The sequence below is a fragment of the Lissotriton helveticus genome, chromosome 11 (genome assembly GCF_964261635.1).
Source record: "Lissotriton helveticus chromosome 11, aLisHel1.1, whole genome shotgun sequence".
Classification (NCBI taxonomy): domain Eukaryota; kingdom Metazoa; phylum Chordata; class Amphibia; order Caudata; family Salamandridae; genus Lissotriton; species Lissotriton helveticus.
This window is the reverse complement of record NC_136072.1, coordinates 692626123-692914480: the sequence shown is the minus strand read 5'-3', so window position 1 is coordinate 692914480 and position 288358 is coordinate 692626123. Positions and strand designations below refer to the sequence as shown.

The 288358-nt window shown below is 44.8% G+C and overlaps 1 long non-coding RNA gene across 1 annotated transcript; it reads left to right on the top strand.

The window, feature by feature from the left end:
* The first annotated feature begins 90522 nt into the window (after positions 1 to 90522).
* LOC144791097 (uncharacterized) lies at positions 90523 to 283377 on the top strand. The gene is made up of 4 exons (XR_013602296.1): positions 90523 to 90661; positions 253038 to 253096; positions 254139 to 254181; positions 283106 to 283377. It is a non-coding gene; the product is annotated as an uncharacterized LOC144791097 (long non-coding RNA).
* The last annotated feature ends 4981 nt before the right edge of the window (positions 283378 to 288358 follow it).

Genomic DNA, 288358 nt, shown 5'->3' with positions numbered 1-288358 from the left:
GATGTATAGCCATCATTGCCTTCAGAAGCTGTTTTCATAACAAGGTGGCAGGAACATCCAGACAAAGATACCTCGGGACTCATTTGCAAGCCTGATAGCCAGTGTATTTCTACAGCCAGTGAATTTCTACAGCCAATAGTAATTGCTGCATTATCAACACTCTTCACACAAATAGAGGGGGAGAAGGACCAAACCTTACCTCTTTCTCCTCAACCACGTATATACACACACACAAAAGGAGATAAAGTGAGAGAAGTCGCAAAGGTTTTACGAGTTTATGAAGTCAACTAAGGAGCACTGTCCCTTTCTAAAAACTGCCCTCACCCACAACAAGTTGTGGCATGCTTCATCATATGGCTGCTAATGAACGCCTCCGAGCAGACCAATGCTGGAGGCAGAGCAATAGGGAGGGGTAGACAATACAAACAAGAATAAAGGGAAAATAATAGGATCCCATGATGGTGCAAACAAGTAATGTTAAAACTGACTCAGCTACATCATCATAACAATTTTATTCCCCATTCCCTAGTCAGAAGTAAAACGGGTATAAGAAAACCCTCAGATAGTGGTGGCATGAGTGAGTTATGCACTCACCACCACTCCGTTCTGCATCGAGGCCAACAAGTTTCTGCCGATTCCGTCTCTGCCGGTATTTGTCAGGACACGGGATCCCTATGCTATTTTTCCCTGCCGTAATAGATCCCCCTAGGTATTTGCACTGTACAAAGTGTTACTCCACCTGTAAGTCAGGAGCAATCCAAAGCACTTACTCATCGCATATAAACAAGTTGATTATGATCAGCGCTAGAAAGGGCACAAGAGTAGAGGGCGACCCTCTGTAGTCACACATTCATCAAGGCAGTACCGGACTGGCCGTGGCGGGAACCGGGCGTTTTCCCGGTGGGCCGCCAGGGTGGGGGCTGGTTTTGGGTCCCGGGGGGGCGTTTTTGTTGCAGGGGCATGTAATATCGGTACTCTGTGACAAAATCGACCGAAACCGACCCTTGCAAAGAGTTCAGCCGGACCCCCTGAACCACCCTGGGGACGGCCGAGCAATTTGCCAGGGCCGGATTCGATTCCCAGTCCGGCCCTGCATCAAGGGTAATCAGCCACTACCTAGTTGGTCTCTCTGGGTGCCGTGTGGATACATTGGTCTGCGCTGAGGCGTTCAGTAGCAGCCCTATGATGAAGCATGCCACAAATTTTTGTGGGTGAGGGCAGTTTTTACAAAGGCACTGTGCTCCCCAGTTAACTTCATAGACTCTTAAAACCTTTAAAACTTCTCTTGCATTGTCAACACTCACAGAAACACCATTTTTAAATGTTATCTGATCATTCTGAAACCTGCCTTTCAAAGAAGAAACTATGGATTCAGCAGTTGCTCCATGTTCTCCAGATGTGAGGCTCATATCATAAAAATAGTTTGTGACAACATATTCTCTTTCCACATCAAAACATTTAAAACCACTATATTCGTTTCCTCTACCCCAGTGCCATCAACCCTCATTCTAAATGGTTCATTACGACACAAAGCTATCAGATCATTAATGCATTCTGGGCCCATGGCACCATTCAAAATGCAGGTTGTTATTGTCCATGCTGATGCATATTTTTGGGAAATTGCTCAATCTGGAAATATTGATTTGAATTAAGGGCCACTATGATCTGCGGTAGAAAGTGGTAAATTATGCTTCACCAAAAATTTGGCAACTTTTACTTCAGCCCGAAGTACTTTTCTATCTAGTTCATTGGGAGCCACAGTGAAGTTTTTGATGTGATTTCAAAAAATTTACTCTCTTTCTATGACCCTCCGAACTCTCCAAAAGCTTCTGAACGCGTTTAGTGATTGTGTATGGAGAATAAAACTTTGGGTAAATCAGTCAAATCCGGTCCAAAACACACCAAGTCAAAAACATTTTTTATTGGGGGGAACAAAAATAAAAAGTTCCTTTTTTCAACTACCTTGGTATTTTATTGGAGGGAAATGGATCATGGGACAGGTTACTTATCCAAAGGGCTCAAAAGATGCGTGCAGCTGAAGATGCAACATTCAAACTTGCAGAAATGTGAGGCCACAAGCGGTATACAAAATGGTGCAACTTTAAAAAAGCAAGTGCCTATCGGTGGGCACTTATGGAACTAGATTCTGGGGCTGTACTGCCTGCACAAAACTTCAAGTAAATGAAAATTGTTTTTGTGCAGTCTTCTGGTCATTCCTAAATCCTCCTCAAGCTTTATTTCACATTTCAAACTGGGTATAGGGTTCATGGAGGACCGGATCTCCATGGCACTCCTATTATGGCAAAGCTATGGAGCTCCCCGAATGCATATTTCACATGGAAGGTCTTACTAGACTGTTTAATATTAGATAACATGACTGCTATTCCATGGTTAGCTTATGTGAAAAACACCTTCTATAACCTGGGATATAGTAATTTATTTGAGCCACAGCAAAGTATACCACCTGATCTTAAAATGGAAGTCAAGAAGAGCTATGAAGCTTACAAAGATGGAATTAGAGTAGAAAGATCTCTTGATATGCCCACAGTTACAAGATATATGCAGATATCCAGATCACCTGATATGGAGCCTTACCTGAACTGGATAGTAAACCCAAAGCTAGGATTTAATCTCACTAGATTTAGACTAAATATAATCAATTTCCTTGTGGCTTTCCCAGTAGTGGGACCCTGGTTTCTCTACCTCCTACGCTGCCCCAGTGACTGTTACTGTTCAATCAACTGTTCCTTTTATGTTCTTTTGCACTTTATATGACTCTTAGATTGTGCTTTTTATGCCCTGCCCTTCTACATAGGCACTTTAATTCTTAAACAGAGGGCTTGATCCATCTGCAAAGTTTAGAATCACATGATGTTCGCACTGCTGTTCTCAGTTACATCTCTGCTGCTATCAAATTGAGAAGACTATGCATTTTAATGATAACCTGTTTTATGATGCTTTTAGAGTTTTATTTATATTTTATGAAGATGTAAATGTTTTATCCTGAGCTTTTATATTCCTATGATGACCCAATAAAGATTTTTTTGCATTTGACCCTCCATACTACAGTGCACTTTTAAGTCCCTGACTCCTTGATGTGCACATTTCATTATTTTTAGGCAAGCAAGACACTTTTATGCAAACGGATCATTATTCTCTCCACAGATAGGGTACTCTTTACCCCAAACTGGTTGAAACTTTATTTTGTATTTTGCTGCACCATCCATCCTCCTCATCTTAATAGCCCGAACACCTACTTCCTGGCTAAGTTTTTTCTTTATTGGCGAAAGACACCTATCTTCACCATCAATCGAGTTTTCAGAACTTGACAAATATCCTCCTGTAGCTCCCTCTGCTACTGATATTATCCGCCAAACTAAATAAAGTCAAAAAGATATTGGTCAGACTCTGAATGTCATCCTCTCTTTATAGCCCTTAATGGAGGAAAAGCTGACTACAGAACTCACTGCTCCAAAAAGACATTAACGGTGGGAAAAAATAAGTAAAATACTGCACAAAAATAAGAAAGAAATAAAATGAAATAGCAGATCGGCTCCCCGCCCAATCCCCCACCTCAACAGTGTAACTGCAATAATGATAGAAGCATCGCTGGTGCCTGATGAAAAGGGCTAGCTGTGTGAAGCTGGAAGAATGACACCTGTGGGTCAAAACACTAGACCTCAAAAACACAACGAAAATAACTGCATGTAAATGTATATGGGAACTGTGCTCATGTTTCAAAATATAACGAGAATAGTTGCACATGTGCACAACAATAAGAAGATGGTGCTTCACACAGCATGTAACATGAGCAGTGTGTGAGTCTGCTGATTTTGCACCCAGGCATACCACACAATGATGAACAGGCACCGAGAACGGGCACCTAGAGCTACCTCACATGAGCTATACAAAAATCCTCTGTTACAGGAGCAAAAAAAAAACAAAAACAAAAAAAACACAGAGGCACAACATATGGAAAATAGCGTGCTAAATATATTCTACGCGCCATTAATGCCAAAACTGCTAGGAGAATTAAAGTGTTACTTTACAAAGCACCACTTTGTTGCAAATGGTTAAAATTCCAACTGGAGATACAGTTGGTCTGATTAAGAGTGGCATTTCTCTGCCAAAAACAACTTAATACACTTTCAATACTTCTGGGGTTGTCCAGCTCTGGCCCTTGTAGACTGGACCTATGCCTAATATTTAGCAAACCACATAACAAATGTACATACAATTAATCTAGACTGAAATAATGTATATAGGTAGCGAAATGCCTGATAACATGGCTGCCTGGTGCTAAAAGGAATTGCTTTTTAGAAACAGCACACGATCCTGTACATGTCTCTAACACTACTGATATACTTCATGACTGTGGTGTGCATTAAATGTGTAAATTCATCACAGACTGAACTTCTGTCTCAGATGTAGCTACGGCCGTAAGGAACCGTTTCAAATCCAGTAAAAAAGTTCGATTGCTGCGGAGTCTGGAAGCTGGTATGACCAGATCAACGCAACAGCTGCCCTGGGAACTTAAAATACAAGCGGGAGCAAAGGCCTAGGAATAAGAAAGGATGAAAGAGAGAAGACCCAACAAATGAATACAGATATCCACAGAGTATAGCCGGAGAGCGTATGAAGAGCTACAAAGAAACAGAGGAGAACAGCCCCTAACAATTCGATTAATTTAAAGTGATCCAGCGCCCCTATAGAAATTCTGTATCAGTAACTCTACCCATCACCAGATACTCACTATTAATCATAAATCACTCACAAGGCCCATTAACCAACGAGACAGATTGTGGGCAACTGAATCATGTGACCTAATTATTTATAACCTATTCACAAACTATTTACACATTTATATACAATAACCATGACTTTGCACATAAACATTACAATTAGATCACTAAGGTAAATGGATCAACTAATGGTAACAAGACCATAAATAACAAGGCCAGCTTGTTGTTTTAGATCTTACTTTATTAGCTTTATTCATGTAAGTGCATTTTATTAAATTCTTTATTAGCAATTTTTGCAGCTTTTATTAAAGAATGGCACATTAGACTGTCAATTTAAAGTAAAATCAATTAACATGATTTAAGTAAAAGAAGTTCTATATTCCCTGTCTAAAACTCACTTATCCTAAAGAAAAGTCAAAATCCCTATTGATCCTTATGTGCTCCAAAAAGTCCTTCAGTACGGCACGCCATACAGGATTCGGAAAGCGAGAAGCGCCCTCCTGCCCACAGGGGCAATTTTTATACCTTTTTCCCTAACTAATCTAACTAAAAAGAATACTTTTTTCCTGCCATCCAAAGTCTTGATTGGTTGACAGACGTCAGTCCACATAATGTCATCATCTTTTTCGAAGACCAGTTCCGACTTTTCTAAGAGTCTATTGTCTCTTATTCACAAGTCACGCAGCTTCCTCAAAGAGAAACATTTTTGTAAATGACAGTCTGTGACTTCCTTAGCTTGGCAATCTCTGCCGGTTTCCGACATTGGCTTAGCTTTGTCCTTCCATGAGCTTACATTTTTCAATCGAACTTGTAAAAGGATGCCAACGTGATAAAACTTTCCACGCAGGGCTCTTGCTCTTTCTGGACAGGACTCGACAATACCATTTAAACATCGTTAGGCCTCAGGCCTTAGGCCTCTCTCATGGAGAACTAGTATTCAAACAAACACAAAAGAATAATTAATGCAAGAATTAGAATTCGTTCTGTTACCCACCCACCTTTGCTAATTATTAACCCATTAATCTATGTTACGTAGCTGAAGCAAATAAAGCAACAAACAGAATTGTGTAACATAAAGACAAAAAGGCATAACATGAGCACACAAAAATAAGCACATGCCATTAATAAAACAGCTGCATTTAATACTGACAAAGACAATAGACAAAGTTAATTCATTATTTTTCACGTACATGCAGGTGCAACATAAAGCACATATATGAGCACATGTGTTAGTCCCTTATGTAATGAATGCATTTTAATCTAAGTTGATTAATAAAATTCACTCCATTCTTATTAGTACGATTATTTAATTATGGAAGTTTAACTTTGCGAGTTGAAATAAATATATTTCTAAATCTCGCTCCATCAAAAGCCATACCTGATGTGTGCTGCAGCCCCATTAACTCGAGTTCCTGAAGCTGAAGTTAAACCCAAATCTGGCCTCACGAAGCTCTAAATTCTAAACGAGAGCGACCTACACCAGAGGCTGTAACTGCAGCAGAAAACAGCCCTCGTACCAGCAACTGCAACATGCAACTGATCTTCAACAAAAGTATCACAAAGACTATAACTAATAAAGGTGTCAGTATTTTGCCTAAGATTGAACTACCTATCTCTTGAAACCAGGTTTTAATTGCTGAAATTCTTTTGGTCAAACGTTCTGAAAAATCTTCCTCTTCTAAAGGTATAATCTCTGAATGAATCTCTGAAATGTTTTTGATATACATTTCAATACTCTGACTCTTATCAGGGATATAGGTGCAGCAATGTTGAACATGTAAAATGCCACAAACTCCTCCCTCTTTTGCTAGCAAGATGTCTAACACAAGACGATTCTGCATTACCATGGATCGTATAGCAATAAGCTCAGCATCCACTAATTGGAAACCACTAGCTGTATCAGTTGACAATCTGTCAACTATTGTGGACAGTTTTCTGATTTTAACTGCATTCAGGGTTATACCTACTAAAGGTATTACTGCTTCAAAGATGTCTCCCAACATTTCTGAGAAACTTTCTCTTTTAAATCTGCTCAGATGACTGTTAATCTCAAATGAACCCTCTGCATTTCTGTCAACATGAAAGATTTTTGGAAAAACTAAACCAACAAAGCAAGTCCCATACCAGTGATCAGGGAGGTTGTAATAGACTTTATCTCCACACACAAAATAAATTCCAGGAAAAATTGGATCTTTGCCACCTTTGAATCCCCAACCCCCCATGATCTGATAAGTGTCCTCACATTGGCTTGCACCTACAAAGTAATTATCAAACAATGTGTTATATCTTCTGATACAAAATTTACCACTAACAGGTTTATCTATATGTATTGCAACATTTTCAAATGACTTAGCATTTAGCTTTTCGTCCTCTATCTGCCAAAATTTAGATTTGGCCTGTTTAATCATTTCATTTCTCTTAGAAATTGCTCTTCTTTCTTCGACCAAATTCAGAAAAGACTTTTCTTCAGTTCTCAATTTACAAGTAAAATTGTTTTTAAAAGCATAATCATAGGTGAGTTCATTAGTAACAATAAAGAATTCCCTCATCTGTTTGGCTTGTTTGTGCTTATTTAAGCTTTTCTCAATTTTCAAATTAGCAAAAATCTCGTCATGGTTAGAATAGTAGTATTCTAAATGACCAGTCTGATAAAATAAGCTAGCTATCACACTACAGGTTATGCCATAAGTAAGAGGGAGCATATTATAAGTAACTCCCTCCGAAACAGAAGCAATCAATTTCACACAGATGTAACAGTCTTTTACTTCCATAACTTTCACATACTCATCCAAAAGCCTTGAAAAAGTATTGCTAGTAAAATCACCAACAGATCTATCTTGGTGGATCTCTGGTTTGTGCTCAATAACTCTGTTAGTCTTGCTTGTTTCATCATGTTTATCTTGTTTAACTGAAGCCTTACTTGTCATATTTGCTTTATAAATTAATTTGTCAATTCCAAAAGGGAAAATGACAGCTAAAACTAACCATAGCAGGATTATTAGGACCACACAAATCAAAGACATTTTACAGCATCTTTTAAAAATGAAACATCTTGAATTGGTATTAGTATAAGAATAAAGCATCTTTACTCTGCTAACAAGAGCTTTATAAAGAAATCAAAAATCAAAAATTAAAATTTCTTAAATTTTCTAAAATTTTAACACCCCCTATTTAAAAAAAAAAATTCTAAGAAAACCCCACTTTCTAACAACTTTTCTTCGACCTTGTGTCGTACATCAATGTGTTTTTTCCCAGCTAACACAATTTCTTCGACCTTGTGTCGCCTAACACAATTTCTTCAGCCTTATGCCAAAAACAAAACCTCAAAAATTTACAGAAAGACTTAAATCATTGTCACTATTGTCATCTATCTCCTCCTGACTACTACTGTTCACATCCACCACAGGTGGGATGATAATATAAGTCCATTCAGGGGACTTATATTTCTGGTTTGGTTTCACAGCTCTCTTTGCCCTACTACTAATAACTTCTATTTTCTTTCCTGTTTCACGTTTCTTTTCAGGATCATCTATTTGACTTGACACTTCATTCACTTGTTCTTTTGACCGATTCACCAATTTAAATTTTAGGCCTTCATTTTCACTCGGCCAATTATCACCTTTTCTTGGTAATTTCTTCTTTGGCTCGGTCACATTACATTCTGTTCTCCAAGCTCTTTTTCTGAAATTTCTTTTTTCGATGTCTTCATCAATCAATCAATCAATCATTTGCATTTGTAAAGCGCGCTACTCACCCGTGGGGGTCTCAAGGCGCTGGGGGGGGGGGTCAGTGCTCAAAAAGCCAGGTCTTGAGCTGCCTTCTGAAGGAGAGGTGGTCCTGTGTGGCGCGCAGGTGGCTGGGAAGAGAGTTCCAGGTCTTCGCTGCCAGGTAGGAGAAGGACCTGCCCCTGGCGGTGGCCCTGCGGATGCGGGGCATGGCTGCCAGGGCTTGTCCTGTCGAGCGCAGGGTGCGGGGAGGACAGTAGAAGGAGAGGCGGTGGTTGATGAGTTTTGGTCCAAGGTTGTGAAGGGCTTTGTGTGCGTGGGTGAGGAGCCTGAAGGTGATCCTCTTGCTGACTGGGAGCCAGTGAAGTTTCTTCAGGTGTCCGGAGATGTGGTGGTGGCAGGGGATGTTCAGGATGAGTCGTGCGGCGGCGTTCTGGATTCGTTGAAGTTTCTTCTGTAGCTTGGTAGTGATGCCGGCGTACAGAGTGTTCCCATAGTCCATGCGGCTGGTGACGAGGGCGTGGGTGACGGTCTTCCTGGTGTCGGTGGGGATCCAGCGGAAGATTTTGCGGAACATGCGGAGGGTGTTGAAGCATGCCGATGTCACCGCGTTGACCTGTCTGTTCATGGAGAGGGACGAGTCCAGGATGAAGCCGAGGTTGTGCGCACGGTCGGTGGGTTGGGGAGTGCTGCCCAGGGTGGGGGGCCACCAGGATTCGTCCCAGGCGGTGGGAGTAGGGCCGAGGATTAGGACCTCCGTCTTATCGGTGATGAGTTTAAGCCGGCTGTCTGTCATCCAGTCCGCTACTTCCTTCATGCCTTCGTGTAGTCTGGTTCTTGCGGAGGTGGGGTTGTTGGTGAGGGAGAGGATGAGCTGAGTGTCGTCGGCGTAGGATATGATGTTGAGTCTGTGTTTGCGTGCGATGTTCGTCAGGGGGGTCATGTAAATTATGAAGAGGGTGGGGCTGAGGGAGGATCCTTGTGGGACGCCGCAGATGACTTCAGTAGCTGTAGATCTGAAGGGGGGGAGTCGGACTCTCTGTGTTCTTCCGGAGAGGAAGGAGGTGATCCATTCCAGGGCCTTGCCTCGGATGCCGGCGTTGTTGAGGCACCGTATTAGAGTACGGTGGCATACCGTGTCGATGGCTGCGGAAAGGTCCAGGAGTATGAGTGCCACGGTCTCTCCCTTGTCTGTCAGGGATCTAATGTCGTCTGTGGCTGCGATGAGGGCGGTCTCGGTGCTGTGGTTAGCTCTGAAACCGAACTGTGAGGGGTCGAGTGAGTCGTTGGATTCTAGGGCGGTGGTGAGTTGAGTGTTGATGATCTTCTCAATCACTTTGGCGGGGAATGGGAGGAGCGAGATGGGCCGGAAGTTTTTGAGTTCGGTGAGGTCTGCTGTAGGTTTCTTTAGGAGGGCGTTGAGTTGGGCGTGTTTCCAGTTTTCGGGGAAGGTGGTGGTGGTGAGTGATGCGTTGATGACGTCTCGTAGGTGGGGTGCGATGATGTTGTTGGCTTTGTTGAAAATGTGGTACGGGCATGGGTCGGATGGGGATCCTGACTGGTTGGAGTTCATGATGCGGGTGGTTTCCTCGGTGGTGGTTGGGTTCCAGGTGTGGATGGTGGTGTTGTCAGTGTCGGATTCCGGAGGTGGGTTCGTGTTGGATGTGGCGAGGCTGTTGTAAATATTGGTGACCTTGTGGTGAAAGAAAGCCGCGAGGGAGTCGCAGAGATCCTGAGAGGGGGGGATGGCGTTGTTTTCAGCATCGGGGTTAGAGAGTTCCCTGACGATGCCGAATAGTTCCTTGCTGTTGTGGGCGTTGTTTTCGAGCCTGTCTTTGAAGGATGATTTTCTTGCTGCGCGGAGGAGTTGGTGGTGTTTGCGGGTGGCGTTCTTGAGAGCAGACATGTTCTCGTCGGTCTGATTGAGGCACCAGGTTTTTTCGTGGGTGCGACATTCTTTTTTGGAGTCCTTGAGGGTGGGGGTGAACCAGGAGTTTTTATTGTGGTTGTCTTTGTATACCTGGGTCTTCAGGGGGGCCAGGAGGTTGGCGCAGTCTGAGATCCAGTTCGTGAGGTTGGAGGCCACTTCGTTGGGGTCTGCGGTGCTGGTGGGTGGGTTATGGGAGAGGGTTGTGGTGAGTTGTTCGGTGGTGACTCGGTTCCATTGTCTTCTTGGTGGTTGTTGAGCGTGGTGGTGTACAGCGTTTTTTTTTAAGCTGAAGTGGACACAGCTGCGGTCTGTCCAGGATAGTTTGGTGGTGTGGCTGAAGGAGATGTGTTTGCTGGAGGAGAAGATTGGGTCGAGTGTGTGTCCGGCGTAGTGGGTGGGGGTGTTGACCAGCTGTTTCAGTCCGAGGTTGGCGAGGTTGTCCAGTAGGGTGGTGGTATTGTTGTCGGCGTGGTTCTCCAGGTGGAAGTTGAGGTCCCCTAGGAGTATGTAGTTGGTGGAGGGGAGTGCGTGTGGGCTGATGAAGTCTGCGATGTCTTCGCTGAATTTTGTGCGAGGTCCCGGTGGTCTGTAGATGAGGGTGCCTCTAAGGGTGGTCTTGGGGTTGCTGTGGATTGAGAAGTGGAGGTGTTTGGCGTCGGGGAGCGTGTTGTCGGTGTTGGTCGTTATGCGGATGGAGCTTTTGTGGACGATGGCGATGCCTCCTCCAGTGTGGTTAGTGCGGTCTCTCCTGATGATTTTGTAGGCGTCAGGGATGGCTATGGCGGTGTCGGGTGCCGAGGAGGGGTTCATCCAGGTCTCGGTGAGGAAGGCAATGTCCGGGGTTGTGGAGTCGATGTGGTTCCATATTTCGATGGCGTGCCTGTGGACGGATCGGGTGTTGATCAGGATGCATTCGAGTTTGTTTCCGGGGGAGTTGTTCTTGTTGGGTGCGTTGGGTGTTCGTAGGCAGGTGAAACGGCAGTTGCGGCAGGAGAAAGGTCCGTGGGCTGGCTTCGGGGTGGCGTGACAGCAACCCGGTGTGCGTCCGCTGTTGAGGGCAGTGAGGGTGGTGGTGTTGTAGGTCTGGCGGGAGGGGGTGGGGGTCACGGGGGCCAGGGGTTGTGGCGCTGGGCGCGGTCCAGGCGCAGACGGGCTTGCCTTAGGCGCGCCCTCTGCGCGCGGCCGCCATTTATGGGGTAGCTGGGGGAGGAGGGGTCAGCTGGGGGGTGGGTCGCGGGAGGGTAGGCGGGGAAAAGACCGATTTGCGGTCAAAAAACGGCAGGAAAAGGGTGACGGAAGGGACGGAAACAGAACGAAGGGGAATCTGTGGGGAGATAAAACAGTGAACAGAGACCGACAAAGATGGCAAAAAACGAAGGGGAATCTGTGGGGAGAAAAAACAGTGAACAGAGACCGACAAAGATGGCAAAAAACGAAGAGGAATCTGTGGGGAGAAAAAACAGTGAACAGAGACAGAAAAGGATGGCAAAAAACGAAGGGGAATCTGTGGGGAGAAAAAACAGTGAACAGAGACAGACAAAGATGGCAAAAAACAAAGGGGAATCTGTGGGGAGAAAAAACAGTGAACAGAGACAAAAAAAGATGGCAAAAAACGAAGGGGAATCTGTGGGGAGAAAAAACAGTGAACAGAGACAGACAAAGATGGCAAAAAACGAAGGGGAGTCTGTGGGGAGAAAAAATAGTGAAAGACTGGGGGCAGATGGCGGAAAGCACTGGTGGCGCTGCACGAGGCAGGGGGAGCGACCCACCCTTGGGTCAAGGGTCGCTACCTCAGCCACGCAGCGGCCGCCATTTATGGGGTAGCTGGGGGAGGAGGGGCCATCTGGGGGGTGGGCGGCGGGAGGGTAGGCGGGGAAAAGACCGATTTGTGGTCAAAAAACGGCAGGAAAAGGTTGGCGGGAGGGACGGAAACAGAACGAAGGGGAATCTGTGGGGAGAAAAAACAGTGAACAGAGATCGACAAAGATGGCAAAAACCGAAGGGGAATCTGTGGGGAGAAAAAACAGTGAACAGAGACCGACAAAGACGGCAAAAAACGAAGGGGAATCTGTGGGGAGAAAAAACAGTGAACAGAGAAAAAGATGGCAAAAAACGAAGGGGAATCTGTGGGGAGAAAAAACAGTGAACAGAGACAGACAAAGATGGCAAAAAACGAAGGGGAATCTGTGGGGAGAACAAACAGTGAACAGAGACAGAAAAAGATGGCAAAAAACGAAGGGGAATCTGTGGGGAGAAAAAACAGTGTACAGAGACAGACAAAGATGGCAAAAAACGAAGGGGAATCTGTGGGGAGAAAAAATAGTGAAAGACTGGGGGCAGATGGCGGAGAGCACTGGTGGCGCTGCACGAGGCAGGGGGAGCAACCTACCCTTGGGTCAAGGGTCGCTACCTCAGCCTCGCAGCGGCCACCATTTATGGGGTAGCTGGGGGAGGATGGGTCAGCTGGGGGGTGGGCGGCGGGAGGGTAGGCGGGGAAAAGACCGATTTGCGGTCAAAAAACGGCGGGAAAAGGGTGGCGGGAGGGACGGAAACAGAACGAAGGGGAATCTGTGGGGAGAAAAAACAGTGAACAGAGACCGACAAAGATGGCAAAAAACGAAGGGGAATCTGTGGGGAGAAAAAACAGTGTACAGAGACAGACAAAGATGGCAAAAAACGAAGGGGAATCTGTGGGGAGAAAAAATAGTGAAAGACTGGGGGCAGATGGCGGGGAGCACTGGTGGCGCTGCACGAGGCAGGGGGAGCGACCTACCCTTGGGTCAACGGTCGCTACCTCAGCCTCGCAGCGGCCACCATTCATGGGGTAGCTGGGGGAGGAGTGGTCAGCTGGGGGGTGGGCAGGGACGGAAACAGAACGAAGGGGAATCTGTGGGGAGAAAAAACAGTGAACAGAGACCGACAAAGATGGCAAAAAACAAAGGGGAATCTGTGGGGAGAAAAAACAGTGAACAGAGACCGACAAAGATGGCAAAAAACGAAGGGGAATCTGTGGGGAGAAAAAACAGTGAACAGAGACAGAAAAGGTGGCAAAAAACGAAGGGGAATCTGTGGGGAGAAAAAACTGTGAACAGAGACAGACAAAGATGCCAAAAAACGAAGGGGAATCTGTGGGGAGAAAAAATAGTGAACAGAGACAAAAAAAGATGGCAAAAAACGAAGGGGAATCTGTGGGGAGAAAAAACAGTGAACAGAGACAGACAAAGATGGCAAAACACGAAGGGGAGTCTGTGGGGAGAAAAAATAGTGAAAGACTGGGGGCAGATGGCGGAGAGCACTGGTGGCGCTGCACGAGGCAGGGGGAGCGACCTACCCTACTCTCTTCAGTTTCACTGTCAGAGATTTGAATTCTGGACTCAGGTACTTCTTTACTCAGCAATTTCACTCTGTTAGGAACTTTATTCTTATAGCTGGTACTTGGTAATTTGTCTTCTTCTTCAATTACCTTCAACTTCCCAGTTTCGGAATTTCCGTTCCTACTTTCAGAGCTTCTCTTCTGCTTTTCAATACTTTCCTGATCATTGATTGTTTCTTGTTCAGATTCTTTTTCCACTTCCTTTTCTAGTAGATCTTCATCATTATCAGAATCTACTATCACAATATCCAAATCTTTTTCATTTAATGCCTTATTCGCAGTTGAATTTTCCAGATGTCGACTTTCCTGTCGATCTTCAGAATCTGGATTCCTCTCAGGTTCTTCTTCAGAATCTGAATCTGCTGTAGTGTCACCTTCGTCAGGATTTTCAGGTGGTGGTACACGAATTGTATGACTTGGATGAATCCACCTTTTCAAACCCTTGCACTTTACTGCATTTGTTGTGACAAGAAATCTGTCTTTCCTTCTGCCACCTGGGTACTAGACAATTTCTTCTTCGGTGTACTTTTGTTCTTACCCAGTCTCCTGGTAACAGATCATGTGCTTGCTCTTTGTCTCTTGTTATCACTTCAGTTCCCACCTGATGGAACACAGAAGTCACAACGTCAGATAGGTTCCTGCAGTACTCCAAAATGACACTATCATTAATGCACATCAATTTTCCTACAGGTACAAATGCTTGTCTCATGACTCTGCCCATGACAATATCATGTGGGCTTAGCCCTGTCTTTTTATCAGGAGTACTTCTTAATGACATCAAAACAAGTGGAAGTGCGTCAGTCCACTTCATTCCTGTAGCTAGACACATCTTTCCAATTCTGTTCTTAATTGTTCCGTTTATTTGCTCAACAACACCTGATGCTTCTGGCCTGTATGCACAGAGTAACTTTTGCTCTATGTTCAATGCTTCACAAAGCAATTGTAACAATCTGTTTTCAAAATGTTTTCCACGATCACTTTCCACAGTCACCGGAAAACCGTACCTTGGTATGATCTCCCTTGAAAGTAATTTTGCAACAGTAACTGAATTATTGTGACGTGTTGGGAAAGCTTCAACCCACCTTGAAAACAAACAAACTATCACAAGGACATAACGTAATTTATTATGCTGTGGCATGTTAATGAAATCCATTTGTAACCTGGTGAAAGGACCACCCTCCCGTCCTATGGTTCCCATGCTCACTACTGTTTTTCTGTTAGGGTTCATTTGCTGGCAGATTAAGCATCTCTGGCAAAAAGACTCTGCTATTATTCTGAATTTTGGGTTAAACCAAGTTTGTCTGAAAAGCCTAATCATAGAATCTCTTCCAATATGTCCTTGACCATGATACATCCTGGCCATGTCAGCAATCATGCTATTTGGTAAAACTGGTCTGCCATCTTTGTAAAGCCAAATTCCATCCTCTTCTCGCTGTCTGCATTCTGCTTTTAACCATGAGTCTTTCTCCTCATCACTTGCCTCATCTTGCAAATCGTTTACTCCTTGCCATGTCTCAACTACAGATGTTAGCATAAGTGAACTTAAAACATGTTCATTATCTTTTTCCCAATTTATTGCAAAATTGTTTCTCGCGCAGTACTTTGCGATTTCATCTGCATAGGCATTTCCTTTGGTGATATAATCTTCACCTTTTTTATGAGCTGCACATTTCACGACAGCAATTTTCTTTGGTAATTGAATGCCATCAATTAATCTCTTGATCAATTTTGCATTTCTGATAGGTGTTCCCGCTGACGTTAAATAACCTCTTTGAGACCAGAGTTGACCATAATCATGGACAACTCCATATCCGTATTGGCTGTCAGTTACTATGGTGATTTTTAACTCTTTTGCTAGTTCACAAGCACGAATCAAAGCAATCAATTCTGCTACTTGAGCTGAACGAATTCCTTTGAGACATGATGCTTCAACTACAGTAGCAACTGTGCAGACTGAATATGCTGCTCTCAGAAAACCCTTGTCTGTTCTCAAACAAGAACCATCAACGAAGTAAACAAAATCTGACTCAGACAAAGGAACATCTTTAATATCCTGCCTAGGCTTAGTGCAATATTCTAAAACATCTAAGCATTCATGATCAATATCATTTTCGTTTCTGATTTCTGTTACAGTACCATCAGGCAATAATGTGGAAGGATTTAAATTCACACACCTTGCTATTGAGACATTATCTGATCCTAGAATAATTTTCTCATATTTAGTAAGCCTGTTACCAGTTAAATGCTGAGTTGTGCTTCTAGTAAGGAGAATTTCAACAGAATGGGGTACATAGACTTTTACAGGAAACCCCATTATAATTCCCTCACTTTGCTCAAGGCTCACACTTGTTGCAGCTACTGCTTTTAAACATCCTGGTAATGCTTTTGCAACAGGGTCAAGAACTGTTGAGAATTATGCTATTGGCTTTCTCAGTTTTCCATGTCTCTGAATAAGGACCGATAATGCACATCCTTCTCTTTCACTGCAGTACAGCTCAAAATCCTTTTCACAATCTGGCATACCTAGAGCAGGTGCTTCACACAAGCTTATTTTTAATTTCTCAAAAGCTTCCATCTCAATTTCTGTCAGAACAATTGGATCTTTTATGTCTGCTTTTGTTAATCTCTGCAGTGGTTTTGCAATTACTGAAAATCCACTAAACCATTGGCGACAATAGCCAACCATCCCTAGAAACATTCTGACCTGTCTCTGTGTTTTTGGAGGCTGCATTCCCTGAATCATTTTAATTCTTTCAATTGTCACTTGTCTGATTCCTTTTGCAATTCTGTGACCACGATATTTTACTTCTTGTTTGCAAAACTGTAATTTTGCAGGGGACACTTTATGTCCCTCATCGGCCAGGTGATTCAAAAGAGTAATTGTATCTGTAACACAGTTATCTCGGGTTTTTGCTGCTACAAGTAGGTCATCTATATACTGAACTAATGTAGATTTTCCAGGTAAATTTAGATTCTCCAAGGACTTTTTTAATAACTGATTAAAGATAGATGGACTCACTGTATACCCTTGAGGGATACGACACCATGCTAATATGCGATCCTGGAACCGGAACGCAAACAAATTTGCTGGCTATCTGGATGCAATGGAACAGTAAAGAACGCATTGCAAAGGTCAATGACTGTATACCATTCTGCATCATGCGGAATTTGGTAAAGAATCACTGCTGGGTTTGGAACAACTGGGCAACATGGAACAACTATTTGATTAACTTTTCTCAGGTCTTGAACTTTTTGATCCCCATGATCAGTGAATTACAAGGACTACTTTCAATTTCTTTCAGTACACCGTGTTTAATAAATTTGTCAATTACTGGGATGACGCCTTCAATGGTTTCTGTTTTCATTTTGTACTGAGGAATGTTTGGAAAATCTATCCCTGTTTCACTGTAATTTTAACTGGATCAACATTTTTCATCAAGCCCATTTCATTTGCTGTCAAATCCCAGATCTCAGCTTTAACTGTCTTTTTTAATGCTTCTGGGAGATTATTTTTGTCAAATGTAGGATATAATTTACTTTCCTCTGCTTCAACCATTAACATTGTTAATCTGTAAAGCCCATCTTCCTCTAGTGTTTGAAGCTCAATACCTTCCGGTGAGCAATGTATTTTGCAGCTCATCTTGCACAATATGTCCCTTCCTAACAAGTTTACAGGACTGCTGTTACAAACTACAAACCTGTGCTTGTCTTTAAATTTGCCAATTTCAATTTTTACAGGCTCTGTTAAATCTGTTTTAATCTGTTGATTAGCTACACCAACTACTTGGATTGATTCCCCAGAGAGAGGCAGGTTTTCTATTTACACTGATCTAACAGTAGAACGGGTAGCACCAGTGTCCACTAGAAAAGTGATTTCTACATCGTTCACTTTACCATTAACAAATGGACCAGACTGGTCAACCACAAGAGTGGCTCTAAGCACACACTCTTCCTCCTCTCTCAGGCACCGTCATAAGTAATCCTCAGAATCACTTCCTCCATTTTCTGTCATCAAAAATTGTTGAGAAATATTTGGCACATTCACTCTTTGCGATCTGATTATCTGATCCCCTTCGCAGAATCTCGTTTCCGAATTATATCTCTGCACCTTCACACAATTTGGTAATGGAGGTTGCGGAATCTGACTCTGCTGATTCGCTACCTGTCGCTGTAGCTGTTGCTGCAGATTCAACTCATTTAACTGTCGCTGTAGCTGTTGCTGCAGATTTACATCATTCTGCATCTGTGGATTTAATGATGTATTTTTTAAATTTCTGGGCGGATTTTTACACTCGCGCTTCCAGTGTCCAATTTCGCCGCAATTAAAACAAGGCAGCTTTTGTTTCAACTCTTCAATATTAACATTGCATTTTGGCTTATTACCTTTAAATTTTCCCTGATTTTGATTCTGATTACCATTAACATTTTTATTCTCTAAATTTGCAATTTGCTGTTAAGCTACCTTCACCTGTGCCCACATTGCCTTTTCCTTAAGCTTCTTCTGCCTTGCATCTATTTCATCACTACAATATTTTGCTTTTCTCAGAATATCGTCAACTGAGAGTGATTGCCATCCGACAATCCCATTTCTGATCCTCTCACCAATCTCAGGTCTTAAGCCATACACAAATCTGTATATGAAGTGGCTCATGTCCTTTTCACTTAATTTTTCATAGACACAGTACTGTTTAAAAACCAACAGTAATCTTTCATAAAATGAATGTACTGATTCTTTTGGCTCTTGATTAGTTCTGTCAATTTTAACCCAATCAACTTCCTTTGGGGGTATCTTGTTTTCCAACCAATAAATTACTTTATCATACAGACCCATAACTTCTGATGATGGAGCACCTGTTACAACATCTCAAGCAGGTTCTACTTTTGGACAACTTACAGAAACTTTACATTCTGTCCAAAGATCTGACGGGACAACAATGTCAAAGAATCCATCAAGATCAATCCACAGAACTTTTGAAACTTTTATGAATCTGTCTACCTGTCGATACCATTCTACAGGCTTTTCTCTCAGCCGAGGAAAATCATTTGTGAACAACAAAATGTCCTGTCTTGACCAAGGAACATGCACATATCCACCTCCTGCTATTTCCCTCAATGGATACTGATTTGCCACCATGCCTCTTTCTCTCCTTTCTTCCTCTCTTTTCTTTGTCCATTTTACTCTCCATTTGCTTAAATCTCCCAGTCTTTTTATGTACACAATCAAATCCTTTATATGCAGAATTCTTCCCATTGAATTGAAATTCTCAATGTCATTTTCAGTAAAATCTAATCTGTAGTGTTTTCCCAAATTTTTCTGTTTGCTTAATTCAATCCCTAATTCAACAGCCAATTCTTCCAACTGCTCATATTTATTTTTCGTTTTCCACTGTACGCTTTTACAAATAAATAACAATTCATCATCTTGAAAATGCTTTAAATTGTCAGGTCCAATTGTGTCAATTATGAATTCCTCTAAATCTGCTTTTAATCTAGCAACATCTAGTTTTGGGGACGATACATTAGATTTTTCAACACTCTTTTCTGGGGTTTCAGCATCCGATTCTGCACCCATTCTTGTTCTACATAATGAACCTTGATTAAAAGTTAAATCTGGCATCATTGTTTTTTCTCGATGTATTTCAGTTAATTCTGAGTAACATTTTTCAGGCACCTTCTGAATTTCGGCATTTAATGGAATAGTCAAACCTGAATGTCTAATTTCTCCCTGATCGAATACAGGTTGAACAGGACCAATCGTTACTGGAACTGTTACTGCTTCCATTCATTTAGTTAACTGCCGAATGAATTTTTTTTTTGATCGTACATATTCTGAAGCACTTGGAGTTTCCTCATCTCTTCCAGATTCCATTAAACCTCTGGAAGCCTCATTTCTTGAAACTGGAGTTTCAGGAAAATTTCTACTTTCACCATATGCACTAGAATTAGTTCTTGTTTCTACTCTTTCTGGAGATTCTGTATTATTCGGGTATAATCTGGGTGATTCCTCAATAAGTGGAGGTGCACTTGGGGTGTTTCCTGTAGAAACCATCGGGGTAGACCATGAACAAGCTTGTTTTAAAGGATTCTGTTTCTTATTTGTAAGATATATTTCTTCTAAAACTGGATCTTCTAATTCACTTTCTTCAATATTATTTTTCTTTTGTGTATTCTTTTGACCTGGTATTTCAGTAACCATTACTCTCACTGGGTATAAACCATCACACATGTCTGCTTGTCTCCATCGATGCATTCTATCCTCGTGAGTTTCTCTATTAATATTTAACTTTGAACCTCTTGTCACACCTCTAATTGATTCTCGTTGAAGTTCAAACATCTCATCCTCCCATTCAACTACAGCCTCAAATTGTGTAGGTCTAGGCTTTGGCACAAGAGCCATAATTTTTTCTCTCAAATTTTTCAAAATTCTCATATTAAATGATCCGTCTTCCGGCCATGCCAAAACACCATCATTCTTGGTATAATCCATTCAATTATCAAACCAAAGGCAAGTATGATAACCATATTCACCTTCCATATAGGCTGCAGGTGTTTTGTACTTATGAAGTAGTTTTCCACCTCGCATTTCAATTTTCTTATCGGGTGGAAATATATTTTTTTAATTTCTGAAGCCATGTAAGCTTTTTCTCTTCTTTTTTGTAATAATAACTCATGTTTTGATCAAATGCGCTTAATTTAAAATGATCGTAAATGTTTCCTGGTTGTTCCGCAATATCAGCCAATCCGTGCGCGAAACTCACTAACAAGCCAATCAGGTTAAGCTACGTCACCACCTTGCTCAACCAACAGAATTGCTCTTTTCAGGATGAGCCAATCAGTTAACAGCTCATCAGAGTCAAGTGAGCTAATCAGTGCGCTACCTGTGACGTATGTTAGCCAATCACAACGCGGACCTGCGACGTACACTGCCGCTGCAGCTTCTCGTCTCTTGCTCCTAGAGCTCACCCCTCCTTCACAAAATATTTTCACAGCGCCATTTTAATAAAACTTTTTTTAATGAATTTCGATTAATAACGACAGAAAAACAAACCATTTGTCTGTTTCACAAAAATAAAGTGATAGTTTATACAATCAGTCAAGTATTCTTTGCGTGGAATAGACGACGCTATTCTCACTGAATATTCAATCGTTGATAAAGTATGACTACTCTACCCTTCTAACAGGTAATAACAAACACGTTTCCCTCTGAATGTTCATTAAGTAACAATTCAAAGTTTGACTCGAACGGAATTGTAAAATCATTTACGCACTTTGAAACGGAAAGTTTCCCTAATCATACATACATGAAATCTTGGTAGGACTTTAACCAACCATAGAAATCCACATTTGCCAGTAAAATAAATAACGTTACCTTACCTTTCAAACAAGCTCAAATAAATTCTATTACTCTTTTCGCAGTGAGTTTTAAAACAGGCATCAAGTCCCTATACTCAAAAGCTACGATTTCATAGACAATTCTCACCATACATTCTACCTAGCACATCTAAATTCCCTAAACTTGTGCTGTACGTCCACAACACTAATGATATATAACAATACGACTAATTTGAAACAGAACAAATGCACTGTGCAACTTTACTTGTCACACCACTCTTGTACCGGTACAACTAGGAATTTTCACACTGCTGGAAAAAACCTTTCGACAACATGTAACAAGTGAACAAACTTAACATATGTTAAACATCAATCCTATGTAATTACCATGTAGCATGTCAGTTACCATAGTAACCGTAACTCTGCTACCAGAAAATTGATCCAGCGCCCCTATAGAAATTCTGTCTCAGTAACGCTATCCATCACCAGATACTCACTATTAATCATAAATCACTCACAAGGCCCATTAACCAACGAGACTTTTGGGCAACTGAATCATGTGACCTAATTATTTATAACCTATTCACAAACTATTTACACATTTATATACAATAACCATGACTTTGCGCATAAACATTATAATTAGATCACTAAGGTAAATGGATCAACTAATGGTAACAAGACCATAAATAACAAGGTCAGCTTGTTGTTTTAGAATCTTATTTTGTTAGCTTTATTCATGTAAGTGCATTTTATTAAATTCTTTATTAGCAATTTTTGCAGCTTTTATTAAAGAATGGCACATTAGACTGTCAATTTAAAGTAAAATCAATTAACATGATTTAAGTAAAAGAAGTTCTATATTCCCTGTCTAAAACTCACTTATCCTAAAGAAAAGTCAAAATCCCTATTGATCCTTACGTTCTCCAAAAAGTCCTTCAGTACGGCACGCCATACAGGATTCGGAAAGCGAGAAGCCCAAGGGGGCAATTTTTATACCTTTTTCCCTAACTAATCTAACTAAAAAGAATACTTTTTTCCTGCCATCCAAAGTCTTGATTGGCTGACAGACGTCAGTCCACATAATGTCATCATCTTTTTCGAAGACCAGTTCTGACTTTTCTAAGAGTCTATTGTCTCTTATTCACAAGTCACGCAGCTTCCTCAAAGAGTAACATTTTTGTAAATGACAGTCCGTGACTTCCTTAGCTTGGCAATCTCTGCCGGTTTCCGACCTTGGCTTAGCTTTGTCCTTCCATGAGCTTACATTTTTCAATCGAACTTGTAAAAGAATGCCAACGTGATCAAACTTTCCACGCAGGGCTCTTGCTCTTTCTGGACAAGACTCGACAATACCATTTAAACATCGTTAGGCCTCAGGCCTTAGGCCTCTCTCATGGAGAACTAGTATTCAAACAAACACAAAAGAATAATTAATGCAAGAATTAGAATTCATTCTGTTACCCACCCACCTTTTCTAATTATTAACCCATTAATCTATGTTACCTAGCTGAAGCAAATAAAGCAACAAACAGAATTGTGTAACATAAAGACAAAAAGACATAACATGAGCACACAAAAATAAACATATGCCATTAATAAAACAGCTGCATTTAATACTGACAAAGACAATAGACAAAGTTAATTCATTATTTTTCACTTACATGCAGGTGCAACATAAAGCTCATATATGAGCACATGTGTTAGTCCCTTATGTAATGAATGCATTTTAATCTAAGTTGATTAATAAAATTCACTCCATTCTTATTAGTACGATTATTTCATTATGGAAGTTTAACTTTGCGAGTTGAAATAAATATATTTCTAAATCTTGCTCCATCAAAAAGCCATACCTGATGTGTGCTGCAGCCCCATTAACTCGAGTTCCTGAAGCTGAAGTTAAGCCCAAATCTGGCCTCACGAAGCTCTAAACTCTAAACGAGAGCGACCTACACCAGAGGCTGTAACTGCAGCAGAAAACAGCCCTCGTACCAGCAGAGCCTTGGCAGGAGTAGCAGGAACAGCACACAATAGCCCTCGGAACTTGCTGGATGCGACGTAAGGTACAATACACAGATAACGGCACCTTCACGCCCCATGCTGACTGACAACAAAACTGTAGGCTTTTCCAACGTCTTAGGTGAGCCGCGGAAGTCAGCGTTTGTTGAGCGCGGTGAGTCCAGCTTATTCCAAATAACGCGTTCTAGCCACGCCCACCATTATTACCTGGAGTTCGCAGAAAGTGCTGCTTTCCGCGCCTCGGCTGTGCGATGGGAAAACCCAGGTATGAGTTTCACATGTTCAGCAATTTTACGACAGGCTCACATCCTACACCATGCATGGTTTTCCAGCTTGCCTTGAACTTTCAGTTATTCTAGTGTGATATCAGCTCTTCACCTGGAGACCCTGTGTTATGTTGTTATATATTATATTTCTGTGTAGTGTTACTTTAAATGCTCGTGATGACTTGAATCTAGAATGTATTGTCATGTACCATTCTGGTTCGAGTGCAGTTATCGAGGAGCATCTGGACCTGTCACTGCTTCCCTGGTGCTCACCTGTATTTATGATATCTTAATCTTTATGTGGAATAAAGATACTTAAATTCACTTGACTTGTTCTCTACAAATTGGCGACGAGGCACTGGACCTGGACCTCAACATGGACATCTCTCATATTATTTAAAAAGGAAAGGAGACATTTTTGGAACGGCGTTAAGGAGTTCAATTGGATTTTATTCACATCGGAATTATTCTGGAAAAGGGTTATCATCGGAACCGCTTGGATTGACCAAATTGTTGTTATCGATATCTGGTAAGATTTACCTCTTTTGTGGGCTCGCACAGAGACCATTGAATCTACCACCTCTGGCTGCATTTTTCGAGCAGCGGCAGGATTCTGTAGGGGCTGTGCGTGCTGCCGGTGACGCTGCTGGAGACGCTGCTGGTATTCTGTCTCTTCGCGCAGCACTGGATGACATCTTAGGCGTCAGCGCGTCAGCGAGTCAGCACCTTAAAGCATTGAAATGCAAGGTCACGCAGCGTGACCTTACGCCGCGGCCATTTTGGGGCTATAATATTAACCGATACAGTGGCGTAGGAAGAACCGGATGAACTTCAAGGACATTAGTTATGGAAACGGACATATTTCATAAAACAAAAAAAGAAGAAAAGTAATCCTTGTCTAACAAGAACTGTCACAGCTGAGTTGTTTGACAGGAGTTGGCACAGCAGAACACAGGTGAGATGGTCGGGGAAAGCTACTGTGATATAAAAGACAGTTTTATTTTGCATAAAGGTAGAAAGGCGATTTTTGGACAATTGTTACACTTTTTATGGACGAAGGAGACTGTAGTGTAAGTAGAGACAAAGACATGGCTCAACAACATTTTTCAATTAGCGCTCCGGAGCCATTCTGGGCTACAGGCACACAACCAGCCATCAAATGGAATGAGTGGAAAGAGTATTTCATAAATTATATTGAGGCAATTGATGAGGCCAAGAAAATGAAAGCTGAAAAGAAAAAGAGAATTTTATTGCATTCTTTAGGGCCTATTGGATTGAAAACACATTCATGCATGAGTAAACAAGTGGATCCAGATCTAGATATATTTGAGAATACCCTTAAAGATATGGATAAATATTTTGCTCCGAAAGTCTGTATTGGAGTAATAAGACACAGATTCTTTCAGAGGAAGCAAACTAAAGAGGAGACAGTTGATGAATGGATTGACGACTTAAAGAAACTGGCTATTGATTGCAAATTTGGAGGTCTTCATGATGACCTAATACGTGATCAGTTAGTCATGCATAATAACAATTCTACGTTACAGGATCGTCTGTGGGTTAATGGGGATGCGCCTTTAGATGATGTAGTACCCATAATGAGGAAATCGGAAATGTCAGGCAGGTGTGCAACAATTGTTAAGGAGACAGATCCAGCCAAAACGTCAGGAACTGTATGTAAGATTCAAGCACAAGTTAAGTATCACCAGCATCCGCAAGGGAAGTGGATTAACCAACCTGCAAAGTATCAGAGCAAAGATAGGAAAGTAGAAGAAAGAAGATGTTCCGTTGCGACAGTAAATAACATTTAGCTTTTAGTAAAAATTGTCCTGCATTAAGGAAAAAATTTGGGATTTGTGGGCTAGTAGGCCATTTTAGTAAAATGTGCCGTTGATGCACAAATGTGAAATACATTTGGGATGAGGAAGGTGGTGTGATGGAAGATGAAGTAGTGGAGGAAGAATGCATTAAAAATGTAAGAGGGAAATATGTTATTAATATCAAGGAAAATTCCTTGGAGGGTAACCCTGTGTGTGAGATATCTTTGGGTGGGGTCATAGTGAAAGTATATGCAGATTCTCGTTCTCCGTACACCATTGTTAATGAGGAAATTTGGAAGAAAAAATGTATTGGTAAAATTGGGAACCATTTGAATGTATCTGATATTTGCCCTATCAGTTACACTGGTGAAAAATTGAAATGTTGGGTTTCAGATGGCTTACCTTTTTATTCAAGGGAAGAACCACCAGAGGGAAGTCATATGTAGCAAAGGTTTTACCATCAGTGCTTGGGTGGTTTGATCAGAAAAACCTAAACATAATTTTAGACCCCAGTAGCCAAGAGAAGGTTTTGATCATGGATGAGTGTAGCAAATTGGGTGACGTAATGTGCAAGAGCTTTCCTAGAATTTTTGGTAAAGAGCTAGGAATGTTAAAGGGTTTTGAACACAAGATAGTGCTGAAAGCGAATGCTGAACCTAAGGTGCACAAGGTGAGACCAATCCCCATGTTGATTAGGGAAGAAGTCAAAAAGGAGTTGCAAGGGTTACTCTCCTAGGGAATGATTTAAGAAGTGGAAACATCGGAGTGGATTTCTCAGATTGTGGTTGCGCGGAAATCCAACGGCAAAATTCGGCTATGCATCAATTTGCGCCATTTGAACAATAATATTATAGTTGAGAAGTTTCCCCTACCAAAAATTAATGAAATGGTGTCTTCATTAAGAGGTTCTACAAGGTTTTCAACTATTGATCTCTCTGCCACCTACCAACAAGTGGAATTGGAGGCCGAATCTAGGAAACTTACGGCATTCATCACACCTTTTAGTTGCTATCAGTTTAGGCGTATGCCGTTTGGGGTGGCGTCAGCTGCAGCTGTCTTCCAGCGTCTTATGCATAGATTGTTTGGGGAGATGGACATGGTTTCATTCTTTCAGGACGATATTTTAGTGGCGGCAGCAAATAAAACTGAACATGATTCAAAATTATAACAGGTTCTTAATAAGTTACAATCAGCTGGGTTGCCAGTAGAGTTGTCGAAATGTAAGTTTGGTCAAAGAAGTGTCTTATTTAGGTCACATTATTAGTGAAGAAGGTGTCAAGCCTAAATCTGCGTTGATAGAGAACATTGTAAAAGCAGTTGCACCGACCACTAAAGAGGAAGTGAGGGCTTTTCTTGGTATGGCTGAGTATTGTGCAAAGTTTATAAATAATTTTGCTTCGAAGGTATATAACATTCGCACTCTACTTAAGAAAAATAAAAAATTTGAGTGGACTAAAGCATGTGAGGATGAATTTGCGCAGGTCAAGGTTTATTTACAGAATGTGCATGCATTAGCAAGCTTTGATCCCAACGCTGAATGTTTGTTGACCACAGATGCTAGTGATAAGGGTCTGGGTGCGGTATTATCACAGACGGATTTGAGTGGTAAAGAAAGGATCAGTTTATTTGCTTCAAGAGCACTCTCCCCTGCTGAGAGCAGTTATCCTATTATAGAGAGGGAGGCGTTGGCTTGCGCATGGGCCTTAGAACATTTTAGGGCTTTTGTGTGGGGTAAACCTGTCGTTATTCGTACTGATCATAGACCGTTGATTAGGATTTTGTCTTGTGAAGGTATTTCAGGCGCTTCGGCGAGACTAGCTAGATTGTCTATGCGAATGAAAGAGTATATTTATAAAATGGTTTTCTTACCCGGGAGAAAAAAATCTTATAGCGGATTGTTTATCTAGATTACCATCTCCACTCGAAGAGTGTGTTGATGACCCTTGGGGTAACTTCAATGTGGCATTGGTACATGATTCAGGTGCACCTGCCATCAGCAAAGATCAATGGATGGAGGAACAAAGGAAAGACACGGTTTTGAAGGAAGTCATGGACTACATTTGTAAGGGTTGGCCTAGGAAGAACTTTTTAAAAGGTGATTTAGGTGCCTTTTGGGAAGTTCGGATGGAATTATCTTTTGAGAGAGGTACACTATTCAGGGGTGAGAGAGTTGTTCCCCCGGTGTCCCTGAGAAGAAACGTTTTGCAATTATGTCATGAGGGGCATTTTGGTATTGCAAAGAACAAGTTGATAGTGAAGAGGATGTTTTGGTGGCCAGGAATTGATAAGGACAATGAAAACTTTGTGAGAGAGTGTGGGATTTGTAATTCTGCTGATAAAAGGCTTAGAACTTTGAAACCTAGTATGAGTGAAGGTTTAATCCCAGATCTTCCCTGGGATACTGTTGCTGTGGATATTATTGGACCTATTGGAGAACTAAAGGAATATGGGTTAGTGGCTATAGATTTATTCACTAAATGGCCTATTGTTAGGTTTGTGGACAAAATTGACTCGCATACTGTTCTGAAGTTTTTAGATAAGATTTTCATTATGGAAAGCTTACCTGTCAATATTTTAATGGACAATGGAGTACAATATATGTCTAATGTAGCAGAAGATTATTTTGAAAAATGTGGTGTTAAACACAAAACTACGGCCTTGTATAATCCAAGTGGCAATGGCACAGTGGAAAGATTTAACAGAGTAATTAAAGGCATCATTCAGGAAGCTGTTAACAAGAGGTTGGAATGGAAGGTTCAGGTACAAAAGGTTGTGTGGTCTTACAGAATAACATCTCAGACCAGTACGGGTTTATCTCCATTTGTGATGATGAGAAGCAGATTACCTAGATGTAAAGTTAACCCTGGTTGGCTTTTAGATGGAAAAGTTACACAATGGTCTCCGGCTGAGGTGCATTGTGTTCATGCTAAGAACAAAGAGTTCTATGATAAACATCATGGTACAAAGGATATGGAGGTTAAAGTAGGTGATTGGGTATGAGTTAAGAAACCTTTTAATATAGCTAAAGGAGAGAGCCGTTATGCACCGCCTAAGCAAGTTTCTGAGGTTTTGAGGAATTCAGTAGGACTGAGTGATGGAAAAGTGTGGAATCTCAAAAGCATTGCCATTAACCCTGAACAAAACAGTGTTTTGGATTCTCAAGAGTTGTATATTGAGAACAATTTTGACTGGATTGAGGATCACTTTGAGAATAGTTTTTTGCAATCTTAGTTGGTGAGTGATTGTGTGTTTACATCTGAGTTGGCGAATGATTCTTCTTTAGATAATGCATCCTCTTCCTGTGAAGGTAGGGAAAGGGTTGGAGGTAGCAATTCTAATGTTGTTGATACTGTACATGGAAAAAGAATAAGAGTGTTACCTGGTTGGCTTAAGGGGTATGTTATGTAATTTATTTGTTTAGATGATACTTTAGGTAATTCATTTTATTTGTCTTTCTTTTCTCTTTTTGTTTGTTTTTCCTTTCTCTATTATAAGGGGGGATGTGTTATGTTGTTATATATTATATTTCTGTGTAGTGTTACTTTAAATGCTTGTGATGACTTGAATGTAGAATGTATTGTCATGAACCATTCTGGTTCGAGTGCAGTTATCGAGGAGCATCTGGACCTGTCACTGCTTCCCTGGTGCTCACCTGTATTTATGATATCTTAATCTTTATGCAGAATAAAAATACTTGAATTCACTTGACCTGTTCTCTACACCCTGTGAAGTGAGTTGATATCGTGTGACACAATGTGCCACTGGGTGAGTTGCCAGTTATGGACCAGGGTAGCTCGTAAATTCTTCTGTGGGGGAGTGGAAGGGGTGTTACCGGAGCTTTAGAAATATTGAAAAGGGTGAGTTTAACGTATTCCCTTAATTACAAAAAAAACTGGAGAAAGGGATGAAAAAGATGCAAGGTGAATGTAGGTGAAGTATTATTCCAGAACTTCGCAGCTGATGTGTATTGATGATGATTAATTACAGCCTGGGCTTTGTTTCCAGGGAGGGAGGAAAGAGAGAGGCCCGCACCTTCAGAGCCTCCATCAAGGGGTCCTTCCCTGGCTCTGAAGCATGTCTGCTGACCACAGGCCTGCAGTCCGGACCGTGGGAGAGGTTTGCAACTGGCCCCTTCCTGGACCTTGTTGCAGGTACGTGATGAGCACGCTATTGCCCTCTGTGTAGATGGTCCTCGGCCGTGCATTCAACCGTTCAGAGGTTCCTTGCACCCACACAGGGCTGCCTATCTGGTTACTTCTGAAGCCCGGCCTCGTGGACTCTGACTCTAGGTGAACCCAGCCTCCTCTTATTAACGATGTAGCGCCTCAATTTGGGCTGTCTTCGGACATTTCGGTGATCTTTCTGTTTAGGCGCTGGCAGAGCTCCCATGTTTCACTGGTCAATGTGTGAGTCGATCGCAATTCCAGCATTTTCCTTTGTCTTCTGGTATGTGTAGTCCTGTTCCATCATAAAACTAGACTACAAGTCCTGGCATTCTTGAAGTCCAATGAGGCTCAGATAAACATACAGTGCATCACCTGTGCTGTGAAATCTGGTACTTGCACTTTTGCATTTCCTGTTTTACTTCTGTGTTAAGAGAAGTATCAGAACGATAATTAACAGGACAAAGGGAGCTAGTCGTGCCTTGTGTTGGGCCAGGTAAGACCATTTTTGCATATATTTTCTGCTTTCCAATTTCCTGTGTAACTTTCAGACCAGGTTTTCACTTTGCATTCTGTTCTTTGTAGTTCTGTTTTTATAGCATTTCAAATTGGGGATTACAGTTTACCAGATGTCAAAGAAAAATCCTGGCCTGGATGATATATTCAGGTGTGGAATAGGAACGCTGGTAAGTTGTTCTTTGGGGGGAGTGAAGGAGTGTTACGGGAGCTTTCGAAATATTGGAACTGTGGGAGGTCAGGCAATACGTTTTTTTCCTGAATTAAAGATAAACAGGAGAAAGGGACGGAGAGAAAAGAATGCGAGGTGTATGTAGGTATAGTGTTATTTCACAACATCGCAGCTAGTTTGTATTATTGACTAATTAAGGATCAGGCTTTGTCAGTGGCGTCACTAGGGGGGGTGCGGGGGTGTGGACCGCACCGGGTGACACCTTCACATGGAGTGACACCAATGTGATTACGCTGTATAACACAGCTCTGCCGCCTCGCCTCTGCTTTGCTTTATAATCGGAACCCTGAGCCTAATAAAATGTTGTGCCTCTCTGACAAGCGCAGAGCCTGCTCTCCCAGGCTCCTTGACGTCATCACTATCAGATACTTCCCCTCTGCTGGTTAATTGGTGTTGATGGGCTCACGCTCAGCGGGATTGTCATATGGTTACTGCTTACCTATGTACCGTGTTAAGTTAGCATGAGCTTATTAAATGTTTAAATGCCAATTTTCCTTTTTGCTGCTTCTGCACCCGGCACATAATTGTTGTTTTAGCTTTCTGCCTAGAAAAGCGTTGTGATTTACGTGAGAATAATATATTATTGCTCTGATATCAGCTTTGCTTGGTAAACTATGTCTGTACAGTGAGTGCTGAAGCTTCAAGGATAACTCGACACAGTATTGTTGTGAGGTCTGATCTTCGCACCTTCATAGACATAACATAAGTGCAGCTTCTGCCAAATTCTGGCTTTAGGTGCGTTTTATATTGCTTTGCTTAGAGCACACGATACACACTTGATGCGGTTCGCATGCTGAGAGCTGGTGGAAGCTGATGTGATCCCTTCACACTAGGATCTTGAGGTATGGGGCCGCCCTGCTAAAACCCAAAGAGACCTTCTTAGATATTAATATAACATGCTAGTTAGGGAGGGTGAGAATTAGGTGTTGTTAACCCTTATTCAATACAGCATTTTAGCATGCTGTCACCTTTTGCTTTCTATGGACTAGTAACTATGCTGATAACTTTGCTTCTGATAATATGTTTCCTTGTATTATCTAAGATACTGCGTTTGAGAAAACGGCATTAGTAAATAAATATTTCAAATGTGCACGTGTCCTCATTTACTCCACGTTCTGGTTTGAAATGATTGTATAACGAAAGAGTGCTCATGTGTTCCACATGACCTGAGGTATTGTAAGTTCATGTTCTAGTTTGTCTAAACATTGGGAGTTTGTTCTGACCAAAGAGACACTGTAGCTAGCTCGGTAAGGGGATTTTGGGTACTGAGGTGCATTTTGGGTCACCCTAATTCACTGAGGTTCCAAATCTCTATGCACAGTTCTGTAGGAGAACGGAATCCCTGCTACATGGCGCCCATACGTTGGTGGTCTTATAACATGACACTCGAGTAGTATATCATTCAATCCTTAACCCCTTCACTGTTGTTTCCGGAAAACGGTGGTGTCGGACAAAACCTACCTATTTTTGAAATAGGTCTTTTCAAGCTTGAATCTTTCTAAAACGGTTTCTTTGAATTACTACCCAGTTGTGCTACAAAGTTTACTTTGTTTTTCTACATTTCTGTGCTGTCATGGCCCAGCCGGTGGACATTCCGCAGCATAGTCGCATTGCGGTGCGCAATCATTTGCTGACTTACAATGTACCCGTTGAGGGCTTGGCTGTGATAATGGTGGTGAGTGCGGAAGCAGCTTACCCGTACGAACTCTTTTATTAGTGGGTGACGTTTCCGGCTGTGGACGCTAATTCTGGTGTGTTCCAAACTTACACTCTCTCATCTGTACCGAATGAATATACTCCGTACAGGGCACAGGAAGTACCTATTGATACTTGGCAGCATCGCGTTTGGTTTGGTGGCGCCCTACCCCATTCTTTAACCACTCCGAGGTTAGGTCCTTTGTCCATTCCAGGTGCAAATTGGCCTGTTTTGGCAGGATTTACTCCTCACCCTCTACACGGCAATTGTGCTCTTGCTGAATTTCGTAGACTACATGTGGTCTCTATTGCCGTGATTAGAGCTTTAGTGCAATACATAGCCCGCAATCTTCCGGGTGGGCCCCCGGGGGGTGCGGTGCTTCCGGCCGGACAGGGCGGTTTGAAGCTCAGTCCCGTAATGGTCAATGCAGTGATGGGCAAGCGTCCCCAGGATAAGGATGAGTTTCCTTTCTGGCTTGCCGAGAAGTTTGACCAGCTGGAAGCTGTATTTCCTAACACGACTCCTGGTGAAAAACACAGGATTCTGACACTTAGTTTGCCAAAAGATTTGGCCCCTGAAATCGGTGACTGTGAAACCTGGGGTAGAACATTTGCGGCGGTCTATGTGAGGTGTTACGGCACTCCGTCTATGGCGGTCCTGCCTACGGTCCTTAAACGTGTTCAGGATGATCCCGGACCAGAGGTTGTGGTTGAATTGGGTATGCGCCTGTGTGGCACCTTTGATGTGGTTTGCGATCTCATTCTTGCTAATGTCAAGGGGGATGCAGTGAACTTTCAGGTAGCTAATGCTTTGGCGGCAATTCCCGATGCCGAGAAACCCTGACAGTTGGCGAGGATTATTGTGGCAGCTTATAAAACCGTGTGTCGCAATAGTAGGTGTCTCAAGCCTTTTTCTGTTAAGGAGAAAAGGCAACCCCAAGGGCAGACATCAGAAACGGAAGTTCAGCCCAAGACCAAGAAACAAAATTGGCCTAAAAAACAGAAACAGGGAAAGCAACAGCAATAACAGCAGACACAGGAATCTCGTCCTGTGTCTCCGTTACCTGCGCAAACAGAACGAGTTTATGACTTGCGCGATCGCGCGACGATTAAATCACCTGATCGATTTCAGGTTTCTGATCAACGCTCTCCTCGTTCCTTTCAGGACTCATCGGCCTCGAAGACCGGTGGTGGAGGAGGCAGAAGAGGTCGCGGTGGTCAGCAAGGACGTGACCAGCCCCGCCCGAAAGACGGTGCAGGAAAGCAGGACGGCTCAACGCCGAAGAGACCGCAGTTTGCCAAGAAGAAAGTTGCGGCTTTAACAGCACATCGATATGCCACAGATAGTGAGAACGCGGCTTCAGAATCTGACATGGGCTCTGACCTTGCTGGACAGCGCGGCGGAGATTACCATTGTGAGAGAGGCCCTGCGTCCACTACTGAAGGTGACAGCGACTGATATTTATGTTGTGATAGAAACAGCCGATACAAGAGTTGCTCTCCCTGATAGACTTTATGAAATTGTCCTGTTAATCGAAGGTGACATACAACGTACCATAAATGGGGTATTTTGGGAAAATCTTTCGTCTACGTATGACATTTTGCTTTCGGAGGCTGACTGGCCCCCACCTTTTGTGCTCGCAGCACCGCGAGGGGAGGAGGTAATCCTCCCGAGTTTCGCGAACACAGTCTCGAAAGAGGATGCGCTGCATTTTGCAGAAGAGTGGGCTAAGGCTCTAGCACCGGCTCTGTACCGCAACCAATGTGGTTGGGATAAATTGTCCCCATGCCACGAAATTCCTTTACAGCCTCAGCCGCAGCCTCAACCTCAATATCCCATACGGCGTGAAGCCAAGGCTTCCGTCGCGGCAATCCTTGAACAATTGGAATATCAGGGAGTAATTGAAACATGTGTGTCACCAATGAATAACCCTCTTTTTACTGTGACCAAGCCTGATGGTTCATATCGTTTGGTATTGGATTACCGGCATTTAAACTCGCATTGCCGTAACTGTGAAGTACAGAATACTCACGGCTCTGCCCTGGTGGATAGTCTTGTGCGTAAGCGTTTTAAGACCACGCTAGACATTTCCAACAGTTTTTATGGCCATCGATTGGATGGTCTGAGTTCCCAATGGACCTCCTTTACTTGCGGCGGTGTCCAAAAACAATTTCGGCGTTTGCCTATGGGCTATAAGAATAGCCCAGGGATTTTTACCGCCCGCATTGTCTCTCTTTTAGAGAGAATCGACCCAGATGCATGCTTGTATGTGGATGACATATATCTCACAGACGACGAAATTTGGGAGCATCTGTGTCGAGTTAACAGCATAATTTGTACCTTTGCAGACATGGGTTACAAATTTAACTTTGCGAAATCGCACATTGCAGAGTATACAGTGTTGTTCCTGGGCTACGAGCTCAACAATGAAGGTCGAGGATTGGCTCCTCACTTCCTGGAGGAATGTGCACAACTGCGCACTCCGACAACTCTGAAAAAATTACAGTCTTTACTGGGTTTTTTGAATTTCGGGAGAACTTACATTCCGGAATATGCCCAGCGTATCAAGCCTTTGTATGCTTTGATACAACCAACTTTTTCCAAATCATGCTGGCTGCCTGAGCACTCAGCCATTTTTCATTCCTTGCAGGCTGATCTGCTCGCTTCTAAATTCTTACTGACTCGTGATAACCACACCAACCTGGTGATAAGAATAATTCCTGGGACGGTGGGTTTCACATACCTCACTTTTAATGAAGGAGACACAGTGCGTATTGCTTACAAGTCACACTTGTACACTTCGGCTGAAATGCGGTTTTCCACTGTGGAGAAAGTTTTGACGGCTGTACAGATGGCGATTCTTAAGGAACGTGCTCTGTCACAGGGAAAATTAATTTTGGTTGTTACCCCCTGTCCTCATTTAGAGGCAGTTACAAAAGCCAGTGGACCAAATTCTAAAGCTTTGCACCCTCGGTGGATTCAATGGGCTGCTTCCTTGACGGCCACAGATGTCACGTTTATTTTTGACGCCTCATTGCGGTCACAGGAGCACTTGCAGTATGAATTCGTTCATCCTGCTCCTCTAGCTATGCGACCTTTGGAGGACTTCCATTGCATCATTTAGACTGATGGTTCGGCGCAGGTTGTGCATGGCTCTAAACACGCCTACGTTTCCGCATGCACCATTGTGGTCGGTGCCATGGTGAACAATGAGTTCAAGTCCAGAGTAGTGCACACACAGACTCTAGGGGGCTGCACCGCACAATTGACAGAGCTTCGTGCTCTCTTACTCGCATTGGAGTACGCTGATCCTAGTGTGACTACTCTTATTGTGAGTGATTCGTTTTACTGTGTCCAGTCTTACAATGAACCTTGTTCTTTTGGATTCAGAATGACTTTCGTGATTCCAAGGGTAGCACAATAAAACATAAAATGATCTGGGTTCGAGTGGCTGAGCTCAAAGCGCAGTTGCCACTCGTGTTTGTGATTCATACTCTCGGTCAGCAGCGTGTGGGAGTTCATGCTGTCGGTAACTCGCTTGCTGATGAAGCGGCGAAATCAGCGGTATCTACATATTTAGTTGCAGCAGTTACACGGTCCAAAAGTAAGATTGATGATGACATCTTGGCAGCTGTTGCTGCCACTGAGAAGAGAGGTAAACATCCTACGGGGTTCCCTTCGAAGTACACATACCTCTTAGGTCCCGAAACGGTTCCTTTTGTGACAATTCCTGAAGTTGGAGAACGTTTGATTCCCAACTCGGATCGCAGAGCTAGCTTGATTACAGCGGCGCATGAAGGTGTGGCGTCTGCGCATGCGGGCGTCTCGGCCACTGTAGCTCACTTACAACAATGTTTCTGGTGGCGGGGACTATACAAACAGACACGAGACTATGTCCTTCAATGTGACATTTGCCAGCAGATTAAACCTTCGACTGCTGCGCGTCCGCCACAGACACAGTTGTACATATCTAATAAACCGCTAGGTTGTGTTTATTTAGATCACTGCGGTCCTTTTTCCTCTGATACTGCGTATAAGTACATCTTAGTAGCAGTTGATTCATGCACACGCTTTGTGTGGGTATGGCCCCATCGCAGCACTGATTCACGGACTGTCATAAGAGATTTGCGTGTCTTTGTAGGGATTTTTGCCTGTGGTACCTTCCATTCAGATCAGGGTCCGGCTTTCGCCTCTAAGGCGTACAAGGATGCCACGACTTCGATGGGGTCCAAGTCAAGTTTTCGTCTCCCTACAGACCTGAGGGTAATAGTGTAGTGGAGCGAATGAACCGTGACTTAAAGTAATCATTGACAGCTCGAGTTATAGGCACTGGCAGAAACTGGCTGGCCCACCTCAATGGCATGCAGCGTGTACTTAATAATCTCCTTGAAGGTCTCTGGGTGGGCGGACCCCATATGAAATGCTCTTTGGCATCAAGATATATGTCCTTGACCATGATGGTCTAGACTGCGTGGCTCGCGCCACAACCTTTGACATAGAGGAACATTGCAATGTTTTACAGGAGCTACAAAAGACCATAGACAGTCTTGCAAAGGAACATTTGTCCTCTACATCGGATGTTGCGTTGCAGATCCCGGTAGTTGGCTGGCTACCCCAAGTTGGAGAACTGGTTAGAGAAGAAGATCTATAACAAGAAAGAATTTGGTCCTTCCTACCGAGCTCCGGTTCCCGTCCTTGGAGTGAAGGGCACAAGAACAGTCATTTTACCACCGCTTCCAGGTCGTAAGGAAAACAGGTTTATCTCAATTGACAATGTCAAGATACATAGAGTGGTCGATTCTTCTTAGTATGACACCGGCAGTTTCCTGACCTTCCATTGTGAGAAATTCTGTTTTGGCCACTGCTTCTAATCCTGAACCAGAAGTGGCCATCGAGTTGCCTACAATTTCCAGTCCTTTATTGAGTACTTTGCCTAGTTCAGACCATGATGAAATTGATTACACTGGCTAGTATACATCAAGAATACGGTGAATAAATTGGGCAGGCCAGATCTTTACAAATACCCGAACAATATAGTTAAAGGTGACGTAAAATGGATCAAGGAAAACTTCCTGTCTAGGGCGTATCAGGCTAGGGAGGAGGAGGAACTAATTAAGCCAAAAGTTAGAGCAAACTTCTTGCTCTTAACCACTCCCTCTCTAGAACCCTATTTAAAAATCGTTAGCAAACCATTCCATCGCCACCTCCTTATTAGATTCAGGTTTAACATCATCCAATACTCCTTGGTGATTTCCCAGTGTGGGGGGTACCTGATACATTGAGCCCATGTAGCTGTGACAACTTTTCAGAGCAGTCTCTCATGCATTTCGTTATGTTCTGTGATCACTTTAAGGAGGGCAGAAGGCGGTTCCTAACCCCAATTCTGAGAGAAGCGGGTTTTTTACAAGTACGCCCAGCTTTGTTTTACTTACAACTACTAGGTACCACAAAAGTAATTTTCGGGGTTGCTAGCTTTCTGGTAGCTGCCATGCGTATTAAGACCAAGAAGCTATCCCCGAATAACCAGGTGGGGTGATTGAATATAATGTGTTCCCTTTTTACTGCTTTTAACAGTTTTTTACCACGCCCACTTTTAATAACCTTTGTATGTACTCATTATTATCACTAATGTTTAATGTTTCTTAAACTGATGAAATGTGTAATCGTTATTTTATTGATTCTGCTTTTATGATTTTAACAATCGACTAAAGCTTGTTTTGACTTGACTTGACTTGATTACACTTACCCCACTGACTTATCTATGCCTGATCTGCAGACACGTTTGGCCACAGAATCCAGATTTTCTTTTGACACTGTTTCCGATGCCTCAAAGAAGCCCTCACGGTTTGCAGTTTATATCAGTTTATTTAAAAAACATTTTTTGATTTCCCCTTGGACATATATTTGGCTGGTGCTTTTTTCAATTTACCTTTTTATGTCAATAGGTTTTGTGTTTTATTTTTTTCGAATTGTCAATGGACACTATGTCGAGGAAAGAACATGCATTCGACATCTCAATGGAACTTTGGCCCCCTTTCCTCGTCGCATTCTGCACACAGACTGAAAAGAGACTTGACATTTGTTAACATCACTTTTTGGCCTGTCCTTGATGGGATTGTGTGGGATGCCGTTAGATTTCAAATCCATGGCCCTACTGAGGTTGTTAATGTCCCTAATGTGCTTAGAGTTAACATGGGGGATGTAGTGAAACAAAACATACGTTCTGATGATTGGGATGTTCAGGCCGTAGAGACTTTGTTTTCTGATTTGAAATACTATGCTGCCTTTGATGCTGAGGATTTGTACTTAGAATCTGCTAATTATGGTGATTTGTTTTGCTTTCAACATTTTGGCAATCACTTCTTACATTTAACTACTTCCAGAAGGAATACTGTAAATTATACGCAATGGGAGCATTGCCCAGCTCCTATACAAGGCAGTTTGAGTACTTTTTTGAAAAAGTACACTTATTTTACCGACTTCAATCAGTCTAATCCCGAGTCCTTTTATTTTAAAATGACACAGAAGCCAATGTCCAAGGTTAGACTTACCGATACCAAATTATTTTACTCGAAGTCCTTTCTTGATCAGCTGGCTGTTGGCGGCTACAAATTGTGGAAGGAAACTATTGACCTTAAATCTGTTTGGGGTTCTAAAAGCTGGCAGGTACAAGGCACTGAGGCTTTGCACCGAGCATGGCTCATCCCAAATCATATGTTGTTTTTGAATTCTTCTATTTCACAGACAACATGCTCTGGATTGGCTACTTCTAAAAAATTAAATACGCCTACCATCCCTGAGTTAGAAGAATATTCTGGCTGGAGTAATTTCACTCAGTTCTCGATTAGGGAATTGCAGACCCTATTGCTAAATTCATCCTTTAACATATCCAGTATAGATCCAAAAGGTTGGCTGATGTGGCACAGAAGTGCTGATTCATGCCAGCACCGTTTTCTGGGTTTATCTGATGGCTTTCAACAGGTCAGACCGGATCCATGTTTTGAAACTGACCATTCTGTCACGACTTCTTCAGTAGGCAAATTATGTCAAAATTGGCTGAAACATTCTACCTTGGCTGACGGTTAAACTGCGGTATACAGCCTTTACAACGAAACTTTTACAATGAACTACCATTACAACGCAACTTTTACAACGCAAACTATTACAACGCATAGCGCGGGGGGGCGCTCTAGGATAGGGAATAGGTTTAATGTACTATCCAACACCTTCCCTACTATCCACGGGGACTGGAGTTGGAATAGTAAATTAAACTATTCACTATCCAGCGCCCAAAAGCATTATGCGTTGTAATGGTATGCGTTGTAAAACTTGCGATGTAAAGGTAGGCATTGTAAAAGTATGCGTTGTAACGTCATACATCCTTAAACTGCATCTATCCAAGCTGAATGAAGAGGTAGATTTAAATGATTTCATAAAAGGCCCGGCTAGTGGTAGATCAAAAAGATGGATATATGCGATTTACAATGAAATCTGGAAGACATCACAGATTAAGGCGGCGACTCGCCTTAGAGCTATTGATCAAGCTAATCTAGAAAAAGTGCTTGCAGTTGTTCATAATAGTATTAACATGCTTTCTTCCCGCATTTACACGTTAGATAATATTGTGTCCTCTGTAGTGGATATAGTGCAGGATGAAGTGTCTGTGTTATACCATGGACAAAATCAGTTGCGTTCTATTATGCAATTTGCGTGGACCCTGCAGACGCTGAAGGCTGGCAAGGTGCCATGGACCTACATGGATGTGTCCTCCCTCTTCGCCCCTTTTAATTTGACTCACAAGCAGCTTTTGCTTTCTATGCGAGATGCGTTTTTTTCCATGTTACATATTGAAAGGTTGGAATCCTTACCTTTCTCTGTGGCAGAGGCCACTGCTGCAACGTGGCTTATCCACGGTTTAATAACTTTACCATTTGCTTTATATAAATTTACAAATTGTATGCAATATATTTCTCCATGAAGTCTGGTCCCTCCCATTTACTTACAGATGTTTAAAAGACGGACAAGAAGTGTATCTGAATGGGGAGGAGTGTACAGAGACGCCAGATCACTCTTTAATGTGTAGGCACATTCAATTGCACAGTTCTTGCAACCAGAACCAGCCTAATTTAGCCTGTGTTTTGAAAGGAACACCAGTTCCCGCAATCATCCCCACTTTTACTTTACTGGCAAACGGCAGTTATTTACTTTTAAATAATGAAGATTGTTGTGGGTTAATTAAAGGTGTTGCTTATGTGGTAACCGTATCAGAGCGTGTAGTTTGCTGCAAAAATGTACTTTACCCACCCCCGCATGGGAAAGGGGATGTTTCCATCTGGCCGCGTATCCCAACCTTGACAGCGGAGTTCAATGGCATGAGTAGAATAAGAGCTCTTTTGTCCCAAAAAGAGGTGGCCTTGAGTTCGGCACGAGAAACATTTGTGCTTCACATAGCTAACACACGCACAGAGGTGCAGGCCCTTTTAAATACTGATTTGCCGTTGCATTTCAGCGAGCTGGTTCATTCAATCTTTAACGCGTCCTCCACGACTGGGCTCGCACACTTTTATAAGATAGTTAGCAGTGTTCTTGTGACTTCATTTGAAAAAATATTTGGGATCATTGCTGCTTTCATCCATACTATATTTTCAAGTCTGTTTGGTGGATTCCCGGTTTTGCTGGCACTGGTGGCAGGCGTTCTGGTGATATTTTGCTTTATTAAAAATGGATGCCCTTCCTGTGCTAGAAGCCGCGCAGCCCCTCCTGGCACTGTTTTGCAACAGGATGCTTGAATACTATGGCACACTGCCGCTTACGACTTTAAGCAAGGCATATGGATTATCGTTTCGATTTTCCTATTTTACATGTGTCCAGCCTGTGTTTCATTGCCTGAGCTGCGATTTCAACTGGGCCCTTGATTTGTGTCTCTGCAAGACGGTGTCTCCTGACGTCGATTTTAATCAGCTGATGAGTCCCATCGTTACTCACGTGTTGGTTTGGTCTGGCGAAAGGATTATGGCCTTGGCAGCGATGCATGGACTAATGGGTCATTGGAACATACTCGCAGCAGCGCAAGATTTCTTGGCACAGAGCTTTCTTGAGAACCCACCGAGTTGTCCTCTGATTGTGATAGAAGCTCCGGTATTAGAAGAGCACGTATGTTCTTTCCCGCTATTAAATTGGATGGCTGAACTCTTTTCGGATGAAGACGGTGACTTCATGTTGGAGGCTGTAGCTGCATATTTTGCATATTCGGTCTTGCCCTAAAAGCTTTCCAGGTTTCTGATCACAACCCCTTTTTCTACTGACACTACTTTTTGCAAATTGTGCTTACATTTTTCAACACCCAGACCTATTGGCTTGAGTGAAAGTGAACACTGTATTGACAAGTTGGTATTTTTTAAATTGACTTATGAAGATTTTTTTCCATCATTTTTAAATTTTGACATTGCTCTTCGTTCTTGAACTCTGCTTTCATGAAGTGCCCCTTGCCTTGTCTTATCTTATCTTATCTTATCTGTGCTCTGATCATGGGGGGGTGTCATATAGTTACTGCTTACCTATATACCGTGTTAAGTTATCATGAGCTTATTAAATGTTTAAACGCCATTTTTCCTTTTTGCTGCTTCTGCACCCGGCACATAATTGTTGTTTTAGCTTTCAGCCTAGAAGAGCGTTGTGATTTACGTGAGAATAATATGTTATTGCTCTGATATCAGCTTTGCTTGTTAAACTATGTCTGTACAGTGAGTGCTGAAGCTTCAAGGATAACTCGACACAGTATTGTTTGGAGGTCTGATCTTCGCACCTTCATAGACATAACATAAGTGCAGCTTCTGCCAAATTCTGGCTTTAGGCGCGTTTTATATTGCTTTGCTTAGAGCACACTATACACACTTGATGCGGTTCGCATGCTGAGAGCTGGTGGAAGCTGATGTGATCCCTTCACACTAGGATCTTGAGGTATGGGGCCGCCCTGCTAAAACCCAAAGAGACCTTCTTAGATATTAATATAACATGCTAGTTAGGGAGGGTGAGAATTAGGTGTTGTTAACCCTTATTCAATACAGCATTTTAGCATGCTGTCACCGTTTGCTTTCTATGGACTAGTAACTATGCTGATAACTTTGCTTCTGATAATATGTTTCCTTGTATTATCTAAGATACTGCGTTTGAGAAAACGGCATTAGTAAATAAATATTTCAAAGGAGCACGTGTCCTCATTTACTCCACGTTCTGGTTTGAAATGATTGTATAACAAAAGAGTGCTCATGTGTTCCATGTGACCTGAGGTATTGTAAGTTCATGTTCTGGTTTGTCTAAACATTGGGAGTCTGTTCTGACCAATGAGACACTGTAGCTAGCTCGGTAAGGGGATTTTGGGTACTGAGGTGCGTTTTGGGTCACCCTAATTCACTGAGGTTCCAAATCTCTATGCACAGTTCTGTAGGAGAACGGAATCCCTGCTACCGGATCAGATACTGTCAACAGATGAGCGCAGCTGCAGTCAGTTCCTGCAGCCACCAGCACACTAGAGCACTGTCACAGGGTCCCAGGAAGTTGCCCGACTAGGCCTCAGAAGGCCGCTTTGCCTATGTTACTTTTCACTAGTGGATTTCTTCATGTGAGCCCCGTGCTGCCTGCCCACCTGGACTCGGAGCCTCTCTAGCATGCTCGACAGACGACTGATGTTGCCTCAGAACAAGCTGGTCGTTCCTGAGGTGAGAGCCGAGTGAGCAGCAAGACAAACGCCTTACTCTGAATTAATGCGACCTAAGTTTGACCTTTTGGTTAATACGGTTCTCCTTATGTAAATGTTAAGCTGCTTTGACACTTTCCGTTATTGCTTGGTTCAGAGTGTATGCAGCCTTCATGTCCTGGCTGTCAAAGCACAGACAGCAGCTAGTTATTTTTAACCAATCTAGTGCCTCCTGAATATATATTAAAAACTGTATCACAGCTTTTGCACGTTGTTTAGTAGGTTAGCTAGCACGTAGTTGTCAAGAGTAGTAAATTGTATGGAATTGCAAAGATGGTTTAAAAATACTAGCAGTCTTCAAACGGTTTAAACACAGAATACAGCCTTTTGAATCCGTCATTTGGGGATACCGACATGAACAGGTTGCCTAGTGCGTTTTTTAAGGTGCTGTGAAAATAATTGTCTCTAATCTGGCTGCCAAAGGAAACCAATAGTGAATGCATGCAGACACAGCATTCTCCCATGCTAGCTACTGATAGTTTGTAGAAAAAGGCATCTTTGTTCCCAGAGCCCTCCCTCACAGAGGGGGCTCAGTCGTATTTCTAACTCTGCTCAGCTCAATTCCATACAAGTCATTGTCCATGGCACATATTTCTACCCCTCGTCAGGGGTAGTAAGCACTATATAAATGCAATTTAAACATATTGTCATCGTCATCGCAGCTCATTACATCACAGCTCATTGTCTATCACAACCTGTAATCATCACAGGATAATGCCCTCATCTTTCCTTGTCCATCAACCTCCATTGCCTTCATTGCTCATTGTCAATGCCACCAGTTTATTGCCATCACAGGCCATTTTCCATCGCCACCTATTATCATCATAGCTAATTGTTATCATGGGTCATTGACCATCCCAGCACACTGCATTACCGGTCATTTTTCATGGTAACCTATTGTCATCACAGCTAAATGCTTTATTGCTCATTGTCTATACCAACATATTGTCTCTACAGTTTAATGCCCATACCAGCCTATTGCCATCACAGCTCATCGTTCATCTTCTGCCTATTGCCATCACAGCTCATCGTCTATCTGCTACATATTGCCATCACAGCTCATCGTCCATCATCTACCTTTTGTCATCACAGCTCATCGTCTGCTTATTGCCATCACAGCTCATCATCCATTTTCTGCCTATTGCTATCACAGCTCATTGTCTACCTATTGCCATCACAGCTCATCATCCATCTTCTGCCTATTTCCATCAAAGCTCATCATCCATTATCTACCTATTGCCATCAAAGCTCATCATCCATTTTCTGCCTATTGCCATCACAGCTCATCGTCCATCTTCTACCTATTGCCATCACAGCCCATCGTCCATCATCTACCTATTACCATCACAGCTGAACGAGCGGCGTAGCTAGGGGGGCGTACAGTGCACTCATTATGTGCAGTTATGTTAGTGCACTGTGCAAGCGCACCTACTTACAACAAATACTGCAGTGCACGCCACTGACGGACTTGGAGCGCAGGAGGTCCATGCGGTAAGTCGTGAGGGGGTGACACCATGAGTTACCCGCACCGGGTGACACTAACCCTAGTGACGGCTCTGGGCTTTGTTTCCAGGTGGAGAGAGTGAGGCCCACACCTTCAGAGCTTCCACCCAGGCGTCCATCCATGGCTCTGAAGCATGCGTGCAGACCACTCGCCTTCCAGATACCTGCAGTCTAGAAGCTGGAAGTGGCTCGCAACTAGCCCTTTCCTGAACCCTGCAGCAGTTATGTAATGAGTACGCTACTGCCCCCTGCAGCTGCTCCTCGTCGTGCACTAAACTGTGTAGAGCCCAGGTGTTCCTTGCGCCCACATAGGGCTACCTCTGGTTACTTCAGAAGCCCGGCTTCATGGACTCCGCCTCTAGGTGAACTCAGCCTCCTTTCCTTTAAGGATTCTAGCGCCTCAGCATGGGCTGTCTTCGATGGTTTCTGTTTAGCGCTGGCAGAGCTCCCATGTTTCACAGGTCTGTGCATCAGTAGATCGTAGATTCCAGCATTTTTCTTTGTCTTCTGGTATGTGTACTCCTTAAATCGGACCACAAGTCCCAGCATGCAAAATAACTTGAAATGGCAGAAGGGAAGGACTTTTGAGAGGTGGCTCAGTCGAAACCAAGTTACAGCAATTCCTGAAATTGGAGAAAGGATAGGAACGTTGACTTTTACAAATTGACATGTACACGAGAACAGAATATAAGCTGTGACGGGCAAGTAACAATAAAAAAAAATAGAGTTCTTGCAAAACACCTGATAAAGAATGGAAGAGGAAGGAAACTCTACTTAGCCAGTGCTCCTCTGCCTCCAACGGAAGTGAGGTATCGGGTGCTTGAACCAAATGCGGATGCAGCAAAGGAGAGCGATGCCGGAGTCAACCTATGGTAAGAAGCAGGCGCGATCAAAGTCCTTTTTATTGAATATCCCACTTTGCTGCACTTTTGTGTTCACAACATTACAAACCTTGCTGCCACTGCCTGGGTCGCTGTTGTGAAAGGCGCGAGGCATCTGAAGACCGCTGCCTGCACAGCGGATTCGCCCGACTCCCTGTGCCTACCAGCCAAGCCCGGAACTACATCCCCCAGCAATCTGTAGGGCGCGCACACCGCGCACAGCACCACCGAGCACCAGGAGGGGCTCATAAGGGGCTGAGGGCTCCCGCCGTGCAAGACGTGCGTCTGGGACAGATAGAGACAGGACAGGGCCACCCCCCTTAGTTTTGGTCCTACCGGGGGCTGATGAAGAGTGGGTAAGACCAACGCTGAACAATTCCTTCCAGTATCATTGTTAACTCTTCAATGGTGGATAAGTCCGCCTTGAGACTTTGAGACTTCGTTGTTATTCGCTAAGGCTGCAGTGGGAACAGAGACCTTTAGGTGCCAAGGTCCAAAGGATCCGCGGCCTTTGATACAGTCCATCATGGGGTCTTACTAAACCGGCTCGCGGACATTGGAGTTAGGGGTTTAGCAAGGAAACTGCTACACTCCTTCCTGGCAGATAGGTCCCAGACGTTGGATCGCGATGGGAACATTTCTTACCCCTTCTCGCTCCCTTGTGGGTGCCAAAGGGCTCATCTCTGAGCCCTACCCTTTTTAATATCTATGTGGCTCCATTGGCCAATATCATCCGGTCATTTGGGTTCCAGCTCACCTCCTATGCTGATGACACTCAGATTGTGTTGTCGCTTAGGGAGGGAGCGGAAAGGGAGGCAGGGGAAAGGTTTCAGAAATGCATGAGCTCCATTTCCATCTGGATGTCAGCCAATTGTCTAAGGCTTAACTCAGCTAAAACGGAGGTCATAAAGTTCGGCAACAATCCCTGGGTTTGGACACCAGACTGGTGGCCGGTAGAGCTGGGATCTTGCCCAATACCTTCCAGGAAAGCCAACAAACTCACTATGGAGGACCAAGTGAACCAGGTGACTTCATCCTGCTTCATGGTCCTTAGAATAATTAAAAAAATCAAGCTCTTCCTCTCAGCTAGCAACCTAAGGACGGTCGTTACGGCCTTGATCTTGTCCCGGCTGGACTATTGAAACAGTCTTTACCTTAATGTACAAAAACAACACATGTACAAGTTGCATTTGGTCAAGAATGCGGCAGTCAGATTACTGTCGGATACGGCAAGGTTTGCATCGGTCAGAGGTGAGCTGAGGAAATTAAACTGGCTCCCTATCCCGCTGAGAGCTTGGTATAAGGCCCTTTGTGTGGTCTTTAAAGCAGTGAATGGCATTGGCCCGGAATTTCCTAAGCACAGTGTCAGGGCTCACCTCAGAACTTGCGCAGGAACAGAGATGCTCGATTTCCAACACCCTCTGAAAGACAAGCCAGGAACCCGAATACTATTATCACACCGGGAACCTAGAGTACCCTCCAGGGGGAAGGGGAAAATGGATAAAATAATAAGAAAAGACTGGTCCTGGTAGTATTCTCTCGTTTCTAGAAACTTCTGCCTGACCTGTAGACTTCTCTTTTCTTTCTTTTGAGCACCTATAACAGGAAACACATCACCTTTTAATTCAATCCGCACCTACTCTGTCTCTATCCTTGTCTCTATTCTACTTTACCTACCCTTTGTGTTCCAGAACTAGCTTCTCTTCTGTTACTGAAAATCTATGGTTCTTCTCAGTCTTTTAAGCGTGACTCAGTTAGATACTGAACCTATGAAACAACACATGGAAGTATAACGTTAGTTAATACCCTATTTTCCTTCTCTAACTTTCTTCTCCTATTACACTGTGTATACTACTCACTTCTCCCACTGAAATCACTATCTTGTAAATATCCTTTATTTCTTGTGTCTCTTATTATTCTACTGTCTTCTTATTGTGTCTTCTCACTGTATTTACAATAATTGTCTTCTCCTTTTCCTTCTTAGGTAACAACAGAACTTGGAATTATTTAATGCAGTAAGTATTAGTCTTTTCTTTTCATATGCAATTATAAACTCTTTAGCTTGTAACATCACTTAGCTCCGAGTCAGCTTTCTCTGGTACTGCTTGAGTTCAGCCTTCTCTTCTGTGATATGCTCCTCTCTCTCTCTCTCTCTCTCTTCTCAGAACTGGTATGACCTGGAATTCCTCTGCCACTCTACTCTTCTCTTCAGAGAACTGCGAGTATTTCCTTTTGAATAGCGTCCTCTAACCGACGATGGTGCGGACGAGAAAACTGGGCGAACCCGACGCTCTAACTAAGTTAATTTTAAACTCCTCACAACGGAAATCTAAACTCTGGTGCGCACTGCTTGGAATCCTCTGTGAAGTGCGCAGCGTTTCCTTCGCGCGCGCCTCTAGTCCCTTCAAAACACCTGAGCCTTTCCAGAGAGGGGAAAACAACTAGACCGCAACATTGTTTCCGAGATCGGCGGCCATCTTACTTTTCCGGGAACGTAGGAGTTCTGTCCAAGTGCTGCCCCTAGACCGTTTATTCCCTTTCTTGCCACAGTGTTCAGGTAACCAAGTCCCCATCACTGTTTGTGCACCTTGGAAGGTTCTGACAGTACCCCTCAACAAAGGAGGTCCTCTCGGTCTTGGCTTGGTAGGGAATCGTTGATGGAAAGACTTGATTAATCTGGGGGCGTGGACATCTGACTCTAGCTCCCAAGATCATTCTTCAGGTCCATAGCCCTTCCAGTCTATCAAGTAGTACAGTTTTCCTTTGACTCTTTTCGAATCCAGGATTTCCATGACTTCTAATTCAATTCCTGACTCTAGATGGACTGGCTTCGGAGGCGTATTTCTTCACAAGTCTGGTAATGCTTTCTTTAATAACGAAACATGAAAGACTGGGTGTATCTTAAGTGTTGAGGGTAATTTTAATCGATAAGTAACTGGAGATCTTTTTTCCTTGATTAAATACGGTCCAATAAACCTAGGCTGGAGCTTCCTGTTACCTTTTAGCCTAAGATTATTTGTACTTAGCCAAACTTTATCCCCGGTCTCCAACTGAGGACCCTCTCGTCTTTTTTTATCAGCATAAAACTTGTATTTCTTTTTAGCTAATTCCAAATTCTTAATAGCTACTTGATGAACCTGTTTCAAGTGAGTTACTACATCTTTGACAGCCGGGACAGTACTGTCCACCTGATTCAAGTTTGAACTTGGATGTCGACCATAATTTAAATAGAATGGTGAATAGCCCGTGGAGACAATTTTCGCATTATTATATGCAAATTCTGCTGCCCACAGTTAGTCGGACCACTCTCCATCCTGTTTTAGGAGGTACAATCTCAAATACTGCTCTAATTCCTGGTTAACTCTTTCTGTCTGCCCGTCTGTCTCTGGATGATAGCTAGTGGAACATTTGACTTCTATACCCAAACCTCCCATGATGGCCTTCCAGAAGTGAGACACAAATTGCGAACCTCTGTCTAAAACCACTGTCTTTGGAATTCCGTGTAACTTCACCATTTGTGTACTAAAGTGATCAGCCAATTGCTTTGCAGTGGGAACCCCTTTTAAAGCTAGGAAGTGTGCCATTTTGGAAAATGCATCCACTACTACTAAGACAACATTGAAGCCCTGGCTAAGAGGCAAATCTACTATGAGGTCTAGTGTGACTGTGTGCCATGGGTAAGGTGGTATAGGTAAAGGCTGTAACAACCCCTTGGGGGATTGCCGTTCCTATTTTCCCTGAGCGCAGATTTCACAAGTCTTGACATACTTCTCAACATCTCTTGTCATATTGGGCCACCAAAATTGTCTTTTGACTAGTTCTTCTGTTTTAGCTTCTCCTTTGTGTCCAGCTAACATGTGATCATGACACTCAGACATGGCCTGAATCTGCAGTTCCGGGGTTGGCAAATACAAAGCCCCCTTGTGGTAAGGCAATTGATGCCGGATTTCTCTGTCAGTATCTTCTTGAACCCATTCTTGCATTTTTTCTGGACTCATACTTTCAATTATTTGTTCCTTTAAGTCAACCTGGGTTGTGGCAAGAATAATCTTTGCACTGGGAATGATAGTTTGATTGTCCACTTGATTCTTCTGCCCTTCAGTACCAATTCTGGACAAGGCGTCAGCCTTCCCATTTTGCGCTCCAGGTCGATAGGTGATTACAAAGTCGTAATCGGCGAAGTAAAGGGACCATCAAAGTTGTCTCGGCGTTAGGGTCCTAGCGGATTTCAAAAATGTTAAATTTCTATGGTCGGTGAAAACTGTCACTTGATGTCGAGCTCCCATGAGATGATGTCGCCACTCCTTAAAGGCATCCTTTATAGCCAACGATTCTTTTTCTGTTATCGTGTAATTCACTTCAGCTGGCGTGAGTTTCCTTGACCTATAGGCCACTGGATGCAACTGACCAGTTAACTTACGTCGTTGGGACAAGACTCCCCCCACTGCTTGATCCGAAGCATCAGTCTCTACATAAAATGGTTCCGCAGGATCGGCATGTAGAAGGATTGGTGCTGTGGTAAAATCTCTTTTTAATGACTCAAAAGCTTCTTCAGATTCCTTGCACCATTCAAAACGAGTCCCCTTTTTCAGCAACCGGGTAAGAGGAAGAATCTTTCGCGATAATTCATTTATAAATCTTCTCTAGAAGTTTGCAAAGCTGATGAAACTTTGAACCTTTTTGACACTGGTAGGAGATTTCCATTCAACTACAGCCTTGATTTTTCGCTCGTCCATGTTGATTCCATTTGGTGAAAGCACAAATCCCAAAAACTCCACCTGAGAAACACTGAATGCACACTTGTCCAGCTTCACAAACAATTTATTCTCTCTTAATCTTTGCAAGACTCCTCTTACTTGTTCTTGATGTTTACTTGTGTCAGATGAGTAGATTAAAATATCGTCTATGTACACAATTGCACAATGGTCAATGTACTCTCTGAGGATGTCGTTAATGAAATGTTGAAATGCTGCTGGGGCATTGCAGAGACCGTAAGGCATTACTTGGTACTCGAATAGTCCAAACTTGGTCCTAAAGGCTGTCTTCCATTCGTCGCATTCTCGCATCCGAACTAGGTGGTAGGCTCCCCTCAGATCTAGTTTTGTGTAGATCTGTGCCCCTTTCACCTGATCCAACAAGACTGAAATAAGAGGTAAAGGGTAGCAATTTTTCTTGGTGATCCTGTTGATTGCACGATAATCGATGCAGAGCCTCAATTCACCCTCCTTCTTCAGCACGAAAAATAGAGGCAAAGATACCGGGTATTTCGAGGGCCGAATGAAGCCGTTGGCCAAATACTTGTCTAGATATTCCCTTAGGTGCTGGTGTTCTTTCTCGGTCAAGGCGTATAGTCTGCTGCAGAGTAAATTTACACCGGGTTCTAGGTCTATTTTACAGTCATAAACTCGATGTGGCGGGAGTTGCTCTGCTTCAGTTTCGTTAAAAACATCTTCAAAATCTTGATACTCTTCGGGGATCTCCTGTGAATTGATTACACACACTGACATTCCAGTCCTGCATAATGAATAAGCCGGATTACATACCGAGTTCTTTTCCTTGGGACCAAAACAACTCTGTCTACAGTAGTCTGAATTCATTTGGATCGTTCTGGAGCTCCAATCTATGGTCGGGTTATGCTCGGTAAGCCATGGAAGACCCAAAAATAATTGGAACTGGGGCGCATCAATTAAGTTGAATTGGAGTGCCTCTTCATGCCCATCATTTGAAATTAGTTGTAATGGTTCTGTGTGACTCACGATGGGTCCTGAAGAAACATTTGTTCCATCCACCGCCCTAACTGATTGCTTTTTGGATTTCTTAATGGCTTGCAAACCCACCTCAGCTGCGAATCGTGGATCACAAAAATTCCCCGTAGCTCCTGAATCGATCATAACAGAAATTTCTGTCAGTGTTATGTCTTGAAATTTTACCACCATAGACAAAATCAAATGCGAGGCTGACGACTGTAGAGTATTTGCTACTTGATGCTCGGTCGGAGTTGATTTTTGATCTGCATTCGCCCGTTCAACTCCTTCTACAGGTGCTGCTGCGAGTTTTCCTTCGGTTTAAAGGGAATCTTTGGTTTCTTTGGACAGCCTCTAACAAAATGTCCACTTCAACCACAATTCATGCATAAATTGCCTGTTCTCCTTTTTTCTTTTTCTTCTTTCGTTAAGGGACCTCTAATTGTCCTTCTCTCGCCTTTTCTTTCTCCTTGGCGAAAGTCAATTTCCAACACCAGATCCACCAATGCTGAAATTTCAATAGGCAAATTTGGTATTTGAGCAAGTACATCCTTGAGTTCTTCCTTTCAGCCAAGATAAAAGACCGCCGCCCTCTTACTCTCCGGCCAATCCGTCTCCACCACTAATTTGTTGAACTGAGCTAGATATGCCACTAGGTCACGGTTTCCCTGTCGTAGATCCAGCAACTCGTTATCAACTGCCTGTCAGATTCTTCTTCAGTCAAATATTCTGAGGAACTCTTGCTTGAATTCTTCATAATTTTGCAATATAGGGTCATTTCTAGTGACCAAAGGCATGGACCATGATGCTGCATCACCGCTTAAGTATGACAAAACAAAGGCTACTTTTGACTAAGCATCCGGGAAAATGGAAGGGCGACACATAAAATGTAGGGAACACTGAGTGATAAAGAGTTGTGCCTTTTGTGGGTCTCCACCAAACCGCTCTGGGGGCGCTAACGGAATAACTGATGACAAGGAGTGAATAACTTGTGTCGTCATTCTATTTGTGCTTCCCGAGGAGTCTAAGGCCTCCCCGTCTGAACTAGCTGATTGTCGCAACCTATGTGCTAACTCTGCGGTTTCTTTTCGGGAATTGACTACCTCCTATCTAAGACTCCGGTTCTCTTCCCTCACTGACACTAACTTCTTTTGAATGGTATCTAGGACTGTTCCCAAGGTCTGTAAATGTATTCCTTCAGCCATCTCTGCTCGGGCGCAAATACAAACGTGGACACTTCACTCTGTCAGGGCTCACCTCAGAACTTGCGCAGGAATAGAGATGCTCGATTTCCGACTCCCTCTGAAAGACAAGCTAGGAACCCGAATACTATTATCACACCGGAAACCTAGAGTACCTTCCAGGGGGAAGGGGAAAAATGGATAAAATAATAAACAAGAAGAGACTCGTCCTGGTAGTGTTCTCTCGTTCTTTTCTAGGAACTTCTGCCTGACCTGCAGACTTCTCTTTTCTTTCTTTTGAGAACCTATAACAGAAAACACATCACCTTTTAATCCAATCCTCAACTACTCTGTCTCTATCCTTGTATCTATTCTACTTTACCTACCCTTTGTGTTCCAGAACTAGCTTCTCTTCTATTACTCAAAATCTATGGTTCTTCTCAGTCTTTTAAGCGTCCCGAGGCTGGCTCCCCGTCGAGGCGAGAATCACCTTTAAGATGCTCACCCACGCACACAAGGCCCTCCACGGCACCGGACCAGCATACCTGAACAGCCGACTCAAATTCCACGCACCCCAAAGGACCCTACGATCAGCCCAGCTTTCCTACGCTGTGTTCCCCCGCACCAGAAAGACCAGATCGGGAGGCCGCTCCTTCTCCTTCCTCGCGGCAAAAGCATGGAACGCCCTTCCGCTCCACCTCAGACAGACAACATCGCTCCCCATCTTCGCAAGAAACCTCAAAACCTGGCTCTTCGACAGACCCCCTCCTTGATGGAATGGAACCTGCATCCCCCCAACTCCCCCCCCACCCCTAGCGCCTTGAGACCCTTACGGGTGAGTAGTCGTGCTTTAACAAACTCCTGATTGATTGATTGAAGCGTGACTCAGTTATATACTGAACCTATGAAACAACTCACGGAAGTATAACGTTAGTTAATACCCTATTTTCCTTCTCTAACTTTCTTCTCCTATTACACTGTGTATACTACTCACTTCTCCCACTGAAATCACTATCTTGTAAATATCTTTTATTTCTTGTGTCTCTTATTATTCTACTGTCTTCTTATTGTGTCTTCTCACTGTATTTACAATATTTGTCTTCTCCTTTTCCTTCTTAGGTAACAATAGAACTTGGAATTATTTAATGCGGTAACTATTAGTCTTTCTTTTAATATGCAATTATAAACTCTTTAACTTGTAACATCACTTAGCTCTGAGTCAGCTTTCTCTGGTACTGCTTGAGTTCAGCCTTCTCTTCTGTGATATGCTCCTCTCTCTCTCTCTCTCTCTTCTCAGAACTGGTATGACCTGGAATTCCTCTGCCACTCTACTCTTCTTTTCAGAGAACTGCGAGTATTTCCTTTTGAATAGCGTCCTATAACCGACGATGGTGCGGACGAGAAAACCGGGCAAACCCGATGCTCTAACTAAGTTAATTTTAAACCCATCACAACGGAACTCTAAACTCTGGTGCGCACTGCTCGGAATCCTCTGTGAAGTGCGCAGCGTTTCCTTCGCGCGCGCCTCTTGTCCCTTCAAAACACCTGAGCCTTTCCAGAGAGGGGAAAACAACTAGACCGCGACCTCGTTTCCGAGATCGGCGGCCATCTTACTATTCCGGGAACGTAGGAGTTCTGTCCAAGTGCTGCCCCTATACCGTTTATTCCCTTTCTTGCCACAGTGTTCAGGTAACCAAGTCCCCATCACTGTTTGTGCACCTTGGAATGTTCTGACACACAGACTCTCATGGTATGTTCCTAGTAGAACTTTGCGTTCTTCTAGCTCTAAACTTGTTCAAACATCCATGTTCAAGAAAACAAATTGGGGAGGCAGAAGTTTCTTTCACTGCGCCTCTAAAGCGTGGAACAAACTCCCATTTCAATTAAGAAATGCCTCTAATTTAATCTCCTTTCGCAAGGGTCTGAAAACATGGCTTTTCTCTCAATAACTATCTTCTGCTCTCCCAGGTAACCCAGTTCCTAGCGCCAGGACACACCAGGGTAACAGCGCACTTTATAAGAATAAATAACATAACATAACATTATATTGTTCTTTGCTTAGCGGATATTGAGAGGGTATCTCAAGGTGTAACCCAATATAGGTAGATCTTACAAACCTTGTGAAGTATAGATAGCCATTAGATTGGGAGCATGGGTAAACGCAAGGGTGCAGCAGGCACCCTAGATGCTTTTTTAATTAGAGCAGAGTCGCTGCTTACCTATGAGATACAGTTAACAGAAAGACGGCTTTCAGTGGAACCGGCATTTATTGCGATGTCTAGAGAGGCAAATATACCCTTAACACCGAGAATATTAGTCCAAAGCAGAGAAGAAACTGCGCCCACGCCAGACCAAATCCTGATATCCTTGAGCCAAGAATGGGATGAGGATAATACCCAAAGCCTAGGAGCTAGACCCCACACCCGAAAACAAATAGAAAAGTCTAAAGGGAAAGTACAAAGAACGAGGCAGATATGTGTTAAGGGGGACAGAACCCAGAAAGACAGGGGGTCCAAGGCCTAATCCCCAAGTAACCCAACAAATAGAAGAACAAATAGTGTTAACACAAAAAACATGTAGTATACAAACAGAAGTAGATTTTCCTTCCTCCGCTGAGAAAGAAAATGAAAAGTATGAAGCTCTTTAGAAAATAATTAGTGGGTCACTAAAAACAGCTGTAGGATCCATGATGAATCAGATAAGTGGTATATTAGATGAAAGATTTGGTTGCATGGAACGAAAGATTGAGCAGTTGAAGGAAGCTGTGAAATTATGAGAGGTAAAATAGACCAAACCAAACCTTGCATCGAGGAAAGGGGTAGTAGTTTAAGGCATACAGAGGAGCCCCAACCTTTGAGAAATTGATGAAGAGCGGGAAAGGACAGAAGAATCACAAGTGCCCATTTTAACAACCTGTGGAGATAATAGTGAAAAGGGCACAAAATAGTTGGTACAGAATAGGAGTGATGTAACAAGAGGATCAGGGCAAGATAGAATAAAAAACTTATATGATAGGCCCTTGAATATAAGCTCTGAAACCCTAGGTCTACCACCTGCCTCTTGTCCATATGTAATAATTTTAACTGGGGTACCAGTATTGAAAAATGGGCAGAGTGAATCATGGACGATGCTCTGAAATAAAACTGTTGACTGGCTGATGAAACGTAAAAATTATAAACTACGGAATATTGATGAAATGTTTATGACTGACTGGGCTCAGGGATTGCGTTAAGCAATGCCGACCACAGTCACCTCCTGGATGACAGTGATAGCCTAATGCTCAGTAATAGCAATGGGGGCAATCGAGACCTAATTGCAAGTGATTCAGGCTTCCTGGCAATACCAGGGGCTCGAGTTATTGATGAGGCTCCCATAGGTATGACTAACACCACTGACCCTCTAACTATATCACCTAACCTGTGATAGGCCAACTTACTCATGTTCCAAGAGAATCTTGTTCTGTTAATGTTCCAATGGAGCCTAGTGCAGCCTGTAAAATAGTTTCTTTGAACATTGCCGGACTTGCCAGCAAACTTGTCACCACTGAATGGACCACATTCATTGATGAGAAAGATATAATATTCTTACAAGAAACATGGGCTGTGGACCAGGTACTCTGTGAGGGCTATAATAATTTTTAGAAACCAGCGGCACAGGGTTAGAGGGGCAGACCGAAGGGGGGTCTACTGATTTGGGTTAAACAGCTGCATTCATACCAACTTAGGGAGATTCCTATAGACACCCGCGATATTGTTATTGTTAAGTTGTCGCATGCTAGCTCCCCGGATATTGTATTGATCAATGTTTATTCCAGGGGCAAGCAAGGTGGCAAATCATCTGACACGATTGATATGTTAGATCTCTTTTTAACGCATCACAGAGGCAATTGTAATATTATAATCGCAGGGGATTTCAATTGCACTTTTGAACCGCTAGATTGCGAGGACTTGAATTTTAGTTTTGAGGAGTATGACCAGTCGTCTATCCCACCTCTGGAATTGCAACCAATAAAAAAATGGACCAGAGCAGCTCTCCAATTAAAAGCACTTTGCCTGGAACATGGGTTAAGAGCAGTAAATGGTCGTACTAAGTCTGATAAAGCAGGGGTCCCAACAATCAACAATGGTCACCGTTCTAGTCGTATAGACTATTTCATAATAAACATGGAAATGTGGCCAGACTTGTTGGATATGGTGGTGGTAGCCCGGCTCGAGAGTGATCAGAATCCCCTCTCAGTTACCATGCGGGATATCGGCCCCAACTGGAGAGAAAGTATGCCAAACTGCCCAGACTACATAGATGGTCATCTAACAAATGATATAAGACGCCTGAAATGGTGTAAGGTTGCACTTGATTCAGAGAAATTGCTAGCTATGAATAATTTGATAGCGAACACTATTTCTACTCTGCAGACAGAGGACCAAATCGGGCTAGGCAAGGACAGGTTTTCCTTGATACATGAGCATCTTTTTAACCAATTGAAAAGTTTTTTTATTGTTAAAAATAAAAAAGGACCAGTTCCATACACTACCAAGGCGGCACCCTGGTATAATTCTACCTGCCGCTTAGCTTACAAGTCTTTGGCAGTTGCAATTAGGAGCAAGGACCAGGTATCTATAACAGAAAAAAGGCAGGTCTACAAGATATCCAAATCTAAGGCAAAACGTGATTGGGATGAGGCTCACTGGGCCGAACTCCTTGAGGCCTGCTCGGGGAGGGACATGACGCGATTTTGGCACCTGGTTAAATGGGGGAGTGGAAACATCTGTAAAGTGCCCTCCAATCATGTGGAACCTTATCGGTGGATTAATCACTATAGAGGCCAATTTACAAAATATATGGGGCCCCAGGATTCCATTGATGTCCCCTCCCCTCAATATTACTTACAAGGAAGTAGAAGCAGCTCTGCTACAAGTTCCTAAAGGGAGGGCCCCAGGCATTGATTGCATCCCCACTGACCTTTTTGTACAAGACTTAGCGCGATGGGCAACATATATTCAACTTTTAATGAACGCCATTGATAAAGGAGCAGCGATCCCCTCTTCCTGGGCAGGGGCAGTAATCCTTCCTATCTACAAAAAGGGGGATCCCTCCCCCCTAGGAAATTATAGGCCCATAAGCCTGATCGATTGCATTCAGAAGGTTGTGGCAAGAATGATCTTAGGAAGAATGCAGTCTTGGATGGATGATTCCCACATCCTATCAGATTTACAAGCAGGGTTTAGACGTTGCATTAGCACAGTGGATCAGGTGCTAAGGTTTATCCTTATTTATTGGCGCACTTTGGGGAAAGGGTCTATATACGCAGCTTTTGTGGACCTTAGGTCTGCATTGGACCTACTCCCGCGCTCTAAATTGTGGCATATTCTCGTACGGTTGGGTATGCCACTGGAAATTTTGACCTTTGTTGTTAAGTTGTATACAGATAATTTTGCACAAGTTCGGTGGGACAAGGAAGGGCACACCACTGATACATTTTTGGTTGAAAAAGGGGTAAGACAGGGGTGCGTCCATGCACCCACCCTATTTTCCATTTACATCAATGAGGTTTTGAAATATTTCAAAAACTGTCCAACTGATGCTCCGACTCTAGGTGGAACAAAGATCCCACTCCTAATGTTCGCCGCTGACACCCTCATTCTTTCCAAAATGCGTCAAGGGCTCCAATGTGCCCTGCATAGATTTGAGGAGTTTTGTTTCGATCATGACTTGGCGCTGAACGTTGATAAAACCAAGTTCATGATTCTCCGGAACTTCAGTAAACCCACTGGCGAAGTTAGGATGAAGGAGGGTGCTCTAGAGCAAACTGAAATTTTCTCATATCTGGTAGTAACTCTAGATAAAAGGATGAGCTGGAACCCACAAATTGACTGTCTTTTGACCAGACATGCCCAACTATCGGGGGTGCTGCTTAGGGAACACAGTCGCTCTTTTAGAAAACCGGTAGCTCCTGTACTGCACATTCACAATGCCAAAATTAGTGCCTCAATTTTGTATGGTTCAAAGCTATGGGCGTATGTGAATATGGACGCCCTGGCGGTGGCACAAAAAAAATTCCTACACTCATTCACGGGGTTGCCGAAGTCCACTCCTTTGATTCCCTTGTATATGGACTTGGGGTACCACTCTATTCGGGATATCGCCCGGTATAGACTAGTATCCTAATGGCGAAGACTTTGGGTGACTCCCGAATTAGCCATCTATGCATTGGCTGTATTAAAAATTCGAGACATGGATGTGAACAACAAAATTGAGTGGTTCAGGTGCATCAAAAATGTTCTCTGCGAGCTGGATTTGAGTCGGCTATGGACTTCCCCTGTGGATAGTCCTTTCCCAAGCAAACCCGAGCTCAAAGCAGCCTATTGGCATCTAGTCTATTCTAGGCAGTTTGCCTCTACTAACAGTTCTTCTTTGTCTAGCACCTTTCTACAAATTAAATCAGTATCCACCTATGAATCGTATTGGGATTTAATCACTTCTTCCCGTGATAGAAAACTTTTTCACCAATTTAGAGTGGGTACTCTACCTAACAATGATTTTACTTCAAAGTGGTCTAACTCGGACAACAACCATAGTAATTGTCCCTTCTGCCGGGGCAGGATTGAAACACTGGCTGAAATCTGTGTGTTTATTAATGGGGACCAGGGACTTTCGTGAGGCTTATAGACTACTAAAAACTGCACTGGATGGCCCTATAGTGATTGCATTAGCTAAGTTTTGGGGCTGGGCATGGGTGATTCGCTGGTCTTTATTGAAGAACAGATAAACTTTTTTTAGTATACATAAATTATGATGCTATTGTATATGTTCTTCTTCTCTTTTATGATTGATTGATGCTCTGCTTAATAGGGATGTAGCTCTCCGGCCCGTTGTTTGGTCGTGTACTTTTATTCTGTTTTAAATTATTATTTTTTTTAACTAAATTTCATGTATTTGAGTGTTCTCCCAGTCTCGCTGTTGTGATAGTGTAATGTCGTTGTAAAATTCAACCCCTGTCTTTGTAACTTGATGACTTTTGTGATTTTTAAAATAAATCGAAATAAAGTTTATAAATTGGAAATTGGAAATGTTGATGGTCCGTAGGGTTGGGTGGGTTGGTGGTTCTCCAAAGAATATAGCTGGCGACTGCATAGTTGTAAACTTTCGACGTCCTCAGATGGTTCGATCACTACTAAATACCAGGGAGGAAACTTTCACCCCATATACCTGCATTACCGCTCTTCCATTGGGGTATTTTTTTAAACCAAAACCCAGGACACTAGGTTTAGAGAATGCTCCAATCCTATCGGTAAATATGTTCGAGGCCTTTTCCACTCTAGATGCAGTGGAATGAGAACCAATTCCTATAGTTGGAGTAAGGTCACTTATTGGGGAAAATAAATATAATGTTGAATTAGATCAAACAAATAGACTCTCTCAAGTGGAGAGACAGGAGGAGCCAATGGAACATAATACACATGAATTAAATACATCTGCTAGGGAGGTAGAGCAAAAATGTCTGCAAGCTTTTCCATCAAATGGTTTAATTGACCAAGATAGCAGTCTATATAGGCCCGACACTACAAGTCAGGGAGCAAATAGAGGGAACACTATTGGACTTACTTCCTGGAATATAGCAGGGTTAAATAGGAACATTAGTGACTCAGAATGGATGGAATATATAGAATAGAGTCACATCATACTGTTACAAGAGACTTGGGCCCTGGAATCCCCGTATAGGATAGGGTATAAGACCTTCAATGTAAATGCTATTCCGTCCGCAAGGAGTAGGGCCTCGGGAGGCTTCACCATATGGATTAAGATAACCCTTAAAATAGAATGAATCTTAGTGGACATACCATCTGAGGATCTGGTAGGTGTACAAATAAAAACACAGGATAATACTCTTTTATATCTAATTAATGTTTACAACAGGCCAAGTCGAAATAACAAGGAATCTGTGGTAATAAACCAACTAGATTTATTTCTGAATTTAATAGAACCAGGAGCTATGGTAATTATTGGGGGCGACCTAAACTGTAAGTTTGAACCGGTGGTGGGCTTTGATAATATTTTTGAAGATGAGGATACTACAAACAATATCCCAGTATTACAAAGTAGCCCGGAAGTATCCTGCTCTACTACAGTAGTGCAGATTATGAAATTAGTATTAGGCCAAGGACTTAGAGCATGTAATGGCCGGACACCTTCGGATAAACCCAATACTTCAACCTTCTGTAGAGGCAACTATAGGAGTAGCATCGATTATATATTGGCATCTGTAGATCTTTGGCCAAACATAATAGACCTGAAAGTTGATGACAGGTCTGACAGTGACCATCGTCCTTTGCACCTGTCATCAACCCCATGTCTTTTTGTTGAAAAGAGCTGGGAGAGCGATGAAATTATTTGTCCCATTGATGCTAGCATAGTGACTAATAATCACTGGGCTTTAAAATGGCCAAATATAGCAGCAAAAACTGATATTATGACACAAATATATAATATTTTTTCTGATACTGCCCAACTGTATTTAGATAGTATTGAAGCGGAACTTCCTATGGTTGCTGTACACCAACTACTACAGGAAGCATTGAAACCAGTATTGAGTAAAGCAGTAGGGGGCCATGGTAGAGTACGGCCAGGGGTAAAACCGGGGGCCCACCAATGGTTTAATAGGGAATTTAGGGAGATCAAAGCTGACCTTATACTATCAATAAAAAAGGATAGTGCAGTAGTTATAAGGGAGGAAAGAAAGAAATATGGGCTTGCCTTAACCAATGCAAAAAAAGCATGGGAAGACAATACCTGCATAGACCTAATTGATGCAGCAAAAACTAAAGATCAAGTTGGCTTTTGGCGTATAATAGCCAAAGGCAGGAAGTCATGTAGGGAGACTTGAGACCTCTTTCTGGACCTAAAAACCTGGGAGGACCACTTTTTTACACTTTATACCGATGACCAAATGGTAGAGTCATCTTGCTCTACACAAGTGATTTCTAATACCACCATTAACAATCTCTACTTTAGCCTGGAAGAAACCTTATTGGCAATAAAATTGATGAAACCAGTCAAAGCCCCCGGGCCCGATAAAATACCTGGAGACCTACTGAAACATGATAGCAGTGAATGGGGACCCTATATTAATCATGTTTGTAATGCAATTGCAGCAGGCTCACCAGTACCAGAAACATGGAAGGGGGAGGAAATTGTTACAATTTTTAAAAAGGGAAATCGCAGTGATCCTGAAAATTACCGCCTGATTAGTCTTATTAATATTTTACAAAAAATATATTCAAGACATATTTTAATGAGATCGAATGACTGGCTCGTTGAGAATAATGTGCTTTCAAAGTTCCAGGCAGGATTTAGAATACAAACGAGCACAATCAATCAGGTTTTTAGATTTTTATGTTTATGCTGGAAATACCTAAATATCAAAAAAGGTCATTTGTACATTGCATTCGTGGATTTAAGGGCTACTTTTGACCTTGTACCCCAAAACTTGCTCTGGGAGGATTTGAAACATCTAGGCGTCCCTGTTGAGCTCCTGAGGAAAATAATAAGATTGCACAAAGAAAATTTTGCAAAAGTAATATGGGGGCCGAGGGGTGAGTTAACAAAGCCTATTCCGATAAAAAGGGGTTTACGCCAGGGGTGTGTGCTGGCATCTACGCTATTTTCACTTTATGTTAATGATATCCCGAGTTATTTACTAGGATGTGCACATGACTCACCAAAATTGGGCGGAGATTATGTGCCAGCACTCCTATTTGCTGACAACACCATACTGATATCGCAAACACCGAAAGGTTTACAAGCCTTATTGAATTCTTTTAATTCATATTGCATTGGTAAGGGCCCTGAAATAAATTCTTGCAAAACAAAGTAAATGGCAATAAACCCACACAAGTCTTTCAAAAATAATTTAGCTATTAGAGACCAAAAGCTAGAATATGTACAACATTTTAATTAACTGGGGATACTGCTGGACGCAAGGTTATCCTGGAAACAACAGCTGGAAAAAAATAAAATTGTCCAGCTCCAAAACTCGTTTCCTATTGTAAAAAAGCATGGGAGTAGTGTATTAAAGGCAGTAACTCTGGAGGTCTTCAAATACAATGTACAAGTGGCTTCGTTATACGGCGCCAAAGTTTGGGGGCCATATTGTAAAAGGAGTTTCGAACTAGGAGAGAAGAAATTCATTAGACGAATACTGAGGTTGCCAGTTAGAACACCATTAATTCCTGTCCTAATGGATGTAAATGTGAAACGCACTGATCATCATGCTGTGCTAAGACCCCTATTGTTTTGGGTACGACTGTGGTCAACTCCTGAATTAGTTAGCTATAAGGAGAGACTGCAGGAGATCCTAGAAATTGATAAAAGTAGGGGCACATAGTGGATTAAACATGTTTTGTCCTGGTTCGAGAAACTAGGCCTGAAGAACTTTTGGGAAACCCCGACAGAGCTGTCCAAGTCCAGCAAAAAAAGTGTTAAAAACGCCTTTTGGTCTCACATTTAAAATGAAGTGCTATATTGTGCAGGTAACGGCATACTGATGACAAATTCCTTCTATTCAAGGGTACAGCCAGTTTTTAAACTTTTATGGGTGAGTTAAGCCCACCACTGGCTAAGGCCCTGTATATGAAGTTTGGATATGGTATATTAAATATAAATACAAATACCTCAAACTGGGCAACAAATGAGAATAGAAGTAACAATGGAATCTGTGAATTATGTCAAAATGCATCTAAAGAGAACAATTCACATATATTATTCTTTTGCCCGCATATGGCAAACCAAGAAACAAATGGATTAAACCCATCTGTCGCAATTTGAATGTTAGAGTTTGTATTGAGGCAGAAAGAATACTGAAAACAGATACATTACAAAAAATTGTCTCCAGTGTTAGCAGGTTTTTATTTAATGTGAGCCTTATAAGAGCAAAAGCCAGACTGAGATTATGAATTTGTACAATTAGCCTAAGGCCCAATGCTATTTTTTAATTGGAATTATTAAGTGGTGTGCTAAAACAGTAAATTGTAGAAATTTTAAAGGCATGTACAAGCATAGACAGGCTAAGATTTATTGACCATGCTTTAAATGTATTTTGTTCTTAAGCATTTTATGTCTAGGTTTTAATTATTTAAATATTTTAATGGAATTTGTCGGCCGGTAATTGCACTAATGAACTGAACTATCCCTCTCGCCGCCCTACCATTGTTATTTGTTAAATCAATTGGACATGTAAATTGTTATTGTATCTTTTATGGTTTTACTTGGAACCGAAATAAAGAATATATGAATGAATATGAATACACCAGGTCTTGCAGACAGCGCATACACACTACCTAAGCTCAAACTAAAAACATATACTATTGTGGTGGAGTACTGTCAGATTGACATACTGGGAATAAGCAGGAAAGGAGGCCGCTACCACTGCCTCTAAGCCCCAGCCAGAAGAAAGCCAGCAGCAGCACCATTTCTGCACACTGGCAGTCCAGATACCAAGCTGCCACCCCCACCAGCCACAGATGCCCTCCTCCAGCAACCTCTTGAAGGACAGGAAGAAGTGAGTGAGGGCCAGAGTCAACTCATAGAAAACCAGTAGGACATTTTAAAGAGTCTGGATGCCATGGAGGCGCATTTTTAAGGAGGGGTGGGCCTGCAGGGCGAGTAGTCTGTTACAAGGATAATTGGGGACAGGGCTTTTAGGGTTTACAGAGAGAAGGTGGGCGTGTTGCGGGAGGTGAGGGTGGGAATTTCCATTTTAAGTTAATAAAAGGGTGTGATTTAGTATTTTTTCCTTCAATGTCTTTTTATTTTTTTTCATTTGCTAATGGGTATTACTGCCTAGTGTAGGATCACCTTTAATCAAACACGAAGAACCACCAACATAGTGATAACAAAGGCTGAGCCTAGCTCCTCATCACAAAGCAGATGTCCAATTTTCCATCCTATTCATACGTTCTTTAGTATTCAACTACCTATGCTCCCTTGCACACTAGGTAGTTTACTTACCCTAAGTCCTTCCAGCCATCACTGAAACATTATCATTTGGCATTAATTGGTGCAAGTTACCTATTCCAAGTGTAGTGTCCATTTACGTATGCCTCACTTTCTTGTGGATGGGGTGCAATACAGTGCAGTCTTTTTAATCTTCACTGGCAGCCCAGAATTTTAATTAAATAAAGGATAAGGATGGGAGGCCTCTTGGTCTTTTTATAAACTGGAGGCTTCTATGGGAGACTGACACTATTGCTCATTTCAAAGTCTATGGTTGAACCAAAGGTTGAATTTGTCTATTTCATCTCTCACTACTTGTTCAGACCCGGCATAAACTTGTGGGGTCCTCTTGAATTGACTCTGTGTCATGTACACAGGGGTATTTGAGTTTATATTCAATAGCTAAAGTAAGCTGGCAAGGGAATATATATGCATTTTTAAAGCAATTATATTGTTAGACCTGGCACCTTGGTGTGGGTCTCTCTACCATTTTTGCTGTTGCCTCATGTGTTTTTGCTGGTGTTAGGTGCTTTGGGAACTATGCCACTGCTGTCCAGTGCCACAGTGCAAGTGCTCCCTATTGTAAATGAATGTATAGATTAGTGATTCCATGATTGGCTGGTTTTGGTTTACCTGTCAAACCCTACCTAGTACAGTGCACTAGGAGTGCCCAGGGCTGGTAATCCAAAGGCTGCTAGTGGGCTTGCAGCACTGGTTGTGACACCCACAGAAGCAGCCTGTAAAGTGTGTCTAAGGCCTGCCTTTGCAGAGCCTGTGTGCAGTCTGGTACTGCCATGCTGACTGGGCAAGTGCACCCACCAGCCAGTCCCCAAACCTTCCCTTTTCTTCATATCAGACACTCCTATGGTAGGCCCAAGGGCAGGGTGCATTGTAAGTATAAGGTAGGACATGCCCTGGTGTGTGTGGCGTGTCCTAATAGTGAATTACAGCCATATTCGTTTTTATGGCTCGCGGAGTCAGCGCGCATGCGCTGCTCTGAGAGACATTTAGTAGCGGCTTCTGGAAGTGCTCCCAAAACGGCGACCAGCTTGCTAGAACGCTCTCAAGCGCGCAACGTGCACAGTGCTTTTCCCTGCGCTTTATAGCAAGCTGGTCGCCGGCAAGGTAGCACTTGCGGTGAGGCGCGTGCGCACCCCTCGCGTTTTTTTTGCGATCGCTATGACTTTCGCGTCTAATGCTTGTTAATAGGGGAGTCTGGTGGTGTACACATTTGATTTCAGAACACCCACCCGGAGCTTTGTGGATGGCAGACTCGCTCAAAAGCAATAGATAAGTTAAATTAAGTCAGCAAATTCCATAGTGCCCTGTGTCACTTTTTTTTTTTTTAAAGATCATGTCCTGAAAACGTCAGGGAGGAAATCGGAGCCCTCACAGATGTTTTTTTGCCCGTAAACCTTTAGTACCTAGAAGGTCTCAGTGGACCCAGACTTCCACAGTGAGTGCCTTGCCAGGCCTCCAATGTTCAGTATTCTTTATAGCTTATCTTTCCAACTTTCCGTAAGCACTTTACTGTTGCGAGGGTCTTTGACATTGGGAAAGCCTGGTGGATGGGACCGCTGTACACTGCTACCCTCTAGGTTGCATATTTCTCATCTCCTTTTTTCTGTACGATTTTCCAAACATGTATAGAACAGTCTTGGCTACTTCCTATTGCGCTATTTTCAACAAAGGCACCGACTTTGGCAAAGCGGCTGATTTCCTTCTAAATATCAACTGCAGTACAATCATACCTCAGTCGTATGCAATACATTAACAAACACATTTGTTGTTCTAACTTTAGCACATTATATTAGATGAACATGAAGAAAAATATGATTTGTGTAGAGTATACCACGATGTCTGGAAAATATTAGGTTTTATACATTTCAATAAATCAACACCGGATTGCTTAGGCTGTCTGCTTCAAAAATCGTTTAAGTGCTCAATGTTGCTGGAGTATTCTGTAGTAAACAATATCCAACATGATGCTTAGGGAGCACGGCTACCAAACTAAAGACACAGAATCCTGAGTCCATAGTATCAAAGAATCTATCTTGTGAATGCAAACATCAAATGATACAATTTTTTGGGACTCTGATGGGGCAGAATGTCCCTGCGGGTAGGAGCTCTCCCCCGCTGCCAGTTCATATCTTCCCTTAGTGGTGTAGCTTCTCTACCATGGGATTGTCGCCATGGTACAAGGGCCACAGTCACCAATGATTCCAATAGCCTGGAAAACTACCTTATCTCACCATCAGGAATCAACAAAAAACAAGCATTGTCATAGCCAATAGGTCTCGTCTTTGGGACCTTATAAGTGTTTAGTTATGCAGCACAATATCCTTGGTGCAACAACATCAAGTGTTGCATGGCTAAATACTTATAAGGTCCCAAAGGCGAGACCTATTGGATATACCAATGCTTATTCACTATTGCAAGGCTACCTGTTATCCATAGGCCAGAATGGGCAGTTAGATTATTACATCTTATAATCCTAACTGACTCAGAGAACATGGTAGAAATTCAAGTTTAGTATGCCTGACCTCAGAATGATAAAATACACATTTTGTTGAAGATGGTTTTAACATTCTGTGTTTGAAAATACCACTTTTAGAAAGTAGGAATTTTATTGTCTAACTATCCAAGTCTGCCTCTGCTAGGCTGTGTATTCCTTGGAGTTTGAGTGACAGGGCTGGGGGATTCCAGGAGACAGAATGAGTCAGTCCAATGGTGAATAGAGATATCTGCATCTAGATGGGAGTGAGGTGTTGCACCTGGGACCTGAATAGGGCTGTGCCTTCCCTCCACAATGCTGGCTCCACCTCCTGTTGTGCGTCTGATATCTCTGCCCTGCACTGTGAAAGGAGAGAATGAGTCATGTCAACAGAGTGCTGCAGTGTTTTGCCTTCCCTGCACAATGCTGGCTCCACCTCCTGTGGTGCATCTGATGTCTTTGCCCTGCACTGTGAAAGGAAAGAAGGAGTCATGTCAACACAGTGCTCCAGAATTGGTTTGGACTAGACAAAGGCCCCTCTGCTCTCAGAGGACAAAGGATTTTTGGGTATAAATAGTGGGACCCAGATCCCAAGAAATTAGATAACTTTTGGACAAACAAGAAGAAAACTTTGCTGAGGAGTGGAACCAGAGAGACTGAGGAAAGACTATCCCTAAGCTGAAGTGCTGCTTGGGAAATTGGCCTGCAGTGGTTGCCTGACTGCCAAAGGAAGGAGAAAGAAACTTTGTGTACATTATTTTCAACTTGTGAAAGATCTCCAAGGGCTTGGAACAGAGCTTGCCCCCTGCTGAAGTCTCAGAACAACAGACTTCACCCACCAGCTTCCCAAGAGTCTTCCTGAAGAGCCTGCAGTTGTGCTGGACTTTTTGAGGGCTTGCGTGTCGCAAGGAGCTGGAAGCGCGACTCAAGAACAAGAAGAGGGTCGTCGAACTGCCGGTGCCGCTTCACATCACGAAGCGCCACCCATCGCCGGAGAAGAGGATCGACGTCGCATCAGATGCCGCCGCATCACCGGGAAGCGTGTCGCAGGAAAAGAGGATCGACGTTGCATCAGACGGCGCATCAGACGCCACCACATCTCCTAGAAGCGTGTCGCAGGGCCTGTCGTGGCTCATCGCAGAAGAGAAGGATCGACGTCGCATCAGACGCCGCCGCATCTCCGAGAAGAGTGTTGCAGGGCCTGTCGCGGCTTGCATCATTGTGGAAGCATCTCGCATCGCCAGGAGAGATGATCGACGTCGCAGCGGATGCCGCAGCTTCACTGGGAATCGTGTCACAGGGCCTGTCGCGGCTCGCATCATGGAAAGCATCTTTCATCATCGGAGAAGAGGATCAACGTCGCAGCAGATGCCGCCGTATCACAGGGAAGCGTGTTGCATCAAGCAGAAAGCGCCATCTTTATTTCTTTTGCACCGGATCTTTGCCACATCTTCATCCCTGCAACACTTTTGTTGTAGAAGCGTGACACATCGTAAGGTACATTGAATCAAAGTGTCGCATTTTAAGAACTAAACAGTACTAAGCTAAAACTACCATTTTCAGTACAGTATTGTGGATTTTTTGTCGTTTGTGGTCTTGTGTTAATTCTATATAAAGAATACTTATTTTTTATATAAAACCCGTGTGGTGTCCATCTGTAGTGTTGTCACTTGATTACTGTATGTGTTCACAAATGTTTTACACACTGCCTCTGAGATAAGCCTGTCTGCCCGTGCCAAGCTACCAAGGGGGTGAGCAGGGGTTATTTTAGGAGTGTACCCCCTTACCCTGACTAGAGACAAGGATCCCTATTTGTCACAAGTACCTACCTGTGCCAACTAGAGACCCCCAAATCAAACATATCTATTTTGTTGTTGTGTTATATATTTAGTCAGGAATGTATAGTTGTCCATAAATTCAAGGAGATCATCTGGAGTTGTGATGTCAGACCAACTGCCCTCAACCACAATTGAATACTTAAGTGCATATTAAAATGTTGGTATGCAGTGTTTTTTCATTTCATCATCGATCTCTTCAGGGGTTGAAGAATGAGGCCGGTCCATATGACTGTGACAACTGGCTCAGTTGTAGTAAACATATGCCACAAAGAAACAGTGGCTACCAGACCTGAAATATACTTTATTGCCAGCCTGCTGAGCTCTGGTCAGATTTTCCTTCTTCCTATGCCAACAGGTCTATGAGTCTTGATCTAGATGCACCTCTGCTGGGTCATTCAGATAGTCTTGGACTGTCTTCTAAATTGTTAATGGAGCTGCTATTGGTGTGCCTGCACCTGTGCACTTGACATAAGTCTTGCCATATGAAACAAGCGGATGTATGACATTACAACGCATGCTTTTACCACGCATGCCTTTACAACGCAGTTTTTACAACGCATGCCTTTACAACGCATAGCGCTTAGGGGTGCTGTATAGTGAATAGTTTAATTTACTATTCCAACTCCAGTCCCCGTGGATAGTAGGGAAGGTGTTGGATAGTAAATTAAATCTATTCCCTATCCTAGAGCGCCCCCCAGCGCTATGCGTTGTAATGACATGCGTTGTAATAGTTGCGTCGTAAAGGCACTGCGTGCTAAAAGTTGCGTTGTAAAGGATGTTTCCCGAAACAAGCCCATGGCAGAGATAGGTTAGTGTTAGAAATGGGGGTCTCTAGTTGGCAGAGGTAAGTACCTTTGTCCAAATAGGGACCCTTGATTCTAATAAGGGTAAGGGGGTTGGAATGATGGAGCAGGAGACCAGGTCGGATTAAGGATGGTTTTATTTTATGCAATACATGTCTCCTTCGGGTGGTCAGTCTTTTGCGAAGAGTTGGGGATAAACGTGTCTTATCCAGCACTCCGGGTCTTCTGGCGTTCTCCACATCTTTCTCACCCACCTCCGTCTAGTATTGCAGGGACAGTGGTTCCAAAGAAGAGACGGCCAAATGAAATAAAAAAAGAAAGGAATATGGAAATGGTGTAAGTTTGGGAAACTAGTACTCAAGTAAGAGACGGGAGGGAAGGATCAACCAGTTGGTCTCGCACGTCTACATAGGAAAGTTAAGTGCCCAGGAAGGGGTAACCAGTTGGAAACCGGTAGGGAATTTGCTACCCTATACGTTGGGTCTTCCAACACAACCCGCAAACCGCTCTCGTACCAGAGAGAGCCTCGCTCCTCCTGGAGCATGGCTGGGCAAAACGCAATGTAGTTGGCCCTCTGGCTTTCTTGGTTCTTTCGGCAGCTCTGCAACAATTTCTCCATTCGACAGTGTTCACTCATCTCCACGCATGGCTTCCTCGAACTCCTTGTCCTCTCCCGCTCCGGTAATGCCACACATTATCTCCCGGATTCCCCGCATTCTTGTTGGCCCAACCTCCATGACATCATCGTTGGGGGTGGAATCCTCGGGATCGATCTCCCAGTTAAAGGAGCTGTACCTGTTTTCACCCCCTTCCTCATGCGTGGGATGAAAGGGACAGTTCCACTCATCCTGCTGTAGTGAAACAAGAGGAAGATCGGCAGGAGTCACATTCCACCAGTCCCTTGTACGCTCCTTGCCCTTTCGGGTTATACCAACCTTGTGACAGGGGGTCACACAGTCTAGATAACCCTTGCTCACACACTTGGTAGCCTGGCATGAGCAGACAGGCATATCCCAAAGGCAATGTGTAAAGTATTTGTACCAACACTCACAGTAACACAGTGATAACACCACAAATTGACACCACACTGTTTTTGGAAAAATAAGGTATCCTTATCTAAACTTATCAACACCAAAACGACAAAAATCCAACATACAAGTATTAAGAAAAATTACTTTCAAAGGGTTTTAGCAACAGAGTCCTTATAAAACTATGGATGCGTGATTTCTTGCAAAGTACCTGCCATTGCGACAAAATTCACCGAGCCAAACAGCCGCAGCGATGGGAAGTGCAGAAAACAAAGAGATGTGTCAAATCCTGAGACTGTTGTGGATGCGATGTGAGACTTCCGCTGGACGCAGGGGAGCTTTGTGTCAGGTCCAGCCTGTAGGGGGAAGCGACGCATCGATTTTGAGATGACTCTGATCCGCGGGTGATGCATTGGTTAAAAGGTGCCGCACAGGGACGATGCGTGGAAATCCTGAATGCAACTGCGAACAATGCAGCGGCTTCGAGTGGCGCTACATTAATTTCTTCAGTCGTGATCCCTCAATGCATTGATTCTTGCAGCGGGGACTAGCACTGCATCCGTTTCAGCAACAGCGTGGCAGTGCGGAGAGATTCTTCTCTCACCACGGCATTGCTTCAGAAGAACTTTCGCAAGAAGAGCGATACGTCATTTTCTTGTTTCTTTCCAGCTCCCAGTAGCAAAAATAACAACCAGAGGCCACACACAGCCACATGCACTCCTGGCAGGTCAGAACTCCCAGCAAGGAAGCTCAGGGGAGCTGGGGTGAAGCTGTGTCCCTAAGACTTCAAAATAGGAGGCAAGCTCTATGCATGCCCTTGGAGACTTTCCTCAAGCAGGGGACACAGCACACAGCAAAGTGCTTCTCCTTTCCTTGGCAGAAACAGCAACTGCAGGCCAACCCCAGACACACAGCAAGGGCATTACTTCTCCTCAGTTTCACCAGCTTTTCTCCTTGGCAAACAATCCTCTTGATTCCAGAAGTAGTGTAAACTTCAGGGGTTTTAGGTCTAATACTTATACCCCAAAATGTCTTTGTTCTCTCTGTGCAAGGGTCTCTTAGCTCAGTCCAAACCAGTTCTGTCCTCTCTGGTGCAGCTGCCCAGCAGGAGGCGGAGACAGCATTGTGCAAGGCAGACAAGCCCTATTCAGATGAAAGGGCAATCTCCTCCCACCACTCTAAATGCAGACCCGGCCTATTAAGGTGCTAGTGAGAACTCCTTCCCCCGACTTTGAATGCAGCCCATAGCCTCATTCAGAAAAGGCAGGATACACATCACCCCCCCGGTGGCTGTCTGAGAGAATGCACCTACCCCGCCCCTGTCACTTCAAAACCAGGCATTCACTACACAAACGGGCAGAGGCACACAGAATAGTTAAACAAGAAAATGCCTACTTTCTAGAAATGTCATTTATTTTCAAACACACAATTTAAAAAACATCTTTAGTAAAAGATGTGTTATTAAATTCTGAGTTCAAAGAGCCTAAACTTTTCTATCTATGGGAAGATACACTTGTATAATATCACAAAGCATTCCCCGTTCTATCCTATGGGTCAAGATAGCCTTTCAATAGTGAAAAACAAAATTGGCAGTATTTCACTATCAGGACATGTTACACACATCAGTACATGTCCTACCTTTTACATACACTGCATCCTGCCCAGGGGGGGGTACCTTGGGCCTACCATAGGGTTGTCCTATATGTAAGAAAAGGGAATGTTAGGGCCTGGTTAGTGGTTACACTTGCCAAGTCAATATGGCAGTTAACAACTGATCTTTTCAGAGCTATTGTTGTGGGTGGCACAATCAGTGCTGCAGGCCCACTAGTAGCATTTGATTTACCAGCCCTGGCACACATAGTGCACTGTACTAGGGACTGACCAGTAAGTTTACATAGTTGTTTTGTTACAAAATTATTTAATTGGTTGGACTGCTTCCAGGCTTTACAGGAATATTTCTGGCCACGCTTTCATGCTCGGCACTGTTGGTAAGACCCTACCCCAAACCCACTGGGTTGCCAAGTCTCTGCCCTCCCTGATTGTGCTGGCCACACTACTGGCGAATGCGCCAATGCAAGAGTCAGAGCTGGCACCGCCCTCAGCCCCCTGCACAGTTCACTGCCAGGTAATTGCCCTCTGCACAGTTAATTGCCCTCCTTGTGCTAAATTGTGTTGTATTGTGCTGACTGACTGAGCTAAATAGCACTATTCCATGGCTCATGACAGTGTTGTGGCTGTGGTAGTGACACAGCTCCTGCGTGCTGCTGTATATTATGTGCCGCCAGCTGCCCAAAATGTCTTAGAATCTTGGAGTCTTTTTGTGGCTATTTTAAAATGCAGCAGTTTTAAAAGTGTGGCACTTGTGCCATTTCACTGCGTGGGTTAAAGAGCGTGGGTAATGCAGGTTGATGCGGGGCAGATGCGAGCGGGTGGGCTGACTGGGCTAAGAGCCATGGGATAGCAGAGTGGGAACCTCCAGAGTCCTGCAAGCCATGCCTAGACCTAGCTGGATCGCTTCCATCAGGCTCCGGACACCCGATCCTGATGTAACCGGTTTTTGGCAGTCAGTCGTCCCCCACACGTCCACTGCAAGCTGCCAACAGCCAACCGTCTCTGCGCTGCTCCGGAAGCGGAAATCCATCGTGGTTTTTGGTGTGTATGCAAATGGACCGAGTTGACTCCCGTACACCAGACAAGGTTCCTCCTCCATAATTGCTGCTCCCTCGTTGGGTACAGAGACTGCACCAAAGCCCAGCTGGACACGGTCCAACTCAACAACCTTTTGTAGCACAAAAAACTCACCTCCTACATCCTCACCTTGGTCCTCGAAGACAGGGGAAAAAATGCAAGAAGTGGAAGGGGTATGGCCATGTCCTATATCATCTTAAATGTATGTACGTTGTTACCACACGATGTATTACATCGCGGTACTTTGCAACGCGTCTTTTACAACGCAAGTCGTTACCACGACTTGCACTGTAGGGGTATTAGGAATATTAGATTTAGGAATATTAGAATATACTATTCCAACACCAGCCTACGTACAGTAGGGAAGGTGTTGAAATAGTAAATCTACTATTCCTTAGCCTAGAGCGCCCTCCAGTGCAAGTCGTGGTTACAACTTGCGTTGTAAAAGACGCGTCGTAACTGCACTGCGGGGTAACATCCGCGTTGTAAAGGATGTTCCCCATCTTAAATGGGTGGGATTAGTGCAAGTCCGCTCCTACTTCCTGGTTTTGGTCGTGTCAGCAAGGTGGGCCCAACTCAAAAGTAATTGACTGTGAAGCGGAAGTAGGACATAAGGATATTAAACTATTTGTGTGGCATGACATGATATATCAAAACTAGCAATTATTGTTAATAATATCGTTCTTAATATTATCATTATTACTACAATCGTTGTTGTTATTGCTAGAGCGGGGATGGTTACAAGCAAGTCTTGGTTTTCTATCATAGGCTAATCCCTGTTTGTCCTATTTCCTTTCTCAGGCTGACAAATCGTTGCTGTTGTTTTAGAGAAGATTAAGAAAGAAATAATGATAGTTTAATGTGATGTACTATCTATGTCAGGCAATAAAGAATTGATTATGACTTAAAGGGTTTTATTATTCAGAATCTTAGAAAGTCATCTCTGGTAAAGTTATACGGTAAATTCATCAATTTCAGTCATTAGAATCTCATTGGAAAACATTGATCAATAAATAATCAATACGTCGTAATAAAATGCATTAAGCATGTTTCATAAAGAAATGAAGATCCCTACTCTAAGAATGAGGAGGAAAAGGTGTCCCTCTCAGAGACACACAGAGTTCTGATATCAAGTGAATCATAAAGCTTGAGCATTAAAAATCAGTTCAATAAATCAATAATCGTTCAAAGCAACTTCTCATAAAGAGAGGTTCAAGAAACCCAATAGAGTCTTGAGATTTGGGGAAACGAGTGTGATGTGGATGTGTGTGGTGAATTAAGTGATATGGCTCCAGTCTATGAACACGCATGTTAGACCAGTCATCCTTAGGGTTGTCTTCCCCCATACATTTTCTCTGCTTACCTACTCTTTTTGCTATATCTTTTTGTTGGCCTTAGGACTCTGAGCATTTCACCACTGTTGACCATTGCTAAAGTGCATGTGCTTCTACCTTAAACATGATGATGTTAGTCTATACCCAATTGACATATTTAGTTTACTTGTACATCCCTGATAAAGTGGTATACCATATACCCAGGGCTTGTAACATAAATGCTACTAGTGGGCCTGCAGCACAGATTGTGCCACCCACACAAGTATCCTCTCAAACGTTTCTCAGGCCTGCCATTGCAAGGCCTGTGTGTGCAGTTTATGGACTGTTTGACTTTGCGCTTAAAACCACTTGCCAACCCTTAAACTACTCTTTTATTACACTGTCTCCCCTAAGGAAGGTCCTAGGTAGCCCTAAGGATAGCGTGCTGTGTAAGTAAAAGATAGGACATTTACTTTTAAATTGCACATGTCCTGGGAGTGACGAACACCCGGATTTGTTTTCCACTACTGTGAGGCCTTCCCCTCTCATGGGCTAGCATTGGGATTTCCTTAACATGCTTTTATCCCCAATTATAAAAGAGTAACTGCATCATGTTTCACATCTTTTTAAATAGTAATGATAAATCCTCTCTTTCTGGTAATGTTGGTTTTAACATTACTATTTTATGAATTCCACTTTTAGAAAGTGGTAATTTCTCTGCCCTTACTGCTGTGTTTTCCTTTCAGCAACACTTTGTGCCTTCCCTTAACAGGAAGGGTGGATGTGACAGAGAACTCCTCTGAATATCTGATAGCTCTTCCTGGGCAGGAAGAGAGGGGGTAGCTGAGACACATGAATATGCAGTGGCCTGTTTCCCACACAAATGGCAAATTACCTTCTACTGATAGACTGGAGGCAGGGTTGGAAAGAAAGGGGGACCAGAGCACTTCAACAGCCAGCTTTGAAGTCCCCCCCCCTCCTCAAAAGCACCATTCGTTATAATGACTGGGCCTTTGACCCTACCAAAACAGTACACTAATGGACCTGTGAAAAACTGTCAGGAATAAAGACTGCTGTGCTACAAGGATTACCACTCTGTTTGACTGCAGCTCTGGAAGAACAGATTTTCTGTGCTACCTGGTGCATGCTGATCTCTGCCCTGCTGAGGACAAGGACTGGACCCATTTTGTTTGAACCCAGAGTTACTTCAAGAACTTGCTGGCTTAACAGTTGTTCTGAAGTTTAAGGGCCATCAAAGACTTCCTTCAACCCTGCAACAGCAACTGGACCTATTCATCTGTGAGCCCTACCCTGCCAAGTGATGTCAATCCTGTCCTGGGCCCTAGAAATGTGACTTCTTCTGCCCAGAACCATCTAAATCAATGCCGATCAGAACTGATACATTGCATTTCACAGATGCAGGAGCTGATGCATGACATCACTTCGACAAGCTGTGCAGCTCAATGATGACACAGTGTGGCATGATAATGTGCCTGCATTATAAAGGGGTTCATTGAGGACACCCTCATCGCCTGCGCAGATCAGAACTGACGCATCAAGCCTTCAATGTCCACACTTGCTCCATCCAAGGTACTTTTGCAGCAGGACCTCCGTGTGTCCTGTAGAGGCCTGCCCTGCATCGTGGTCAGCCTGATGTTTGGATTTTCCGTAGTCCAGCGCGACCTCCAGTAACTCCTAGCTGCTTTTTGCCTCAAGGGGACTACTTTTTTATACGTTCTTTGAAAAGTTATAACTCCAGTTCTACGTATTGCTTTTTAGTTGTTTTGGTATTGTTGTGCACATAGAAATTTCATCTATTTTTCTAACCCTGTGCTGAGTATTTTTGTGGTGTTTTCATTGTGTCATTGCATATGTGTGTTGCACAAATACTTTACACATTGCCTCTTTAGATAAGCCTGCCTGCTCTGTGCCAAGCTACAAAGGGTGAGCACAGGTTATCTTTTAGTGTGTATCTAGCTTGCCCTGACTTGAGTGGTGGTTCCTGCTTGAACACAGTGCATACTCTGACAACCAGGACCCGAATTCTAACTATTATAAACACACAAAAATATTGTTTCAATCTTCATGTAGCTTCTTCTCTCTTCTGACGACCAGTCAGCTTCCGATGTTCTAATATGCAACTATGTCTCATTATTTCTAAGTTTCTCATGATTCAATCTCCCATTCAATTCTACATTCCCACAAGTGAAACTTCATTCCTAACCTAAATAAGTTTATCCATTTGCTAAGAATCTTCAATTTGGAAGCTAAAGCATCTATATAAATGAAAATTAAAGCTTTGTTCACAGCAATCATTCATTGAAAACTCAAGATTGTTTTCAAAGGTCAGGTTTAAATGCTGAATTTACAATTTCGTAGCTCTGTCAACTTTAATATGACAGTGTCTCAGCGTATTAGGCCAAGCATGTTTCAGTATTATTGCCTAGTGCAGTTTTGCATTAAATTCATATGGAGTGGTGTGGCTCACTGGTTAGAGGCGGCAGACACGGAAGCAGAGGACAGCCCGGGACCAGGGTTCTATCCCCGACGCAGCAGAGTCGTGGACCAGAGTCAGCGGACTTGATAATTCTCGCCTCGGTGCCTACTCTAACCAGGGATCACACTCGGCAACTCTGGGCATTAGCTTGCCTCAGCTCCACAACGGCCCCGCACATACGCCGGGGATGCCTGGTTTCACCTTGGAGATACCCAGTAAGGACCATCTCACAGGGAAAGCCAGGACGGGTTCCCCAGTGGTCTACAGCGCAGACATACTCCTTTGGGAGTCGATTCTAGCACTTTAGAAACCCACAATTAATTAATTAATATATTAAGCCTCATTGGCTTTGCTCATTATTTCTCGACATTTTACACTGCTTCTTTATTATCAAGCTAATAATGACAAATGTTAAATTAATTACTGAATAGATATTGTTAGAGAATCAACTCCAGGACCTGCTTATCTAAAACCCTTTCCTAAACCTTTATGCTTGCAGTGCACACATTCATACCAAATGCTTAGGTCCTGATTGGTTAGGACCGGAGTATAAACTACTCTTAGCCTTTTTGAACATCTGCATGCCTGTTAGGCATTTTACGTCATGCTTCCTTCATGCTGATAAGCTGAAAAGTTCCAAGAACCAGATGGATCTCCATTTTATGGAGATTCTTCGGAGTTTCCTGTTAACTGACACTGGTGAATTTGGTCCCATTGGTTTGCATGGGGTTTTCTGTTGTGCCCCGTCATACAATTTTAGTTTTTTTCTAGAGACAGCATTGGGGGTCTACTAAATCTCATGACCTAACAAAAAGAGAAAGTGTTTAAAGAGAGGGGCTTAAGAAGGTTTATTATTGCTGTCTTGGAGCCGACCATTGTACCAGTTAGTAGCTCTGCGAGATCATATAGGGAAAGAGCCTCCTCTTTTAAGTCTAGTTATGAACAAAAAAAGTATGCAGATTGATCTGAGGCTCACCCCTTTCACCCTCATATCAGTGACAACAGCTGCAAGCAGGTCAGTGACAACAGCAGTAACCACAGATGTAATGTCATTAGGACCACATCTACAACCACATCTGCCACCATGCCAGTGAAAAGAGCAGTTACCACTGCTACAATCCCAGGAGAGTCCAAAGCAATCACAGTTTACAAATAGTCAGAGGAAACAACAGAAATGGCAGCTGAACCACAGCAATGTCTATTGCAGAAACAATAGCCACAATTTTCACAGCGGCTACTAGAGGATTGGTCAGTGCTGCAACCAGAGCTGAAGGAACTGTATTAACGCCAGCCACCACCGCAGCAGAAACAATATCAATAATAATAGCTTCTATAATAGAAAGTATCACAGCAGCAGTAAACGCAAAACACTAAAACCACGGCCACAATCACTGTAGCTATAGTTGTTGCAACTATTATTGCAAGCACATCAGGGACCACGAGAACTGTGTAACACCAGGTCTGTAATCACAGCATGGACTAAAGTGGCGCCATGACAATGAGAACAGCGGCACCAATAGTGCTAAGTAGAGCAAGCACCACTTTTGCTCCAATAGCAGTGATGCAAGCAACAACTGATTTCACCAAGGTAGAGATGAAAGAAGCAGGAACAGCTGCAAGCAAAGGAGGAACCACAGCAGCAAGAATATCTACCACTACTATGGGGACTTTAGCAGCAACCACAACCTTACCCTCAGGAGAAATCACAGAAGCAACCACTTACACCATCACATCTGAGACCACAACAGCAACAACAGCTCTCATGACAGCAGTGTCAACAGCTGCCACAGTCACAACAACAAGATTTTTGTTTATTTCTTTATTGCAAATTTTATCATACAATCCCAAGCTCCCTTAGGAAGGTTACAGGTACCAAAAACAACAAGTTGCTTAAACTTGATACATACAGCACCAATAGACAAGAAAAATAAAAGAAAATATAGCAGCAAATTCATCATGGAATCCTCCCTATTCAAGTATCTACCTTGGCTATCCCACTGCCGTCAAACCCCCTCCTACTCCCCATGGCCCCTTCCTTGATCATGGCCTCCCCATCCAAGTCACTAATCCAAGCCCTCAAAGGTGCCCAGATTTCCAGCCCTCTTTTCTTAGGTACCCTGCCTTTCCGAGCATAAACTTCTCATTCCAAAGGTATATGGCTAAGAGGCAAGCCATCCTCTGCTGACTTGTGGGCGGAACTAGGTCTAACCATCCTGTGGCCAAACAGAGGCTTAAGACCATCATGGCTATGAATATAAACGCCCGGACATGACTTGAGGTTGCATCCTCGCACCCCTAATATAATTAGCTGGGAGTAATTACTATCTGAAGCCCCAGTCGTATTTCTAGCATTCTACCAATACCCTTTTTAAAGTTGCCGAGGCTAGAGCAGGTAGCAAACATGTGAATGAGGTCCACTGCATAGCTGCCGCATTGAGGGCAATGGGTTCCAGAAACCCCTCCCCATTTTGCAATCTTCGCTGGAGTAATATAAAGATTGAACCATGTTTTAAAGTGGTGCATCTTCAGGTTTGCTGCAATAAAAGTGGATTGTGCGAGATGCATAGAATCCTTGCACTCCCCTGTACCCACTTGCAGCAGTTCTTCCCACCTTCTAGTATGCTTAGCAACGTCCCCCACCATCCTACCATTCAGCATCCTATAAAGTATATCCAACAAGGGTTTAGATTTGAGACACAAGTCAATCACATCAACTTCAAATGAACAAATGGCTGCATCACCCACGAAATCCCAATGCTTTAACAAGCCAAGCTCTTTTGAGCGCCTGACATGACCATCCCTACAAATATCAGGGAGCATGGTACTGTTGTTGATAGGGGTATAGCAGTTCAAACAACCTAACCCAAGTTTCTTCTGGACTGCCATCCATAATCTGTATGCACAGGCCAAAATTTTAAACTTGGCCCATCTGAATATCCGAACGCCAATTGGCGCATAAGACAGCCCTTGGCTTCACCTCCTAATAGTAATTCATACGTTGAAGGAGGGTCATCTTCACCTAATCCCGTTCACTGAGTTCTATTAATACAGCAGAAGATTTGGAACTGCCCATGGTCTATGATCCCTAGGAAGTGTCTGAAGCTTCAAGGCCCTTCAGGGGCGTGAATAAGCCCACAAAAACCTAGAAATCATCTGGGTTAATACCGTAAACCAACAACCCTCAACCTCCAAGGGTGTAACCCTAAAAAAATACAAAATCTTAGGTAAAAACAGCATTTTTACTGAGATTCTCCTCCCTATTAATGTAAACCTAAGAGTATTCATTCTCGCAAAGTCGAGTTTAATTCTCTGAATCAGCCGGCTCAAATTATTCTCCACAATTTTATCAATATCTGCGGTGATATCCACCCCAAGGTAAACTGCATGCGGGACCACCCATCTATCACTTGATTGAGCCATTCTATTGACAACAATCTGTGTTTTGTTCTGATTTAGCAGATACCTCGCTTCACACAAAATAAAAGGGGGAGGAGGATATGACCTTACTTCGACCTCCTGAGGGTAAACCTCATAACACGCAAAGAAGTAAGGATCATGAAACCACAATTTGTTAGATAAGATATAAGGTGTAGAAAAGTGCAATGCTTAGTAAAAACTGCCCTTACCCACAACAAATTATAGTATGCTTCATCACAGGGCTACTGTGACACCTCTGCGCAGACCAACGCTAGAGATGGAGCAATAGGGTGGGGAAGACAATACAAACAGAAAAGAAAGGATCCAAGAAAATAATAAAGAGTGCAGATTTAAAGTCTAAAACTAACCAAGGGATATCCTCATACAATTTTTATCCCTGGACTCCCTTAATTAGTGTTGAAAAGCTATATCATTACCTAATGATGGTGGTGAGGTAAGTGTATATATGCACCCATCACCCCTCCGATCTGCATTAAGGTATACATGTTTCAGCCAGAATCCGTTATTTCCCCGGCTTTTGTCAGGACTGTAGGATCCCTGTGCTAAATCTCTTTCTGTTAATAAACTAATTGTACACCTAATTACTCCACCTGTTAATTTTAATTATGGTGGGTTCTGTAGTTCTACTCCTGATTGGATCTGCAAGTGAAGAGAATAGAAAACACAAGTGAAGAAAGTCCAGAAGTATCACATGAGAATACTCATCAAACTGAGGGAGACTCATTGAGAATATGTAAAAATGACAGATGGAAAGTTCGATTTCATTTCAGCCTCTGATAATTACTCTGGGGTTCATTCCAGTTCATTGCTTTCCTTTTTTGTTGCCACTATACACCATGAAATTCAATATTCTCTTTGCCTTATTAGGAGCCAATGGACTACTTCTGTCGTCTTCACAATAACCACTTTTCACTAATCTGTAGGTCTTAGCTTGTCAGAAGGAATATATTGGGGACATTTAATGACATGCAATCAGTTTCTGGAAGTTCGCTCCATATCAAGAGGGTCACTACCGCTAATTCTGGCTGAAACTTGTAGTTGTAATTATTCGATTGTAATGCTGACCATATAAGCCAAAGCATGGAGTGTGATGTTTACTAAAAGGGCAGAACTGGCCCTCATGTCATGTTGAAAGTTGATATATATGCTTGAAAACCAGTATTTGCAGGCGATTGCCATGGTTCCTCATTTGTTTATCTCTACGAAGCCTGTCGCATTTTTTAGGTCTCGCTCGAGACCTATTGCCGTGGAGTTGGCTCTAAGGGGAGACAGACCTGGGCACGCGCGTCAATTTCACATCGTGGACGTGCACGCTCAGCCCCCCGGAGCCGTGCACATCTCCAGATTGCCGGGGTCAGCCATGCCTCTCTCAGTTGCGCGCACACACAGCCACACTCACACACATACACCCACGCAGGCACAATGCATCAGGACGCACTTACACAGACACACAGCCCCACATATACACACGACAGCTAACAGACACACAGTCACACATATACATACACACACGCGCACACACACAGCTACACCCACACACGCGCACAAACCCCCCACTCCCTCCCTCCCTCACCTGCCGCCACCCCACTACAACTATGCCCCACTTACCGCATCGGCGCAACTCCGGATTTCAGCCGCCACCTCGGGGCTCTCCCTCGGGCATGAGAGCCCCGCCTCACCACTGCTCCTCTCCTGGCCAGCCACTCCGTGGGCGCGGGCTTCCAGCAGGAAACGGAAGTACCGCCCCACGGCATTTTTCGTCACGCGCACGTCTTGTTAATTACAAGCAAACTCTAGTATAAGAACGAAGCTGCATTGAAGAATTCTGCAGAGTAGAGAGGTGTGAAATGGTGTCAGAGGGAGACCTTATATTCGTACACACGGGAATATGTGAAGCAAAAAGTAAGAGCACAGGCGTCAAAGCTTTTCTTTCTAAATACGTGTTTTGTCTTGAGGGCTGCACTTGTCGCTGGTGGTGTGTATGTATGAAACAGATTTACGAATTATGCCCTGATTTTCATTGGGCTGTTCACACTAAGATAGCGCCGGTACCGATGTGAGTGCTACTTAGCAGACAAAAAAAACATACAATTAAACCAATTTTGTAGAACAGTAACACTTCTACCAAATCTTCTTACAAAGGGGCATATTCTGCTGTGTTATGTCATCTTTCCCTTTAAAGTAGTGTATGTTATAGCAGTAGAACACTGTATGAAAACATTTGTGTGGGATCGGATTTATCACTCTCATCCCAGACTGACTGTTATAAGAACCTCCAACCTTGTTCTTTCTTTCAACCACCACAGAGCACAAGCTGTCCATCCACACAATTACAGAGACTGCGCTTGCAACAGGCTTCTGTCGGTAGAATTTGGGCCTGTTTTGGGCTGCTTTTTTCCCCAAAAGCATTCCGAGCCCACACACGCCCCCCCGGACCCTGTCCTCTGTGCTGTGTTGCTCCCCGAACGTCCACCAGTAGCCAAAGACCTTCTTCTCTGTCTGTCTCCCTGTTCTTTGGTTCCGTGGAGGGTCAAACTCTGAGGGTCATGCGCTGGTGACCGGTGGGCCACAGTGGAGGACAACCCGGCCTCTCGCGCCCCTGCACCAGGGCCCAAGGCGGTATCCCTCCTGCAGGGTCGTCCTGCGATTTCATCTCTCTACTCAGTTCTGACCTAGACCTCCAGTCACCACGGTGCCTGTACCCGTGAGGTGAGTCATAGGTGGTGGGGGTGTTTTGAATGTGGGTAAAAACTAGATAAAGGGCTACGTCTGTGCAGGAAGGGTTCTTGGGAATGGTCAAGGTTAGAGGACCCAGGGGCGAGAGGGCTTCTGCAGATGTAGGAGTGGCAGGCATGGTATGCTTTTGGGGACTGAGATGGAGGGGCAGTGTCTGCGACGCCTTTACTTCTACACACCATCGTACAACTCCTCCCTTGTTGTTGGTTGCTTCGCACTCCTGAGTTTGATAACCCACTGTAGAAGGGCTCCGTATCTCTCCATGTTGGATGCTTGCAGAGGGGCATGTGGCAAGAGACTGGTCGGGGATCCACTGCAGTTTTTGAAGAGCAAGGTTGGTATTTCAAACACACCACCCTTCAGAGGTCGCAGCTCTTTATTTATTTAGTTAAAATAAAATTGAATTAAGCTTTTTTTCCCTGTAGTGTTGACTCGAAGGTATCAGAGTTCCTTACAGGAGCACCAGTTGTGTTACAGACGGACACGTTTATTTTTGTTATGCACTCGGAGATTAAGTGATTTTCCCAAAATCACAGGATGTTGAGCGTTCCTGCATGGACTCAAAACCAGTTCCCCTGCGTCTGTTACGTAATCTCCCTATGCTGTACTCTACCACACCCTCGCTCTTGCCACAACACTGCTTACCCGCCCCCACCACCCATCTGAAATCTCGGCTTTTAATGTTCTCTTCTGCCACAGAGTAACTGAGTGTTCTAATTATCACTGTAAATGTTCGGTCTCCATTTTCATGTATCCTCCACTCTCCCTGTGCTTATCCTCCCTTCCTTTTAGCCTATACATTCATACTCCAACGCCTCTACACTACACCTCCTCCTGTTTCATTTCTCCTCCTCCTGCGTGCTGTGTGTTTACTCGGACACGAGGGGGCGCCACTTTGAAAGTCACATTCAGAAACTGCAACAGGACTCGTATCTTTTACCACCTCGCTATCTATTAACCCTCAAGTACCAGATGCTCACTTCTACCAAAGTATTGATGGAGCAAGGATTCGCACGTAAAGCGACTTGTTTGGATCAAGAACCTCAAATAATGTTATTAAAACAATAATCAATAATGTTCGTGTTACTAATATTGCACATTTTACATTACACGGGGTGTCCCAGTAACGCTTGCTTATGTGTTTACTTATATTAAAACGCTTGCCACTAAAATGGCCGCTGCTTAGCGGGAATTTCGTCTGCGCATGCGTCGGTCACACTCACGTGACGCGACATACTCGCAGTTCTGGTGGGAATCTTTGCGCTTGGGCCCTAGCTTCAAAATGGCCGCTTTGTGTTCTCACATGCCGAAGCTTGCCCTGCCGCTTTCTGCAATGCTGTTCGTCTTGCACTAATTTTAATGCTATAGTTAATATAAAGTAAGGGGAGTCATACAGGGATTCCTGGTATACAGTGTATTCATTTATTTCTATGTTCTAAATTGTTTTCCTTTTACTTTTCATATGGCAAGTCTTTTGGGCCGGGGAAGTACATGAAACTCCATCTTAGAAGTCCCTACTGCGCATGTCACCCTGGCAGAGGGCAGAAAACCTTGTACCAGTGGAACTCAGCCAGCTGGCAGCCACAGTCAAGATGCTCATGGGAACCGACCTGTGACCCAGCAGGACGAAGCTGAACTGTACTGCACTTGGAACAATTGTATATCAAATTGTATTCTCCATTGTCAGGAGAAGAGCACATATCCTGGGAACCCCAAATTCAATAGGCGGTCCCAAAAGATGCAAATTGGGGCTTGTAGAAGTTTAATCCTGGTTGGTGTGTTGACCTGTCCTACTTGAGGACCAATCGAAATTGGGGATTCTTACACTTGCAACATTTGGGGGTTGGTACACTGACCCAAAAACACTAAAACTAGCCTAGGTTTAGCTAGAGAATTTGTCTGACCTGTCCGAATAGCTGACCTGTCACTGACCCAACGCACTCAATAGGTGACTGTTACAGAGAGCTGCGGAGAACTCTGTCCGTAATTTCCACAGACCCAAGCGGGGTTTTAAGAACCTTAAGTGCTGGCGGAATTTGATAACCCAATCGGGGTTCTGACTGATAGCTGCAGAGAGGGTGTAGCGCAGGCGTTGCTACCGAACTGCGGGTGCTGGTCTTTCCTTGATGGTCCTGTCCTGATCCTAATCTGGTTTTCCTGTCCTGTCCTGGGGTGTCCATTCTGCATCTGCACCTGCTGGCCTACTGGCGACTGTCCTTCCTTGGGGGTTTCTCCTGTCCTTAACTGACCCGTGGCCAGGGTTGGTCTTCACACCGTTCTAGGTAAATATAGTGCTGGGAAATCTATTCTGCATCCTTCATTCTTTTCCTTGCTTTAATAAAGACGTACTTCTGCATATTGATTTCCCATGCTTTCTTTTTGCACTGACAAATGAAAAGGTCATACATTATAGTTGTTATACTAGCATGTTCCATTTTTCCCATCCTTTAAGTTCGTTCCTGCATACAGTTCATGAAATATAGATGTTCTTTTTCTTTACCTTCCTTTAGCAAAATGAAATGATTGCTCTGAAATTTTAGCGTGTTCCATTTTTACCTTCCCTATAGTTACATGTTACTTTTCGAGTCTCCATAGACTGACTAAATTCTCATACTGTGCCCACTTTTGAAGGGTGTACATTCTAGCATGTTCCTTATCTTTCCCCGTCCTTTAGTCACTCTACGTCTAGTCTAAATTCCTGAAAATTCTTACTAGCATGTTCCCTGTTCTTACCTCCCTCTAGAGTCCTAAATGGTTGGTCTGATTTATTTCCTATATGGATACGTGCTCTTTATAATCTTAGTTATTGACAGTTTATTTGCTGTAAACCTTATGCTTTCAGAATCTGACGAAAACTAGATAAAGGTTTTAAAACTTTGTGAGTTTGTGGTTATTATATGAGTGCAAATAGAGTAAATAGTGTTTGTATTTTTGTGTCTGCCTTTCTTTTACAGCTAGCTCCCTGATCCATTGTGGTCATTAGGTACCCGTAGCAGTGGAATGGTAAGTCGGGTACATTGGAAATACAATAGGAAGGAACAAGGTTGCTGGTAGTAGAGTGCAAGGTTACCCGATTAATAAATATGGTGAATTGAAAATTTATGGGCCCAATGTGCATATGCTAAAATCATAGTCGGGTGACCTGCGCGCTCTATCAGTATAAACAAACTTGTCGTTCACTTTCAATCTGGCAGCAGTGAGACATTACTTAAGGGCACTTAAAGGTGTTAAAAACAAACATTTCCATTATAATGCCAGAAGCTCTAACTCTAAACAAATGCAAGACCTAATGCATTGCAAATGCTTGTTGTATTAATGCTATAATATTGCAACCTGAAATTTGAATGAACAATTCTCCTTTTTACATTCTATGACGCCTCTCCTCTTCACAGTTAGACATTGTTTTTAGGTTTCGCCCTGCGAATCGATCGCGAAGCGATCGTCGCAGCAAAACCTATTGTGATCGTTTCTGCTTTCAAGGAGTCAAGGGAGACAGGAGACAAGTGATGTGCACGCGCAACCTTCCGAACTGGGATCAGGTCGCGCGCGCTTCCTGTCTCCCATGGCTCCTTGGAAGCAGGCACACACACGCACTCACACACACACATACAGACCCCCCCGCCGCGCATACACACAGTCACACACACACACACATAGAGATCCCCGCCACGCATACACACACGCACACACACATAGAGAACCCCCCCGCCGCCGCCGCGCATACACACACGCACACACACCCACACACACATAGAGAACCCCCCGCCCCCCCCGCAGCTTGCATGCACACACACATACATACAGAACCCCCCGGCGCTCACACACACATCCCCCTACCTCGGCTCGGCATGTCTTCCGGCGTGTCTTCTCCTCACAGCTAGCGCAGGGACAGCCAACGTGCACGAGCACGGCAACAGCGTCTCCTGCGCTACAACCGTGGTTTCAGTTTTGCGGCCGAACCTTGTCCTATCTCACCCCATATCTCTCGTTTCTCTCACCAACTCAGCCATGTTTTAGCTTTCCGCTGTTATCCATGCCAGGCTCCCCAAGCCGCTGTTTGTTCCCCTCATCGCTACTTTATTAGTACACGTTTTTCAGATACATAAGTTAAGTAAAAACTCTTCCCAGTTATTTCAAAAACAGCTTTGGCGGCAACTGGCAGAACGATTGTAAGTTACACAGTGAAAATGGTGGTTAACTAAAAAACAGCAAAAGGCACAAAAATACAGATGAAATGTACTGCAGGGAAGAGTAACTTGATTGGCACAGCCCAGAACGGATATACCCGGCCCTCCCTGTGCTGGCTGTCAGTATCAGACAGGCGACTGGGCTGATTTTAAAATGTTACATATTTATACGCAAGCTACAAGATGCACCTAAGACGAGAAGCCTCTCAGGGGTTTCTAACCAAGGTTTTGCACAGGCTTGTGATTGTCCGAACCTGTACTGAGCACCCCCTGATGTCTGGACAAAGGTACTCTTCACTGAAGAGCTCCAGTGAGAGCAGAACATGTGCCAGGCGCTGCTTTAATGTATTCAGGCTGAAATGCCTGGTACGGAATCCACTGAAAGCTGTAACTCTGGGCGTGCAGTGCAAACACTCATGTGCCACTTATCAATGCATTGCGGATGTCGGCCTGGCGAGCACTTGGTTCACAGACTTTTTCCCCTTTCTGGCACCGTGTGGATCTCGGGCGAGCTGAGCCTGACCTTAGAAAGACTCTTTGAAAAACAGAGATTTGAGGTTGCCTGTTTGCCATGTGCTGTTTTACAGGCTCTCAAGCGTTAGGCGTTAGGAATTCCTTACCTGTTGTTTGGATAATTTGCTTGAGAGAGTTTGGTTGTATATTTATGTATATCGAGGTGTGAATACATTTATGACATATTTCGAGTCAATTGCAACATTAAAAATATGTAGCAATGCACTCTGTGTCTACTCCGTACAGACAATTGAAGACGAGGCGTTAATTACCCCAGTAATGGAGTTTGTTAGGGTAACCATAGCTGCCTTTAAGGAGAGCTAGGGAAAGTTTAATATCTTAGCAACAAGCAGTCTGGGTAGAAGTGCACACTGTCCTTTTGTGTTCTGGGGCGTTGCTCACTGCACATTGTAGACCTTTGTACTTGCCTGCAGTATCAGTGTGCCACAGCCACAAGCCTTGAGATCGGTTACAACGACACCTTTCCATACAGGTCAGAGTGGGAGGCTCTAGCAGCACTGATGTTTTACAGAACTATGCGGCACTATAAGTGAACTTTTTACTCACTTGTAGTATCTGTGTGTCACAGCGACAAGCCCTGAGATCGGTTACAACGACACATTTCCATACAGGTGAGAGTGGGAGGCTCCAGCGGCACTGGTGTTTTACAGAATTATGCGGCACTATAAGTGAACTTTGTAATCACTTGCAGTATCTGTGTATCACACTGACAAGCCCTGATATTGGTTACAATGACACCTTTCGATGCAGGTCAGGGTGGCTACCAGTCTGTCCTTTATGTAAGGCAAGGGTTCCCAGCCTGGGGTGGCCACACCCCCGGGGGGGCGAGATGACATTTTGGGGGTGCAACATAGAGACAAAGTATGTACTGTAAGCATAATAGGAAAGTGAGACTTTTTTAGGGGTGTGAACATTAATCAAACATTTCCTAGGGGTGTGGGGCATAGAAATAGGTTGGGAATCCCTAATGTAAGGGGGTCCTCCCTCCGTAGGGTAAGGACACTAGACTCGTGAAGTGATGCCATCCCAATGGGAGGACAACTGTAGTACTGAAAATCCAAACTCGTATAACCATTCAGACGCAAGAATAAAACTTCATCGTACCACGACAAATTTAGTATCAAAAGACCGAGAATGGCGAGTACATTATGCACAAACATTTTCATCGCATTCGAAGGTTGCTTACACCTCGAAATCGTCACTTATACCCTGAACCCCTGGCTTCCATTTTATATACGGCAGCCATTTTGTATGGTGCCCTTCACATAGGCTTAATCCAATATCATAAGGACAAGCACTCCTTGATTGACTTTTTCGTGACCTGGGCAGGTTTAAACCATCGCCCCAGGCCAACACGTTTGGTCAGCTCCTCTCCCAGTGGCCGGTCAAGATAGCATCTAGGCGCACCCGGCCATAAAACCCTTTCATCACGCATTCACCCTGCCAAATCTTGCCCACACCTGGCCCCGCTCCTTCTCTTTTCCTACTTGTTTTATGATGAGAACGTGCTCATTTTATTGGGGAAACACCGATATCTGATTGAAATACCGGACCTTGCCGAGTAATTTATTATGTACCAGACAAACGAAATGTGAGCTTGTCATCATAACTCTGTTAATTATTTATGATCGAAATATGTGAATAGTATCCTGAAAATCTAGGAATGTTTGCCTGAAGCTTATTATTTTGTATAAGAAGAGAAGCCTGACTTCGTGATTTTGAAGCAGTCTCCTGAGAACATACTTCCATGTGTTGTACTTCTAGGACACTTGTTACCTTGGTTGCAGCCAATAAACCGATCTTTGACTTCACCTAGAAGACTCTGAGTTTCTGTGGTCTAAATCAGGAAAAGGACTCGAGGTCTTTGGGTGTGTATTCCCTGACACCGCTGGGTTACCGGTTAAGCACCGGTTCTGAAAAACCCAGTACCTCACAACTTCGGGCTGACCTTTCCTGTATCCGTGGTTTATGGTAATTGCTTCTCATACCATGCTGACTGGCTTTGTCGCTGTCTTAGCAAGATGGTGCCAATTAATAACAAGCATTGGCATAGCCAATAGGTCTCGCCATTGGGACCTTATAAGTATTTTAGCCATGCAACAGTTGATGTTGCGGCACCAAGAACATTGTGCAGCATAACTAAATACTTATAAGGTACCAAAAGCGAGACCTATTGGCTAAGCCAATGCTTTTTTTTGTTGCAGTTTTATGTAGCACAAACTCGACCCGAAGGAATTAGAGCATTTTACATGAACACCAGTTGCATGATTGCGCCAACAAAATGTGCATTTTTCTGCGCCCACTGGAGTGCATTATTCTGTCCATATTAGTAGGATGGCGTTAATGGGAGCGCTGAGACGCACACTTCGCCAGATAGTCCAGAGTCGCCTCTACAGGGGGCTAATAGATGTGCCATTTATGAGAACATTCACAGTGATAGGGGGCCTGTGTTTGTTGCATGGGTGATTTAGTTTAACAAGCATTTGCAATGCAATAGGTCTTGCATTTGCGAGAGTTTAAGCTATTGGCATTGTAAACAACAATGCCTTTTATTTAGGTTTTAAAAACCAAAACGTAAATAAAAGGCATTGCCATTTGTAATGCCAATCGCTCAAACTCTCCCAACTGCGAAACCTATTGCATTGCAAATGCTTGTTATATGTGGTGTACACTACATGTTTCAAAGTATGTAAAGTCGCATGGGGTCGATTTTCTAAGAAATCAACAGCCAGAGCCTGTGTGGTATATCCGTTTAAAACCCAAGAATCATTTATTATACAGAATGCTTTATGAAAAAACATAACCTAGGCCTCAATGAATTTGACACGGGTTGTTTTTTCTACTAAGATACTGACGTAGACATGCTGTTGTTGCTTCCTAACAGTGTTATTCATTTTCAGAGGGCTGTCTGCCTACCAGCACGCAATTAACATTGCTCGCCTCTTACACGGCTTGTGGCGTAGTTTCCCCACCGTGAGCGTGCTCGCGCCACCAAGTTATTGAGTTGCAGCTGTCTTTACTGGAAAGGGGCACTACTGTTGACAAGAACCCGGAAGTAGGTGTTAACAGGTGCTTCTAATGATTTCTAAATGTGGTTAAGCAAGTTGAAGGTCCAAACCGCGCACATAGTCGGGGTGTTTTATTGCAGTGACTGTGAGCTAATTTACTGGAAAATACAGCGTGGCATTTAGCAACGGTATGGTCTGAAAACGTCAACACTCCCCTCGCAGAAGTCAAGGTAAACTAATTAACAGCCTTATTTATTCCTTAAGAAGTAATGCACTCGCAACTGGATGTCTCCAGTGGTATTACTACTGTGCCCGTTAGGAGTCAAGCTGTAATTAGGTTCATTCGTGGGGATTCAGTGTTCTGTTTTTTTCTCCAGTTTTCACTGATGACGTTAAATTATGGTGGCTAAAATGTTTGAGAACTTGAGTTAGAATAGTGAATTATTCTCTCCTTTAATATTTGAGAGTAATCCTATACATCTCCTGCATGTTTCAGGGAAGCGTCAAAATGCAAGCGCTTTTGGGATGCACAGACAGACGCGGGAGCTTAGATGGTATGAAGCCGGCTTAAAATTCCGGCTTTGATGTTTGACTGGAAATAAATAAAAAAATTAAAAAATGCCGGCTTTGAATTTCCGTTGAATATGTAGGTGCACACTTGAAAGAATGCCCCTGCAGGTGAGCAGTCATGGCTTACTTGGTTGGGCTGAATAGTAATAAAATGCCTTTTAATGACCGAAAATAAAATTGCAAAACAGAAATGACAACCTTCATAAACGTTCAAGGAACTAGTCCAGCTCTGCCAAGTGCTACGCATCTCGGGCTAGAGTAACACATGTTAGAGGATTCCTCCCAAACCATCACTGCTGTCCCAGCGCTTAATCTTACTCTAGCCGACAGCATACTATGTAAAGATTCCACACTCTTTGGAACAAAAAAAGGCAGTGGTAACGCCTTAACTACATGCAGTCAATCAGAAAACAATCAGAATACAGAACCGATTCAGTCCATTTACTCCCCAAGTAAATGCCTCTTATTCGTGAGAACTTTTTTTGACAATCATTGAGAGCCATCAGTGATGCATGTATTGCCAGAGGCCAACTAGACGCGTGCTTCCGGGGGTGGGAGAGCTAAAAGTCGGTTGTGCCAGACCAGCATTTCAAGCTATGTAGGTGGAAATGCCCTTAGAGTCGATACGACGAAAGAAGTACCAAGCTACAGTTCAAACATATTAGAAAAACAATACCACCTTATTGTGATTGACACAATGGAGTTCATATTTATCCCAAGATACAATGCTTGGGCTCAGTAGTTTGGAGGTGGGCCTACTTGCTGAGGCCATATTGTTGATGATTGGTGTTTGATCCATTAACCACATATGAGTGCTTTGATTTGTGACATGTTTATTTTGCTGTGGTTCAATATCATCCATGTTGGACTTGGCCCTTTTTGCAGGGTCATCCCGAACTTTTTGCCTTCCTCCTATATTTTTTTGACCCGTTGTTGGGTATTTTATAACCCTTGGCACTTTACTACTGCTGATCAGTGCTAAAGTGCATATGCTCTCCCTATTGTAAATGAATGTATTAATTGGTGATTCCATGATTGACTGTTTGGTTTACTTATCAGACCATATACAGTGCACCAAGTGTGCCCAGGGCGTGTAAATCAAAATGCTGCTAGTGGGCTTGCAGCACTGGTTGTGCCACCCATAGAAGTGGCCTCGTAAAATGTGTCTAAGGTCTGCCATTGCTGAGCCTGCGTTCAGTCTGGTACTGTCCTGCTGACTGGAATGCTGACTGGACAAGTGCACCCACTTGCCAGTCCCTAAACCTTCCCTTGACTTCATATTAGTCACCCCCATGGTGGGCCCACGGACAGGGTGCATTGTAAGTATAAGGTAGGACAATCCCTGATGTGTGTGGCTTGTCCTAATAGTGAATTACAGCCATTTTCGTTTTTCACTATTGCAAGGCTACCTGTTCTCCATAGGCCAGAATGGGCTGCTGGATTGTTACATGTTTATAATCCTAGCAGACTCAGAGAACATGGTAGAAATTCGAGTTTAGTATGCCTGAACTCAGAATAATAAAATACATCTTTTAGTGAAGTTTATTTTAATATTCTGTGTTTGCAAATACCACTTTTAGAAAGTAGGTATTTGCTTGCCTAACCATTTGAGCCCGCCTCTGTGTGGTTGTGTATTCCTTCGTTTGGTTTTGTGAATGACAGGGCTGGGGATTCCAAGAGACAGGCTGGGGCAGCCCGGTGGTGAATAGGGAGATCTGCATCTAGATGGGAGAGAGGAGTTGCACCTGGGACCTGAATAGGGCTGGGCCTTTCCACTACAATGCTGGCTCCACCTCCTGTGGTGCGTCTGATGTCTCTGCCCTGCACACTGAAAGAAGAGAAGGAAGACTGTCAACAAAGTGCTCCAGGACTGTACTTGCCTTCCACAATGCTGGCTGCACCTCCTGTGGGGCGTCTGATGTGCCTGCCCTGCACTGTGAAAAGAAAGGAGAAGTCTGGTAAACAGAGTGCTTCAGAACTGGCTTGAACTGGGCACAAGTCCCTCACCCCTCAGAGAACAAAGGATTTTGGGGTATAAGTATTGGGACCCTGATCCCATGAAATTTGATCACTTCTGGACTTACAAGACAAAACCTCTGCTGAGGAGAAGGAACCTGAAGAAACTGAGGAGAGACTATTCCCAAGCAGAAGTGCTGCTTGGGGGATTGGCCTGCAGTGGTTGCCTGACTGCCAAAGAGAGGAGAAATAACTTTGCAGACTTTTCTTTCAACTTGTGCAAAAGATCTCCAAGGGCTTGGAAAAGAGCTTGCCCCCTGACTGAAGTCCCAGGACCAGTGGACTTCACCAGCGTTTGTGAATTGCTGCTTGAAGCAAGTGGCTAAAGAGGCAGGAGGCTGTGACCAACTCTCACGACCGGCCCAGTGTCCTGTAGGCACCGCATCAAGCAACGCCCGCCTCGAAAAACGCAATCTCTGCGCTTACTGACTCCGTCCTGACGCCGTCACCAAGCCGTAGCATGCACCACGACTGGTGGACACCACAACGTGCAACGCCTCGCTACACCGACTCGTACTGGTCTGACGGACACTGTCACTGCTGCTGACTTCGAGTCCTGTGAACGCACCGAAGTTGGGCACCACCTCCCACGCTTTGCCACGCACCCCCCGACTCGCACCGCTGTCTGGACTGAACAACGCCAGCCCCCAAACTCCGGCTCCTTCGCCGCACCGCAAGCTGCAAGCATCGCATCAAAGCACCGTCTCGCCCTGCAAGGCAAGCCTTGGATCTACCGACTCTGTCAATGGGCTGCTGCCTGCACCGCATAGAGGGACAATGCGTCGTGCAACGCTTCCATTCTGCACCACAACGCTCACCGGAACCGTCTCTCACATCCGTGCCTGTCGCCCCAAGTAAGTGGTACTGTGACTGAGTATTTGAGTGGGCCCGTACCGACGCGGTCCGCTGGATTTGGTTGACTCTGTTATTTTCAACAACGCTGTAGCCTGCCTGGGCTACCTACTCGCACAGAACCTTGATTTAAGCCTTTTTGAACAAGAACTCTTGAAAGCTAATAGTACTGTGGATTCTTTTTGTGGTTTATTGGTCTTGTGGTAACTCTATATAAAATATACTTATTTGTCATATAAAACATTGTGTGGTGTCCATTTGTAGTGTTGTGACTGGGTTACTATATGCAGTCACAAATGCTTAACTTACAACGCCTCTGAGATGAAGCCTTGCTGCTCGTGGCAAATTATGAATGGGGTGAGCAGGGGTTATTTTAGGAGTGTAATTCCCTCATCCTGACTAGAGGATAGGGTCCCTATTTGTCCCAATTACCTACCTGTGCCAACTTGATACCCCCGATTCTTTCAATCCATTATTTGATTACTTGAGACCGAGTCACATTGAATGAGTCAAAGTCAGATGGGGTTTCATACCCATGTATGTATTGTGTACAATCTGCTTTAGAGTAACACTTGAGATGAAGAATTGGTCCAATAGCGAGCTAAGGTAAACGTTGAAAAGTGGGTAAAGCTGTTCGGTAAGTTAGTTGTGATTTGAGCAGAGTTAACCCGAAGGGAGGTGTGAGGTGATTATCTCTCTGATAGAAAAGGTAAAATCTGCTTCAGTTATGTGCCCTGCACTCTCATGTTGTCGAGGCTCTGTAGAAGCTTGAGATGATGAACAATATCAAAGGCAAGGGAGAGTTGAAGTGGTAAGAGTGACGGTAGTTCATTTATCATCCAGGTACATTTAACATCATCTCATGTGGAATTTTCTGCTGCTTCTGATCCACAGTCATACCACAATCTATTCTGGTAACCTCAAAGCAGGTTATTTTCTTGGATGAATGTTGATACCTTTTCAGGTTGAACTTTCAATTGTTCTATCTTTTTGACTACAAAGAGAATGGACTTCAATTAGGGGACACCAAGAGTTGCAGCTGTGACCCTTGGGATGCCCTTTGCCAACACAGGCAAAGTCCCTGAGACCTCTGGCTTACAGGATATGCTGTGTCATGTTTAATTTCTGATAAAGCAAAACAAGAATTTCACTGTAGTGCAGACTGCTCGTGTTGAAAGCTCTGAACAAAGCTACAGCTCTTGATAAACATTCAACATGTTAGATTTCAGTTTTGTTTTCAGACAGAGTTACATGATTAAATGCAATTTTGCTAAGAACATTGAACTGATAGGTCACAAGATAAGTAAGGAAACTGTTAACTGGAGCATGACACCACAAAGATGGGTCTCTCAGTATATGCGAATATATCCCTAAAATAATGTTTTCATTTGCTCAGTGCTCATGGCCCATTGTGGTGCATATGCTGAAAAGTGAGTGGTACTGACCAAAGTGTAAATGGCTTTAAAAGTTGCTTGGCAATGCCGGACTAGCACTCCTGCTGCAAAAACCAGTCAACACACTGTTTACTCTTATTTTTCAAAGTAATATTATTAGACCTGACACACTTGAGGTAGTGTTTCCCTAAAACGTTTAGCTTTTTCTCCTTCTGGTTTTTCCTGATTCTCTTTCCGTGGTCTTAGGACTGTTGGCGCTTTTCCAATGTAATGCAATTTGAAAGCATGTGCACCCTTCCTACAAATTCTAGGAAGAGGTGCTTACTTGATTGGTTTAGGTGTTGTACCTGTGAGTGCCCTGTAAAAAGGTACACCACGTGCCCAGGGCAGTTACTGCACTGGCTGATGGTGGGACACAGCATTGACTGTGTCACCCACTAGAATAGCCTTTCCAGCATGTATCAAGCCTGCCATTGCAGACCTGTGGGTGCACAGTCGTGCCTTTGCTCAGGTTGACAATTTAAACGTATTATCCAAACCTGAGTGGGCCTTCCAATAGCACTAGAGTACCCCTACGGTAAGCCTTTAGGGGTGGAGCAAGTGTATGCGAAAGACAGGGCAGTTAACCGTGCCTAGGTAGTGAAGACCCCCATGTGGGTTTTCCCTACCTAGGAGGCCAGCTCTTCCCATGGGACAACGCATGGGTTTTGCTGATTCTCGTTTAGGTGTCTTAGGACCCTGGAAACTTCAACACTGTAAATGCAGTATGAAAGTACACGCACCCTTCACACGTTAGGAAGTGATGCTTACCAGATGTTTCTAAACATGCCTCAAGAATGCCATTGCAGGCCTTGGGGGTACACACTTGCGCCTCTGGTGTGTTTACACATGTATGAATGCCTGCCACTGCAGGCCTGGGTGTGCTCAGTTGCACTTATGCTCAGGTTGGTCTAAACCACTGGCTAGTCCTGAGGAGTCCTTTCACTAACACTAGGGCACCCCTGGGGTAAGTCTTAAGGGGTGAAGGAAATGGTAGGTGAAAGGCAGGGCAGGTACACATGTGTGTTCCCTGCCCAGTTAGTGAAGATTATCCATGTGTGTTTCCGCTACCTATGAGTTTTACTCTTCCCATAGGATGACATGGGGGAATGGTTGAAATTACTTCAAGCTGCAATAGTGGCTGACAGTGGAGCAGCTGCCTCATAATGTTTCATATAATTGAATTCACAATGACCAACCATCTCCTGTGGTAAAGAGGGATTTGTAAATAATAGCATAGATATGACACTTCTAGAAAGCAAAAGACATAGATGATGGATGGAATGCAGAGCAAATCAAACATTCACTCCCAGTCAATAGATCTAGGTTAAATCCATCGTTCTTTTGCTCACCATGCCACCCCAGTTTGGGTCCAGTTCTCTCAATGCCATTGGAGTCAAGCTATCATGGCAGATGAGGTGAAACCCCCAAACTTGTCCGAGGATGCTTGTTTCCAGTTTGGGGAGGACCTGGCCTGTTAGTTCGAGCTGAACTGTTTCGTTAGGGAGCAGGGTTAAGACTGATTTGCATTTGGCTAGGTTCAAACTGGAATGGCATGGGGAGCAAAAAAACAATGGATTTGGGCCAAGATCTCTGTACTGGGTGAATATATGACATTGTTCTGCTTTCTGTCTATCAATTGTTCTTTTTGCATTTGTCACCCCTAGTGGGGCGGATACGCCCAGACGTGGGTCGCATGCTCTCCATGTCACTGGAGTCGAGCTATCCTGGCTGATGAGGGGTGACACCACGAAACCAGTCCTAGAATGCTTGTGTCCAGTCCAGGGAGGACCTGGCCTCGCAGTTTGAGCTGGACTGTTCCCATAGGGAGCAGGGTCAAGACTGATTTGCATATAACTGGATTCAAACTGGAATGGCATGGGGAGTAAATAAACAGTGGATTTAGGCCCAGATTTCTGTACTGGGTGAATGTATGGCATTGTTCTGCATTTTGTCCATCGATTGTTCTTTTTGCACTTCTAGAAAGTGGGCATTTCTTTGCTCTAATACTCTGTGTGCCTTTCAGTTTGACTCAAGTCCACACTCGAGAATGCAGAGCACACCTGAGCATTCCCCAGAAGCGGCTATAAACATTGGGCATGCAGTTGTAATGCCAGACCTCTGCCAATTGAGGGGCCAGGCTTGATAGACCAGTGGAAAAGGTTTTCACACTTGGCATCTGAGAGCCAGATCATGGCCCCACTAAAGATGAAGATCTGCATTACACAGCCCCATACCAGACAGGACTAACATGTTGCGGAGACATTTGTGGTTCAAAGGGAAAACCTCTGAACCACCCCTAACTTCAAAGCCACACTACAGTATAACTACTGGAGTCATACTTCAACAATGTAGAGATACACCTGTGGGGATGTGGGACTGGAGATACGGGATCTGTAAGGTGACAAAACCAGAGGAATCTGTGCACAAGGAGGATTACTGCCATTGGAAGGGACTGGACACTCTTCCTTAATAGTGTCTGGCTTAGGCTGACTACCTGCTGCTGTGTAGCACCCGGAAGTGTGCTCTCCGAGGGTGTGTTGGTTTGCCTCCATTCTCTGGTGGAGGTCTCTGGGAAATCAAAGACCTCCCACAAGGGACCCACATCATCTACCTGTGATACTTGGAGAGTGGTGCCCTCTAAAGTGCCCACATTGTCTACTGGATCCCAATTGGTAGTGTGGTCTGTTTGTGGAATGAAGAATTGTACCTTGAGACCGGATTGCTGTGTGTGGGGCCCCAAAAAGTATTACCCACATCTTAGGAGTGTTTGCCCTGCATTGTTGGCCTCAATATGTATAAGACTTAGTGGAAAGCAAATTTTCCCATGGTCTACTTCATCGATCATGTTGCATCTCTCTCATGCGACATTCAAACTGCATGCTCTTTGCGTGTGGTGTCCGATTCATAGGTTACAACCCTGCGATGTGAGGGCATACCAGTGGTTGTGCCTCATTCTACCTTATGCAGCACTGCTGAGCTTGCATCTGTGTCTGTGACCGGATTTGTCTGGTGCGACTCAGAACAACATGCACCAGATGTTGTGCCTCATTCCCAGGGTGATGCACAAGAGAGGATTGGTGTTCCTTGGTGCCTGGATTGCCCGGGTGCTAGTTTGATTAATGGGTGTCCGATGTGGTGCCCCTTCTTCCAGGAGGATACCATGCCTCATCCCCCAATTATTGATTGTTCCTTTCATGCCCTCATTGCGGTGGACCAAATGCTCTCTCCTCGCCCCAATGATTTGGTGTTACCAGGTAGAACTGCCCGGACCAGGCCAGGGTGGTGAGAATGATTGAATGGGCTAAGGAATACATTTGAGAGTAATTGGAAGAGGGTCAAGAGACTGCATGGCCTAAACCTGTGCTTCACAGAACTGAGCAGCAGCCAAAAGGCACAATGTGAAATCCCTTGAGAGAACAACTATTGGCCTCAGCCTGCTTCTGCTCTGCCTACCATGAGTTAACTTCCAGAGTACTGACCAAACCCCTATTTGTCGATTGCTGCCTAATTAGCCCTGCTACCTACCCAAACTTCTTCCCTGGGACGCTGATTAAGTGTGATCTGGCTGCAATCGGCCAAGGATCCAGGGGGAAGGTTTTCTTTATCTTTACCTCATGGGTGGAGGGTTGTTGGGGTTAGCTGACCGGTGTAGGAGGGCTTGGGACATATGATCTGCATGCACATTGTCAACTGAATTGCCTGATATCCATGGCACAGCGAATCTGTGCCGAGGGAGCATGTGGGAGTGACTGCCTGTTATTACTTGCACCGCATGTCTGTGTTGCTTTACACATTGATTCCTTGCCAAAAGAATCTTACGTTTGACATTGTCTTGTTTACCTTTGTGGCCTGAGCCCACAGTGCTGCCTAAAAGTAGTGTTTTAAACTGTGCGTACACATTTCTGATATTGTTGTGATCTTGGGGTGCACTCTATAACTTTGTGGTATTGACAAATAATAACTGCCAGGGTGGGGGTAAAGTAGGATATTTACCCAGTGTTCATATACTGATGCCATTTTAACACGGTTGGGCCTAGTACTTCTAGTGATAGTTCTGAATATGAGTTAGGCCCAGAAATATATGATGTTCATGTTGTTTTAGTTTGTGTGCTCAATACAAACTTTATTTGCATACAACATGCGTGAGGTCTCTGTTGTGACACTCAGTGTATTTATTGTTTGATAGGGCTGTGCCAATGATTCACACATTGCCTCTGTAATAAGCCTGACTGCTCAGTGCTGAGCGACCAAAGGGTGAGTGCAGGTTATACAGTGAGTGTAATCCCCTGATGGGAGTGGTAGGTTCTGATCTTTGGATTGGTAAATGTGCAATTTACTTAGTGCTGAAAGGAAAACCTACACATTTTTTTGAACGTGAATACCTCTTTAAAAATGACTAGAAGACATACGCAGTGGATATTTTGGGTCAGCTATATTCAGCACCTTAAGGAAACTGAGTAAACATGGTATTACCATGAGTTGATACTACTACTTTCTGTGGTTTACAGTGCTTAGAAATTGCAGAAGTGTGGATAGTAGCACTGTATAAAAAAACAAGTTCCTATTATTAGTAATAGTAGTAGTTGTGATGGTAGAATTATATTATATAATATTAATATATAATGATAATAATAACACCAATACTAATAATAACTGTATCCATGGTTTGTGTCCATGAACTTGTTTAGTATCCACAAAAAGCAGATTTAAAGGAGTCAACTAAAAACATACGTAGTGAAAAGACAATAAGCTAGGCAATATTAATTTTGGTAACACATAATATTGCCTGAACATGTTGTTGGTCCAAGAATGTTCGCTGAGCGGTGTGCAGTCATGTTGCCATGTTCTGAATGTCTGACTGATACTATCTTGTCTCCCAGTTTTTAGGTCTCGGCTGCACGCGCGGAAGCGCGTGTCCGCCGACAGCCTATTGTTGCCGTGTCTCCTTTCCAGGAGACACTGCTGGCCGCGCGCATCGCCTTGGAGGCGATTTCAAACGAGCACGCGCACTCTCACACACACACACACACACACACAGAAGCGCCCACATACGCACGCACGCACGCACATACAGCCTCCCACACACACATACACACGCACACACGAGTGCTGCCCCCCTCGCCCCCCCCCACCGCACACCGCACACCGCACACCGCACACCGCACACCGCACCCCCCAGCCCTTTCTAACTTACCGGGGCAATCTCGGGGGACTCCGCCGCTGCAGCTCTCCTTTCACGGGGCTCCCTCTTGGTCAAGGGAGCCCCGCAACAGTCGCCTAACCTCCTGCTGGCGGGCCCGGGGTTCTCCACTGCTCACAGGAGCCCCGGGCCGCGATACGCATGCCTCCTCTTCCGGTCCGGACGCGGCCCCGCCCCCGTCACAGGCGACATTGCCTGACTTCCGGTGGGTGCGTAGATTGCCGTTTTCTTTCTTTATTTATTTATGCAAATTTAAATAGCGCGGACTTTACCCGAAGGTGTCAGAGCGCTTCCCAAAAGGACCAATATTGTTACGCTTTTCCTTTCAGTGATACTGTTACATCTGTTATTCGTGTACCACCATGCCGGTAGAGCAGCTGCACGCCCCCGCAGGTGAGGCATTGTAGTAGTGCGCACACCTCTTCTCATCCTTCAGCCTTAATGTGTGGTCGGAGTGTGAGGCGTGTATTTGGTATGCATTTGGAGTTGAGTCGGTGACACGTGTTTTGTAGAAGCACGGGTAGCCACGACTAGCCTGGGGGTAGAGGTGATACTTTGGGGCCCTACGGCGCTTGCTTTGCATTTCCCTCCGTGCCTGCTAATTACGTTCAAATGACACTAACCGTGGTGACTGTGCTTTTAGACATTGCGTGTACTGTCTCGGTTGATTTAGCAATTGACATTATAATCGTGTGTCGACCAGAAGGTCAACGTCGGTGTCTCTCCACCCCCCCCCCCACACTTATTGCAGAGATGCTGACCTACTCTTTTTTTCAAACCACAGCTCAGAATTTTTTTCTATAACTGTAGCTGTTCTCGCCATTTAGAAAATTGTTAAAATATTCTGAAATAGTTGCTTCAAAGTGACGTAAAATCTTCAGAAGTTAATGTTTCTTAGATGACCGATTACATATATATATATATATCGATTGAACTGTATTTTCGCCATTAACAAATTAATGCTTTGTTTTAAGATGGTTGACAAAGGTAGAGGAAAGAGAAGGGGGCGTGAGGTCCGTAAAACGGGCGTATTTTAAAAACCTAACCAATGATCCAAGAAGCGTGGGCTGTGGTTAAGGGCGTGGTTTAAAGAACTTGCATTAAAAAAGAAAAAAGCTTGCCAGACGGCCAGTATTTGTTAGAACATATGCCTGAAACAATACAGACTTTTGGCTTTTCTAGTGCTTATTGGCAGTGCCATATAAATGAATAAAAACAATCATGTTGTTATGAAAAACTAGAATTGAGCATTTTGAAGCCATGCACACACAATACTGCTATTTAAACATTGTAAAGTTCTGTGGGACGGGTAGCAGTCTACAGTATATCCGTCACTCCAATTCGCCCGTTCTCTCCACTTTGTTTTGCATAATTTAGCTTTGTTAGGCACGTCTTCCCCCCCCTATATGTTTCTAAAATCCGTTATCTACATATCTTGCATGCAATCTTCATACTTTCCATACTGTTCTCACGGGCAAACACATTCATCACTGCTCTTGTGCTGCATGGAATATTACAGTTGATGTTGCAATATTTAGCAATGCCAATAGCTCAAACTTAATCAACCCGAGACCTATTGCATTGCAAATGCTTGTTGATATTGGACTTGGCTCTTCAGTTTATTAGTGACATTCCTGAAGCTGGAGGGAGGAGACAAGGCTCCTTTAGAAATTCACGTAAGCGCTGCTACTAAGAGGAACTGCTGATTCATCTTCTTGTGGTACTGTAATTTGGTAAGTGGTGTGGTGGGAGTCTTATCTCTGTTCAGGATGAGCAGGATATTTTAGGTGAGGCAATCCTTTTTTCATCCTGATCACTGTGGCTGGTGAAAAGTCAGTTGCAGAATGTTCATGCCTCTTTATGCCTCTGTTGTAGGTACTCCAGGCTGGGGAATACCCTGCTGAGAGGACCATCAATCTGCACAAAGAATGTGTCTAGAGAACAGCCTAGACAGGACACAAATGTCTTTATTTGCTCCAGTTTAAAGTCTTTTCACCAAGAAAGGGATCTTTCCGCAGTATATTCTGAGGACTGATGTAGAACCGCAGGTGGTGTCTGTGTGACAGCCAGTTTCCCAGAGGAGAGGGTACATCACCTGGAAACTTGAATTGCTGGAAGAGTTGAACTGAAGCACCTGGAAGCCAGCCTGTCTTCTGAGAGAGGGAAAGGGCCTGTCAAGCCTGCAGGAGGCAAAACTGTCCAGTGAGTGCCATAAACTGCCAGACTCTATTGTGGGGGGTCTATCAGGAGAAAAAAAGAACACATAAATTGATCTAAAAGTCTGAAGAGTGTGGGTGAAGTCTCTCCAGAAGTGCAGTTCCAACAGGAAATTGCGGGCTGGCAGCCAACCTCGCAACTTAACAATCGGAAAAATCACTTGCTGCTCAAATCATGAGCTGTGCCCATGGTGAATGCCAAGCCCAGAGTTGTTCTTGTGGCAGACATTGCCACAAAAGTCAAGAATTATGCTTGTGTTGGACATTGCTACCGAAGCCAAGACCTGTGCCCATGAAATGAAATGAAATGAAAGGGCATTTGTAGAGCGCATGGCTACCCGGAGGCCTCCCAGCTCTAGGCCTAACCTACTGGTCCGGAAGACAGAACAAAGAGAGTGCTTTAGGGAATTAGGAAAGTTTTTAACTGTTTCCTGAAGGAGAGGTGGCTGGGTTCGGTCCGGAGGTGAAGAGGCAGAGCGTTCCAGAGTCTGCCTGCATTGAGGGAGAAGAGTCTGCCACCACTTCTAGCACGTTTTATTCTGGGGGTTGCGATGAGGTGGAGATCATCCGATCGCAGCTGTCTCCTAGATTTGTATGGTTGAACCATAGCTGAGATCAGAGAAGGGCCTAGCCATTGAAGTGATTTGTGAGCAATGCAAAGGGCTCTGAAACTGATTCGCTCTCTCACTGGGAGCCAGTGTAGGAGACGGAGAGCGGGTTTTGCGGAAGACAGTTTTGACGTCCCCGTCAACAGTCTGGCTGCGTAGTTCTGGATAACCTGCAGTTGGTTGTTCACGGCGGCGGGGGAGTCTAGGTAGAGCGCATTACCATAGTCCAGTCTAGAGAGCAGTATGGACTGGACCATGGTTTTCTTGGCTTGAGGGGAAAGCAGGTGGAGCACTTTCCTAGTCATTCTGATTAGGCCAAAACAGGTTGCCACTGTCTTATTGGCTTGTACCTGCAATGTCAAATTATGATCCAGCCAAATGCCCAGGCTCTTTATTTTGGGCTTAGGGGATGGAACTGTGCCCATGCAGGCTGGCCAGATGGTTCTAAGGGCAGAATTATCAGAGTTACCCAGGGTCATGATCTCAGTTTTACCTCCGTTCAGTTTCAGGTGAGAGGACCCCATCCAGTTTACCACTTCCATAAGATAGGCATTCAAGGTCGAGGAGTAGGGGGCGGATTGATTTAGGGCTACGACCAGTTGGGTGTCGTCAGCGTAGGTGACCATATGGATCCCAAAAGGAGCTACAATGGATTCAAGGGGGACCATATATACGTTAAAAAGTGTCGGGCTTAGCGACGAACCCTGAGGGATGCCGCACTGGAGGAGCCGGGTTTTGGAACTCATACCGTCTTCGAAGATCTGAAACGTATGACCTTTCCTGAAGGAGCGCAACCAGCTCAAGGCGGTACCAGATACTCCCAACTTGCCAAGGCGCTGAATCAAGACCTGGTGATTCACAACGTCGAAGGCTGTGCTCAGATCTAATAGGATGATGGCTGCTGCACCTCCTGCATCTAGCAGTTTCCTGCTTTCCTCAACCACTGCCAGCAGAGCGGTTTCTGTACTCTGTCTAGGGCGGAAGCCAGTTTGTGAGGGGTGAAGCAGGTTAGAGGTTTCTAGGAACTCAGAGAGGGTGCGGTTTACATGTTTCTCGATGATTTTAGAGATGCCTGGTAAAAGGGATATATGGCGATAGCTGCCCAGATCGGCAGGGTCGAGGTGGGGCTTCTTTAGAAGAGTTTTAACCATTGCTTCCTTCCAGAGTGGAGGGACAATGCTTGACTCAAGTGAAGTATTAATCATATGGGTGATTGTGGGACCGATAGTGGAGGCGACTTTGCCTAAGATGTTCATAGGCGTCGGGTCTCTTGGTGATCTGCTCTTCACTGTGGGCAGAAGTGATAGGAGAGTCTCCAAGGAAAGGGGGGGAAATATTCTAGTTGGTGGGTGGCAGGAGGAAGATCGACTGTGGGCCCATCTACTGACAGGTCAGGTAGAGGAAGAGTTTTTAAGATGTCCTGGATTTTGGTATCGAAGAAGCCGGTTCCATGGGGGTCCGCCGGGATGGGGTGCTGGGCATTTAAGAAGTCTTTTTATTATAGCAAACGTCTCTCTAGGGGAATTAGCGGCCTGCTCAATTTTTGCCTCGTAAAAGGTTGCCTGAGCTTTCCTCATTTCCTCTCTGTAGCTGGGCATGCCATCCCTATAGGTGTGCTTGCTTTCAGCTGCAAATTCTTTCCTCCATCTTCTTTCTAAGATTTTACAACTCTGTTTCAGGATGCACAGTTCAGCTGAGTACCAGGGTGAGCAGGTGGAGCCGTTTTCTTTGGTGATCTTAACTTTAGGGAGGATGATGTTCCGAGAGTCACCTATCCAGCTGTAGAAGTTGTTGTACATTGTCACCGGGCAGGGGGTATACTCTTTCCTAGTTCACGGATCCATTGCTCCTGAGAGAGCTTTGACCAAGGGCGAACAAAGGTACGAGGAGGAGGAACCGGGGGGACAAAAGAATGGGGATACCAGGAGAGGGGGACCAAGTGGTGATCAGACCAGGGGATAGGGATCGGGTTGTTTCCATGGAGAGTTTCCACATTAGAGAACACAGGGTCCAGACAGTGTCCCTGGGAGTGTGTGGGGAGAAGGATTTTTTGCACAAACTGAATGGACGCAAGTTCTTTTGCTAATTCGACTGCAACTGTGGCACTAGGGTCATCGAAGTGAAGTGAAGGTTAAAATCCCTAAGAAGCAACAAATTTGCAGACGTGCTTGCTAAGTGGATGGCGTTTTCTACCAGGGAGTTACAAAAGGCACCTACTATCCCCGGGGGGCGGTATATCAGAATTCCTGAGAGTGAGAGGACAGGGGTGAATTGAACGGAGAAGTGGACGTTTTCGCAGTTCAGGAAGGGGCTGCCGAGGAGGCAACATGTGAGATGGTCCTTATAGATAATCGCAATTTCTCTGCCTCTACCTGAGGATCTCTCTACTCTCTGGATAGCAAGGCTGAGGCAAGGCTTGTACTATATCTGGCTCGCAGCTATCACTAAGCCAGGTTTCAGTTAAAAAAGTAGCTCGGGGGAGCGGTCTTCTAGGACAAGCAAGATTTCCGTTGAGTGCTTAGGGAGGGATCTGCAGTTTAGCAAATAGATGTTGAAACCTGGGTTTGTGGAGGGGGGTGAGTTTGTGTGGGGAAGAGGGGTGAAGGGGCAGTGAGGGCATTTTGGACGGGGGCAATCGACTGATAGGGAGTGGAGGCAGTTGGTCTTGGGGAGTTTATTAAGCTGTCTCAGACGTGCACTGGGATAACTGAGGAGCTCTGGTGGAGCAGGAGTAGGTGTTCTGGATCCTGGCCCTATTCGGGTGCGGTCGGGCGCAGACGGGCTTGCCTTTGGCACGCCCGCTGCGCGGTCGCGTCATGGGCATGATTTACCTGCCTCCTCAGATGCCGGGTGCAGCAACTGGACTGCTGCCCCGAGCGTCGGAAGCGCTAAGCAGGAAGTGGTGCAAGAGACCTTCCTACCCGCCGAGCATTGAACAGAGCTCGTACCGGGGGTCAGTTCCTTCATGCCACCACCAGCGATGAGAGTAAGTTCAATTGCGCAAATAGGCAAAGTAAGTGATATTACTATTTTAAAAGTAGTCAACAGCAAAAAAGTTATTTTAAAAGACCAATTAGCCACACAATGAAAATTCAATTAGCGTTTTCAGGAGCAGCTCTGAGTGATCCCTAGCTCTGCCATCGAAGAAGAGGTCAGCCTCAGGCAGTCGTGTCAGGGATTGTAATTTATCCGCCTCCTCCGTCGCCGGTTGCAGCAACTAGACTGCTGCCCGAGCGTCTGAAGCTCTAAGCCGGAAGTGGTGCACAAGACCTTCCTGCCCGCCGAGCATTGAACACAGCTCGTACCGGGGGTCGGTTCCTACATGCCACCACCAGCAATGAGAGTAAGTTCAATCGTGCAAATAGGCAAAGTAAGTGAAATTACTATTTTAAAAACAGTCAACAGTAAAAAAGCTATTTTAAAAGACCAATGAGCCACACAACGAAAATTCAATTAGCGTTTTCAGAAGCAGCTCTGAGCGATCCCTAGCTCTCCCAACGAAGAAGTGGTCAGCCTCATGCAGTCGTGTCAGGGATTGTAATTTATCCGCCTCCTCCGTCGCCGGGTGCAGCAACTAGACTGCTGCCCGAGCGTCTGAAGCTCTAAGCCGGAAGTGGTGCACAAGACCTTCCTGCCCGCCGAGCATTGAACACAGCTCGTACCGGGGGTCGGTTCCTACGTGCCACCACCATCAATGAGAGTAAGTTCAATCGTGCAAATAGGCAAAGTAAGTGAAATTACTATTTTAAAAGCAGTCAACAGTAAAAAAGTTATTTTAAAAGACCAATGAGCCACACAACGAAAATTCAATTAGTGTTTTCAGGAGCAGCTCTGAGCGATCCCTAGCTCTGCCAACGAAGAAGTGGTCAGCCTACACTGCTGCACTTACAAAGTGCATCCTGTTGCTGTCAGTGTGCTGCTGTAAATGGAGGCCCATCTTCTGCTCCATGACGAGTGACCTTGAAGCAGTTCAGATACCGGTCATGAGCCAACACCAACTCCCATTATCTGCATTCACCAAAGGACTCATGACTGTGGCTCTGGCTGCAGGGTCCCGCAGCAGCTAACCAGCTCGAGGGCCACTTCTGCAACCACGCAGTCTCATAACAGAACAGGTGAGATCAGAGTTGCATGGTTCCAAAAGATACGGAGACCTGCATTGTTGTGAGCCTGTATCAAGGAGACCATCCTGAATTGAGCACAGCCACAATTAAACTGTGGTATCTGCATCTGAGCCTGGAGTTAGGTCTTTGAAAACTAACCAAATAGGGGCCTGCCTAGGTTTGTAAGAGGAGGGACTCATGTGAAAGCGAGAAGAGTAAGACCACTTTAAGAGTGTTTAAAAAAGTACTTTTCTTATCCCAGTAAAGCACTGCGTTTGACAAACAGATATTGTGCTGGTGGGTGATCTGAATTTGCATAGACCTACACCTCCTCCCCCGAGGAGCCGCTTGCTGCTGTCCAGCACTACCAGTGAGAGTCAAGAACTGAAGCGGTTGTACTTGGTTGAGTTTGTGAAGCCACAGTAGGACAGACTCTGGGACATCGGAAGCAAACCACTCCATTAGCTGCTGAGAGAAAGGATATGTATTCAGAGTGACCAACTATACACTGTGTGCCACCTAAAACTATGTAGTCACTGTCATTCATTTAATACTAATATTTCAGTGGGAGTCATGGGCAGGTATGAATGGTGCAAAAGTCCTGGCAACAGTCTTGGCACTTACGGCATTAAAAGAAAAGAATGGAAATAAGGTGATTTTGAAAAAAACTATTACAGTCATAAAAAACACTTTGCTAATTTTGGATAATAACAAGTACTCCACAACATGCATTACTCTTGAAGCGTTAATGTGCTTATGTAAATGTACAGTGCTCCAAATTGTTTTTAAGCATCTTATTGGATGTGTTTAATTACTTCTGAGATGTACTTTTTAGGTCTGAGTTTGACAGCTTAGCTGTCACCATACCTTGTGTGATCTGCAGAAAAAGAGCTTTATGAAAGCACAACGGTGAGGGGGGTTTGGGTCCACCAACATGTTTTCCTTGGGCCCAGCATTTGATTGGGCAGAACTTGTGTGATGTTGCCAAGAATGAGTACCTGTTGTACCCACTGAATGGTCTTCTCTCCCCAAACATGGTTGCCCCATTTAAAAACTATGGCATGGCAGTGTGCAAGAGTCAGACACCTTCACAGTGATGTGATAGTAATGGGTAAAAGCATTCTCTGTGAGCCAGCAGCTTAACCTGTAGACGTTTTGTTGAAAAGTTTCCCAGTAATGGTTTCCTCTCATCCAAAATGGTTGCCAAATTCAGCAAGATGATGCAATATTGTTTGAACCTGTTTGGTTTCTCCCCTCCCCCATTTGTAACATTCAGAATAAAAGGTTTGTTTTGCCCAACCTTACTGACACTCAAGAAGTGTTCTTCGTTACATCCTTAGACTGAGGTCCCACATCGCAACAGACTCCTCTCCGTCCCTTCTCCCACAACAACCTGCAGCCTCAGTTTGATCTCCATAGATTCACTGGCTCCCCACTGTCTGCTCCCATCTCAAACACTAGCTGCAGCCCCAGTCCACTTTAACCTCTGCTGGCAGCCCCCGAAGAGCACTATCACTAAGCAGGCCAACAGGGCCCAGATGTTGTTCAACATCATGGCTACAGAAGCAGTGAAAACAGCAGGTCTGGCCAAAGGGGACTCCCTCCCCCTTCTTGATAGTGGCCATTATGAAGGACAGTGGGGTTCCACGCAGGGCCAACAAATTACCTCTTGAGCATGTGCTCTATTCCCAGCCTGCACCACACACTTAACCTTCAGTCTCCACTTAATTCCCACACTATCTCACTGCCTCAGTTGCAGTACTTCACCCGTACCTTGTTGTACTACTCCCCCACCTGCAGCATTTGCCTGCTTTCACCACTCCCTCTTGGCGGATCCCCCCACAGCCTGAGACAAATCCGACATCGCGCACCAACTCCCACAGCCTTAGCACTATCTTCTTTCCTGTACCATCAATCAATCAATACACTTATAAAGCGTGCTACTTACCGGTGAGGATCTCAAGGCGCTCTGGGGAGGGGGTGCTGCTACCGCTCGAAGAGCCAGGTCTTAAGGAGTCTTCTGAAGTCCTGGGTCTGCCGTAGGTGGGTAGGGAGGGTGTTCCAGGTATTGGCGGCCAGGAAGGAGAAGGATCTGCCACCAGAGGTCGTTCATTGGATGCGGGGGACAGCGGCCAGTGCGATGCTGGCAGAGCGGAGCTGGCGGGTGGGTGTGTGGAAGCTGAGTCGATTGTTGAGGTAGGCTGGTCCGGTGTTGTGGAGTGCTTTGTGTGCATGGGTGAGTAGTTTGAAGGTGATTCTCTTTTCGACGGGGAGCCAGTGTAGGTCTCTCAGGTGGGGGTGATGTGGCTGCAGCAAGGGACATCGATGATCAGTCGGGCCAAGCTGTTTTGAATGCGTTGAAGTCATTGCAGGTGTTTGCCTGCGTAGAGTGCATTGCCGTAGTCTAGCCTGCTGCTGACGAGGGCCTGGGTCACCGTTCTTCTTGTTTCGGTGGGGATCCACTTGTAGATCTTGTGGAGCATGCGGAGGGTGTTGAAGCAGGAGGAGGAGACGGCGTTTACCTGCTTCGACATAGAGAGGGAGGAGTTGAGGATGATTCCCAGTTTGCGTGCGTGGTCGGTGGGTGTTGGTGCTGTTCCCAGTGTGGTCGGCCACCAGGAGTCGTACCAGGCGGAGGGGGTGGTTCCGAGGATGAGGACCTCCGTCTTGTCCGAGTTCAGATTCAGTCGGCGGTTCCTCGTCCATTCGGCGACGGCCTTCATTCCCTTGTGGAAGTTGGTTTTGGCGGTGTGTGGGTCCTTGGTGAGGGTGTCGTCGGCATAGGAGATGATGTTGAGGTCATGTTGGCGGGCGACGTGAGTGAGGGGGGCCATGTAGACATTGAACAGCGTCGGGCTGAGGGATGAGCCCTGGGGCACGCCACAGATGATGTTGGTGGCTTCGGAGTGGAAGGGGGGGAGGCGGACGTTCTGGGTTCTGCCGAGAGAAAGCATGTGGTCCAGTCCAGGGTCTTCTCTTGGATTCCGGCTTCTTGGAGGCGTGTTTTTAGTGTGCGGTGGCAGACCGCGTCGACGGCGGCTGACAGGTCCAGGAGGATGAAGGCTGATGTTTCGCCGTTGTCTAGTTGGATCCTGATGTCGTCTGTGGTGGTGATGAGGGCTGTCTCAATGCTGTGGTTTCTTTGGAATCCGGACTGGGACGGGCCTAGGATGTTGTTGTCCTTGAGGTAGCTGGTGAGTTGCGTGTTGATAACTTTCTCGATGACCTTCGCCGGGAAGGGGAGCAGGGACATGGGTGGGAAATTCTTGAGGTCCTTGGGGTCCGCCTTGGGTTTTTTGAGGAGAGCGTTGATCTCGGCCTTCCGAAGTTGGGGTGCGATGGCTGCGTCTGCTTGTTGAATATGTGGTGTGGGCAGGGGTCTGACGGAGATCCTGAGTGAATGGAGTTCATGATCTTGCGTGTTTCATCATGGTTGACGTTGGTCCAGGAGGTCAGGCGGTGGAGGCGGGTGGTGTTCGAAGGGGGAGTGTCTTCTGGCATAGTCGGGTCGGTCGTGGTGTTGAAGCTGTTGTGGATGTCAGAGATCTTGCGTTGGAAGAAGGTGGCCAGGGAGTCGCACAGTTCTTGAGAGGGCGGGATGTCGTTGGTGTTGGCGCTGGGCTTGGAGAGTTCCTTCATGATGCTGAAGACATCTTTGCCGTCATGTGCGTTGTTGTCCAGGCGGGTTTTTAAAGAAGATCTCTTGGCTAATCCGATGAGGTTGTGATGTCTGCGGGTGGCGTCTTTGTGGGCTGGATAGCTGTCTGATGTTCGTGGAGTCATTTCTTCTCCAGTTTCCGGCATGCTCGTTTGGAGGTCTGGAGCTCTTCGGTGAACCAGGTGGCTTTCTTGCTGGTGCAGCTGTTGGAGGGTTTCTTGAGTGGGGCGAGGGTATTGGCGCAGTCGTTTATCCATTGTCTGAAGTTGCGTGCGGCAGTGTCTGGGTCGGTGGGGTCGGTGGGTGGGGTCTGGGCAAGGGTGGTGGTCAGCTGTTCTTCGGTGACTTTGTTCCAGCAGCGGCGGGGCAGCTGTTGGGTGCGGTGATGGTGGGCTTCTTGTAGGTGAAATGGATGCATCGGTGATCGGTCCAGTGGAGTTCGGTGGTGTAGTCGAATGAGACGTGGGGGCTTGCGCAAAAGATGGGGTCAAGTGTGTGGCCGGCGGAGTGGGTGGGGGCGGTGACGAGTTGACTGAGGCCGAGGTTGGCGAGGTTATTGATCAGGGTGGTGGAGTTGGCGTCGTTGTTGTTCTCGAGATGGAAGTTCAGGTCCCCGAGGAGGATGTAGTCCGTGGAGGCGAGTGCGTGGGTGCTGACGAGGTCGGTGATGGAGTCGCTGAACTGTGGCCGGGGTTCGGGGGTCTGTAGATGACGGTTCCTCTGAGGGTGGTGTTGGGTTCGGTGTGGATCCGGAAGTGCAGGTGTTCGGTGGTGCTGATGGTGTTGTCTGCGTGGGTGGAGACCTTGAGGGTGGACTTGTGTACAATGGCTATTCCTCCTCCAATTCCGTTGGTGCAGTCTCTGTGGGAGATCTTGTAGCGACCCGGGATGGCTATGGCGATGTCGGGCGCCGAGGAGTCTTTCCACCAGGTCTCGGTCAGGAAGGCAACGTCTGGTGGGGAGGTGTCGAGCAAGTCCCAGAGCTCTTCGGCGTGTTTGCGTGCGGAGTGTGTGTTAAGGAGTATGCAGCAGAGGTGGTTGAATCCAGTCTTTGGTGCTTTGGCGGTTCTGTCGCAGGTGAAGCTGCAGGTGCGGCAGGAGAAAGGTCCAAAGGTGCGATTTGGGGCGGCCTGGAAGCAGGTATGGTCTCGCCCGGCGTTGTATGTTTATGTTCACACGTGTTGAGTAATTTAATATGTACTGTGTGTTGTGTGTAAGTTCTGTTTGACCGTGAGTGCTGTAAGTGTAGGATGAGCAGTGTGAGGATAGGGTGAAAAGAATGCCTGTGTAAGTGCATGGTGAGTGGTACTATGTGTGAACTGTGTGACCAGTGTGTTCTCGTCAATGGATGGGTGAGTGAAAGATGAGTTGTGTTAGTAATGCATGAACGGAGTGCTCATGTGAGTGTAGGGTGACTCATGAACTTGTGTGAGTTTTATTGTGAGGTGTTTGATTGCAGAATTATGTATCCCTAGACGCTCTAAGTAATTTACCATGTCATTGAAGGTTGGTAATTGGGGGTCAGGCGTCATTAGAACTATGATTATCAAAGCTGATCCTGCACGAAACGTCAGACTTTTGGACATGAATAAAAGAAGAAATTCTAGATGCGAGACAGCCGTTGAAGGCCAGAGTGAGATGTTGAGCTCTGGAAGAAGTACTCTTGAGACTTCTAACCCAGTCTTCATGTGGCTTGTTTTGCCATCCACACCCCTATGTCAGTCAACAAGCCCCTCCCTATTCATCTAATTGTACAGTGTGCCACCAGGTAAACTGGTTTCAAACACTGTTTACCTACTTGAGAAAATCAATTACTCTAGGCAATTGCTTTATTTCACTGTATCTCCTTTTCCTGTACCGTCGCTTTTAAGAGTATGTTTATCATATATATTTATTAGGATGTGCCTCTACAAAAACGTAACTTTAATGATTTAAGTAGAGTTCACGTGACAATTGACTTGCCTCTTGGTTCACTAATAGCAAGGGTTCCTGGAATTATGCTGCAGATGCCGACCAAATTATGCAGCATCATTGATTAAATTATGCAGCAATAAAAGGCAAACTTTGGGGCATAATGCAGCACATTTTATGATAGTATTACTTCATTATTTTGTCATTTTTACACATAACACAGATTTCACCTTATTAGTACTATTTTAACACCTGAATACAGCAACACGCAAATGAAAAATGATCCTTCAACCTTTTTGAAGGGCCTTCCAGTCCATCTGAGCTAGAAACCATTTTTCGTTGTTAAAATGTGTAGAAATTGCTTCAGACGATTTATTATGTGGCAAATGTGGCAAATCCATAATTACGTGAAAACTTTGCAGCTCAAAAACGCACATAATTCCAGTGGCTATGCCAATAGCATTGTAATTTCAAGCATGAATGTTTCAATGTTTACGTTTAAAACTATGGCGTCTGATAAATGTCTACCATTGCAGAAATTCATTCTAGTGTACTGAAGTGAACACATCCAGATCAAAATAATATACTTTTTGAAATCTGAGTCTTTAGCACATTTATACATAATACATTATATGGCATGCAGAGGCCTCAGTCCCTGTTTTGAAACTTAGAGGCAAAACACACCATTGACTGGGTCCTGCCTCGCACTTCCTATTAATGTGCTACTTGCCCACCTTTATACACTTCATGAAATCCTTTCTTCCACTCTGGAAGCAACAGTCCTTAACAAAAGCGGGACAGCCGGGGGGAGGAGGAGGGGGGCAGTAGCAAACAAAACACACAAAGACTCCCTAACTGAAAAATGGTCTTTTGTAGACCTGAAAAATACTTTGGATGAGGCTGAGTATGAGACGCCCCAGCCTGGGACAGTTAACATTATTAGTACTGGACTACTGCAGAAGTTTGGGCGGGGGGAGGCCTAAAGCCCATTCAGCCCGATGCGCGTTGTGTGCCTGGGCACTACATATTTGCTGGCTGGGCACCTGTCTGGCTGGCTTTCATAAAACTCTCCCCATCTTGCTGCTGAGTCTGCTCACCTGGGAAGAGAAAGCTCACTTTGTCTAACCCCTAACACCAAAATGGAAGTGGTCTGAGAACAAGAACGTCTCCCTGCAGGGCTTCTGACTGCAGAATGAACAAGCATTGGCATAGGCAATAGGTCTCGCCTTTTGGCTGTGTGAACGCGGGAGCTGAATTGGTCTTCAGTGTCTGCATCAGAGGTATGTAATTTAAAAAAACATCAGGAGCATGAGGCTTTTCTTTGCAGCCAATCTGTCAACTGCTTTTAGACACAGCACTGCATTATGACGATATGAAAGACTTATGGGAATCACCACATGATGGCCATATTCCATCAAAAGAATCTCTGATAAAACACTACTGGTTAGGTGTAATGTCCAATTACATCCAAAAAGCTGGTAGTTCCACTTTGTTGCTGGAGTTTTTTTATTTCAAGTCTTCTTGTACTTTTGAGCATTTTTGGGACTCTAGCACTGTGCCACAGGACAGGGAGTTGTGCTACCAATTTAGAGTGGGAGCATTAAAACTTTTACCGAACAACTGATGGCGTGGCAAGTGGTGCTGTTTTCAAAGACATTCTTCATTAGTCTGCCATTTTTAAATAAATCCTCTCTTAGGACGTGAGGCGGGCCCTGGGGTTACAATAACTACACATGAGAGCATCAATTGTAAGGCCTATTTCTAAAAGTACATCTAATTACAATCAAACAGCAGCGGGTTCTATTTTCCCATAAATTGCAAAAAATATCCTGTCTTCTAAACATGAAAGCCTGACACTACCAAGCAAGACTCAGCCATATTTTAGAATCCCTATAGATGCGTTTCAACGTGGTCTGCTGAGAATGAGGCACCGCTTCTAGCCATGTTATGTGCCAGTTTTATTTAGTTTTATATAGTGGGAACTCTATCCATTACAAAAAGACACATTCATTTTTGGTATGCACGGGGAGATTACGCGATTTGCCCAGAATCATAGGACGTAGAGCTGATGCCGAGATTCGAACCTTGTTCCCCACCTCCAAAGTCGGCAGCTCTGGCCGTTAGTCAACATCCTCTAGGATATCTGGCAATCACCAAACAGGCTAGTGCCACAGAAGGGCCGGCAACTGACTGACACCAGCCAGATCTATACGACCTTCAGACACAAAGCCACCCCTTTAGACACCAAACTCGCAATAACTTAATGGGAAGAGAACGGGGAAGGAGAGAGCGCATGGTATAAGGATGTGGTATCAGAACGCAAAGTGGGCGGGGCATGCGGATAAGAACTGGCAAGATCGAATCTAAGGAGAATAAGACACTAACAGAAAGGAAGCTAACAGATCTAACATGTTCCCAATGCAGCTAGTACACTACCTGCAAAGCAAACCAAGCTCTTCTATCAAGGCTATTTGGCAGCCCGGCCACAAGAGAGACAAGGAAACTTAACCACCAAGTGTTACGAAATGACCGCTGGCACGAGGAGGGTCGCACACAAGCCACCTTCGCTGTGCTAAACTAACATGTGTGAAATGCGAATGCTAAAGGCTGCTTAACATCAAGTGATGTCTACCGCTTCTGAAAATTATATTTCTCGCTCTCCCCGGGTGCAAAGTGTCTCCACCTCTGTTGTAAGATAACTTAGAACATGCCCTCGTCATTGCACTAGCGGTGGTGAAAGTGAAACCAAACGCGCAGCAGTGAAAGGGAAACCGAATGCGCAAATTAAACCGAATGCGCTGACACGATAATTAAAAACAAGATGGCTTGGGACTGTCCACAGTCCCACGGACACGCACATTCTGTTTGCAATAGACAAATGGCGAGAACAGCCATATTTGTCCATTGCAGTCCCGTGCATGAGAGCCCTCCCAGAATTGATTCCAAAAGGTTCTCGCAATGGCGAGTGCAGCACATGTGCTGGGTGAATGTTAACTAAAACTCGCCACTGTGTTCTCACAAGAGATTTGAATTGCAATGTCATAACTGTTTTTCTAAATACTATTATTTTATCTTCTTTAAGTGAGATAATATAAAACGGTATAAGGAGTGCATGGAGATAGTGCGAGTAATAGTTAATGCAGTGTGACTATTGAGTTGAATTCACTGTGTGTGGATGTGCACAAGTTATGAATATCTGAATGTTTTGCGTAAATAATAAATGAAAGTGGAGTACCAGTTTAAAAATGTACATTTGTGTGTACTTAAATTTTGTTTGTAGGTAAGGAATATTTGTATCGAAAGAATAAATATAGTTTTCTTCCCTATAAAGAAGGTTTAACCTTTATTTTTTTCATTGAATACGTTTTCTTTCAAGACTGTCATTGAGAAGAGTGTAATAAAATGTAGTGAGTTATAGTAGAGTGGAGGAAAGTGTCATAAAGTGTACTTTTGTATTGTGGAGTAGAGTGGGATATGGTATAATGCAGTGGATTTGTATACCGTGGAGTGGGGTAGAGTGGATTGGTAAAGAGTAGAGTGGACCAGGGTAGAGTGGGGTTGCATAGAATATAGTGGAGTAAATTGTTATATAGTGTTGTGGCATGTTGTATAGTGCAGTGGCGTAGAGTATAAAAGAGTGGAGAGGTGTAGTGTCTAGTCAAGAAACCTGTTAGAAATTGGAGTGGCGTCTTGTACAGTGTAGTGGAGTGATGTGTCGTAGAGTTTTGGAAAGTGCCATAGAGTGGCGTAAAGTGTTGCACACTGGGGTGTCATGGCAAAGAGTGGAGTAGAGGTTTGTACAGTGTAGTGTAGTGTCACAGAGTGGAATACAGTATTGTAAAGTGGTACAGTGTAGTAGAGTTGCATATAGTAGAGAATAGTGTGGTACAATGTGGTACTGTGGTGTAGAGTGGAGTGTTGTACAGTGCCATAGAGTGGAGTTAAGTGCCATACAGTGGAGTACAGTGTAGTGTAGACCTCTGGAGTAGCAGTAGCGTGTGCAAGAATACACTAATATGGAATCGAGTAGAGTGTAGCATACAATGGAGTGTTGTAGAGTGGTGTGGTGAAGGAAATAGTTGACTGGATACGTTCTGTAAAGTGTCAAATTGTCATTGAGCAGAGTGTCATACACTGGATTAAAGTGTCGTACAGTTGAGTGGCCTAGAGTCACGTACATTAGAGTTCCATAGCTTGGAATACAGTAGAGTAGAGAGAAGCAGCGTCTGATAGAACAAAATATATTAACTGGTGGGAGCGACATGAGGGGAATTGCATAGAGTGGAGTAAAGTGCCATAAAGTGCTATAGTGTAAAGTAGAGTGTTGTAGAGGAGTACATTGTTGAGCAGTATATTGCTTTGGAGTGGAGTGTGGAGGGATGTACATTTTTGATTGGAGTGCTGCTGAGCAGAGCATAGTTGGGTAGAGTGTAGGGTCGTAGAATGGAGTGGTGTGGAGTGGCATACAGTGTATTGATGTACATTACAAAAGCATACAGCAGAGGGGCAGACAGTGGAGTAGCATAGAATGGTGTGGAGTGGCGTAGAATGGAAAAAAAATCAGAGTGGAATGGAATAGGGTAGGGTTATGTACAGTGGAACAGCATAGAGCGCAGTGTTGATTGCAGTTGTGTACGGTGGAGTGGCATTGACTACAGTGGTGTAGAGTGTAGTGGTGTACAGTAGAATAGCATACAGTGTAGTGCTGCACAATAGAGAAGCATACAGTGAAGTGGGGTAGAGGGGAGTGGCATACACTCGAATAGTGTAAAGTGGAGTGGTGTACAGGGGTGTAGTGCAGAGTGGACTGGTATGGAGTGGCATACAGTGGATTAGCATACAGTAAAGTGGTGAGTGCCTTACAGTGGAATAACATACATTATAGTAACATACTTTGAAACAATGGAGTAGCATAGTGGAGTGGCGTACAGTGGAGTGTCATAAAGTAGAGTGGTGAAGATTGTAGTAACATACAGTAGAGTGTAGTGGCTTACAGTGTAGTGGAGTGGCAAAGAGTCAAATAGGGTAGAGTTGAGAGGCATGGAGTGTAGTTGCGTACAGTGAAATAGCATATAGTAGGGTGGGGTACTGTGGAGTGGCATTGAGTGGAGTGGTGTGAATTGAAATAACATGGAGTGTGGAGTGGCCTGCAGTGGAGTAAGGTACATTGTAGTGGTATACTGTACAATAGCGTGGAGTGTCATAGGAAGGAATTGCATATAGTGGAGTGGCGTGGCTTAGAGTGGCCTGGTGTAGAGTGAATAACAGAGTAAAATGGAATCACATAGTGTGGACTGCTATACAGTGGAATTGCGTGCAGTGGAATGGTGTTGAGTGGATTGATATACAGTGCTGTGGTGTAGACTAGTGATGTAGAGTTGAAGGGCATACATTTGAATAGCATACAGTGTAGGGATTTACAGCAAAATGGCATACAGTGGAATAGCATAGAGTGGAGTTGCGTGGACTGGTGTAGAGTGTAGTGAGATCCAGTGTAGTGGCATACAGTGGAATAGCAGAGATGAGTGGAGTGGCGTACACTGGAGTGGGGTAGAGTGGAATGGTGTAAAGTGGCATGGCATAGAGTGGAATAGCATAGAGTGGAGTGGCATAGGGTGGAGTGGCATACATTGTAGTGGCATAAAGTGGAATGTTGTACAGTGAACATGGAGTGGAGTCGGGTAGAGGATAGTGGGGTCAGCAGTAGTGGTGTATGGTGTAATAGCATAGAGTGGAGTGGAGTGGAATACAGTGGAGTAGCATACAATGGAGTCAGCTCGGTGTCATGTAGTTCCTACTAATCCTTAGGACCTGCCTGTTTGTCGGAGAACAAACTTTAGGTGAGGTTAATAGATCAATTCCGAGCACCCCCGCAGGAAAAATTGGCTGGGAGACCAGCTAGCTCACGGTGCCACCGTAAGCTCCCTAACCTGACCAGGGAGCGAATGGTGTCTGGCAACCACTGAACATGACAACCTTGACCCACACATGGATCGTGGAAACAGATCAAAACCTTTTGTTCAGTCACTCGTGCTTTCTAGTACTTCGAGAAATATGCAGAGAAGAGAATACACACTGGGATGTTTTCAATATATTAAACCAACATTAATTATGTATAGAATACATGTGCTGCGATATTCAGCAGACAGAAGCAGATGACAGTGATTACAAGCAACAGAAGATTGAATAGTAGATATAGTTCTACCATGGTGCTAAAGCAGTGTATATATGCAGCCATATGGACTAGGCAGCACTCAGACATACTCCTACTCTGCAAACCCTACTCTGCATGTACCTGGAGTGTGTGTAGGTGTGAAGTCAAGAATCCCTCCAAGGGATGCTTCAACCCTATTACCTGGCGGGAGAGAATGTAGGAGCCGGTCATGGTCACAAATTGGCATCCCCCTCACTGAGACTTTGGACTGCTGCTTTGTGAAGCCTCAGAATGCAGGGTATCTCAGTGTCGGCTGAAGTGCCTCCTTTGCTAATCTTTTGGGATCCTCATTTTTTATATAAGAAAGCATCCTTGTGATGTACGTCTAGATTAGCAATGTACTGGATATGTAGATGGCCCTTTCGCCCCGTGGATGAGGATAGGACAATGTTTGTACATTGCATGTAAGAAGGTCTTGTACATGGTAGTCGAGGCATCGTGAAAATGTTAGGTAAAGCTAGATGTGTTAACAGAAGTAGTTTCAGAGAAACAAATCCAACATTGTATAACAAGCAAATATGTGCAAAAGGTCGCAGCAGAAATGTTATTGTGAAAGAGGACAATGTAAGAAATGAGCATCTTCGCTACATGGGCTTAACCCAGGCACATAACACCGACTTTAATGCTGGTGGCGTTTGTGTGACAATGTGTGGTGGTGCTCCCCAATGACCACCTCTATGACACATTCCCTCACTACCTCTCTTTAGTAGTACCCCTCAACTCTCCATAACTGCTCTCTTTCAGATGCATGTAACTAGTTTTATACTCCCACCACCACTCGTACCAGTGTAGTGTGTCAGAGCACTTTACATCACACAAACTGCACAGAGACAATCAATCATAGATGTGTATAACAGTGTATACGAAATGTTACATAAGACTGAGGTGTAGGAGTCACATGTCATCCATATTGGTAGGCAGGATATTTTGAGTGCTTAGTCTGGAGAAGCGCAAACTAAGAATTAACACAACACCATGGTTGTGGGGGTTCTCTTTGATTATCAGAATTGATTTCTTTCTAAATGAACTCTTTTTCCAACATTACAATAAGGAAAGACTGCGGAATAAATCATAGCGCTCTAATATATACCCTGCAATAGCTTATGTTGAATTATAACTGCAAGTAACAAAGGATCTCTCAAACAAAAGCAGTAACCCACTGACATATTTACATTATATGCAACTTGTGATGTCAATGGTACACTTTCTTTGCAGCAGTAAGATTAAACCTCTGTGCTACCTTACCGTAAATCAATACTGTAAATAGATAAAACTCTGATCTCTCTCTAGGAAGAACATTAATCACCGAAGTTATCTTGCCATTTTTATTGTTGTCTGAAAATTGCTGGAGGAAAACAACGTGGCAGCAGGTGCTATTAAAACTGCAGATCTCGCCTGCAACCTCTCTCTCTGGGTTGCTAGTATATCGGCCCCCAGGCCCACTTGTCGAGTTCCCTATCAAGCTCATCGACTACGTTACCCTTAGAGCAACCACAGCTTCTAATTTCCTTCTCCTAGGGGATCTCAATCTCCATTTTCTGGACCCCACCGACACCACCGCAGCCGAATTGCTGACGGACCTCTCTTCGGTTGGTCTGTGCCTAATGAACCCACAAGCCACCCATGATAAAGGCCAGCTTCTGCACCCTATCTTCACTAATATCCAAGATTTCAAAACCTGTATGCCTCTTCCTCTCCCATGGACAGACCACTTTTTGATCCCATCGACTGGCATCTCGAGACTATACCACTCCAACCGCCTAAAGCCCGGGCCCTCATCAGACGCTGGCACAAACTTGTACCGGAAGAATGGGCATCTAAGCTCAGGGAATCTACCCCTCTCCCCTCTCTGGACCCCAAAACCGCGGATATTGAATTTAATGACTGGCTCACCCAGTCATTGGACAGCCTTTTACCTCGATCTAGCACCCTTAAACAAGCTAAGAGAGTTAATCCCTCCCCATGGTACACCCCTGAACTGAATGTTCTACGGAAGGAATGTAAGAAGACGGAACGCGCATGGAGGAAGGACAAGTCTGCAGACAAAAAAGACGTGTTCCGGACATCCATAAGAATATATAAACTCGCGCTCCGTAACACCAAAAGCTCATTCTATGAGGAAAGAATAAAAAACTCCTCCTGCTCCGCTAGGGAAACCTTCACTATTCTGAAAGAACTTCTTCATGTCCCTGACCCCCCAGTGAAATCCCTTGACTTTAACGCTGCGGAAGATAAATGCAACAAATTGGCAACATTTTTTGATGAGAAAATTCAAAAAATCCTCGCCTCTCTACCCCCTACCGAAGCTGATTTCACGGATGGTGACAGGGGCAACCCCCCCCCCTTCATTAGTCCGTCCCCGGACTCCCCTGCTCCTCATCTTGACTCCTTCGGGACGGTATCCACAGAAGAGGTAGCTGCGGTGTTTGCCACAATTAAGAGTGGCTCCCCCAGTGACCCGGTCCCCATGCGTTTCCTCAAGAAAGTTGCCCATACCGTTGTCCCTCCGCTTACTGCCCTTATTAATGCCTCTCTACTCCAAGGAGAAGTCCCTTCCAGCTGGAAAGCGGCTGTTGTCAAAGGGCTCCTCAAAAAATCCTCTCTGGACCCTGAGGACCTAGCCAACTACAGGCCAATTTCCCTCCTCCCAGGGAATAGTAAAATCACGGAGAAATTAGTGAATAAAAAGCTGTCGCTATTTTTAGAATCCAACAACTTGCTCAGGAGCTCTCAGACGGGTTTCCGCCCAGGTCAGGGCATGGACACCGCCCTCCTGGCGGCAGTGGAGAAGGCCAGATACATCTTAGACACAGGAGGATCAGTGGCAGTGATCCTCCTGGACCTCAGTGCGGCCTTCGACACTGTCAACCACCAGGTTTTAATCCAGCGCCTGGGAGATATCGGAGTGAAGGGCATGGCCCTGAAATGGCACGCGTCATTTCTCAATTACCGTTCCTTTCAAGTCTGGGAGAATGACAGCCGCTCCTCTGCAATTTCCCTCCGGTGTGGAGTGCCGCAGGGCTCGTCATTAAGCCCTACGTTATTCAACGTTTACATGTCCCCGCTGGAGGAGGTGGTCACCCCGTTTGGAGTGACGATCATCAGTTACGCTGATGACACCCAGCTGGTGGTAACCCTCTCCCACCCCAATCAAGAACCCTCCAACCTCCACAGCTGCCTTACTGAAATACATGGATGGATGAACAACTCAGCACTGAAACTTAACGGGTCCAAGACCGAAATTCTGCTTCTTGGACAAAAAGGGCCCTCCCTGCCTCCTAACATCTGGCCCGCCTGTCTAGGTGAACGCCCGGTCCCCAAAACTGAGGTCAAGAGCCTGGGAATATGGCTTGAGAAAGACTTGACCTTCAGAACCCAGGCAAAAAAAACGGCGTGTATCTGCTTTGGACTTCTTAGGTCATGTAGGAAAGTGCTCCCCTTGCTCCCTCCCAACTCCCGGAAGCTGCTGATCCAAGGCCTTATTCTGTCCAGGCTGGACTACAGCAATGCCATCTACCTGGGAGCCCCCGAAGGCACTTTTAACACCCTACAGAGAATCCAGAATGCCGCTGGCCGACTTCTCACTGACACCCCTGCCAGAACATCAGCAAAGCCGGCCTTGAAGCATCTTCACTGGCTGCCAGTCGGAGAAAGAGTGGTGTTTAAGGCTCTCTGCCTGGCACATAAACTCCTTCATAATAAAGCCCCCCCCATCCTCAAAAACTGTATCACTCCCTACAAAGCTACCAGATCACTCCGGTCAGACCACGAGAACTTCATCGTAGTACACAGAGTGAAAAAAGCCCGTTCTGGTGGACGTCGCTTTTCTGTGAACACGGCGAATCACTGGAATTCTCTCCCCCAGAAATTGAGAACAGAACCAAACCTCCTCCACTTCAGAAAATCTTTGAAAACTCTTCTTTTTCCCTGATCCGTTAGCATTCCTTGCTTCCGCTTCCTCTTGACTTTCTAGGTTCCAGCGCTGGGATGCTTACGGGTTACTACGCGCTCTACAAAAACCTTAAATAAAGAAATAAAACCTTAATATACTTCAAACATGACGCCCCCACCCGAATTCAGTGCCCGGTGCGGTTGCACCCTTAGTACCGCCATAGAGCCGGCCCTGAGTGGAGTGGTGTAGAGTAGAATAATATTAAGTGTTATTGGCATACTATATAGTGATGTAGAGTGGAGTGTCGTATAGTGAAATAGTGTAAAGCAGAGAAGAGTGTCTTACAGTGGATTCCAGTAGAATGGACTGGAGTACAATGGAGTGGCGTAGAGTGCAGTGCTGCAGAATAGAGTAACGTTTACAGTAGTAGCATACAGGGGATTGTCGTAGAGTGAGGTGGCGTATAGTAGACTGATGTACATTGGAGTGGTGTAAACTGCAGTTGCATAAATAGGAATAACATACAGTTCAGTGGTTGACACTGGACTAGTGTACAGTGGAGTTACTTAATATGGAATAGAGTAGAGTGTAGTGTAGTACACTAAGGGCCTCAATTATGGGGATTTGGCATAGGGTAGTGCAGCAAGCCACTTTGCTTAGCTGCCCTATGTCAAAGTGAAAGAGCAAGAATGAACAGCATTTATACAATACAGTGCATTCCTGCCCTTTCTCCCTGAGTGGGTGCCATTTCATCAGCCTAGCACCAACGCAGGCACCCTTGCAGCATGGTACAAGGGTGTCTGTGTTTTCAACAGGATTTTTTTTGTGCAGATAGGAACTCCTTCCTGCACAAAAACAATCCAGGGAGGCATTTTTCTCTTTCTATGTGTGCTGCAGTCTGCAGTACATATGCAAAGAGGAAAAAACAGGGTGAAATAAAGTTATTTCTCTTTGTTGCGCCTCCACTGGGGAAGCATAACGTTTTGGTATATCCACAGTTTTACATGACTTTGTAATCCTGGGAAAGCAACAAAATCCATGGGTGTTGCGTTGGAACACCTACTGCAACTCCCATGGAACGCCTCCCTAAAGCTGAGTAAGGCAACGTAGTGATTTGTACTGCCTTGCCTTACTCCATATGTATGAGGTTATTCAATGCAATGCAAAGTGACTTTATGTGTAATCATAAATATGATTTTGTTGTACTCTGGTAAACAACCTGAATGGGACCTTTGCATTGTGGTTGCAAATGTGTGAATGTGTGTCTATCAGTGCAGTTGCTCTAAATAATATATGCTATAGGGTCACTTTTACTTTTGTTGCCATGGCATAGATGTATTTTCCACGCTTATTCATATAGTGTGAAGGTCACAATCTATGTTAGTACCACAGTACAGTGAAATTGACATGAGACTATACTGTTAACGGATGTATGTCGTTACAACGCATGCTATTACAACGCATGCCTTTACAACGCAAGTTTTACAACGCAAGTTGTTACAACGACTTGCGTTGGGGGGCGCTGGATAGTGAATAGTTTAATTTACTACTTCAACTCCAGTCCCCGTGGATGGTAGGAAAGGTGTTGGATAGTAAATTAAAACTATTCCCTATCCTAGAGCGCCCCCAGCACAAGTCGTTGTAATGAGTTGCGTTGTAATGGTTGCGTCGTAATGGTAGTGCGTTGTAACAGTTGCGTTGAAAGGATGTTTCCCTGTTAACAGCCTCACAGAGTGCATGCTACAATTATTTTACACATGTTGTTAGAAAAGTACTTTTTGGGGGCGTATGGCAGCCCATTCCAAGTAGTAAGTCTACAATCGTTCTAGGTCCAAGATACAAGTTCAATAAATAAACCTAGGCTCAACTTCTAGAATCTATGGTGAAGACCAGACAGGCCTTATGTAAGGAAACACGCGTAAATCATTTAGCAGTACCAAAAACAGAAGTAAAACCACAACACAATAAAAATATCACAGCAACTTTCTAACAATAGAACAGCATTTAATAAGAGAAATGACTAAAATCACATAAAAGGAACGAGAGATTTGAATTTTGAAAGACTTAAGGCAAAAAGTGGCAAGAAAATGTAAAGCCCCAGTCTAATTCCACTATTTGCAGCTGCACCGGACCTAGCTGTGATTTCATGGTGACCACAATGATATGGAGATCAGATTCTACCTTCTGACTTGGGGCCTGATTTAGAGTTTGGCAGGACTACCGTTGTTCCGCCTTGGTGACAGTTCAAAGTAGTCCATTAAATTGATGGGAGTCCATCTACCATATTTCGATGTGCTATCAATAGACTGTGTTCTGCGGTGGCCTTCTCTACTGGCTATCTGTACTCCGTCACTGTCCGTCCCATGGGTTTACGCTTAGCCAATTTATATGTTCTAAATGTTATGGCAATGTCCTGGGGGCGGAGTCCTGACAGAGTGAAGCCCTGGTGATGTGGAGACAGGTAAGTTCTACTTTTCATTAACTCACTCAACATATACGTTTTGAATGAGTCAAAATGTATATATGGGTAATGTGTAAGGCCTTTTTTTTACATATAGCATTGCACACCAACAACGTATGCACACTGTTAAATGTACACACACAGCACAACACCCACAACCACCACCAAATAAAATGTTCTTGTGTCAATACAAGTGTGCACATATTCCCAAAATAAGATGTAAGATGTATTCTCATGCATGACACATAACATTTGCATGTGAGAGCATTGTAAAAATACACAAGGCTAAAGCAAATGTTAACACACAATTCATAGCGAGACAATTGACAGAGAAGCCTCCCTTAGATTCCACTGACAACTGGGTTGCTTGGCATCGTGGTCAAATAGAAGCAGCACAGGAAGGACCTGGACAATGAGGTTCAAGACAGAAACGGAAGTGGGGAACTGGAAAAAGTTGTGTTTTCACCTCTTTTGTTTAATTCCGCCAACTCAAGTTCGGCGATTTCCCTGCAACAGTTGCCTCGACGGAAAGACACATCATAATCCTCTCGGAGGTATTCTTGGTGGGACTTCCTTAAAACAGCTGCTTCCGCCTACGACACCGTTGATGTGGGTGGAAGATTCTGGAAGAGATGGTGAGACTCAGGTCTTTCACCCATAGACCCACCAACATATAAATACAGCAGGCGGACCGCCAATTCTGTAGGAAAAAAAGAATGTTGGAAAAGCGATGGCAGTACCAGATCCACCAACATCTAAAAAAGACCCCTTGTCTCTAGAATAGAAGTAAAAATCCTCCAGTAGGACACGACTGCAGAGAGCATCTGGAAAAGCCCTCTCCAACTCAGCTAGCCATTGGATGAGGTCCTGCTGAAGACATTAGTTTTAGTGGTAAAAGCTCCATGTGGGAAAATTAAAATGATGTATCTGCCAAAGTCCTCTCGTCAGGGGGATACTTTTTGCATCCTCTCCTGGTCAAGATTGCTGCCGTTGGACTCTGTGCCTAATTACGAGTTTGGCGGTGCATAAGCCGGCTGTATGCCACCGCCCTGCTCCTGCCCTGCCAAACTAGACTGCTGCACATCAGTTTATGAGTTTTCTTGTCTGGCAGGCAGTTCTTTGCATTCCACAGCGGTGCCTTTGAAAAAGGCATCACAATGAGAACGCCAAAGCAAATTCCTTCCAGCATGGACTGAGAAGTCCATGGCATGCAGGAACTGGATGTGCATGCAGATAGGGGAGCACACTATGGCTCCCTCATGCATACATCCTAATGGCCTGAGGCACCATGGGGCCCTGTAGGGCCCCTTAATTTCGTCCCTGCTAGCAATTTCATGGTGTGAACACTGCCATGAGACCTCTGGCAGTGAGGGAACTTGTAATATGCTTGGCGGTGCCGCAGGGGCACTACCCAGCATATGGCAGCCTCAAGATTGCCACGTCGCCGCTAGGGATCACAGGTACCTGGCAGTTGCGGCGGTCCCCTGGAGGTTTGACTGTTGTACTTGTAATACAGTGGTCGGATCACTGGTGCAGCTGGTTCCAACTGCCATCGTACCTCCACAGCATGTTGGGCGGTCCCATGGACCTCCAAACTCGTAGTTAAGCCCTCAGTCTTTTTCATGGAACTCATAATCTTCCAGAGGGGCAAGGACAAAGTTGTATACCATGAAGTCCTTTTAATATTGGACACCTTTGCCACAAGGTCTCCCACTGATACACCTGGTTACTTAGAAGATCTAATGCTATTTAGCCGACTGCATGTTGAGGCAGACAAGGAATGTTTTTTAAAGTTATTTTTCCAAAATATTTATTAGAAACCCAACTTTGATATTGAATTGGATTTTTAATCGACATTAAGGACAGTGGTTGAATTATTCTGGTAGTTTGTCCGAAACAAATATTTTATTCGGAATTTAAGAATTTCTTGTGGTATGTCTACTGCCCTTTCACAGTGAAAATAGCTTTTGTGGGCTAGTCACTTTAGATACATGCTGATACAAAATGGTTGCACAAACCACTTTTAAATAGTAGGTACCCTGCCTCGCAGACTAAAAGGCTTACTTAGGCTTAATCTATATAATACTTAAAAGTAATGTTCTTTCCCATCAAAAAGGCTTATCTTGGTAGGGTCACCGGGAGGTTTAAAAGCTGCAGGAGTCAGCCTACACATGTAAGCCTGATGCCTTGCTTTCATTGTCAGCCTAATAGATGTCACAACATGTACTGCAGTCCACAGATGACATGCCTTTTCTATGCCATTAGTGTATTTCACTGAGCCATATACTATGTCTTTACTAGAAAGTTAAATGAGCCAAGTGGAGATTTGCCAGTTTAACCATGTTTAAGGGTCAGAGTTCATACACTGGGGGCTCGGCAACAGTGTGCAGAGATCATAAAAACATCAAAGCCTATCAGGAAAAAATGGGGGGGGGGTCATATATAAAGAGAGCTATTTTCTCATAACATTAAACAACTCTCCCAAATAGTCATGAGGCATATTCAATGGGATTTTACTTAATTACACACATTTCCCCTTTCTTCCTGGTTTTATTTGAGTAAAGTTCTTTAAAGGACATTCAAATAAATACTATGATACGAAGCATGTACTCAGATGTATGCAGATGTACAGAGATAAAATGTGATGTGTTACCATTTGATGAGGGATTAGTAGAGCTTAATGACTCAATCAAGTCTTTGCTTCTTGTGAGCCCTGCCCTATCCCCCTCTCAACAATGGGAATAAATAGTATATTTCAATTTGCATATTTTCAGATACACTTCTTAACCCCTCCTTGTTAATTTTTGTCATTAAAACTGCAAAGAATTTAACAGCTTCTGAAGATAAACGCTCTGAAAATAAACGAATATTTTTTGTAGATGAGAAATGCGTTCATAACTTTTGTTTTGGCATGTATGGCTTTGGTTATCTTATAGAACATTTAATTTCTGCTAATTTATTTCTCATATTTTCTTCAAGTTGTCTTCCAACTGCTCAATACATGTTAAATTTTTCAACACTTGCACAAATACTGGCTATTTCAAAAGCAACGCTGGCAAGTGACGAGGACAGTTCATTAGAAGCAGAAATCCTGTTGTTTTTAGTATTGGTTGAAGCCTTTCTTTTGTTTAATTAGCTTTCAGCACTGGGATTATCAGTAAACGCGTGCTAAGAAAGAGGGAAGTTGATTGAACCTCCTATCATGCTTCACATTCATAGCAATTTGTAACAAGATAGTACAGTATTAACTGTGCGGCTGTTACATACACATTGCATACCTTGTCTCCACAACAGCGAGGAGACACCAACTGGGATGAGAGGCGACAGATTAGTTTTATAGCTGCTAAAAAGCCTCGCACAGTGTTAACATGTTTTAAGCTGAACAGAACTGATATCGGGAAATAAATATGAAGGGAAAATACATTTCATAGATACGTTAAACGTAAATTGATGTAATCAGAAAAAGAGGTCTATATAAAAATGCTATATCTGACTCCATGGATTATACCAATGAACAATGACAAAAACAGGGCCTTGGCTACCTCTGCGTCATAATGTACATGCCCTTTAGGCTCCAATAAAAAAAAAAAGTAGAACAGTACATGCTGAGATTTACACCTCTGCTTGAGCATGCTTTTGCACTTTTAAGCAATTCACAAACATTACTTTCTGTGGAATTGTGCCTGATGTAGGTTTCCAGGAATGCCACTGGGAATGCCTTGTGAAATTTTTTACAACTTCCCATTCCACCTCAAGGTTAACCCTTTGAAAACTGAGGCCAATATTTATCCTTTTTTCACGCTGTGCAACACAGCAATCAAATTAGATGCGCTGCGTGAAAGGCCAGGAATGCCCTGTATTTAACATTATACTACACATTCCTGGATTTCCTCATTCTGGCACACTTTTGGCTGCCTAGAGCCAATGCAGGCACACTTGACTCATAGTGTAAGGGTGCCTGTGCTGCAGGCAGGATTGTGTTTGTGCAGGAAAAGACACCTTCCTGCACAAAAGCAGTACTGAAAGGCATTTTCCTCCTTCTATGCACAATGTAGCACATGTAGAAAGAGGAGAAAACAAGGAACAATAAAGACATTGCTCCTCTTTAAGCCTCACCTGGAGAGGTGTCACATTTTGCTGCATTCTTAGCTCTAACACTAATGTTAAATCTGGGAATGTGCCAAAATCCATGGGTGGATGTGCAGGAAAACCCATGCTCCATCCAAAGAATGCCTCCCTAGACCGTAGTAGTGCAAGGCAGCGATTTAAGGTGGCCTTGCATGGCTTGATAAGTCTCACTTAGGTTTTCCATAGCCCTGGTGCCCCCTCGATAAATCAGGCCCTCAATTCCTACTCTTCTCCCCACCTCACAGTGACCTTCAGCTACAAGATTGGATCAAACACCTACAGGCCCTCAATTGTAAACCTGTCACCCAAGAATCAACTAAATCTCTCAGAATTATCATTGACAAGAACCTTAACATGCATGTGCACATAACCTCATCCACATGTAGAACATTTTCCCTTCTCAACCTCATTAAGAAGGTGAAACATTTCATCCCTCCTCCATAAGTCAAAACGACAATGCAAGACTTGGTTGTTTCCAGACTGGATTATGGGACTGCGACTGTTACAGGAGTACAAAAATCAAACCTGGCACCACTCGAGGCTGCTTGTAATGCTGCAGCAAGACTGATAACAGGCATATGACTTTTTAACCACATTACACCTTCTCTAAAGTTGTTTTGGTCCCTCTCTTTCGAAGCTAGGATCTAGCTGCAGACACGGTTAATGACGCACAAAGCCATACACCATGATGGGCCCAAATACCTTGCAGACCAGCTCAAGATGTCTGGAGGCATCTGCTCCACAAGGAGTGCTAATTTTCTGGAACCCCTATCTTTCAGAAAAAGAAGACGTATGTCCACTCTTTCCTCGGGCCTGCACAGAGTATATGGAACTCTCCATTTTCAAAGATTCAGTCCGACCCATGGACACACACCTTCACAAAAGAGATCAAGAAGATTCTGCTAACCAGATTCTAGAAATGATTTTACAAGGGCTGGCTTGAGTACGAAGACCACCATACACCCTTGACGTAGCCTAACGTGTTCCAGGTCTTTAGGCCATGCCGCCAAGAGGACGTTTTTCGAGGTTCATGAACATTGTGCTTCTCCAGGACGCTCTCTGGGGACTACAGTTCTCTACATTGTAACCAAAAGGATGATTAATCAACGATATTCAATATGAGGGGTTTTCACTGTCTTTCTGTATATGCATCACTCTTGTATCTATTGGCCAGGTTCGTGCTTTATAAAACTCTCTAAAATAAGTACAATTCCCCAATGTGTTCTTGATGCAAATGTATGTGCTGTCGAAAAAGGCAGCCCACTGTTCAAATATTTATATTCATTTTCTTTCCCTCTCCGGGATAATAATCTGTTTTCATTAAGTTAGGTATTTCGGCTTTAGACACACTGCCTTCCATGGTTACTGTAGTAATCGACAAACTTCATGCCCACAATAACATAATAGTGCAAAGCCAACTTTTCACCTTAGAATTAAAGTTTCTTCTACACAAGAAATGCTATGCTGCTAATAGTCCTCAATAAAACCCTTGAAGTGGAGCCAACGTGGCTTGCAATCATGGTCCAGTCATGGAAAGCGGGTTTTCTTTCTGACCCTAACATCTCTAGTGGACTGGCTGCTGTTTTAAACCAGGCATATGTATGATGCTATGGTTTTATACAATGTGTAAACACATCAAACTTTAAATAAATCTATCTGGGATCTGAACCAAATTTCTACTCATATGAAGTGCTATCTTCCATCCAAAGTACTTTGATATAATGTTACTGCTTGCCTAATACACACATTCTTGTTTAAAATACAGATGATCAAACAAGATTTCATCTAAAGATTTAACTTGTACTCAATCAATCAGGTGTTTGTTAAGCGCAGGGGTGTCGCAGGTTCCAGTCCATCAAGGAGGGGGTCTGTCGAAGACCAGGTCTTGAGGTTTCTTGCAAAGATGGGGAGCGATGTTGTCTGTCTGAGGTGGAGCGTAAGGTCATTCCAGGCTCTGGCCACATGGAAGGAGTAGGAGCGGCCTCCTGATCGTGTCTTTCTGGTGCGGGGGACCACGACATAGGAGAGCTGGGCTGATCGTTTAGTTCTTTGGGGTGTGTGGCATTTGAGTCGGCTGATCAGGTATGCTGGTCCGGAGTCGTGGAGGGCCTTGTGAGCGTGGGTTAGTATCTTGAAGGAGACTCTAGCTTCGATGTGAAGCCAGTGGAGTGTCCGCAGGTGCTGGGAGATGAGGCAGTGTCTTGGCAGGTTAAGGACCAGTCTTGCAGCAGCGTTTTGGGTGTTCTGTAGCTTGCAGGAGAGGTTTTTGTTTACTACGGCATAGAGTGTGTTGCTGTAGTCGAGACTGCTGGTGACCAGGGCGTGAGTGACAGTCTTTACGTGTTCGAGGAGATCCATTTGAAGGTCTTACGTAGGAGGCAGAAGGTGTGGAAGCAGGAAGAGCAGATGGATTTGATCTGGCTGTACTGTATGCTAAATAAATACAATTATGTACCAGCTATATATATAATTTTATCTCATGTTGTAAAATGTTCCCAAAATAAAGAGCACTCAAGGAAGATTTCACAGATTTAGTCTGCAGGTAAGTGCCTAATGTAACAGTCAATAAAGTGCAGGAACAATGTTATCTTCATGCAAACATTAGGCAAACCTGGAAAACAACTGATATCACAGATCTAGACACTACCACAGTGGCCCAAATTCGGGCAGGCAGTTTGTGGGTGCATTTTTCATTTGATTCAGTTATCACTTTTGTTTCCCTTCATGTAGACTATTTGTGATTATATCCTTCTTATTTGCAAGATCTTTTCATCCTCCCATCCTGTTTGCTACTTCAGAATTACAACTGGTGCAAGTTTAGACAAAGGTGGTATATTGTTGGCTCCATTAGGGCACAGTCGAGATCTTTCAGCACTTATCTGTACCTCATTGAGTCCAGTGCAAATTAAGGAATACAAAAGATCAGCTGCCATTGAAAGTCTGCAATGTATATAGGGGTGGGTGATAAATTCTGCTCCCCTAGTGGAGTTTGTGAGTTTTGCCCCTTTCCTGTTTCACTTGTAACAACAGATGTATGATTGAGTTTTTTTTTAATGCACACCATTCACCAAATTTGCGTCTCCTAGTGCGATTCTTCAGGAGCTAGCGCACCTCCCAGTGAGATTTCTCAATGTGAGTGGTCGTGGTAGGTCACAACCGTTCGTGTTGCGAAAGCTGCTGCTCAAGAAGAAAGTCTACTCAAGTAGTAGAAAGAAGCAGCGCACTCCGGTGTGCCACATGGTGCCATTCATGCTTATCTTACAGTACGTAACAAGTTCCCAGTGCTAAAAATTAGCACAACCAGAGTGACGTGCCGAATTCCATCCACTCACATAACTCCATGGAATCTCGCAGAGTTTTTATATAACTGCAGAATTCTGCCGGATGAAACTCCACAAGTTCCACCCACACCTAAATATATACTGTTTAAAGGATTTCTGACTGCACAAAGTTCAAATGGCAAAATTTGGAAAATATATCTTGTATGCAACTCTATCCCCCACCAGTTAGGACCAGCCTCTCCCTTTTTATGGTTACCATAGTAAAGGACCCTGTATCTCTTTCAAGTTTATTCTTACATTATTTCTCAAGATGCCATTGACTGTGTACATTATAAACACAGAACATCTTTTTCAGCATCACAGCATGAATCACTACAAAAACAGCATCATGCTCTATCTTAAGGTGGAGAATACTGATCAGACCATGTTGTACTCATCCGAGACCTGACTTGGTACAGCCATGGATTGTGTCAGACTGGGTTTCGCTCAGCCTTAATTTTCATGGCATATTTGCAAGCTGCTAATAATTAGTGCAAGACTATGGAGAGAGATATTTATTCAGAATAATATGTTTACTTTCCATATCCTATGCACAATTTAAGGCCTGCTTTGAGACAGCATTAGCTTCCCAGACTACACTTTTTTTAATGCATTGATAGAATGCTTGTGGTCAGCAGCTTTCATTGTCATTCACATTTTGCTTCTGTCAAACATAGCATTCAGCTTTGGGCAACTGATCAGCTCCTTCACTTTGATCGATTGTAGAAAATCGGTGCACATTTATCACATCTGCCTATAAATATTTACTTTTTTCAGTTACAAAGCTGATTCAAAGTGTGCTTTTTTATTCATTTTAACATTACATTTCAGCTATTTGTTTTGCCTGGACTTAGACCACCTTGGAACAATGGAGGTTTATTTACCATCTGCTTTGAAAAGTAGCTGTTATAGAGTGTTTAGGTGGCATAGTAACATTAGCTGCCAGGGATTTGAGTGCTTTGTTATTTTGTGATTTATTCTCATCTCCCACACACACACAGTAATACTGAAAAAATGTGTGGCTCAGTGGAATGATTTTAAGCATCAGTATTAAAGCAGCCACATCATCAAAGGTTTTCTAAATTGACAATCTTTATTGCAAGCACATGGTGGCCATATTTCGGTCCCTAGCCGATTTTCTTTTTAGGTCTCACCTAGGCAGCGCATGCACTGTATCTCCGACATATCAAGTAATTAGTATATGTGGTGAAACTCCACCTATTGGCTTTTTATTGGTTTGTTTGCTTGTCTGCTTCAATTTCCTAATGCTAAGGCTGTTTTTAGTTCCTCCTTTATTTGATTGTGAATGCCTATGCAGCACCGCCTAACTATTGTAAACATGCTGCTAGTGGAATGAAGTGTTTGTCTTGGAACTCTTTTGTGTTTTTTTGTTGTTTGCTTATTATGCTTGTGCACGTTTTCTTTGTATTGGTGACCTGTGAGTGTTAATGTTTTTGTGTGGTGATGGAAAGGCCGTGCATAACGTGTATAATGGGAGGGGATGTGCTTTAAAGGGCAAAACATTTAACGTAGGAGCTCGGAAACCAGGCTTTTGTGTCTGATTTTACGCAATGGTAACTTAGTTGATATTTCGTTTTTACTATTTTATATACTATGCAGTTTTTTGTATTACTTGATTTATATGATAAATTGCTATGTAAAGTGTGCGCAAATGGGTTTTCTAAATTTGTGCCTTTTATCTGTATTATAGCTTATTTTATTCTCAGTTCCTCTGTTTTTTATATATATGCTGTGCGATAGGCTTCCAAACTGTTCCTACTTAAACTCGAAGTTCAGCTCCAAATTTATTGTAGTTGCATGACAAACACCAAAACATATGCAAATATATTTAAATCAAAAAAGCTGGAGCTGCATTTAGGCAGCAGCTTTATACACACACTTTTTTTCCCCCTGAGTTTAACATCCTGTTTTCTGTAGGTTACTGATCTGCATCCTACGGACGCCGTAGACGTAAAGCTTATGATCTTTACATCAAGGCTTCTTTTCACTTCATTAGCTCCTCCTGGTTAACTTTACCAACTGTAGGACGCATGCTAAGTTTTCACACAGCAGCAGACTTTTAGGCTCCTTTTTTTCCAGAACAAATGCCAATACTAGGATTTATTTACACCGCTACACAAGGCATCGTAAAAAAGAACATTTTTGAGCTGCACCTATGTAACTATAAACTTTAAACTTGTACTCCAGCTTTACGGTACATTTATAGCTTTTATCTAAATTAGGCAGATACATTGCTTTGGCTCAACTCAATATATTTTAATGTCCTTTAGTAAAATAAACACGCATTTGCAATGCAATAGGTCTCGCATTTACGCAAGTCTGAGCTAATGACCTTGCAAATAACAATGCTTTTATTTTTGTTTTCGTTTTTAAAACATAAATAAAAGGCATTGTCATTTAAAATGTCAATAACTTAAACTTGCTTAAACGGGGGACCTATTGCATTGCAAATGCTGGTTTCCTTTATGCAATATGCCTAATTCTTTTTAATTAACCATCGATTCGGCTTGCCAAGGTTAGACCTATTGGCTTTTCGAATGCTTGTTTTGTTTGCTAATGCCAATATATTTGTGACTTTCTGAGCATTGTGCTACATGTGTTTATGATAAACTAGTTTTTATAAACGTATTTACTGTACTAATTCATATGCTTGTATTTGTGCGCCAAACTTAGGGTTGACTCATTAACAGCCTATCCAGTCTTTGCCAATAATGATTGTCAATATCCTTATAGGCCCTTCTTCAGAAAAGAAATTAGGGAATAGTTGTTCAGCATCTTTCTGTCTTCTCCACTTTACATGACTGGAGTGTGTACATTCACAGCCTGGGGTCCAAGAGCAATCTACGGGGTGTGGCTTAAATTCTTTGTCAAGCAATGTGGGTGTATGTCTGCCAAATATGTGGTTCATAATGGAATGGGAGTGCTCCCCCAGTGCTGCCTAGATGATTTTGGGAGCCTCTAGCTAGATTTGTAGTTACATTTAGACTGATAACAAAACACAGGACCGGAACCTCATTCCCAATGGTGGAACCGGGGAATGAAGTGCAATCAAGCAAAATGGTTCAGTAGGACTTCCTTCTTATGCAATCAATGTAACTCAATCTCTTAATACAAATAACATTGGGGGAATCTTTTCAAGCCCCATTGCATTGCTCTTGCACCGTGGAATGTGGTGCAAGAGTGATGCAAATCAAAAATGTGATGTTTCCGGGCAACATTATTGGATTTTGACGCTCTACAATCTGGTGGTAAAGGAGCACATACTCACATTGTACCTCAGAAGTTACACCAGCATCTGGTAGATTCAAAGTTCTCTAGCAAACTTTGAATCACTGATGAGTGGGTTAGGACAAGAGTAATCATTCCAATTTTCAAAAAGGGTCAAAGGGGCGGTTTCCCACCTGCTATAGGCCTATCTCCCTAATAGACTCTGCTGTTAAAATCTTGGGCAGAGTCATTTTAGGCAGAATAACAACATGGCTAGAAGGAAGAGGAACTATGACCAATGCCCAGTATGGTTTCAGGCCCAAAAGGAGTACATTGGATCAATGTTTAAATCTGCATTTGATCATCAGTAAATATACTATAGTGAAAAAGGGGGCTTTGTACATGGCCTTTATGGTCCTCTCTTCAGCCTTTGACCTGGTCAACAGGTCAAGGCTGTGGGAGGTCCTTTTGGACATGGGTATTGAGCCAGCATTGGTGGGCCTTTTGGCTGATCTCCACCGAGGACTTCAGGCCTCTGTCAGAGTCACCTGGGAGGGAAGATGTACTAGCTTTTTTAAATCTGAGAGGGGGGTGCGGCAAGGGTGCATCCTTGCCCCCCTCCTCTTCACCCTATATATAAACTCACTTGAGTCAGCTTGGCAGTTGACGTCCCGCGTGCAGGGGAGACCAACATCCCGGTCCTCCTGTGCGCGGATGACGCGGTCCTTTTGGCCCGAACAGGTGTGGCACTCAACAAATTACTGGCCTCTTTTGGTGATTTCATGACCTCCTTAGATTTGAAAATAAACACCCAAAAATCCCAGGTCATGCTTGTGGGACTAAATGGCAGGAATAAGAAACCTATAACCTTCTCTTGTACAGGGAAAGAAGTTCGGAGGGTCTCTTCCTTCACTTACCTGGGTGTGATTTTCGACGACAGGGGAACTTGGGGCATCCAACATAAGTTAAAAACAAATGCAGTTGTAAGATCTGGTGCAGCCCTCCTGAGTTTTGTTAAAAGAATGGGGTCACGACCTATGGAGGCTATTCTCAAAGTATATAAAGCCAAATGTTTGGCCATAGCCACCTATGGGTCTTCAATCTGGGGATATACAAAACCTGATACCATCCAGAGGGCGGAAAACAAATTTCTTAGAATGTTGCTTTCCGTTCCCCAGTCTACTCCTACTTTCACCACACACTCAGAGTTAGGCATCGGGTTTGTCACAGACCAAATAAAATCTGCCCCTGTTATCTGTTGGCTAAAAACCTGGCTTAACGAGGAAGTCTCTTTAAACCATCTGATCCTCAAAGACTTTCTAGCCCTGGAGGGAGCCCAAAAAATCCCATGGTTGGCCTATGTAAAATCTATGTTATCATATGTGGGGCGCACAGAGCTCTTTCACTCTCCAGATCGCATCAAAAAAGAGGATGTTACGGTGATAAAACTCACATTTATGAATTTACTTATGGCAGAGCGGGAGGAGATAGAGATGAAAAAAACGCTAGTCAGAAGAAACTATGCCCTCATCACCGCTCCAGGACCTGAACCCTACTTAGTTTTTGTAAATAAACCATTTCACCGTTTTCTTTTAACCAGATTCCGTCTAAACTTGATACACTTTATGCTGGGCTCCTATGCTACGTGGGACACTCCTGTTAACGCAAGTCCTTGTGAATGCAACCACTTCTCATTACAGGACACATTACATTTTATTATGTTTTGCGATCACTATGCACCAATTAGAAAAAAATATCTTTTACCAATTCTTCGAGAGGCTGGCTTCTTACAGGTCAGGCCAGCGCTCTTGTTCTTACAACTTTTGGCTAGTGTACGCGTTACTTTTCACGTAGCAAGTTTTTTAGTGGCAGGAGTTCACTTGAACAAGAAGCGTAACAATGCACGGCACGGACACAGTATAACTGAATTATCTCACTAATGTGCTGGTGCATCATTCTCAAGTTTGTGTAATACTTTTTTACCATGAAACTCTTTTGATGATGAAAGAAATAATTATAAATATTGTTTTAATTGATCTAATGAAATATGCTTACCTCAAATATGAAACTTTTATCCGTATTCCTTGTTGTATTTTAATAGTATGTATTTTAACATTGCATTCTATTGTCCTTTTGATGATCTGTATTCTGTGTCTTTTTGTGATTTTTTATAAATCGAATAAAAGTGATTGACTGACTTGACTGACAAGAGTACCCAAGAAGACCCAGGAGGGTCATCCTAAGAAGGGTGGTCAGGCCCACATGAGGGATATGAGAGAGGTAGTAAACCTGTCAAAGAGACTCCCTCAGAACCCCCAAATCCTCAGGAGGGGGCAAATCCCAACCCAGCTCTAATGAAACTCTTAGATGGCTGTGCTTTGACTGGCAGCAGCCAGGGCACCCCAGAGGAGATGAAGCCTGCCCCAAGAGAAAGGTTACCACGGGGATTGCCAGTGTAGCTTTAGGAGAGGACACCTCAGATGAGGAGGTTCTAATAGCTTTTAACTGGGAAAAGGGTCCAGATAGTAAGCTGGTGATCCCTGAGGGTGGTAGTAAACACTTCCACCACCTCAAGGTGAATGGGACCCCAACCAATCAATCAATCAATCAATCAGGTCATTTATAGAGCGCACTACTCACCCGTAGGGTCTCAAGGCGCTGTCCACTGGCCACTGCCCTGAGAGACACAGGTACTAGTCATAGCTTAGGGTCTGAAAGGTTAGTGTCCCTACACCAATATTTGCCAGGAGAGGTAAGGGAAGTAGGTGCACCCCTGGGGAAGTCAAAAACAGACCTCTGCCTAAGTCACCCAGAAGTAGGGGGTAGTCTTAGCTGGCATAAGGGGATGATAGTCAGTCTGGACCTCCCCCGAGATTGCATCCTAGTCAATGACCTCCCAGAGGTTGGTCTGAACCCAGAAGGGATCGCCCCCCAGGGCACTGCTAAACCCAAGGATCCTGCAGGTCCTGTCCCGAAGGTTAGGCGACGTAGCCCCAGAAGAAAGATAGGAAAGGTAAAACGTAGGAAATCAATGCTTAGGAAGAGACCCTGGGAGCAAAGGGCATTCCACCCCAGAAAGGGAGTGCCCAAAAGTTGCCACTGGCAAAGCCTCTCCTGACCCACCAGGAAGTCCATCCTGGAGAGTCGGGCAACTGTTCAGAACCATTGCGTCACCTCTGAACTAACAGAAGGAAGGTTGGGAGAACCATGTCTGCCACATGAGTTGGGTTCTACCCGCTCTGAAAAGTTAGTGAGGCTACAATAACCCACAGTAGCCCCTAAAGTGGCCCATCCACCTGTCAGTGGAGAGCTCTGGGCGTAGTTCTGGGAACTGACTGCTGTCAGCCTCTGTTTGACAGCACTGTCCTCAGAATGGGAAGCAGAACCTGTGACAAATAAGTAGGCCCCTTAAGCCTGTTTGTCATGGAGGGGTTACTCAAGTGTTGGGTGACCTGTTTGGGTCAACTAGGTGTTACCCTAGCTAAGGTCAAGGAGACTCGCTAACAATTGGGTTTAGTTCTCTTGGATGTATTAGCTGGATAGGTTGTTGTGTAAGGAAAAAGGCTTTTTGAAGGTTTACCTCCACTTTTGGTCCTATTTGAACTATTAGATGCTAGTTTTGGAACTGAGAGTGCACCGAGGCCTGCTGACTTGACCTCTATCCGTATTGGTTATACATAATTCTTTCCTAAAATGGTGGAGGATTTGGTGGTGTGCTATCCACAAATATAGTATTTGGATATTTAGCAAACCCATATGGCCGCCCCTATTCGCGTACTAGCCTCCAATGAGGACCACAGGAGATAAGAGCATGCTTTTCCCAGCACATCCTATTTGTCTTCTGAGTGTTGGGTTGCAGATGTATTGAACTTTCTGAGCTGGTTCTACTCGACATGTAGGAGCATGATAGACTATACAAATCTATCAAGTAGAAGTTGAGAGGGGGAGGTTTGTAGTCTCTGTTGCTATCTGTATTGGTACTTTTTTCAATGCATGAAGTAGAAAGATAGATTCAATGGTGTTCGCTCATCGATGTGGGCTCTTCACTACATACAGGAGTAAGTTATGGTGCAATTGATTATGGGTGCAAGTGATTACAGTGCATGTACATCGATGTTAGAACACATGATTAGGATGGCCACATAGCTGCACGTGTATCGCTGCTATGTAAGTGTAGTGTTGATCGGGGATATTGACAGAAATAGCCATATTTCAGAATGTTACACACGTGTTGCCTCTATGGAAGTGCAGTGTTGATGGGGTAATAAGGGCAGAAGTACTCATATCTTTTAATATGTTTTATTTACTCATTTTAGTTGGGAACCTTAGACCAACTGCCATTGACCCCCAGCACAAGATAAATGTACACTGCTTGGAGGTAGGCCTTGGCTTATTTAGCAATTTTTCATTAGAACAGATTTGTCTGATACACATAGTAAATTAGCATCTCTCTACAGTTTCACCCCTATAGGCGTTGTGCCAGATGGCATGTTTTGTCCTGAGGAGGCCCTGATGAATTGCATGTTGGGTTGAAACGTCAAGATTTTTAGAAGGGATTGTCTATCACTCAATTCAATTGTAGACAGGAACCATTGAATGCATTTTGGACTGTTGTTGATATATGGACCTGTAGAGACATCCCGCTTATACATATTTATCATTGTAAATGTTGCATACCACTGCACCTTTGAGCACTGTGCCATCTGCACTTTATTAAGCTTTCTCTTTGTTATAAACTATACCTGTATTGGAGAATAAGTGTTTTTTGTATTACGAGATGAAGTTACATTAAATGCATTTTGTTTCATTACACTTATACAGAGGCCTATAGCCTTCTCCGAGCAGAGACAGCAACCTCATTTGATTATTTAGGCATCGCAGGTGTTTGTGGACTGCTACACATCTTTGCCTAAAGCCTTGGGGCCCTTGAGTGTAAATAAACGATCAGTGATTTCTATGAATGTCTTTGTTGTTCAATCTGTAAAACTTGCATTTCACACAGAGAGCTACATCCAAGACCGCTGAAAACTACTACCAACTCTAGGCCAGTTTCAAAAAGAAAGTTGAACATCTGAACTCGCAGATTTAGACCTACTTTTGAGTTTGGATTGATGACATTTTAGAATTCATAAACATTCCAAGGAAAAGCATTAGGAACAGTGTGGTCCGGATATCCCGGAACAGTCTTCTTGCCCCCCCTTCGTATTCCCTGACAACGCTAATGTGGTTTAGTCTTTGGTTTTTTATTACTATGGGTAAAGTGATTGTCACCAATATCACAGCTTGAACATAAGAGAGGCAACTTGTCGGTTTGCAGGGTCTGTCACTCAAGCTTCCTTGACACTTCGGTCCCGGCTTCTTCTTAGAATCAGGCGAGCGTTGACCCAGAAAGTAAAACTAAGAAAAGAGGGCTCAGGCTACTGTATGATTTCACAGATCTTAGTCATGGGGAGGAGAAGCGTGCAACGTCACCAGAGCCTAACGTGTGTGCTGTACCTAGTGCACAGGGAACAATAGTGCTCCTTCACAGGTGCCCCTTTAAGTAGGCCCACAGCCCCTTAACTAGCTCAGAGCATGCACCCAGCACTTGCCTGCTCCCATGACCCTCCTGGGCCATGGTATTGGGAGACCCAGTCTCCTTGCCGTTGGAGAGAACAGTGGTCCTGATGGGCAGTGCTCCTTGAGCGGTCGTGTTCTTTCTCTTCCTCCAGCCAGCCGGTGTGCAGGTCCCGTGTATTCCCTCCTGGGTAGATGAAGTCGGCGTCCTCCTTCTCGTCACTTGGGTTCTTTGCTCTCTGGTCTTCTTCCGTTTTGGATCGCGTGGTGTCCTCCTCTCCCGCAAACCACTCTGAAACACCTGACCCCTCTTTCGGACGCCAGCCGTCTTTTTCAACGGCTGTGTCCGCCCGCCCAAGTTCATGCACTAGACTGCTAATCGCACTTACGGCTTTCGCGGCGGCCATTTTGGGTTGGTGGGTGCCATCTGATGGTCGTAAATTATCACATTGCCTTCCCCTTCGGAATGGACGGTCTGGCCATTCGAGGACCGGAAATCTGGAGAGATAATCCACATTTGTTTGGCGCATTCCTGGTACGTGTATGGCTTCAAAAGTGAAGGGCTGTAATGCAAGAAACCATTGTAAGACTTTAAGCTAAGAGCCCTTATGCAGTGACAGCCATGTAAGAGAAGCATGATTGGTCAATAAAAGAAAGGAACACCCTAAAAGATAATATTGTAGGGCTTCCATAGCCCATTTGAGCGCAAGGCACTCCTTCGATCATAGCGTATCTAGTTTCTCTGGGAAACAATTTCCTACTGAGGTATAGGATGGGGTGTAAGTCTCCAGAGTCATCTGGTTGGGACAGCACGGCCCCATGGCCTCTTTCAGTGGCATCGGTTTGGAGGACAAATGTATTTTTAAAATCAGGACAGGTAAGGACAGTGGAGGTACACAGAGATCTTTTTAGCCTTTGTATGCTTTTTTCTTGGGGCGCCAACCAAGGTAGGTGTTTTCCTGCGTGTGTTTTTGTGAGTAAATCAGTGAGGGGACTGGCGATTACAGAGAAATGTGGTATGAATCTCCTATAATATCCAACCAACCCGAGGGCGGAACGGACATCTTTCTTACAGGAGGGTCGAGTAATGTTGGATATGGCTTCTATTTTGCTGATCTGGGGTCTTATGCACCGTCCCCTGATGTCGTATCCCAAGTACTCTATATGTTTGGTTCCAAAAGTAGTCTTCATAGGATTGAGAGTAAGGCCTGCCTGTTCTAGGGCTTTTAACACTGATTCTAGATGTGCTAGGTGTGTTTTCCAATCTGGGCTGTACACGACAATGTCATCGAGATACACAACCGCAAATTTGTGATGCGGGGCCAATATAGCATCCATCAGTTGCTGAAAAGTAACAGGGCCCCATGGAGGCCAAAGGGCAGAACTTTAAATTGGTACAGGCCCAAGGGTGTTGAAAAGGCCGTTTTTCTCCTTGGCTGATGAGGTCAATGGTATTTGCCAATAGCCTTTGGTTGAGTCTATTGTTGACTTTACACTGGCTTCCCCTAACCGCTCAATTAATTTGTCCACCCTTGGCATAGGGTAGGCATCGAATTTTGACACAGAATTCACCTGGCGGAAATCTATGCAGAATCTAATGCTACCATCAGGCTTAGGTACAAGAACAACTGGAGACGACCAAGCACTAAGAGAAGGTTCAATTATGTCGGCCTCCAACATCACTTGTATCTCCTGGTCCACTGCCTGTCTCCTAGCCTCATGAATACGATATGGCTTTAATTTAACTGGTTGGGCTGTCTTTGTGTAATGATGTTGTGTTCCACTAAAGAGTTTCGCCCAGGGTTCCCTGATAAGACCGTGGTATATTTCTCACAAAGTTCCAACATTCGCTTTTGTTTTTCCATCACTTAGGGTCCTACCTGGATGGGGGTCTCTTCTTTACTTCCTTGAGGGACGAAGGATACTTCCATAGCACTAACTACGGTTATCATTCCTTTCCCCCACTTTGTCGCTACCATGTGGAGTTCCACAAGGCTCATCCCTTAGTCCCACACTCTTTAACATTTATGTGTCGGACCTGGCCAATACCATTCGTGCCCACGGGATGAGCCTGACCTCCTATGCTGACGACACACAGTTGGTTCTTGCCATTAAGAACGATGGACACAAAAAAGCAGCTGACCTCAATCAAGGCATGGTGGCAATTGGAAGCTGGATGGCTTCCAATTGCCTAAAATTAAATTCAGACAAAACGGAGGTAATCATTTTCGGTCATTTGATACCGGAATGGTCCTCTTGTTGGTGGCCCGCGTCATTGGGCCTTCCCCCTAAGCCCGTTAGCAAGGTGAGGAACCTCTGAGTCATTTTTGACGACCGCCTTACTTTTCTCCCTCATGCTAATCAGATCACTTCCGCTGCCTTCTACAAACTGAGACTAATTAAGAAAATCCTTCCTTTTCTCCCAGACTCTGCCGGCAAAACATTGGTTACCTCTTTGGTATTGTCGACTCTGGATTATTGCAATGCCCTGTTCTTGAACGCTCAAGAAGGAGTCTTGAACAAAATGCAATTAATCCAGAATTCAGCAGCTAGGCTCCTGGGCAGAATCCCCAAATTTCATTCTGTTTCTGGTACCATCAAAGAACTGCATTGGTTACCCATAAGGAATAGAATAAAATTCAAAGTTTTATGCATAGTGTTCAAAGCTATGCATAACATGGGACCTGCATTTTTCACTCAAAATTTGACCCCCTATTGCCCGCCCAGAACCTTACGCTCTTCCAGTCTGAATGATCTGGTGGTTCCACGCAGCAAATCTGTCTCCTGGGGAGACAGAAGATTTCTTGTCTCAGCCCCCAGACTTTGGAATACTCTGCCTCCCTCGATTAAATCAAGTCACTCACTCTGGTCATTTTGTAAACAACTCAAGACTTGGCTTTTTAATCAGTAGACCCTCTCTTCCCCTCCTTGGTTGAATTTCTGCAGATATTACAGCGCCGAGATGCCCAAGGGCCATTGTTCGCGCTCTAGAAATTTCATTAATAAATAATAAATAAATAAATAATGTGGTGTATGGAGGTGTCTGGGGTTGAGATCACCGGAACAGGTCCCTCCCAAGCCTTAAGGAGATTTACATGATATCTTTGACCCTCGTTCTTTTTGTGTGTTACGTCTACTCTGTATGTTACAGGGGTTACTCTACTCAGTATCTTGTAGGGACCTTGCCATGTAGCCAAGAGTTTTTTCTCGGAGCTAGGTAAAAGGATAAGCACTTGATCCCCGGTATTGAATTCCCTGAGGTTAGTGTGATGGTCATACTGCTGTTTTTGTCTGTTCTGAGCACTTTCCATATTAACATGAACCTCCTCCCACAGGGAAGACCAGGTATCCTTCAAGGAGGCGGAATACTGGAGTAGGGGTTTGCCCTCATCCTCTCCCTCTGTCCATTTCTCTATGGCCATGTCTATGAGCGTTCTGGGTCGTCTCCCGAACAGGAGTTCGAAGGGCAAAAAGACTGTTGACTTCTGTTGATGTGTTCTGATAGCAAACATGACAAGGGGGGGTCTGTCCCAATCCATTCCCGCCTTATATATGCTTTTCTTTAAGATGGTCTTTATCGTGCTGTTGTACTGTTCTACCAACCCATCTGTTTGGGGATGGTAGACTGACGTGCGTATCTGCTTACTTTGAGTATGGCACATACTTGCTTCATTAACAGGGAAATAAACTGGGTTCCCTGGTCTGTTAATAATTTCTGGGGAAACCCCACCCGAGAAAAGAAGGTAACCATAGCGTGGGCAACGGCTGTGGTAATAGTGGAGGATAAGGGTATGGCCTCTGGATACTTTATGGCGTAATCGACTAGTACTAAAAAGTACTGATGGCCCCGGGCAGAAGGAATTAAGGGTCCCACCAGGTCCATCCCTACTCTTTTAAAGGGGACATCTATAATGGGAAGGGGCTGAAGCGGTGCTTTGGGGATAACCGGTGCGTTGACCAATTGACAACGGGAGCAGGTAGCACAATATCTGGCTACTTCCTGGTACACTCCTGGCCAATAGAACCTTGGTAGTAAATATTTTAGGGTATGTTCTTTGCCATAATGCCCGTCCCCAGTCTGGCTGTGGGTTAAGCACAATACCTGTTCTCTGAAAGTCCGTGGTACTAGCAACTGTTCTTTCCTCTTACCCCCTTCATGCAAAATCCTATACAGAAGACCCTTCTTAACACAGAAGAAGGGGCCTACCTGATCCAGTTGATCTTCCTGAACCTGGTTCCATGCATTTTGCAGCGTAGTGTCATCTCTTTGGGCGGCCCAAAAGCTATGTCCCGCTTCTTTCTATGTCTCTGGGGAAGTAAAGATATGAGTGGAAAAGACCGGTTCAGACTGGTACATGGCTCGTTCCCTCCTTTTTTTTCTACGAGTTTTTGGCACTTTAGGAATTGTTTCCTCTATCTCTTCATCATAGAAAGGGGCACTATTCAACCAGACTACTGGAGGAGAGGATGAAGTATAGGCCAGTAGGCATTCATGAAACCTGGGAAGGTCTGTTCCCAACAAGACTGCCTCAGGAAGGTCCGGTACCACCCCCACCTTCCTCTACTGGGACTCCGACTCTATATCCAACAAGACCTCAGCCAAAGGGTATAACTTCTTTTCTCCATGGACACGTCATCTGTATGCATTCATCTTCCACTATTTGAGAGTCACGTATTAGAGCCTGGTCGACTACTGTGTGATGACGCCCTGTGTCTAGAAAGGCTAGAACCGGTTTCTCATTTACATGTATTTGTTTCTATACCTTTCTGAGGGTTTTCCTGTCACCAATACCCCCCCTTGGGTGCACCCCACCTCCATTGGCTCTTGTGGGGGAAGGCGGGAAGGGCAATGTCGGACTATGTGTCCCCACTCTGCGCAGTGGAAACACTGTGGTCCTGGTAGATCGGGACTTGACAGGGGTGGTCGGGATTGGGGTCGTGGGAAGGCATGTTCTCTCTGTTTAAGGGGGTTGTGGTGGGTTTGTGTGGCATCCTTGGAGGTCCCGTCTGTGTTTTGTGGGAAGGAGCTCGGTGGTATGCACAAGCCAAAACCACTGCTACCGTAACGGACAAGTTGGGATGTTGTTTAATCCAAGCCCTTGTATTGAATGGTAATGCCTCCAAGTATTGTTCTAAATATACTTTTTCTGTGTGGTTATCCACTGAGGAGGTGGTAGGTTGTAACCAGCGATTACTCAAGTCCCTTATCCGATAGAACAAGGCCCTAGGGTTGTCACCCACAGTTTATTTTTTCTTTTCTGAAGCGAGAACAATAGTGTTCCTGGTCACAGCCTAAATGTTCTAGAATGGCCTTTTTTATGTCAGCATAGCTAGTGACACCTGCCGGATTGGCGGCCTGATAGGCGACCTGTAATTCTCCTGACAATAGTGGCACAATGTACTGTCCCCACCTTTCTAGTGGCCATGTGGCTGTGAAGGCTACCCTCTTAAAATTGACAAAGAAATAATCTGGGTCATCCCCATGCTGGAACTTCTGTAGTACTGACCCTGGTACATAAGGATGTACCCGCACACTGGAAATGGCATCTGTAAGGCGTAAGACAGCAGTATCTTGAACTTTTTGATTTGTGGTCAGGAGAACTGCTTGGTTTTTCAGAGCCGCCTGTCGAGCTTCTCTTTCCTTTTGTGCTTGTTTGGTTTGCTGTTCGAATAGCAGCTGTAGATGGCTTTGCCCTTCTGCTAATTGGGTAATAATTGCTTCCATGGTTGGGTTCTGTCTTTTCCCAGACAGCGATACCCTACTTCTGACATCACTGTGGTCAGGATACCCCGGAAAAATCTTCTTGCCCCCTCCCCTTTGGATAGGTATTCACTGACAATGCTAAAGTGGTTTAGTCTTTGGCTATTTATTACTATGGGTTAAGTGGTTGTCACAAACATTACAGCTTGAACATAAGAGAGACGACTTGTCGGTTTGCAGGGTCTGTCACTCAAGCTTCCTTGATAGTTCGGTCAAGGCTTCTTCTTAGAGTCTGGCGAGTGTTGACCCAGAAAGTAAAACAAAGAAAAGAGGGCTCAGGCTACTGTATGATTTAACAGATCTTAGTCATGGGGAGGAGAAGCGTGCAACGTCACCAGAGCCTAACGTGTGTGCTGTACCTAGTGCACAGGGAACAATAGTGCTCCTTCACAGGTGCCCCTTTAAGTAGGCCCACAGCCCCTTAACTAGCTCAGAGCATGCACCCAGCACTTGCCTGCTCCCATGACCCTCCTGGGCCATGGTATTGGGAGACCCAGTCTCCTTGCCGTTGGAGAGAACAGTGGTCCTGATGGGCAGTGCTCCTTGAGCGGTCGTGTTCTTTCTCTTCCTCCAGCCAGCCGGTGTGCAGGTCCCGTGTATTCCCTCCTGGGTAGATGAAGTCGGCGTCCTCCTTCTCGTCACTTGGGTTCTTTGCTCTCTGGTCTTCTTCCGTTTTGGATCGCGTGGTGTCCTCCTCTCCCGCAAACCACTCTGAAACACCTGACCCCTCTTTCGGACGCCAGCCGTCTTTTTCAACGGCTGTGTCCGCCCGCCCAAGTTCATGCACTAGACTGCTAATCGCACTTACGGCTTTCGCGGCGGCCATTTTGGGTTGGTGGGTGCCATCTGATGGTCGTAAATTATCACATTGCCTTCCCCTTCGGAATGGACGGTCTGGCCATTCGAGGACCGGAAATCTGGAGAGATAATCCACATTTGTTTGGCGCATTCCTGGTACGTGTATGGCTTCCAAAGTGAAGGGCTGTAATGCAAGAAACCATTGTAAGACTTTAAGCTAAGAGCCCTTATGCAGTGACAGCCATGTAAGAGAAGCATGATTGGTCAATAAAAGAAAGGAACACCCTAAAAGATAATATTGTAGGGCTTCCATAGCCCATTTGAGCGCAAGGCACTCCATCGATCATAGCGTATCTAGTTTCTCTGGGAAACAATTTCCTACTGAGGTATAGGATGGGGTGTAAGTCTCCAGAGTCATCTGGTTGGGACAGCACGGCCCCATGGCCTCTTTCATTGGCATCGGTTTGGAGGACAAATTTATTTTTAAAATCAGGACAGGTAAGGACAGTGGAGGTACACAGAGATCTTTTTAGCCTTTGTATGCTTTTTTCTTGGGGCGCCAACCAAGGTAGGTGTTTTCCTGCGTGTGTTTTTGTGAGTAAATCAGTGAGGGGACTGGCGATTACAGAGAAATGTGGTATGAATCTCCTATAATATCCAACCAACCCGAGGGAGGAACGGACATCTTTCTTACAGGAGGGTCGAGTAATGTTGGATATGGCTTCTATTTTGCTGATCTGGGGTCTTATGCACCGTCCCCTGATGTCGTATCCCAAGTACTCTATATGTTTGGTTCCAAAAGTAGTCTTCATAGGATTGAGAGTAAGGCCTGCCTGTTCTAGGGCTTTTAACAGTGATTCTAGATGTGCTAGGTGTGTTTTCCAATCTGGGCTGTACACGACAATGTCATCGAGATACACAACCGCAAATTTGTGATGCGGGGCCAATATAGCATCCATCAGTTGCTGAAAAGTAACAGGGCCCCATGGAGGCCAAAGGGCAGAACTTTAAATTGGTACAGGCCCAAGGGTGTTGAAAAGGCCGTTTTTCTCCTTGGCTGATGAGGTCAACGGTATTTGCCAATAGCCTTTGGTTGAGTCTATTGTTGACTTTACACTGGCTTCCCCTAACCGCTCAATTAATTTGTCCACCCTTGGCATAGGGTAGACATCCAATTTTGACACAGAATTCCCCTGGCGGAAATCTATGCAGAATCTAATGCTACCATCAGGCTTAGGTACAAGAACAACTGGAGACGACCAAGCACTAAGAGAAGGTTCAATTATGTCGGCCTCCAACATCACTTGTATCTCCTGGTCCACTGCCTGTCTCCTAGCCTCATGAATACGATATGGCTTTAATTTAACTGGTTGGGCTGTCTTTGTGTAATGATGTTGTGTTCCACTAAAGAGTTTCGCCCAGGGTTCCCTGATAAGACCGTGGTATATTTCTCACAAAGTTCCAACATTCGCTTTTGTTTTTCCATCACTTGGGGTCCTACCTGGATGGGGGTCTCTTCTTTACTTCCTTGAGGGACGAAGGATACTTCCATAGCACTAACTACGGTTATGTGGTGTATGGAGGTGTCTGGGGTTGAGATCACCGGAACAGGTCCCTCCCAAGCCTTAAGGAGATTTACATGATATCTTTGACCCTCGTTCTTTTTGTGTGTTACGTCTACTCTGTATGTTACAGGGGTTACTCTACTCAGTATCTTTTAGGGACCTTGCCATGTAGCCAAGAGTTTTTTCTCGGAGCTAGGTAAAAGGATAAGCACTTGATCCCCGGTATTGAATTCCCTGAGGTTAGTGTGATGGTCATACTGCTGTTTTTGTCTGTTCTGAGCACTTTCCATATTAACATGAACCTCCTCCCACAGGGAAGACCAGGTATCCTTCAAGGAGGCGGAATACTGGAGTAGGGGTTTGCCCTCATCCTCTCCCTCTGTCCATTTCTCTATGGCCATGTCTATGAGCGTTCTGGGTCGTCTCCCGAACAGGAGTTCGAAGGGCAAAAAGCCTGTTGACTTCTGTTGATGTGTTCTGATAGCAAACATGACAAGGGGGGGTCTGTCCCAATCCCTTCCCGCCTTATATATGCTTTTCTTTAAGATGGTCTTTATCGTGCTGTTGTACTGTTCTACCAACCCATCTGTTTGGGGATGGTAGACTGACGTGCGTATCTGCTTACTTTGAGTATGGCACATACTTGCTTCATTAACAGGGAAATAAACTGGGTTCCCTGGTCTGTTAATAATTTCTGGGGAAACCCCACCCGAGAAAAGAAGGTAACCATAGCATGGGCAACGGCTGTGGTAGTAGTGGAGGATAAGGGTATGGCCTCTGGATACTTTATGGCGTAATCGACTAGTACTAAAAAGTACTGATGGCCCCGGGCAGAAGGAATTAAGGGTCCCACCAGGTCCATCCCTACTCTTTTAAAGGGGACATCTATAATGGGAAGGGGCTGAAGCGGTGCTTTGGGGATAACCGGTGCGTTGACCAATTGACAACGGGAGCAGGTAGCACAATATCTGGCTACTTCCTGGTACACTCCTGGCCAATAGAACCTTGGTAGTAAATATTTTAGGGTATGTTCTTTGCCATAATGCCCGTCCCCAGTCTGGCTGTGGGTTAAGCACAATACCTGTCCTCTGAAAGTCCCTGGTACTAGCAACTGTTCTTTCCTCTTACCCCCTTCATGCAAAATCCTATACAGATGACCCTTCTTAACACAGAAGAAGGGGCCTACCTGATCCAGTTGATCTTCCTGAACCTGGTTCCATGCATTTTGCAGCGTAGTGTCATCTCTTTGGGCGGCCCAAAAGCTATGTCCCGCTTCTTTCTATGTCTCTAGGGAAGTAAAGATATGAGTGGAAAAGACCGGTTCAGACTGGTACATGGCTCGTTCCCTCCTTTTTTTTCTACGAGTTGTTGGCACTTTAGGAATTGTTTCCTCTATCTCTTCATCATAGAAAGGGGCACTATTCAACCAGACTACTGGAGGAGAGGATGAAGTATAGGCCAGTGGGCATTCATGAAACCTGGGAAGGTCTGTTCCCAACAAGACTGCCTCAGGAAGGTCCGGTACCACCCCCACCTTCCTCTACTGGGACTCCGACTCTATATCCAACAAGACCTCAGCCAAAGGGTATAACTTCTTTTCTCCATGGACACGTCATCTGTATGCATTCATCTTCCACTATTTGAGAGTCACGTATTAGAGCCCGGTCGACTACTGTGTGATGACGCCCTGTGTCTAGAAAGGCTAGAACCGGTTTCTCATTTACATGTATTTGTTTCTATACCTTTCTGAGGGTTTTCCTGTCACCAATACCCTCCCTTGGGTGCACCCCACCTCCATTGGCTCTTGTGGGGGAAGGCGGGAAGGGCAATGTCGGACTATGTGTCCCCACTCTGCGCAGTGGAAACACTGTGGTCCTGGTAGATCGGGACTTGACAGGGGTGGTCGGGATTGGGGTCGTGGGAAGGCATGTTCTCTCTGTTCTATGGGGGTTGTGGTGGGTTTGTGTGGCATCCTTGGAGGTCCCGTCTGTGTTTTGTGGGAAGGAGCTCGGTGGTATGCCCAAGCCAAAACCACTGCTACCGTAACGGACAAGTTGGGATGTTGTTTAATCCAAGCCCTTGTATTGAATGGTAATGCCTCCAAGTATTGTTCTAAATATACTTTTTCTGTGTGGTTATCCACTGTGGAGGTGGTAGGTTGTAACCAGCGATTACTCAAGTCCCTTATCCGATAGAACAAGGCCCTAGGGTTGTCACCCACAGTTTATTTTTTCTTTTCTGAAGCGAGAACAATAGTATTCCTGGTCACAGCCTAAATGTTCTAGAATGGCCTTTTTTATGTCAGCATAGCTAGTGACACCTGCCGGATTGGCGGCCTGATAGGCGACCTGTAATTCTCCTGACAATAGTGGCACAATGTACTGTCCCCACCTTTCTAGTGGCCATGTGGCTGTGAAGGCTACCCTCTTAAAATTGACAAAGAAATAATCTGGGTCATCCCCATGCTGGAACTTCTGTAGTACTGACCCTGGTACATAAGGATGTACCCGCACACTGGAAATGGCATCTGTAAGGCGTAAGACAGCAGTATCTTGAACTTTTTGATTTGTGGTCAGGAGAACTGCTTGGTTTTTCAGAGCCGCCTGTCGAGCTTCTCTTTCCTTTTGTGCTTGTTTGGTTTGCTGTTCGAATAGCAGCTGTAGATGGCTTTGCCCTTCTGCTAATTGGGTAATAATTGCTTCCATGGTTGGGTTCTGTCTTTTCCCAGACAGCGATACCCTACTTCTGACACCACTGTGGTCAGGATACCCCGGAAAAATCTTCTTGCCCCCTCCCCTTTGGATAGGTATTCACTGACAATGCTAAAGTGGTTTAGTCTTTGGCTATTTATTACTATGGGTTAAGTGGTTGTCACAAACATTACAGCTTGAACATAAGAGAGACGACTTGTCGGTTTGCAGGGTCTGTCACTCAAGCTTCCTTGATAGTTCGGTCAAGGCTTCTTCTTAGAGTCTGGCGAGTGTTGACCCAGAAAGTAAAACAAAGAAAAGAGGGCTCAGGCTACTGTTTGATTTCACAGATGTTAGTCATGGGGAGGGGAAGCGTGCACCCTCACCAGAGCCTAACGTGTGTGCTGTGCCACGTGCGCAGGGAACAATAGTGCTCCTTCACTGGTGCCCCTTTAAGCATGCCCACAGCCCCTTAACTAGCCCAGAGCATGCATCCGGCACTTGCCTGCTCCCACGACCCTCCTGGGCCGTGCTGTTGGGAGACCCTGCCTCCTCGCCATTGGGGAGAACAGTGGTCCTGAGGGCAGTGCTCCTTGAGCGGTCGTGTTCTTTCTCTACCTCCATCCAGCCAATGTGCAGGTCCCGCGTTGTCCCTCCTGGGTAGACGAAGTCAGCATCCTCCTTCTCGTCACTTGGGTTCCTTGCTCTCTGGTCTTCTTCCGTTTCGGATCGCGTGGTGTCCTCCTCTCCCGCAAACCACTCCGAAGCCCCTGACCCCTCTTTCGGACGCCAGCTGTCTTTTTCAACAGCCGTGTCCGCCTGTCCAAGTTCATGCACGAGACCGCTAATCGCACTTCCGGCTTTCTCTGCGGCGGCGGCCATGTCGGATGTCTATTTTTCTATCAAAGTTTTTAAGCATAGGATTAGCACAGTGCCATCTACGGCGAGATAGAAAAGGACAAAGTCTTTTGCTAGAAAAACTTTGATAGAAAAACAGACATTTGAGGTGAGCAGATCAAGAGTGTCGTTGGTGTTGAGAGTGCTCAAACAAGAGCTGCTTTCCACCTAAACTGGAGAACTACCCAGAGTGTTCTCTCCTTCTTTTTTGCATAATTTATGCGTCACTCTACGCCTGAAAGGGTTTTGTTTAGACTTATACTGGATGCTCCCTTGTGTCTGGTCAACGCTATACCTCACTGAAGAGCTCTACGTAGAGCAAAACACTGTGTCAAGGGTTTCTTTTACTCATTTCAGGTTGGCTTGAGTTGGTATTTTACCAATTCTAAGCTGTAATTCTGTGCCTGGAGTGACAAATGTCTTTTGTCATTTTACAGCTCGGCAAGGACAGCACTGTGCTAGTCTTATGCTTAAAGACTTTGCTGTAGAAATGGCAAAAGACTTTGTCCTTCTCTATCTCGTCATGGATGGCACTGTGCTAATCCTATGCTTAAAAACTTTGATAGAAAAACAGACATTTGAGGTGAGCAGATCTAGAGTGTTGCTGGGGTTGAGAGTGCTCTAACAGGAGCTGCTTTCCACCTAAACTGAAGAACTACCCAGAGTTCTCTCCTTCTTTTTTGCATAATTTATGCGTCACTCTATGCCTGAAAGGGTTATATATATATTCACATATATAATTATATATCTGTATATGTTAACAAGAAATCTACCAGAGTTTTGACTTTACACAAAAGTGTGTTAAAATACCATTTCAAAGCCCAGCGGAGGTGCTGGGTGTAAAAATACAATAAAATATTGCAGCACGATATTGGGTAAGCTTCGTCTCTGTGGAGATTGAATTCCTGTTGGTGAGACGAGAACAATGATATATATATATATATATATAAATAAATATATATATATATATATATATATATATATATATATATATATATATATAACGGCTTCCCTTGCACCAGCCTGTCGCACTCCAAGGCGGGTGCCTGCCAGTCGGGGGTGCACCCGACAACAATATCAGCTCCGACAATCCCTCCCCACAATCCTTGGGAATTAGGAGGCAGCACTCCAAAGATAGATGCAAAGATTTTAATCTCACAAGCGCTTTCGGCACTCGGCCTTCGTCAGGTATGAGACGCTGAGAATCAACAGTCGATTGTATTTAAACTCCCGCGTTGCACGGGTAATCAACATAAAGGTAGGACTAACCTTAAAAGATAATTCAATCATAAGATGGCGGTCGCCATTTTGTAAAGGTTGCAATGTGTATTACACATATATATTCAAAGAGCAATATCGCAATATATTTACACAAAATTCAACCAATTAACCAAATCCTAACGCCCTGTATGGGCATACCCCATATAAGAGGTTTCTCTCCAATCTTTATGCTATATTGCCCAAGATGGGCATAAATCCATTACGATTTCAACAACGTGCACAACCCTAATGGAATTGAGTTATTTACATAATAGAAGTTCATACATCCTTATATATATACAGTAAATAAACGTGAAGCAAAGTTACAGTCAATATGAATCAATTCATCCCAGGTGCACGGCTAAGTCCTCATGCATATTCAATCCGGCCGGCGTTTTGCTTAGCAAATCAATTATATATCGAGATTCCAAACGCCTTAATTTCTGGAGTCTATCGCCACCTCTTACACTCACCGGGACAGAGTCTAAGCAGAAAAATGTCAGCAATTCCCTGTTGCGAGCATGCTCCTTATCAAAATGTCTCGCAACCGGATAAGTTGCATCTGCATTCTGTATTGCTCTTTGGTGCTCCAGTATCCTCAATTTTACTGGGTTGGTGGTACTGCCCACATACCTTCTCCCACAAGGACATGATAGACAGTACACCACGTAAGGCGTGGAACATGTGAGGAATTTCAAAATTCTTTTAGGCTCTTTGACCCCTGGGATGCTGTATTGAGTTACTCGTTTACTTCCCTTGCATGCCTTGCATCTTCCGCAGGGAAAGAAACCCTTCATAGGTTCAATTTTGGATTTAGGTTTGGATTCATCATGGTGACTATGGACCAAATAGTCCTTCAATGCTCTTGCTTTTCTAAATGTTATCATAGGATAGGAGGGCAGATCATGTTTTATGACATTGTCCATCAACAAAATGTTCCAATGTTTCCGCAGGATGCGTTTGATGTCATGAGAGTTCCTCGAGTATGTGGTTATTAATCTGAATTGCCCAGTCTGCGATTGTTTGTTCTTATCTTTGTCTTCCAACAATGTACTTCTTTTCAGGGTTTCAACTTTGCTCAATGCTTGCTGTAAAGTTATAGCATTGTATCCCCTTGCTTTAAATCTTTTTATACAATCGCTGGCGGCCTTTTTGAACTCATCGTCCTTAGTATTGTTCCTCCTTATCCTTAAAAGCTCACCATAGGGTATGCTGTGAACCAAGCTCTTAGGATGCCCACTGGTAGCATGTAGCGTTGAGTTGCCAGCGGTGGCTTTACGATAGAGCTTGGTATGCAGATTGCCTCCTTCAATGAAAACAGTCAAGTCTAGATAGTTCACTTCCTTTTGGCTGATTTCTCCTGTAAATTTCAAATTATTCTCATTATCATTGAGTACCTCCAGATATTCTTCAGCTTGCTCCACTGATCCTTCAATGATAATGAACAGGTCGTCTATGTAACGATACCAACATTTCACCAGTTCGTTCCATTTTTTGTTGGTATTGGACCAAGCTACCTGCTCTTCCCAATGCCCCACGAATAAATTCGCGAAGCTTGGGGCAGAGCAAGTGCCCATAGCCACGCCTGTAAGCTGTCTGTAGAGGTTGGTTCCAAACAGGAAAATGTTGTTCATGAGGCTAAATCTTAGAAATTCCATTAACATTTTATTGTGCTCGTAATACTTCACTGGTCTACTCCCAAGGAACCAGGAAATGGCCTGTAATCCTTCTTCGTGCTCAATGCACGTATATAGGCTGGCAATGTCAATGACCATCATGGTATACCCTTCTAACCAAACTATATTCTCAATACAGTTCAAAAAATGTTTTGTATCCTTCAGATAGGATTTTAAATTGACCACATGAGGTGAGAGAAAGGAGTCCACATAGATAGACAGGTTTTCAGTTAAGCTGCCTTGAGAGGCAACAATAGGCCTCCCAGGTGGATTTACCGGATCCTTATGTATCTTAGGTAGATAATAAAAGGTCGGGGTTGTTGGATTTAAACATCTCAAGAATAAGTGTTCATCACCGTTTAGCATGTTTCTGTTGTACCACTTAAATATCATGTCGTGGTAATCCTGGATGCTCTTATTATATGTTGACTCATTCACCTTTATGTATGTATTGGGATCACTCAACTGCCGCAGTGCTTCTTGTTCATATTGCAATTTAGTAAGCAGTACAATGTTGCCCCCCTTATCCGAGGGCTTACACACCAGGAAAGAATCCTCACATAATTTTTTCAAAGACATCCTTTGCTTATAGGTGAAGTTAGATTTACCATGATCAGTTTTATGTCTACTTCTGAGAATTTTTAAGTCCTGAATTACAGCTTCTGAAAAGGTATCTATCGCATCTGCTCCCATAATGGGCATAAAGGTAGAACCTGGTTTAAAGTTCGTTGCACCCCCTCTTTGCTGTACCTCCATATGTGTCAACATCTGTGTATCACTTAAATTGACAGAATCATCTTCGTCTATCTGACATTTTTCTGCTTAGACTCTGTCCCGGTGAGTGTAAGAGGTGGCGACAGACTCCAGAAATTAAGGCGTTTGGAATCTCGATATATAATTGATTTGCTAAGCAAAACGCCGGCCGGATTGAATATGCATGAGGACTTAGCCGTGCACCTGGGATGAATTGATTCATATTGACTGTAACTTTGCTTCACGTTTATTTACTGTATATATATAAGGATGTATGAACTTCTATTATGTAAATAACTCAATTCCATTAGGGTTGTGCACGTTGTTGAAATCGTAATGGATTTATGCCCATCTTGGGCAATATAGCATAAAGATTGGAGAGAAACCTCTTATATGGGGTATGCCCATACAGGGCGTTAGGATTTGGTTAATTGGTTGAATTTTGTGTAAATATATTGCGATATTGCTCTTTGAATATATATGTGTAATACACATTGCAACCTTTACAAAATGGCGACCGCCATCTTATGATTGAATTATCTTTTAAGGTTAGTCCTACCTTTATGTTGATTACCCGTGCAACGCGGGAGTTTAAATACAATCGACTGTTGATTCTCAGCGTCTCATACCTGACGAAGGCCGAGTGCCGAAAGCGCTTGTGAGATTAAAATCTTTGCATCTATCTTTGGAGTGCTGCCTCCTAATTCCCAAGGATTGTGGGGAGGGATTGTCGGAGCTGATATATATATATATATATATATATTCACTGAAAAAACCATAGGTTTCACACCAGTTATAGTTAGGTGGAAATTTTACTCGCATAAAACCATTGAAATTCCCACGTTATAGTTAGTTGGACTCACTATAACTTGCGCGTGCAATGCACTGCTGATGACGTCACATATTACATCACTCATGACATGGTCAGTGACATCACTAATGACATCACTGTTGACTACATTTGGGCTCTTTTGTCTCTGGTGGCCATCTTGGGAGACTGCATATCAGAATTTTTTTAATGAAATATAAGAGGGTTTGAGAAGTCACTCAAAATGTGCCCTAATTTTTCTTTCTTCAGCACTAATCATAATTTCTATGGCAAAATGAACCCCCTCATTGTGTTCCTTTGCAAATTAAATGTTTTAAGTGTTAACACTTTATTCCAATCAAGATTACTTCAGGTGTGCCATACTTTTGTCATAAGTAAGACTGTTAGCGCTCTAGTTGTTCTTTAGAACACTCTGGGACATTCTGTCATTGGGCTATAGTTGGGCTACATCTGGCTGATATTTGGGCTACATTTCGTTTTTTTTGTCTCTGGTGGCCATCTTTGGGCTACATTGGGCTACATTGGGCTACATTTGGGCTCTAACATATATATAGCCCAATGTAGCCCAATATATATTTTTTCAAAGTAAATTTTCGTAAAAAACACTGAAGCATATATCTTGAGACATAGCAAAGGCACATCGGGGTACCAGTCCCTACAATTTTGCCAAGTTTGGTGGAAATCCATTCAGCCGTTCGGCTAAAAGTGAGTCCAACCGCCCTATGGAAATTAACATGGGGAAAACACGTTTTGGGACCCCCCTTTTATCTCGGCCCCTGCTTGACGGATCCCCCCGAAACCTTCAGGGAAGGAGCGGAGCGCAGCGAGGCAAAGTTAAGGAAAATTACAGGCAGATCCCTCATTCGGCGCCAAAGTTATTCCCAATAGAATGTTGCGGATTTCCTATGGAAAACGATCCTAACTATAACTACCTACTGGCGACCGCCAGTAGGTAATATATATATATATATATATATATATATATATATATATATATATATATATATATATATATATATATATATATATATATATATATATATATATCCAATTCACACCACTCCGAATAAAGAAGGTGAGAGGCCACATCGGGGACAGCAGAGAAAGCCTTTATTAAGAAACAGCATGGGCATGATGCATTTCGGCACTGTGGCCTTCCTCAGATGCCGCTGTAAGTCCAGTTGTAGCTCCGCCCCCGCCTTTTAGGTCTCTTGTGCTCTCCCCCATTGGAGGGTCAAAGATCAGCCCCAAGTCACATGGTCGCGCTGCCACTGCGACCCATGTGAAACTCCTAGTCCCAGAATGCAATTTTTTCGGGCTGTGGGTGCCGTGAGCAAAATTACTGGGGAAAGGCGCGTTGTATGCATTTGAGCAGGCCAGACAGAAATGATGATTTAAGGCCTCCCTGGGTCCCCTTAACGCTCCCAACCTGCGTCAACGATTCAGCCGGGCTGTGAGTCGACTTGTCAGTGCAAACGGCTCCCCGTGAAGTCACCAGCTGCTCCTGGCAGCATCCCTGGCGCCGTCGGCAACGTTGGTGGGCAGGAGAGAATCCAATTCCTTGGAGAACAAAAACGAGCTGCAATAGCTGATGCCAGAATCTCCTGTCACTTTGAAGGAGCGGGGCCTCTCACACCTCTGGCAGGCGCGCGAAAAATCCAATTCACACCACTCCGAATAAAGAAGGTGAGAGGCCACATCGGGGACAGCAGAGAAAGCCTTTATTAAGAAACAGCATGGGCATGATGCATTTCGGCACTGTGGCCTTCCTCAGATGCCGCTGTAAGTCCGGTTGTAGCTCCGCCCCCGCCTTTTAGGTCTCTTGTGCTCTCCCCCATTGGAGGGTCAAAGATCAGCCCCAAGTCACATGGTCGCGCTGCCACTGCGACCCATGTGAAACTCCAAGTCCCAGAATGCAATTTTTTCGGGCTGTGGGTGCTGTGAGCAAAATTACTGGGGAAGGGCGCGTTGTATGGAGTTGAGCAGGCCAGACAGAAATGATGAGTTAAGGCCTCCCTGGGTCCCCTTAACGCTCCCAACCTGCGTCAACGATTCAGCCGGGCTGTGAGTCGACTTGTCAGTGCAAACGGCTCACCGTGAAGTCACGAGCTGCTCCTGGCAGCATCCCTGGCGTCGTTGGCAACGTTGGTGGGCAGGAGAGAATCCAATTCCTTGGAGAACAAAAACGAGCTGCAATAGCTGATGCCAGAATCTCATGTCAATTTGAAGGAGCGGGGCCTCTGTCACGCCTCTGGCAGACGCGCGAAATATCCAATTCACACCACTCCGAATAAAGAAGGTGAGAGGCCACATCGGGGACAGCAGAGAAAGCCTTTATTAAGAAACAGCATGGGCATGATGCATTTCGGCACTGTGGCCTTCCTCAGATGCCGCTGTAAGTCCGGTTGTAGCTCCGCCCTACCAGAGTTTTGACTTTACACAAAAGTGTGTTAAAATACCATTTCAAAGCCCATTTTTTATTTCAGAACTCATGAAATATCTGCCTTTTTATTTGAAAAAAATGGCAATCCTAACTTCACCTGTCACCTCACTTCTTTATATTCCTCCCCCTTCCTTCTATGTTCATCTTGTCTTTCACCAAACCAAATATATCACCAGTCATCATGGGAGCTCGTTCATGGTGCGCTGCAAGTTCTCTGCTATTCATTACCCTAAGGGCAGGGCTAACTTCACACCTTGAATACATTACCCAGGTTAGTCGCCGTTATCATGTAAATGAAGCGATTAGAGTTGGAGGGGCACACAAAGGGAAGCAGCTACAGTGCTGAACAAAAACATGAAAAAAAAAAAACTTTGCCGAAGTTGGAGGACTGTGATGCGCTGCCACTCAATTTACTATGGCCAGTGCCATACTGTAAATGGGACTGGATTAGTAACTGGAGGCCCCAACTCATTTCACACACCTGACAGAGAGTTGGGGGTAGGGTCGCTAAAGCACTTTAATACCTGCACACCAGATTGACAGTGCAGGGTCTGTCTAGAGACCCTGCCCTGTTAATCACAGTGTGACAAGAGCCCACTCAAACCCCTGCAGTTTGGGAACGCTGAAATGGGCGCAGCTAATCTTCAGCAGCAACTCTGCAAAAGGGCGGCTACTACACTGCTCATTTACTTGCAAGTTGCTTGGAAGCCTTGCCCTGAGCTGGAGGAGATGCCTAACCTGAGCCTGCCGTTGATCAGGGTACCGGTACTCTTCCGGTCTGCAGAGAGGTGCTGTACTGACGGCCCAAAAATTTAGAAGTGCCGGTACTCAGTACCGGTGAGTACCGGCCCATTTAAAGCACTGCCCAGGAGGAAGAAGAAACGCAAAAAGAAAAAATAGCAGGACACAAAAAAGTTTCCCCGAAAGTGCACAAACTATGATATAGTGTGTAACGCTGATAATAAAAGAGCACATGATACAGCCTGACAGCCAGCTGCCGAGAGCTACACTGGTTTAAAAGGCACGGACCCCGAGTTTCCATTACGTTGTGGGAACTTTCCGACATGACACATGGTGTGCACTGGAAAGTAAATGCCAATTAACACCTTGTGCTGGTTTGAATTACTTTTGTGACATACACCCGGCAAAAAGTGTTGATTAATTTGGCTGTCTGTGTGCAGTTTTAAAACAGTGTTAAACGTTCAAATCTCGAGAGAACAGGGGCCCGTTCTGTGGTCTTGCTCCTTGATTTCCTGTTGCATAGGCAGAAAAGTCTTATTTTTAAATGTCAATACAGGCAAAGACTTTGAGCTTTGGCCACCTGCATTCAGTTTTAAATAGCAGCAAGTTTGACCAAAAATAGACACCACAATAGTTAGACACAGTGGACATTTGTGGCCCTATTTAGAAATGTCGAAGTTTCGATCCCTTGCTCAAGTTAAAATGGGATCATCATCAGGACTAGAACATAACATTTGCCTGGTTCAGAAGATTAAGTGCCTGTCAGGATAAAAACAGGGAGACAAAAGAAATTGGCCTATAAGAAACAGTGACAAACATTTTAAAAAGGTTACAGTAAGGCAGCGAGTTTATGGCATAATTACACCTAGTGCCCTTTCAGACATTCGTGGGGAAACAAGGATGAGGAGTGTATTCGGTTCGAGAATAGAGCATGCGGTGCTAATTGTGACTAGTGGCGGCGTAGAACCGGACGTGCGACGGGAGTGCGGTGTAGAGCGGATGAAGGTGTCTGGCGTGTGAGACCCGCTGGCTTAAGTCGCAAAGGGATCTGCAGTTGGAACAAATTATCTGACTCTGTGCGAGGGGTGATAACCTTTTGGAAGGATTAGGCTCAACGAAGAGTGGTTAAAGTAACAGGCAACCAGTCATACTGGACCACGAAATATCATGAATGTTGCCCGAGAGTGATTGTCTACGTGCCTAGTAGGAGGTATCAATGCCGCGACGATGTGACTGCCTGTTCGGGCATGGGATGGTGCCGCAGGGTTTGTGGAGAGACGGCGACGAGGCGCGCTTACCAATCGACAGGAGTTTCAAGGAATCAAATGGGAGGACAATGAGGTGGAAATCAGATAGCAACAGCTGAAATAGGAAAATTAAAAAGGGTTGTTAAGGTCATGACTGTGAAAGATTGTGAGGCATAGTGATTCGGTCCTTGAGGGTGCATACCTCTAGTTGTCGAAGTAACAACAATGATGACTGTCCGAGATGTAGCGAGTTCGGACGCGGCGAGGCAGGGAGGAGAGGGCGGCCGCCGCTCTCCTCAGGTGGCTCGTGGGGCCAAAATTAGAGGCTGGTGGAGTGCCGTACCGTGTTAGGTAGAGGGCACGCTGCGGAAAATTAAAGTAGCGAGTAAGCCTCTTGAAATAAAACAAATTGAAATTAAATTACGGGAGGCAGTGCGCAGGCTCGGATTGTGGCTTACCTCGAGTTTGCGCGATGGCGGGAATCTGCATCTTCATTTCATGCAGCGCAACACAGCAAGTTGTCCGGCATTTCATTGATTCAAATGTTAGTAAATCTGGGCCCATGTTTTCAGCAGCTGAAACTTTTGACTAGCAACCTATCCTCCAGTGGTGCATTAGTCAATGTTTGGCGCAACTTCCGCTCCATTTAAAGCAGACATTTCTTTGTAAAATGTTCCTGTCTGGGACCACGAGAGAGACCCTGGGGTCAACTCAGAATGCCTCTCTGGCTGAGGGATTCTCTCCATTGATGATAGGCCATGGTCCTGCACCTGCTACCCTGAGCTTTGCCTTGGCCCTGCTTGGCCCACTGATTGTAGGTGTTTCGGGGTCTGTGACTGACCTGTGATGAGAGGCAGTGTTCTTATCTCTGGGGTCCTGTAGAGGATGATGGTACTAGCTTGCGCCTAAGCAAGGTTGTGCAGCTCTAACGTGCAGTAGACGCAGAGTACTGTGCTTTTAGATTCAGTGGTGAATCAGTGCCTGCATAACAAAATCCACCACTGGAATAATGACCAGTAGACCACCTACAAACAGTGGAATAAACTTAGCTTCAAAAGTGGAGCAGTTTTATAACTGACTGAAGACTTTGATAGACTGTACATTCTCTTCATTGACACTGACCACCTGGCTCAATGGATACATTAAAAGGAAATTAGGTCACAAAATCCTATGTTAATGTCAGAACTGATTGTACTACTGAATAACATGACGAATATCCGGTTACCATAATATTGAGGACAGAGTATATAGAGATAAAACATCAAAAGGTAAGTGCATGTGGAGAGGTATATATTTACTATTCCTAACGCAACATCTATGTACCGCATAGATACATATATGAGGAATTATGTGTGGAAAATCTAGACTTGCCTATCTGTCAATATTATTTTTTTATATTTTGTCCTGGATATTTAGTACCATTGATATTCTAACTTCAAAATATAGTAGGCACACAGAGGAAATTTAATAGCCACATAGCAAAACTCATCTTCAATCAGATCTCTATGAGCAAATACCATATAGATGACATTCCTGGAATTCTGAAGCCCAGAGTGTACCATTCCCACAGGCCCCTGTTGCAAGAGTTCTGTAATAACCTTATAGACCACCTCATTTCAATGGCAAAGATGCTGGAACACCACTCCAGGTACTGTATGATTGCCATCAATTCTGCTCAGATGGAGCTGAAGAAGACTACATCTACCAACAGACCTTTTACCTGGCATCTTCAATCAACTCTAGAAATCCCAGTTCAAGGAACTGTTCAAATGTCTGAGTCAACTGACTATCATATCCTATCCCATTCAAATGTACATGGACATCTTATTCTTAGAGACTATTGCCAACCCGGAAAGGGCTCTCAACAACTCTAACGCTTCAAACTGAGTAAAAAAGAGGCCTACAAATAGACAAACCAAGAGTGAAATTGCTAAACTATAAAAGAAAGGCCCAGAAAAAGCAAGTGAAATAAACAAATTAGTAGTTATTTTAAGCAAAATAATGTTTTTCAAAGATGCTATGTTAATTATCTGAATACTTTTTTGATCCATAAAAGGTTGCTTTAAAGCAAGATTGGTGGAAGAAGCAGGAAAGAGATAAAAAAAGACCTAGGAAAGAGGTCAGAAAGAAGGAATAAGGAAGATGCATTATCAATGAAGTGCCCTTCACAAAGATATTGAGAGCTACACTTAGTAAAACTTTGCTTCAGCACGTGTGTGATGCAGTGCAATGCAAAAGATAATATAAATTGTGTTGGCTCATGCCAGTGCAAACTAGAGTAAAGGTGGGCCACAGTTCTCACTTCGCAGACGATTGCACTTATGGATAATTGGATTGAAGCATCTGATGCAGGTAGGCATAGAAGTAAAAGGAAATATAAAAGGAAACAAGAGAGTACTAGAGGGAGTATTGAGTAGAATAGGGTGTAACAGAGTAATCTAAATAAGGTTACTTTGTTCAATAGATATTAGTGCAGTTCAGAGGGACAGCCTTGAGGAAAGTCCCTGAAAAGAAGGTGGAAGGGGTAGGAAAGGTAGTAAGAAGGGAACCTTACTGGGGAATCAAGACAATCCAGGTTAGAGACCACATGATTAACAAAGGTTTTGCGGGAGTAGGTGGAAGAGTGTTCAGTTAGCAGGAATAACGGAGCATGAAATGTAAATACTAAGTGGAAGTATTTTCTACCATGGAGACCCGCTTCCTGCTGAGAAAAGCCAATACACTATCCCTGAAAATAAATAAGATTGGAAATACATTTGCAAAGCCTGTGTATTGTGTGTACTTTCTTACCTGCTGAAAAAACAGTAGACTGGATGTCTAACTCTTACTCAACCTTTGTGTCACTTTGATTACCCCATTTGTCCAAAACCTTTTTAATTCAATTTCTGATTTAAACCAACCATTCCTGCTTGTAGCTAGTTTCTTGTACGTATCTTTCTTTCTGCAAGAAGTTTATTATGCAACTACTGCGCATTTCCTTAAGATAACGTATAGTATGATCCAATGCCTGACACAAGCATTGCATTGAAATACACTCATAATGCCATCTGCAAAACATCTAGACTTAAATTTTAGCTGAGTTTTTTTCATGAACTGTTGTCAAGTATCTGCACAATGAGTTACATTCTGCTGTTAACAATGCTCATGTGTATGCTGCAAGTATGCATATTGATTCTGTTTTATGGTGGCACCTTGGATTATCCTTTGAGATCAGTTACTGTACTTCATGTGATTTCTACAACAAACATCTTTCCAAATGATGCTGAATTTCAGGTTAAGTGATGGCCCAAACAGTTGACCACCAAGAATACCTGATAGGATTTGAAACCAAGATTTACTATTTAGTACAGTGGAGCACAGATTAATTGGTCTAAGTGTTAGAGAGTTTGGACAGGAATTACCCCTGCCTGGCTGCAAAAGAGTTGTCTCCTGCAATAACATTCAATTTCCAGCTATCATCTTTGAACTATGTGCTATTAAATGAAGACTGAACAGAATGCTAACCAAAGAAATGTCATTGAAAACCAGTATGTTATGTCTTGTTATGCCACAATCAATAGTCCTTTGTGTTTTAAAATACAATATTTTACACATATTTTCAGGAAAATTTACATTTCATACTAGGTATTATTCATGCGGCGAAAACGAGATACAGTGCTCGAGGATTCTCCTTCATCGCTCCTAAAGTGTGAAATGACCTGCCTATACACTTCTTGAATTCTTCAAAAATCTGAAGACCTGGCTTTTCGAGTAGTCCCACTAGGCTCTAGGTGTGCCTCTTCTCATAGCTGCCCAGTGCCAGAATACCCTCCTGGGTGATAGTGCATTCTACAAATCTATATAACATAAAGGAACTTCCCCACAAGTAATTCTGACTAGGCTCTGAAGATGGTTCCTCCCACAATTTTCGAAGTGTTAGCCTCCCTCCCCAAAGTTTTCTTCTAGTTGTACCCTAGTGACAATGAGACTGTAAGATGAACACAAGATAAAACCACAAGGTACACTGACACATTAACCCCAGGGAGATTTTACCGTGCAGTAATTCTGTGGCACACAAACTAAGATGTCTATAGTTTGCCATCTTCATGTAAGGGGTAAAGGATGAATGCGAAAAAACTCGATTGTACGCAAAAAAACATTTTTTAGAGAGTCTTCAAAGTTCCAAATAATCAAGAACTTAGTAACATATATTCAATCTATAAACAATAGATCACTTTATCTCATTTACCATCATGTGCAGAAATTCCAGATACCAGCACCAAAATGCCGAGGACATCTCATCAGGTACAGTTAGCTTCTTCTTAAAGGCAACATGGGAAATTCTGTTGTTTCTCTTCTGCAGAAGCGTGTGGGAGATTATTTCTTGAGCTTCTCATGACATTCCTTCTTTACTTCTGTTATACAGATCTGTATTTCACTCGTCATAAAGGCCACCCTTCGTGAGGCCTGAGTCATACCTTTTGATCAGCCCCATAAAGTATAGCTAACAGATAAGGATAAATTGCTGAAGATAAGATATCTGTGTAATGTTTTCAGTGAAAGCAAAATGAGGTGGAAAAATGGCGTTCATTTTTCTTTGTCTGAAAACTAAGAACAAGTTAGGAAATTGCAATAGTTCGTTCCAAATCAGATATCGAATACCCCTGCAGATTAGTAAACAACCGAGAAGTGTTTATTTATTGTACTGTTGCCCTTATTGAATCAGGAACGCTTGACTATCATGATGAAAATTCCAACCTTATCGAGGGGGATAAGAAGATATTGGGTGGACAGAATAATGTTAACCTTTGTGTTAAATAGTGGGCCAATAAAAACAAAATATGAAAAACAACAATGTATCAAATGTAATATTCTGCTCACGAGTTGTAAGAGAAGATTTACTAAACGTTGTTCTATTGGTAGAACAGATATTTAAGATGAAGAAATTAAGGTGCATTATAGGTCTGCCTAACCTCATGAGTGGTTTTCTTGTGTGCCTGAGGGAAGGTTTCTGCCCTCGTCATGTTTTATCAAAATATTATGCATCTATTTTTGATCGTTGCCGGGATGGGAGTATTGGTGGTGATGTGTTTGCACTGCAGCGTTCTTTAACAGCCTATTTTGCTGTTACATTGCATATGAAATATGGTGGTTACATCCCTGTTCTTAGGGGAACTGGGTCCACTATTCATTGGAAGTTACCTGCAGCGAGAATGTTTGACAACAACTGGGCATCCTTAGATGTCATGTACACTTATTACACCGTCTCAGGGAGCACTCAAATGTATGCGGTGTGCAACCCCTTGAAAAAAAATAGGTAAATTAAAAAAAACTTAAACTTGGATGCAGATTTATTAACAACATTCTGATATTGGAAGCACATTAATGTCCAAGTATACACTTATGTACTAGAGCGCCGTTAATGGACGTGGGAAGATCAACACCACCTGTCACCTCTTCCTTGATTGTGCCCTAAGCATAAAATAATAGTACTTTTGCAGATTCAAAGCTTTGACCCCATATTTGCTTATTCTTTTTCATTGGTTTTATTAATCTCACCTCCGTACAGCATGAACACGCCAGGATACTAGAATATATCAAAAAGCAAAGACAAATAATACACCGAGGATAATGATTGGTGTTGAAGTCCTGCCTGATATAATGGCAGGTGGGTGAAATAAGTATTCTTCAATCACTCCCCTTACCCCCTGGTCCCTCCGTCCACGACACCTTCATAATTACAAGTGGAGATAACCATCTCCCAACAGAACAAGCATTTACAATGCAATGGTCTCGGCATTATTCAAGGTAGAGCTGTTGGCATTGCTCATTACATTTTTTTTCATTTTTTTAAAAAAAAACATAAATAAATTGTATTGTCATTTACAATAGCAATAGGTGAGCATTAGAGAGTAGTAGAGAGTATTCGCGGACACAGAGCCGCGCACACACACACACAGACAGAGCTGCGCGCACACACACAGAGCCGCGCAGACACACACAGACAGAGCCATGCACACACACACACACACACAGACAGAGCCACGCACACACACACAGACAGAGCCGTCTGTCTGTGTGTGTGTGGCTCTGTCTGTGTGTGTGTGTGTGGCTCTATGTCTGGGAATATTCTCTACTACTGTCTAATGCTCACCTATTGCCATTGTAAATGACAATACCATTTATGTATGTTTTAAAAGAAAATGAAAAAAAATGTTATAAGCAATATCAATAGCTCTACCTTTAATAATGCAGAGACCATTGCATTGTAAATGCTTGTTAAGTTATGTATGCTTGCAATAAAAATAAAAGATTTTTAAAAAATCACACCAGTTTCCAGGGCCAGACCGATTGGCGTTGCCAATGCTTGATTTAAAAATGTAATTGATCTTCAAATCACCTAGAATTTTAAGAACATTGTTTGAAATGTAAAAGGAGAAAATAATATTTAACTAAATAATGGAAACATAATACATAACATGAAGATATCAAGCGCTAACAGAATCAACTGCCTGATCTCCTAAGGAAAAAAAATGACAGCATGTATAATTTAATATTTATAATTTGCAAGCTGTTTCCTTCGTCTTCTTAAATTGTTTTGTGGCTTTATAAGTAAAATATCTGCATTAGACAGTGCTTATCAGTTTTAATTCCTTCCAAAATACACAGTATATAATTTAGACCACAAAGAATATGGCAATTGACCTCCAAAAGCAGGTTTATGGAGATAAAATGTACCCGGCTAGTGATATGGCTATGTCTCTATAACGAGATGAAAGAAGCATTGGCGGCCAAGCCACTATATCTTGACTTTGGGACTTCTTGGATTGTGAATGGTTTTGGCCATGCTGTGCAGCATGGCAAAAAAAAGAAATACAAAATAGCCTATGATGCAACTGCAACGTTGTTTTGTAGGCATGTGCATCACACACGCTTAGTCCTATAAATTATGCCGGCACCTTTTGTCTTATTTAGCGCTCCAAGTTGGATAGGTAAATTTAAAAAAAGCTTGTTTTAAACTTGTGAGAGCTTCTTTAAGAGTTAGAGCTGAAGGCGAATCAAAGGTCTGGTGAACGTCTGACTGTGAGGGGCTACACTCCAGAGAAACCTTGCATTATTTCTGTCACACACGTCCCCTGGATGGACTACAGTAAGCAGCTCAGCTTTGTGAGAGGCCCTACCTCATTGTTGTGTTGGTAAAGTGCGCTGTTGTCCCCAAGGTTTATGATGGGCTTCTTTTAATGAGGAAATAACCCTCAACCTTCAAACGCGTTAGACGTATAGGTTACCCAACCACAATACCCAAAGGGGAAATAAATGGTTTTATTGCACATAATATATTTCCCTATATTTGGTCCCAAAAGCACACGGGCAAGTTCTGTAGAATCAATATTACACCGACAAAGCATGTATAACCGCAACACAGATGTACACACATCAGGTACACATCTCCTTGTAAAATCGGAACGTGTATATGGGCTATTAGAGCTCCACAGATGGCTTCAGAGCACCCAATCTATATTACACAATAGGATCAGCACGCCACATAGACGCACAAAGTAGAATTACCTTGCAAAGCTAAGAATAGATCAAATATACGACTGTTCATTGGCATGAAACCTCTGCATATATCACACCAAGCGGTCACTACAATAATGTCTAAATTATAAAGTAGCATTAAAACACTGAAAACCCCTATAAGGAAAGAAGGGATACCCTGTCACTAATGCATACAATAAAAGTGTCTCATTACACAACTGTCTGCTGCATACATTACATGGGTCTAGCTGGCCCCAATATGTTATTCTGTGACTGGCAGGTTCTGTATTACGCAACATAGTCTCTACGCGCCCCTGGGTATTTAAAACCATTTTGCCAAGTTAAGGCATAAGTCCAATATTACAACAGCTAATGGTGCATGTATTACATGACTCTATATCGAGTACAAACAAGTTGTGTACGTTCTGCAAGCTGTATATTACACAACAGAACAGCAAATGCTCTCCAACAGACTAAATAGAGTATGATAATGTGATGCTACGTAGTCCAACTAAACTATATATGTATATACTCCTCTCCAGCTAGCTTTACATGCTGCCGAGCTTTGCATAGCACTATATTGCTGCCAATTTTTTATTTTTTTTTGCAGAGTTTTATATAGCACGAACTAGACCCGAACCAAATCAGGTATCAGAGCACTTTACTTAGCACCAGTTACGTTACATGAGGACGGACACACATTCATTTTAGGCACGGGGAGATTAAGTGATTTGCCTAGAATCACAGGAGGTTTTTGGCGTCGTTACCGAGACTCGAACCCAGATCCCCAGGTCCGAGGTCGAGCGCCCTAGCCGTTAGGCCAACTCCTCTCCCCACTTGGGCCTCGCAGCGCTGCTCAGGATCTACACTGCAGCAGATGCCTCCTGTACACACAGCTTGAAATTAACATGATACAACAGGCGTCTGGTGCATATATCAAACATGCGCCCATATCGTGAAATATAGAGACACTTCAGGTGTAAAATAAAATTAAAAAAATACAGTGCTCGGGCCCCAGTCGACCCTTTATAAATCAAAGCATTGCAAATAATAACAAGGCAGTTGCAACTACAAACAAGCAATAATTCACCGTTGCGGCCCAGGGGCAAAAGCAGGAAGTCAGGCATCCTTGCCCATGACATGGGTGGGGCCTGTGATGCGCCAGAAAAGGCTGGTCGTGCTCGTTCACGCGGGGCTCCCATGAGGAAGGGAGAGCCCTGTGGTAGCGGTGAAAGTCTTCAGAAGTCCGAGAGGCGGGGTGTGTTTCTGCAGGGCTCCCGTATGCTGAGGGAGCCCTTCAGAGCGTCGCATTGGAACCCCGAGCAGGCCGCCTAGAACAGTCTCTGCACAGCAGCCCGATGAGTGGGGCTTCATGCTGGCAGATGTGAACGGCGTTAGAGGCGCGTGTAAGATGCGCCACACCGGGTGAGTATGCACGCTTCCTCTGGGTGGGTGGGCGTGGTAGTGCCAGGGAGCCGGTTTTAGGAGGTGCATGTACGGTGCGCGTTGACGGGCACGTTTCCTCTGGGGGGTGGGGGGGCTTGGTCGTGCCAGGGAGGCAGTTTTAGGAGGCGCTACAGAGGCTTGCAAGGGAGACAGGAGATGGGCGCAGCGCGTGAGTGTACGTGGTGAACGCGCGCGTTCACTGATCCGATCTGCAGTCTGCGCGTGCCCATCTCCTGTCCCCCTTGCAAGCCCTTGAAAGCAGACTCTACAACTATAGGTCTCGCATTGCGACACCGCTTCGCGCTGCCTCGCAGGTGCGAGACCTAAAAACCAGACAAGGCATTAACTGAATTGGCCGAAAAATTTATAAAAAGAGAATACTCTCAGGAAGCAATAGAGGGACCAGGCCAAGAAATCCTGTTCAAAAAGCATAGCAGGGGGAGGCGTGGTGAGCCGTTTTAAGTGTGCATGTCTGTTTGGCCGGCTGTTTTAGGCCGGCTTAACAGACATGGGCACTTAAGTTTCTCCAACCTGGCTGTGTTGCGCAGCCGGGTTGGAAAAACACCCTAGGCTCCAATGCACAGTCTGAGCGGCAAACGAAGCTGCTCAGACCAACCCCAGTGCTTCTCTCATGATGGAAATTGTATTCCCAGCATGAGAGAAGTGCTGGGATTTTGCATCTAGGAACCTGCGCAGTCGGAGTCCAGGATCGGAGGAGCGAAGCAAGCCGGCAGCTGTGGGAGTGGTAGGTAAGTGTAATTTTAATTATTTCTAAATGTCTGTTTAGTTTTGGTTATATTTCCCCCACCTCCCCCCGCTCACCACTAAGCAATTATAGCAGCCACTACTGAGTACAATAGTCTTCTCCTAGAGTTTGCCAGAGGCAGTAACCAACATCAAAATCCTTCCCAATCAAGGTAATGTATGACACTTCATGTAACAAAATACATATCTGTAGGCTTTATGAGAAATAACAATATATCCTTGCATGTCTGGTGACTTTAACATATGCTTTTCACTATCAATATGTCAGACCTACTGCATTTATTATAACTTTTCATAATAAATAGATCAGACCAATGACATCAGAAATATATATTCTTAATGAACCAATCAACTGTTATCACAGGCGTGTAGCCGTAAAAAACTGAGGCCTCCCGTTCTGAGCACAGTCGTTCCCACAAGACAACTATCATGCATACAGTCATAATCTTACATAGCATATAAAATGACAGTGGGAGAACAAATACTATCTTTCCTAACAGGGCTTACCAATGGCATTGCAAATCTTCTATGCCATTGGTTTGTCTGTGAGGGTACCCAGCAGTAAAACCCTTGCCTGTTACGGTAATCTGGGACATTTCAAGACAAAATTGCCTATTGGTATGTTTTATTTCAGAGTAATAGCAATTCACCCTTATATGCAATTGTCATGTGTGCACTCCTGAAAGTTCAAGCTCAGGTAGCCATGCTGCTGCTATCTTAGGTGGCCGAATAAATAAGGAGTAGTTTCTGTCCTGTAACTCCATTTCTGTAGTAGGGGTATCTCTGTTATAGTCATAATCCAGTCAATAGTCCCGCCCATGTGCGTGGACCCCGGAGCAATCAAAAATAATCTCTTAAAGTTTCAAAAAATGCAGACCTGCACAGACACTTAAGAGAGAATTAAAGACAGATAATGCAGCCTATAAAACAGGCCACACTGTCCAGTACTTCAACTAGAAATTCCACCAAAAAAATCCACAAAACAGCATAGCCTGTACAGATTTTCCTTGCTTCAGCAGCAAAAAACCCCTGGAATGATAGAGAGGAGGATCTGGACAGACAAGCCCCATAGGCTGCCATTATGTGGCTCAGAACAGGATACTGTGCCTTTAAGAGAACCTTCCAGACCTTCACAGTATCCCAGAATGCACTGCAGGTCCCTTTTACTTTCAGTTCTTTTTGAAGGCGTAACACACCAAACCTGTAGCATTCCTTACATGAACATCTCTCTCTCCACCGGGGAGGAGGGCGGGCGCTTATGACTATAACAGAGATAACCCTACTACAGAACTGGAGTTACAGGACAGAAACTACTCCTTCTGTAGTAGGGGATCTCTGTGTATAGTCATAATCCAGTGAATAGAATGGCAAGCCCATCTCCACACCAAAGTGGCGGTGGAGAAACGAGAAAAACACCACTATTGTGCGAACAGATTTCGCAGCGAAGCCTGCCCAACCTGAGCGTCTGCTCTGGCATCAGTGTCCAGGCAATAATGCTTAGCAAAGGTATGGACCGACTTCCAAGTGGCCGCCTTGCAGATTTCTGCAATGGGAACATTACGAAGCAAAGCTGTTGTGGCAGCTTTGCCCCTGGTGGAATGAGCCTAAGGTTTGCCCCCTAAGGTCTTATTAGCCTTTTGGTAAAACAATTGTATGCAGGACATAATCCTCCTCGAGATGGACTGCTTAGAGGTAGCAAGACCTGTCCTGACTGATCCATAATTGATAAACAATTGGTCCAACCTACCAATATCTTTGGTTTTATCCAGATAAAATTTCAACACCCTCCGAACATCCAGGGAATGTAAGGACCTTTCCGGTGGAGATGAAGGATTCTGAAAAAACATAGGCAAAGTTATAGTCTGGTTGACATGAAAATCAGAAATAACCTTGGGAAGAAATTTAGGGTGAGTACGCATAACAACCTTAGCAGCATGAAATACAGTATAAGGTTCTTGGCAACACAACGCCTGAATTTCACTCACCCTGCGGGCCGATGTAATGGCCACAAGGAACGCCGCCTTCCAGGACAGGTGCTGCAACGAAGCCTTATGAATAGGTTCAAAAGGCTCCTTCATCAATCTGGAGAGCACCACATTCAATTCCCATGAAGGCGAAGGAAGCCTGATAGGAAGGAACACTTTCTTCAAGCCTTCCAAAAAGTCTTTGATCACAGGGATCTGGAAGAAGGAAGTCTGTGAAGGGCATTTCCTGTAGGCAGTCAATGCAGCCAGATGAACCTTAATGGAATGGACATTAAGGCCAGACTGCGCCAGATGTAGAAGATATGGAAGGATGACATCTTCCTTACATGTCGTCGGGTCAAAGTTCTTGGACTTGCACCAGATGCAAAACCTCTTCCACTTGTAAGCATAAGAAGTCCTAGTGGAAGGTCGCTTAGCCTCCTTCAGTATGTCCATGCAATCTTCCGGGAGATTAAGATGGCCATATTGCACTATCTCAGGCGCCATGCCGCCAAACTCAAAGACGAGAGGTTGGGGTGCAACATCTGCCCCCCGAACTTCGTGAGAAGGTCCGGCCTGCACGGCAGCTTCATGTGAGGAAGGAAAGACCGGTGAAGCAGGTCCGTGAACCACCACTGTCTGGGCCATTCCGGGGCAATCAGTATCATCCGCGCCCTGGACTGGGACAGCTTGATGAGAACCGTCAGAATCAGGGGAATGGGTGGAAAAGCGTAGAGAAAGCTGTTCGACCAGTTGATCCATAACGCATTCCCCAGCGTCCCCGGCTGGTAGTACCTGGAGGCGAAGTCTCGGCATTTGCTGTTTTCTGCGGTGGCGAACAGATCTACTTCTGGAGTCCCTCACCTTGCGAAGACTTCTCCTAGCACTTCGTCGTTTATGACCCATTCGTGGTTTTCCTGAATAAGTCTGCTCAGTGCGTCTGCCTGAACATTCTGCACACCTGGCAGATGGGTAGCCGTTATCGTCAGTCCTCTGGCCAGAAGCCAGTGCCAGATCGCCTGCGCCTCCTGCGACAGAGTGCGTGATCTCGAGCCCCCCTGCTTGTTGAGGTAATACATCGTGGTCGTATTGTCCGTCTGTACAAGCAGAGAGTTGGTCTGGAAGGACGGGTGAAAGGCCTTCAGTGCCAAGTGAACAGCTCTGAGTTCCAGGAAATTGATGTGGTACGTGGACTCCGTCGGGGACCACGTCCCTTGAATCTGTAAGTCTCCGGAGTGCGCTCCCCAGCCCAGGAGAGAAGCATCCTTCACGATAGTCTGAGTGGGAATGTCCTTGTGGAAGGGAACCCCTCTGAGGAGATTCTCCGCTGAACACCACCACTTCAGAGACTGAAGAGCATGCCGAGACAGTCGTATCTTGTCGTCCCAAGATCCTCTCCTCTGGTCCCACTGATTCTCCAAGCACTCCTGCAGCGGTCTCATGTGCAGCCGTGCATGTGGCGTCAGGAAGATACAAGAGGCCATCGATCCCAATAGAGAAGACACCGTCCTCACTGTTGTAGATGGAGTAATCATAAGAGCCTGAGCCTTCCGAAGGAGTGATAATCGTCGCTCCTCCGAAGGAGACACGCTTGCTGACCTCGTATCGATGGTGGCCCTCAAGTACTGAATGCACTGGACCGGAGTCGGGACAGACTTGGACATGTTGATGTGCAACCCCAGCTTGTTCAAAAGAACGCACGTCTTCTGGAAGTGCGCTTGAGCTTCCGAGAAGGAGGAGGCCTTGATCAACCAATCGTCCAGGTACAGGTAGACAAACACCTTGTTCTTCCTCAGGTGTGCCGCTACCACTGCCATGCACTTTGAGAAAGTTCTGGGCGCAGACTTCAGCCCGAATGGAAGTACCGTGTACTGATAGTGATTGGTGCCGACTTGAAATCGCAGGAACTTCCTGTGTTTGTGTGCAATGGGCACATGGAAGTACGCATCCTGTAGGTCTATTGTACATAGCCAGTCTCCCAGTTGCAACTGAGGATAAATCTGATGCAACAACAGCATGCAAAACTTCTCTCTGCGAATCCATTTGTTTACCTGTCGCAAGTCCAGAATGGGCCTGAACTCGTTCTTGTCCTTCTTGCGGACCAGAAAGAACCGGGAGTACAGACCTCTTCCTCTTTGAGACAGAGGTACGTCTTCTATCGCCCTTTTCCTTAACAGGATATCGGCCTCCGCCTGGAGCTCGCGCAGTTGATACTGCGAGCTGACCGGAGGAATCGATGGACGAGGGCTGGTGAACCGAAGACTGTATCCATTGCAAACAATATTCAGCACCCACTTGTCCTGAGTAATTTTTCTCCACTCTGCCAGAAAAAATTGAACGCTTCCCCCCCACCGGAGCGGGTAACGGATGAAGGGGAAGTAACCGCTCAGGGTCGAGACCCGGCCGGGCCTTTGTTAGCTGTAGAGGACTGCTGTCCACCTCTACCCTTCTGGCGTTTCTGGAAGGGCCTCCGGAACTGCTGCTGTTGTTGCTGCTGCTGTACGAAGACTATCCTCGCCCTCTGCCCTGTGCCACGAACCGTCTCTGGAACGGTCGGTAGGGCTTCTTTTCTTTGGGCTTCTCCAAGCCCACCGCAGTCAGGGTCTCCGCCTCCGCCTTCATGCGGGCCATCTCATCAACGGCCTGTTTTCCGAACAGAGTCTCTCCTGAAAACGGCAGATTGGCCACTCGCTGCTGGGCCTCCGGCTTTAGTGACGTTAGCCTGAGCCAAGCATGACGCCGCTGGTTGATCCCATGACAATAACCATGGGCTCCCAAAAAAGAGAGATCCACAGCCGCGCTGATGATCTAGTTAGAAACCAGCATCCCTTCCTTAAGGATCTCTAGGAAGTCCTCCCTCTTGTCTCGTGGTAGAAGATCCGTGAACTGTTTCAGGGAATCCCACAGGGCACGGTCGTACCACCCCAGCAAAGCCGAATCGCTGGAGGCTTTCATGGTAGTGGAAGCAGTCCCACAAGCCTTCCTCCCAGTCGAGTCGATCCATCGGCTTCCCTTATCAGGCGGCATGGAGGAGGACGGGGAGGTAGAGTGTAACTTTCTGGCCGCCGTCACTCTAACGGAATTGGGTACTGGATCCATCCGCAGGAAAGCCGGGTCCGGATCCGGGGCCCTGTACTTCTTCAGAAGTCGGGAGGGAGCGGCCTTCACCACCGCTGGCGTAAGGAACAGCTCCTCCACAGGTTCTACCAAACCTGGCACCAACGGCAGCAGGGGGCGAGACAAATGCTTCTTGTGAAGTGTCTCGAATATCACGGACGTCGTAGGTGTAGGAGCCATCACCGTGATCCCCAACTTCGTCGCCCCCCTCAGGAGAACCTCCTGGAACGTGCTGGTGTCGTCCACCGGAGACACCCTTGTCCCCGGGCAATCCGACAAGGTCGGCGAATAGGATCGTGTCCTGGAGGATTCCGTGCGGTACCTGGATCCTCGCCTCCTATGGCGGCGTCTAGATCTAGTGGAGGATCTGCGCCGACTCCTAGATCATCCTTCTTGTCCGGAGCGCGATCTTGACTTCCTAGGCCTCGGGCGATCCGCCGGTTCCACCGGCGTGGGCGTCTTAGGTTTGGCCGGGGCCTGCGGCTTAGGAGTCCCCTTGGGAGGTGTCGGAAACCTGGGCAACAAAAACGACCTTGGAGGAACGGTAGGAGGCTTCAGTGGCACCTTAGGTTGAGGTACAGTTTGCGGAAGCGGAGGCAAAGGAGGAGGGGTAGGAACCCTCGGAGGAGGACCCCTCGGCAATGGCGGCGGAGGCGTAACCTGCGAAGGCGTATACACCTCGGAATACACCGAGCCCGGTGATCCACCACCAGCCTGGGACGTCGGAGAGCCTCCCATGGCATCAGGCCTCCTCTCCCGCTTCTTCGACGTCGAAGAACGGTGACCAGACGGAGAGCGTCGGCCCCTCGACGTCGAGCGTCTCTTCCTCGGCGTCGACCGTCGTCCATGCCTCGATGTCGACTTCGTACGCCTCGACGTCGATCTCTCGTGTCTCGACGACGACCTCTTGTGCCTCGACGGCGACCTCTTGCGCTTCGACGGCGACCTCTTGCGCCTCGACGGTGACCTCGACCGCCTTGACGGCGACCTCTTCCGCCTCGCCGGTGACCTCTTGCGCTTCGACGGCGACCTCTTGCGCCTCGACGGCGACCTCGACCGCCTCAACGATGACCTCTTGTGCCTCGACAGCGACCTCTTGCGCTTCGACGGCGACCTCTTGCGCCTCGACGGTGACCTCGACCGCCTCGACGGCGACCTCGACGGCGACCTCTTCCGCTTCGACGGCGGACCACTCCTCGACGACGAGGATCCCCTCGACGACGATGTTGTCCTCCTCTTCGCCGACGGCGAACGGCGGTGTCGCTTCGACGCGAGCGCCGACGCCGGGCCCTTCGACGTCGATCACTCGACGTCGAGACCGACGAGGATGACGACGAAATCGTCACCGGAGACTTCGACGGTGGTCTGTGCACATCCCTCGACGTCGAGCGCCGACGGCGCTTCGCCCCAGAGCCCTGGGGGGACGGGGAACAGAACGCAGTCATTCCTCTCGATGTCGTGGTCGCTGCAATCGACCCAGACGGAGAGTGGGCACGTTTGCTGGTCTTCCTGCCCCTGGGGAGCCCCCCAGAGGCCTCAGCATGGGCAGAAGGAGCCCCTCCAAACCCACCTTGCGCCTTCAGCCTTCTTTCCTCGAGTCCCTGAAGCCTGATCTTCTTTCTTTCCTTCAGGGTCCTGCCAGAGAAGCCCTGACAAATCTCACACTCCTCTGGGACGTGGGAAGAGGGAAGGCAGAGGATACACACCTCATGGGAATCCGATTTGGCCTTCTTCCTGGAGCACTCCGGGCATTTGTCAAATAATGCAGGCATATTTGACATCAAAAAGAAGCAAAACCCAAGAAGAACAGCACTAAAGTACTTTAGAAGCACTCAAAACGAAATTAATAGTGAAAAATCACCAATAAACCCTTGAAAAGGGAGAGCTCAATGCTCCAGGGTCCTGCTTGCAGGAGCCGGAAAAAAGAACTGAAAGTAAATGGGACCTGCAGTGCATTCTGGGATACTGTGAAGTTCTGGAAGGTTCTCTTAAAGGCACAGTATCCTGTTCTGAGCCACATCAGGATTCAAGCAAGCCGGGCCGAAGACGGCTGAAATGCCAGAAACCGGTCCCCGGAAGCTTGTTTCCTTCCCAGTGTAAGATTTGGCTTTTGTAGTCTGGTCTGCCCTGTTCCCATGATGCACTGGGCCAGGGACAGACTAATTTGCATACAGCCAGGTTCTGAAACTGGGATGGTGCAATGAGCTAAAAAACGGTGTTGGATCTAGCCCTGATCTCTTGACTGGGTGAGAGTACTCTGCTTAATTCAGAGACTCTGTCCATCACCACCCCTTGTTGTAAATTACTGAGCCACATAATGGCAGCCTATGGGGCTTGTCTGTCCAGATCCTCCTCTCTATCATTCCAGAGGGTTTTTGCTGCTGAAGCAAGGGAAATCTGTACAGGCTATGCTGTTTTGTGGATTTTTTTGGTGGAATTTCTAGTTGAAGTACTGGACAGTGTAGCCTGTTTTATAGGCTGCATTATCTGTCTTTAATTCTCTCTTAAGTGTCTGTGCAGGTCTGCATTTTTTGACACTTTAAGAGATTAGTTTTGATTGCTCCGGGGTCCACGCACATGGGCGGGACTGTTCACTGGATTATGACTATACACAGAGATCCCCTACTACAGAAACAATAATCACAGCGGCGTGGAGGGGACGCACTTTTTTTTCTGTTGAAGCACAAAACTTAAGCCCAATCACTACCAACATGTTGGCGCAGCCAAAGCCCCTCTTTGTAGTACTCCTGAAAGCTCTTTTGCAGGTTGATCACATTACATCTGGCGACTGCTGCGCTTTCAGGCCAGCCCGAAAAAATGTATTGCAGTGAAATGTAGGCTACTGCAAAACGGGGCTAAAGATAGTGTTTAAAGGCTAAAAGTGCTATCAAAAGTTATACTTTTAGTAATATGCAATCAGCCTGTACCAAATGCACACCTTTTAAGGTGTCCACTAAAAGGCAGCATTTCAGAACTGGTAACACCTTTATAATACCTCTCAGAAAGAATAACTGTGTTTGTATTTCTTTCAAGTAGGAGAGAGCCCTGTGGAGAAGGCTTGTTTGTTCTCTGCCTGTCTGACCCTTCTCTGGCTTCACAGTACAGGAGGCCAGCGCCATTAATGGGATTTTTAAACATACAAAAAGTATAGGGCTGTTCTGACGAAATGAAAACAGCTTGAGACTGTCGTTCCCTGAAGATAAATCCTGCTCCGACCTGTGGTCTACAGACTCCTGCATCTTCTGGACTCTGCGGGCTGCTATCACACCCATGCACGCTGTGCGTGTTGTTGTGGATCAAAGTTGGCGAGGGTTTATTAATAGCCCAGCCTGGTAGTGTGTGTATGTTTAACGGATAGGGACGGGTTGGGAGCTGTTCTCTGGTGCTCGCCAGATTAACTCTATTCAGTACATCAAAGGCTAGAAGTGCAACCTGTTGACGCCGTCTGCCTTTACTAATAACAGGGCCCCGGCGCCTGCTGGGATGATACACAACTGTCTGCCACTCGAGAAGCACAGCATGAAAGTGAGGGGAATCTTGCCAAACACACCCTGTACCTCTGTAACACCGGGACATGGCGGAGCGGAAATGAACGAGTCACCCCTGATCCGCCCCATATCAACAATGCCCCCAGGAGACCGAGCTGTAAACCCGGGTCTAGACTTCCAGTTTACTAAACACTGTTAGTCGTACTGTGGTGAGATTAAATCAGTAGACATGGCGCAAGGCTACAACTCTCACCACCTTCCTTGGCAATAGGTACTCACCGTCGCCGGGTCGTCTTCCTCCCTAGTGTCTATGTGCAGCAGGATGAAGAAGATAAGCAGAGATGCAGCAAGCGCTGCGGAGCGCTTCAAGGAGCATCGCATGGCCATGGGCAGCGCCCCTTCCTTCAGGGATTGTCACCGGGTACGTTTTCTGTTCACAGCAATCCTAGGACGACAGAAAAGAGAGCGCAACCACATGGTGAACAGGGCACTGCCAGGTTCCTCTGTGGCGCAGCGAGTGGCACAACAGAACTTGGTCCGGCTGTTTCGCTTGAGCTGCTCCCTTCCCAGAGCAGGTGAGTGCACTACAAAAGAACGCCACACGGGGGCAGAGTTGCCTCATCACGAAGGAGCACGCCTATGGAAACTCGGCTACAGGGGCGATAACGCCGCAGGGGACATGGGATGTTTGAAGTCAGCCTGCTGCCTCAGTGCCAGACTCACCTCCTTCCACAGGTGACCTTCAACATTTAGAACATGTGCAGCACCGCGGCTAGGATTGCACAGCACCAGTTGCGCGTGCATTGAGAGAGAACCCACCAGCACTGCTACTGCCTCATTTGTATGAGTCCTGTGAAGGGAAAGCTTGCACGGCTGCTGTCTACCTCCATCTGTCCCCTAAGTAAGGGAAGCTTGCACTGTTAACCCAGGGTGTGCTTGTTCTACGAGGAAGTGGGCGTTTACACGACTGGGAAAAGGTGTTTCCTCTGCTAATGAAGACAAGCGAAGGATAATGTTGTGAGCGTGCGAGCATGCACCTCAGCTGTACGGGCGCACACTCAGTCACGCTGTGCGCGTTTCCGTGTGCCGTGAGAGTGCACATTGGACGTCTAGGGGAAACTCGTCATCGGGAAGCCAGCCGGAAGATTTGCGGTGTGTGAGCTAGCGGGGCTCCTGTGCTCATGGAGAGCCCCGCCTGCTGCCGACCCTGAGCCGCTGACCCTACACACCTAAGGAAGAAAGCACCTGAGGAGAGCAGCGGGGGAGTCCTGAGTCAGCCCGGTGAGTAGGGGGAATGTAAACACTGTTTTTTGGTGCATCCGGCTAGCGAGACAGGAGATGGGCACTTCGAGTGTGTGGATGTGCTTGTGTGACTGTGTGTGTGTGTGTGCGCGCGAGTAGGTTGGGGGTGTGTGTGTGAGCGTGTGTGTATGCAGTGTGTGTATCTGCGTGTGTGTGCGCGCGACTGAGAGAGGCATGGCTGACTCGGCGATGTGCACGGTTCCGGGGGACTGAGCGTGCGCGCCCACTATGTGATATCGGCGTGCGTGCCCCGCTCTGTCTCCGTTGAGAGCGAACTCGCCGACAATAGGTCTCGATGCCGAGACCTAAAAAAAGAGCAGAGGCATGCTGGGACCCTAATACTGCCCCTCCCACCGGGAGTACATAAGCGGTACTTACCCAGCATCCCATCTGTTCTTTTTTTCTGTCTTCGACAGAATGGACTGATGGTGTGCTGTGATGTTGCTGCCCCTGCTCCTGCTGGGCTGGGGTGGCGTGCTGGTTCTTCTCTGCTCCCCCTGCCCGGCTGCCTGGCTTCGCGGGCAGGGTTGCTGTTTCCTGCTGTGTCTGCCTCCCGGCCTGCCTGGCTTGCTGGGAGGCGAGGCTTCTTCCTGGCCGGTGTTCTAGAGTTTGCCGGCCCTTTGCGGCTGGTGCGCCGGCCTCTGGTTCTCTTCCAGGTTGGAGGGGCGCGTCTTCCTGGATCCTGGCTGCATGGAAGTCGCGTCGTGATTTCCTCCGGCTGCCTTCCTGGCCCTGGCGTGGTTCCTGCTGTGCGCTTGTGGCTTGTGTGGGGGGGGCCCTGGTTCGTGGGTCGGGCCTTCCTCCAGGGTGAGTTCCGCATAGCGTTCTTTTTTTCTACCCCTTCTTTGCTGCTGAATGCTGTGGTCTCAGTTTGCCCGCCTGGCGCTGGTGCTGGGCGCCGTGGTTCGTGCCTCTGTGCCGCGTCCTCGTCCTGTGGGTTACAGAGCATTGGGGGCAGATGGATGGAGGCGTGGGACCGTGTGGCACATGACGGCGGGTTGTGGCAGTCTTTCCTGCTCGCCCTGCACCCTGTGCTTGGATCGTTTTTGCTTTGGCGTCTTTTGGGTTGCAGGCTGCCGCTGTTGCTGCTTGGGTGCTGGCTGCTGGGGTGCCGGTGGTTCCTCTGCCTCCTGGTGACCGTTTTTCGGTCTCCTGGTATCCTGAGCATTGGGGGGGGGGCCTTTGTTCCTAGGGTTAGCCCCCCTCCTTCGGGTGAGTCCCGCTTGCCTGTACATCGGGGCCTGCACTAAGCATGGGCGTAAAATCCGTTCCGCTCGCGAATTTTGCGGATTTTCGGCACATTCGCAATCCGCAAACTCTCGCGAATTTGCCGAAAATCCGTAAATTCGCACGCGGCGGATTTTTTTGCTTGGTGATACAATATTGTGGCGCGCGGCGTGGCGCATGGCGTTCACTTTCCGTCATTCAGCGTTTGCCTAGTTGTTTTTCTCGATATTTTGCGAGTGCTGCGCCATTTTGGATCTTGCTGCGGGATCCCGCGGGAGTTTGGCGCCCGCGAATACGTAATCGCGGCTTGCCACCTTGCACAGCACGCATCGCGAGAGTTCGCAATTGCGAACACATAGGTGCGGCGGGCAGGAACAATCTCGCACTCGCGAAATAGAGATTTTGCAATTCTGCACAAGAAATCCACCAGCAAACAGCATAAACCTTCGGAAAATGATGATTTTTATCAGAATCACTCCTCAGGTTGACATTTGCATGCACTTTTTTTTGCAAGGAGTCCATTTTTTGGGGGGGGGGGAAGTGCCCCACAGTCTCCAACTTCCTGTTCCTGTCCAGCAGGCTCCTCCCAGTGCTTTCTTCATGTGCTGGTCACTTTAATTTGGACCTTGACCTGGAAGGATTACTTTTTGTGGGTGCTGCTGGATATTTGGATTTGAGGCCTTTTTGACTTTCTTTGGATCACTTTTGGATTAGAAATCAACTTTCACAAGTAAGTTTGTTTGGGGCATTACAGTTGCTGCAACTACAATTTTGGAACTTTTTCAGAACATTAAATAAAATATATTGTGGGTAGCCACAGTATCCAGTAGGACCAGGGTTGGTTATGGGTGCATGATACAACTGTTTTGTTGAATTTAAATATCATGGAGGCCATGGATGGGCTGGGATTGTGCTTAATTTTGTGTTTTTTGTCGATTTTTGGGGCTGCTGTTGGGGCCTTTTGCCCAGGGGTAGTGAGTGGTGCATGGACTGAGTCTGCCTGTGGGGTCTTTTTAATGTGAACATCCTGGATGGCATTGGATTGTGGTGATTTGTGTGTGTTTTTCGTTTTTTTTGGGGTGTACTGTTGATTTGGACTGGCCATGTGGGTGGTGGTGGTGGCCATCTTGAGTGCTGGTACCGACAACATGTGCTTGGGGTGCAAGGGGCCATTTTGAAGAGAGGCAGTGTTTGAGGCCTGCACTTATTTTGCCTAGCTTTCATCCATTATGCCCAGGGGTAGTGAGTGGTGCATGGGCCTAGTCTTTCTGTGGGGTGTCTTCTTGAATTTAAACACCATTGAGGCCATGGATGGGCTGGGATTGTGCTAAATTTTGTGTTTTTTTGTCGTTTTTTTGGGGCTGCTGGTGGGGCCTTTTGCCCAGGGGTAGTGAGTGGTGCATGGGCCTAGTCTTTCTGTGGGGTGTCTTCTTGAATTTAAACACCATTGAGGCCATGGATGGGCTGGGATTGTGCTGAATTATGTGTTTTTTGTCGTTTTTCTGGGGCTGCTGGTGGGACCTTTTGCCCAGGGGTAGTGGTGCATGGACTGAGTCTGCCTGTGGGGTCTTTTTAATGTAAACATCCTGGATGACATTGGATTCTGGTGATTTTTGTGTGTTTTTCGTTTCTTTTTGGGGTGTACTGTTGATGTGGACTGGCCATGTGGATGGTGGTGGTGGCCATTTTGAGTGCTGGTACAGGCAACATGTGCTTGGGGTGCAAGGGGCCATTTTGAAGAGAGGCAGTGTCTGAGGCCTGCACTTATTTTGCCTAGCTTTCATCCATTATGCCCAGGGGTAGTGAGTGGTGCATGGGCCTAGTCTTTCTGTGGGGTGTCTTCTTGAATTTAAACACCATTGAGGCCATGGATGGGCTGGGATTGTGCTGAATCTTGTGTTTTTTGTCGTTTTTTTGGGGCTCCTGGTGGGGCCTTTTGCCCAGGGGTAGTGAGTGGTGCATGGGCCTAGTCTTTCTGTGGGGTGTCTACTTGAATTTAAACACCATTGAGGCCATGGACGGGCTGGGATTGTGCTGAATTTTGTGTTTTTAGTCGTTGTTTTGGGGCTGCTGGTAGGGCCTTTTGCCCAGGGGTAGTGGTGCATGGATTGAGTCTGCCTGTGGAGTCTTTTTAATGTAAACATCCTGGATGGCATTGGATTCTGGTGTTTTTGTGTGTTTTTCGTTTCTTTTTGGGGTGTACTGTTGATGTGGACTGGCCATGTGGGTGGTGGTGGTGGCCATCTTGAGTGCTGGTACAGGCAACATGTGCTTGGGGTGCAAGGGGCCATTTTGAAGAGAGGCAGTGTCTGAGGCCTGCACTTATTTTGCCTAGCTTTCATCCATTATGCCCAGGGGTAGTGAGTGGTGCATGGGCCTAGTCTTTCTGTGGGGTGTCTTCTTGAATTTAAACACCATTGAGGCCATGGATGGGCTGGGCTTGTGCTGAATTTTGTGTTTTTTGTCGTTTTTTTGGGGCTGCTGGTGGGGCCTTTTGCCCAGGGGTAGTTTGAGTGGTGCATGGGCCTAGTCTTTCTGTGGGGTGTCTTCTTGAATTTAAACACCATTGAGGCCATGGATGGGCTGAGATTGTGCAGAATTTTGTGTGTTTTTTGTCGTTTTTTTGGGGCTGCTGGTGGGGCCTTTTGCCCAGGGGTAGTGTGAGTGGTGCATGGGCCTAGTCTTTCTGTGGGGTGTCTTCTTGGATTTAATGGGAATGGGATTGTGCTGATTTTTGTGTGTTTTTTCGACTTTTTGGGGTGTATAACTGATGTTCCTCTGTCTTCCATTGCTTGTAGGTGCACAAGAGAACTACCAGTGCCAGGAAGAAGTCCTCCTGCGGTGTGTGCAGCACAACGTCACGTGTGCGTGTGGCCACAGACAACTCTGCAACTTGTGCAACTGCGGCCTGCTGTTCAGAGTGACATCTGAAGAAAATGCCCCCAAAAAAAGTTGCCCGTAGCTCCTCTAGCAAGAAAGTTGCTAGTAAGGAGCAGAAGAAGCAAGTGGCGCCACTTACCAAGGAGACTGGTGTGATGACGACCGCCAAATTTTTTGGGATAAAAAAAAGTATGCCTGCAGCAGCAGCGGGGTCTGCTTGGGACCAAGCTGGGAGCAGCACCTCCGCTCCATTGGGCTCAGTGCCACCACCACCACGCCAACTTAGGTCCAAGTCCTTGAGTGCTGCAGAGGCAGCCAGTATAGTTGTTCAATCACCATCGACCAGTGATGTTGGCTCATCACAAGAAAGTAGCAGCAATGTCCCTCAATCAACACAGGTTGTTGTAACTCATCTGACTAGTGTTGAACAACCACAGCCGCAACAACAATCACATGTGCAAGTACAAGCCCAAGTACATGTGGAAGGAGAGGCGGCGCAAGGAGAGGAGCAAGCAGAGGTGCATGGAGGGGCACAACAAGTGGCCACAATAGTTGTTCCTCCAGAAGTAGGGGCACATCTGGAAATCGACAATCAAGCCGAGGTATCATTCGAGGAAGCCACTCCTCCTGATGATCATTCATTGTCTTCCACATCCCGAGCAAGGAAAAGATCAAGGGAGGTGGTGTCTACATCTTCTTCACGCCCACCTCCTTCTGATGATATGGATCTTACTTGGGAACCAGCACCACTGCCGTCTGAGAGTGAGGTTGAGGAGGCACACCATGATCTGACAAAGGTAGCTAAGCGTAAAAGGAAGGTCGTCGAAACTCTCATAGTTATGGAGTGTGATGACGCTCAACAAGAAGTGGCGTATACTCCTGCTGCTGAAGACTCTCACGACGACGACGCAGTCATCATCACTAACGTCACTGAAGCCCCAGCGGGCATGCAGCAAACAGACATTTTGACCCTAGCCCGACAAGCTGCTGAGCGTGATGATGAAGTCGACGAGGAGGCAATGGGAACACCAGAATCATTGATGTTAACTAGTACACCACAACCTACCGCTTCCATATTTCTTACTCGCCAGAAGGGACCTCCATCCACCTCGACCTCAATTAGTGGTGGTGAAAGTGCACAACATAGTAAAGTTCAGCAATACACATCCTCCACTTCATCTGGCATTAGCATCACGACCACCACCAGTATCGCCTCCTCCGGCCCCCACAGACATTTCAAGTCCGCAGTTTGGGACTTCTTTAGTGTTTGCGCAAAAAGGGAAAACATAGCCATTTGTAGCATTTGTAAGGTTGCAGTTAGACGTGGTAAGCTTGGTACCAACTATGGGACTGGAGGCCAGAGAGGTCATCTTGAGAGACAGCACGCTGTCCAATGGTTTGCGCACCTAAAGGAGATCAAGGAAGCCCAAATTGCAAGTCGAGAAAACGTTGATGTTCCATCTGATGATGACGAGGAGGAAGAAGTGTCACACACTTCACTTACACCCAGTACCCCTGGGAGCCACACTAAGAGTGTGGGACAGAGTGAGACACCAATGTGAAAAAGTTCATCAGCGAGCGTAACTGGGTCGAAGATGTCATCATCATCATCCCGTAAAATGGTCCAGGGCAACATTAAAACAATGTTATTTTCAGACGCGCCATATGACCGCAACCACCCAATGGTGCGTCTGTATAACACTAAGCTGGCTAAAATGCTAGCGCTGGATCTTCCCCCTTTTTCTTTTGTACAAGAGGTTGGTTTTCTCGAATTAGTGGCAGCGCTCTGCCCTAAATGGAAGGTTCCTAGCCGGTACTATTTTGCCCGAGTTGCGGTTCCAGCACTACATGAGGATGTGCTGGAGGTGATTGGGGCAGCTTTGCAGAAGAGTGCTGTTCACACTATACATCTGACAACATACATGTGGACCAGTGGCGCAGGCACTGATTACATGTGCGTCACTGCACACTGGGTCTCTTTTTCAGGCGTTAAAGCAAAGCTAAACGCAGGAGCTAACCTGCACCAAGTTTTTAAAGCTGCTCGGAAACATGCAACACTAGCCATGTTTGGCTTGGAGCTGCGTCATACAGCAGAAAACATTTTGACTGAGTTCAACACAAAGGTCTTTCACTGGCTGTCTCCAAAAAAGCGCGGCATTGGTTATGTTTCCACGGATAATGGCGCCAATGTAGTTAAGGCCATGGAACTGGGTGACTATTTCAGAGTGCCGTGTTTGGCGCACTGTATAAACCTGGTTGTGAAAAAATTCTTGGAGAAAGACAGTCCAGCATGCCAGTTAGTGGTCACCTGCCGAAAAATGTGCAACCATTTCAGCCATTCTTTTAAGGCCCGGAAGCATCTGAGGAGCCTGCTACATGAACGTCGAATGCCAGTGAAAGCACTCATCCAGGAGGTGCCAACACGTTGGAACTCAACCTTCTACATGCTTGAGCGTCTGTATGAGCAGTTTACGGTACTCGATCAGTATTTCTTAACAATGGGTACAGCTGTGAAGGAGGACCTGAGGTTAAATGCGGCGCAATGGGAGCTAGTTAAAAGCCTGACAGACATGCTTCGTCCTTTTGAGGTCTTCACGCGTGCAGTCAGCAGGGAGGACTGTAATTTGGGAAAAGCTATCCCATTGTTGCGCATGCTGGAGCACAAACTGAAGGCGGTGTCTTCAAAGTTTCAAAAAGATGAAGAAAAGCAAGAAGCTTTTGTTTTGGCGGAGAAATTATTAGAGCGTCTACTTGCCGATGAACGTCTTCAAAAGATCCACTCAGAACAGCATTACATTTGTGCTACTATTCTGCATCCATGCTAGAAAAAGGCGCTGGTAGGCTGTGCATTATTTCCTTTTGGTGATGAAGATGTTAGTACAAACGTTGGATAGCCTGGTCAGCCATCAGGTTTTAAAGAGAACGGAAGCAAATTGAAGGAAAAGGCAGTACATCAGCATCAGCAGGCCATCCCCAGTCAAAAGACTCCACTTCTGCACCTGTGGCTGTGGCAGAAGTGACCTCTCAGCCGTTAAACACACCGGCAACTGCATCATCTGCACCAGACACAACAGAAATATTGGGTGATGAAGAGGATTGGCTAGCTGAGATTGGTTATGGTTCTCAAAAGGTCCGAGCAAAAATTCAGCAAAGTGGAGGAACCGTGGAGAACTTTGAGTCGATGGTGCAGGACTATCTGAATGACTCAACAGAGGTCTATGTTAATGCTGACCCATTGGCGTATTGGCATGGGAAAAAAGAATTGTAAATTCAAGCCAATCCTACAGCAGAAATGACAAAGATACTACAAGACATCTTAAACAGAGGAGTGAATAACGGTACTATCAGTGAAAAAGTAAGAAAGTACCTAACACAAGAAAGTCCCAGGAGTCCATATATGTACATGGTACCTAAAATACACAAAGACTTGAACAAACCACCCTGTCGTCCAATAGTTTCCACAAAAATGACTATTCATGAACCTGTAGGAAAGTACATAGACAAACATCTGCAGCCACTTGTATCTAGAAGTTTGTCTTATATCAAAGACACTACAGACTTCTTGATAAAATTGCAACAAGTGAAAATCAACAAGGAAAGTATAATGGCAACTGTTGATGTAAAATCATTATACACTTCAATACCTCACCAAGAAGGCTTAGAAGCCATAGAAAATGCATTACTTCAGAGCACATACCCTCACGATTTACAAGTGTTTCTAATGGAACTAATGCAATTCACACTGTATAATAGCTATTTTTCCTACAAGGACCAATGGTTTAGCCAGTTGAATGGAACATCGATGGGAAATTGTGCCGCACCGGCGTATGCCAATGTATTCATGACGTCATTTGAAGAGCAACATATTTACCATGATGATGAATGGGCAAGAAACCTCCTAATGTTTGTGAGGTTCATCGACGACATCTTCTTAATATGGAAAGGAACAGAAGAATCTTTAAAACTAAAGTTAGAAGACTTGGATACCAAAAACGACAGAATCAGATTCACGTGGACCATGAGTAAGGAAACTAACATATACCGAAAGCCGACTGACAGAAACAATCTATTACAATATCAGAGTCATCATCCCCAATCATTGAAAACCCATTTACCATACTCAGTTTCTTAGAGTGAAAAGGGTGGTCTCAGAAGAAAACACATGCCAACGACAATTGGATATTATGGCAGCTAGATTTGAAGCGCGTGGTTACCCACAAAACATCATTAGAGAATCACGAAAAAGAACTGAAAACAAAACCAGTTCGGAGTTGTTAACAGCAACATTCAAAACTAAAGATCAAAGAATCACATGTGTCAGCAAGTATTCCAACGTAAGTACAATTTTTAAAAACATAATTCGAACAAATTGGCAAATGGTCCAAGCAGAACCGGATTTCAAAGGAATATTTCAACAGGAACCTTTGTTTGCGTTCACGAGAGGGAAAAACATAGGAGAACTTCTAAAGACTCCTCAAGAGAAACCTAAAAATAATATATACAAAGGTACAATACCATGCTTAAACTGTGCCAATTGCCACAACATAATGAAGGGTGCGAGCATTACCCACCCGATGAAAGGACATAAAATTCCGTTGCATCTTAATGCAACATGTGACACTCCCAACATAGTATATCTGTTGAAATGCCCATGTGGACAGGGATATGTGGGCCATACAGAACGGAAATTAAAAACTCGCTTGAATGAGCACAAAAGTAACATAAGAACAGGCCAATTGAAATCCACAGTGGCTGCACATTTTATGGATAAGAAGCATAACATCAGCCAATTAAAGGCCTGTGTGCTAGAAATAGTACCAAAAAAAGATGGACCGTTAAACAAGAAAATTCTCTTACAGAGAGAAAATTACTGGATTTACCATTTGTGTAGTCTCAAACCCCATGGGCTCAATGAACGAATGGAGTTTACTTGTTACCTATAACAGACTATTGCTCTTGTAATTATTTATTTGATATCTGCCATTATACATCAATGTACAGAATAGATCGTATAATTGCTTTGAAATTTATTATGTGTTAAGCGTAGGACTCGCGATAATGGCCTCCATTAGTAATTCCGCTGTAGTAGAGATACAGTATCCATTGTTTTCTTATATGAGTGTGACTGCATTTCTTGGATCTCTCTCTGCTTCTAAATTGATCCCTACAGCCATTCTACAGGTTTTACTTCGGCTAATTTTTAAACCTAATTTAATGTAAGAAGTGTTTCTCTGAGTGCAGAGATAGGCAAGTGAAAACGCTGCAGCCCTGTACTGTGGCATTCTAGTACTACTTACTTTTCAGTAACAATGCATGCAGTAGGGCATGCACTTCCTTTATGTCACTTAAAAGAATTATGGTTAGCTTTGTACCCAAAGATTTCTTAATCTTCAATTATTGTTTGTCCATGCTGTGCTTTTTTTTTCTCTCAACAAAACCTACCCAAAAAGAAACCCCCATTCCCATCCATTTTCCAAACCCTAACCCTCTTCCCCCGGGCTGTGTGGTTTTGCTTGATGTGTGACTAAATGACATCAATAATTCCACACACTTGCTGGGGACGATAAGGTCATAGCAACAGGCTGGGAAGGAATCCGAGGATATATTCTAGACCTACTCAGCTTCAGTACTATTTCTTGTAGTAGTAGCCAATGTCAAAGAAATTCAACGCAAGTACTAGTTATACTTTCAATACTTTACCATTTGTTAGGCTCTGTGTGGCACTGTTCTAGTGTACTGTCACCTGCTATATTCTCTATCGTACCGTTGTAATGCTACAGTAAGGACAAACCAGGTTTCATTTTCTTTTTTTCCATAGGCATGCAACTGCCACTGTGTCACACCACTAGTACCACCGCAATGAGGACATTTCATCCGCCCAGGATTGCCAACCTTAATCGCCATTTCCCGTGGAGCCAGCCCTGGGCCTAGCCCTACTTTGAAACACAAATTACAGGTAAGATAAGCGTTTGGTGGGAGGTAGTATAATGGAGTATTAGGAATAGACGAGAGATTGACGGTAGTACTACTAAAGTCCTAGGACTCTTCAGGAAAACAAACTTACTGTTAAACCCCCACCCACCAGACTCAAAAGCAGTAAAAAACAGGTATGGTCAGATAAAGTTTCAAAAAGTATATTTTTGTAGCCCTAACAAAATAATCTCCCGCAAGACCCTCCCTAATCCCAATGATTGTCCTTCAAAAGTCCCAAAAACAACCGAACTCCCAATTCCCACCCCCCAAAAGTCTCTAAAAAAGGGGCAAGGGATACTACACTACGGGAGGGTGCTGTTGACTTTAGCGGCCAGGGCATCATACTCCTTGCGGAGGGTGGCATGGTCGAAGCGGAGGCCCTCCACCAAGTTCTTATAGGTATGCACCTCCTGCTCCAGGTAGGACACTCTGAGGCATAAGCGGCGCTGGCGTGCCTTGCAACTCCTGTGGGGGGCAGCTGCTGTCTTTGCTGCTCGGCGGTGGCGGTTGGCTTTGGTAGCCCGGCTCCGTACTGCTGGAGCACAGCGCTGGCTGGCAGCCCGTGGGGGCACGGAGGAGGATGCAGCTGTCCCAGTGGATGTTGTTGTTGTACCGGTAGACTGCGTCTCCTCCTCCTCCAGGGCCACCAGCCGCCGATATTCGGCGACAGTGGCATCCAGCCTCCGTTGCCGGGCCATTTGAGCCAGCTCCCTCCTTGATGTTCTGTTTGATTTGGAAGGAGCAACTATATGAAGAAAGAAAGACATAGTCTGTAACCAATGCTCCTTAAGATTAACACAAAATGATTGAGCAGAAAGTTGTGTCAGAGTACAAGTAGCAAATTGAAAGCACATTACATACCTATTGAGGACAGTATCTATCTAACCTCCCACTTCTTCATCCTTGCTCTAACATTTGTGGGAGTTTAAGGAACAAATTCCATGAGCACTATGGACTTCCATTACAGTCGACTATGACAGTACACCAGTCTTATTCTTCTTCTCTCTTGTTTAGGAAAATTGGTACGTTATCTTATGCAAGCCGGCATAATGCCAGCGCAGTGAACTTGCACCCGAGAAAAACAGACGCACACCATGATGAGTAAGACAGACTTGCGTTACTGTACCGGTCCAGTACATGCAGGTGGTGAAGCTCTTACTTTTCTATTACGGGTTGCACTGAGAATACTCTGTTAAAAGGGCTACTGCTTAATTAATTTAGCTTTCACCCTACAGTGCAAATGAGTACTAGAAAAGGAAAATGAAGAAGCTAAATAATCTGATTATCTATCACTTCACATGGGATGTATTTGATGACATATGGGATGACTTTAGGTGCTTTGCTTATTATTGATTGAACAGTGATACACCCACACATGAATGACGTACTACTACTAAACTAAAGTTATTAAGAGAGGTAGGGAGTGTCCACCGTAATAACCGGATATATGCTGTGCTTGCAGTTGCAATACAAACTACTGCTACTATTCATGGTAGTATTTGGACAAAATTACAACTTCTTTTCCATGCCTTTCCTACACTGGAACGGAGGTGCGGGTGCGGTGTTACATGCTCTTCAAAGTAACACTTAGTTCATCCAGTGACCGTCTACTCTCTCTAGATACACATATGCTATCTAAGAGTCAGATAATACCATGATCCAGGCATCCATCCATTCAAAGTATATGCACACATACAGTTTCTGTTTCACCCACCCAGGCTGTTCTCCTTCCACCCATCCTTGCTTCATCATTCACCCAGCCATGCACCATACCATATTCTTTCCTTCCCAGCCACCTCGGGGACCAAGCAAACACATATATTTCTTCTTTGCCAGTCATCATTAAATTTCTCGTCCTTCCACACTTACTTACACCCTTCTTTTGCTTTTCGTTCATCCCATCAATCAAGTTCATCTCAGATCTTATTGGGATTCTTCTCGCCAAAAACTTCACAGCTAAGTCTAAGTACATTTAGAGGAGGCTACTACCTGGTTGATTTATAATACACCCGTGCAGAAAGCACACTATGCAGTCTTCAATCTCAATAAGTAAGGAATATATAGCTTACCTCTGCCCGCCACCACTGTGTGAACCCTCACAGGCACGTCCGGCACTTGCACCGCCTCCTCCCCAGAGTTGTTCCCCTCGTCCAATACCACCACCTCCGCGCTGGCCCCGCCACCAGATGTTCCACCTACAAAGTACATTTAAGAATGTTAGAATACACCACTCACTACTATATAATATTTGGTCTAGGAGGAATAAAGAAATGTGAAAAAAACAGAATACAATGTAATAATTTGTGACTGTCTACTCTAAAGTAAAAATGTCCCTTTTTCCCGGGAAGGCTTGCTGCACTTTTTGGCACAACTGATGAATGCTTGCTTTTTATTTTTAACACGCACCACTTTTTCTCCTAACAGACAGAAGCTTCACTTCTAAGAACACGAGCAGGATCAAGTTCAAACCAGGTGAGAGCTCGGCTCGACCACAGGAAATGTGTCCAATTAAGCGCGTCAGCACTAAGCACTTTTCCATTTTCAGTTAAACGTTTAGTTTTATGACAAAGTTGATTTTAATAAATGTGTTTACTTTTAATAAAGCTTTTGAACTTAAATAGACTCTGTGGTTTTTGGTCCTCCAGACTAGAGTGGATGAGCTAAAGGTTTTGGAATTTTTGCAAGCATGAGTCCGTGCCTCTGACACTTTTTGACTCTGACTCCGTACTCTTGTCCTGCGTTGGATAATCTAATCATCATTGGGGATCAATCATCGGTGACTTTGGGAGCTAAATAACTCTGCCACACTATCTAGTCAGTAAGGAGATTGGGGGTTCAACTACAAAGTCTGTTATCACTGAGGTATGTGGAAAGTCTAACAGCACCTATTATAATTGATAAGCTAAGCAATGCATTATTTAGTGTCCATAGTTCTGTTTGTGCAGATTTATCCCTGCAACAGTAGTAGAATGGATTGTCCTACTATCCAAACCAAAAGTAAAGTAGTATCTTATTCTTTCTTGGTGGTCATTCACCTTTTTATTGTTGGCAATTGTCAAAGCATAAACATTTAGAAGACTTGAAAAGACATTATGGACAATCCCAGAGGACTGCACTCAGTGCATAGAGCTATTGCTGACTAGAATGGGAGTCCAATGGAATTGCCAAATGTGCTATCTTAGTTAGCTACGCAGACAGACTAATAAGAATAATCTAGTAATACCACAGGGAGTCATAGTCGAGGCAGGATAAGAATTTAGATCCAGTCTACAAGAAGATCAAAGACGATTTAGAAAAAATCGAATGAGGAAAGCTAGGAAAAAATAGGTACTCTATATTAAAATTAAAACTTACTGGGGCCAGCAAAGGAGCCCTCGCCTGCCCGATCCAGGCCTGCATCCTGAACAGCACCCTCCTCCTCCTCCTGTGTCCTCTTGCCCTTGGGGGGAGCTGATGTACAACATGAAAGAAAGAAAGACCAGAAAACATGGATGATATTTGTCAACCAAATAAAACATTTCAAAAGAACAATAACAAAATATTTTGGCGAGATAGCAAATAGACAACTATTCCACGGGATATATTGACCGATCTCATGTGGTCTACTACGTTATTAGTATTGCTTGATTTGCGGACCGTTGACTTGGAAAGTTCCTATGTAACTCACTAAACAAACTACTAAAAAGGTTTGCCTAGGCCTGGCAGGCAGCAGTCCGCAGCACGCGAAGTGACAGACAAAGTCCATCATGCTTGCAGATCAGTGAATACTCAAACTATCAATCCACCGACCACCACCACCACTATTTCTTCTTATAGCCATGTGTCTAAAGGAAGGACTGGACTTGAGTCTGTAGGGGCTGATTTAGAAGCCCCTTGCGGCTCTTTTGCTCCATTGTTGCGTGACTTTTGTGACGCAGCGGCAGAACAAAAGAGGCGCCATGGTGCGGCGTATATAAACAAAGTGACGCATATGGGAGATGCATCACGTTGTAAAGCCCTGCGCCATCAGGGGGCGTTCCGGCGCAAGGGAGGGCGTTCCTGCGCAGGAACGAATCCTAAAAGTGGCTGAGGGAAATCTACAAGATGTCAATCAGTCACTTTTAGGACAATGATGCCTGACTCAAACCCTGCGCCTGCTTGAAGCCGACGTACGGCTTGATGCAGCATTGGGGAGATAGGGCACCCCAGAGCATTGCTGGAGCTGCGCCATCATTGGCACGCAACTCCAGCAATGCGTCGCCTTTACGGCACAGATGCGTAAGGCTTCTGAGACGTTTTGGGCCCATGGTGCGCCACATTGTAAATACGGCGCACCATGGGTGGTGGTGGCATGGCGCACAATTACTGGCGCATCCCTGCTACTTTGCAGGGATGCCCCGGTAATTGAAAATCTGACCCTTAGTGTCTAGCATTACGCAGTTCTTTACACTACACTCGTACATAATTTCTCAGGCCAATGAAATGAACAGAAAATCGAAAACAAATAAGCATAGTAGCAAGGCTACTGAGAAGGAGAGCAGTGCACCTGAAATGCTAGAAGATTTTGAAATATAATTTACCTACAATGTAATCAGCAGCATTATTGCTCTTGGTAAAAAACAAAAATTTGCAATATAATAACACACAGAGTGGGATAAAACAGAGTAGTGATGAAATAGATAGAAATAGCTACTACTACTCACCAAGCCCGGGGATCTCTACGCCGAGCACGTCCAGCAAGTCGCGTTCCCGGTCCATGAGATCCGTCCAGCGGTGGGTGCCCTGGTTATAGGTGCGCCGGACCCCAGAGAGTTCAAACGTGGCCCGGCATACCTTCTCCCACCGCTTCCGGCGCTCCCGGATCCCGTAGCCGGTAGCGATCCTGCCGCCTCCCATGATGGTCTTGGGGAGGCGGCGCTGGACGTGAAAGATTAGTGCGGCCACCTCCTCCGCACTAAAAATCTCCCGAGCTGTAACTGTCTCCCCCCTCAAACGCCCGCACGGGAGCCGGGCACGGGGTGCGGGAACCTTCCCCTTTGTGGGATTCTTCCCCTCTCCCTTTGCCATGGTCTGGGCAGAAAGGAAGCAAAATAAGAAAGAAGAAATAGAACAGGGAAGAAGAAAAGAAAGCGTTTAAAAAAGTAGTTTAAAATTAACAAAAATTAGCAGAAAACACAAAAATATAGAGCTAGAAAAATAGAGGGATAGATAATAAATAAAATAGATTAAAAAAAAACTTCAAACAAGCAAAGGATGGCAGAGATTAAGAAAGGATACAGAGAGCATGCCCAGAACTATAGCAATGAATGAGAAACAAGATGGCCGCGCCCGTTCACGACCGCGTGGGTAAGTTCGCACAAGATTTTCCTCGCGATCACACGCGAAATTGTACTAGCGAGCCGCACACTGTGCGAGATTACACATAGCGGCCGGAAACGGAATTATGTCACGCAAACAAGATGGCCGAGCCCATGTACGACCGCTAGGGTAACTTCGCAAACGTTGCGCTACAAGCGGCTTGCGAACACACAAAAAATCACGCGAACAAACACGCAGCAAAAAAACAAATGGTGTATTCGCACCAATTCGCGGCTTCCGAAATCGATCTCGCACGGATTCGCGCCCCGCAAATCGCGCGAAATTGCAGGAAATCGATTTTTGCAAAACTGAAAGCAATCACCAGGTGCAAAAGTTCAATCTTAACATTAGTAACCATTCACTCTAGTGCTTCCTGAGGGGCCCCTCCAGAGTTCAGTTGCCTATTTGCAACTATTCTTTGACCCTGCTCTGACCCTCACAGCAGGCTCATAGAATAGCTACAAGTAGGCCATAAAGGTCCTGTGAAAAAAAATTGCACTGCAACAGAAAGCAAATTACAGATAAGGAAGGAAGCAGGTGCCAGCCAGACTGGAAGTTTAAAAATCAGTGACACATTAATCAACCCCAAATTAATTCATGGCAGTTGAAGCAGGGCAGGTGTGCTTGCTTTTTTTCACCACCATAATCTACAGTGATAAACCAACCAGAGGGTGGCAGTGAGAATGTACCAGAGGGTGGCATGGGTGTACCAGAGGGTGGCAGTGGTGAAACAGAGGGTGCTGTGAACCTGTGATGATGAACCAGACGTAGAAACAACATAGTCGCGGCCGTTGCGAGCCGACAAGTAAGTTCGCAATTGCGAACTGGTACGCAAACCTCGCGAACTGGCAGAAACCCTTGCGAACACAAAAAACACAAAAATCCGCAAATTCGCGAGAGTTCGCGGATTTTGCGGATTGCGAATCCGTAAATACGCACGTTCGCGTATGCCAGATTCGCAAAATCCGCCCATGCTTAGCCTGCACTATGTGTGTGTGTTGTGCGCTCTTCTGCGGTCCTGTGTGCTCCAGGTTTGGGCGGTGCTTGTTCATGGCCATCTGCGGCAGTCTCTGTGCTTGCTGCGTGTGCTGCTGTGTTGGGTGCGGACATGAGGGTCGGGCCTGTGCACGCCCTGTGCCGTCCGGGTGGCCGAGTGGTCTCCGGCGCCAGCTCTTGAGGGCTTCTTATGCAGTTTGGCTGAGCCTTCTGGGTTCTCTTCCTTTCGGCGCTGTTCTGGAGCGTTGGTTTCTTCCTCGTGGGGGCTAGCTCTCTTCTCCTGCCCCACCCCGCATTCCTGGTCTCGACAGTGGTTTGGCTGGGCCTCTGGGTTTGCCTTCTGGGGGTTTGCTACTGTGGCCTTATTCTTGCATGGCTGTTGCTCTCCATGCTGGCGGGGTGCCCTGTTGCCTGGGGGTTGGTCTTCCTCACGGCGTGATTGTTCAGTGTGGTGCTCCTCGCTGGTGGGCTGCTGCGCCTGTGGGTCCTCCTGGTCTCCCTCCCCGCTGTGCTTCTTGCTTCTGGCTTGTGTGGCCCTGGTTCGCCTTGGTTTGGGGTGCTGTGTTTCCTCTGGGTGTTCCTGTCTGGGCTGCTTTTCTCCTCCCCCAGGACGCCCTGCTGTGTCGCGCTCCCAGGGATGGGGTATGTTGGTGGATGTGCCTGCTGCTGGGTGCCTCATTGGAGTTCTTCGGGGCTCTTTTTCTCCCACCCGCCACTGCCTCTTACTTGGCTCCTCTTTTTTGTGGGTCGGGGGGGTTTGCTCTGCTGCTGCCTGCCCCTGCTCCTTGCTTCACGCGGCTGGCTTCTGGTTCGGGGTGCTGGCCTGTTTTGGGGTTTGGTGCTCTTTGGTCTGCCCTGCCCCTCTGTTGCCTTCTGGGTTTGGCGCTGGCTTCCTTCACCTGGGTTTGGTTCCCTTCTGTGGTGCCTCCTTTGTGTGTTCCTCGCCCTTGGTCACCGTGGTGGGGTTTCTGCCGCCGGGCTTCTCCCCTTGGTTCGCTGCCTTCTGGTGATGTCCCTGCTCCTGGCGGTGTTTTGCTTGCTCCTGGGGTTCCCTGTGTTGTGGGGTTTCTCCTGCCTGCTTGCTTCACCATGCCCTCTGCTGCTCTTGGGACGGGCTCGCCTTTCGCTTCCTCCGTGGCAGTCTGTTGGGGGTTCGCTTCTGTTTCCCCTTCTTCGGGTCCCTTTGCAGCTCCCGGCCCCCGGATGGTGGTAGGTCGGTGTTTTGGCTGGGGGGGGGGGTCCTGTTGCCTCCCCTGGGTTCCTGTTTGCCTGCGGCAGGTTTTTCCGCTTTTCTTTCTGCCCCTCTGCTCCTCCTTCTTGGGGTGTCTCCTGGGTGGCTGTTGTGGCCTGGCGTTGGTTGTGCTGCTTCTGCCCCCTTTTTTCCGGGTGGCCTTGCCTCCGCTGCGCGCTGCCTGTTCTGTTGTGGTCTGTGCTCCGCTTGCGGTGCGCCTCCGCTTCCTGGCTTTGGCTTGGTTGGTCGGGGTTTGGTCTGCGGGGGCTTCTGGTTCCTGGTGTTTTTTTCTACCATCCCTTGGGGGGTGCCTGGTCCCTGTTCGGAATACGGGTGTCCTTCCTGGTGCTCTTGGGGTCGTTCTGCCTGCACCTGGGTGTTTGGTGCTGCCTTGGCTGTGGCTGTTCTGTTCTCCTTTGCTTCGGTGGCGTGTGCCTTCGGGTGTTGCCCCGGGGCCTTTTTTGGTCTTGGTTGCTTCTGGGGTCTGGCTGCTTCTGTTCCTTGCTCCTGCCCTGGCTCGCCCTGTGCTTGCCTTTTGGCTTGCTTTGGGTGTTTTCCTGCCTGCTCCTCCTGGTGCTGCCTGGGTTCCTGTCGGGTTTGTTCCCGGTTGGGGGCCTTCTGTGGGTTTGGCTTCTCTGTCGGGGCTTGTGTGGTGCCTGCTCTTCTTGTCCTGGTGCTTCCTCCCCCGGGTTGTTTTTCCGGTGATGTTTTCCCTTCTGGGCGCTGGTGTTCCTGCCTCCGCTGTTTGGGCCTGGCTGTCTTTTGCTAGTGCCGCGCCCTTGGCGGGGCTCCTGTTTTCCCCTCTCCGGGTCTCCTGTTCTCCCGGGTGGTGGCCTGGAGCCGTGCTGCCTTTCTGCACTGGCTGGGTATCTGCTGGGGCTTTCTGCTCTTGCGTGTTGGTCTTCTTTTGGGCTCTGCGTCCTTGCCTGGGCTCTCTTTGTGTCCTGGCGGGGCGTTCTGCTGTTGTGGCCACACCCAGCCTTCGGGGCTTTTTTCTTGCTGGCGGTTCTTGGCGGTCTTCTTTCGCCTGTGTTGGGGCGTTTGTGGGGTCCTTTGACTCCGGTGGTCTGCGGGCTTCCTGCTTGTTCTGGTTGTCCTAGGGCTGGGCCTCCTGGTCTTCCTGGCTGTTTTGCCTGCTATGGGGATGTTCTGCTGTGCGTTTCCTGGTTTTGGTGTCCGGGTTTGCTTCTGCCTCCCTTGTTTCTCCGGCCTTGTTTCCTGTTGTGGGGCTGTTGGGTGCCCTCCCTCCCCCTCTCTCTGGGTGGGGTGTGGTTCCGTGGTGCTCTTGCCTCGGTGGGGTTCTCAATCCTGGCTGCGGGTTGTCTGGGGTCTTCTGCTTGTTGGCCCTCTGCTTCCTCTGGCTTACGCTTTGGCGTTTTTCTCTGTTCTCCGCCCTTCTGTGTGGTTCAGGCGGTGGTGTGCTGGGGGTTCCCGGATCCTTCCTGCCCTTTGCTGTGCCGTGGGCGCTGCGTGGGCTCATTCCCGGGTTTTGGTTGGCCCTGCGGGTCCTCCTGCGTGGTCGGGTTGCTTGGATCTAGTCCTGGCTTCCCGGTTCTGTTACCGTTGGTTGACCTCTTTTTGCGGTTTGCTTGGCTCCTCTCAGGCGTTGCTGGGTTGGGTCCTTGTGGTGTTGGTCTGGGTGCTGTGCTCCCTGGGCTTTCTTTTTCCTGCTGCTCCTGCCCTTGCTGCTGGTCTGGCCTGGGTGTGGGGTTCCTGGGCGGTCCTGTGTCTTCTGGGCGCCTTCTTTGTGCTGTACTCTGTGCCTCGTTGGGCGGCTGCTGGGGTTTTCCGGTTGCTCTGTGCTCCCCTCCTGCCTTGTGTTCCATCCCTTTGGGGTTGGGGTTTTCTGGGCATGTGGTCGTTTCTCTGTTCCTGACCTGGTTTTGTTTTCTTTGTTGCAGGTTTCCGGTCTTGTTGGCCTCTCCTTGTTTGGTGGGCTTTCGACTGGGTTGTGGGGTTCTTCCCCGTCCCTGTCTTTTAGGTCGGGTTCTCGGTCCTGTTCGGCTCCTGGGTGCTTGTTGCTTCCTGGGCCTCCTCGGACGGGTTTCCTCCTCGGATCTCTTGGGCTCGAGTCCTTTCTTTTTGGGAGTTTGGCCGAGTTTCTGGCCTGTGCTTCTCCTTCCTTTTGGGCTGGGTGCTTGTGCCTGCGCTCTGATGGCCTTTTCTTTCTTTGGCTTCTTCCGGGTTGTCTCATCTTCCTGGTGGGTCTGCCTGGTCCTGTGTGCCTTCCTGCTGGTTCTGGCCTTGGCGGTCTTCTCCGTGGGTTGTTTTGGCTGGTCTTAGTGTCCTGGTCCGGGTCCCGGTTGCTGGTTTCTCGGGTTGGCAGCCTCCTTTTCTTGACGCCCGGGCCTTTTTCTTTTGTCTCCGGTCCTTGTCCCTGCTGTCCTGTTCTGGGGTGCGGGCCGGGTGTTTCCTGCGGTCTTCCTTTCCTCCTTCTCGGTGCTCCCTTGGGTGGCTGCTTTTGTTGTGGTTTCCTGGGTGTGCTTGTGCGTACGGAAGGCCAGGTTTTCTGCTTTGGTATTCTCCACTTGTAATTATGAAGGTGTCGAGGACGGAGGGACCAGGGGGTAATGTCCTATTACTTACCGGTACTCTTCATTACTCCGGGTCCCGTAGTCCTCGACACCTTCATACGCCCCTCCCTCCCTCCTGGGCGGCCGGCCTTCCTGTCTGGGCTTGGTTGTACAGATGGGATGCTGGGTAAGTACTGCTTATGTACTCCCGGTGGGAGGGGCAGTATTAGGGTCCCAGCATGCCTCTGCTCTTTTTTTCTGTTGGGGGATGGTTATCTCCACTTGTAATTATGAAGGTGTCGAGGACTACGGGACCCGGAGTAATGAAGATTACCGGTAAGTAATAGGACATTGATGCTGATGGTTCTAGTTGACTGCTGCTAGGAAAAGGCTGATTTGCTGGGGTTTACTGGTTTGAAGTTAGTCGCAGTCATCTGAGCGAATACATACGTTTACTATGCATGCTTTACATTGCATGGTATTACAACGCGGTTGTTGCAACAACCGCGTTGTTCCAATGCAAACCATTCAATCGCAAGTCAATTGAACGACTTGCTGTAGGGGGCGCACTGGATTTAGGATTAGTATGATTTACTATTCCTACTCCAGTTTGTGCAACAGCACAGAAGGTTTTGGATTGTAAATCCAACACCTTCTGCCTCCTACAACAAGTCGTTGTAACGACTTGCGATAAAATGGTTTGGGTTGTAACAACGTGGTCGTTGTAACGAAACCCGTTGTAATAGCACGTGATGTAAAGCATGTGATCTAAAGGCTGTTTCCTACTCTGAGCTGATGCTGATCTGGAGCCAAGCATTTTCCACCATAATAAGTCTCTTGGAGGGTTGCTGTTGAACCAGAAGAGAGTGCAATGCAGCTTCCTGGATGTTACACACTCAGACAGTTGGCCAGGATCTAATACTCTATGCCAAAGGGTACTTACCACTTAATGCAGCAAATTTTACATTTTATTCTGGATTCCACTGGAAGTCTCGGAAGTGCTCCAAAGGCTAGCTTCATGTGGTTGTGTATTTTTTAGGTTGTCTGGATGTCTGGCTTTGCAGTCTTTGCACAATAGCAAAGAGATTTTTGAGAAGACATATCTATGCTAAATTTCAGTCGTCCAAGTGCGCGCGCCATTACAAGAGCTCGAGTTACCTGATTTCAGTGATTAGTTTGGAGAAGATCGAGGATTTTTGCTAAAATTTAAGTTTGTTTCCATGATGACTGCTTTGATTTAAAGGATTAAGGTGAGATCCAAAACAAACATTAAATACCCATGTTTCTGACTTCTTGTATGCAAGAAGATGTGACAGTCAAGTTAAGGAGTAGAGACTCAAGGATGGCAACTTTTCTTAAGAATTACGTTTGAATTTGGCTGTGCATTTCGGCATTGCAATAATTTTACTGCATCATTTCGACCTGGATAGTTGTTAAAGATATTATTTCCTTGAACAGTTTATGACATAGCACAGTTGACTAATTTCATAGCAAGCCAGGATGATGTACCACCTAACAAGGACTGTACAACACATTCATGGACATCTGAGAGGGAATAACAATAGAGCTGGAGACACGGTTCTATAAACAGTGCACTCTCAAGCAAGCAGTCTTCTCTTTTCATTTATAATAGCTGCCTTTCTGTGAACCTACAGTCTGAGAGAAATTATGCAGACCATCCATCATTTTGCGATTTTACGATTCACGAAATAATCACGAAATCAGCTAAGGAGCGCAATTACCACAATATTTACCATTTTGGCCGCAAAAAAAGCGAAAAAAAGGTCACTGTTATATGTAATCCAAAGATGACAAGAGGTAGCCAGGAAGTATTACCATGTAGAGGTTTATTTTTTGCTTCAGTAGATATAAGTTATAAGTCTTGTTAAGTTCATTAGATGTTAGTAGAAGTCATTTGTAGAAATCCCACTAGGAGCTAGATGCTTGTTGCTCAGCCTACACTCATCAACTGTCATTCCTCACATACCAACAAGCACACTCACATTCTAATCACACTGTTATCAGGCATTCCAACATTCTACGCAGACATCACATTCATACTGGCTGAGCAACTAAGAAGAGGATGCACTAGGGAGAATTAAGTCACTACAGTCACCTGGCAGACTCTGCATGAGGGCAGCACTATCTGAGCCGCCGGGGTCCTGGCAGCCCATGCAGAGAGAGCCTGTGCTACAGCTGCCGCTCAGACACACCACCGTGAGGGCAATATTATGTGTGATGTTGGCATGCCATACTAGTACTGTCACAAAGGTGCTTTTTGTTTTCATTTCTGTGTCGAGTTGTGCTTCAAAGGCCACCCTGAGCCTACGTCGTGTATGCAAATCATTCAGCAGTTTGTATGTCTGTTGGATAATCACCTGCAGTTTGGCATTCTCCCTCATTAGTTCTCCTTGTGTGTCTTTCAGCCTTATCATATCGACATAAGGGGCTGCAGGGGCAGGGTGTTGCTAAAGCGATGGGAGAAATGTGTGGATAGACCTGTTTTCACATGGGTGATATGATGTGTCAGGTCTTCTCTTAACATTTGCTTTTCTAGAATGAATTCTCTTTCTTATTGTTAATGTAGGTCCCTAAACATGCAACGGGGATCATTAAGGCGATGACGGAATATAGTTAATTTATAATTAAGCAAGCACTACAAAAGTAATAGGTTTGGGTGTAATGCTCTAAACATATTAATACACAAGTATGCACAAATGCCTTTCAAAGTGGTATACTCTTCTAAAACAGTTTCCATTGATTTGAGACTGAAAAGGAATGATTAAGAGTAAAATAAATTGCTACAATAATGCAGTCAAATTAAAAATGTTGTGCAGGAATATTTCCATTTTTGTGCTACAAAATCTGCAAAACTAAGGCACAAAAATTTGAGGGGGTATGATTATGGAGGGGTTTTAACCCTTTCCTTGCGCCCGTCGGCCAACGGTCATCGGGAGCACTACCTCCAAAGTGCTGCTGATATCCTTTGGCTGTCGCGGCCCCGCCCACTCAATGGAATGCCCCGCACTGCGGCAGAATTGCCACCGCGGTTAAGGCGTTAAGAAGCAAACACAATCTGCAATTGGTCACTATCCCTGAACAAATCAGTCTACTGTTCTAGCATTCTATACTGGTAAAATACGGCTGGTAAGGTAACCCTGCCACTCACTAATATTTATCCAAAGCTGTCGAATATAAGAACATTTTCATCTTTTGGTTGGTGTTCTGTTATGTCATAAAACCTGTATTACAGCATCGAATCTACTGAAAAAGATATTTACAGTAGGCATTATATGCTGGAAAGCTGTGCCTCTTTTAAAATGATCACATATGTGTGTGACATCACTACATGTCAGTGAGGAAGACAGAGAAAGATGTTTTCTCCACTGGGTTTCCTGAAGATGAGGCGCATGGCCTCAATCTGCACATAGAAATGACCTAATCTTATGTCTCCAAGGTTGCTCTGGAAGTCTTTCTAATCAAAAAACAACCATAGTCTGTAAACAAAGGTAGCAAAATCATACATTTGATAATTCTGCATATTCCAATAAATGGAATGGTAAGACATGGATAGATGTTTGTGTTTGTTTGTGTGCCTTATTATGAGCACACATATTTGTGACTCCCTGTCCACCTATAACCCTCTTTGATTAAAAACACTTTTTTCAATCCAACTTCTCCAAAGCGAGCATGTAATATAAAACCTACATAATATCTAAAGTTTATTATGGACCTGCATTCCATATAAGGGTCTGGTGACATTTGCAATCCTCCCAGATTTATCTTTTGGTCTATAATTTCGCCGGAACTCCTGGATAGCAACGTTGGAGCATATAACAAGGTTAACCATTATGTATCCTCTATGGAAAATACTAAAAAGTCACATAATACAGAGCAGCAGCCACAATTACTGTCCTTCACTCTGAGAGGGAGAGCAAGACAGGGGAGTATCTACAAAGACACAGCACTACAACTCTATTCCAATGCTCTGGTGCACAATTAGCCTGTGTTATTGCATGCAGACATCTTTGCACCATACTACTAAAGTATGTGTGTGATGATTCACATAGGTTTTGTACTGGAAGGCGAGCATTCCATTAAACATTCTATGCTGGAGCAAACTTTCAAGCTTTTCCCAATGTGTATGTGTGAAGTGCAGTGGATACACATGCAAAGAATTTTTGCAGGGATTCTGCCCAAGGACAGAACTATGCGTAGGATTATGGGACCATAGTGCGCAGGGACTGAGTCATCCTACCACCTTAGTACCCATGAGCCCAGGACCGACTACTACAGTGTCTCACTTGTCCTCCTACTCACTCACAGAGAAACAAGTGATCAGACACCCCAGGACACAACACTCCTGAATCTCTCAGGAATCGTGGTTACAAGACTTTGCTCACACTCTTGTTCTTGCCCACAATAAGATCTGACAGAGAAACTAATTTCAAATATTTATTTCAACTAACATGCTCTAAAATGCAGTATATGTACCACAATAAGCAGGTAAATGCATAATACAAATACTGTCAGCATAGCAGCTAGGCCATAAATCATAAAATGAGATGTCATTATAGAAAAGACAATATAGCCTAATGTCCCTCCCCTTGCTTAGAAGCTGTATTATAAATGAAAAGATCTCTGGGTTTTGTCTGCAGACCCCATACCTCAGTGTCTGGATGTGTCAGACTGTGAAATCAATCAATCAATCAATCAAAGACATGTATAGAGCGCACTACCTACCCGTAGGGTCTCGAGGCGCTTGGGGGGGGGGGGGGGGGGTGCCGCTACTGCTCGAACAGCCAGGTCTTGAGCTTCTTCCTGAAGGAGAGGTGGTCTTGGGTCAGGCGCAGGTCGGCCGGGAGGGAGTTCCAGGTCTTGGCGGCCAGGTAGGAGAAGGACCTTCCTCCTGTTGTGGCTCTGCGGATGCGTGGGACGGCGGCGAGGGCGTGGCTGGCGGATCGGAGGTGGCGTTTGGGGGTGTAGAAGTTGATGCGGTTGTTGAGGTAGCTCGGGCCTTGGTTGTGGAGAGCTTTGTGTGCGTGGGTAAGGAGGCGGAAGGTGATTCTCTTGTTGACCGGGAGCCAGTGCAGGTCTCTTAGGTGTCCGGAGATGTGGCTGTGTCGTGGGATGTCGAGGATGAGTCTGGCTGTGGCGTTCTGGATGCGCTGGAGTCTCTTCTGGTTCTTGGCGGTGGTTCCGGCGTAGAGTGCGTTGCCGTAGTCCAGTCGGCTGGTGACGAGGGCCTGGGTGACGGTCTTCCTGGTCTCTGTGGGGATCCACCAGAAGATCTTCCGAAGCATGCGCAGGATGTTGAAACACGACGAGGAGACGGCGTTGACTTGTCTGGTCATGGAGAGGGAGGAGTCCAAGATGAAACCCAGGTTGCGTGCGTGGTCCGTCGGTTTGGGTGCGTTGCCCAGGGCGGGGGGCCACTAGGAGTCGTCCCAGGCGGAGGGCGAGGAGCCCAGGATGAGGACCTCCGTCTTATCTGTGTTCAGCTTCAGGCGGCTCGTCGTCATCCACTCGGCTACCTCGCTCATCCCTTCGTGCAGGTTGGCTCTGGCGGCGGCGGGGTCGTTGGTCAGGGAGAGGATCAGCTGGGTGTCGTCGGCGTAGGAGATTATGTTGAGGTTGTGTTGGCGTGCGATGGCCGCGAGGGGGCTCATGTAGACGTTGAAGAGAGTCGGGCTCAGTGAGGATCCTTGAGGGACGCCGCAGATGACTTTGGTGGCCTCTGACTTGTACGGTGGTAGGCGGACTCTTTGTGTTCTTCCGACGAGAAAGGAGACGATCCATTCCAGCGCCTTCTCCTGGATTCCGACGTTGCTGAGGCGCTGCACTAGGGTGTGGTGGCAGACCGTGTCGAAAGCCGCGGAGAGGTCTAGGAGGATGAGGGCCGCTGTTTCCCCGTTGTCCATCAGGGCTCGGATGTCGTCAGTGGCGGCGATGAGGGCGGTCTCGGTGCTGTGGTTGGCACGGAATCCAGACTGCGATGGGTCGAGGGATCCATTCGTCTCGAGGAAGGCGGCCAGCTGTTTGTTGACGGTCTTCTCGATGACTTTGGCTGGGAACGGGAGTAGAGAGATGGGGCGGTAATTCTTGAGTTCGGTGGGGTCTGCTGTAGGTTTCTTCAGTAGAGCGCTGAGTTCGGCGTGCTTCCAGCTCCTGGGGAAGGTGGCGGTGTCGAATGAGGTGTTGATGATGTCCCGCAGGTGGGGAGCGATGACCGCGTCGGCTTTGTTGAAGACGTGGTGAGGGCAGGGGTCGGTCGGAGATCCGGAGTGGACGGAGTTCATCGTGTGGACGGTGTCTTCGGTGTTGACCGGGGTCCAGGCGCGGAGGGTGGTGGTGGGTGGCGATGCTGCGGTCGTGGCGTGCGTCGGTTGAGTGCTGAAGCTGTAGTGTATGTCCGCGATCTTATTGTGGAAGTAGGAGGCGAGGGAGTTGCAGAGGTCTTGCGAGGGGGTGATGTCGTTGTTTCCGGCGTTGGGGTTGGAGAGCTCTTTCACGATGTTGAAGAGTTCTTTGCAGTTGTGTGCGTTGTTGTCCAGTCGGTTTTTGAAAGCCGTTTTCTTGGTGATGCGGATCAGTTGGTGGTGTTTCCGGGTGGCGAGCTTGAGGGTGGTCCTGTTGTCCGGCGTGGGTTCCCTTCTCCAGGCTTTCTCGAGGGCTCGGCAGTTCTTCTTGGAGCTCTTGAGTTCGTCGGTGAACCATGGGGCTCTCTTGCTGCCGGGTCTGCTGGGCGGGGTCCTCAGTGGGGCGAGTTCGTCCGCGCAGTTGCTGATCCACTTCGTGAGGTTGTCGGCGGCCTGGCTGGGGTTCGCTGAGCTGGCCGGAGGGTGCTGGCTCAGGGAGGCGGCGAGCTGGTCGGCTGTGATCTTGTTCCAGCTTCTTCGGGCAACCTGTTGCTGGTGGTGGTGGGTCGTTGTTCTTCTGAAGGTGAAGTGGATGCATCTGTGATCTGTCCAGTGGAGTTCTGTGACGTGGCTGAAGGCGATGTCTTTGCTGGATGAGAAGATGGCGTCGAGAGTGTGTCCGGCGAGGTGGGTGGGGGTGGACACCAGCTGCTTGAGTCCAAGGTTGGCGAGGTTGTCGAGCAGGGTGCTGGTGTTGCAGTCGTTGTTGTTCTCCAGGTGGAAGTTGAAGTCCCCCAGGAGGATGTAGTCGGCGGAGGGGAGGGCGTGCGGGCTGACGAAGTCGGCGATGTCCTCGCTGAATTGAGTGCGTGGTCCCGGAGGTCGGTAGATCAGGGTGCCTCTGAGGGTGGTCTTCGGGTCGGTGTGGATCTGGAAGTGCAGGTGTTCGGTGGAGGGTGGGGTTTTGTCGGTGCTGGTCGTGATGCGGATGGTGTTCTTGTGGATGATGGCGATGCCTCCTCCGACCTGGTTGGCGTTGCGGTCCTTCCGGGTGATCTTGTATCCTTCTGGGATGGCGATGGCGATGTCGGGCGCTGAGGAGGCGTTCATCCAGGTCTCCGTGATGAAGGCAACGTCAGGGGCTGTGGTGTCGAGGAGGTTCCAGAGTTCGATGGTGTGTCTGTGGATGGAGCGGGTGTTGAGCAGGATGCACTTGAGGTGGTTTCTGTTGGTGTTCGGCATGGCAGGTCCTGGTGTCGGGCAGGTCCGGATGCAGGAGAACTTGCAGGTGTTGCAGCTGAAGGGTCCGTGGACGCGTCGTGGGGTGGCTCTGTAGCATCCTGGGACTCGGCCGGAGTTGAGTGCGATGAGGGTGGCGGCGGTGTACGTCAGGCGGGTCGGTCGGGGTCCTCGAGGGCCAGGGGTCCTGGCACTGGGCGCGGTCCAGGCGCGGACGGGCGCAGACGGGCTTACCTTTGGCACGCCTTCGGCGCACAGTCGGCGCGCCCGCTGCGCGTCAACGCTGCGCGTTCGCACGGTCGCCATATAAGGCGAAGTGCGCGGGTGGGCGGAGCAGCTGGGAGGCGGGAGCGGGGAGGGTACAGAAGAGAAAAAGGGGCGGGGTAAGCGGCGGTGGCGGGAAGCGGGGAGGGAGAGCGGAGGGCGGCGAGGTAGGCGGGCAAACAGGAAGGAAAATGCTAAAACGGGCACAAATTTACAAGGAAACAGGCACAAATGGAGAGAAAAACAAGATCACAAAACAACAACAGTTAAGGCAATCGGCAGGCGAGCACGGACCACGCCGCTCGGAGGAGGGGGCGTGGTCAGCGGCAGCGAAGCAAGCAGCGAGGCAGTTTAGGCAAGGCAATGGGGCACACGCAGCAGCTGGTGGCCGTGCGGCGCGGGGGTGTCCCACAAGTGGGTCACACTCACCTGCGTCGCACGGTCGCCATATAAGGCGAAGTGCGCGGGTGGGCGGAGCAGCTGGGAGGCGGGAGCGGGGAGGGTACAGAAGAGAAAAAGGGGTGGGGTAAGCGGCGGTGGCGGGAAGCGGGGAGGGAGAGCGGAGGGCGGCGAGGTAGGCGGGCAAACAGGAAGGAAAATGCTAAAACGGGCACAAATTTACAAGGAAACAGGCACAAATGGAGAGAAAAACAAGATCACAAAACAACAACAGTTAAGGCAATCGGCAGGCGAGCACGGACCACGCCGCTCGGAGGAGGGGGCGTGGTCAGCGGCAGCGAAGCAAGCAGCGAGGCAGTTTAGGCAAGGCAATGGGGCACACGCAGCAGCTGGTGGCCGTGCGGCGCGGGGGTGTCCCACAAGTGGGTCACACTCACCTGCGTCGCACGGTCGCCATATAAGGCCAAGTGCGCGGGTGGGTGGAGCAGCTGGGAGGCGGGAGCGGGGAGGGCACAGAAGAGAAAAAGCGGCGGGGTAAGCGGCGGTGGCGGGAAGCGGGGAGGGAGAGCGGAGGGCGGCAAGGTAGGCGGGCAAACAGGAAGGAAAATGCTAAAACGGGCACAAATTTACAAGGAAACAGGCACAAATGGAGAGAAAAACAAGATCACAAAACAACAACAGTTAAGGCAATCGGCAGGCGAGCACGGACCACGCCGCTCGGAGGAGGGGGCGTGGTCAGCGGCAGCGAAGCAAGCAGCGAGGCAGTTTAGGCAAGGCAATGGGGCACACGCAGCAGCTGGTGGCCGTGCGGCGCGGGGGTGTCCCACAAGTGGGTCACACTCACCTGCGTCGCACGGTCGCCATATAAGGCCAAGTGCGCGGGTGGGCGGAGCAGCTGGGAGGCGGGAGCGGGGAGGGTACAGAAGAGAAAAAGGGGCGGGGTAAGCGGCGGTGGCGGGAAGCGGGGAGGGAGAGCGGAGGGCGGCGAGGTAGGCGGGCAAACAGGAAGGAAAATGCTAAAACGGGCACAAATTTACAAGGAAACAGGCACAAATGGAGAGAAAAACAAGATCACAAAACAACAACAGTTAAGGCAATCGGCAGGCGAGCACGGACCACGCCCCTCGGAGGAGGGGGCGTGGTCAGCGGCAGCGAAGCAAGCAGCGAGGCAGTTTAGGCAAGGCAATGGGGCACACGCAGCAGCTGGTGGCCGTGCGGCGCGGGGGTGTCCCACAAGAAATTCCACTGACCTTCAGGATCCAACCAGCGGGGAAGGTGGTCTGATGAATAGTCCCCCTACTCCCCTCTGCGTAAACTCCCAAAGAGCAAAACAACACTGCTCTGAGAGAAAACACACAAGGGAAAAGGGAAATGGATAAAACAATAAAGATGCTGCAATGACCGGTGTCTTCTTTGAACCTATCTCTGGTCAAGCATGTAGGTGTCTCTTCAGAAATAACACCACCCAAAAGGAATACACTGTATGCAAGAAAGGAGAGAGAAACGTGATGTAAATCACCTTCCAAGACTCACACAACAAACAACTAAGATATGTTTTAACCCACATGCATACTCACATACAAGCAACAAAAAGGAATTGCCCTGAATGAAGCAGCACTACTATTTCCCAGGGAGAGACATTCGTAGAAGATGTAGATCAATAATCATCCTAGTATTATAGCCAAATAACTCTTTTTGAAGAGATAACAAATGTAAGAAAACAAAGTCTTGATCACTTGCTTTAAACCAGCTGTCTCCTAAAACAGACCGGTAACTGAGTATAATCACGATAAATTGTCAAAGATCAAAATACAATAATAAACTCATCCACCATAGTTCTCACAGTGAATTGAGTTAGGCACCCGGGAGCTAATCGTTAGTGCCTCTGCTTTCCATGCAGGCAGAAAGAAAACAAACAATCCAAAACTCGCTCGCTGTTGGAATTCACAGCGCAGCGAGCAATAATTACTGATGAAGCCATCCTTCACGTCTAAGACAACAATCCCAAACTCGCTCACTCTTAGAAATCACAGCGCAGAGAGTAAGTATAATGGGCGACACGATGCTTCGCGTCCCTGTCTCTGGATACGAAACAATACCTCAACCTTCTGGCGCTCACTGGAGAATCGCTCACAGAAGAGTCCTGGATCAGCAAATTCCAAACAGTTGCTTTCCGCGTCGTGCTTCCATGAACTAAGCAGAGTTACAGTCCAGGATGGTGAGGGTACAGGTTGAAGGCTTACACAGTAAACAGTAGCATAACAAACAGAAACCTCTAGAAAGGGAGAGGCTTTATGCATGACTGAAGCCTATGCCATGTCAAATTTTCCTGTCCTTCAAATAACAATGGGAGAGCAAGGGTAACTAGGGCGCGTCCAGATCCCCAGATGCGTAGAATGTATAAACAATGTGGACATGCCCACTATGTGGTAGTTTAGTCACTGTTTTTGAGGCCTGAAACTAGGACCCACTAGGTGCTTTAAAAGACCCCTCACACACCAACCTGGTTGGTGTCATGCTTCATCATCGTGGTCCCAACCAGGTGGCCGAATGCCACCTCGTTGTGCTACGACGCCTGACTACAGCGGAGCGGGTGTTGGTGCAACAGTGTGATGTGAGAGTTAGTTAAAAAATACCTCTGGGAATCCTTGCCTCTGTATTTTAATATTGGCGGCCCAGGGTATCGATTAAAAATTATGTGTGGTGCAACTCCTGAAGGTGTAGTAGTCCTACGAGTTGTCTATGTGTGGCGGTCTACATGTTTCAGCCCCTTATGTGGTTGCTAGGGCTTTCTTCAGGACCAGAGTGGTGATAAGTGAGTGGCAAAGTGGTTAGTGCCACATGAAAAGTGAAATTCCTACACACGCGCTAAGGTGTGTGGGAAAGAAAAATATGTGTACTGGCGTACTCACTGGTACTCCAGAGTAGCAAAAAATCAATGCCACTACGTAGGGGACCACAGATAGGTTTCCTGAGAGGACACTCCTTCAACCAAATCTGACACAGAGAGTGCCTCCCCTCTGAGCCCCGATTACTGCAAACTACTTAGTGGCATTGATTTTTTGCTACTCTGGAGTACCAGTGAGTACGCCAGTGTACATATTTTTCTTTTCCACACACCTTAGCGCGTGTGTAGGAATTTCACTTTTCACGTGGCACTAACCACTTTGTCACTTACTTATCACCACTCTGGTCCTGAAGAAAGCCCTAGCAACCACATAAGGGGCTGAAACATGTAGACCGCCACACATAGACAACTCGTAGGACTACTACTCCTTCAAGAGTTGCACCACACATAATTCTTAATCGTTACCCTGGGCCGCCGATATTAAAATACAAAGGCAAGGATTCCCAGAGGTATTTTTTAACTAACACTCACATCACACTGTTGCACCAACACCCGCTCTGCTGTAATCAGGCGTCGTAGCACAATCAGGTGGCATTCGGCCGGCTGGTTGGGACCCCAATGATGAAGCATGACACCAACCAGGTTGGTGTGTGAGGGGTCTTTTAAAGCACCTAGCGGATCCTCGTTTCAGGCCACAAAAACAGTGACTAAACTACCACATAGTGGGCATGTCCACATTGTTTATACAAATTTTCCTGTCCAACATGTGTTCCAAAGACTTCTGGGACTTGTGGTTCCTTATTTGCACCCGATGATCGGGTTTTCTGGTACCAGTCTCTCCCCAGTCACACCATGATAAAGAAAGGGTAGAAAAGCCCTATGTATTTGTGAAGATGGTCCATCCACCCCTAGCCTATGCTGGATGATCATAACACTCAGATTATAGATGGCAGTTCTACATCAGAGGTGCTGTCTCGCTCTTTTCCCTGGAAAGGTCCCTCTGCAAGTGTGTTCTCCCTTTGCATGTATTCCCATAATACCAAAGTACGAGTTTCAGACAACGGCTGCATTGGCATGCTTTGTCTAGGTACTAGGACCTGACCAGAAGAGAATAACAAGGGGTAATGTTTTTCGACCTTGCACACCATGTTCAGACTAAATCCCAGGATCTGGCAGAAAGTGAACGCAGCAGACAGTTCTGATGTGAAAAGGACGAAGAAAGTGTTTGCAAAAATAAAGCCATGTAGTGACATGTGCAAAGCCATGCACTGTCTGCACTGTCTGCAGAGTTCATGCTAACTTAGAGAAATTGACAGTATCCCTATGGGCCATGTGACAGAATGTAATGTTTGCAGAAAAAATATTAATAGGCAGGCCTTTGGGTCCAAAAGTCCAAGCGGTAGCATGGGAATATCCATGGACGACCATGGGGTTTTCCACTGAGGAAAAGCAATGCAAAGCAGTGCATAGCTCTACTTCACATTTCGTTTATGCAGCTTTCCATTGCAAATAACATTTTGACTGAAAAGTAAATACAAATTAACACTTTGTGCTGGTTTGTATCTCTTTAGATGGTGTTGACCATTGACAGACCTGGTATTCTGACAAAATATTGTGTACATAATATATTTTAAAAGTTGTTTAGCTGGGTTTTATTAGTTTTTGTATTATAAGTTGGTATTGTTTTGAGTTTAGTACGTTTAATTGTTTTTCAATTTTATTTCGTTTTTTATTTGTTCATACATTTCAAAGTTTTTATGTTTTTTTTAGTGTGTTGGATTTTTAGAGTAACTTATTAAACACATTTTAATGTATTAATATAGTTAATGATACAACAAACTCACTGAGGCTAAACTCAAGGCAACTTTAAAAGCAGTCGCTATAATTACAGAGTCAACTGCACCCATGGTATAAGTAGGAACCACACAGGAGGGCACACCACTAAATAAAGACCCCAGAGCAGCCCAGTCCCTAGGGGGTGCCCTCTACCCTCCCCCAAAAAAGGTACTAACCTCAGGGACCTGCACAGCATGCCCCCTAAAAAAGAAATGAAAGCAAAAGGGCACACAAACTGGTCATTCAAAGCACCCTCCCCAGAAAACGGATATCAAGGCGGGAAAGCGGCTAGCTGGAGCTACGGATAAAAAGAGCTTGTCCACAGGGTATGTACAGGGAGGACTTGAATCTGCGACAACTTATAGAGACATCAAGGACACATTGGTCGCTATGACAGAGTATGTCCTCCATGGTTTCATTGTTGTCTAGTAGACTGAGTTTAGTTGAGACTCTATTAAAGTGCTATTATGAGTCTTGGACCAGATTATGAAGGGGGCTGTATGTAACAAAGATGTCCCAAACCAATGAGGCCCAGAGGTGAAACGAGGTGGTGAAGCTGAAGGGGGTCCTAAGAGGGAGGATTCCAGATTAAATACAGGGCCTTGGAATCACGGGTTGGATGTAAACATTAATATAATTATTAAACCTGTAACAGTGTTGAAGCAACTGGAGGAAATAGGAAATAGACCATCTCCCACCAGGACTATGGACATGCCACCCAATTGTGTACCATATGTGATTGCCCTTGTAGATGTAATTCCAATCTCCAAATAAAAGGATGAAACCTGGAGTGAACTAAAAAACAAATGTGTTACCTGGATAGGGACAAGGGAGAGTGAAGGGGGTGAGTGAATTTTCCAATAATATAATAATGGTAAGAAGGGTGAGCTGGGTGGGTAGAGGAGAGAAATCTTTCGCACGGGATCGCGTGATTATGAACTTCCACAAATCTGCCCTAGTTGAGAGGGTTCTATATGCATGAAGGTCAATTGAACTGGCCTCAAACAATATCTCAGATGTCCCCCTTGGATTTATTTTTTATATACCCAAAGAGGTAGTCATAGCCCCTTGAAGCCTTGGATGTTAACTAGGAACAAGATAGAGATTCAGGGGGGAGCACACCTAGAAATTCTTTGTAGCCCAAAGGAGCCATCAAAGTTGAATGGACAGAATTGACTTGACCCTGAATTGGGTAATTATACAGCTACGAGAAATGAAGATAGCAGTGAAATGCCTGTGCCAACAACTCGTAAGGAATATCATATGACCACTATCGGAAATCCCAAGCCAGGGTGTGCAACCCTGGGGTGAAGGAAATCACAGGTTATAGCAAAGGTCCACAAGCAGCTACACACCCAGAGTTGGGGCTCATATCATGGAATGTGGGAGGGCTCAAAAACAAGATTGGTGTATCTCATTGGCACAGATTGATGTCTGGTGCCCATGTGCTTTGCGTACAGAAAACATAGAAGACAATGGGTCACCCTATTGACGGATATATGTGTGTTTTTTACCCTGGCTAAACCTTCAGTGATGGGTAGGGTGGAGGCGGGGGGCCTAGCGACCTACATCCTGAACACCATATCTTGGAAAATCTTGAAATGTATTAATGACTCTCCCTACTTTCATTAGTTGGTATGTGAGGTGGGTGAGCCATGGTAAATTCTACTTAATTTTTATAATAATTGTTTTGACAGCTCGATAACCCAAGTAGTGACCGAGATGGACCTAGTCATCCAGAAGTCACGTGGTCGCAATATAATTCTGTAAGCATTATTTGGGTAGGAGATTTTAATATACATTATTGCTCAATTGGACAAAAATCTATTTGTGAAATTATAGATCTGCAAGGCGAGGCCCTCTTTCGTTTCAAACATGATAATATAGAACAGCCCTAAATAGTCTAATGGTGAAGTTAAGCTTTAGGATGTAAAATCGAAAGCTGAATGAGAGTGAAAGTTTAGCAGCTACATACTTTAGAAATAACTAAGAGTCCACCATTGATTATATCATGGCCTCTGAAGCCTTAGGCCCAGTTATCAACTGTTTTGAAACGACCATTTCGGGGTACAGTGACCATGCAATGTTAGAGGTCAGGCTGACCCTAGCCATGAAAAGAAAATGTAAATTAAAGCTAGGATTTGATTAAATCCTGGCAGCGACTGAGTACTCGATTAAGTGGAAGAAAGTAGATCATTCAGTGTTCTTCCCATCTATTTTACCACACACTATGCCAGAGGTAGCGCTATGCCTAGATTCTGCAGCTGACCCATTACAAATAATTTCCTTTTCAGCTATTACTCTGTGTTAAACAGGCACTGCATCATAGGTCACAGCCATAGCAAACCTGTGTGAGGGGTTGGTTTGACTCATAGTGTATATTAGCTAGAAAGCAGCTGCATATAGCTCTACTGCAGCAACCAAAGGATCCGATATTGATATTGTTGGCACGTGTGCATTTTAAACAGATCATCACCCGGACAAAGAAACATACTAGAGAAGCAGCATAGTAGGATTTGGTACAGGCCAGTGCCCTTAAGGATAGTAGATCCTTTTGGTAAGTGTTTAATAATAACTATTTCAGGGAGAACCATGAAACCTCAAGTGAGGTGCACATTTCAAAGGAGGCTTGGGTTGACCATTTTTCTGTCATTTATGACAATCACCCTCTCACGACCATGGAACAAGTGACACAAAATAGTGTAGGAAACCAAGAGACCCAATTGACAGAGTTCTTGCAGCACACTCTCCAGTCTGTTAGTTTGCTTGAGATTAAAAGGGCCCTGGATGAAAGCAGTAAAGGGCACCAGGCCCAGACACGACTCCTTTAAATATGTATCCGGAGCAGCAAGACCTATGGGCCTGCTGATTAGAAATGCTTATTGTGCCAGTGCAGTGATTGGCCCCCACGATCATGAAAATCCTTGGCTATTATCCCAATCTATAAAAAAGCGATAAATCCCTACCAAAAAATTACCAGCCCAGATCACTACTGGATGCCGCTGCAAAAGTTATGGGGTGTACATTACTCAATAGATTGGAAGACTGGGCATCCACTAACAATATATTAGTTGACACTCCATTTGAGTTAAAAAAGGGTGAGTACAGCTCATCAGTGTTTGAATTTAAGTATCATCATTGGGAAGTACACTCTGACTAAGAGGGGATCGCTATATCTTTCCTTCATGGATGTGTCAGCGACCTTTGACTGAATTTCGCACTCAAAGCTGTGGAAAATCGAGGATTTAGGGGTTGAGGCAGGAATTTCTGGTCCCCATGATAGTGAATAGGTGTGCGCAAATGGAGAAATCCATTAATGGGATATTTTCTTTTATAAAGAAGCTGGGTTTTATGACAATAAGGGAACTCCTCACTATATATGCATGCAAGACTGTGGCAGTGGCCTCATACGGTGCGGGCGTCTGGGAAATGCCCAATACATGGAATATCCAAAGGGTCGAAGATTAATTTCTTAAACCTATTCTAGCTCTTCCGCCAAGCTGCTCGAACTACATCGCCCTTTCTGAATTGGGAACCCTGTATGTATCTGATAGAATGCATGTGGCTCCAATCATGCTCTGGCATTCAATTTGGTTGTGAGAGAAAATGGAGCTCAACAACTTAATACTCAGGGACACCCTGAAATTAGATCATGCGATGGAGATCCTGTGGCTGAGACACATAAAATCCCTATATGAGGAGATTGGCTTAGCAGATCTTTTTAATACACCGGACTCCTGTAGATCGCTAGCCAAAGAGAAGCTGAAATACTGTGTCCAGAACAAGGCTATGGGGGAGAGATGGGGGCGGGGAGAGCAAAACCATCTGTTCTTGCTTTTGGTATGACAGCCCACCGGGAGGGCTTGAAATCTTACCTGACCTTGGTACAAAATTACCTGCAAAGATGTATACTGACCCGATTTAGGGTAAATGTGTTGCCCCTGATGGTGGGGTTTCTGATTAAATGTAATTCTGTCAGAGCTTGCACTATGCCTGTGCCACAGTGAATCACCTATAAAAAATTTGCACATTGTATTTTTTTTTTGCCAATAATATGAAATTCCCATTTAAAAAATATATTGCCCATATTTAAAACACATATTTGTAGACACTGCAGACCAGCTCTTTTATTTTTACAGCAATTAAATACTCCACTTGTGTGTTATGCAATGACTTCAAATGTATCGCAGTTATTGAAAATAAGGAAAAATCTGCGGGTAGAAGTTCTTTAAGTAAAGCATATTCCTGCATGATTTCTCTATGAGTTTATTGTTCTATGGAATTTTATAATTACTAATTTTAGAGAATTTTTTAAATGATTGCAATTACTGAAAAGTTTGATGATTTAACAAATCCCTCTTGTAGAAAAATGAGCCCATAGAGTGGATAAAATTAGACGCTTAATGGACACTCATTCCTCTTTTTTAATCGAAATATGTAGGCATAAATTGTGTACAATTTTTTTCATTCTTAATGTAAACGTTTTTATTATTTTTCTTTTATTCATTTGTATATTTTTATGTTACTGAAAAGTATTGAATATAGTTATTACTGGCTGATCCGACAAATCTATCAATTATTCAATGATTAATTCTAACACTGACTTTCTTCTCTCTTGTTAATAGGAAAATAGAGTTACGTATTTCATTGTTTGGGAATGGCTATAAAGTAATCATATACATTTTTATTAATTCAATGTATAGTTTATAGTTATTGCCATTTTAAATACAGTGTGCTATTTTTACGGTTATTAATGTAACTTATTTTTGTGTTTGAAATTTTAAAATAGTAGGCTGGGGAGTATTTTAAATATATTTTAAACTTTTATTTGATTAGATTTTGAGATATGATTGTATGTATAATTTTATATGTTCCCTTTGTGCTTTTAGTTTTCTATGGTGTATATAAAGTTTAAAAAAATAATCTGTTTATGGAAAAGTATCATTTTTTTAATTCTAGAAATATGCAATTTATTTTGTTTTCAATTAGGCCAGGGAATATTAAATTGGAGCTTTCTAATTTCCCTACTGTTGCTTCTGCTAGGGTGGAATAGTAGTCCCTTCCTCCCCCCCTCCAAATCCAACATTTTCCCTCCTGTTCCTTACGTTGAACTGGAATTTGTAAATCTGATCCCATGAAAGTTCAACATTTTCCCTACTTTTGTGTTGATTGGAGTAGGAATAGTATATTTAACCCTTGAAAGTCAATAACATTCTTTACTGCTGCTCATGTTGGATTGGATATTGTAAATCTTTTCCTTCCGAGGTCCAACACTTCCCATACTGCTGCTTATTTCAGAGTGTGAATAGTAAATCAAACCCCTCCAAATTGCCGGACGTTCTCTACTGTTGTTTACATTGGAGTGGAAATGGTACATCTGACCCCTCCATAGTCCTGCACTTTCAAATAGTGAAACCATTTCTGTGCTTTATGCTTACACTGGAGTAGGACTAAAAAATAAAAACACCTCAAAAGTCCAACACTTTCCAAACTGTTTTTCAGATTGGAGTGGAAATAATCAATTTAACCTCTCCATTGTCAGAACATTTCCTACTGTTTGTCAGGTTGGATTGGGAATAGTAAATTCGACCCCTCCAAGTTCAACATTTTCTCTACTGTTGCATACACTGGAGTGGGAATAGTAAATGTAACTCTATCAAAGTCGAACACTTTCCCTGCTGTTTCTTACGTTGGCGTGAGAATAGTAACTGTGACACCTCCATAGTCCATCGCTTTTCCTACTATTGCTTACTTTGGAGTGGGAATAGAAAATCTGACCTCCTCCAAAATTCAACACTTTCCTGATGTGGTTAGAATGGGGGTAGCGCATTTTACACATCGTAGTCTGATTTTTTTGTATTTAAATTGTTTTACTGTTCTGTTATTAGGTAGTGTTTTTTTTAATTTTAAACGTTTATTGAACTTTATTTTATTATTACATTATTTTATTAATTTATGTTTTGTTATTGTATACATTTGCTAAATGATGTAATATCTAGTGTTACTATGATTCATTTTTATTAGTATTTCTTTATAAAATCGTTTTAATAACATATTTATTATCTTTTTAAATATATTTATCTGTCAATTTTTTATACATAGATATATGTACATTTTTATGTCAAAATATATCTTAAAGGTAAACTGTATGATAGTCAAAATATACTTACCCATCTTGTGATAATATTGTGATCTTCTATATTTGTTTTTGATACTTTTGACTATATATGCAAAGTATATGAAGAAGAGATTTATGTGCTCCTTATTTAATAGCGATATTTTCCTCTGATATTTTTGTTTGTGATATTTGATCAGACAACATGAGTATTTACAAATTTGACCATATACATGCTCCTTAGGATTCCCTCACTTGATATGGAGGGGAAAATGGCAAGTTGAATTGTATTGCTAGAAAACTAAACATTTAGGGCCAGATGTATGTTGTTTTTTTCGGGTCGCTAACGGCCCAATTCACAGAATCAGACATTTTGCGCCCGCAAAAAAGCATTTTTCAATATACAAATGCCCAATTGGCAATTCGGTAACCTATTATCGAATTGCAAATTGGGTTTGCGATTCAGGGTTAGGAAGGAGTGCTTTATGGACATCCCTTCCTAAAAGCAACTTGCAGTGATATGTGTGAATTTTTTGTAATCGAAATGCGTTCGCAAAATATTTGCATTTTACCACCTGCATAAATAACCCCTTCACAAATGAGAAGGCCCCTTCTCCTTTGTGAATGTATGTAAAAACATTTTTTAAAAGCAGGCAGAGGTCCCACAGACCCCTGCCCACACTTAAAAAAATGAAATGAAAACTTTTTCCTTTTCTTTTAGAAATGTATTCCATTATCCTTTAATGAAAACGGGCTACATTACAGAAAAAAACATTGCAGGCTAGCATCCCTGCAATTTTTGCTGTTCTTAACGGGTCGCAAACCGAGACCTACCTCATGAATATTAATGAGGAATGTCTATTTGTGACCCACTGGGAATCACACATTTGCAGGTAGCTGTTTGGGACTACCAAATTGCAAATCACAAAAATTCACTCCTAGATAATCGCAAACCCAAAGCTACGTACATCTGGCCCTCAGTCAGATGAGTTTTCCATCAAAGTTCTTGTTGAAGAAATCCCTTCTAGAAAAAGTCCATTGCAAGTATATTATATTATTACATTAAATCTCCAGGTCTGTGAATGAACTATGTTTTGAAATAGCCAATGACTGTGAACATTAAATCAATGGGGTGTCACCCACAAAATCAAAGGACCTGGGTATAGATAGAAAGACGAAAGAGACAATCCATACTTCAAGCCAAACGTCCGTATAGAATTACAGAAGCGGCGTTTACAATTCGATCACCTCCGGAGTGCCCGTGGGGGCGCCGGTAGGACACTACTACTGATCTACAGACATTGGTCGAATTTCCCATTTCAAGCCGAACATCCTACATAATTCACATAGGATCACCAAAAAGCGATTAGGTGAACCCTTGGAAGCTTGGAGGGATTTCAAACTTAACCAGCTTCATAGGTGGTCGACCTTGACTTCGTGTGTGATCACGGCCAAGCCCGAAACGTCGACGCTTTTTCAATTTGTGTGCCTGTACCCCTTTTTCTATTGCCCCTTTCCCCTTCCCATGAACAGTTTGGACAGGCTTTTTCAACTAGCGGAAGATTTGCCGCCTTGTTGTTTTTTGTAAATATTGGAACTGTACTTCATAACTGCTTTTCATTTCCTTCTCTTCACTTGAGCACCCTTTCCTTTTACTTGACTAGAATTCTCATAGTCTTTGCGCCGTGTACAAGTAGAATTGTTTTATGATACTGTAAATAAATGTGTTTAACTTTGATAATACAAAAATTTGAAGTGTGGGTATAATCTTTTTTGTTTACTCAATTTTGAGATTACATCCATCGCCTTTTTGAGTTTTATTCCTTGTATGTAATATATATACCACTACTGCCGAATTAAGAATTTCTCTCCCACGTAGCTTGAGTCAAAATATGCAGATTTAATCGCATTATCTAATCAGAAATGTTATTCACATAAGGTCTATCAACTTAATAGTCTAGGACCATTGTTTTTCTTATAATTATCAATGACTGTGAACATCATGTAAATTCTGTGGCTACTTTACTCACACAGGGCAAAATTGGTCTTTGATTGCTTGTGTTCTCGTTCACGAAGGACTTGGAATTTCGGCCTGGACTGTTCCTAGTTTTGGTCTGGGCTGTTCCTATTGGAGCAGGTTCAAGACTTGTTGACAAGACTTGGCTGGGTCCAAATTAATGTGGTATGGTGAGTGAAAAATGATGGAATGGGATGCAGCCGAGAGAGACAGCTGAGAATAGTTAAAGCATTCCATCCACCACCTTAGGCGTCGTTGTACTTAAGTCTCATACACAGTATTTAAAAGGGCATTATTTTAGCCCATTTCATTCAGCGTGTAGCAACTTAGAGGACTCAGAAGGTAAGCATGCGAAATAACAAATAATCTAACTATGTCTTGGGGACAAGAGATGCTCATGTGTAGAAAAGAAAGTGCTAAATCCTGCACACAATTTTGCCAAATCTCCATGTCTTGCAGCCTTCACCTGAGACTTACTTTTTTTCTTGATTTGAACATCATCAAATGATTAACCATTTCTCTTGAATGTTTTCCCACTGCCAAAGCACTTTTATTTATATTCTCCACATTACAAAAAGAATCTCGTGGTCCCTCATTTGAATACCAGATTTTATATTAAACCTGACTTTCCATTCAAATGAAATTATACCTCTCCTAGTACAGGAAATGTGTTTGAAACTCCTCTTTATACTGTTTGTTTAGGACCTGTAAATGCAATCTTGTCTGGGGTCACACGTGCAGCTATTAAGCACAATATAGCCCTCAATAAAGGTTAGTGGAATGAGGTAGGGTATGTGAACAGTCAAAGTTAATAATTTCCTAAATTGAGGTGTTTACCACCTTTGTAAATAACTTGCATTATACGTTTTCTAAAATGCAGAATAAGAATTTACCACCACAATTTCCATTACAATGTAGAGGGGCTTATGTTGTGCCCCATGTGTGCATGCACCCCTGTTACAGAACGGCATGGACTTCACAGTCCATGCCTTGCTGGAAGGAGCTGTGGCAGTCCTGTTGCTGTTAATCACAAAAGGGAGGTCCCAGGGGTAAATTAAAGACTCTACCTGTTGAATCCCCTGAACAGAATTGACACCAACAAAAATCAACAGAGAGTCTACACACACTAACAATGTACCCAAAAACAACATACTAAGGAAAAGTTTCTCAAAAACGAGTTCCCATCAGTACACCATCGAGACCGCCCTTCATCATCTGGGATCTCTTAAGACACATATGCCTATTGCTGTAAGAGGTGAAAAAACCTGCACTGGCTGTTAACAAGCCATGTACCAGGAAAAACCACTGCAATTATATAGGATGTGAAAGAAGGCGTGTCTGGTGGAGTACTGAATAGCAGTGCAAAGAAAAAGTGTGTGTGAAAAGAATAAGAAAAGGGGTTCTAAAATTAGGTAGTGTTCAGGGACAACAAATTTAATAACCACCGTCACACTCCTAAATCAATAAAAACAGTGCAATAAAGTGGCGTAACAAATAACCACTTAGTAGATGTATAAGGTCGACATGTTTCTGCAGTCTAAAAGAGTCTCGAGATCTCCTGCTGCTTCCTCAGGACCAATTAGTGCTACTGCTAGATAAGATCAAAAGGATCAAAAAATTAATAAATAAACCATATCACCTGAATAGTGTTGGTTACTGTGTGAACATCTTCCCATCCTAAATATAAGAAGAAAAAGTGTAAATGCGAATCACTGAAAATTATCAAAGAATAGCTGAGTACAGTGTGAGGTATATAAATAGCATGCAATATTATGCATACAAAAACATGTGATGCCAGTCACGTGTAATTAATGGCCGGCACAGGGACCGTCTAAGTCAGTCACCACTCAACAAATTGTGAGTATACAACATTAGGTTCACTCACCCACTCGATGGGAAGGAAAAGCCCCACCTCACCTGGCGCGAGCTCAGGTAGATGGATGCACCGCACTACAAAGAAGATAACACAAATACAAACATTGATGTAAGTAACACCTGCTGGTACTCCCGGGCAAACCAGTCTTAACATGCGCCACCTCTAGCGCCAAACAACACAAGCCAAACAGTCAACAATCTGGCCGCTTACATCTCTAATTACAAAGAGTATGTTCAATGGAGCTGTAAGCTTCCACAACCACTCATTCAGGTTTACAGCATATTCAGCGTGCTTGCAGCGTGGTTGTGCTCTCAACTGTTGTCCCTGGTGCTGCACATTCAATCGTTATCATTACTCCACATTGGTCTTGGGGCAGAAACGCCTAAATGTGGGAGCTATAGAGCTTACTGCTTCCACCGCCGCTCGTTTCTGTCCCCAGCTGTTTTAGTATGCAGACGGCGTGATTACGCTTTCTAATGCAATCCCTCCCGCTGCGCACCCAGTCAACTTCTTTCCGATTCTAAAATAGTAAGAAAATGAAGTTTTAAGAAAATGCAGGGCAGCTCACCTATCCGTCGGTACACCGGTCGTCCCTCTAAGCTCTGTCTTGGGGAGGAACCGACGCGGTGTACCGGGAGGTGTATATGTAAACAGCCTGCTGCCGCGTCAGGCAGAGGGCGTGTACGGACGCACACCAAACGCGGTGACGTCACCCGCAGCGCGACAAGCGCGCTGTGCCCGTAGGGAAGTGTAGTTTTCCAGGCATTTAGCTGGCTCAGTAGTTGGTTCGAATCCCGGCCGGGATCCAGATTTCAGCCTTGTTAAATGAGACTTACTAAATTGTACAATAATGTTCATAATAGCCCAGTTCTAAGAGCTATTGACTTCATGAGCAGAAAAAAGCGATCTGCAATCCTTAATTAAAGGAGCAGGGCAAATAATCCCAAATAAGCAACCCTTCAAGTTGCACCACCAGGCTAACCACTCAGAAGTAGCTGTTCGCACTACACCACAATAATTATAGAGAGTGTATGAGTGAAAACAATGTATGAGTGAAAACACTACGTTGCATTCCCACCATTATATACATGATATTAAATACAAATTTGTACATCAGATTGGGATGCCACATATAGTGTGTCAGAGAAGTATTTAAAGGAGTATTTAAACTCTTGTTTCAGATGACACATGCACTCAGGCTCAACTGCTAATTATATACAGGTACTTGGTCAAATCTTGAACAGTTGAGTTCATAAAGAACTGTGGTATGTGGGAGGATGCCTACTGTCTATAACGACATCCACGGAATTTCATCATTTAACCCACAAACATCACTCCGAAGCCTGTAAACCCATTTCTGTTCACATTTGAACAGAAATTTAGAGATGTCAGTTACAGAGGGAGGAATCCAGGGTTGGTCCAATACAGTCCACGAGATGTCTGAGGGCTGATGACCCACTTGTAGGAAGTGGTTCGTCAATTTCGTTGCCTGTTTACCACACCGAATTGAACTCTTATGCTCAGAAATTCTGGTTTTGATTTTTCTGGTGGTCATCCCCACATAGTTCAGTTTGCAGGGGCATGTTATTAGGTAGATTAGGTTCAAACTATTGCAATTAGTGAACCTTCTCAATTGCCATGGTCTGTTAGTGCCAATGTCAATGGTGAGTGTTTTCTTGGTTTGTGGACAAGCCGCACAGCTACCACAAGGATGGTGTCCATTAACTGCGGGTAAGTCCCATAGGGTGCCGACCGCTCGGGGAATTGCAGTTTTCGGTCTAGTATGAACCAGCTGGTCTCTCAAATTACGGCCTCTCTTGAAGGCAAACAAGGGGGGAGGTATTGTATCTGTGCCCGTGTTTAAGATCTTCCAATGTTTGGAAACAATGTTTTTAATTTTGTTGGACAGAGTGCTGTATGTGTTCACACAAGTGATCCTTTCTTGTTGTACTTTCTGGGGTAGTATTTCTAACAGGCTTTCCCTATTGTTGTTAGCTGCCCGTTTCCTCGCACGACTGATGAGGTGTTTTGGATATTTCTTTTCCCGTAGATTAACTTCAAGGGTTTGGGAGTGTTCACAAAAAGCTGACTTGGTTGAACAATTCCTCTGGATACGGAGAAATTGCCCAAAGGGTAAATTATCCCTCAGTGATTTTGGGTGGAAACTCTCATAGTTGAGCAAGGAATTCCTTGCCATTGGTTTCCGATATAGTTCGGACTGCAGGCCTCCTCCTGATGCAGAAATTAGCAAATCCAAAAATGGCAGTTGATGTTTGTGAAACTCAATCGTGAATTTAAGGAATTGATTCCTTTCATTCAACCAAGTATGAAAGAGACGAAGATCGTCTACCGTTCCCCGCCATACGACAAAAATGTCGTCAATGTACCTTTTCCATACTCGCAGACACTGTAGATGGGGATTAGTGTCTGCGAGTACGTGTGTTTGTTCGAAAGTATGGACATACAGGTTAGCGAGACTGGGAGCAAAAACACCTTCCATACTCGTCCCGCTAACCTGCAGATAGATGGATTCCTCATACTCGAAAAAATTCTCAGTCATGGCAAGAGTTGCCAACGTCATGATGAAACTGACTGGAGTAATAGAATTGAGTTCTCTGTTGGTCAGAAGACCTTCAATAGCTTCCAGTGTCTCTGCTTGGGGGATAGATGTATACAAACTCTCTACATCAAAGGATACTAGGAGGTCAAGATCTGCATTGAACTCAATGTCTGGCAAGATCCTAAGGACATCATTAGTGTCCTTAAGGAAAGTAGGCATTTCTCGCACAATGGGCTGCAAGAAGACATCTACGAATGTAGACAAAGGTTCCAACAGCGAACCAATTCCCGATATGATGGGTCTTCCGGGTGGGGGGCGTTGTGTTTTGTGTACTTTTGGCAATGTGTAAAAGTACGGCATCTTAGGATTGATCGTGCGTAGGTATTCTGATTCCTTCTGTGTTACACACCCTTCAGCAAGACCTTCCTCGACTATGTGGCCGATGACCACAGTTAGTCTCTCAGTGGGGTCACAATCCAGTTTACGATACGCCCTAGTATTGTTCAATTGGCGCATACATTCCTCACGGTATGTGTCTGTATCCATGAGGACGATTGCCCCGCCCTTGTCCGCTGGTTTAATAACCACGGACGTCAAATTGGCCAGTGTCATTACGGCATCCTGTTCCACTTTGGAAAGGTTCATAAAACAGTTTTGGGGTTGGAGGTACAACTGTCTGAGATCATGGTCCACGGCCTCTTCAAATGTCTGTACCTTGGAAGGCAACCCGACTAGTCCTGTTGCTGTGCCTTTCTAAGGCATACATAAGTGCCTTTGAAAGGCACCACCAAAGGACAGCCACGCCGACCACCTGCCAAATCACAAAAAACTTGTGAATCTGGCGGGCGGGCGGAGGTGAGTTTCATCAGTACTGGAGCGAAGCAGCGGCATGCCACCCGCTCTCGGACTGCTGAAACTCATAAACAGACCATTAGAAATATTAAAGTCTCCACCCCAGATGTGAACATAGGCAGCCTTGATGCTGCCAATAAACACTTTTAGCTCTTTCCTTAAATCAGAAACCACCATACTTTTAGTGGAATTAAATCTGTTGGTATAATAGTTTAACAACAAATAACCAGTTTTTCCTTGGACTGTAAATACAAGATCTGAAAGTAGAGTGAGCGACTGTAAGATTCCGTCAGTGTTAAAGGGGTTACAGTATATATTAATACCACTAAACCCCTGTCTGCTCTTCCACTGGGTGATGGTATAGCTGAAGTAATAATAGAGGAATAGCCTTCAAAATTAAACGACCCCTTGGGACATGTTTCTTGAAGGCAGACCAATTGTGATGACTTCATAGACTCCTGCCTTTCAGTATTCCGCAGTTTATTTTGGAGTCCTGCTATATTCCATGTCATGATTGCTATTTATTTGCCCTGGGGGATGGTATACGAGCACTCGGTTCCTGCCGTGTACTCTCCACTTGTCTGTCACCCTTATACAAATTAATTTATCCCATTTGCCAGATACCCTAGTTGGTAGTCCTCATTTTTACAGCTACTGAGAGGAGCAAAACTTTTTACTCTTCTCCAAGTGTCTCTCCTAAACTATTTATTGTGAGATATCTTGAACCATGACCACATTGAATGGAATTGACAATATTAGGTTACTAAAAGAAGCCCAGTGGTACAGCTTTAATGCTCTCCCCCATAGTCACCCTGCTATTCTGTTTGTGATAAAGGTCAGAGAGACGTTTGACCATAGATAGAAAATGAAAATGTAATACTATACAATCTCTCTGGCCTTGTTTTCTTGTGTAGCTCGCCCACGCTCCCTGTCTCACCATAATTATGTCATGACTTACAGCATTAGGCGCACATATTCGATATGACAACCAATATGCCACATTATTGTGTAAGTCCCTCCAAGACTCCTTTACGCAGGGTTCTAGTTTTGGGACATCCTTCAGGACAATCATATGACATTGTATCTATAGGAAGGTGTAAAATTTCTTCAACAGAGTCCGACAGACTTGTGTTCCCATTAACTTGCTGGCATACAGGTCCCTCTTCCTGGTTTGAAGTTGGCATTTGGTGGAGGAACAAAGGGGCCCTCCATCGGCCTTTCCATTATATTGGAGTGTGAAGTGTTATGGGGTACCACCTTCTTAACTTGATCTTTCTTTGTTGGGGTGGAGGTGCCGGTAAAGTACACTTTTGCACATCAGTTGGTGTTATATGAACAAAGTCGGCCAACTTATGAGTACCAACAAAATCTTTAATGGTCTGTTTGAAAATTGGTCACTAGGTCCTTAACTTCCCTAGTCTCTGCTAAAACTTTATTTTCAATGTTGTTGAGTTGCCCTTTTTAATAGTAATTCCAGGCCTTTAGGGGATGGTGGTTTATGTTCAAAGATGGGCCCTGGAACAGAACACCATTTTCTTTAGAGCCAGATACCTTTTTCTGTTTTGTAGGTTTTTTGGATTTAGTGGCCATGTCTTTCACTGGCTGTTTGCATTTATTTGTTTGGAGGCAGAGAGATGAACTCACTACTAAGCAAGAGCTCTGTCATCTCAAGAGGTACAGTTAACACACAAGGCAATGTTGTTGTATTTAGTGTGTTCCTAGATGTTGGTACGTTATCCAATGCAGGATGTGAGCTACTGGCTAGAATTATGGGCTCATCAATGGCTTCTGTAATCACAATATGAAATGCACTTTTAGTAGCCACCAAAATTTTGCTTGTTTGAGACCTGCCAACATTTCAAAGGGGAAAATGCCCAGAAACAAAGGCAAAAGATGCGGAATTCTGCTTGCTAAAACTGGATTCTTCATGTTAGAACTTGTTTTTCTGCTCAAAACTCTGAACAGGCGATATTTACCACAGATGGTAAATACGTGACCCTGGGACAATGGTATCTACCTTATGTAGTAAATACCCCTCCATATTCCGACAAACTTGTAATGAGGGCCAATGAGGTCAGAGGCTTCTTAAATAAACAAATTATTATTCTGAATTAGCTGAAAAAGGATTGCTTCTTAACCACATGTGCTCAGTAGTGCAGTCTCCAGGAGAAAACTTTAAATCCCCCCTATTGAGCATCAGGATAACATGCTAACCCAGTGTTCTCCCTGACGATGAAGAATTAGACCATATTGTTAATGCTGCAGGATACCTGCGACAACTGTTTTGTGCATAAGAATCTATGCTCATTAAGATTAATTGTGGGTCATTGTAATAGAATGTTATACTTACAAGGTTCAACATGGGAATGTGATGATTTGAACTGGGGAAGACTGGGCGTTTTACTGAGGGAAGCTGAGAGTACCCGTGGGTAACACTGAGGCAGCTTCTTATGCCTCATAAAAAAAATAATTAATTGGTAAAATCTCTTACGTGTCTGCAGTTGTCACCACAAATACCTGTGAAATCTTTGCTGTCTCGCTTTATGAAGGATCACACTTGATAGCAGCCTTGCATTTCGAATTATTTAACAAAGAATAACGAAAAGAAGGCACTGTAACATCCAACATATTTACAATGTTTGATAGTGTTTTCTTCATGCCTAATATCTATTGCCTTTTTCAAGGCGTTTCACAAAATAATCGAATATTTGCTGTAACACAGAAAGGCAAACCACATCGCTTTAAAGGTAACACATTATTGGGTTCCCTCATAATACAGCTCCCTAAATCAAAACAAGACCCTAATCCGCTCCACCACACTTTCAATAGCTACTTGCCAAACATGAAAAATACTATGCTGTAAACAGAATATTAGGGGACATTAGGATGTCGGGCGGATTGCCTCCGCCAGGCTGGCATCCATCCCTGCATTCCCCCCGCCACATTACAATGGCGGAGGGGACCGCAGCAGCAGTAAACACCGTCCGCCTGTTTTCCGCCCCGGTCGCCTTGCGGCCGGGGCGGAAAAAGTTTAATATGGTGGCGGTGTCTAATAGACACCGCCAGCCATATTACAATGGGCTGTGTGTCATGCCTTTCCGCGGTGGCAATGCCGCCACGGAAAGGCAGGCAGTGTTCACTCTGGGGGCCCCCTGCGGGCCTCCAGAGTAAAGCATAGTAGAGGTATGCACATGGGGGGTACCTGTGCCTGCCGCTTTGTTAATGTAAATGCTGCAAATCATTTTTAGTATTGTGGCGGGCGGTGCAGAGTGCACCGCCCGCCACAATACTAAAAATACAGGATGTGCCCGCCACTGTGGCGGGCACATCCTAATACCCCCCACGGGACCCCCACCCTTATGGTGGGCGGTCCCGTTTGCCCACCCACCATTCTAATGGACCCCATAGTGTTTGCATAATTAAACTGAAAGGAGACTGTTTGCTTTTGTCTCATCATTGTAGTTCCCTGGGGTTCTATTTTTGAGGACCGAATGTGAATTTCAAGTTTTTCTAATGTGATTCTCAGAAAGCAATTCTTATGGGACACAAAGGCACAAAAACAGTGAAAAGAGAATTTACCCTGATGCACACATTTGGACCATAGTGTGAAACAATTGGTGAGGGGAGGGGTGCTCCAAGAGAGGTAGGGTAGGCTGGCTTGATCAGCCAGCACTGCATGTGTTTAATAAAGTCATGAAAAAAATTGATGATGGATTTACGATACACGGCACGTAAAGCAATAACAGAGTCAATCATTTTGACTATTTAAGGATATGATTTTTCAGTAGCACATGATTACCAGTGAAGATGTCTAGAGGTCCTCCCCAGGCCTCATGTAGTGGTGGTGCTAAAGTTTCACGTTTTCACTGGGTGGTTATCTAATGCACGTGAAACATATTAGGTTTTACTGTACATCTGCTTCTAAATTCATTGATAGAAACATTTTAAAAACACAGAAGCCGATTCACAAAAGCATTTAGGAGTATTGGAAGTAGTACTGCAGTAGTATTCTTTTACATAAACCTATATGCTTTTGTTAATTGCTCCAAAACATCCAGCTCCCTTTTAGTAAAAGTGCAAAGATGTCTCAGTCGATTTTAGTTGCACTAATTCTAATTGAATATTTCATTTTAGATGTTTACGGCCAGTTCACAATGGCATGTAAGAGAAGGTATAATAGTACTACAACAGTGCTACTTAGTGTACCCCAAAAAGCCTTTATGTCTAAGCCCCAAAAAGAGAAATTGAACACAGAGGTCTAAGTTTACCTCTGTGAATTTGACCCTTAGACTACAGGTCTAAACTAATGGCCGATTCTGGTGTCGGAAGGCCTCAGAATTGGATTTGGCTTTCCCCGATCCGATTGGTAGCCCTTATTGCGGTCCGAACGACCAAGTACCATGAGAAGATCGCGTATGCGCCGTCGAAATAGTTTCCGGGACCCAAACCTGTCCGCACGACTCCTTCATAGCCAAATCTTGCCGCGCAATGGAGCCGAATTCCGACTGAGCGAGTACGATGCACGATTCGGATGGCAGCTTAGTCTTGGTCTCTGCGAGATGAAACGGCTGTCAGAATTGTACTCTGGGGGGCCGTAGCAGGCTCCACTTCACACAGGGCCCTCCGAATCTGTCACAGTGGTGTGCCCATGGGTCCCCCAGATCCAGGCATACACTGTGTGGCGGGCACCATGGGGTGCTCGCCACAGGGTGTACAGGTTTCCCCACCCACCTCTTTTTGCTATGGTAGCCTGTGTATGCGTCTGTTGTCAGGCTTGTATAGAGTTCAATGGGAGTCCGAGGGAACCAAGTCCGTAAACATATGGCTGCATTATACTTGCTCGTTCTGACTCCCAGAGAACGTTTTGCTCCGAAGGCCCTATGGATCAGAGTCGTATGGAGGGCTTTCCTAGGGAGATCACAATCAGGCCCTTAGACTTCCCATCTAGGTTTACATTTGTGAATCGGGCCCAGATGGTCTGTGGCTAATCTAGCATTATCTCTGGCAGGATAAGGTCAGTTTCCTCTCCATTAATGAGGTTCCGTAAAAATTATTACGATGTTCTGGGCATTACCGAATATGGACGAGTTTGGTATCTACGAACCGCAAATGACGAGTTCGGCAAGTGTGCGAATTTTCGCTACACTACCTGCCAGGGTTCGTCTAATATTACGTGTTCTTCATCTGAACCCTTGGGTTCCATTTTAGATACGGCATCCATTTTGTTTCTTGCCCTCACGTAGTCAGCGAGCAGGTAACTGTTCGCTTCTTGACCCTCTAGTTCCCAGCCTTGCGGAAGACGCATATTCCTTTCATGCGTCTTTATGGCCGGAGGAATGGTACAGTGAAGGCAGATGGCTCAGCTTGAGGGTAATCTGGTCGTGCCGGTCTATTATGACAGCCGTGCAGGCGATGGGATCCAGCTCTTTGATCCTAAGATCATGCTTCCGATATTACCCCCACACTCTTTTCTCTACACGTGTCTGACTTCCTTGCAGCTGCTCTTGTCTCTTCTTCTTTGTCATTTACAACTCTAATGGGTGTGCCTAATGGTGGGAAGATGTACTTTTACAGTTGGGAACCGGCATTGCTATTGTAATTATGTTCCGGGATTCTGAACACATGAAAGCGACCTCTTTGAAGTTTACTGTGAGAACCGAATTGTAATCTTTTGTCCACATGTTATGCAATGGCAACATTCTGTATAAAAGAGAGCGACCTACAAACGCAATTTGAAGCAGACTCCAAGAACTACGCCATGTACTTCTTATGACTCTTGTTTCCCTGCAGTAATAAAAGCTGATCTTTGACGCCGAAGGAAGTGTCCCGTGTCTCTGTAGTTTATGCGCCGAAACAGGTATCCCATGAAGGTTATAGGTGTTGTTCCCTGGCACCGCTGGTACTGTTAAAAGTCCAGTCCTTCAGTTGGCGCCCAACGTTGGGCGACTTCAGCGGTACCGGTCCAAAGCCTGATGATCGTGAGGAACTTCGTGTGAAATCTCCTAGGGAAGGTGCACCCCGCTTCATCGATCCTGTTGTCGAAATAAGTGGCCCGAAGTTTTTCCCTGCGAAGATTCCCGCCTCCTGACGGCTGCGACGGACCGATGCCCTGACTGTCGACCTGTCTTCGACGCCCGGCGCAGACCTTACGTACAAGCGAGACGACAGACGGGCCTTCCTGGTGACGCCATTGAAGTTCTGAGTTAAGTATTTGTGGGTCGCTCCCAGTCCTTAGTGGTTGTTCTAGCTTTTTGAAAGCTTTGTTGTTAGCCTTTAAGGCTTTGTTGTAATAGCTCATCGAGCTTTGTAATAGCCTCCTCAGGCTTTGTGGTTAGCTCTCCGAGCTTTGTGGTAGCCTTAAGGCTTTGTTGTATTGCATGGTTCCATTGCATTTGTGGTTCTTAGTATTGGTTCTTAGTATTATTTGACAGTTGCAATTGCCAAAAACCGAGGGTTTTGACTTATACGAGGTTTTATTGCTTCGGTAATCCTTGAAGTTTGATACTAGGTTAGTGTGCACGATGCCTAGCCATAGTGGTTTGTTTCGTATTTTCCAATGTTGCGCAACGGATTCCCGGTTGGAGGACTCGTGTCCGATACCTCCAGTTGGAACTCCAATACATGCTCTTTATAGTCGACATGGGGTGGGTCCTATAATATATAATGATTTCTGGGTTCGCTATACAAAGAAAGACGGTGACCTTAGATGGCCACCACATGGAACGTTTGAACTTTCGATTTTAGACAATCTTGAGGCTAAATTATTTTTAAAGAAAGCTAGGCCAGCTATGTTTGATTCCTTTCGGATATGGCGTAAAGAGGCCAAGCAGAAAGAAATCAAACAACTTAAAAAGGATCAAAAACAAGGGTTCGTTCCGATAATGCAAACTATACGAGAATGTAAACAGGACAAAGAAGAAAAGGAAATGGAAATCTCTACTAGATTGCATTACATGAAAATAGATAAATGTTACCCGGTTTTACCGAATAATCTAGAAAAGAAAGAAGAAGATTTGAAGGAGGATTCCTTGTTATCATATTTGATGAAATCACCACCTCCTTATGTACAGGGTGCTACTGCTCCTGTAGCTGCTCCTGTTATTCCTCCTGTAGTTCCCCTTGTTGCTCCAGTGGCTGCGGGCCAGCCCGTTGTTAACCCTACGTTTGTTTCACCACCTGTCCTTGTTCCTACTGCTCCTGTACCTGTACCTTCGCAGACTGTTGTTTCTGCTACTCCAACTATCTTGTCAGTTCCTACTATGCCTTCTTTCACCTCCAGTGTTGTTGCCCCTGTTTTTCTTTCCCCTTCTGTTCGTAAGCGTGTTCCTAACTCTGTTGCTACCCTTTATTCACCTCTTTCTGGTCCGTTATTTTCGTCTGATTTATCTGAAACTCCTCAGAAACGGAGTCAGATCCCTAGTGGTAGGGAGAAAGAGACATTAATAACCATGGCACATAGGTGGATAAGACATCCTGCTAATTACACTCCTTGTGTGGTCTTTGATACATTTTCTCAGTTTAATGAGCCTACGCAGAGATTCGTGTTTGAGGAGATGTGTAACTTTTTGAGGGAAGAATGGTATAATGATGATGTAGATAATATACCGTCCGACATAATTGACCTTCAGAATCACTTTTCGAACGGTATGATTATAGGTGAAGATGTACGACGTGCCGTGGAACGCTTATTAGCGTTTAGATCCACAGCACATTCTCGGGTGTCCTCAGATGATACCACCGAGAATTGGAAAGCGGTTCCTGGTCAATATCCCATGAGAGAGGTTCCGCCACTGTGGGTGCCTGGTGATCCTAATGCAAACCCTGTGGTTCTACCGCATTTTCGAAGGGTATGGATACATCTTCCATGGAAACGATCGGAAGTTTTGCAAGTGAAGCAATCCTTACCCGATCCGCGTAAAAATCCGGCTGGTTATTATAAGGAACTATCACAACTGGTGGAAGCTTCTATTATGAACCTTGCCGACATCGACATGTTGTTTGGCAATGTTGTACCACAACCAGTTTGGGCCAAAATTCGTCAAGCCAATCACGCAGTTGAATTAGCGGGTGATTGGGCTGCACTGCTAGCAGCTGATGCATTACAAGTTGGTGGGGCTAAGCCTGACCAGCTAATCTTAGACTTGCCGCAGAAAATCATTACACTCATGAAAACTCTCATGCCAGCGATGAAGGTGAACTGGGATAAGTTATCAGCTTGTAAGCAAAAGAAAGACGAGAGTGTCTCGGATTTCTTTACAAGGTTTGAGGAAGCGTTTGTCGACCACAGCGGCCAGGACATGGGCGCTGAGGGAGGCCAGCGGTTATTTGTTGATAAATTTGTATCGAATTTGTTGCCTGAGTTAAGCAACAAATTGAAGAATTCGGAGAGTGCGTGGGCAGTTTCAACCCCTGCACAAATACTAGCAACAGCCCAGTATTATGAGAATAGGGAAAAGGAAGAAAGTGATCGTGTAGAGAAGAAAACGAAGGAGCTAAAAACGAAGGTTTTGTTACAGCAAGCATACCCTCCACGATCAAACCAAACTGATTCACAACAGCAGTATCGACCACGAGCACAGCCCGATAGGACACAGCCGCGTTCTGACAACTTTGATTATAGATCTTCCCTTGGGTATAATCAGTGCGCATATTGTAAGAAAGAGGGACACCTAAAATATGATTGTCTTGCCTTACGGGACCGCCTAAATGGTGTGTCAGCACGAGGAAATCGTGGTAGTGGTCCCCAACAGGCATCACGAGGTAGAGGTCGTGGTTCATCCCACAATCAGAGTGATCGTTATCAAAATCAATCAGATGCAAATAATTGTTTTGACCAGCGAAATGCAGGGTCAGTCCGATCTGCACAGTATAATGTGGACGATTATTACGTAGAGCATGAGACTGTTGTAAATGACCATTACTAGGACAGCCAACGACAAAGAGAGGGAGTAGTGTCAGTTCCGGTCGATCAGAGTGGGCCTTACGTTGCAGTGGCTACATCGGGTGTAGTTGAGCCTTTTCTGTTAGACACTGGTGCGACGAAAAGTTCCATCATGCATTCGAAACTCCCTGGCGCACCTTTGTCTGGCTTAACGAACGTTTCCGTAGGATTCTCTGGCGCCCCTGTTAGTAACCCAGTCTCTAGTCCTTTGCCTCTTATGATTGGACCTTGTGAGCTAACGGCTCCACTGATTCTATCTACAGGTTGTGGTGAGAATCTTTTAGGCCTGGATTTGTTGAAACGACTATATGCAACATTGTATTGTTCCCCCGAAGGAGTGGAGCTTACATTGGGACGGAGAGTGATCTCTCCCATGTATTTGTCGGTCGATAAATTCCCACCGGAATTGAGTTCCCTCCCTGCGTCCCTATGGGCCACAGGTCCCAACGATGTGGGACTGTTGGACATTCCACCCTATGTGATTCAATTGAAACCAAATGCGCGATTATCACGTTTACCTCAATATCGTATTTCTCTTGAGGGCGAACGAGCGCTGTTAGCAATCGTTCATGATCTCATTGGAAAAGGTGTTGTTGAAGAAACTCGTGGAAACGTGTGTAACAGCCCTGTATTGCCAATTCTGAAACGAACTGACCCAACTAAACCTCCTGTGTATCGTTTCGTTATAGATTTGAGAGAGGTAAATAAAATAGTGGTTCCACAATTTCCTGTGGTTCCTGACATTACGGCCTTACTAACAATGATTCCGGCATCTGCCTCCTGGTTCACGGTGATCGATCTAAAGAATGCCTTCTTTAGTATTCCGATTGCCGAGGAAAGCAGAGACCTATTCGGATTCTCATTAGGTGGTCGCAGTTTTAGGCTAAAACGCGCTCCACAGGGCTACTGTGAGAGTCCGTCAATCTACAGCCAAGCACTTAAAAGTCAGCTTGATGCCTTTGTTTTACCAACGGGTGCAGCTTTGATTCAATACGTTGATGATCTTTTAGTGGCAGCTGATACAGAACCTATTTGCAAAACAGCTACGGTATCTTTGTTACACTATCTACATGACTTACACCACAAGGTATCGCCTTCAAAGCTACAGTATTGTTGTCAAGAAGTTACCTATCTAGGTCACTTATTGTCAAGAGAAGGGAGAAGGTTGACCCCAGAGAGAATTGCAGCGATTACCCGAATGACTGTGCCAAAAACTCAGAGAGATGTTCGCGCCTTTTTAGGTATTACGTCCTATTGCAGACAATGGATTCCAAATTTTTCATTGTTGGCGAAACCATTGATAGCCCTTACGTGCAAGGATGTTTCATCCCCATTGCCTTGGACTGAAGAGTGTCAGAGAAGTTTTTCTGAATTACGTAATGCGTTGTGTTCAGCTCCTGTGTTGGGTACTCCTGACTACAGTAAGCCGTTTACACTATACGTTCACGAGAGGGATGGTTGTGCGTTGAGTGTTCTGACACAACCTTTTGGCGGCAAACAACGCCCATGTGCCTATTTTTCTTCGACTTTAGACCCAGTAGCAAGAGCCTTGCCAAGTTGTTTAAGGGCAACTGCGGCAGCTGCGGCGTCCATTCGACAGTCCGCAGGTCTAGTCATGGATAATATGCTTACAGTAATGGTTCCACATGCAGTTGACACTCTATTGAATCGAACGAAAACTCAACATCTGACAAGCGCAAGATTGTCTGGATATGAGTTGACGTTGCTGGCCAGTCACATACGGATAAAACGATGTAATGTGTTGAATCCAGCAACATTGCTGCCCATCGACACAGAGTCAAGTGGTGAAGCAGTACATGACTGCTATCTCAGAACTGAAGAGGAAACTAAGGGTCGTATTGACCTAAAAGATACTCCATTGACAGATCCCGATGGTACTTTGTATGTGGATGGTTCCTGTTTTAAGTTGCCGAACGGTGATGTGACAACTGCGTATGCTGTAGTAACATTGAGAACGATTGTGGAAAGCGCAAGATTAAGTCAGAATTCGGCTCAGGCTGCCGAGTTAATCGCATTGACAAGAGCATGTGTGTTGTCTAAAGATAAACGGGTGAATGTGTTTACAGATAGCCAGTATGCGTTTGGTGTGGCACATAGTTTTGGACGACTGTGGAGAGAGAGAGGATTCCTTACGTCGCATGGCACGAAGATTCAACATGGTCAGCTTGTAAATGATCTTTTAGATGCACTCACATTGCCTAAACAAGTGGCCATAGTCAAATGTAGCGCACATCAGAAAGTAACAGATGATGTGGGTCGTGGAAATGCGTTTGCGGATGAAACGGCTAAAGAGACGGCTAAAGATTTGACGAACAGAATGTATGTTACGAGCTCAGTGAGATGGCCAACAGAGACTGGTATGTGTGAAGACACATTTGAAAGTGTGAAAGGAATACAGAATGAAGCCACTGAGACAGAGAGGACTAAATGGAGAGAGAGCACGGGAAGATTGGATGAGAATGGATGTTGGGTTGATTTATCAGAGAAGCAGAGATGGATGTTACCGGATGCGTATGTGCTCGCTGTTGTTACAATGGCTCATGGTATGGCGCACATCAACACTAAAGGCATATGCAAGTTGTTGTCTCATGTATGGAAGAATGATGGGATTACTAAATGTGCCGAGAGAGTGGTTAAGAATTGTATGGTGTGTTTGATGCACAATCCTGGTACGGGCACTCCCACTCCACCTGGCCATTTTGCCCCTCCTACATACCCTTTCGAAGTCATCCAGTTGGACTTTATCCACATGGACCGATGTAATAACTTGAAGTATGTGTTGGTTGTGGTGTGTGCATTCTCTAGGTGGATTGAGGCCTACCCCCTTAAGGATAATACGGCTTTATCCATGGCAAAAATTTTGCTCAAAGAGTATTTTTCCCGCTACGGAATGCCTCGGGTCGTATGGTCGGACAACGGAAGTGAGTTTGTTGGGAGTGTGATGAAGAGTGTGTGTCGCGGTTTAGGGATAGTACAAAAATTTCATAGTGCAAACCATCCACAATCAGCAGGCTTGGTGGAAGGATATAATGGCACTCTAAAACTGAAATTGGCTAAAATTCAGGCAACAACTGGTTTATCATGGCCCGACGCTTTGCCTCTAGCTCTCCTGTCGACCAGGGCGACTGTACACTCTCGAGTAGGGCTCAGCCCATATGAGATTGTGTTCGGTCGTCCTGCCAATGTATGGGGAGTCCCAAGACCTAAGGAATTTGATAGAATTGAATACCCTATGTTGATCGATTATCTCTATGATCTGACTGCTAAATTGAGTTTGATTCACCAACAGGTCTTTGAGGCTCTGCCGTCACAAACAGAGGGTCCTGGTCATCGACTCCAACCAGGAGACTGGATCCTCGTCAGAAACTACGGACGAAAACGAAACCTTGAACCAAGATTTGTGGGCCCGTTTCAGGTACAGCTGGCTACGAGGACGGCGGTTCGACTACACGGACGTCGGAACTGGGTACATGCTACCCACACGAAAAGAGTCCCGCTTCCCTTGCCGTCGGACACCTGGACGAGAAGAGGTCTTTCTTCATCTGAGACCGACACTCCGCAACGTTTCGTTCCATTCAGCGAAGCTCGGCTTGTATCTGACACCGTTGTTGATTCCCCTCAAACAATTTCCTCCACGTCAACCTTGGAAAATTTGACTGTTGAACAATCACCTGAACAATTAAACACTCCTTTGCCGTCCAATCCACTGTTTGAAGATCAGACTCACCCTGGAAGTAGCCGATATTTTCTTCGTCCACGAACAAGCCACAAATAAAAAGATTTTTTTTGTTTCTAGGTTCTACATTGCTCTGAAAACAGTGGACATTATATATATATTGTGTATCTTTTTCTTTTTCGTACAGCCAAGAACATTATCTAGCTAGAACCTACCATCCAGGTTGACCGTAAGGCCGTGCGGGTACTTCCTTCTGTTTAGCAGCTATCGACACAAGGTTGGTTTCTATTATCAATTTCTGTGAATTCCTGGGAATTGATAACCGCTACTCAGAACGAAGTGCGTCAAGAACGTCGCGGACGGTCGTTAGGGGATGGAATCATCATTGTCTGAGCTGTCGAAAAGAGAAGAAATGTTGGCGCAAAGATCTACATTGCATAAAATATTTCATACAAAATGGTTTTTCTTACAGGTGGTCATACTATTCCTGACTATATCTATGTTACTGGTAGGGGGAGTATATTATGGGTCCCAATTCTTATTGTCTTCTGCTACATCTACTCTCCCATCTCGTGATCTATATTTCGTTTCTACTGTCTCTCCACATTCCTTTTATCTTCTGCCTCAACACGAACAAGTCAGACGTGCGGAATTCAGAAACAACTCTTTTATACAACTCCTGCATCAGCATCAGTTAGTGGTAAACACTACCAATTGTTGGGTGTGTGGGTTAATGCCACATACTATGGATAAAGGTATTCCGTACCTAGTTCTGCCTTAGTGCACAAGGGTCAGCTCGAGCATTACAAACTATGTTCCGTAGCGCACTAGATTCCTACCCCCATCGAGAACCACGGTCAGCAAACTCTGGTCCTGGTCCGTACCACAAGACTCTGGCGAGAGCTATTGCAGACTTAGATAGAGATATTTTTGACGCATCGCTCATCCCAGAGGAAGAGGTGCGAGCATATAAGGAACTAAGTGAGGCTGAGTACAGCTTATCAGTGGGTGAGAGGCAGCTTAAAAGCTCGCCACCAATATGGATTGTACCTCACCTTGGTAATTTCTGCTTGAAAGGTCTTGGTCGAAATCCGAGAGCTCAGTTTGGGGAGAGTGCTTGTACCGAGACGTATGTCTTACCGACGCTCTCTTCTCCTGTCTTCCTGCCTGCCAAGGGTACCTACTTTGTATGTTATGATCGAGCCTATACGTGGTTACCTCATGACTTCTCGGGTACCTGCTATATTGCAAATCTTTTGCCTCCCACTTTCACTGTGGCCTCTGATTATCACAGAAATAGAATTGTGAGAGGTGTGGTTAGCAAAGAAGATACTTCCGGACAAGAAGCGGGAGACTTCTTTAAGGGTTTCCTACCGTTCTGGGGACCGATGGTTAATAGCAGGAACTTGAGGCAGTTAACTCGTGTAGTAGAATCAACTGCCAACATAACTGCAAATGCCCTTGGTAATTTGACAGCCGAACTCCAGGCGGATAGACTAATGACGTTGCAGAACCGTATGGTTCTAGATATCGTTCTAGCAGATAGAGGTGGGGTTTGTAAAGTCATCCATTCGAGCTGCTGCGTATTCATACCTGATAACGCTCCAACGGTTTATCAAGCCATCTCTAAGTTGCACAGAATTTCGGAGTCCATACACATGGACGAAGGAAATTGGACGCTTCTGGGATGGTTTTGGGGTCTGATATCAACTTGGGGTTGGAAGATTCTGATGATCATAGGGGTTGTTGTGACATTTCTGTTCTCATGTTGTCTTTGTGTGCAATGTGGTCCTGCCTTATGTGGCCTTTGTGCTACGACGTGTATAAAACAGCCCGTTGTCACCAAAGAGGCATTGAAGGATAGAATAATGTATCAACAACATCTGGATGATCTGATGAGTATCGAAATCGATTATGATTCCGACTAGTGCTTGCCTACATGAGGGCAAAAGGACCGTCTGAGGTTCCGTAAAAATTATTACGATGTTCTGGGCATTACCGAATATGGACGAGTTTGGTATCTACGAACCGCAAATGACGAGTTCGGCAAGTGTGCGAATTTTCGCTACACTACCTGCCAGGGTTCGTCTAATATTACGTGTTCTTCATCTGAACCCTTGGGTTCCATTTTAGATACGGCATCCATTTTGTTTCTTGCCCTCACGTAGTCAGCGAGCAGGTAACTGTTCGCTTCTTGACCCTCTAGTTCCCAGCCTTGCGGAAGACGCATATTCCTTTCATGCGTCTTTATGGCCGGAGGAATGGTACAGTGAAGGCAGATGGCTCAGCTTGAGGGTAATCTGGTCGTGCCGGTCTATTATGACAGCCGTGCAGGCGATGGGATCCAGCTCTTTGATCCTAAGATCATGCTTCCGATATTACCCCCACACTCTTTTCTCTACACGTGTCTGACTTCCTTGCAGCTGCTCTTGTCTCTTCTTCTTTGTCATTTACAACTCTAATGGGTGTGCCTAATGGTGGGAAGATGTACTTTTACAGTTGGGAACCGGCATTGCTATTGTAATTATGTTCCGGGATTCTGAACACATGAAAGCGACCTCTTTGAAGTTTACTGTGAGAACCGAATTGTAATCTTTTGTCCACATGTTATGCAATGGCAACATTCTGTATAAAAGAGAGCGACCTACAAACGCAATTTGAAGCAGACTCCAAGAACTACGCCATGTACTTCTTATGACTCTTGTTTCCCTGCAGTAATAAAAGCTGATCTTTGACGCCGAAGGAAGTGTCCCGTGTCTCTGTAGTTTATGCGCCGAAACAGGTATCCCATGAAGGTTATAGGTGTTGTTCCCTGGCACCGCTGGTACTGTTAAAAGTCCAGTCCTTCATTAAGTAGAAGCCAACTTTAGATCACCTACGTCTTTATAATATTAGCACAAGAGAGGGCTGTGTGCCCTTCGCCACCACTTTGGGATGCAGTGGTTTATAAGGTAGATTTTGCCATATGGTGTACCACTTGGGAGTGAGACCGATCCAACCTAGCCCATGTGGGTGATATCTATGTAAACGAGTTTTCTCTGCAGGATGCTCGGTAAAGAAGAGGGTTTGTTTTTTGCAGGCGCCACCTTCTCTGCAGAGATTTTTGGTACAGCTGAGAGAATGATGGACCTTTTTGGAGACTTTTTTTATTGATGCATGAGTGAGGAATTGTGTGTTTTTTAAAGTACAAATATCGGTTTGTGTATGAGTATTTTGCAGACTTTTCGACAATATTCTATTCTTGTTCTTGGGGGGCTCTGTTGCTTAGCTTATTTCTGAATGGAGCCTCCTTGAAATACAGACACATTTGTTGCATTCTTGTTTACTTCTCCTGTTTTCAAGCCCCTTGTTTCTCTTACTTTGCATTTCACATTTTCCAAACTAGTGCCACATGGAGTCAACATTTTCCCTTCTTCCTTGTACACTGTCACATTGTAGAACCTATTTTGTTATTAGTGTGTTCCAAAACCAAAGGGACACATGTTCAACCTTTTATGACATAAATACCATTAGATTAATAAAAGTAATCCAACATCTCTCATCAGAAGCATGTAGTGCTCAGGCAAGATGGAGGCCGTGGCGTGGGCTGTGTAGCAGCTCAAACCTCTCCCTCCTGACTCTCCGAGAAGGGACCGATTCTTATACCCTCACCTGACTGTTTCTCTGTCGGCTGATGGAGAAGATTGTTCTGCGCTTAGTATTTTGTAGCGCTGAGTGACAAGACGCTGTGGCAACCAAGTAGCGAGTTGCAGTAACTTCCAACGCCGAGAAGCTGCCCGGTGCCGAGTTCAGCCACGATGGAGTATTAGCTTACGGACTTATCTCGATTGACTACACCTGGCAAAACTCTGCACTCCATGACACGGAGATTACCCGCCGTCAACTGGAGGCGGTAACAGACAGAGTGGACACCTTTCCGATTGTGAGCGGGTCGATGTTGATGCAGGGCGGCGTGTGTTACAGCCGTTACCGAGCTCGTCTTTGGCGTTTTCCAGCGTTGTTGCTGGGTCTTTATTCTCGTGTTGCCCCTGATAGTGGAGGCTCTGTGGCGCGCAAAAAGAAAATGCCCCCCAAACCGCCAGCGAAAGTCGTTACACGTAGCGGTAAAGCTGGGACTCTACCTGCTGTGTCGGGGACGCTGGAGAATACCGGTGGAGATGAAACCAGTTTAGCTGGTGGAGGTGAGAGCTCCCAAGCTATTTCTCCCAGCAATATTCATAAGGGCGTTGTTTCGTCTTCTAATAATGATACAGCCCCTCGATTACCACAACAAGGCTCACAAAATCTGAAGGCAATGTTTGAGCATCAAACCTTGAAGAACTTAGAAACTCAAGCTGCAGTATCGAGCACATTAACTATGATAACCACACCAGGTATTCCAGTCTCCGAGAGCAGTATGCTCGATGCCAGTGTTAACTTGGTGGGTGATGTTAGTGAACCACCTCTGTCTACGTTAACAGGTCCCTCTATAAACATAACCCCTCAGGCTAGGACTGGACAGGATAATGTTAGGTTATTAGAAATAACAGAAACAACTGAAACTACAGAAATACAGACTGTTCTGAATCTTAGCTCGAGTTGTGAGGAGAACTGCATTATGGGAGATGGAGTCTGTCACGGAACTGCGGACTGTACTGGACTGGACAGGATAATGTTAGGTTATTAGAAATAACAGAAACAACTGAAACTACGGAAATACAGACTGTTCTGAATCTTAGCTCGAGTTGTGAGGAGAACTGCATTATGGGAGTTGGAGTCTGTCACGGAACTGCGGACTGTACTAAACAGACTTTGTTAGTCAGCAAGAAAGACTTGTCCAATGCTATGATACAAGACATAGAGCTTGATCTGCCTGATTCTGTTGAAGTTAGGCAGGGCTTAAAACCTACATACGAGACTGGCGAAAAATTCTATTCCATGTCGGACCCCTCCTCTGATGAGAGCGCAAATGGCAGTCTAGAGTGGGTAGAGGATAGTGACGATAGTGCATCAACGGGGAATGTAAGAGGAAACTTAGTCTCTCCAAGCCCAAGTATTGCAACGGTCAAGAAACGCAAGAAAAGAGCGTTACAGCTACAGGCTAATAGAACAGAAGGAGTAACAGAATCAGAAAGTGAAGGGGGAATACCTGCTAAGCACATAGAGTGTTTGGATAAAGAAAAATCTGTCTCTCAGGAGATCACCCTGGCAACAATTTATGACACAATGATGAGTCATAGAGCAGAGAGCAAAGCAGAGAATTTACGCACTCAAGCTACTTGCTGCAAGGTTAAGAATGCTCTTAGAAGAATGATAAAAACATGTGCAGAAACTGGTGACAGAGTTACAGGAACTGAGGCCAGAATCTCAGTACTGGAGGATGAGGCTGTCGTCCAGAAGACAGAGTTGTAGTTAGTTAAAGCCCATCGGGATGACCTCAGTCATAAACTATCTGAGATAGAAAATCATACCCGAAGAAATAATTTACGCTTTTTGGGTGTACCCGAAAATAAGGAGGGTTCTGATACACGGAAGTTTATAGCGGAATTACTACGAGAAGCTTTTCCCGAACTGACAACATGGGATTGGTCAAAGGAAATACAGAGGGCGCATCGCTTCCCTTTCAAAAAGAGACAGCTACGTGAAGGAGAAGAAGACCTTCCCAGGGCAATTCTCGTGTGCTTCAATAACTTTTTAGCTCGGGAAGATATCTTTATGAGAGCATGACCTGATAAGAAAGCATCTGCTAAAGACTGCAATTTTTTTGTTACACCAGATTTTTGTCAGGCCACTGTCTCTAAAAGATGGCATTAGCACCAATTGATACCTGATTTTCAACAAAAAGGGGCAGTGGTGTTTTTGCAGAATCCGGCTAAACTTAAAGTTATGTTTAAGGGGCAAATTTTTCATTTCTGAAGTTAAGGCCAGAGAATACCTTGAGGGTATAAAATAGAGAATGGCTGGGGAAAAATGTTATAAAAGCTTTTAGTGTATTGACAGGCTTGTCTGTTTTAGTTTTATATTTCTCTTTTTGGAGAGTTCCGGAGCAGGGAGGACACGGAACTCCATACCTCACAGGGATTGATGATCCCTGGGCCTCATGTGTTAGGTAGGGAGACAGGGAGGGGAGGGTGGGCTCAGAGGGTGGGAGTGGGGGGGAGGGGTTGGGTTTGGTGGGTAGGTGGTGGGTGGGTGAAAAGTCAGCAGCAGAATTAAAGCATGAAGCTCTAAACAATGGACGGTGGAAAATTGTATATCTTGAGAGTGTTGCAATCCTAGAGGTGGAGGTAGTAGTAGATGAATTGTTTAAGTTCCTTTTTGATGATAATGGATAGGAAAATTAAATTTGCTCACTGAATATATGTGGCCTTAATGACTCTAAAAAACGACAGGTATTGGCTAAAGTTGTGCAAATATTACACATCGATATACTTTGTTTACAAGAGACGCATATTGCTTGGGCGAATAGGGGATATCTGAAGAATTTAGGTTTAGATTTGGCAGCATGTTCTAAACAATCAGGGGTGAAAAGAGGGGTTGCTATTCTGATAAAACGGGGAGTTAGCAGTTATATTAGGGCAGCAGCAGGCAAATGGGGCCACTGGGCTATTGGGGAATTTAGGATTGGGGAACAGGCATTTACTCTCTGTAATATTTATGGTCCTAATTTGGATGATGCCGAATTGTTAGATTTTAATAATCTTGAAATAGCCCAATGGCCACACCCTGTGATAATGTGCGGTGATTTCAACATAAATATTGCTGCTGGATTTAATGTTCGATCAACCAGTGTTTATACAGGTAGAAAGAAGTTAATGTATTCTGCATTACGGGGGTTAATGATAGAACACGGGTTATATGATGTTCGGAATGTATTACACCCCGAGAATTCTGGTTTCACTTTTGTTTCGCCCCCCATTCCAAATTTGCCCGTTTAGATTATTTTTTTTATTGTGGAATCCCTGTTATCTAAAGTCAATATCTCGATTCATCCTAAATTGGTATCAGACCATAACCCGCTGGTTTTAGAGCTGGCTTTGGGATTCAGGGTTTCAACTAGGTCCTCGGCCTTGGACTTTTGATAGGCAGCTATAAGTTGATAAAGAGTATTTTCAATTTATGAGTAAGGTTATCAAGGAATTTTTTGTAATAAATAAAGGGACAGCTTCACAGGAGATTGTATGGGATACATTTAAATCAATTGTTAGAGTAGAAACCCTTAGCTTCTCCAATTTTAAACGTAGGAAAGCTTTATGGAAACATCAACAAGATTTTGGAAGGGTGACCATTGCTGAATGTAAGCTAGCTGACTCAATACGACTTGGTCTGGAGCCTGCTTTAGTTCAAAAGGCTCAACAGGATCTTACTATTGCAAGATCATTTGCATATACTAAAATTGCGGATCAGATTGCTGAAAAATTTACAAGATATAAAGAAGAAGCGTATGAATTCGGTGAAAACACCGGCAGAGTATTGGCAAAGAGGCTAAAGGAGAGAGCAGTGTATAACGATATCTCAAAAATTGTGGATTTACAAGGGAATTTGCAGGACACTAAAGCAGGGGTTCTCGGGCGTTCCAAGGATTTTACCAAACTTTATATAGCACTCTTGGATCTGATATTGGGCTGGGAATGGGTGTTGGGGAAGAAAAGGAGTATTTTAGTGAACTGACCTCTGAGACATTATCAGACCACTGTAAATCAACATTATCTATCCCTTTGGACTCTTCAGAGGTGGAACTAGCACTCTTAGCTCTGGCACAAGGCAAGGCTATGGGCCCTGATAGCATTCCGCTAGAATTCTATTGTACGTTTTGGAATATATTAAAGACTAAACTAGTGGAAGTTTGTCAACAGGCTTACTTAGGAAGGGCACCAGATCCATGGTCAAAAGCAATAATCGTAGTTTTTAAAAAGAAAGGGAAAAAAGAAACTGAACTGGGCTCATATAGGCCAATTTCGCTATTGAATACAGATAGCAAGACATACTCTAAAATCTTGGCGAATCGGATGTGCGATCTGATTCCTGGGTTAGTCTCTGTAAGGCAGCAAGGGTTTATCCAGCGTAGAGACACTACCGACCATATTAAAAGGATTATCTCCATATTGGATTGGCCACAAAGCATAAGATCTCCTGTTGGCGTGGCCCTGTTGGATGCCGAAAAGACATTCGACAGGGTCTCGTGGCGGTTCCTGTGGGCGGTTTTGGTTTGGAAGGGATTTCCGATAGAATTTATTACAGCGATACAAACTCTGTATTCTCATCCCTCAGCTGTAATTCGTGTAAGCGGGGAAGTTTCTAGAGAAGTGGCGATTGCAAGGGGGACGAGACAAGGTTGTCCCTGCTCCCCCTTGTTATTCGCCCTATATATATTGATCCTTTCATAGTTACCCTAGAGAGAGATAGAATAATAAAACCAGTACGAATAAATACTGGATCTTTTAAAGTATTTGCATATGCAGATGACATTGCTGTGATAACGTCAAATATTGAAGAGGCTTTACCTCGTATAATTGAGGAGGCGAGAATCTTTGGGAAATTTTCTGGCTATAAATTAAATGTCGCCAAAACTCAAATTCTCCATTCACAAAGTGGCTGCCCTGAAAACATGATTTTTGAGACAGAGGCAACCTATCTCTTCATTAAAATCACAACGAAGGTAGAGGATATTATTTCTATAAATCTTGATCCTATCATTATCTCATCTAAGAAAACCTTAGAAAGGATTAATAACTTACACCTTTCATTGTTTGGTCGTATTAACGTCTTAAAAATGTTGATTTTTCCTAAATTTCTTTATGTTTTTCGTTCCATCCCATTTTTTATTCCTGCCGTTTTTTTTGCCCGAATCGAGAGAATGTGTTCAAGGTTTCTTTGGGGTTACCATCGAGCTAGAAGAGCTCTGAAAATAGTGCTTTTTACCCAGAGAGCGAGGAGGTTGGGTGATACCCGATTTCCAACATTATCATTGGATTGCCATATTGCAACATATGGGGGTGTTAATTCTGCCGGATGATCCAACACTATATTTTGCCGCCCCCTCAATATATGAGATGCTTTTAGGAACAGAAGCAAAGCAGTGTCTGAATCGTATAATCGAGCCAAGCTATTTTGAAAGAACAAAATTTAAGGCAGTCTTTGCAGCGTATATAATATGGAGAAAAACAAAAAAGAAATTAGGCAGAGGCTCAGATCTGAGTGTTTGGACTCCTCTTCAAAATTCTTTTTTTTTACCTGGGATTTTCCGCGATTATGTAATGACAAGATGGCAAGATCTGGGCATTCAGCACCTAGGGGATTTATTTCAGGGGACTCATTTTGCCTCATTTGAATTTTTGCAAAAGACTTATAAACTAGATTGAAGGTATTTCTTTAAATACCTTCAGGTTTGTAGCTTCTGTGAACAGAAATTTAAAAAAAAAGAGATTATAGTAAATAATATCGAGATTGTGGAAGCACTTAGATCAAGGGCCAAAATGGGCATTCTTTATCAATTGTTTACAGCTAAAATGGAGGATGATTTAGAAGTATGTGAGAAGAAATGGACGAATAAAGGGCTGGAAGGGGCTAATTTCATAAGAAGTATTGACCTTGCAACGAATGTTCTTTATAATGGTCCCCTAAAATCACAGCATTTTATGTCAATTTTTGGATTATATTATACACCGGGGAAATTGGCCAAGTGGAATACAGGAAGGGGGACCAGTTGTAGTCGCTGTGGTTCATTTGCGGCTGATGCCATTCACATGTTTTTCAGTGGTGTTAAACTTTCCAAATTTATTAAAGATGTTGGAGTCTTTATTACTGACAATTTGGGTATACCAATTCAAATCTCACCAACGTTGGTGATATTTGGTTGTCAAGAGAATATATTGAATGACCGGTCTCCCGCTAAGCAGGGATTTGTTTTTATTTGTATGGCCATTTTCCGCTTATGTATTACCTCGCAATGGCTGGATGAGTCACCAACAACTTTTATTAATTGGCAAACTAGATTGCTTTCCACATATCATCACGAAATGGCATTGTATAGAACTAAGGGTATTAGAAGGGAAGAACAGGGGATCAAACTATGGCACCCCATCGCAATGTGGATAGGCTCATAACCTCATGAAATTTTGAAATTTTGGAAATAAAGGAAGATATTTTATGATCTTCTCTAGATATAGCCACGAGAAGCTATGTTGTAATGTAATAGCGAGGATTGCTCGCAAGATATCCTTAATTTGTGCAATTGCTTTGTAATGATTATACTTAAAAGATCACTGTTTTTTTTCTGTTTGAGCTATCATGTATCTGTTTGCTGACATAAACTTCAATAAAAAAAAGAAAAAAGAAGCATGTAGTGCTCAAACTTAGTGAAGATCTTAAGAGATCTAGATTACGCCTGAGTTTATGTGCTAGCACATGCAAATACAGGTATGTAGAAATTCCATTAGCATGTATTAACCTATTTAAGCGAGGGCTATTGGCTTTGCGATGCTAGGTTTCACAGGATTGAGCAGCAAAAGACTATATGCCATATTTACAATGCTTTTCTTAATTCGCAAATGGCCCAATTCATAGAATCGGGCCATTTGCGACCAGAAAAAGCTTTTTTCTATGTACAAAGCCCTATGTTGCAATTTGGCTATCACCCAATCGCAAAATGGGTTAGCGATTCAGTATTAGGGAGGGTAGTGCCCTGTTAATAGCAACTTGCAGTGGTATGTGTGAATGTTTTGTGACCTAAATACAGGTGAAAAACATTTGTATTTTATCGCCTACTGCATGTTAGTGGTAAACCATTCGCAAATGGAAAGGGGTGCCAAGGGCAGCATTGGCAGGGGCAGTGCATGGTGCAGGCTACATTGGCCTCCTCAGGAGAACCCTGGCACTTAATCTTTTACAAATTAAGCACTGCTCTAGTGTCTCAACAAGTACTACTTTGGAAAAGGACCACAAAATCACATACAAACAGCGATATAAAAGGATTACAAAGACACATAGAAAGAGAAATGTTGAAGAAGAATCACAGCTGTACAGCCAGTAACACAGAAGAAAGACCACAATGGAACATACAATCTTTGTGAGGGGCTCACTCACTAAGAAAAGAAACTAGCCAATACAACTTTGACAATAAAAAACGAACCTGAGTAAATTAATGACACAGCTCACCAAGACATGTATACAAATGTTGTGTAACATTTGCCAGGTGTTATATTTAAATGAAATTATTATTATTTTTTTTAGAAGAATTTTAGTTTGTTTTTTAAAATAAAACTTGTTTGGGAGCTTGGCTGAACTGCATCTTCTTAGTGCTTTGGAGCTGTAGTCCTTGAAATCACTAGTGGTGCTACCCACACTTGATGCAGAGAACTGGTAGGCCACTACATCGTAAGAGTTTTGGGGTTCCTGGGCCAAACATATTTTGGGGGCCCCTATTTGAAACATCTTTTAATTTATGATCCAGTTTCAGCATTTGCCCTCTACTAATGGTGAAAAGGCACATGTGTCCCAATTATATATGTGTTTACATCCAATATTCAGGGATAGTAAAGTTTTCAAAATTGTAATGCAGCAGCTCACTAATATTACTGCATATTATCTTTGCTACACCCTCCCATTTCACATGTGTAAGGTCCTGTTGTGACCGAAAAGAAACTTTGTTAATGGATGTTGTATGAAACACAAACACAACCTTTCTCGCAAACTGTCTATAGTAGACTCTCACAAATAGCTCACTGTTAGAGGGATTGGTGAAAAATAAATCTAGAAGGCCAGATAAATCTCTCGATCATGGTGTTTATTTTGGGAGAAGTTCAAACCAAAAATGTTATTTTTCTTCTTTTCTTTCAGATCCAAGCTTCCACGATGGTTCATCCCAGGTTTAAATTAAAGAAGACAAGGAGAGGGCGGTAAGTATATTGATCCTATGTTTTCCTATATAGGATAGCGACTGTCACCACACCCATGAGTGCTAGTCTGGGTTCTTATTCTGGTGAAGGCTTAGAACACATGCTTCCTCTGCCCTTCTCTTCCTTTCTTTCTCTTTTCTCTCTATGTTAGGCTGTTTTCTCCTAGGTTTCTCGTGGTGACAGTTAGGGGTTACGAAAGAGAATGTGCTCAATAAAGTTAAGTGGAATCATGCCAAGTCAATTCTCTTTTCTATCCTGGTTGTTTTGTACTGGCTACTCCCCTCTTGCCTTTTCTGGTGACATCACTGCTTTATCACGGAGTAAGCGTCTTCACTGTTTATTAGTAAACCACATTTATACAATTCAATTGGCCTTTACATCTGGCTAAGCATGAAGCTCAAATAAAATTAGGGTGTGAAAAACCTCGACAGTCTAAACAAACAACGACAAAAACAAAATTGAAAGAAAAGAAATGGTGACCTTCATTGTGTACTGTTGATCCAGCATTAATTGCAGTAACAGCCCCTCCCCTCCCTCTTCTTTTGGTCTACCTTTATGAAACCCACTTTTATTTTTTTTAACCTGGACTTTCCTTCCCACTCCCCCCTCCTTCCTGAACATGTACTGCAGAAGCTGCAACTCTCTTGAGTTGCGGCGGGGTGTATACACCTCCTGGGGCGACCACCACTCTTCACTCCAGTCTTCTGGAGTTTTGCCTTCTTCGCCTGCTGTCCTCTAATCTTTTGCGGTGGACAATGTCCTTTCTCACTCTCCCCTCTTCGCGGTATCACTTGGCTTCTCGGCGTTCTCTGGGTCAGTAACACAGGAAAGTGTCTTCTGAGGTTGACACCGTCTTGCGGCCACACTGCTCCCCTCTGCATCTTTCGGGTTCTGCCTTCTGTCCTCCCCTGCAGATCCGGCTGCCTCCTCTTTATTCTCGGCCTGACATTTTAATTGGTTGCATGTGTACATACGCCCGCCTCTTTCTGTCATCATTAGATCCACGGTGAGAGAATTAACCCCTTCCTTTTCTCTTTTCCAGGGAAGGAGCTGTTGGAGCTGCTTGGCGTGCTTTAAAAAAAGAGGTACGTCATGGGTGGATATGGGTGTCGGGTTGGGTTCCTTATGGGTAACAGATGATACTCGGGGAGCGGGGCATGGTCCTCCTCACACCCACATTACGAGTAAATGAAAGGAAAAGGGATTTAAAACAATATATTTGAGAATTTTTCAAGGTCATTAGGGCAAGACTCTTGAAGAACAGGGGTGGCTCTATCAGGGGACCCCCTTAAAGGCTGGGGCCCTGGGCCAGAGCCCACTTTGCCCATGCCTTAAAATGTCTCTGCTGGTGGGCAGCAAACTGTGGAATTGAGGCTACAGGTGTTATGCTCTGTTTGAGACTGGGCAATGGTACCACACAGGCCTGCACAGAGAGTGGTCAGATTGGAGGCATGGAGATAGGCTTGAGCAGCGCAGATCTCAGAAGTCAGGTGTTCCATATAGGAAAATAGGCAGAGGAGCACCCGATGGACCATGGCAGTCAGCAAAAACAATGGTACTCTGTTGATTCTCGGAGACTAAACTGAACGTTGGCTGGTATAAAGAGAAATCCAACATCATTGTATAGGGATGCTCTGGAGGGAGTGCTAGTCTGGCTCAAGATGTTTTTCACATTCCCTAATTGTGGTTCCTGTAAAATGAGTCCAGCAAAATTTACATTAATTGGTCCAACAGGAGCTGGGGCTCACCCAACATTCAGAGCTGCATAAGACAGCATGCACAACAGTCAGAGGCCACTCACAGGAATGAAGGGAATTGGGCAAGAGAGGGAATGAGATGACTTGTACCCAATGCAATGCCCTGTAGAGCCTAGATGTTTCCTTGAAATTACTATATTCTGCACCAAGAGGGCAGCCAGAGCTCAATCAGTCAATCAAGGGTGTGTTAAGCGCATCAACTCACCCAAGAGGGTCTCAAGGCGCGGGACAGGTGATGGATGCTCAAGGCGATCCGTCTAAGAGCCAGGTCTTGAGGTCCTTCATGAACTTGGAGAGTGTCAGCATCTGTCTTAGGTTGAGTTTGAGGGAGTTCCATGCCTTGGCCGCTAGGTAGGAGAAGAAGTGACCTACTGTTCTGGTCTTCTTAAAGTGAGGCACTGTTGCCAAGGAGAGCTGGGCTGAGATGAGTAGTCTTTGGTGTGAATAGTAAGAGAGGCGGTAGTTCAAGTATGCACGTCCGGTTTTGTGGAGGGCTTTGTGGGCATGGGTGAGAAGATTGAAGGTGATTCTCTTTTGATGTGTAGTGTCAGCAGCTATTGAGTGATGTGGCAGGTTGAGGACTAGTCTGGCAGAGCTTTTCTGAAGTTGTGCTTTGGGTTGCTTATAGCCCAAGCCCCAAGCACAATCTGCACCGAAGATTGTGGGCCTACACTGCACGAGTGTTCCGTGGCCTGCTTCTTGCATTTCCGCACGAGGCTTCTTCGCGATCCCTGGTCCGTCGACTAGTGGTTCCCCACGAAGGCCATTCTGATTTCTTTGATTCCTGCGTGGGTTGCTGTTGCCAAGGCTTGTTGGGTCCAATCCGGGCACCGACACCGCAGCACTCGACACCCTTCATGGGACAGCTCGAATCCAGCACCTGGCGTCGACGCCTCCTGGTCCTCGTGGCTGAAGAGTCAAGCTTCACCTTCTTCACCTTCTTCATCCAACATCTGTGGGCATTCGACTATCATGCCCATGGTCACTGGCTAGTGACCCAGACTCTGTCCGCTCTGCTTTCAGGTTCTTCACACCTTCGATCCAGGCTTGGATCACTCTGGACACTTGCCACTTCTTCAGCAGCAGATCACCATTGAAAACGACGACGAAACCTGACACCAAAAGAACCTATGCACCCGGCTTTCCTGGGTGAGGTAACTCAAGTACTCCAGTGCTCCCATAGGTGTTGGCTCTAGAACCCCTTAAGTCTCAAGGGGTTTGCTCAAAGTCCTCCTCCAAGTGTCTTTTATCTTTAAAATTCCAACTACGACTTTCCCCATAGAAGTTAAGGGTGATTCGTGGCTGTGTTTAGACACTGCACGCATCCCCCGTGGGTCCCGTGTGTCACTACCATGGGTGATTCCTGGTGGCCCTAGGGGTTCTACAGGCTCTAGGCCTTGTATCTATGCAAGTCGTGATTCTTATACCACTTCCTTGATATATGGCTTGGTACACCCCTAAGTCTCAACGTATATTGTGCTAATTTACTGTGTGCTATTAAGTTTACGGAATGTACTTTTGCTTCTAGTCTCATAAATAGACTAGTGGGATGTGTTTAGAATAAATACATATATTTTATATATATATACCTGGTGTGGTTCTCCTTTCATGTGGTGATTCACAAGATTGTAGACTGGTAAAACAAGCTGCTTTACATTCCTCCAAAACTAAGGCTGAAGGCTGCTCTCCACAGCTACCACTAGGATAGCTTTCTATAAAGAGTGTCTTTAACCTACTATCAATAAGGGTCGTTTGGACTGGTGCAAGGTGCCCCCAAGAATAGTAGACAGCATATGCCAGGCCAACTTCTCACACTGAGCACTCCCACCAAGGGCCCCATATTTTCTCCTGTTATTAGGGCACCTGCTACCTTTATTTGTTGGCCTTTCTGTCTTGGAGGACCATTCCATTGCCAGCCACCAATCTGAGAGCTTGGGGGGGTGGGGGGCGGGGGGGGGGGGGGTTGTGATTCCAGAATCATGCTATGTCTCTCTGCCTATTCGTGTCCGTTCAACATGCATGTTTCTCATGCGCTCCAGTATACCAAGAGGTGCCACCATGGGTGTAAGCTCAAGGGAAGCAACAAGGGGCTCAGATGGCTCTTTTTTGAGGGATCACCAATAAGATGTGCTCCTATCACATGACAAAACCATGTGATGTAAATTAGGTCTCTATAGATCTGAGCGACCCTTCTCCTTTACCCAGTGGTCTCATTAAGAGCCTGGCTTCCAGAGGACTAAACTCCAAGATGTTCTGCAAAGTATGATGAGTTCAGAGAGTGTGTACCTAATTTGGAGGTATTTATGGAAGTCTTTAGTCAATAGAGAGAACGGTGACGGTTTTTCTAGGAAGGACTTCATCACTTACCCTTTCTAAACATGTCCCAGCTGGGAAATCCCGATCCTATCCCATTTAGTGAAACCCTTCAGTTGGGCCAAGTTTCGAATCCAGGTGCCCCTCCAGGCCCAAGAGCGCAAGCTCCGTTGCTAAGGCCAAGTCTTACCACCTCATGTTAAGCCAGTCAATCAAGCGAAGCCTCTTTATTTGGCAGAAATACCTTCCAAAAAAGCAGTTTAAAATGCATACAGAGAAGACAAAAAATGAACATTAGTGACAACAAGCATTTATTGTATAGAACATGAGTAAAAGCAGGGGACACATACTATTTTAAAAAACATGTATATTAGGTTAGTCAAAGTGCATAGTGCTTCTTGAACGTACGACTGCCTCAAGAAACAAACTTAAGCAACAACAGAATTCATTGTTGGTTAATTCTTGCAAACACCTAAAAGCCTATTGACATTTACGATAATTTCTGAGGCTTGAAAGTGCTAAATACATTCTTGTAAATGTTATGTTATGTTATTGTTTGGTAAAGCGCAAACAGCTGCCCCAGCAAAGAGGCGCCCCGGCGCTAAGGAACTACAGATACTCTACTGAGGATGGGAAGAGAGGGGAAGAGGAGGCCTAGGGGGAGGGGAATAAATGAGTCTTGATGGCTTTCCGGAAGGAAGCCAGGTTATCCAAGGAGCGGATGTTCTGTGGCAGAGTGTTCCAAAGCTTGGCTCCCAGAGCCCTGAAGGAGCGACCGCCAGTGCGGCAGAGCTTTGTGCGGGGTACGCTCAGTAGGTGTTGGCCTGAGGAGCGCAGATTGTGCCACGGTACGTAGGGTGTAAGGAGAGGTCGCAACAGTTCTGGGCGTCCGAGTTTAATGATTTTGAAAGTCATAATGAGGGTTCTAAACTGGATTCTGGAGTCAATAGGTAGCCAGTGCAGCAAATAATTGGCAATACCCACAGAAGACAGTACAATTAATCATAGTTTGCTTAGATACATTGTTGCACAGACACACTTGTGCACTCAGGTTGTACTAGAAACCTCACAGGAAGCATGGGGAGTATTTCAAGGTCCCTGCTCTAAATCAGAAAAAAAGCGAGCGCACCCAAATTCTGTCAGTATTCATAGGTTATTCAGTTGGCCCAGCACCAAAATTAGCAAGTATGTAATCACCAATGCTAGATTTCTGTAATTCCTCATGCAACATGATACCTTGCAATTTGTCGAACAGGGCCTGTGTTTGCTTTCTGCTGGGTAGCACACTTATAGCTGACTCAAACAGCAAACCATAAACCAATTCCTTCCAGTGTCTTTTACATGTAGGACAGCCAGGAAACAGAATACCCTTTGTCACCGGCCAGGCAGTCAAAAAATATCTTTGTAGTGAGTGAGGTTTCCATGTTGCTAACAGAGAGCCAGAGCAATGCAGTATCAATACATATTTGGTTGCATTAATTTTGATTCTAACTCCTTATGGCAAGTTAAATGTGAGGTCAATGCAGGCACCACTAATAAATGCCTGACAAAACTATTTTCCTCTATTTGCTGTGGCACTAATGCCCCATATTCCTGCCCCATAGGTAGCAATAGGTACACACTGGGCTGAATACTTTGGTAGCAGTGGGACAAGGGCCCTCTCACCTGGTGGTGACGGTAAGCTAAGAAGAGAGCCTACTGCCTTTGACAGTTTCATTCTATTTTGTGTTGTCCAGAACAGCCATGAACTAGAGGTACTAAATAAAATCCCTAGATGTGAAAAAGTGCTGGTGTGCAGTAACGTATTTGGCTCTACCGTAATGGGTGAAGAATGTATACACTTCGGGCTGCATGACATGGTAAATGATTTTGAAAAATTAGTCCTTAGATGCAATTTTTAGCAACAAATTCACATAAGAATTGATTAAAATGCGTATGGCTTTAGGGGTTTAGGCTATTTATTTATTCCATTTGTATGGCGCAACAGCTACCCTGAGGGTTTCCCGGCGCCTTGGATCATAACTGTTCCGTAGGGTCATATGTTCAGGTATCATTCTTGGTTAAAAAGCCATGCTTTAGCTCCTCTCCTAAATTTCATGTAGTTAGTTAGCTATTAGTACAGCGTCATCAATAAAAGTACAAGGGTAGGTGCGCCATTTGCCATGGGGACACTGTGATGCTATTTATAAGCTCCTGACTGACTGAGGTTATTTATGTATAAAATAAATAACAAAGGGGCAAGCACACACTCGTAATGCACTCCCCATCAGCATTAAAAACATCATATCCTTCCCCATTAGTACCAAACCTGACACATGCTTTTTTCTCATGGTGCAAGGATATTAAAATGCATAACCGTATTGGATCCATCCCCATTTCAATTATAATTTGCCATAGCTTAGCTCTGTTTAAACAGTCAAAGGCTATCAACAAGGCCAAACAAGCAAGATGCAGGTTGGATCGCTTCACCGTGGTTTATTTATCTATATAGGCCAGTTATTTATCACTAAAAGGTGAAATGTCCTATATTAGAGCTTAATGCCAGCCATGCTAAGTCCTCCATCATAAGTTGGCTGGCAACATTTGTCGAGTGCTATCCGAGGATGGCCACCACCGCCCATTAGGAATGATCCAATCGAGGCTGTGACTTCCTGTGTCCATGTTTCTGGGTCAGAAGGGGAAAATACTGCAAGACATAAGAAACAAGCTCCTTTTTCAAGTTTGTCACTAGTGCCTGCAGGCACATTTTATTTATTTATTTATTTATTTATTGAAGTTTTGTATATCGCTAGCTGGACCCGGGGGTATCAGAGCGCTTCACAGCAAATACAGATAAAACAACAACAAGCAGGAAATAGAGTCTGTGCAACAGTAACTTGAGCGGAATAAGGGATGGTGATCTGTCGAGAATCAAATGTTCTGGGTTCCGATAGAAAGCCGACTACCATTGTCACGTATGAGGTTCTTCTTAGGCACCAGAGTGAAGAAGGCTTTGAGTAGCGATTTGAATTTCGGGAAGGAGGCAGTCATTCTGATATGTGGGGGGATGGAGTTCCAGATCCTGGGGGCATTCCCCGCAAAGGATTTATTCGAGGTTTTTCGTTTCTGTGATTTCAGAGGGATGAGTAAAAGTGTGCTGGAGCTTCTGAGGTTCCTGGACTGACCCGCCCTTTTGAGTTTAGAAGCCAGGTATTCTGGTTTGCCTGTATGCAGGGCTTTATGAGTGAGGCAAGCTGTGCGGAAGTTGGCTCTTTGGACAATCGGGAGCCATTTCAGTTCTTTGAGTGCTGGGGAGATGTGGTCAAATTTCTTTGTTCCTGTGATCATTCTTGCTGCTGGGTTGAGGGTGGAGGTGAGCGGTTCCAGGTGCGCCTTGGCAGTTCCCGTCAACACTGCGATGCCATAGTCTATTCTGGAAAGCACAAGTGCCTGGGTGGCCTGTTTCAGGTCTTTGGGGGGGAGGAAGGGTTCAATTTTGTACAGAAGTTTCAGGTTCAGGAATGCGCTTTTGGCGGTTTTAGAGATGTGTTTGTTCATTTCCAGGTTGGAGTCGAGGGTGATTCCTAAGGATTTTGCGGAGTTTGTTGGTGTCAGAGAGACATTGAGAGCATTTAAGGCTTTGAGCCATTCCACTATTTGTGGGTTTTCATCTTTGTTCGATATTAGGAGAACTTCTGTTTTTTCTTCATTCAGTTTGAGGTGGTTGGCTGTGAGCCACTGTTGGACCTCCATGAGTGTCGCATTTAGTCTGTGAATGTCTGCTATCGAGGTGGTTTTCAAATATAGTTGAGTGTCATCTGCGTAGAGGTGGAATGGGATGTTGGAGTTCCTTAGAAGTGCACATGATGTTCCATGTCAAATTTGGCTCTAAATAGATGGAGACTCCCAAATACTGGAAATTGAGCCACCTTGTAGGGATATTGATTCTCCATTTCATCACTCCAGAGTCCGTGAACATTGAGACAAGGAGCGATTTAGACCAGTTGGGTCAGAGGCCCATGACTCCCCAAATAGTTTGAGAAAATGCAGTGCACAGTGTAGGAATCTCTGGGATGGGTGAGATATAGGAATATGACGACCACGTAGAGCACTATATAGTACTTGCCTTTTCAGTCCCAACACTGGAGCTGGGCATCACACCAAACAAGCCTGGACTTGGGTTAAGTAATCAGGGCAAAGAGGAGGGGAGACTGAGGGCAACCCTGTTTTTTAATAGGAAACGTGCCATTTAGAACTCTGTTGATGTCTATCAGGGCAGCCGGCGAAAAGTATAAGAGTCTCGCACACCATCGGCATTGCAGACAGAATCCCATTGTGGCCAGCACTGCATCCAGGAAGGATGACTGTGATGAATTATTTTTCAAAAGAGACTAAGAGAAGTACATTAGATGCCTGCAGCTCATGTCTGCAGGCAAGCACCAAGTGAAGCTTCCACTGCAATGCTATAGGAAGGCATGAAGCTGCATTGATCAGAATGGATCAGTTTAATGGGTAGTGCAGTGGGCTAGGGGACAGTGGAGTACTGTGACGCAGAGTATAACAGAGTGGCGTACAGCACATCAGTGTGCAATGGAGTGGTTCAAAGTAGGGTGGCGCAGAGTGCAGTGGTGTTGCGTATAGTGGCGAAGAGTGCATTGGAGACCACTGCCATAGACTACAGTTACATAGAGTACAGTGACATACTGTAGAGTGGCATAGAGTTCAGTGGTGAAGAGGAAAATGCAGTGATGTAGAGCGACCTGATGTACAGTGCAGTGGCATACAGTAGAGTAGAGTGGCATGTAATGGTGTGGAGTAGCACGGTGTAGAGTGATGTACAATAGAGTATGGTGGTGTAGAGTGCAGTAGTGGAAAGTGCATTACCATAAAGTACTTCAGAGTGCAGTAGAGTGGCATATAGGGCCCTGCTGTACAGGGCAGTGGTGTAGAGTGGGGCAGCATAGAGGAGAGTGGTGTACAATGAGGGCAGTGGTGTAGAGTGGGGCAGCATAGAGGAGAGTGGTGTACAATGCAGTTGCATAGACTAGAGTGGACAGTGTAGTGGCATATAGAGCGGTGGCATAGAGTAGAGTGGTGCAAAGTGGAGTAGAGTGAAGTGGTGTAGAGTTAAGTGACATAGAAAGCAGTGGTAGATAATTGAATACAGTGGCATAGAGGGCAGTTGCAAAGAGCGTTGTACAGTAGAGTACAGTGCAGCATCATAGAATGCAGTGGCACAGAGTAGAGTGGTGCAAAGTGGAGTAGAGTGGCATAGAGTGCAGTGGAATAGAGTGCAGTGGCATATAAAGCAGTGGTACATAATTGAATACAGTGGCATAGAGTGCATTGGCATACAGTAAAGTGATGCACAGTAGAGTAGACTGCCATAAAGTGCAGTTGCAAAGAACACTGTAGAGTACAGTGCAGAGACATAGCAGTCTGCTTTGGGGTGGAAAATGGTTGCGTGCCACAGAGTGGCATGTCATAGTGTGCTACAGTAGAGGTGCGTACTTTAGAGCGGGGTACAGTGTAGTGGCATGTTCTACAGTGGAGTGATGTGTCATAGAGTGGAGTGAATTGTTGTACAGTGCAGTGGCTTGTTGTACAGTAGAGTGGCATGGAGTGGCTTAGACTAGAGTGGCATCTCTTATAATAGAGTTATGTCACAGAGTGGTGTAGTGTAGTTCCTATATCCCTAATAGGTTCTGCACATTGGAATATTATACACTATAGATTTGACATAGGATTGAGGTCAGTATGTCTCTATCGAGTACATTAAACTTAATTGTGTGTGCCAGCTAACTCAGAGGTCACTAGCAACTTTCTCGAATGAACAAGAAGGGATTAGTCTCTGACAACAGCATAAACATGAACACTTTGTTTCCCTTAGAGTCCGAACAATATCTTCAGAGTTGTGGAAACAATAGATAACTATTTCACTCAGTCAATCGTGCATGCTTTGTTTCTACAGAGTTGCACAGAAATAGAGAGGAGGGTGTTTCAATAAAAAGGGTTTATTGAACAGTCTTCTTTCTCTTGCAAGAGATATGAACTGCTACAATCGTAAGACAGAATGCGAAGTATAATGCGTACAGCGTAAACAGTAATATAAAATAATACTGTAATAACGTGGTCTGTTTCTATGACATATATAAAAATACATAAATAACATAGGCTAAAATACTCAACCGGTGCTTCTAAAATACGCCTACCCCAATGTACCTAACCTAGGTCTAGTACGAGGGAAGAAGTAGGTGCTGGTTTAGCCTAGGTTTAGTTTTGCCAAGAATTGCCAAAGGTTTCTCTAGGTTCTAATCAGCTCCATACCTTAGAATGAGAGAGCTTGGTATCTCTTTCCCGGGACTCGATTTCCCAACACCCCGCAAGGGGAGTCAGAAACACTGGTGCTGGATTCTCGGCAGGAGCATGACAGCTTTTGGCATGACTCACCCACTCCGCATCCCTTGAACAAGCAGGCAGAAATCTTGCAGGCAGGTTATCTTCACACCTCTCCATCCCAAACAGCTCTATGCCTTGGCAATGGATGCATCAACTTTTATCAATCAAATCCAACCGTGATTTGTGAGGATCAGTTTAAACTTCCAGCTTATTTTCTTCCATGCCTGTTGAGTGGAATTGGGCAGATCTTGCTCAATTTGAAGTCAGTTTATGCAAATGTAGTGTTGTCTGGGTGGTTGGCAGGAGGTTCTTTCTTTTCTTAGTTCTATACATGTAGTGCATGTATGAAGGTGTTGTCATCATCAAACTTTCCAGTCTAACTGACGGGTTGTCTTTCAGTGAGAAAGCCCAATCATTAATAGGTAAAATCGTAAAGGCCTTGTAATATTTTCTATTTGTGGCAGAACAATCACTCCATTGTATGTGGATTTAGTGAGCATCTTTATTGTGCTCCTTCGAGTGCCTCCATCCTACAATAGAGTCTGCAATTCCTCCACCTCTGTTATGGGGTTTGGTGTATTCTGCATGACATATAGTAGCTTCAGCAAAGTAACCATCTTGAAAATTGCTTCTCTTCTCTATGAGTGTGAGGGCTCTCTAACTGCTCATGTATGCCTGGAACTGGCCAGCATCTGCTCTAAATTATTGGTAAGAAACAGGTAGGCCTTTAGTGTTAAATCTAGCCCACATTATTTGAAACCATCTTTCTAGACTTTAATTGCTGGGGAAAGTTCTTCTGTTATGTTCCAGCCACCGTTTTTGTGCAGGATGGGTTTTTCACTGATAATTTCATATCCTGAATGCTTGCCCTACTCCCAAACACTTGATATTTGAGATAGGTGCCTGGGGCTCTGTGATACATAGCAGCATATAATCAGCATAGAGTGCAATATGTTGTCCTCTATTGGGCTTGCATCTGTTTGAAATCATGTGATCTCTACAAGTGACCTGACACAGCATGGTAATGGTTTAACACATATTGCAAAAAAGGAGGCAGGAGAGCAGACATTCCAGAGAAAAAAGTGGAACATCACCCGCTAACTTTGACCAGTGCTGTAGGACCCCAGGATATGCAAGCCACCCAGCTACAGAATATCAGGCCAAAAGCTGGAAACAGAAAGGGGCAGTGTATGGAATCAAATGGCTTTTGACGTTGAGCGACAACATTGCAAGCAATTCAGTCTGGAGTTAACTGTGGCCAACCAGTTGTGGAATCTTCTTAGGCTGAGCCATGTGGAGCACTACAGCATAAATCCAGACTGTTCTTTATACAGAGAGTTTATCATTCCCAGCATTCTGAGTGCCAAAATTGTTGCCATGCTTTTGTTTCCACATTTAAAACAAGATTGGACAGCAAGAGGAACAAGTCTCGAGGGGTTTCCCCACTTTATGGATCACTGTGATGATTGCATGCCAAAGTGGTGGTAAAAGTTATTTTCTCTCAAGCTGCTATACATAAGAGATGTAGGTAGGGTCCCAATATTGCTGGGAGTATTTTATATAGTTCCATCAGCATCCCTTTGGGCCCGGAGGATTTCTTAATTTTCATGTATTTGATATCTTCTGTGACATTCTCTAGTGAGATATCTCTTCTGGCTTCTCTTTCTCTTCCTCAATTAGGGTTGGTAGGTCTAGGTTACTTAGCAATCTGTCTCCAGTCAGGTCCTCAACCTGATAAATGGCATTATAATATTGTGCAAATGTTTTTGCTATGTCCGTTTCAGTTTTCTCACTCGCAGTCAGTATTATCTCTGACCCATTTGGCTTCATCTTCCCCTTTGATGAGCCAAGATAGTAGATGACCTGTTTTATCCCCACCTTGCATATTCTGTTGGGTTACCAGTATTTGTTGACATACTGCTTTTTGCATCATATCTTGGTACTTATTTTCTGCCTGAGAGCTCCCATTTTACTCGCTGTCAGTAGGGCCAGCCGGGTAGTCAAAGTTTTTTTCAGTGCCAAGCGTTTGGAGTCCCTCTAATTTCCTCCACTCTGTATTATTTCTTACTGGCAACAACACTGTGAGTCTTGTAGCTTAGTAGCGCCTTCCAAGCTTCACATAATGTTACTGGGGAATTTGCAGTTTCCTCGCTCTCATTGTGTCACAGAGTCTACCCTGATCTTTTCCATAACCACCAGGGCTCTCAGCTCCCATGCATTTAGTTGACAATTAAGCCCCACGTCTTGGATTCACTTTCCTATTGACATAATAAGGAGTGAATGCCCCCCCCCGCCAGTTAAGAGGTTTATTTCCCCCACGGGGTGGGGTGGATGTCCCCTCATTGGGTTAATATGTAATCTAGTCTGGAGAGTACTTTCTGTGCCCAGGAGAAGTATACGAGCGCCTTACTAGGGTGGTTTAGCCTTCACAGATCTGTGAGACCCATGGCCGTAGTAAATTGTGAGAGTTGTTTTGTGTGGGTGTGCTGCTGGACAGTCACCCTAGCAGCATCCAGAACCATTAGATCATTAAAAACCCAAGTATATGCAGAGTTGAGTAAGCTACTGAGACTATAGTACACACGTTTTCTAAGATACTTTGTAGTGTTCTGGGAGGTGCAATTATGTTGACACTTGCAGCATCGTCGCTTCTTCCATTTCCCTTGTACCCAAACGAAGCAACCACATGGGTTTTGCCACTTTTTGATTACTTGGAAAGGGGAATTTTTCCTTGCAAGTTTTGTCACCCCCTCTGGCTTCTGAGAAAGACCTGCAGGCTCCAGGGGCACATATTGTCTCCTACCTAGGAACCAGGAAACAGTGCCCATCGGGTGTGTTTCTTGGAGAAGCACAATATCTGTTGACTGCTGCTGCACGTATTGGGCCATAATTGCTCTCCTTATTGTACTTTTCAGACTGTTCACATTCTAGGAGTATTTTAAACTCTGTGTTGTGGTCTAGAGATGTCACCCTCTTGGATATAGTGATTGTCTTTTGTGTAGTCTCCTTCAAGCTCCCTGTGTATTTTTCCAGAGTACTGGGCAAACCTGAATTGTTACCATGGATTGTAATGAAAACAACTGAACTTCCTGCTCCTCAACCTCCCCAAATTTGCCTTTGAATCCCCCTTAGTTTAAGAACTGCTCGTATCCCACCTTTGGAAACAACTGTCGCCCTTCCCCTCCAAATAATTTCCCTTAGAACAACTTACCGTTGTCCCTGTTGTAGTACCACTTCTCTGCAATTTCCTTTAGTAGCAGTAACTACAGAAATAAAGTGGGGACTCAGCTTCCAGCATGTGCCCTGCCCTAGCCTTTTACACATCATCTTACTTGGCGCTTAAGCATCCCAGTGTACCCCCTCCAGACCCCTGAGCCTGTAGGGGTAAAAATTACTATTCTAACTCCAGGGGGTGCAACAGTAGGGTAAGTGTTGGATAGTGTAGGGGTAAAAATTCCTATTCTAACTCCAGGGGGTGCAACAGTAGGGTAAATGTTGGATGCGTTGCAATGGTATGCGTTGTAATGTCATGCGTTGTAATGGTGTGCGTTGTAGTGTCATGCGTTGTAATGGCTGCGTTGTAATGGCTGCGTTGTAATGGCATGCAATGTAATAGATGTTGCATTGTAAAAGTTTCGTTGTAATGGTAGTGCGTTGTAAAAGTTGCGTTGTAAAGGTTCTTTCCCGTGTTTTTTGCATGCCTCAAAAAAATAGTTATATTGGGGGATTTGTTCAATCCACAAATTTGGGAGGAAACTAGCTATTAGAAATATGAATGTTTCCACACATAAACCTCTACCCCTCTAAAATAGCTGCTTAAATGAGAGAGTGATATTGACCAAGTTTGTGTTCCCATATGTTGATACAGTAAGAGCTTTAACAATAGCACCCTCAATAACAGAGCTCCTTTAATTCTATTGAGTCAGCTAACATAGTTTTCTGTCCTATCTGTATTGCAGCACCCATTTTCAGTGCTAGGCCCAGTGTATTTCAACCAAATATTTAGTTGTGGTAAGACAAAATGCCTGGAAAAAGGCCTGTGGAGAGTTGGAGGGTTACAGGGAAATTGGTTGTGGTATTCCTGACCCCCCCACCTCCCGTTATTCCCTCATTCCAGAGAGTGCTCTTTGCCTAATAATATCAAGTAATTCCATCACCCCAGCCTTACTGGTGCCCCATGTCTTGTTATCTCTGGGAGGGATACAGGGCCTGATACCAGGGCACTTGTAATGAGACCATAGGTGGTATGAAGAGAGAAAGGAGGATAGATAGTATGAGAGTATCCTGTTGAAAGGGAATAAAGGACATGAATGTTTAGAAAAAATGCTATATAAATATCATTGTGCCTGCTGATATGTTCCTTGCTACCACCTAGCATATGCTGCAAATAATTTTACATTTTATTTGCCCTGCATATTTTCCTTGTATCTTTGAGGTATTGGCTATAGTCACCCAACCTCCATTTATTGTCCCTTTTTATTCTAGTTTCTTGGTAGACTGCAATTTTTATTAATTTAGCGTTTGTTTCTTTGAGCTGCTTTATTTCCAACTTTTTTTTACTTACATTTATTTTCTCAGTGCATCACTGTTGCAGGAGCATCTGGGCTTCAGTTTACTTTTCCTTTGGCCAATATTTCTTCTAATTAGATTATTTTTAACAGCTTTCCTTGGAATGTTCGCTAAGAAACTCTTGTTCCCACAGCCTAATTACCTCACATGGCGGCCATCAGTAGTGTGCCTGGTGAGCACCTTGTTACCAGGGTGTATGCACTGTAACAAATGTGGCCTTTTATATACCTTGCTTATTTTCCTTTCCTATTTGAAGGCTTGACTTAACTCCCACTACTTCTTTTGGCTTGTGATTTTTAGGTGCATCATTTAAGGAAATGACTCTTTTTGCATGATCACCCCCAAAGATTTGAAATGGCACTACCGGTTTTTCAACGCTGAGAGTGCACTGATACGGGATAACTAGCCCTCTGTGCCAGAGCATCTAACCTTAAAAGTATATTGTCTTATATCAAATTTTCTAAGTTAACATACTTTTAAGTCCCTGGTATAGAGTAACGGGGTACCCAGGTCCGGTAAGTTAAAGTAACCACTCCAGGCCTGCCTCACTTATTGCACCACCCAGAGTGTGACAAAGTAAAACATGCCTCCCAGCCTGCCACTGCAGAGGGTAGAGCAGTTTTGAACTGTTAACTTGGTCATTTAAACTAATGAGATCTTTTTTTAATCGATATGTCCCCCAAACGGCAGTCCTAAGGAGTCCTATGGCAGGATGTTATAAATTAAAAAGCTGGATATATAATTTTGTATGTCCTAGTGGTAAAAACCACAAATTGTCGTTTTTACTGAGAAAAGGCTAGTAGCCCCAGTAGTAATTATAGGGTTACACACTGTCAACTCAGCAGTGCTACTAAAGTTTTTATTTCAAGCTATCAAAATATTCATCACATTAAACCCAATGTGATGTCCAAGGTAAATATATTTAAGTACAGGGAACTCTTAGAAAGTTGCCACTCTGATGTCCAAGTTTTCCAGCGGCCATTTGAGCATGCTGGCCATGAGTCAGACTTCTGCCCTCTTGGGGCGAAGTGTGAATTACTCTCATGAGAGGGAACAATAGAAGCCTACTGTTGGAAAAGGTGTCACCTCTACCTGGCAGGAAGACACACAGGCTGTGAGCTTAGAAGGTGAGCTTTAAAGGGGAAGTCATATTTTAATAACAAATGGTGGGGACACACAAAAGGGGCAGCACTTTTATTTATATACAAGGGTAGGCATTGGTGGACAGAGAAGGGAGACAAGTTGCCAAACCAGATTTCCGTGGCCATCTATCCCTGAAGTAGGCTCACCTCTAGAGTAGACTACCAAACTCCACACACCGAGAGATGGATTTTACCATCTTGGCAGTGGGCAGAATAGTGCCCTCAGGGATAGCTAGATGCCGCACAATGCAGAAAGTTGTCCTCAAGCAGGAAAGTACCCATTAGCACATTGTCTAGTAACCACCACATCCTCCTAGGGCACTTGCTGGGCATAGATTTGGCACCCCTGGCTCCCAGACCTCACCTGGAACGGAGTAAGGACCGAAAAAGGACTGCTATGTTGTTTGCTGGACCTTGTAAGAGAAGCTGCAACATCTGCTGGACTGCACCTGCTGATCCTTGCGCTAGAGAAGAGAGCACTGTGTCTGTTGCACCTGGCTCATGGAAAAGTCTCTCCCGAGCCCCAGACACCAGAGGTGAACTCCAAGAGTCAGTTGGCTGGCTTCTTTTTAAAGCACCATGGCCACAAAAGCTAATGAAGTCATTCTGACAAATCAGTAGCCACAATCAATGGATTGCAATCTGACTGCCGACGTGCAGGCCCGACGACCGAGTCCTGATGCTCTAAAGTTGCACCCGAGTCTGCTTGACATGGGAGAGTCATCAGAGAGGAGCTCAGTTTCCCAAGACAGACACTGGCCATCACCAAACAAAACTGTTGCTCTGTGATCAGGGACTACTAGTCCAGTAGCAACTAGTCTTTTGCTGAAGTCAAGAAGACTTTGAGGGACATTGATCCCAATGTCCGAAGTTGTCCCACCAGGACCGTGAACTGAGATGTGGCCATAGGAAGCACCCCGTCAACCACAATGCATCCTCAGCATCATACAGCATCTTCAGCATCCTGTATCCCTTGCATCAGGACAACTCTTTTGATGTTTTTAGAGCCTCGCCGATAGAGCCTGAAACTGAACTTGAGACTAGAGACTACTTTGGTGACAAAGTAAATGCCCTAGAAATTCTTACTATCCCCTTGGGCATCCTCTCAGCCAGAGTGGGTCACCCCCAAAGTGGGCCGGTGTACCAGAACACAGCTCTTTAAAAGTTTTACAAAGTTTCTGCTAACCACTGTAGTCGCCAATAATTGTTTGTATATTCAGTAGCTGTCATTTGCTTTTTACTTAAAAATCTCTGGAACCTTTGGTGAATTTTCTTCATTTTGGTGTTTAAAAATTCATAAAAATAAGATTTATTTTTATAAATTGATGTCTATTTTCTTTAGTGTTTTGTGACTTTGTGACTTTCCATTATTGTTTTGGTACCTCTAAATGCTTTACACATGTTCCTTTGTTTAGGCCTGACTGCTCAAAGCCACAGCTGCTCAGGGTCAGATTTATTCTTACCATCATGGTAATACTTTGAAGTATATTTTAGATAATTCCTGTCAATAGTTATACTTCATGAAGTATGCACATGTTAGCCTATGGAGCAAATGTACTACAATGATGAAAAACAAAATTGACAGGTCTTTTTTCATCAGGCAATATACAACATCTTTTAAAATGTCTCTGCTTATAGTTAAAAGGTACTCTACCTGTCAGACACTTAAGGGCTGCCTTAGAGGTGACTTATATCTAAAAATAAGGTAATTTAGGGCTTGGAAGTACTTTTAACTCTCAAGTTGAGTTTGCTTATAATTTAATTTTAAAAGCAGCCTGAAAAGCAGGGATGCCTTTAAAATGGCAGCCGGCAACTCAGCAGTGCACGCTTCAGTGCATTAAATCTGCTAGGCCTCTAAACCTACATGCCATAACATAAAGAAAGGACTTATTTGTAGGTTGTCATACCAATTGTAATTGCATCTAATTACCATATATCTTTTACAATGACCACTGGCCCTGGGTCTGGTTAGCAGAGCCCAGACCAAAATCAGACTCAGTTACCATCAGTATCAGTCAAAAAACGGGGGTGATCAGGGCAAAAATGATGACTTTATCAAAGATGGTAATTCCTCCTCTGCTCAAAAAAATGTATGCTAAAGACTTTCAACAGTTACTTGCTGAGTGAATGTGGGAGAGCGGACCAGATAAATAGACGAGGAGGCTGCATGTAATGTGCCAGTCGGCGACTTTTAAATATTGATTCTATTACAGGACCGGAGGCTTCAGATTATGCTTCTCATTCTTTTACCGAAAACTCACAGCAGCCAATGAAAATACGTATTTTTCATTCAATAACAGTAAACAACTACATATCCCATCATGACATGTACTTAGGCACGCCCCCATAGTCCATAAGAACTCCTTGCGTGCAGCCATCTTCCTCTTTCTTTGCTGCTCACAGCAAGAGTTAAGTGCACTTTGTTTCCTCCCTCTGCTTTTTGGCATGGGTTGTTGTGGTATATTTGATGATCTATATGTTTGAAGTACTTAAATGAAAATTGAGCGTTGCTATGCTCTAGATTTACCCTATTGTTGACTATTTGCAGTTTTTGACAGGGATTAGTGCACTGGTGGGTGTGCGTGTCGTGGGAGCGCTTTGTCACCCGTTTTCAGGCATTCCTAGTGGCTCGTGGGTGCCCTCTGAGCGTGTGATTTATTCCGGTCGTTGACCGGGAGCAGACCGACACGACTCCTCTTCACAGAGCCTATCATTCCCCGGTGAATATTTTCCCTTTGTTGTGTTTAGGCGCGTCTCTCGCGCAAGCGCAGGGCTTCCCTAATCGCCCGATGACGCTGTGAGTACCGGGTGGCTCTCAGCCGCAGCGTGCTCCCCAACGCGCTGAATTTGGGCTAGCGTTTGGGCAGCACGCTACGGCGTGAATTTCCTTTTGACAGTTCACGAGTGCTTTCAGTAGTTATTACAGCGGTGGTCGCTCTGCTCCCAAAATCGCCTGCAAAGGTTGGAAAATAGTGGCCTATTGATAGAGTGAGCACACACTCTTTATATCTTACCTTGGCCTGGGTCTCTGGCCCTTGTGATTACAGCTTTGCTGAGGGGGTCCAACGTCGAATCCTAGTGTGCAGAGTGGGCTGACCCCCCCTTTACCCTCCTTGTGGCCTGAGACGGTCTTCCAACAGCACAGTGTGCTACAGTTACCTAGAGTGGAAGTAGTAAGCCACCCCTGATAATGTCCGAAGGAGAGCAATACTATGAAGAGTATGCTGAGGAGGAGACTTATGGGGGACAGCAGGAAGCTGTCTTAGAGGACAATTTGGTCAATGCTTTGGACGCTTCAGGCCAGTTCTCGGTGAATAGGGCTATGGAGACCACGGTCCCACAAACTGTCCAACAAGCCCTAGCTGCGGCCCTATGCCCTATCAGGAAGCAACTGGAGGGCTTTACTAAGAGGCACGGCTATGACAAGCCGCATAAGAAGAAGGCAGAGGCACCTGCGTCAAGTCAGCCAGCAGCTGATTCTGCTAAGTGGCCACATGTGCAAGCCTTATCTACGTTGCCCGCCGACGAGGCAGTTGATCCTTCTTATTCCGGGGAAGAGGCTAAGTCCAAGCGCAAAACTTATCCGGACACGGATACCGACACAAACACCACTAACACGGACACAGACACAGACACCTCGGAGGAGCCTCCTCCAAATAAAGCCAAGACGTCGCAACCAGCTGGGGTGGCACCTGTAAATACCCCATTCACTTTCGACCCATCGGATATCATGCACCCCAGGTCCTCGGACTGGCTTATCTCCATGAGAATCTTCGGAAAAGTTTCCCGAGGGAGGTGCGTAATCGCCTCAGGTCTGAATGCCCTCGGCCAGATCTCCCGGACAAAGTGGCGGAAACGCCGGAGATAGACGCTAGTCTTTTGACCTTTCTAAAAAAAGTTTTCGAAGGACCCCAAGCATGGTCTAGACCGGGCATGGAGGGGTTGCCAAGACAAGATGTTGGATGCAGTAGGCCCTTTGGCCAAGATCCTGGAAATGGCCCTAGCGGCCAAGGAATCCTCTACACCACTGGACCCAGATGTACTGGCAGGATGGACCCAGCGGGCCATATGCCTTATTGGCAATGCGAACTGCGCCATATCTTCGGAGCGGCGCAAATCCCTCTTGATTGAAATGGACGGCAATCTGACCGAGTTGGCAGACGCGGAACCGGGACCCCTAGCAGCGGGTCAGCTTTTTGGGGATAAGTTTGTAAAGGACGTGTCAAAGTACGTCAGGACTTTCACGGCGCTGGACAAGGCGCAGTCAGGCATCAAAAGGGCGCTAAGCCAGGGTGTTTTTAACAGGGCCGGACGAGGCGGAGGTCGCTCGTCGGGCCGTGGATGTCCCCAAGGCTCACAGAGAGGTTATTATGGTCGTGGCAGGAGCGACTACGAATCAACCAGAGGAGGGACCTTCTACCCCTCGCGCAGGAGGTTCAACAGGAATCGTTTCCAGTCGAACAACAATAGAGGAAACTTCAAAAATCAGCAGAGCACAGGTGAGAGTTGCAGATCTTTCTCTTCTTCCTTTGGGGGGTCAGACGCAACACTGCCTCCGACAGTGGCAAGAGCTTACACAGGACGCCTGGGTGTTACAGACAGTGCAGGGCTTTTACTTGGAGTTTTATTCTCGTCCTGTTCAATCAGGTATCCCTGCAAGTCTCCATTTTTCCCAACTAGATCTCAGTTTTATAGAAGAGGAGGTCGCTGGGTTGCTGCAAAAGCGCGCGATAGCACCGGCCGACCAGGGGCCTCAAGGCTTTTGCAGCAATATATTCATTGTTCAGAAGAAGGGAGGTGGAAACAGGTTGGTTCTGAATCTCAGGGATTTCAATCAGTTTATCACTTACAATCACTTCAAGATGGAGGGCATCCATCTCTTGACAGACTGGCTGCAGGAAGGGGACTGGATGGTCCGATTGGACCTCAAGGTCGCCTACCTCTCCGTCCCAATCTTCCCACCACATCACAGGTATCTCCAGGTCAGGTGGAAGGGCCAATGGTACGAATATTTGGCTCTGCCTTTCGGGCTCTCCTCAGCTCCTTGGTGTTTCACCAAGATAATGAAGCCGGTCGTGGCTTATCTCAGAGAGAGGGGGATACGCCTCATAATCTATATGGACGACATCCTGATCATGGCAAAGGATCAGAGGATCCTTCAGCAGCATCTCACGCTTACGACGACGCTGCTTCAAAACTTGGGGTTTGTCATCAATTCAAAGAAATCTGTGATGGTCCCCACTCAGGTAATAGATTTCCTGGGATTCACGATAGATTCAATGGCGGCACAACTGTGTCTTCCAAAGGAGAAACTGAGGGATATAAAGAAGGAGATCCGGAAGTTGCTGAGCAATCAGACAGTCACCCTCAGAGCAATCGCCAGAGTAGTGGGAATTTTGGCCTCATCGGTCCAAGCGATATTCCCGGGCCCTCTTCACTACAGGGCCCTGCAACAGCTGAAGATCAGACACCTGCAGAAAGGACTGTCCTATTCGGACGCCGTCCCTCTCTCGCAGGAAGTACGGACCGAACTGCAATGGTGGCTAGGCCATGTAGACGCCTGGAACGGCCGGGCAATATTCGGCTCCCAGCCAGAGGTCATAATCGAGTCCGACGCCAGCCGCTGGGGCTGGGGGGCGTGCTGCGGAGACATGTCTACAGGCGGCAGATGGTCTCCACAGGAGCTTGCCCTGCATATTAAATTGCTTGGAGCTGCTCGCAGGGTCGTTCGCCGTGCGGACGTTATCCCCGTGGCAGACCTCTTGTTGTATCCTCCTTCGCATGGACAACGTGTCAGCGGTGAGGTACATCAACAAGTTGGGCGGCACGAGGTCGTCACTGCTGGTACAGATAGGCAAAGATTTTTGGCATTATTGCCTGGCGAACCAAATATCCATAATAGCGGAATATCTGCCAGGCCAGTCCATTCAGGTGGCAGATTGGAACTCGAGATACCTCAGGGACTATAGCGACTGGAAGTTGCTCCCGGAGGTCTTTCAATGGCTACAGACTATTTGGGGTCCATTCCAGACGGATCTCTTTGCCTCCAGACTGACATATCAAATACCTCAGTTTTTCAGTTGGAGACCGGACCCATTAGCAAAGGCGACCGATGCCTTTCTCCAGGACTGGTCGAAGGAAATTCAATATGCCTTTCCCTCCTTCATGTTGATCCCCAGAGTAATGTCACAGGTGATCAGACAACTGGCGGAGATAGTCATGGTGACGCCGTGGTGGACGTCCCAGTCGTGGTTCACCAAGTTATTACAATGGAGTTGCGATCTCCCCAGACTACTTCCGGAGTCTCACTCTTGTTTGTTTCTTTGGGGCTTGAGAGACTCTTCTGTGGCCTTCCCCTCTGACAGTGGAGCACTGCCTGCCCTAACCAGCGTTACCGCTCCTGAACCAGTTCTATCACTGCAGCAGTCCTCCCGCCACCGCTACTTCCATCAGCGGCCGCCGAGCGGAGGACTGCATCATCCAGGCGGCCGAGCGGCAGGAGGAGCCACAACGTCATCTCCCGGCACCCGCGGCACTATTAATACAGCGCAATCTCGGCGGAGCGGGTGTCTCACTCTTGTTTGTTTCTTTGGGGCTTGAGAGACTCTTCCGTGGCCTTCCCCTCTGACAGTGGAGCACTGCCTGCCCTAACCAGCGTTACCGCTCCTGAACCAGTTCTATCACTGCAGCAGTCCTACCGCCACCGCTACTTCCATCAGCGGCCGCCGAGCGGAGGACTGCATCACCCAGGGGGCCGAGCGGCAGGAGGAGCCGCCAACATCATCTCCCGGCACCCGCGGCGCTATTAATACAACGCAACCCCAGCTCCGCGGGACGCCGGGCGAAGCCCGGGCCAAGGGCGGGCCCGTTTAAGCCCGTTAAAGACCGGGTAAGACTGGACTGGGCCACCTCCCTAACATTTACGCTCATATCTACTTACCTTGTCTACCTCTTCATTTTGCATACCTGTGCTTTTATTTGTCACTACAACACTACTTCTCCAGGATCAAATTTATTTATGTGCAGTTTGTACTAACGGGGCTACTGTATATTGCGAACCATGTCACCCAGAGGTACCAGGAGCAAAACCGCACTAAGTCTGGCACAGGTTACTGGCCCGATTGATCAGTTCATTTCCAGGGCAAATGAAGCTATCGACCAAGGCATATTGCTCCTGGACCGACGTGTTTCTCACGACTTGGACCAAGCAAGACGTCGAGTTTCACACGACTTGGCCCATGCAAAACGGTCTTCTTTAGGCCCTTTTGCTCAAGCACAAACTCCTATTCGTCAACAGGAGAGGTCCCCTGCAATAGAAACATGAGCAGAAATCCATGGCTTGCCCAACTTGGTTAATTTGTCTGCATCCCCATCGTTGCTGGACTCACAGATAAGTCAGACTCTTGATGCAACGCCTGTCATTTTTGCAAGCCCAGCCCAGGTGGACCCTGTACAGGCTCATCTAAGGGGGATAAGAGAGGGTGCTATTCCTAAGCGGAGTAACTTAAAGAAAAGAAAACATAATAAAGTAGTTAAACCACTGTCTAACACATAGGGGGTTGGAAGCTCTACATCAAAATCAACAGGACTTAGTACACAACCGAATGAACAGATCTCTGAAAATAATACAACTAATTCCCCCTCAAGTACCGAGGACCCCAAGGATATTGTAAATATCACAGATGTTGAAATTATGGGTGAAGGCAGCAATCAACTACTGGCCAGGATTGAAGAATTTATTACGATCCAATTGCAGCCAATCCAAATGAGCCTTGCTATTATTGAGAAACAATTAGCAGTTGTGACTTCAACCCTGAAAACTTTAAACAACCCAAAGGGACGAGGGGTTGCCACTGTAGGGGGCACAAAAAATAAGACTGCCACTACTACGACTGGGCAAGATATTACAAACACATCTATCGGACTGACAGGCCCAAAACCGAAGCCCTCCCAAGACACGACCAATAAGGTCCCTGACCCGCAAAAAAACCCGGCCCCTAAAAATATTCCTACCAAAGCTGTCCCTAAAACTGTTGCCCCAAGCAATCAACCCTCGAGACCCCTTTATATAGGAGAACGGGTCAAGGGTGGGGGAAGCCAGTTCATAACTCCCCCAATAAACTTCCCTCCCGAAGCAAGTCCATTTGTGGTCATTATGACGGGGGTTCCTGAGTTGAGTCACAACACTGATAAAAAAGTACAGCATTGGTTGAACATCAACAGACCATTGCCACAAAACTGTGTCAGCAAGATCAACATGGTGCGCAGGGTTCCTTGGATTGGCCATAAATTAAAAAAAATATGGGCGACTGCATGATAGTCAATTTTGAAGATCCCCGCGCTGTTGATCATATCTGCCCATGGGGCTCCTTGGCCAAGGAGGACGGAATATGCACCAAACGTCTATCATTCTTCTATCCACCAGCAGCCCGCAACATCGAAGGCCCGGATTGGTCCTGGAACCAAGCGGGCAGCTGGGACAGGGGTTGGAACCAAGTAGGCAACAGGCAGGGGAGAAGAGATTGGGCGGATTGGCTGGGCAACAATAGGAGAGACACTGTTCCTAGAGAAGGTTGGGGGGGTATGCCAACCTCCAATAGATACAATTGTCTAGAAATGGTCGATTGACCATCATCATGTATAGAGCAGGTCAGGGCAGATCCACTAAAATTAGATGTTAAATGTGCACAATCAGTCATAAGTTCCACTAACGATCGATCCCCTGAGACCTCGAATAGACCAACTGCAACTTCAATCCCACCTAATAAACTGCCCATTATTAAACCCCAGTTAGCCTAGGGTCTCTAGTGACCAAGGCGGATGGCCTTACCACCGCCGAGGGAGAAATTGAACGTATTCAACCAGTGGAGCTTCAGAACGACAGGGAAGTTCCTGGGGGGTCTGATAGACCATTGTTCAGAAGGAATTTAGGAATGGGAAAAAATGGTCTATCTACAAAAAGACATAGTTTGTCTCTACTTTCTTGGAACATCGCAGGTCTCTCAAAAAAATCCAAGGACCCTACTTTCCTAAGCTTTGTGGCCCAGTTTGATGTGATCTGTTTACAGGAGACCTGGGATGAGGGTGAGACTCACCTTGAGGGCTTCAGCACATACGCCGTACCGGCGCGCAATTCGGGCAGAGGAAGATGCTCTGGCGGCCTTTCAACTCATTTCTCTAATCTGGCTAATTTGACAATAACGAACTTGGATACTATAAGCCGCCCAGACAAATACAGGCAATTTTTTCAAACCTTTTACATCAAGGGGTTAGGATCTCAGAGTTTGCTCCTAACAAATTTATATAACAACATCCCAAGAGAGGAGCAAAAGCTGGTTTTAGAAGAACTTAATGGAGTTATTAATAAGAGGCTGGAAACAGAGCAAACGGACATATGTTGCATTATAACAGGCGACTTCAATTGTCATTTGTGCGCCCAAAATGGGACAGAGTTATGTGGCAGAGTTGATCTAAAGGGTGACCCCAGCACGCATTTTGAACATTCTACTTTTGGTCATTTACTAAACACCATGATGCACGACCTGAATCTCGGATTTGCAAACGAGCTAAATGATCCACAGGTAAACTTTGAACCTACATTTACTGGCCAGGGCCTAGTTTCCCTTATCGATTATATGCTGGTCTCTACCAATTACCATCACAGCATTCGGTCTTTTAACACCGAAAAAATCGCACTGAGTGATCATTATCCAATCAGTGCTACTTTTGATATGGGTTCCAGAGATAGTCAAGCTATGGACCTGGCAGAGGTGTTATACTGCCATGGGGTTTCTCTGGCAAGGTCTAACGGTTATGTAATTAAGTAGTGTAAAGTCAACTCTGAGAAGTTTATGCATGATCTAGTGTCTGACGATCCCAATCCCTTTATGATACGCCTTGATGATAATCCCAATCCTGTAATGGTTGTAACAGCTTTCGGAGAAATCACATCTAAAATAAGTAGTAACCTAGTTAGAAAGAGGAACAAATGTGACAGGGATAGAACAGCGGGCTGGTTCAGCTCCGGTTGCACTAAAGCACACCAACATCTAAAGGAAGTACTGAAGAGGGTACCAAGAGACAAAACTGAGTTCAGGGGGGCAAGAGCAGCCTATAAACTTGCGTTACACAAACGGAAATTGGAATTTAAGGAAGCGGCTTGGGAGTCCTTGCGAAAGGCTAGTGAACTAAGAGATAACACTATGTTCTGGAGAGAGGTCAATGCCCCTTTTTTTAATGATAGAGAAACAGACTCGATCGAGATTGCTATCGAAGAATCTGTCTGGGTCAATTATTTCACAGATCTGTTTAAGAAAGATGACCTGGGCAGTCTAGAAAATTTCACTCCAGCGGACTCACCTAATCAGGACTTTCCACTAGTTGGCGCTCCTGTAAATGCCTTCCCACTAGAGATAGTTTTTACATTAGCAGAGGTTGAGCTGGCAATACAGGAAAGCTCTAAATCTAAAGCCCCAGGTCCAGACGGGGTCCCTATTGATATATATAAAGATAACATAGATCTTTGGGCACCTCTACTGACCAACGTTTTCAATAGCTTTAACACCATTGGTTTCCCAACCACATGGCAGGAGGCAGTTGTAGTGCCCATTTTCAAAAAAGGAAACCGTCAGGACCCCAAATGTTACAGGCCGATTTCCCTGTTAGATTCATTAATGAAAGTAGCTGGCCGAATCATCCTGAATAGACTGCAATCTTGGGTCAAGGATGCGGGTATCCTTTCCAGGTTTCAGTCTGGATTCAGAGAAGGGTTGGGGACCATTGAGCAAGGTCTCAATTTAGCACTAATCACAGGGAAATATATGGCAGCAAAGAAAGGTGACCTCTTTATGACATTTGTCGACCTAAGCTCAGCTTTCGACTGCCTTAGCCACAATGTCTTGTGGAATACTTTGACTGAACTGGGGATTGATACGTTTATTCTTGATTTTATAAAGGAGCTTTATAGGGGGGCAGGCGCGAGGGTGCGACATGGGAGAAATGGGGAATGCACGCCAAAATTCCCCATTAAAAAAGGGGTGCACCAAGGTTGTATATTGGCGCCACTCCTTTTTAATTTATATATTAATGGCGTGGCTGACCATCTAATGAAACTTGATGTAGATTACCCCCAAATAGATGGTAGTGCTGTTCCAATTTTACTTTATGCAGACGATGCAGTCATCATGGTAAGAACACAGTTAGGCCTACAGAAAGCACTGTCTAGTTTTTCCGATTTTATGAGGTTAAGAGGCCTAAAGATAAATGTGGGAAAGACCTTCACCATGTGCTGCTCGTCGAAATCTAGTATCCAATGCAAAACTTTTTTAAATCAATCAAAGGTTAGCCAAACAAAATCATTTTCATATTTAGACATTATGTTTAACTGCAGGGGTACTTGGACGTCTGCCATATCTACCCGCAACCTGGCTTTTTCCCGAGCCATCAGTGCATTGAAGCAATTTACAAACAAACTGGGCGGCAAACCGGTCCAAACCCTTCTTGATATTTATGCTGCAAAATGTGTATCTACAGCAACCTATGGCACTGGCATATGGGGGATGGCGAACTCCCAAGAGATACAGACAAAGGAAAATGCTTTTTTCCGATATCTCCTGGCTGTTCCGAGGTCAACCTCGAGCACCATCTGTCAAAGGGAGCTCGATAGGGTCCATATATCTGATCTAATTAAAATTAGCCCAATTATGTTGTGGCATAAGATATGGACCTCAGAAGACACAGTTTTTAACAGACTAATTATTGGTGACTGCATGAAATTATAGGGGGCCAATAATATTACATGGTTGTCCTATGTCAGAAACGTTTTAACCACTTTAGGTCATCCAGAATTATTTGATTTCCCTATTTCATGCGAATCAATCTCTAAGAAGTTTCTTAAGAGAAGCTGCCTGGCCCTACTGGAAGACAGACGTGATCTGTCCGAGAGAGGCAAACTTAGTATCACACAACATCATCTGGTGTTACATGGACAGGGCCTACACCAATATTTATCCACAGATCACTCGAGCTATACTAGATCGCTGTTATCTAGGATGAGAACAGACAGCTTTTTTAGATTGATAACTTTTCCGAATATAAATGATTGGATTCGCAATTAATTAATTGCCCATGTGATGACGTTTCAGTACAGTCCAATATACATTTTATCTTCTTTTGTAAATACTTTACCTGGGGAAGAAAAATATATTTATTACCCCTTTTAAAATCATGGGGCCTGAGGCAGTGTAGACCTGCTCTGTTTAAGTTGTATATGATACAAGATGATCTGATTATTTTAGTAGCAGCAAAGTTTTTAAAATATTTAATTAGATGCAGATTGTCGATGCAATAGGGAGCGGCAGCTGTATAACGTATCTAACTGTACATGATGTATTTTTAACTTATTGATTGTATTGTTTTGCATTTTAGGCCTGTGTTGGCTTTTTATAACATCTGTTTATCTTGTACAGTTTTCACTCTCTAGTATTTACTACAGTGCGGTTTTTATGCTAAACCATTTTTGTTTTTATTGCCCTTTATTAAATGAATTGATTTTATATTTGTCTGTAATTGAAATGTTTAAATATGCTTATATGACTTGCCTTGTAAAGTCGAATAAAGCTACCTTTGAATTGAATTGAATTGAAATTGTTATTGCTGGGCCCTCATCAGGAACGGCATCCATTGATAATGGAGGGCAGACTTCAGCTGATGGCTTGGAGGCTTTCAGGGAACAGTGGCTGTTGCCAGGCGTTTCGAGCAGGACTGCCGATTTTATCAGGCAGGCCTGGGCGCCATCCACAAGGAAACGGTATTCCTCAGCCTGGAAAAACTGGGTGGATTGGTGCATGGAACGACACTTGGATCCCGTGGGGGCAGAACTTCCCCACGTGTTAAACTTTTTATCGGATAAGGCAGCGGACGGATTGGCTTACAGATCGGTGAATAACTTCCGGTCCGCCATCTCAGCGGGGCATGTACAAGTAGACCGGAAACCTGTAGGCATGCACCCAGTAGTTTGCAAGTTGCTCAAAGGTATTAGGGTGTCCAATCCCCCAAAACCCAAATACACAGGTTTGTGGGATGTGTCTTTAGTTCTAGCATTATTTAACAAATGGCCTGTCAATTCACTATTAACTAGGAAACAGCTAGCGGCCAAGTTAGCCATGTTACTTTGCCTCTAAGCATGTAGGCGTTCGTCGGACGTGCGAGCTCTCGACGTAACAAGTAGAGTATTCACTCCGGAAGGAGTTTCCTTTACCATTACAGGACGCACAAAGACAATGTCACGTCATATTAATTACAATGCATTTCATGATAATGAGAAGTTGTGTGTAGTTCAATGTTTAAAAACGTATGAGGAATGCACAAAGGCCATTAGGCCGCAGGGCTGTTCACAATTGTTAATTGCTTTGCAAAGACCTTTTAAAGCTGTGGCGGCTGCCACCATTGCCAGATGGCTTTGTTATATCATGAAAGAAGCTGGCATTGACATTACCATATTTGGTGCTCATTCTGTGAGAGGCGCTATGGCCTCAAAATCATTCATGTTGGGTTCCAGCATCCAGGACATTATGCATAGTGCAGATTGGTCCTCAGAGTCCACTTTTAGGACGTATTACTATAAGCCGGTGGGGGATACTACCTCTGTTGTTTTCAATAAGCGTTAAACTAGCATAATCTGAAGCCTCCGGTCCTGTAATAGAATCAAAAATTTGCTAACATTCGTGCCAAGAATTTTCAATTCTATTAAGGACACGGAGGCGAGGATTATCCCACCCGGCATGGTTACTGTGTACCTGCTTGCCCACCCAGTTGTTTCGGTGGTTACGGTATCATCTCCTTTATTTCAGGTTCAGACAAGAAAGCAGACTGAACGTAGAAGATTGCCAGGAAATTCAACCTGAGATGTTTTGTTATTTCTTCCATGTTGGAGGAGTTATGGAGTTTCAAGTTACTTTGGACTTGTTCGCTTCAAAGAAAGAGGAAGATGGCTGCACGCAAGGAGTTCTTATGGACTATGGGGGCGTGCCTAAGTACATGTCATGATGGGATATGTAGTTGTTTACTGTTATTGAATGAAAAATACGTATTTTCATTGGCTGTTGTGAGTTTTCAGTAAAAGAATGAGAAGCATAATCCTCGCCTCCGTGTCCTTAATAGAATTGAAAATTCTTGGCACGAATGTTAGCAAATGTTTGATTCAAGTTCAGAACTAGAAGGAGATGGTGTTTCCTTGATTTCCTTGTGATCAGTCTCTCTTTCAGGTGACACGTCTTCTTCGGAATTTCCCTCGTCAGACAGATTTTCTCCAAGGTCAGGGTGTCTCCCACGGGGGCTCATGAGCATGAAAAGAAAAAACGAGCCATCAGTCCTTTCGTTAAATAAGATGCCCAATTCGGTGGTTTAACACGCATCTGAATCAGTTCCGGGGTCACTCGTGAGGATAGGGGGGGAATTTGGTGTCTAGGAGAATGGGGCGGGAAATGTGCACTATGGGTACCTGATGTCACACTATATTCTAGTTCAAACAAAATTCGGCAGTGATGATCAATCTCCTGTGAGGACAGTGAAAAAAATGAAAATGCACTTGTTCCCGTATTTACTCGATCAGCATTCTCTCCCTCCTTCCCCCTTTCACTCACCCCTCTCCCACCTCCCCTGCCCTGAGCCACTCACCGGCTCCGCCGCAACTCTCCTGAGTTGCGGCCACCCTACCGCCTCCTCCTGTGGGGACCACCAGTTTTCATACCTCCTCTCTTCTTCTTCGTCTTCCACCTCATCTTCTCTTGGTTCCTCGTCTCCTCTCGATTCCGCGTCCTTCGGCTTTACCATCTCTTCGCTTGACAACTTCCTTTTTTCTCCCACCTCTTCGCACCCGCTTTGCTGTGATTGGCTCTTTTTCTCTTCCGCCTTGGAACCGCTTTCGGGGTTACTCTCTCCCACTTCCTCTGTGACGTCCCGAGAGGCTTGATCCTGTGTGGGCAGAATACGGAGGGGAGTGTTTAGCTTTCTGAAGGGTGTCATTTGGGTCCTAGCTCCTACAGGTAAGCTGGCTCCGTTAGGATATAGGGGCCAGGGACGAGATCCGCTCCGCGCCCCCTCACAGTGAATATTAACTGTCTAACACTAAACTCAGATAAGACAGAAGTCTTAATAGTTGCTGATACTTACTCTCAGTGGACATCCAGCTGCTGGCACATCCCTCTCAGCACAAGCCTTGATTCTGATTTTTCCCAGTAAATCCTACGTTTTATTTATGATCAAGATATAAGTTGCTCTACTGAAAGTTGCTAGAGTATTACCGTCTTACTTGTTTTATCTTAAGAATCCTTAAAAGCGATTCTTCTACATTTTCTTCCTGTCAGAACTTGTTTCACAGTAATCAAAGCAGTTATTGATTACTTAATCCACTTATATAATTCCCTTATTTGGACCCCCTTCAGCATCAGCTTCATTGGTTGCAACTTGTTCAGAATATGGCAGCCCAAAGCATGCTAAGACCAGCCTGCTTGACTCCATCTCTCATCATACTAGGCAAATTTGTTTGCACATCACCAAGCCGGCTGACAAAAAAACCTCTGTGTTTGTCACAGGCCCTTTATGTTCAGTTGCCTTAGTTCATCACACGTTTGGACGTCTCTTCAAAACCCTTGCATGCTCTCAGATCAGCTACTTCAGGTCAGCTTGTTGTTCTTAGAATCCATAGACAGAGTAAGGGTGGATCGACATTCACTAACATGGCTGGAAAAATGAGTAGTTCCTTACTGCATAATGTTCATTCTACCTTTAATTGCCCATATTAGAGAAAATGCTTAAAACTGGGTTATCATCTCTAATTATGTGCTGACAGTTTCGATTTTTTTAATTTCCCAGGTATCCTACCACCAGGATGCCAGAATAGGTAACTGGGGCTGTACAAAACCTATAAATACATAAATATATAAATATATTTGTTTTTAAGAAATCTTTCTCAAGGTATGAAAGTTCTACGGTTGTGGTTCTTGCACGTACAATTCTAGTGCACATGTATTGGGCCACACCCTTAATTTGCCAGGTCCTTCGTAATGTTTCATAAGCAACGTCCATTTGACGACAAACCTTCAACTTTTTTCTTCCCTCTGGGAATCCGATGTCACCACCCTTACTTGTGACAGCTACTCGCCCTATCTGCAGAAGACCCATGCTGCTGACATTCAGACGAGTATGTGCGTAGATTATAAAGCAAGCGCATGATGTTTTTCCACTTTTCTCATTCGACTCTAGAGTGCAATTACCACCACTTTTCCAGGAAGTAGACATTTTGTTAATGTACAGTTTTTGAAAGGATTCTTAGAATTGTATGTATTGGGAAAAGAATGGTAAGCATTCCCGCACATTACAGATTTAGTCCAGGAATTTGGCAGCTGGAAGGGACATCATATTTCTTTAAATTAAAATACTAATGCAGCTGAAACTCTACTAGTTAAATTGGTCTCCGTGACATGAGGATGAAAGAGTTTTTAATACAATTCCCCCTTGATTAAGTTGTGGAATGCTGAACAAATCAATGTATTTTCCCACTCCCTGGATGTAAAAATGAAACTTGGCTCATTACACCCTGCCAAAACCGCGCAATCACCAGTTTTTCAAGATATACTTTGAGTCCTTACTAGTATTTATGTTGACATTTCTTAAATTGTGTTTTATCATGAAATATATGCCGTTTCAGCAACCCAAATGCCTCATATACATTCTAAAAAGATGTACATACTGGGCCTTGCCACTAAAGGAACACTATACAGTTTGTGACGCTACTGTGTCAGAGCTAAGCTTTATTGACGCAGCTTTTAATTCATGACTCCACATTAAAGTGGGAATGCTAGCCTACCTTCAAACCTGGTGCAGTAGCTCAATAGGTTGTTGTATTTTCTACATAGCATGTTACCTATCTGTCCCTATTTCAAATGTCAAGACCGTAAGGGCCTGATTCTCGAACTGTACTTTGTAGTACTGTTTGTAATATTACAAAGTGTAGTACGAAATGCAATTCTCAAACTACATGCATAGCTTTTACTCCACACTCCCTATACATTGAGGGGCATATTTATGTCAAAGTAGCACAGCACAGCAAGTCGCCTTCCTGCGCTGCGTTACAGAGAAAGGGCAGGAATGTGCCATATTTATCACAACATGGGGCATTCCTGTCCTTTACCCAGCGCTGATGCGCAATAGGAGCGCCAATGCTGGCACCCATGGCCTGTAATGGTGTCTCCGTTGCATGCAGGATTGCTTTTGTGCAGGGAGGGGCATATTACTCTATCTGTTTGTGCTTCAGAATACATCTATTTCTAATTGTTTCGCTTCCCCTCGGAAGGTGTCTAATTCTGGAACATTCCCAGGTCTACCATGAACTGTAAATCTGTGAATGTTTCAAAATCCATGGGAGCATCCATGCAACACCCATGAAATGCATCCCTGGGGCAGTGTAACGCAACGCAGCAATTTGTACTGCGTTGCGTTACTCCTGATTAATCAAGCCACTCAGGGCCACGCGAAATTACCTTGCATGGCTTGATAAATCACATTTTGGGTTTGGTCACACATGTACCTCGTTACATGGTGCAAACACAATGAAAACCATAGATAACTATGCCCCTATGTGTGCAGAGTTCCGCGCCCTGACTGTGGAGTTTACAAGGCACACATGAGTATAGGGAGTGAAGAGTCGTAAACATCTGCTTGTAGTTTTTCAATCCCGAAAATTAGGAAACTTACTATAAAATGTAAGTTTACCTTTAAAAATCATGCCCAGAGTCTTTCATCCTTCCAAGATTGACAGCATGAGTTCATATAGAAATTAAAGACAGAGTGGTAATTCAATGCAGAATGAGTAAAATGCAAATAGGAAATAAAGCACATATAACATTTTTTACTATGGGGAATAGAGCAGGTGCTGGGAATACAGTGAACAAGATGTGAACAATAAATGTAGGACAGAAATGAAAAGCAGAGTGGATTTTAATCAAAATGTCTGTCTGTCTTTTTTGGTATTTATCTTTACCAGAAACGTGCTTGAAAAAACAAATGTTGAATTTCATCCCATAGAAATAACTCGAGAATGGTGATTGGTGTTCCTTCTTGACAATAGGTTTTCTTCTTGCGTTACCTACTTGACAAAAACAGGGAGAAAAATCTTTGCTCTCACTGGACATGCCAATGGCAAACATTGCTTTTCCTTGTTGCGTGCCTAGGTGAGTTATTTTAGTTTATTTAGAGTAGTTGAAACTGGCATGAGGACACCTGACCACTGAGTGAAGTGTTGTTTTGACTCAGACTAGTTGACCATCATCCCAATCCCACCTTTCTGTACCCTAACCTATTTAGGGCCTTATTTAGTGTTTGACAGATGGAATTTACTTTTCTGAATGGCAAAAGACAATACCTCTGCATTCGCAAGGGACCTCCGCCCACCAAATTTAGAGATGTTCACCAGTCCTGCAAACTCTTTACATTGTCAGGAACCATTTGTTAGACCTGGCATCATTGGCGTTAGTCTCCCTTCAATTTTGACGGATTGCCTCCTCTGTATTGATATGTTTTCCCTCTCATGAGAGATATACTCTCATGAGAGGGAACAATAGAAGCCTACTGTTGGAAAAGGTGTCACCTCTACCTGGCAGGAAGACACACCGGCTGTGAGCTTAGAAGGTGAGCTTTAAAGGGGAAGTCACATTTTAATAACAAAGGGTGGGGACACACAAAAGGGCAGCTCTTTTATTCAGATACAAGGGTAGGCTTTGGTGGACAGAGAAGGGAGACAAGTTGCCAAACCAGATTTCCGTGGCCATCTATCCCTCAAGTAGGCTTCCCTCTAGAGTAGACTACCAAACTCCACACACCGAGAGATGGATTTTACCATCTTGGCAGTGGGAAGAATTGTGCCCTCAGGGATAGCTAGATGCCGCACAATGCAGAAAGTTGTGCTCAGGCAGGAAAGTACCTGTTAGCCCATTGTCTAGTAACCACCACATCCTCCTAGGGCACTTGCTGGGCATAGATTTTGCACCCCTGGCTCCCAGACCTCACCTGGACTTGAGTAAGGACCGAAAAAGGACTGCCATGTT